Here is a 288358-nt window from a genome sequence, read left to right on the forward strand (position 1 = left end):
GAATAATAGCAACCAGTGTGAAAGTTATGGTCATTTCTACGTTCCGGGCCACCTAGGCTTCACCCTGGGTCGTTGTTCCACCAGATCAAACAGTTAGGGCGTTAGAAGTCAACGCCCGAAGCATAAAATACAATATAAATACAACAGTTTTTCCATCGTATAAATCGAATGATAGCAACCAGTGTGAAAGTTATGGTCATTTCTACGCTCCGGGCAACCTAGGCTTCACTCTAGGGCGTTGCTCCACCAGATCGAATAGTTAGGGCCTTAGAAGTGAACGCCCGAAGCATAAAATACAAAATAAATAAAACAGTTTTTCCATCGTATAAAACGAATAATTGCTACCAGTGTGAAAGTTATGGTCATTTCTACGTTCTGAGCAACCTGGGCTTTACCCTAGGGCGTTGTTCCACGAGATGGAATAGCTAGGGACTTAGAATTCAACGCCATAAGAATAAAATACAATATAAGTGCAACAGTTTTTCCATCGTATAAAATGAATAATTGCAACCAGTGTGAAAGTTATGGTCATTTCTACATTCCGAGCAACCTAGGCTTCACTCTAGGGCGTTGCTCCACCAGATCGAATAGTTAGGTCCTTAGAAGTCAACGCCAGAAGCATAAAATACGATATAAATACAGCAGCTTTTCCATCGGATAAAAGGAATAATTGCAAACAGTGTGAAAGTAATGGTCATTTCTACGTTCCGGGCAACCTAGGCTTCACTCTACGGCGTTATTCCACCATATCGAATAGTTAGGGCCTAAGAAGTCAACACCAGAAGAATAAAATACAAAATGAATACAACAGCCTTTACACCGTATAAAACGAATAATTGCAACCTGTGTGAAGGTTATGGTCATATCTACGTTCCGGGCAACCTAGGCTTCACTGTAGGGCGTTGCTCCACCAGATCGAAGTGTTAGGGTCTAAGAAGTCAACGCCCGAAGCATAAAATACAATAGAAATACAACAGTTTTTCCATCGTATAAAACGAATAATTGCAACCACTATGAAACTTATGGTAATTTCTACCTTCCGGGCAACCTAGGCTTCACCCTAGGACGTTGTTCCACCAGATCGAATAGTTAGGGACTAAGAAGTGAACGCCTGAAGCATAAAATGCAATAAAAATACAACAGTTTTTCCATCGTATAACAGGATTAATTGCAACCAGTTTGAAAGTGATGGTCATTTCTACGTTCCGGGAAACCTAGGCTTCACTCTAGGGCGTTGCTCCACTAGATCGAATAGCTAGGGCCTTAGAAGTCAACGCCAGAAGCATAAAGTACGATATAAATACAAAGCTTTTCCATCGTATAAAAGGAATAATTGCAAACAGTGTGAAAGTAATGGTCATTTCTACGTTACGGGCAACCTAGGCTTCACTCTAGGGCGGTGCTCCACCATATCGAATAGCTACGGCCTTAGAAGCCTACGCCTGAAGCATAAAATACAATAAAAATACAACGGTCTTTTCATCGCATAACAGGAATAATTGCAACAAGCGTGAAAGTAATGATCATTTCGGCGTTTCGGGCATCCTAGACTTAACTCTGAGGCATTGCTCCACCTGATCGTATAGTTAGGGCCGTAGAAGTCAACGCCCGAACCATAAAATGCAAAAAAAATACAACAGTGTTACCATCATATAACAGGAATAATTGCAACCAGTTTGAAAGTGATGGCCAATTCTACGTTCCGGGCAACTTAGGCGTCACTCTATTGCGTTGCTCAACCAGATCGAAAAGTTAGTGCCTTAGAACTCAACGCCAGAAGGATAAAATACAATATAAGTACAACAGTTATTCCATCGTATAAAACGAATAATTGCAATCAGTGTGAAAGTTATGGTCATTTCTACATTCCGAGCAACCTATGCTTCACTCTAGGTCGTTGCTCCACCAGATCGAAATGTTAGGGCCTAAGAAGTGAACGCCAGAAGCATAAAATGCAATAAAAATACAACAGCTTTTCCATCGTATAGCAGGAATAATTTCCAACCAGTGTGATAGTAGTGGTCACTTCTACGTTCCGGGCAACCCAGGTTTCACTCCAGGGCGTTGCTCCAACAGACTGAATAGTTACGGCCTAAGAAGTCAAAGCCAGAAGCATAAAATACGATGAAGATGCAACAGTTTTTCCATCGTATAAAACGAATAATTGCAATCAGTGTGAAAGTTATGGTCATTTCTACATTCCGAGCAACCCAGGCTTCACTCTAGGGCGTTGCTCCACCAGATCGAATAGTTAGGTCCTTAGAAGTCAACGCCAGAAGAATAAAGTACGATATAATTACAACAGCTTTTCCATCGTATAAAAGGAAGAATTGCAAACAGTGTGAAAGTAATGGTCATTTCTACGTTCCGCGCAACCTAGGCTTCACTCTACGGCGTTGTTCAAGCAGATCGAATAGTTAGGGCCTAAGAAGTCAACACCAGAAGAATAAAATACAAAATAAATACAACAGCCTTTCCATCCTATAACAGGAATAATTGCAACCGGTGTGAAAGTGATGGTCATTTCTACGTTCCAGGCAACCTAGGTTTAACTCTAGGGCGTTGTTCCACAAGATCGAATAGTTAGGGCCTAAGTAGTCAACGCCAGAAGCATAAAATACAATATAAATAGAACAGTTTTTCCATTGTATAAAACGAATAACTGCTACCAGTGTGAAAGTTATGGTCATTTCTACGTTCCGCGCTACCTGGGCTATACTCTAGGGCGTTGTACCACAAGATGGAATAGTTAGGGCCTAAGAAGTCAACGCCAGAAGCATAAAATACGATATAAATACAACAGCTTTTCTATCGTATAAAACAAATAATTGCAACCAGTGTGAAAGTTATGGTCATTTCTACGTTCCGGGCAACCTAGGCTTCACCCTAGGCCGTTGATCTACCAGATCGAATAGTTAGGGCCTAAGATGTGAACGCCAGAAGCATAAAATGCAATAAAAATACAACATTTTTTCCATCGTATAGCAGGAATAATTTGCAACCAGTGTGATAGTAGTGGTCATTTCTACGTTCCGGGCAACCCAGGTTTCACTCCAGGACGTTGCTCCACCAGATCGAATAGTTACGGCCTAAGAAGTCAACGCCAGAAGCATAAAATACGATGAAGATGCAACAGTTTTTCCATCGTATAAAACGAATAATTGCAATCAGTGTGAAAGTTATGGTCATTTCTACATTCCGAGCAACCTACGCTTCACTCTAGGGCGTTGCTCCACCAGATCGAATAGTTAGGTCCTTAGAAGTCAACGCCAGAAGCATAAAATACGATATAAATACAACAGCTTTTCCATCGTATAAAAGGAATAATTGCAAACAGTGTGAAAGTAATGGTCATTTCTACGTTCCGGGCAACCTAGGCTTCACTCTACGGCATTGTTCCAGCAGATCGAATAGTTAGGGCCTAAGAAGTCAACACCAGAAGTATAAAATACAAAATAAATACAACAGCCTTTACACCGTATAAAACGAATAATTGCAACCTGTGTGAAGGTTATGGTCATATCTACGTCCGGGCAACCTAGGCTTCACTGTCGGACGTTGCTCCACCAGATCGAAATGTTAGGGCCTAAGAAGTCTACGCCAGAAGCATAAAATACAATATAAATACAACAGTTTTTCCATTCTATAAAACGAATAATTGCTCCCAGTATGGAAGTGATTGTCATTTCTACGTTCCGGGCAACCTAGGCCTCACTCTAGGGCGTTGTGCCTCCAGATTGAATAGTTAGGGCCTAAGAAATCAACGGCAGAAGCATAAAATACAATATAAATATAACAGTTTCTCCATCGTGTTAAACGAATAATTTCAACCAGTGTGAATGTTATGGTCATTTCTACATTCCGAGCAACCTAGGCTTCACTCTGTGGCGTTCTTCCACCACATCGAATAGCTACTGCCTCAGAAGTCAACGCCTGAAGCATAAAATACAATAAAAATACAACAGTCTTTCCATCCTATAACAGGAATAATTGCAACCCGTGTGAAAGTGATGGTTATTTGTACGTTCCAGGCCACCTAGGCTTCACTCTAGGGCGTTGTTCCACCAGATCGAATTGTTAGGGCCTAAGAAATCAACGCCAGAAGCATAAAATTCAATATGAATATAACAGTTTTTCCATCGTATAAAACGAATAATTACAATCAGTGTGAATGTTATGGTCATTTCTATGTTCCGGGTAACCTAGGCTTCACTCTACGTCGTTGTTCCACCAGATCGAACAGTTAGGGCCTAAGAAGGCAACGCCAGAAGCATAAAATACAATATAAATATAACAGTTTTTCCATCGTATAAAACGAATAATAGCAACCAGTGTGAAAGTTATGGTCATTTCTATGTTCCGGGCAACCTAGGCTTCACTCCAGGACGTTGTTCCACCAGATCGAATAGTTAGGCCCTAAGAAGTGAACGCCAGCTGCATAAAATACAACATAAATACAACAGTTCTTCCATCATATAAAACGAATAATTGCAACCAGTATGAAAGTTATGGTCATTTCTACGTTCCGGGCAACCTAGGCTTCACTCTATGGCGTTCTTCCACCACATCGAATAGCTACTGCCTCAGAAGTCAACGCCTGAAGCATAAAATACAATAAAAATGCAACAGTCTTTCCATCCTATAACAGGAATAATTGCAACACGTGTGAAAGTGATGGTCATTTGTACGTTCCAGGCAACCTAGGCTTCACTCTAGGGCGTTGTTCCACCAGATCGAATTGTTAGGGCCTAAGAAGTCAACGCCAGAAGCATAAGATACAATATAAATATAACAGTTTTTCCAACGTATAGAACGAATAGTAGCATCCATTGTGAAAGTTATGGTCATTTCTACGTTCCGGGCAACCTCGGCTTCACTCTAGGGCGTTGCTCCACCAGATCAAACAGTTAGTTCCTTAGAAGTCAACGCCCGAAGCATAAAATACAAAATAACTAGAAGAGTTTCTCCATCGTATAAAACGAATAATAGCAACCAGTGTGAAAGTTATGATCATTTCTACGTTCCGGCAACCTAGGCTTCACCCCAGGGCGTTGTTCCACCAGATCGAATAGTTAGTGCCTAAGAAGTGAACGCCAGCAGCATAAAATACAATATAAATACAATAGCTCTTCCATCATATAAAACGAATAATTGCAACCAGTATGAAGGTTATGGTCGTTTCTACGTTCCGGGCAACCTAGGCTTCACTCTATGGCGTTCTTCCACCACATCGAATAGTTAGGGCCTTAGAAGTCAACGCCAGAAGCATAAAATACAATAAAGATGCAACAGTTTTTCCATCGTACAACAGGAGTAACTGCAAACAGTGTGAAATTACTGGTCATTTCTACGTTCCGGGTAACCTAGGCGTCACTCTAGGGCGTTGCTCCACCAGATCGAATAGCTACGGCCTTAAAAGTGAACGCCAGAAGCATAATACACGATATAAATACAACAGCTTTTCCATCGTATAAAACGAATAATGGTAACCAGTGTGAAAGTTATGGTCATTTCTACGTTCCGGTCAACCTAGGCTTCACTCTAGGACGTTGCTTCACCAGATCGAATAGTTTGGTCCTATGGAGACAACGCCAGAAGCATAAAATACAAAAAAGGTGCAACAGTTTTTCCATCGTATAACAGGAATAATTGCAACCAGTGTGAAGGTAATGGTATGTCCTACGTTCGGGGCAACCTAGGCTTCACTCTAGGGCGGTGCTCCACCAGATCAAATAGTTAGGGCCTAAGAAGTCAACGCCAGAAGCATAAATTACAATATAAGTACAACAGCTTTTCCATCGTATGTAATGTATATTTGCAAACAGTGTGGAAATAATGCTCATTTCTACGTTCCGTGCAACCTAGGCTTCACGCTAGGGTGTTGCTCCACCAGATGGAATAGCTAGGGACTTAGAACTCAGTGCCAGAAGCATAAAATGGAATATAAATATAACAGCGTTTCCATCGTATAAAACGAATAATAGCAACCAGTGTGAAAGTTATGGTCATTTCTACGTTCCGGGCAACCTATGCTACACTCTAGGGCGATGATCCACCACATCTATTTACTACGGCCTTAAAAGTCAACGCCAGAAGCATAAAATACGATATAAATACAACAACTTTTCCATCGTATAAAACGAATAATGGTAACCAGTGTGAGAGTTATGGTCACTTCTACGTTCCGCTCAACCTAGGCTTCACTCTAGGACGTTGCTTCACGAGATCGAATAGTTAGGGCCTAAGAAGTCAACGCCAGAAGCGTAAATTACAATATAAGTACAACAGCTTTTCCAACGTATAAAACGAATAATAGCAACCAGTGTGAAAGTTATGGTCATTTCTACGTTCCGGGCAACCTAGGCTTCACTCTAGGGCGTTGCTCCACCAGATCGAATAGTTAGGGCCTTAGAAGTCAACGCCCGAAGCATAAAATGCAAAATAAATAGAACAGTTTTTCCATTGTATAAAACGAATAACTGTAACCAGTGTGAAAGTACTGGTCATTTCTACGTTCCGGGTAACCTAGGTTTCACCCTAGGTCGTTGCTCCACCAGATCGAATATCTAGGGACTTATAATTCAACGCCAGAAGGATAAAATACAATATAAGTACAACAGTTTTTCCATCGTATAAAATGAATAATTGCAGACATTGTGAAAGTAATGGTCATTTCTACGTTCCGGGCAACCTAGGCGTCACCCTAGGGCGTTGCTCCACCACATCTAATAGGTACGGCCTTAGAAGTCAACGCCAGAAGCATAAAATAGAATATAAATACAACGGCTTTCCCATCGTATAAAACGAGTAATTGCAAACAGTGTGAAAGTAATGGTCATTTCTACGTTCCGGGGATCCTAGGCGCCACTCTAGAGCGTTGCTCCACAATATCTAATAGCTAAGGCCTTAGAAGTCAACGCCAGGAGCATAAAATACAATAAAAATGCCACAGTTTTTCCATCGTATAGCATGACTAATTGAAACCAGTGCGAAAGTAATGATCATTTCGACTTTTCTGGCATCCTAGGCTTAACTCTGAGACGTTGCTCCACCAGATCGAAGAGTTAGGGTCTTAGAAGTTAACGCCATAAGCATAAACTACAAAATAAATGCAACAGTCTTTCCATCATATAAAACGTATAATTGCAACCTGTGTGAAGGTTATGGTCATATCTACGTTCCGGGCAACCTAGGCTTCACTGTCTGGTGTTGTTCCACCAGATCGAATAGGTAGGGCCATAGAAGTCAACGCCCGAAGCATAATATACAATAAATATACAAGAGTTTTTCCATGGTATAACAGGAATAATTGCAACCAGTGTGAAAGTGATGGTCATTTCTACGTTCCCGCCAACCTAGGTTGCACTCTAGGGCGTCGCTCCAATAGATCGAATAGCTAGGGACTTAGAATTCAACGCCAGAAGGATAAAATACACTATATGTACAACAGTTTTTTCATCGTATAAAATGAATAATTGCAAACATTGTGAAAGTTATGGTCATTTCTACTTTCCGGGCAACCTAGGCTTTACCCTAGGGCGTTGTTACACCAGATCGAATAGTTAGGGCCTGAGAAGTCTACACCAGAAGGATAAAACACAATATATGTACAACAGTTTTTCCATCGTATAAAATGAATAATTGCTAACATTGTGAAGGTACTGGTCATTTCTACGTTCCGGCAACCAAGGCTTCACTCTAGGGCGTTGCTCCACCAGATCGACTAGTTGGGGCCTTAGAAGTCAACGCCAGAAGCGTAAAATACAAAAAAGATGCTACAGTTTTTCCATCGTATAACAGGAATAATTGCAACCAGGGTGAAGGTAATCGTATGTTCTACGTTCCGGGCAACCTATGCGACACTCTAGGGCGATGCTCCACCACATCTAATAGCTACTGCCTTAGAAGTCAACGCCAGAAGCATAAAATACAATATAAATACAACGGCTTTCCCATCGTATAAAACGAATAATTGCAAACAGTGTGAAGGTAATGGTCATTTCTACGTTCCCGGCAACCTAGGTTTCACTCTAGGGCGTCGCTGCAATAGATCGAATAGCTAGGGCCTAAGAAGTCAACGCCAGAAGCATAAAATGCAATAAAAGTACAACAGTTTTTCCATCGTATAACAGGAATGATTCCAACCAGTTTGAAAGTGATGGTCATTTCTACGTTCCCGGCAACCTAGGTTTCAGTCTAGGGCGTCGCTCCAATAGATCGAATAGCTAGGGACTTAGAATTTAACGACAGAAGGATAAAATACAATATAGGTACAACAGTTTTTTCATCGTATAAAATGAATAATTGCAAACATTGTGAAAGTTATGGTCATTTCTACTTTCCGGGCAACCTATGCTTTACCCTAGGGCGTTGTTACACCAGATCGAATAGTTAGGGCCTGAGAAGTCAACGCCAGAAGAATAAAACACAATATGTGTACAACAGATTTTCCATCGTATAAAATGAATAATTGCTAACATTGTGAAGGTACTGGTCATTTCTACGTTCCGGCAACCTAGGCTTCACACTAGGGCGTTGCTCCACCAGATCGACTAGTTGGGGCCTTAGAAGTCAACGCCAGAAGCATAAAATACAATAAAGATGCAACAGTTTTTCCATCGTATAACAGGAATAATTGCAACCATGCTGAAGGTAATCGTATGTTCTACGTTCCGGGCAACCTATGCGACACTCTAGGGCTATGCTCCACCACATCTAATAGCTGCGGCCTTAAAAGTCAACGCCAGAAGCATAAAATACGATATAAATACAACAACTTTTCCATCGTATAAAACGAATAATGGTAACCAGTGTGAAAGTACTGGTCATTTCTACGTTCCGGGTAACATAGCTTTCACTCTAGGGCGGTGCTCCACCAGATCAAATAGTTAGGGCCTAAGAAGTCAACGCCCGAAGCATAAAATGCAAAACAAATAGCACAGTAGTTCCATTGTATAAAACGAATAACTGCAACCAGTGTGAAAGTGCTGGTAATTTCTACGTTCCGGCAACCTAGGCTTCACCCTCGGGCGTTGTTCCACCAGATGGAATAGTTAGGGCCTAAGGAGTCAACGCCAGAAGCATAAAATACGATATAAATACAACAGCTTTTCCATCGTATAAAACGAATAATTGCAAACAGTGTGAAAGTAATGGTCATTTCTACGTTCCGGGCAACCTAGGCTTCACTCTAGGGCGTTGCTCCACCAGATCGACTAGTTGGGGCCTTAGAAGTCAACGCCAGAAGCATAAAATACAATAAAGATGCAACAGTTTTTCCATCGTATAACAGGAATAATTGCAACCAGGGTGAAGGTAATCGTATGTTCTACGTTCCGGGCAACCTATGCGTTTGAAAGTGATGGTCATTTCTACGTTCCGGGCAACCTAGATTTCGCTCTATGGCGTCGTTCCAATAGGTCGAATAGCTAGGGACTTAGAATTCAACGCCAGAAGGATAAAATACAATATATGTACAACAGTTTTTTCATCGTATAAAATGAATAATTGCAAACATTGTGAAAGTTATGGTCATTTCTACTTTCCGGGCAACCTATGCTTTACCCTAGGGCGTTGTTACACCAGATCGAATAGTTAGGGCCTGAGAAGTCAACGCCAGAAGAATAAAACACAATATGTGTACAACAGATTTTCCATCGTATAAAATGAATAATTGCTAACATTGTGAAGGTACTGGTCATTTCTACGTTCCGGCAACCTAGGCTTCACACTAGGGCGTTGCTCCACCAGATCGACTAGTTGGGGCCTTAGAAGTCAACGCCAGAAGCATAAAATACAATAAAGATGCAACAGTTTTTCCATCGTATAACAGGAATAATTGCAACCATGCTGAAGGTAATCGTATGTTCTACGTTCCGGGCAACCTATGCGACACTCTAGGGCTATGCTCCACCACATCTAATAGCTGCGGCCTTAAAAGTCAACGCCAGAAGCATAAAATACGATATAAATACAACAACTTTTCCATCGTATAAAACGAATAATGGTAACCAGTGTGAAAGTACTGGTCATTTCTACGTTCCGGGTAACATAGCTTTCACTCTAGGGCGGTGCTCCACCAGATCAAATAGTTAGGGCCTAAGAAGTCAACGCCCGAAGCATAAAATGCAAAACAAATAGCACAGTAGTTCCATTGTATAAAACGAATAACTGCAACCAGTGTGAAAGTGCTGGTAATTTCTACGTTCCGGCAACCTAGGCTTCACCCTCGGGCGTTGTTCCACCAGATGGAATAGTTAGGGCCTAAGGAGTCAACGCCAGAAGCATAAAATACGATATAAATACAACAGCTTTTCCATCGTATAAAACGAATAATTGCAAACAGTGTGAAAGTAATGGTCATTTCTACGTTCCGGGCAACCTAAGCTTCACTCTAGGGCGTTGCTCCACCAGATCGACTAGTTGGGGCCTTAGAAGTCAACGCCAGAAGCATAAAATACAATAAAGATGCAACAGTTTTTCCATCGTATAACAGGAATAATTGCAACCAGGGTGAAGGTAATCGTATGTTCTACGTTCCGGGCAACCTATGCGTTTGAAAGTGATGGTCATTTCTACGTTCCGGGCAACCTAGATTTCGCTCTATGGCGTCGTTCCAATAGGTCGAATAGCTAGGGACTTAGAATTCAACGCCAGAAGGATAAAATACAATATATGTACAACAGTTTTTTCATCGTATAAAATGAATAATTGCAAACATTGTGAAAGTTATGGTCATTTCTACTTTCCGGGCAACCTATGCTTTACCCTAGGGCGTTGTTACACCAGATCGAATAGTTAGGGCCTGAGAAGTCAACGCCAGAAGAATAAAACACAATATGTGTACAACAGATTTTCCATCGTATAAAATGAATAATTGCTAACATTGTGAAGGTACTGGTCATTTCTACGTTCCGGCAACCTAGGCTTCACACTAGGGCGTTGCTCCACCAGATCGACTAGTTGGGGCCTTAGAAGTCAACGCCAGAAGCATAAAATACAATAAAGATGCAACAGTTTTTCCATCGTATAACAGGAATAATTGCAACCATGCTGAAGGTAATCGTATGTTCTACGTTCCGGGCAACCTATGCGACACTCTAGGGCTATGCTCCACCACATCTAATAGCTGCGGCCTTTAAAGTCAACGCCAGAAGCAATAAAATACGATATAAATACAACAACTTTTCCATCGTATAAAACGAATAATGGTAACCAGTGTGAAAGTACTGGTCATTTCTACGTTCCGGGTAACATAGCTTTCACTCTAGGGCGGTGCTCCACCAGATCAAATAGTTAGGGCCTAAGAAGTCAACGCCCGAAGCATAAAATGCAAAACAAATAGCACAGTAGTTCCATTGTATAAAACGAATAACTGCAACCAGTGTGAAAGTGCTGGTAATTTCTACGTTCCGGCAACCTAGGCTTCACCCTCGGGCGTTGTTCCACCAGATGGAATAGTTAGGGCCTAAGGAGTCAACGCCAGAAGCATAAAATACGATATAAATACAACAGCTTTTCCATCGTATAAAACGAATAATTGCAAACAGTGTGAAAGTAATGGTCATTTCTACGTTCCGGGCAACCTAGGCTTCACTCTAGGGCGTTGCTCCACCAGATCGACTAGTTGGGGCCTTAGAAGTCAACGCCAGAAGCATAAAATACAATAAAGATGCAACAGTTTTTCCATCGTATAACAGGAATAATTGCAACCAGGGTGAAGGTAATCGTATGTTCTACGTTCCGGGCAACCTATGCGTTTGAAAGTGATGGTCATTTCTACGTTCCGGGCAACCTAGATTTCGCACTAGGACGTCGTTCCAATAGGTCGAATAGCTAGGGACTTAGAATTCAACGCCAGAAGGATAAAATACAATATATGTACAACAGTTTTTTCATCGTATAAAATGAATAATTGCAAACATTGTGAAAGTTATGGTCATTTCTACTTTCCGGGCAACCTATGCTTTACCCTAGGGCGTTGTTACACCAGATCGAATAGTTAGGGCCTGAGAAGTCAACGCCAGAAGAATAAAACACAATATATGTACAACAGATTTTCCATCGTATAAAATGAATAATTGCTAACATTGTGAAGGTACTGGTCATTTCTACGTTCCGGCAACCTAGGCTTCACTCTAGGGCGTTGCTCCACCAGATCGACTAGTTGGGGCCTTAGAAGTCAACGCCAGAAGCATAAAATACAATAAAGATGCAACAGTTTTTCCATCGTATAAAAGGAATAATTGCAACCATGCTGAAGGTAATCGTATGTTCTACGTTCCGGGCAACCTATGCGACACTCTAGGGCGATGCTCCACCACATCTAATAGCTGCGGCCTTAAAAGTCAACGCCAGAAGCATAAAATACGATATAAATACAACAACTTTTCCATCGTATAAAACGAATAATGGTAACCAGTGTGAAAGTTATGGTCATTTCTACGTTCCGGTCAACCTAGGCTTCACTCTAGGACGTTGCTCCACCAGATCGAATAGTTGGGGCCTATGGAGTCAACGCCAGAAGCATAAAATACAATAAAGGTGCAACAGCTTTTCCATCGTATAACAGGAATAATTGCAACCAGGGTGAAGGTAATCGTATGTTCTACGTACCGGGCAACCTATGCGTTTGAAAGTGATGGTCATTTCTACGCTCCCGGCAACCTAGGTTTCACTCTAGGGCGTCGTTCCAATAGGTCGAATAGCTAGGGACCTAGAATTCAACGCCAGAAGGATAAAATACAATATATGTACAACAGTTTTTTCATCGTATAAAATGAATAATTGCAAACATTGTGAAAGTTATGGTCATTTCTACTTTCCGGGCAACCTAGGCTTTACCCTAGGACGTTGTTACACCAGATCGAATAGTTAGGGCCTGAGAAGTCAACGCCAGAAGAATTAAACACAATATATGTACAACAGTTTTTCCATCGTATAAAATGAATAATAGCTAACATTGTGAAGGTACTGGTCATTTCTACGTTCCGGCAACCTAGGCTTCACTCTAGGGCGTTGCTCCACCAGATCGACTAGTTGGGGCCTTAGAAGTCAACGCCAGAAGCATAAAATACAATAAAGATGCAACAGTTTTTCCATCGTATAACAGGAATAATTGCAACCAGGGTGAAGGTAATCGTATGTTCTACGTTCCGGGCAACCTATGCGTTTGAAAGTGATGTTCATTTCTACGTTCCCGGCAACCTAGGTTTCGCTCTAGGTCGTCGTTCCAATAGGTCGAATAGCTAGGGACTTAAAATTCAACGCCAGAAGGATAAAATACAATATATGTACAACAGTTTTTTCATCGTATAAAATGAATAATTGCAAACATTTTGAAAGTTATGGTCATTTCTACTTTCCGGGCAACCTAGGCTTTACCCTAGGGCGTTGTTACACCAGATCGAATAGTTAGGGCCTGAGAAGTCAGCGCCAGAAGAATAAAACACAATATATGTACAACAGTTTTTCCATCGTATAAAATGAATAATTGCTAACATTGTGAAGGTACTGGTCATTTCTACGTTCCGGCAACCTAGGCTTCACTCTAGGGCGTTGCTCCACCAGATCGACTAGTTGGGGCCTTAGAAGTCAACGCCAGAAGCATAAAATACAATAAAGATGCAACAGTTTTTCCATCGTATAACAGGAATAATTGCAACCAGGGTGAAGGTAATCGTATGTTCTACGTTCCGGGCAACCTATGCGTTTGAAAGTGATGGTCATTTCTACGTTCCGGGCAACCTAGATTTCGCTCTAGGGCGTCGTTCCAATAGGTCGAATAGCTAGGGACTTAGAATTCAACGCCAGAAGGATAAAATACAATATATGTACAACAGTTTTTTCATCGTATAAAATGAATAATTGCAAACATTGTGAAAGTTATGGTCATTTCTACTTTCCGGGCAACCTATGCTTTACCCTAGGGCGTTGTTACACCGGATCGAATAGTTAGGGCCTGAGAAGTCAACGCCAGAAGAATAAAACACAATATATGTACAACAGATTTTCCATCGTATAAAATGAATAATTGCTAACATTGTGAAGGTACTGGTCATTTCTACGTTCCGGCAACCTAGGCTTCACTCTAGGGCGTTGCTCCACCAGATCGACTAGTTGGGGCCTTAGAAGTCAACGCCAGAAGCATAAAATACAATAAAGATGCAACAGTTTTTCCATCGTATAACAGGAATAATTGCAACCATGCTGAAGGTAATCGTATGTTCTACGTTCCGGGCAACCTATGCGACACTCTAGGGCTATGCTCCACCACATCTAATAGCTGCGGCCTTAAAAGTCAACGCCAGAAGCATAAAATACGATATAAATACAACAACTTTTCCATCGTATAAAACGAATAATGGTAACCAGTGTGAAAGTACTGGTCATTTCTACGTTCCGGGTAACATAGCTTTCACTCTAGGGCGGTGCTCCACCAGATCAAATAGTTAGGGCCTAAGAAGTCAACGCCCGAAGCATAAAATGCAAAACAAATAGCACAGTAGTTCCATTGTATAAAACGAATAACTGCAACCAGTGTGAAAGTGCTGGTAATTTCTACGTTCCGGCAACCTAGGCTTCACCCTCGGGCGTTGTTCCACCAGATGGAATAGTTAGGGCCTAAGGAGTCAACGCCAGAAGCATAAAATACGATATAAATACAACAGCTTTTCCATCGTATAAAACGAATAATTGCAAACAGTGTGAAAGTAATGGTCATTTCTACGTTCCGGGCAACCTAAGCTTCACTCTAGGGCGTTGCTCCACCAGATCGACTAGTTGGGGCCTTAGAAGTCAACGCCAGAAGCATAAAATACAATAAAGATGCAACAGTTTTTCCATCGTATAACAGGAATAATTGCAACCAGGGTGAAGGTAATCGTATGTTCTACGTTCCGGGCAACCTATGCGTTTGAAAGTGATGGTCATTTCTACGTTCCGGGCAACCTAGATTTCGCTCTATGGCGTCGTTCCAATAGGTCGAATAGCTAGGGACTTAGAATTCAACGCCAGAAGGATAAAATACAATATATGTACAACAGTTTTTTCATCGTATAAAATGAATAATTGCAAACATTGTGAAAGTTATGGTCATTTCTACTTTCCGGGCAACCTATGCTTTACCCTAGGGCGTTGTTACACCAGATCGAATAGTTAGGGCCTGAGAAGTCAACGCCAGAAGAATAAAACACAATATGTGTACAACAGATTTTCCATCGTATAAAATGAATAATTGCTAACATTGTGAAGGTACTGGTCATTTCTACGTTCCGGCAACCTAGGCTTCACTCTAGGGCGTTGCTCCACCAGATCGACTAGTTGGGGCCTTAGAAGTCAACGCCAGAAGCATAAAATACAATAAAGATGCAACAGTTTTTCCATCGTATAAAAGGAATAATTGCAACCATGCTGAAGGTAATCGTATGTTCTACGTTCCGGGCAACCTATGCGACACTCTAGGGCGATGCTCCACCACATCTAATAGCTGCGGCCTTAAAAGTCAACGCCAGAAGCATAAAATACGATATAAATACAACAACTTTTCCATCGTATAAAACGAATAATGGTAACCAGTGTGAAAGTTATGGTCATTTCTACGTTCCGGTCAACCTAGGCTTCACTCTAGGACGTTGCTCCACCAGATCGAATAGTTGGGGCCTATGGAGTCAACGCCAGAAGCATAAAATACAATAAAGGTGCAACAGCTTTTCCATCGTATAACAGGAATAATTGCAACCAGGGTGAAGGTAATCGTATGTTCTACGTACCGGGCAACCTATGCGTTTGAAAGTGATGGTCATTTCTACGCTCCCGGCAACCTAGGTTTCACTCTAGGGCGTCGTTCCAATAGGTCGAATAGCTAGGGACCTAGAATTCAACGCCAGAAGGATAAAATACAATATATGTACAACAGTTTTTTCATCGTATAAAATGAATAATTGCAAACATTGTGAAAGTTATGGTCATTTCTACTTTCCGGGCAACCTAGGCTTTACCCTAGGACGTTGTTACACCAGATCGAATAGTTAGGGCCTGAGAAGTCAACGCCAGAAGAATTAAACACAATATATGTACAACAGTTTTTCCATCGTATAAAATGAATAATAGCTAACATTGTGAAGGTACTGGTCATTTCTACGTTCCGGCAACCTAGGCTTCACTCTAGGGCGTTGCTCCACCAGATCGACTAGTTGGGGCCTTAGAAGTCAACGCCAGAAGCATAAAATACAATAAAGATGCAACAGTTTTTCCATCGTATAACAGGAATAATTGCAACCAGGGTGAAGGTAATCGTATGTTCTACGTTCCGGGCAACCTATGCGTTTGAAAGTGATGTTCATTTCTACGTTCCCGGCAACCTAGGTTTCGCTCTAGGTCGTCGTTCCAATAGGTCGAATAGCTAGGGACTTAAAATTCAACGCCAGAAGGATAAAATACAATATATGTACAACAGTTTTTTCATCGTATAAAATGAATAATTGCAAACATTTTGAAAGTTATGGTCATTTCTACTTTCCGGGCAACCTAGGCTTTACCCTAGGGCGTTGTTACACCAGATCGAATAGTTAGGGCCTGAGAAGTCAGCGCCAGAAGAATAAAACACAATATATGTACAACAGTTTTTCCATCGTATAAAATGAATAATTGCTAACATTGTGAAGGTACTGGTCATTTCTACGTTCCGGCAACCTAGGCTTCACTCTAGGGCGTTGCTCCACCAGATCGACTAGTTGGGGCCTTAGAAGTCAACGCCAGAAGCATAAAATACAATAAAGATGCAACAGTTTTTCCATCGTATAACAGGAATAATTGCAACCAGGGTGAAGGTAATCGTATGTTCTACGTTCCGGGCAACCTATGCGTTTGAAAGTGATGGTCATTTCTACGTTCCGGGCAACCTAGATTTCGCTCTAGGGCGTCGTTCCAATAGGTCGAATAGCTAGGGACTTAGAATTCAACGCCAGAAGGATAAAATACAATATATGTACAACAGTTTTTTCATCGTATAAAATGAATAATTGCAAACATTGTGAAAGTTATGGTCATTTCTACTTTCCGGGCAACCTATGCTTTACCCTAGGGCGTTGTTACACCGGATCGAATAGTTAGGGCCTGAGAAGTCAACGCCAGAAGAATAAAACACAATATATGTACAACAGATTTTCCATCGTATAAAATGAATAATTGCTAACATTGTGAAGGTACTGGTCATTTCTACGTTCCGGCAACCTAGGCTTCACTCTAGGGCGTTGCTCCACCAGATCGACTAGTTGGGGCCTTAGAAGTCAACGCCAGAAGCATAAAATACAATAAAGATGCAACAGTTTTTCCATCGTATAACAGGAATAATTGCAACCATGCTGAAGGTAATCGTATGTTCTACGTTCCGGGCAACCTATGCGACACTCTAGGGCGATGCTCCGCCACATCTAATAGCTGCGGCCTTAAAAGTCAACGCCAGAAGCATAAAATACGATATAAATACAACAACTTTTCCATCGTATAAAACGAATAATGGTAACCAGTGTGAAAGTACTGGTCATTTCTACGTTCCGGGCAACCTAGGCTTCACTCTGCGGTGTTTTTCCACCAGATCGAATAGTTAGGGCCTAAGAAGTGAACGCCAGAAGCATAAAATACAATATAAATATAACAGTTTTTCCATCGTATAAAACGAATAATAGCAACCAGTGTTAATGTTATGGTCATTTCTACGTTCCGGGCAAGCTAGGCTTCACTCTAGGGCGTTGCTCCAGCAGATCAAACAGTTAGGGCTTAGAAGTCAACGCCCGAACCATAAAATACAGAATAAATAGAACAGTTTTTCCATTGTATAAAACGAATAATTGCTACCAGTGTGAAAGTTATGGTCATTTCTACTTTCCGGGCAACCTAGGCTTCATCCTAGGGCGTTGCTCCAACAGATTGGATAGTTAGGGCCTTAGAAGTCAATGCCCGAAGCATAAAATACAATATAAATACAACAGTTTTTCCATCATATAAAACGAATAATTGCAACCAGTATGAAGGTTATGGTCATTTCTACGTACCGGGCAACCTACGCTTCACTCTAGGGCGTTGCTCCACCAGATCAAACAGTTGTGGCCTTAGAAGTCAACGCCCGAAGCATAAAATACAAAATAAATACAACAGATTTTCCATTGCATAAAACGAATAATTGCTACCAGTGTAAAAGTTATGGTCATTTCAACGTTCCGGGAAACCTAGGCTTCACCCTAGGCCGTTGTTCCACCAGATCGAATAGTTAGGGCCTATGAAGTGAACGCCAGAAGCATAAAATACAATATAAATACAACAGTTTTTCCATCGTATAAAACGAATAATTGCTGCCAGTGTGAATGTTATGGTCATTTCTACGTTCCGGGCAACCTAGGCTTCACCCCAGGCCGTTGTTCCACCAGATCGAATAGTAAGGGCCTAAGAAGTGAACGCCAGAAGCATAAAAGACAATATAAATACAACAGTTTTGCCATCATATAAAACGAATAATTGCAACCAGTATGAAAGTTATGGTCATTTCTACTTTCCGGGCAACCTAGGCTTCACTCTAGGGCGTTGCTCCACCAGATCGAATAGTTAGGGCATAAGAAGTGAACGCCAGAAGCATAAAATACAATATAAATGCAACAGTTTTTCCATCGTATAAAACGAATAATTGCAACCAGTGTGAAAGTAATGGTCATTTCTACGTTCCGAGAACCCTAGGCGTCACTCTAGGGCGTTGCTCCACCACATCTAATAGCTACGGCCTTAGAAGTCAACGCCAGAGGCATAAAATACAGTATAAATACAACAGCATTTCCATCGTATAAAACGAATGATTGCAACCAGTGTGAAAGTAATGATCATTTCTACATTCCGAGCAACCTAGGCTTCACGCTAGGGCGCTGCTGCACCAGATCCAATATTTAGGTCCTTAGCTGTCAACGCCAGAAGCATAAAATACGATATAAATACAACAGCTTTTCCATCGTATAAAACGAATAATTGCAAACAGTGTGAAAGTAATGGTCATTTCTACGTTCCGGGCAACCTAGATTTCGCTCTAGGGCGTCGTTCCAATAGGTCGAATAGCTAGGGACTTAGAATTCAACGCCAGAAGGATAAAATACAATATATGTACAACAGTTTTTTCATCGTATAAAATGAATAATTGCAAACATTGTGAAAGTTATGGTCATTTCTACTTTCCGGGCAACCTATGCTTTACCCTAGGGCGTTGTTACACCAGATCGAATAGTTAGGGCCTGAGAAGTCAACGCCAGAAGAATAAAACACAACATGTGTACAACAGATTTTCCATCGTATAAAATGAATAATTGCTAACATTGTGAAGGTACTGGTCATTTCTACGTTCCGGCAACCTAGGCTTCACACTAGGGCGTTGCTCCACCAGATCGACTAGTTGGGGCCTTAGAAGTCAACGCCAGAAGCATAAAATACAATAAAGATGCAACAGTTTTTCCATCGTATAACAGGAATAATTGCAACCAGGGTGAAGGTAATCGTATGTTCTACGTTCCGGGCAACCTATGCGACACTCTAGGGCGATGCTCCACCACATCTAATAGCTGCGGCCTTAAAAGTCAACGCCAGAAGCATAAAATACGATATAAATACAACAACTTTTCCATCGTATAAAACGAATAATGGTAACCAGTGTGAAAGTTATGGTCATTTCTACGTTCCGGTCAACCTAGGCTTCACTCTAGGACGTTGCTCCACCAGATCGAATAGTTGGGGCCTATGGAGTCAACGCCAGAAGCATAAAATACAATAAAGGTGCAACAGTTTTTCCATCGTATAACAGGAATAATTGCAACCAGGGTGAAGGTAATCGTATGTTCTACGTACCGGGCAACCTATGCGTTTGAAAGTGATGGTCATTTCTACGCTCCCGGCAACCTAGGTTTCACTCTAGGGCGTCGTCCCAATAGGTCGAATAGCTAGGGACCTAGAATTCAACGCCAGAAGGATAAAATACAATATATGTACAACAGTTTTTTCATCGTATAAAATGAATAATTGCAAACATTGTGAAAGTTATGGTCATTTCTACTTTCCGGGCAACCTAGGCTTTACCCTAGGACGTTGTTACACCAGATCGAATAGTTAGGGCCTGAGAAGTCAACGCCAGAAGAATTAAACACAATATATGTACAACAGTTTTTCCATCGTATAAAATGAATAATAGCTAACATTGTGAAGGTACTGGTCATTTCTACGTTCCGGCAACCTAGGCTTCACTCTAGGGCGTTGCTCCACCAGATCGACTAGTTGGGGCCTTAGAAGTCAACGCCAGAAGCATAAAATACAATAAAGATGCAACAGTTTTTCCATCGTATAACAGGAATAATTGCAACCAGGGTGAAGGTAATCGTATGTTCTACGTTCCGGGCAACCTATGCGTTTGAAAGTGATGGTCATTTCTACGTTCCGGGCAACCTAGATTTCGCTCTAGGGCGTCGTTCCAATAGGTCGAATAGCTAGGGACTTAGAATTCAACGCCAGAAGGATAAAATACAATATATGTACAACAGTTTTTTCATCGTATAAAATGAATAATTGCAAACATTGTGAAAGTTATGGTCATTTCTACTTTCCGGGCAACCTATGCTTTACCCTAGGGCGTTGTTACACCAGATCGAATAGTTAGGGCCTGAGAAGTCAACGCCAGAAGAATAAAACACAATATATGTACAACAGATTTTCCATCGTATAAAATGAATAATTGCTAACATTGTGAAGGTACTGGTCATTTCTACGTTCCGGCAACCTAGGCTTCACTCTAGGGCGTTGCTCCACCAGATCGACTAGTTGGGGCCTTAGAAGTCAACGCCAGAAGCATAAAATACAATAAAGATGCAACAGTGTTTCCATCGTATAACAGGAATAATTGCAACCATGCTGAAGGTAATCGTATGTTCTACGTCCCGGGCAACCTATGCGACACTCTAGGGCGATGCTCCACCACATCTAATAGCTGCAGCCTTAAAAGTCAACGCCAGAAGCATAAAATACGATATAAATACAACAACTTTTCCATCGTATAAAACGAATAATGGTAACCAGTGTGAAAGTACTGGTCATTTCTACGTTCCGGGTAACATAGGTTTCACTCTAGGGCGGTGCTCCACCAGATCAAATAGTTAGGGCCTAAGAAGTCAACGCCCGAAGCATAAAATGCAAAACAAATAGCACAGTAGTTCCATTGTATAAAACGAATAACTGCAACCAGTGTGAAAGTGCTGGTAATTTCTACGTTCCGGCAACCTAGGCTTCACCCTCGGGCGTTGTTCCACCAGATGGAATAGTTAGGGCCTAAGGTGTCAACGCCAGAAGCATAAAATACGATATAAATACAACAGCTTTTCCATCGTATAAAACGAATAATTGCAAACAGTGTGAAAGTAATGGTCATTTCTACGTTCCGGGTAACCTAGGCGTCACTCTAGGGCGTTACTCCAACAGATCGAATAGTTAGGGCCTTAGAAGTCAACGCCCGAAGCATAAAATGCAATAAAAATACAACAGCTTTTCCATCGTATAACAGGATTAATTGCAACCAGTTTGTAAGTGATGGTCATTACTACGTTCCGGGCAACCTAGGCTTCACTCTAGGGCCTTGCTCCACCAGATCGAATAGTTAGTGCCTTAGATGTCAACGCGAGATGCATAAAATACAATAAAGGTGCAACAGTTTTTCCATCGTATATAAGGAATAACTGCAACCAGTGTGAAAGTACTGGTCATTTCTACGTTCCGGGTATCCTAGGTTTCACTCTAGTGCGTTGCTCCACAAGATAGAATAGCTAGGGACTTAGAATTCAACGCCAGTAGAATAAAATACAATATAAGTACAACAGTTTTTCCATCGTATAAAATGAATATTTGCAAAAATTGTGAAAGTAATGGTCATTTCTACGTTCCGGGCAACCTATGCGACACTCTAAGGCGTTGCTCCACCACATCTAATAGCTACGGCCTTAAAAGTGAACGCCAGAAGCATAAAACACGATATAAATACAACAGCTTTTCCATCGTATAAAACGAATAATGGTAACCAGTGTGAAAGTAATGGTCATTTCTACGTTCCGGTCAACCTAGGCGTCACTCAAGGGCGTTGCTCCACCACATCTAATAGCTACGGCCTTAGAAGTCAACGCCAGAAGCATAAAATAGAGTATAAATACAACGGCTTTCCCAACGTATAAAACGAATAATTGCAAACAGTGTGAAAGTAATGGTCATTTCTACGTTCCGGGTAACCTAGGCGTCATTCTAGGGCGTTGCTCCACCAGATCGAATAGTTAGGGCCTTAGAAGTCAACGCCAGAAGCATAAAATACAATAAAGATGCAACAGTTTTTCCATCGTACAACAGGAGTAACTGCAAACAGTGTGAAATTACTGGTCATTTCTACGTTCCGGGTAACCTAGGCGTCACTCTAGGGCGTTGCTCCACCAGATCGAATAGCTACGGCCTTAAAAGTGAACGCCAGAAGCATAAAACACGATATAAATACAACAGCTTTTCCATCGTATAAAACGAATAATGGTAACCAGTGTGAAAGTTATGGTCATATCTACGTTCCGGTCAACCTAGGCTTCACTCTAGGACGTTCCTTCACCAGATCGAATAGTTTGGTCCTATGGAGACAACGCCAGAAGCATAAAATACAAAAAAGGTGCAACAGTTTTTCCATCGTATAACAGGAATAATTGCAACCAGTGTGAAGGTAATGGTATGTCCTACGTTCGGGGCAACCTAGGCTTCACTCTAGGGCGGTGCTCCACCAGATCAAATAGTTAGGGCCTAAGAAGTCAACGCCAGAAGTATAAATTACAATATAAGTACAACAGCTTTTCCATCGTATGTAATGTATATTTGCAAACAGTGTGGAAGTAATGCTCATTTCTACGTTCCGTGCAACCTAGGCTTCACGCTAGGGTGTTGCTCCACCAGATGGAATAGCTAGGGACTTAGAACTCAGTGCCAGAAGCATAAAATGGAATATAAATATAACAGCGTTTCCATCGTATAAAACGAATAATAGCAACCAGTGTGAAAGTTATGGTCATTTCTACTTCCCGGGCAACCTAGGCTTCACTCTAGGGCGTTGTTCCACCAGATGGAATAGTTAGGGCCTAAGAAGTCAACGCCAGAAGCATAAAATACGATATAAATACAACAGCTTTTCCATCGTATAAAACGAATAATGGTAACCAGTGTGAAAGTTATGGTCATTTATACGTTCCGGTCCACCTAGGCTTCACTCTAGGACGTTTGTCCACCAGATCGAATAGTTAGGGCCTATGAAGTCAAGGCCAGAAGCATAAAATACAATAAAGGTGCGACAGTCTTTCCATCGTGTAACAGGAATAATTGCAACCAGTGTGAAAGTTATGGTCATTTCTACGTTCCGGGCAACCTATGCTACACTCTAGGGCGATGCTCCACCACATCTATTTACTACGGCCTTAAAAGTCAACGCCAGAAGCATAAAATACGATATAAATACAACAACTTTTCCATCGTATAAAACGAATAATGGTAACCAGTGTGAGAGTTATGGTCATTTCTACGTTCCGGTCAACCTAGGCTTCACTCTAATACGTTGCTTCACCAGATCGAATAGTTAGGGCCTAAGAAGTCAACGCCAGAAGCATAAATTACAATATAAGTACAACAGCTTTTCCAACGTATAAAACGAATAATAGCAACCAGTGTGAAAGTTATGGTCATTTCTACGTTCCGGGCAACCTAGGCTTCACTCTAGGGCGTTGCTCCACCAGATCGAATAGTTAGGGCCTTAGAAGTCAACGCCCGAAGCATAAAATGCAAAATAAATAGAACAGTTTTTCCATTGTATAAAACGAATAACTGTAACCAGTGTGAAAGTACTGGTCATTTCTACGTTCCGGGTAACCTAGGTTTCACCCTAGGTCGTTGCTCCACCAGATCGAATATCTAGGGACTTAGAATTCAACGCCAGAAGGATAAAATACAATATAAGTACAACAGTTTTTCCATCGTATAAAATGAATAATTGCAGACATTGTGAAAGTAATGGTCATTTCTACGTTCCGGGCAACCTTGGCGTCACCCTAGGGCGTTGCTCCACCACATCTAATAGGTACGGCCTTAGAAGTTAACGCCAGAAGCATAAAATAGAATATAAATACAACGGCTTTCCCATCGTATAAAACGAATAATTGCAAACAGTGTGAAAGTAATGGTCATTTCTACGTTCCGGGGATCCTAGGCGCCACTCTAGAGCGTTGCTCCACAATATCTAATAGCTAAGGCCTTAGAAGTCAACGCCAGGAGCATAAAATACAATAAAAATGCCACAGTTTTTCCATCGTATAGCATGACTAATTGCAACCAGTGCGAAAGTAATGATCATTTCGACTTTTCTGGCATCCTAGGCTTAACTCTGAGACGTTGCTCCACCAGATCGAAGAGTTAGGGTCTTAGAAGTTAACGCCATAAGCATAAACTACAAAATAAATGCAACAGTCTTTCCATCGTATAAAACGTATAATTGCAACCTGTGTGAAGGTTATGGTCATATCTACGTTCCGGGCAACCTAGGCTTCACTGTCTGGTGTTGTTCCACCAGATCGAATAGGTAGGGCCATAGGAGTCAACGCCCGAAGCATAATATACAATAAATATACAAGAGTTTTTCCATGGTATAACAGGAATAATTGCAACCAGTGTGAAAGTGATGGACATTTCTACGTTCCGGGCAACCTAGGCTTCACTCTAGGGCGCTGTTCCACCAGGTCGAAATGTTAGGGCCTAAGAAGTCAACGCAAGAGGCATAATATACAATATAAATACAACAGTTTTTCCATCATATAAAACGAATGATAGCAACCAGTGTGAAAGTTATGGTCATTTCTACGTTCCGGGCAACCTAGGCTTCACTGTATGGCGTTCTTCCACCACATCTAATAGCTACGGCCTCAGAAGTCAACGCCTGAAGTATAAAATACAATAGAAATGCAACAGTCTTTCCATCCTATAACAGGAATAATTGCAACCCGTGTGAATTTATGGTCATTTCTACGTTCCGGGCAACCTAGGCTTCACTCTAGGGCGTTGCTCCACCAGATCAAACAGTTAGGGCCTTAGAAGTCGACGCCCGAAGCATTAAATACAAAATAAATAGAACAGTTTTTCAATTGTATAAAACGGATAATTGCTACCAGTGTAAAAGTTATGGTCATTTCTACGTTCCGGGCAACCTAGGCTTCACCCTAGGGCGTTGTTACACCAGATCGAATAGTTAGGGCCTGAGAAGTCAACGCCAGAAGAATTAAACACAATATATGTACAACAGTTTTTCCATCGTATAAAATGAATAATAGCTAACATTGTGAAGGTACTGGTCATTTCTACGTTCCGGCAACCTAGGCTTCACTCTAGGGCGTTGCTCCACCAGATCGACTAGTTGGGGCCTTAGAAGTCAACGCCAGAAGCATAAAATACAATAAAGATGCAACAGTTTTTCCATCGTATAACAGGAATAATTGCAACCAGGGTGAAGGTAATCGTATGTTCTACGTTCCGGGCAACCTATGCGTTTGAAAGTGATGGTCATTTCTACGTTCCGGGCAACCTAGATTTCGCTCTAGGGCGTCGTTCCAATAGGTCGAATAGCTAGGGACTTAGAATTCAACGCCAGAAGGATAAAATACAATATATGTACAACAGTTTTTTCATCGTATAAAATGAATAATTGCAAACATTGTGAAAGTTATGGTCATTTCTACTTTCCGGGCAACCTATGCTTTACCCTAGGGCGTTGTTACACCAGATCGAATAGTTAGGGCCTGAGAAGTCAACGCCAGAAGAATAAAACACAATATATGTACAACAGATTTTCCATCGTATAAAATGAATAATTGCTAACATTGTGAAGGTACTGGTCATTTCTACGTTCCGGCAACCTAGGCTTCACTCTAGGGCGTTGCTCCACCAGATCGACTAGTTGGGGCCTTAGAAGTCAACGCCAGAAGCATAAAATACAATAAAGATGCAACAGTTTTTCCATCGTATAACAGGAATAATTGCAACCATGCTGAAGGTAATCGTATGTTCTACGTCCCGGGCAACCTATGCGACACTCTAGGGCGATGCTCCACCACATCTAATAGCTGCGGCCTTAAAAGTCAACGCCAGAAGCATAAAATACGATATAAATACAACAACTTTTCCATCGTATAAAACGAATAATGGTAACCAGTGTGAAAGTACTGGTCATTTCTACGTTCCGGGTAACATAGGTTTCACTCTAGGGCGGTGCTCCACCAGATCAAATAGTTAGGGCCTAAGAAGTCAACGCCCGAGGCATAAAATGCAAAACAAATAGCACAGTAGTTCCATTGTATAAAACGAATAACTGCAACCAGTGTGAAAGTGCTGGTAATTTCTACGTTCCGGCAACCTAGGCTTCACCCTCGGGCGTTGTTCCACCAGATGGAATAGTTAGGGCCTAAGGAGTCAACGCCAGAAGCATAAAATACGATATAAATACAACAGCTTTTCCATCGTATAAAACGAATAATTGCAAACAGTGTGAAAGTAATGGTCATTTCTACGTTCCGGGTAACCTAGGCGTCACTCTAGGGCGTTACTCCAACAGATCGAATAGTTAGGGCCTTAGAAGTCAACGCCCGAAGCATAAAATGCAATAAAAATACAACAGTTTTTCCATCGTATAACAGGATTAATTGCAACCAGTTTGTAAGTGATGGTCATTTCTACGTTCCGGGCAACCTAGGCTTCACTCTAGGGCCTTGCTCCACCAGATCGAATAGTTAGTGCCTTAGATGTCAACGCGAGATGCATAAAATACAATAAAGGTGCAACAGTTTTTCCATCGTATATAAGGAATAACTGCAACCAGTGTGAAAGTACTGGTCATTTCTACGTTCCGGGTATCCTAGGTTTCACTCTAGTGCGTTGCTCCACAAGATAGAATAGCTAGGGACTTAGAATTCAACGCCAGTAGAATAAAATACAATATAAGTACAACAGTTTTTCCATCGTATAAAATGAATATTTGCAAAAATTGTGAAAGTAATGGTCATTTCTACGTTCCGGGCAACCTATGCGACACTCTAAGGCGTTGCTCCACCACATCTAATAGCTACGGCCTTAAAAGTGAACGCCAGAAGCATAAAACACGATATAAATACAACAGCTTTTCCATCGTATAAAACGAATAATGGTAACCAGTGTGAAAGTAATGGTCATTTCTACGTTCCGGTCAACCTAGGCGTCACTCAAGGGCGTTGCTCCACCACATCTAATAGCTACGGCCTTAGAAGTCAACGCCAGAAGCATAAAATAGAGTATAAATACAACGGCTTTCCCAACGTATAAAACGAATAATTGCAAACAGTGTGAAAGTAATGGTCATTTCTACGTTCCGGGTAACCTAGGCGTCACTCTAGGGCGTTGCTCCACCAGATCGAATAGTTAGGGCCTTAGAAGTCAACGCCAGAAGCATAAAATACAATAAAGATGCAACAGTTTTTCCATCGTACAACAGGAGTAACTGCAAACAGTGTGAAATTACTGGTCATTTCTACGTTCCGGGTAACCTAGGCGTCACTCTAGGGCGTTGCTCCACCAGATCGAATAGCTACGGCCTTAAAAGTGAACGCCAGAAGCATAAAACACGATATAAATACAACAGCTTTTCCATCGTATAAAACGAATAATGGTAACCAGTGTGAAAGTTATGGTCATATCTACGTTCCGGTCAACCTAGGCTTCACTCTAGGACGTTCCTTCACCAGATCGAATAGTTTGGTCCTATGGAGACAACGCCAGAAGCATAAAATACAAAAAAGGTGCAACAGTTTTTCCATCGTATAACAGGAATAATTGCAACCAGTGTGAAGGTAATGGTATGTCCTACGTTCGGGGCAACCTAGGCTTCACTCTAGGGCGGTGCTCCACCAGATCAAATAGTTAGGGCCTAAGAAGTCAACGCCAGAAGTATAAATTACAATATAAGTACAACAGCTTTTCCATCGTATGAAATGTATATTTGCAAACAGTGTGGAAGTAATGCTCATTTCTACGTTCCGTGCAACCTAGGCTTCACGCTAGGGTGTTGCTCCACCAGATGGAATAGCTAGGGACTTAGAACTCAGTGCCAGAAGCATAAAATGGAATATAAATATAACAGCGTTTCCATCGTATAAAACGAATAATAGCAACCAGTGTGAAAGTTATGGTCATTTCTACTTCCCGGGCAACCTAGGCTTCACTCTAGGGCGTTGTTCCACCAGATGGAATAGTTAGGGCCTAAGAAGTCAACGCCAGAAGCATAAAATACGATATAAATACAACAGCTTTTCCATCGTATAAAACGAATAATGGTAACCAGTGTGAAAGTTATGGTCATTTATACGTTCCGGTCCACCTAGGCTTCACTCTAGGACGTTTGTCCACCAGATCGAATAGTTAGGGCCTATGAAGTCAAGGCCAGAAGCATAAAATACAATAAAGGTGCGACAGTCTTTCCATCGTGTAACAGGAATAATTGCAACCAGTGTGAAAGTTATGGTCATTTCTACGTTCCGGGCAACCTATGCTACACTCTAGGGCGATGCTCCACCACATCTATTTACTACGGCCTTAAAAGTCAACGCCAGAAGCATAAAATACGATATAAATACAACAACTTTTCCATCGTATAAAACGAATAATGGTAACCAGTGTGAGAGTTATGGTCATTTCTACGTTCCGGTCAACCTAGGCTTCACTCTAATACGTTGCTTCACCAGATCGAATAGTTAGGGCCTAAGAAGTCAACGCCAGAAGCATAAATTACAATATAAGTACAACAGCTTTTCCAACGTATAAAACGAATAATAGCAACCAGTGTGAAAGTTATGGTCATTTCTACGTTCCGGGCAACCTAGGCTTCACTCTAGGGCGTTGCTCCACCAGATCGAATAGTTAGGGCCTTAGAAGTCAACGCCCGAAGCATAAAATGCAAAATAAATAGAACAGTTTTTCCATTGTATAAAACGAATAACTGTAACCAGTGTGAAAGTACTGGTCATTTCTACGTTCCGGGTAACCTAGGTTTCACCCTAGGTCGTTGCTCCACCAGATCGAATATCTAGGGACTTAGAATTCAACGCCAGAAGGATAAAATACAATATAAGTACAACAGTTTTTCCATCGTATAAAATGAATAATTGCAGACATTGTGAAAGTAATGGTCATTTCTACGTTCCGGGCAACCTTGGCGTCACCCTAGGGCGTTGCTCCACCACATCTAATAGGTACGGCCTTAGAAGTTAACGCCAGAAGCATAAAATAGAATATAAATACAACGGCTTTCCCATCGTATAAAACGAATAATTGCAAACAGTGTGAAAGTAATGGTCATTTCTACGTTCCGGGGATCCTAGGCGCCACTCTAGAGCGTTGCTCCACAATATCTAATAGCTAAGGCCTTAGAAGTCAACGCCAGGAGCATAAAATACAATAAAAATGCCACAGTTTTTCCATCGTATAGCATGACTAATTGCAACCAGTGCGAAAGTAATGATCATTTCGACTTTTCTGGCATCCTAGGCTTAACTCTGAGACGTTGCTCCACCAGATCGAAGAGTTAGGGTCTTAGAAGTTAACGCCATAAGCATAAACTACAAAATAAATGCAACAGTCTTTCCATCGTATAAAACGTATAATTGCAACCTGTGTGAAGGTTATGGTCATATCTACGTTCCGGGCAACCTAGGCTTCACTGTCTGGTGTTGTTCCACCAGATCGAATAGGTAGGGCCATAGAAGTCAACGCCCGAAGCATAATATACAATAAATATACAAGAGTTTTTCCATGGTATAACAGGAATAATTGCAACCAGTGTGAAAGTGATGGACATTTCTACGTTCCGGGCAACCTAGGCTTCACTCTAGGGCGCTGTTCCACCAGGTCGAAATGTTAGGGCCTAAGAAGTCAACGCAAGAGGCATAATATACAATATAAATACAACAGTTTTTCCATCATATAAAACGAATGATAGCAACCAGTGTGAAAGTTATGGTCATTTCTACGTTCCGGGCAACCTAGGCTTCACTTTATGGCGTTCTTCCACCACATCTAATAGCTACGGCCTCAGAAGTCAACGCCTGAAGTATAAAATACAATAGAAATGCAACAGTCTTTCCATCCTATAACAGGAATAATTGCAACCCGTGTGAATTTATGGTCATTTCTACGTTCCGGGCAACCTAGGCTTCACTCTAGGGCGTTGCTCCACCAGATCAAACAGTTAGGGCCTTAGAAGTCGACGCCCGAAGCATTAAATACAAAATAAATAGAACAGTTTTTCAATTGTATAAAACGGATAATTGCTACCAGTGTAAAAGTTATGGTCATTTCTACGTTCCGGGCAACCTAGGCTTCACCCTAGGGCGTTGTTCCACCAGATCGAATAGTTAGGGCCTAAGAAGTCAACGCCAGAAGCATAAAATACGATATAAATACAACAGCTTTTCCATCGTATAAAAGGAATAATTGCAAACAGTGTGAAAGTAATGGTTATTCCTACGTTCCGGGCAACCTAGGCTTCACTCTACGGCGTTGTTCAACCAGATCGAATAGTTAGGACCTAAGAAATCAACACCAGAAGAATAAAATACCAATTAAGTACAACAGCCTTTACATCGTATAAAACGAAAGATAGCAACCAGTGTGAAAGTTATGGTTATTTCTACGTTCCGGGCAACCCAGGTTTCACTCCAGGGCGTTGCTCCACCAGATCGAATAGTTAGGGCCTCAGAAGTCAACGCCCGAAGCATAAAATACAAAATAAATAAAACAGTTTTTCCATCGTATAAAACGAATAATTGCTACCAGTGTGAAAGTTATGGTCATTTCTACGTTCCGAGCAACCTGGGCTTTACCCTAGGGCGTTGTTCCACCAGATGGAATAGCTTGGGACTTAGAATTCAACGCCATAAGAATAAAATACAATATAAGTACAACAGTTTTTCCATCGTATAAAATGAATAATTGCAGCCAGTGTGAAAGTTATGGACATTTCTACATTCCGGCCAACCTAGGCTTCACCCTAGGGCGTTGCGCCACCAGATCGAATAGTTAGGGCCTTAGAAGTCAACGCCAGAAGCATAAAATACAATAAAGATGCATCAGTTTTTCCATTGTTTTACAGGAATAACTGCAACCAGTGTGAATGTACTGGTCATTTCTACGTTCCGGAAAACCTAGGCTTCACTCTAGGGCGTTGTTCGACCAGATCGGACAGTTAGCGCCTAAGAAGTCAACGCCAGAAGCATAAAATACAATATAAATATAACAGTTTTTCCATCGTATAGAACGAATGATAGCAACCAGTGTGAAAGTTATGGTCATTTCTACGTTCCGGGCACCCTAGGCGTCACTCTAGGGCGTTGCTCCACCGCATCTAATAGCTACGGCCTTAGAAGTCAACGGCAGAGGCATAAAATACAATATAAATACAACAGCTTTTCCATCGTACAAAAAGAATAATACCAAACAGTGTGAAAGTAATTGTCATTTCTACGTTCCGGGCAACCTAGGCATCACTCTAGGTCGTTGCTCCACCAGATCAAATAGCTAGCGACTTAGAATTAAACGCCAGAAGCATAGAATACAATAAAGATACAACAGTTTTTCCATCGTATAGCAGGAATAATTGCAACCAGTGTGAATGTAATGGTCATTTCTACGTTCCGGGCAACCTAGGTTTCACTCTAGGGCGTTGCTCCACCAGGTCGAATAGTTAGGGCCTAAGAAGTCAACGCCAGAAGCATAAAATGCGATATAAATACAACAGCTTTTACATCGTATAAAACGAATAATTGCAACCAGTGTGAGAGTTCTGGTCATTTCCACGTTCCGGGCAACCTAGGCTTCACTCCAGGGTGTTGCGCCACCAGATCGAATAGTTAGGGCCTTAGAAGTCAACGCCAGGAACATAAGATACAATAAAAATACAACAGTCGTTTCATCGTATTACAGGAATAATTGCAATAAGCGTGAAAATAATGATCATTTCGGCGTTTCGGGCATCCTAGACTTAACTCTGAGGCATTGCTCCGCAAGATCGAGTAGTTAGGGCCTAAGAAGTCAACGCCAGAAGCATAAAATACAATATAAATACAACCGCTTTTCCATCGTATAAAAGGAATAATTGCAAACAGTGTGAAAGTAGTGGTCATTTCTACGTTCCGGGCAACCTAGGCTTCACCCTAGGGCGTTGCTCCAACAGATTGAATAGTTAGGGCCTTAGAAGTCAATGCCCGAAGCATAAAATGCAATAAAAATACAACAGTTTTTCCATCATATAACACGAATAATTGCAACCATTTTGAAAGTGATGGTCATTTCTACGTACCGGGCAACGTAGGCTTCACTCTAGGGCGTTGCTCCACCAGATCGAATAGTTAGGGCCTTAGAAGTCAACGCCCGAAGCATAAAATACGAAATAAATAGAACAGTTTTTCCATCGTATAAAACGAATAATTGCTACCAGTGTGAAAGTTATGGTCATTTCTACTTTCCGGGCAACCTAGACTTCACCCTAGGGCGTTGTTCCACCAGATGGAATAGTTAGGGCCTAAGAAGTCAACGCCAGAAGCATAAAATACGATATAAATACAACAGCTTTTCCATCGTATAAAACGAATAATTGCAACCAGTGTGAAAGTTATGGTCATTTCTACGTTCCGAGCAACCTAGGCTTCCCCCTAGGGCGTTGCACCAACAGATTGCATTGTTAGGGCCTTAGAAGTCAGTGCCCGAAGCAAAAAATGCAATAAAAACACAACAGTTTTTCCATCGTATAGCAGGAATAATTTGCAACCAGTGTGAAGGTTATGGTCATATCTTCGTTCCGGGCAACCGAGGCATCACTGTATGGCGTTCTTCCACCACATCCGTTAGCTACGGCGTCAGAAGTCAACGCCTGAAGTATAAAATACAATAAAAATACAACAGTCTTTCCATCCTATAACAGGAATAATTGCAACCCGTGTGAAAGTGATGATCATTTCTACGTTCCAGGCAACCTAGGCTTCACTCTAGGGCGTTGCTCCACCAGATCAAACAGTTAGGGCCTTAGAAGTCAACGCCCGATGCATTAAATACAAAATAAATAGAACAGTTTTCCCATCGTATAGCAGGAATAATTTGCAACCAGTGTGATAGTAGTGGTCATTTCTACGTTCCGGGCAACCTAGGTTTCACTCCAAGGCGTTGCTCCACCAGATCGAACAGTTACGGCCTAAGAAGTCAACGCCAGAAGCACAAAATACGATAAAGATGCAACAGTTTTTCCACCGTATAAAACGAATAATTGCAACCAGTGTGAAAGTAATGGTCATTTCTACGTTCCGGGCAACCTAGGCTTCACTGTATGCCGTTCTTCCAACACATCGAATAGCTACGGCCTCAGAAGTCAACGCCTGAAGTATAAAATACAATAAAAATACAACAGTCTTTCCATCCTATAACAGGAATAATTGCAACAAGCGTGAATGTAATGATCATTTCGGCGTTTCGGGCATCCTAGACTTAACTCTGAGGCATCGCTTCCCCTGATCGAATAGTTAGGGCCTAAGAAGTCAACGCCAGAAGCATAAAATACAATATAAATACAACAGCTTTGCCATCGTATAAAGTGAATAATTGCAAACAGTGTGAAAGATATGGACATTTCTACGTTCCGGGCTACCTAGGCTTCACTCTATGGCGTTCTTCCACCACATCGAATAGCAACGGCCTCAGAAGTCAACGCCAGAAGCATAAAATACCATATAAATATAACGGCTTTTCAATCGTATAAAACGAGTAATAGCAACCAGTGTGAAAGTTATGGTCATTTCTACGTTCCGGGCAACCTAGGCTTCACTCTAGGGCGTTGCTCCACCAGATCAAACAGTTAGGGCCTTAGAAGTCAACGCCCGAAGCATAAAATACGATATAAATACAACAGCTTTTCCATCGTATAAAACAAATAATTGCAACCAGTGTGAAAGTTATGGTCATTTCTACGTTCCGGGCAACCTAGGCTTCACTGTGTGGCGTTCTTCCACCACATCGGATAGCTACGGCCTCAGAAGTCAACGCCTGAAGTATAAAATACAATAAAAATACAAATATCTTTCCATCCTATAACAGGAATAATTGCAAGAAGCGTGAAAGTAATGATCATTTCGGCGTTTCGGGCATCCTAGACTTAACTCTGAGGCATCGCTCCACCGGATCGAATAGTTAGGTCCTAAGAAGTCAACGCCTGAAGCATTAAATACAAAATAAATAGAACAGTTTTTCCATTGTATAAAACGAATAATTGCTAGCAGTGTAAAAGTTATGGTCATTTCTACGTTCCGGGCAACCTAGGCTTCACTCTATGGCGTTCTTCAACCACATCGAATAGCAACAGCCTCAGAAGTCAACGCCAGAAGCATAAAATACAATATAAATATAACAGTTTTTCCATCGTATAAAACGAATAATAGCAACCAGTGTGAAAGTTATGGACATTTCTACGATCCGGGCTACCTAGGCTTCACTGTATGGCGTTCTTCCACCACATCTAATAGCTACGGCCTCAGTAGTCAACGCCTGAAGTATAAAATACAATAGAAATGCAACAGTCTTTCCATCCTATAACAGGAATAATTGCAACCCGTGTGAATTTATGGTCATTTCTACGTTCCGGGCAACCTAGGCTTCACTCTAGGGCGTTGCTCCACCAGATCAAACAGTTAGGGCCTTAGAAGTCGACGCCCGAAGCATTAAATACAAAATAAATAGAACAGTTTTTCAATTGTATAAAACGGATAATTGCTACCAGTGTAAAAGTTATGGTCATTTCTACGTTCCGGGCAACCTAGGCTTCACCCTAGGGCGTTGTTCCACCAGATCGAATAGTTAGGGCCTAAGAAGTCAACGCCAGAAGCATAAAATACGATATAAATACAACAGCTTTTCCACCGTATAAAAGGAATAATTGCAAACAGTGTGAAAGTAATGGTTATTCCTACGTTCCGGGCAACCTAGGCTTCACTCTACGGCGTTGTTCAACCAGATCGAATAGTTAGGACCTAAGAAATCAACACCAGAAGAATAAAATACCAATTAAGTACAACAGCCTTTACATCGTATAAAACGAAAGATAGCAACCAGTGTGAAAGTTATGGTCATTTCTACGTTCCGGGCAACCCAGGTTTCACTCCAGGGCGTTGCTCCACCAGATCGAATAGTTAGGGCCTCAGAAGTCAACGCCCGAAGCATAAAATACAAAATAAATAAAACAGTTTTTCCATCGTATAAAACGAATAATTGTTACCAGTGTGAAAGTTATGGTCATTTCTACGTTCCGCGCCACCTGGGCTTTACCCTAGGGCGTTGTTCCACCAGATGGAATAGCTTGGGACTTAGAATTCAACGCCATAAGAATAAAATACAATATAAGTACAACAGTTTTTCCATCGTATAAAATGAATAATTGCAACCAGTGTGAAAGTTATGGACATTTCTACATTCCGGCCAACCTAGGCTTCACCCTAGGGCGTTGCGCCACCAGATCGAATAGTTAGGGCCTTAGAAGTCAACGCCAGAAGCATAAAATACAATAAAGATGCATCAGTTTTTCCATTGTTTTACAGGAATAACTGCAACCAGTGTGAATGTACTGGTCACTTCTACGTTCCGGAAAACCTAGGCTTCACTCTAGGGCGTTGTTCCACCAGATCGGACAGTTAGCGCCTAAGAAGTCAACGCCAGAAGCATAAAATACAATATAAATATAACAGTTTTTCCATCGTATAACAGGATTAATTGCAACCAGTTTGAAAGTGATGGTCATTTCTACGTTCCGGGCAACCTAGGCTTCACTCTAGGGCGTTGCCCCACCAGATCAAACAGTTAGGGCCTTAGAAGTCAACGCCCGAAGCATAAAAGGCAAAATAAAAAGAACAGTTCTTGCATTGTATAAAACGAATAATTGCTACCAGTGTAAATGTTATGGTCATTTCTACGTTCCGGGCAACCTAGGCATCACTCTAGGTCGTTGCTCCACCAGATCAAATAGCTAGCGACTTAGAATTAAACGCCAGAAGCATAGAATACAATAAAGATACAACAGTTTTTCCATCGTATAGCAGGAATAATTGCAACCAGTGTGAATGTAATGGTCATTTCTACGTTCCGGGCAACCTAGGTTTCACTCTAGGGCGTTGCTCCACCAGGTCGAATAGTTAGGGCCTAAGAAGTCAACGCCAGAAGCATAAAATGCGATATAAATACAACAGCTTTTACATCGTATAAAACGAATAATTGCAACCAGTGTGAGAGTTCTGGTCATTTCCACGTTCCGGGCAACCTAGGCTTCACTCCAGGGTGTTGCGCCACCAGATCGAATAGTTAGGGCCTTAGAAGTCAACGCCAGGAACATAAGATACAATAAAAATACAACAGTCGTTTCATCGTATTACAGGAATAATTGCAATAAGCGTGAAAATAATGATCATTTCGGCGTTTCGGGCATCCTAGACTTAACTCTGAGGCATTGCTCCGCAAGATCGAGTAGTTAGGGCCTAAGAAGTCAACGCCAGAAGCATAAAATACAATATAAATACAACCGCCTTTCCATCGTATAAAAGGAATAATTGCAAACAGTGTGAAAGTAGTGGTCATTTCTACGTTCCGGGCAACCTAGGCTTCACCCTAGGGCGTTGCTCCAACAGATTGAATAGTTAGGGCCTTAGAAGTCAATGCCCGAAGCATAAAATGCAATAAAAATACAACAGTTTTTCCATCATATAACACGAATAATTGCAACCATTTTGAAAGTGATGGTCATTTCTACGTACCGGGCAACGTAGGCTTCACTCTAGGGCGTTGCTCCACCAGATCGAATAGTTAGGGCCTTAGAAGTCAACGCCCGAAGCATAAAATACGAAATAAATAGAACAGTTTTTCCATCGTATAAAACGAATAATTGCTACCAGTGTGAAAGTTATGGTCATTTCTACTTTCCGGGCAACCTAGACTTCCCCATAGGGCGTTGTTCCACCAGATGGAATAGTTAGGGCCTAAGAAGTCAACGCCAGAAGCATAAAATACGATATAAATACAACAGCTTTTCCATCGTATAAAACGAATAATAGCAACCAGTGTGAAAGTTATGGTCATTTCTACGTTCGGGCAACCTAGGCTTCACTCTACGGCGATGCTCCACCAGATCGAATAGTTAGGGCCTTAGAAGTCAACGCCCGAAGCATAAAATACAAAATAAATAAAACAGTTTTTCCATCGTATAAAACGAAAAATTGCAAACAGTGTGAAAGATATGGACATTTCTACGATCCGGGCTACCTAGGCTTCACTCTACGACGATGCTCCACCAGATCAAACAGTTAGGGCCTTAGAAGTCAACGCCCGAAGCATAAAATACAAAATAAATAGAACGGTTTTTCCATTGTATAAAACGAATAATTGCTGCCAGTGTAAAAGCTATGGTCATTTCTACGTTCCGGGCAACCTAGGCTTCACCCTAGGGCGTTGTTCCACCAGATGGAATAGTTCGGGCCTAAGAAGTCAACGCCAGAAGCATAAAATACAATATAAATACAACAGTTTTTCCATCATATAAAACGAATGATAGCAACCAGTGTGAAAGTTATGGTCATTTCTACGTTCCGGGCAACCTAGGCTTCACTGTATGGCGTTCTTCCACCACATCTAATAGCTACGGCCTCAGTAGTCAACGCCTGAAGTATAAAATACAATAGAAATGCAACAGTCTTTCCATCCTATAACAGGAATAATTGCAACCCGTGTGAATTTATGGTCATTTCTACGTTCCGGGCAACCTAGGCTTCACTCTAGGGCGTTGCTCCACCAGATCAAACAGTTAGGGCCTTAGAAGTCGACGCCCGAAGCATTAAATACAAAATAAATAGAACAGTTTTTCAATTGTATAAAACGGATAATTGCTACCAGTGTAAAAGTTATGGTCATTTCTACGTTCCGGGCAACCTAGGCTTCACCCTAGGGCGTTGTTCCACCAGATCGAATAGTTAGGGCCTAAGAAGTCAACGCCAGAAGCATAAAATACGATATAAATGCAACAGCTTTTCCACCGTATAAAAGGAATAATTGCAAACAGTGTGAAAGTAATGGTTATTCCTACGTTCCGGGCAACCTAGGCTTCACTCTACGGCGTTGTTCAACCAGATCGAATAGTTAGGACCTAAGAAATCAACACCAGAAGAATAAAATACCAATTAAGTACAACAGCCTTTACATCGTATAAAACGAAAGATAGCAACCAGTGTGAAAGTTATGGTCATTTCTACGTTCCGGGCAACCCAGGTTTCACTCCAGGGCGTTGCTCCACCAGATCGAATAGTTAGGGCCTCAGAAGTCAACGCCCGAAGCATAAAATACAAAATAAATAAAACAGTTTTTCCATCGTATAAAACGAATAATTGCTACCAGTGTGAAAGTTATGGTCATTTCTACGTTCCGCGCAACCTGGGCTTTACCCTAGGGCGTTGTTCCACCAGATGGAATAGCTTGGGACTTAGAATTCAACGCCATAAGAATAAAATACAATATAAGTACAACAGTTTTTCCATCGTATAAAATGAATAATTGCAACCAGTGTGAAAGTTATGGACATTTCTACATTCCGGCCAACCTAGGCTTCACCCTAGGGCGTTGCGCCACCAGATCGAATAGGTAGGGCCTTAGAAGTCAACGCCAGAAGCATAAGATACAATAAAGATGCATCAGTTTTTCCATTGTTTTACAGGAATAACTGCAACCAGTGTGAATGTACTGGTCATTTCTACGTTCCGGAAAACCTAGGCTTCACTCTAGCGCGTTGTTCCACCAGATCGGACAGTTAGCGCCTAAGAAGTCAACGCCAGAAGCATAAAATACAATATAAATATAACAGTTTTTCCATCGTATAGAACGAATGATAGCAACCAGTGTGAAAGTTATGGTCATTTCTACGTTCCGGTCACCCTAGGCGTCACTCTAGGGCGTTGCTCCACCGCATCTGATAACTACGGCCTTAGAAGTCAACGCCAGAGGCATAAAATACAATATAAATACAACAGCTTTTCCATCGTACAAAAAGAATAATACCAAACAGTGTGAAAGTAATTGTCATTTCTACGTTCCGGGCAACCTAGGCATCACTCTAGGTCGTTGCTCCACCAGATCAAATAGCTAGCGACTTAGAATTAAACGCCAGAAGCATAGAATACAATAAAGATACAACAGTTTTTCCATCGTATAGCAGGAATAATTGCAACCAGTGTGAATGTGATGGTCATTTCTACGTTCCGGGCAACCTAGGTTTCACTCTAGGGCGTTGCTCCACCAGGTCGAATAGTTAGGGCCTAAGAAGTCAACGCCAGAAGCATAAAATGCGATATAAATACAACAGCTTTTACATCGTATAAAACGAATAATTGCAACCAGTGTGAGAGTTCTGGTCATTTCCACGTTCCGGGCAACCTAGGCTTCACTCCAGGGTGTTGCGCCACCAGATCGAATAGTTAGGGCCTTAGAAGTCAACGCCAGGAACATAAGATACAATAATAATACAACAGTCGTTTCATCGTATTACAGGAATAATTGCAATAAGCGTGAAAATAATGATCATTTCGGCGTTTCGGGCATCCTAGACTTAACTCTGAGGCATTGCTCCGCAAGATCGAGTAGTTAGGGCCTAAGAAGTCAACGCCAGAAGCATAAAATACAATATAAATACAACCGCTTTTCCATCGTATAAAAGGAATAATTGCAAACAGTGTGAAAGTAGTGGTCATTTCTACGTTCCGGGCAACCTAGGCTTCACCCAAGGGCGTTGCTCCAACAGATTGAATAGTTAGGGCCATAGAAGTCAATGCCCGAAGCATAAAATGCAATAAAAATACAACAGTTTTTCCATCATATAAAACGAATAATTGCAACCATTTTGAAAGTGATGGTCATTTCTACGTACCGGGCAACGTAGGCTTCACTCTAGGGCGTTGCTCCACCAGATCGAATAGTTAGGGCCTTAGAAGTCAACGCCCGAAGCATAAAATACGAAATAAATAGAACAGTTTTTCCATCGTATAAAACGAATAATTGCTACCATTGTAAAAGTTATGGTCATTTCTACGTTCCGCGCCACCTGGGCTTTACCCTAGGGCGTTGTTCCACCAGATGGAATAGCTTGGGACTTAGAATTCAACGCCATAAGAATAAAATACAATATAAGTACAACAGTTTTTCCATCGTATAAAATGAATAATTGCAACCAGTGTGAAAGTTATGGACATTTCTACATTCCGGCCAACCTAGGCTTCACCCTAGGGCGTTGCGCCACCAGATCGAATAGTTAGGGCCTTAGAAGTCAACGCCAGAAGCATAAAATACAATAAAGATGCATCAGTTTTTCCATTGTTTTACAGGAATAACTGCAACCAGTGTGAATGTACTGGTCATTTCTACGTTCCGGAAAACCTAGGCTTCACTCTAGGGTGTTGTTCCACCAGATCGGACAGTTAGCGCCTAAGAAGTCAACGCCAGAAGCATAAAAGGCAAAATAAAAAGAACAGTTCTTCCATTGTATAAAACGAATAATTGCTACCAGTGTAAATGTTATGGTCATTTCTACGTTCCGGAAAACCTAGGCTTCACTCTAGGGTGTTGTTCCACCAGATCGGACAGTTAGCGCCTAAGAAGTCAACGCCAGAAGCATAAAATACAATATAAATATAACAGTTTTTCCATCGTATAACAGGATTAATTGCAACCAGTTTGAAAGTGATGGTCATTTCTACGTTCCGGGCAACCTAGGCTTCACTCTAGGGCGTTGCCCCACCAGATCAAACAGTTAGGGCCTTAGAAGTCAACGCCCGAAGCATAAAAGGCAAAATAAAAAGAACAGTTCTTCCATTGTATAAAACGAATAATTGCTACCAGTGTAAATGTTATGGTCATTTCTACGTTCCGGGCAACCTAGGCATCACTCTAGGTCGTTGCTCCACCAGATCAAATAGCTAGCGACTTAGAATTAAACGCCAGAAGCATAGAATACAATAAAGATACAACAGTTTTTCCATCGTATAGCAGGAATAATTGCAACCAGTGTGAATGTAATGGTCATTTCTACGTTCCGGGCAACCTAGGTTTCACTCTAGGGCGTTGCTCCACCAGGTCGAATAGTTAGGGCCTAAGAAGTCAACGTCAGAAGCATAAAATGCGATATAAATACAACAGCTTTTACATCGTATAAAACGAATAATTGCTACCAGTGTGAAAGTTATGGTCATTTCTACTTTCCGGGCAACCTAGGCTTCACTCCAGGGTGTTGCGCCACCAGATCGAATAGTTAGGGCCTTAGAAGTCAACGCCAGAAGCATAAAATACGATATAAATACAACAGCTTTTCCATCGTATAAAACGAATAATAGCAACCAGTGTGAAAGTTATGGTCATTTCTACGTTCGGGCAACCTAGGCTTCACTCTACGACGATGCTCCACCAGATCAAACAGTTAGGGCCTTAGAAGTCAACGCCCGAAGCATAAAATACAAAATAAATAGAACGGTTTTTCCATTGTGTAAAACGAATAATTGCTGCCAGTGTAAAAGCTATGGTCATTTCTACGTTCCGGGCAACCTAGGCTTCACCCTAGGGCGTTGTTCCACCAGATGGAATAGTTCGGGCCTAAGAAGTCAACGCCAGAAGCATAAAATACAATATAAATACAACAGTTTTTCCATCATATAAAACGAATGATAGCAACCAGTGTGAAAGTTATGGTCATTTCTACGTTCCGGGCAACCTAGGCTTCACTGTATGGCGTTCTTCCACCACATCTAATAGCTACGGCCTCAGTAGTCAACGCCTGAAGTATAAAATACAATAGAAATGCAACAGTCTTTCCATCCTATAACAGGAATAATTGCAACCCGTGTGAATTTATGGTCATTTCTACGTTCCGGACAACCTAGGCTTCACTCTAGGGCGTTGCTCCACCAGATCAAACAGTTAGAGCCTTAGAAGTCGACGCCCGAAGCATTAAATACAAAATAAATAGAACAGTTTTTCAATTGTATAAAACGGATAATTGCTACCAGTGTAAAAGTTATGGTCATTTCTACGTTCCGGGCAACCTAGGCTTCACCCTAGGGCGTTGTTCCACCAGATCGAATAGTTAGGGCCTAAGAAGTCAACGCCAGAAGCATAAAATACGATATAAATACAACAGCTTTTCCACCGTATAAAAGGAATAATTGCAAACAGTGTGAAAGTAATGGTTATTCCTACGTTCCGGGCAACCTAGGCTTCACTCTACGGCGTTGTTCAACCAGATCGAACAGTTAGGGCCTAAGAAATCAACACCAGAAGAATAAAATACCAATTAAGTACAACAGCCTTTACATCGTATAAAACTAAAGATAGCAACCAGTGTGAAAGTTATGGTCATTTCTACGTTCCGGGCAACCCACGTTTCACTCCAGGGCGTTGCTCCACCAGATCGAATAGTTAGGGCCTCAGAAGTCAACGCCCGAAGCATAAAATACAAAATAAATAAAACAGTTTTTCCATTGTATAAAACCAATAATTGCTACCAGTGTAAAAGTTATGGTCATTTCTACGTTCCGGGCAACCTAGGCTTCACCCTAGGGCATTGTTCCATCAGATCGAATAGTTAGGCCCTAAGAAGTGAACGCCATAAGAATAAAATACAATATAAGTACAACAGTTTTTCCATCGTATAACAGGAATAACTGCAAACAGTGTGAAAGTACTGGTCATTTCTACGTTCCGGGCAACCTAGGCTTCACCATAGGGCGGTGATCCACCAGATCAAACAGTTAGGGCCTTAGAAGTCAACGCCCGAAGCATAAAATACAAAATAAATAGAACAGTTTTTCCATTGTATAAAACGAATAATTGCTACCAGTGTAAAAGCTATGCTCATTTCTACGTTCCGGGCAACCTAGGCTTCACCCTGGGGCGTTGTTCCACCAGATCGAATAGTTGGGGCCTAAGAAGTGAACGCCAGAAGCATAAAATACAATATAAATACAACAGCTTTTCCATCGTAAAAAACGAATAATTGCAACCAGTGTGAAAGTTATGGCTATTTCTACACTCCGAGCAACCTAGGCTTCACTCTAGGGCGTTGCTCCACCAGATCGAATAGTTAGGTCCTTAGAATTCAACGCCAGAACCATAAAATACGATATAAATACAACAGCTTTTGCATCGTATAAAAGGAATAATTGCAAACAGTGTGAAAGTAATTGTCATTTTTACGTCCCGGGCAACCTAGGCTTCACTCTAGGGCGTTGCTCCACCAGATCAAACAGTTAGGGCCTTAGAAGTCAACGCCCGAAGCATAAAATACGATATAAATACAACAGCTTTTCCATCGTATTAAATGAATAATTGCAAACAGTGTGAAAGTAGTGGTCATTTCTGCGTTCCGAGCAACCCAGGCTTCACTCTATGGCGTTCTTCCACAACATCGAATAGCTACGGCCTCAGAAGTCAACGCCTGAAGCATAAAATACAATATCAATATAACAGTTTTTCCATCGTATAAAACGAATAATAGCAACCAGTGTGAAAGTTATGGTCATTTCTACGATCCGGGCAACCTAGGCTCCACTCTATGGCGTTGGTCCACCAGATCAAACAGTTAGGGCCTTAGAAGCCAACGCCCGAAATGTTAAATACAAAATAAATAGAACAGTTTTTCCATTGTATAAAACGAATAATTGCTACCTGTGTAAAGGTTATGGCCATTTCTACGTTGCGGGCAACCTAGGCTTCACCTTAGGAAGTTGTTCCACTAGATCGAATAGTTAGGGCCTAAGGAGTCAACGCCAGAAGCATAAAATACAATATAAATGCAACAGCTTTGCCACCGTATAAAATGAATAATTGCAAACAGTGTAAAAGATATGGACATTTCTACATTCCGGGCAACCTAGGCTTCACTCTAGGGCGTTGCTCCAACAGCTTGAATAGTCAGGGCCTTAGAAGTCAACGCCCGAAGCATAAAATGCAATAAAAATACAACAGTTTTTCCATCGTATAACAGGATTAATTGCAACCAGTTTGAAAGTGATGGTCATTTCTACGTTCCGGGCAATCTAGGCTTCACTCTAGGGCGTTGCTCCACCAGATCAAGCAGTTAGGGCCTTAGAAGTCAACGCACGAAGCATAAAATACAAAATAAATGGAACGGTTTTCCATTGTATAAAACGAATAATTGCTACCAGTGTAAAAGTTATGGTCATTTCTACGTTGCGGGCAACCTAGTCTTCACCCTAGGGCGTTGTTCCACCAGGTCGAATACTCAGGGCCTAAGAAGTGAACGCCAGAAGCATAAAATGCAATAAAAATGCAACAGTCTTTCCATCCTATAACAGGAATAATTGCAACCCGTGTGAAAGTGATGGTCATTTGTACGTTCCAGGGAACCTATGCTTCACTCTAGGGCGTTGCTCCACCAGATCGAATTGTTAGGGCCAAAGAAGTCAACGCCCGAAGCATAAAATACAAAATAAATAGAACAGTTTTTCCATTGTATAAAACGAATAATTGCTACCAGTGTAAAAGTTATGGTCATTTCTACATTCCGAGCAACCTAGGCTTCACTCTAGGGCGTTGCTCCGACAGATTGAATAGTCAGGTCCTTAGAAGTCAACGCCCGAAACATAAAATGCAATAAAAATGCAACAGTTTTTCCATCGTATAACAGGATTAATTGCAACCAGTTTGAAAGCGATGGTCATTTCTACGTTCTGGGCAACCTAGGCTTCACTCTAGCGCGTTGGTCCACCAGATCAAACAGTTAGGGCCTTAGAAGCCAACGCCCGAAGCATTAAATACAAAATAAATAGATCAGTTTTTCCATTGTATAAAACGAATAATTGCTACCTGTGTAAAAGTTATGGCCATTTCTACGTTGCGGGCAACCTAGAGTTCACCTTAGGCCGTTGTTCCACCAGATGGAATAGCTAGGGCCTAAGAAGTGAACGCCAGAAGCATAAAATACAATATAAATACAACAGCTTTTCCATCGTAAAAAACGAATAATTGCAACCAGTGTGAAAGTTACGGCTATTTCTACACTCCGAGCAACCTAGGCTTCACTCTAGGGCGTTGCTCCACCAGATCGAATAGTTAGGTCCTTAGAATTCAACGCCAGAAGCATAAAATACGATATAAATACAACAGCTTTTGCATCGTATTAAAGGAATAATTGCAAACAGTGTGAAAGTAATTGTCATTTTTACGTCCCGGGCAACCTAGGCTTCACTCTAGGGCGTTGCTCCACCAGATCAAACAGTTAGGGCCTTAGAAGTCAACGCCCGAAGCATAAAATACGATATAAATACAACAGCTTTTCCATCGTATTAAATGAATAATTGCAAACAGTGTGAAAGTAGTGGTCATTTCTGCGTTCCGAGCAACCTAGGCTTCACTCTAGGGCGGTGCTCTCCCATATCGAATAGCCACGGCCTCAGAAGCCTACGCCTGAAGCATAAAATACAATAAAAATACAACAGTCTTTTCATCGTATAACAGGAATAATTCCAACATGCGTGAAAGTAATGATCATTTCGGCGTTTCGGGCATCCTAGACTTAACTCTGAGGCATTGCTCCACTAGATCGAATAGTTAGGGCCTAAGGAGTCAACGCCAGAAGCATAAAATACAATATAAATGGAACAGCTTTGCCACCGTATAAAATGAATAATTGCAAACAGTGTGAAAGATATGGACATTTCTACATTCCGGGCAACCTAGGCTTCACTCTAGGGCGTTGCTCCAACAGCTTGAATAGTCAGGGCCTTAGAAGTCAACGCCCGAAGCATAAAATGCAATAAAAATACAACAGTTTTTCCATCGTATAACAGGATTAATTGCAACCAGTTTGAAAGTGATGGTCATTTCTACGTTCCGGGCAACCTAGGCTTCACTCTAGGGCGTTGCTCCACTAGATCCAATAGCTAGGGCCTTAGAAGTCAACGTCAGAGGCATAAAATACAATATAAATACAACAGCTTTTCCATCGTAAAAAACGAATAATTGCAACCAGTGTGAAAGTTATGGTTATTTCTACATTCCGAGCAACCTAGGCTTCACACTAGGGCGTCGCTCCACCAGATCGAATAGTTAGGTCCTCAGAAGTCAACGCCAGAAGCATAAAATACCATATAAATACAACAGCTTTTGCATCGTATAAAAGGAATAATTGCAAACAGTGTGAAAGTAATTGTCATTTCTACGTTCCGGGCAATCTAGGCTTCACTCTAGGGCGTTGCTCCACCAGATCAAACATTTAGGGCCTTAGAAGTCAACGCACGATGCATAAAATACAAAATAAATAGAACAGTTTTTCCATTGTATAAAACGAATAATTGCTACCAGTGTAAACGTTATGGTCATTTCTACGTTCCGGGCAACCTAGGCTTCACCCTTGGGCGTTGTTCCACCAGATCGAATAGTCAGGGCCTAAGAAGTGAACGCCAGAAGCATAAAATGCAATAAAAATGCAACAGTCTTTCCATCCTATAACAGGAATAATTGCAACCCGTGTGAAAGTGATGGTCATTTGTACGTTCCAGGGAACCTATGCTTCACTCTAGGGCGTTGCTCCACCAGATCGAATAGTTAGGTCCTTAGAATTCAACGCCAGAAGCATAAAATACGATATAAATACAACAGCTTTTGCATCGTATAAAAGGAATAATTGCAAACAGTGTGAAAGTAATTGTCATTTTTACGTCCCGGGCAACCTAGGCTTCACTCTAGGGCGTTGCTCCACCAGATCAAACAGTTAGGGCCTTAGAAGTCAACGCCCGAAGCATCAAATACGATATAAATACAACAGCTTTTCCATCGTATTAAATGAATAATTGCAAACAGTGTGAAAGTAGTGGTCATTTCTGCGTTCCGAGCAACCTAGGCTTCACTCTAGGGCGGTGCTCTACCATATCGAATAGCCACGGCCTCAGAAGCCTACGCCTGAAGCATAAAATACAATAAAAATACAACAGTCTTTTCATCGTATAACAGGAATAATTCCAACATGCGTGAAAGTAATGATCATTTCGGCGTTTCGGGCATCCTAGACTTAACTCTGAGGCATTGCTCCACTAGATCGAATAGTTAGGGCCTAAGGAGTCAACGCCAGAAGCATAAAATACAATATAAATGCAACAGCTTTGCCACCGTATAAAATGAATAATTGCAAACAGTGTGAAAGATATGGACATTTCTACATTCCGGGCAACCTAGGCTTCACTCTAGGGCGTTGCTCCAACAGCTTGAATAGTCAGGGCCTTAGAAGTCAACGCCCGAAGCATAAAATGCAATAAAAATACAACAGTTTTTCCATCGTATAACAGGATTAATTGCAACCAGTTTGAAAGTGATGGTCATTTCTACGTTCCGGGCAATCTAGGCTTCACTCTAGGGCGTTGCTCCACCAGATCAAGCAGTTAGGGCCTTAGAAGTCAACGCACGAAGCATAAAATACAAAATAAATGGAACGGTTTTTCCATTGTATAAAACGAATAATTGCTACCAGTGTAAAAGTTATGGTCATTTCTACGTTGCGGGCAACCTAGTCTTCACCCTAGGGCGTTGTTCCACCAGGTCGAATACTCAGGGCCTAAGAAGTGAACGCCAGAAGCATAAAATGCAATAAAAATGCAACAGTCTTTCCATCCTATAACAGGAATAATTGCAACCCGTGTGAAAGTGATGGTCATTTGTACGTTCCAGGGAACCTATGCTTCACTCTAGGGCGTTGCTCCACCAGGTCGAATTGTTAGGGCCAAAGAAGTCAACGCCCGAAGCATAAAATACAAAATAAATAGAACAGTTTTTCCATTGTATAAAACGAATAATTGCTACCAGTGTAAAAGTTATGGTCATTTCTACATTCCGAGCAACCTAGGTTTCACTCTAGGGCGTTGCTCCGACAGATTGAATAGTCAGGTCCTTAGAAGTCAACGCCCGAAGCATAAAATGCAATAAAAATGCAACAGTTTTTCCATCGTATAACAGGATTAATTGCAACCAGTTTGAAAGCGATGGTCATTTCTACGTTCTGGGCAACCTAGGCTTCACTCTAGCGCGTTGGTCCACCAGATCAAACAGTTAGGGCCTTAGAAGCCAACGCCCGAAGCATTAAATACAAAATAAATAGATCAGTTTTTCCATTGTATAAAACGAATAATTGCTACCTGTGTAAAAGTTATGGCCATTTCTACGTTGCGGGCAACCTAGAGTTCACCTTAGGCCGTTGTTCCACCAGATGGAACAGCTAGGGCCTAAGAAGTGAACGCCAGAAGCATAAAATACAATATAAATACAACAGCTTTTCCATCGTAAAAAACGAATAATTGCAACCAGTGTGAAAGTTACGGCTATTTCTACACTCCGAGCAACCTAGGCTTCACTCTAGGGCGTTGCTCCACCAGATCGAATAGTTAGGTCCTTAGAATTCAACGCCAGAAGCATAAAATACGATATAAATACAACAGCTTTTGCATCGTATTAAAGGAATAATTGCAAACAGTGTGAAAGTAATTGTCATTTTTACGTCCCGGGCAACCTAGGCTTCACTCTAGGGCGTTGCTCCACCAGATCAAACAGTTAGGGCCTTAGAAGTCAACGCCCGAAGCATAAAATACGATATAAATACAACAGCTTTTCCATCGTATTAAATGAATAATTGCAAACAGTGTGAAAGTAGTGGTCATTTCTGCGTTCCGAGCAACCTAGGCTTCACTCTAGGGCGGTGCTCTCCCATATCGAATAGCCACGGCCTCAGAAGCCTACGCCTGAAGCATAAAATACAATAAAAATACAACAGTCTTTTCATCGTATAACAGGAATAATTCCAACATGCGTGAAAGTAATGATCATTTCGGCGTTTCGGGCATCCTAGACTTAACTCTGAGGCATTGCTCCACTAGATCGAATAGTTAGGGCCTAAGGAGTCAACGCCAGAAGCATAAAATACAATATAAATGGAACAGCTTTGCCACCGTATAAAATGAATAATTGCAAACAGTGTGAAAGATATGGACATTTCTACATTCCGGGCAACCTAGGCTTCACTCTAGGGCGTTGCTCCAACAGCTTGAATAGTCAGGGCCTTAGAAGTCAACGCCCGAAGCATAAAATGCAATAAAAATACAACAGTTTTTCCATCGTATAACAGGATTAATTGCAACCAGTTTGAAAGTGATGGTCATTTCTACGTTCCGGGCAACCTAGGCTTCACTTTAGGGCGTTGCTCCACTAGATCCAATAGCTAGGGCCTTAGAAGTCAACGCCAGAAGCATAAAATACCATATAAATACAACAGCTTTTGCATCGTATAAGAGGAATAATTGCAAACAGTGCGAAAGTAATTGTCATTTCTACGTTCCGGGCAATCTAGGCTTCACTCTAGGGCGTTGCTCCACCAGATCAAACAATTAGGGCCTTAGAAGTCAACGCACGATGCATAAAATACAAAATAAATAGAACAGTTTTTCCATTGTATAAAACGAATAATTGCTACCAGTGTAAACGTTATGGTCATTTCTACGTTCCGGGCAACCTAGGCTTCACCCTTGGGCGTTGTTCCACCAGATCGAATAGTCAGGGCCTAAGAAGTGAACGCCAGAAGCATAAAATGCAATAAAAATGCAACAGTCTTTCCATCCTATAACAGGAATAATTGCAACCCGTGTGAAAGTGATGGTCATTTGTACGTTCCAGGGAACCTATGCTTCACTCTAGGGCGTTCCTCCACCAGATCGAATTGTTAGGGCCAAAGAAGTCAACGCCCGAAGCATAAAATACAAAATAAATAGAACAGTTTTTAGATTGTATAAAACGAATAATTGTTACCAGTGTAAGGGTTATGGTCATTTTTACGTTCGAGGCAACCTAGGCTTCACCTTAGGGCATTGTTCCATCAGATCGAATAGTTAGGCCCTAAGAAGTGAACGCCAGAAGCATAAAATACAATATAAATACAACAGTTTTTCCATCGTAGAAAACGAATAATAGCAACCAGTGTGAAAGTTATGGTCATTTCTACGTTCCGGGCAACCTAGGCTTCACTCTAGGGCGTTGGTCCACCAGATCAAACAGTTAGGGCCTTAGAAGTCAACGCCCGAAGCATAAAATACAAAATAAATAGAACAGTTTTTCCATTGTATAAAACGAATAATTGGTACCAGTGTAAAAGTTATGGTCATTTCTACGTTCCGGGCAACCTAGGCTTCACCCTGGTACGTTGTTCCACCAGATCAAGTAGTTAGGGCCTAAAAAGTGAGCGCCAGAAGCATAAAATACAATATAAATACAACAGCTTTTCCATCGTAAGAAACGAATAATTGCATCCAGTGTGAAAGTTATGGTTATTTCTACATTCCGAGCAACCTAGGCTTCACTCTAGGGCGTTGCTCCACTAGATCGAATAGCTAGGGACATAGAAGTCAACGCCAGAAGCATAAAATACGATATAAATACAACAGCTTTTCCATCGTATAAAACGAATAATCGCAAACAGTGTGAAAGTAATGGTCATTTCTACGTTCCGGGCAACCTAGGCTTCACCCTAGGGCGGTGATCCACCAGATCAAACAGTTAGGGCCTTAGAAGTCAACGCCCGAAGCATAAAATACAAAATAAATAGAACAGTTTTTCCATTGTATAAAACGAATAATTGCTACCAGTGTAAAAGCTATGGTCATTTCTACGTTCCGGGCAACCTAGGCTTCACCCTGGGGCGTTGTTCCACCAGATCGAATAGTTAGGGCCTAAGAAGTGAACGCTAGAAGCATAAAATACAATATAAATACAACAGTTCTTCCATCGTATAAAACGAATAATTGCAACCAGTGTGGAAGCTATGGTCATTTCTACATTCCGAGCAACCTAGGCTTCACTCTAGGGCGTTGCTCCGACAGATTGAATAGTCAGGTCCTTAGAAGTCAACGCCCGAAGCATAAAATGCAATAAAAATGCAACAGTTTTTCCATCGTATAACAGGATTAATTGCAACCAGTTTGAAAGCGATGGTCATTTCTACGTTCCGGGCAACCTAGGCTTCACTCTAGGGCGTTGCTCCACTAGATCGAATAGCTAGGGCCTTAGAAGTCAACGCCAGAGGCATAAAATACAATATAAATACAGCTTTTCCATCGTAAAAAACGAATAATTGCAACCAGTGTGAAAGTTATGGTCATTTCTACGTTCCGGGCAATCTAGGCTTCACTCTAGGGCGTTGCTCCACCAGATCAAGCAGTTAGGGCCTTAGAAGTCAACGCACGAAGCATAAAATACAAAATAAATGGAACGGTTTTTCCATTGTATAAAACGAATAATTGCTACCAGTGTAAAAGTTATGGTCATTTCTACGTTGCGGGCAACCTAGTCTTCACCCTAGGGCGTTGTTCCACCAGGTCGAATACTCAGGGCCTAAGAAGTGAACGCCAGAAGCATAAAATGCAATAAAAATGCAACAGTCTTTCCATCCTATAACAGGAATAATTGCAACCCGTGTGAAAGTGATGGTCATTTGTACGTTCCAGGGAACCTATGCTTCACTCTAGGGCGTTGCTCCACCAGATCGAATTGTTAGGGCCAAAGAAGTCAACGCCCGAAGCATAAAATACAAAATAAATAGAACAGTTTTTCCATTGTATAAAACGAATAATTGCTACCAGTGTAAAAGTTATGGTCATTTCTACGTTCCGGGCAACCTAGGCTTCACTCTAGGGCGTTGCTCCACTAGATCGAATAGCTAGGGCCCTAGAAGTCAACGCCAGAGGCATAAAATACAATATAAATACAGCTTTTCCATCGTAAAAAACGAATAATTGCAACCAGTGTGAAAGTTATGGTCATTTCTACGTTCCGGGCAACCTAGGCTTCACTCTAGGGCGTTGGTCCACCAGATCAAACAGTTAGGGCCTTAGAAGCCAACGCCCGAAGCATTAAATACAAAATAAATAGATCAGTTTTTCCATTGTATAAAACGAATAATTGCTACCTGTGTAAAAGTTATGGCCATTTCTACGTTGCGGGCAACCTAGGGTTCACCTTAGGCCGTTGTTCCACCAGATGGAATAGTTAGGACCTAAGAAGTGAACGCCAGAAGCATAAAATACAATATAAATACAACAGCTTTTCCATCGTAAAAAACGAATAATTGCAACCAGTGTGAAAGTTATGGCTATTTCTACACTCCGAGCAACCTAGGCTTCACTCTAGGGCGTTGCTCCACCAGATCGAATAGTTAGGTCCTTAGAATTCAACGCCAGAAGCATAAAATACGATATAAATACAACAGCTTTTGCATCGTATAAAAGGAATAATTGCAAACAGTGTGAAAGTAATTGTCATTTTTACGTCCCGGGCAACCTAGGCTTCACTCTAGGGCGTTGCTCCACCAGATCAAACAGTTAGGGCCTTAGAAGTCAACGCCCGAAGCATAAAATACGATATAAATACAACAGCTTTTCCATCGTATTAAATGAATAATTGCAAACAGTGTGAAAGTAGTGGTCATTTCTGCGTTCCGAGCAACCTAGGCTTCACTCTAGGGCGGTGCTATACCATATCGAATAGCCACGGTCTCAGAAGCCTACGCCTGAAGCATAAAATACAATAAAAATACAACAGTCTTTTCATCGTATAACAGGAATAATTCCAACATGCGTGAAAGTAATGATCATTTCGGCGTTTCGGGCATCCTAGACTTAACTCTGAGGCATTGCTCCACTAGATCGAATAGTTAGGGCCTAAGGAGTCAACGCCAGAAGCATAAAATACAATATAAATGCAACAGCTTTGCCACCGTATAAAATGAATAATTGCAAACAGTGTGAAAGATATGGACATTTCTACATTCCGAGCAACCTAGGCTTCACTCTAGGGCGTTGCTCCAACAGCTTGAATAGTCAGGGCCTTAGAAGTCAACGCCCGAAGCATAAAATGCAATAAAAATACAACAGTTTTTCCATCGTATAACAGGATTAATTGCAACCAGTTTGAAAGTGATGGTCATTTCTACGTTCCGGGCAACCTAGGCTTCACTCTAGGGCGTTGCTCCACTAGATCCAATAGCTAGGGCCTTAGAAGTCAACGTCAGAGGCATAAAATACAATATAAATACAACAGCTTTTCCATCGTAAAAAACGAATAATTGCAACCAGTGTGAAAGTTATGGTTATTTCTACATTCCGAGCAACCTAGGCTTCACACTAGGGCGTCGCTCCACCAGATCGAATAGTTAGGTCCTCAGAAGTCAACGCCAGAAGCATAAACTACCATATAAATACAACAGCTTTTGCATCGTATAAAAGGAATAATTGCAAACAGTGTGAAAGTAATTGTCATTTCTACGTTCCGGGCAATCTAGGCTTCACTCTAGGGCGTTGCTCCACCAGATCAAACAATTAGGGCCTTAGAAGTCAGCGCACGATGCATAAAATACAAAATAAATAGAACAGTTTTTCCATTGTATAAAACGAATAAGTGCTACCAGTGTAAACGTTATGGTCATTTCTACGTTCCGGGCAACCTAGGCTTCACCCTTGGGCGTTGTTCCACCAGATCGAATAGTCAGGGCCTAAGAAGTGAACGCCAGAAGCATAAAATGCAATAAAAATGCAACAGACTTTCCATCCTATAACAGGAATAATTGCAACCCGTGTGAAAGTGATGGTCATTTGTACGTTCCAGGGAACCTATGCTTCACTCTAGGGCGTTCCTCCACCAGATCGAATTGTTAGGGCCAAAGAAGTCAACGCCCGAAGCATAAAATACAAAATAAAAAGAACAGTTTTTACATTGTATAAAACGAATAATTGTTACCAGTGTAAGGGTTATGGTCATTTTTACGTTCGAGGCAACCTAGGCTTCACCCTAGGGCATTGTTCCATCAGATCGAATAGTTAGGCCCTAAGAAGTGAACGCCAGAAGCATAAAATACAATATAAATACAACAGTTTTTCCATCATATAAAACGGATAATTGCAACCAGTGTGAAAGCTATGGTCATTTCTACATTCCGAGCAACCTAGGGTTCACTCTAGGGCGTTGCTCCAACAGATTGAATAGTCACGGCCTTAGAAGTCAACGCCCGAAGCATAAAATGCAATAAAAATACAACAGTTTATCCTTCGTATAACAGGATTAATTGCAACCAGTTTGAAAGTGATGGTCATTTCTACGTTCCGGGCAACCTAGGCTTCACTGTAGGGCGTTGCTCCACTACATCGAATAGCTAGGGCCTTAGAAGTCAACGCCAGAGGCATAAAATACAATATAAATACAACAGCTTTTCCATCGTACAAAACGAATAATTGCAACCAGTGTGAAAGTTATGGTCATTTCTACGTTCCGGGCAACCTAGGCTTCACCCTAGGGCGTTGTTCCACCAGGTCGAATAGTCAGGGCCTAAGAAGTGAACGCCAGAAGCATAAAATGCAATAAAAATGCAACAGTCTTTCCATCCTATAACAGGAATAATTGCAACCCGTGTGAAAGTGATGGTCATTTGTACGTTCCAGGGAACCTATGCTTCACTCTAGGGCGTTGCTCCACCAGATGGAATAGTTAGTTCCTTAGAAGTCAACGCCAGAAGCATAAAATACGATATAAATACAACAGCTTTTGCATCGTATAAAAGGAATAATTGCAAACAGTGTGAAAGTAATTGTCATTTCTACGTTCCGGGCAATCTAGGCTTCACTCTAGGGCGTTGCTCCACCAGATCAAGCAGTTAGGGCCTTAGAAGTCAACGCCCGAAGCATAAAATACAAAATAAATAGAACAGTTTTTCCATTGTATAAAACGAATAATTGCTACCAGTGTAAAAGTTATGGTCATTTCTACGTTCCGGTCAACCTAGGCTTCACTCTGGTACGTTGTTCCACCAGATCGAGTAGTTAGGGCCTAAAAAGTGAACGCCAGAAGCATAAAATACAACATAAATACAACAGCTTTTCCATCGTAAAAAACGAATAATTGCAACCAGTGTGAAAGTTATGGTTATTTCTACATTCCGAGCAACCTAGGCTTGACTCTAGGGCGTTGCTCCACCAGATCGAATAGTTAGGTCCTTAGAAGTCAACGCCAGAAGCATAAAATACGATATAAATACAACAGTCTTTCCATCCTATAACAGGAATACTTGCAACCCGTGTGAAATTGATGGTCATTTGTACGTTCCAGGGAACCTATGCTTCACTCTAGGGCGTTCCTCCACCAGATCGAATTGTTAGGGCCAAAGAAGTCAACGCCCGAAGCATAAAATACAAAATAAATAGAACAGTTTTTCCATTGTATAAAACGAATAATTGCTACCAGTGTAAAAGTTATGGTCATTTTTACGTTCCGGGCAACCTAGGCTTCACCCTAGGGCATTGTTCCATCAGATCGAATAGTTAGGCCCTAAGAAGTGGACGCAAGAAGCTTAAAATACAATATAAATACAACAGTTTTTCCGTCGTAGAAAACGAATAATTGCAACCAGTGTGAAAGTTATGGCCATTTCTATATTCCGAGCAACCTAGGCTTCACTCAAGGGCGGTTCTCCACCATATCCAATAGCTACGGCCTGAGAAGCCTACGCCTGAAGAATAAAATACAATAAAAATACAACGGTCTTTTCATCGTATAACAGGAATAATTGCAACAAGCGTGAAAGTAATGATCATTTCGGCGTTTCGAGCATCCTAGACTTAAGTCTGAGGCATTGCTCCACCAGATCGAATAGTTAGGGCCTAAGAAGTCAACGCCAGAAGCATAAAATACAATACAAATACAACAGTTTTTCCATTGTATAAAACGTATAATTGCTACCAGTGTAAAAGTTATGGTCATTTCTACGTTCCGGGCAACCTAGGCTTCACTCTAGGGCGTTGCTCCTCTAGATCGAATAGCTAGGGCCATAGAAGTCAACGCCAGAAGCATAAAATACGATATAAATACAACAGCATTTCCATCGTATAAAAGGAATAATCGCAAACAGTGTGAAAGTAATGGTCATTTCTACGTTCCGGGCAACCTAGGCTTCACTCTAGGGCGTTCCTCCACCAGATCGAATTGTTAGGGCCAAAGAAGTCAACGCCCGAAGCATAAAATACAAAATAAATAGAACAGTTTTTACAGTGTATAAAACGATTAATTGCAACCAGTGTGAAAGCTATGGCCATTTCTACGTTGCTGGCAACCTAGGCTTCACCTTAGCCCGTTGTTCCACCAGATCGAATAGTTAGGGCCTAAGAAGTGAACGCCAGAAGCATAAAATACAATATAAATACAACAGTTTTTCCATCATATAAAACGAATAATTGCAACCAGTGTGAAAGCTATGGTCATTTCTACATTCCGAGCAACCTAGGCTTCACTCTAGGGTGTTGCTCCAACAGATTGAATAGTCAGGGCCTTAGAAGTCAACGCCCGAAGCATAAAATGCAATAAAAATACAACAGTTTATCCTTCGTATAACAGGATTAATTGCAACCAGTTTGAAAGTGATGGTCATTTCTACGTTCCGGGCAACCTAGGCTTCACTGTAGGGCGTTGCTCCACTACATCGAAAAGCTAGGGCCTTAGAAGTCAACGCCAGAGGCATAAAATACAATATAAATACAACAGCTTTTCCATCGTAAAAAACGAATAATTGCAACCAGTGTGAAAGTTATGGTTATTTCTACATTCCGAGCAACCTAGGCTTCCCTCTAGAGCGTTGCTCCACCAGATCGAATAGTTAGGTCCTTAGATGTCAACGCCAGAAGCATAATGTACAATATAAATATAACAGTTTTTCCATCGTATAAAACGAATAATAGCAACCAGTGTGAAAGTTATGGTCATTTCTACGTTCCGGGCAACCTAGGCTTCACTCTGGTACGTTGTTCCACCAGATCGAGTAGTTAGGGCCTAGACAGTGAACGCCAGAAGCATAAAATACAACATAAATACAACAGCTTTTCCATCGTAAAAAACGAATAATTGCAACCAGTGTGAAAGTTATGGTTATTTCTACATTCCGAGCAACCTAGGCTTGACTCTAGGGCGTTGCTCCACCAGATCGAATAGTTAGGTCCTTAGAAGTCAACGCCAGAAGCATAAAATACGATATAAATACAACAGTCTTTCCATCCTATAACAGGAATACTTGCAACCCGTGTGAAAGTGATGGTCATTTGTACGTTCCAGGGAACCTATGCTTCACTCTAGGGCGTTGCTCCACCAGATCGAATAGTTAGGTCCTTAGAAGTCAACGCCAGAAGCATAAAATACGATATAAATACAACAGCTTTTGCATCGTATAAAAGGAATAATTGCAAACAGTGTGAAAGTAATTGTCATTTCTACGTTCCGGGCAACCTGGGCATCACTCTAGGGCGTTGCTCCACCAGATCAAACAGTTAGGGCCTTAGAAGTCAACGCCTGAAGCATAAAATACAATATAAATATAACAGTCTTTCCATCGTATAAAACGAATGATAGCAACCAGTGTGAAAGTTATGGTCATTTCTACGTTCCGGGCAACCTAGGCTTCACTCTAGGTCGTTGCTCCACCAGATCAAACAGTTAGGGCCTTAGAAGTCAACGCCCGAAGAATAAGATACAAAATAAATAGAACAGTTTTTCCATTCTATAAAACGAATAATTGCTACCAGTGTAAAAGTTATGGTCATTTCTACGTTCCGGGCAACCTAGGCTTCACCCTAGGGCGTTGGTCCACCAGACCAAACAGTTAGGGACTTAGAAGTCAACGCCCGAAGCATAAAATACAAAATAAATAGAACAGTTTTTCCATTGTATAAAACGAATAATTGGTACCAGTGTAAAAGTTATGGTCATTTCTACGTTCCGGGCAACCTAGGCTTCACCCTGGTACGTTGTTCCACCAGATCGAGTAGTTAGGGCCTAAAAAGTGAACGCCAGAAGCATAAAATACAATATAAATACAACAGCTTTTCCATCGTAACAAACGAATAATTGCAACCAGTGTGAAAGTTATGGTTATTTCTACATTCCGAGCAACCTAGGCTTCACTCTAGGGCGTTGCTCCACTAGATCGAATAGCTAGGGACATAGAAGTCAACGCCAGAAGCATAAAATACGATATAAATACAACAGCTTTTCCATCGTATAAAAGGAATAATCGCAAACAGTGTGAAAGTAATGGTCATTTCTACGTTCCGGGCAACCTAGGCTTCACCCTAGGGCGGTGATCCACCAGATCAAACAGTTAGGGCCTTAGAAGTCAACGCCCCAAGCATAAAATACAAAATAAATGTAACAGTTTTTCCATTGTATAAAACGAATAGTTGCTACCAGTGTAAAAGCTATGGTCATTTCTACGTTCCGGGCAACCTAGGCTTCACCCTGGGGCGTTGTTCCACCAGATCGAATAGTTAGGGCCTAAGAAGTGAACGCCAGAAGCATAAAATACAATATAAATACAACAGTTTTTCCATCGTATAAAACGAGTAATTGCAGCCAGTGTGAAAGTTATGGTCATTTCTACATTCCGAGCAACCTAGGCTTCACTCTAGGGCGTTGCTGCAACAGATTGAATAGTTAGGGCCTTAGAAGTCAACGCCCGAAGCATAAAATGCAATAAAAATACAGCAGTTTTTCCATTGTATAACAGGATTAATTGCAACCAGTTTGAAAGTGATGGTCATTTCTACATTCCGAGCAACCTAGGCTTCACTCTAGGGCGTTGCTCCACCAGATCGAATAGTTGGGTCCTTAGAAGTCAACGCCAGAAGCATAAAATACGATATAAATACAACAGCTTTTGCATCGTATAAAAGGAATAATTGCAAACAGTGTGAAAGTAATTGTCATTTCTACGTTCCGGGCAACCTAGGCTTCACTGTAGGGCGTTGCTCCACCAGATCAAACAGTTAGGGCCTTAGAAGCCAACGCCTGAAGCATAAAATACAAAATAAATAGAACAGTTTTTCCATTGTGTAAAACGAATAATTGCTACCAGTGTAAAAGTTATGGTCATTTCTACGTTCCGGGCAACCTAGGCTTCACCCTAGGGCGTTGATCCACCAGATCGAATAGTTAGGGCCTAGGAAGTGAACGCTAGAAGCATAAAATACAATATAAATACAACAGTTTTTCCATCGTATAAAACGAATAATTGCAACCAGTGTGAAAGCTATGGTCATTTCTACATTCCGAGCAACCTAGGCTTCTCTCTAGGGCGTTGCTCCAACAGGTTGAATAGTCAGGGCCTTAGAAGTCAACGCCCGAAGCATAAAATGCAATAAAAATACAACAGTTTTTCCATCGTATAACAGGATTAATTGCAACCAGTTTGAAAGTGATGGTCATTTCTACGTTCAGGGCAACCTAGGCTTCACTCTAGGGCGTTGCTCCACTAGATCGAATAGCTAGGGCGTTAGAAGTCAACGCCAGAGGTATAAAATACAATATAAATACAACAGCTTTTCCATCGTAAAAAACGAATAATGGCAACCAGTGTGAAAGTTATGGTTATTTCTACATTCCGAGCAACCTAGGCTTCACTCTAGGGCGTTGCTCCACCAGATCGAATAGTTAGGTCCTTAGAAGTCAAGGCCAGAAGCATAAAATACAATATAAATATAACAGTCTTTCCATCGTATAAAACGAATGATAGCAACCAATGTGAAAGTTATGGTCATTTCTACGTTCCGGGCAACCTAGGCTTCACTCTAGGGCGGTGCTCCACCATATCGAATAGCTACCGCCTTAGAAGCCTACGCCTGAAGCATAAAATACAATAAAAATACAACGGTCTTTTCATCGTATAAAAGGAATAATTGCAACCCGTGTAAAAGTGATGGTCATTTGTACGTTCCAGGGAACCTATGCTTCACTCTAGGGCGTTCCTCCACCAGATCGAATTGTTAGGGCCAAAGAAGTCAACGCCCGAAGCATAAAATACAAAATAAATAGAACAGTTTTTACAGTGTATAAAACGATTAATTGCAACCAGTGTGAAAGCTATGGCCATTTCTACGTTGCGGGCAACCTAGGCTTCACCTTAGCCCGTTGTTCCACCAGATCGAATAGTTAGGGCCTAAGAAGTGAACGCCAGAAGCATAAAATACAATATAAATACAACAGTTTTTCCATCATATAAAACGAATAATTGCAACCAGTGTGAAAGCTATGGTCATTTCTACATTCCGAGCAACCTAGGCTTCACTCTAGGGCGTTGCTCCAACAGATTGAATAGTCAGGGCCTTAGAAGTCAACGCCCGAAGCATAAAATGCAATAAAAATACAACAGTTTATCCTTCGTATAACAGGATTAATTGCAACCAGTTTGAAAGTGATGGTCATTTCTACGTTCCGGGCAACCTAGGCTTCACTGTAGGGCGTTGCTCCACTACATCGAAAAGCTAGGGCCTTAGAAGTCAACGCCAGAGGCATAAAATACAATATAAATACAACAGCTTTTCCATCGTAAAAAACGAATAATTGCAACCAGTGTGAAAGTTATGGTTATTTCTACATTCCGAGCAACCTAGGCTTCACTCTAGAGCGTTGCTCCACCAGATCGAATAGTTAGGTCCTTAGATGTCAACGCCAGAAGCATAATGTACAATATAAATATAACAGTTTTTCCATCGTATAAAACGAATAATAGCAACCAGTGTGAAAGTTATGGTCATTTCTACGTTCCGGGCAACCTAGGCTTCACTCTGGTACGTTGTTCCACCAGATCGAGTAGCTAGGGCCTAAACAGTGAACGCCAGAAGCATAAAATACAACATAAATACAACAGCTTTTCCATCGTAAAAAACGAATAATTGCAACCAGTGTGAAAGTTATGGTTATTTCTACATTCCGAGCAACCTAGGCTTGACTCTAGGGCGTTGCTCCACCAGATCGAATAGTTAGGTCCTTAGAAGTCAACGCCAGAAGCATAAAATACGATATAAATACAACAGTCTTTCCATCCTATAACAGGAATACTTGCAACCCGTGTGAAAGTGATGGTCATTTGTACGTTCCAGGGAACCTATGCTTCACTCTAGGGCGTTGCTCCACCAGATCGAATAGTTAGGTCCTTAGACGTCAACGCCAGAAGCATAAAATACGATATAAATACAACAGCTTTTGCATCGTATAAAAGGAATAATTGCAAACAGTGTGAAAGTAATTGTCATTTCTACGTTCCGGACAACCTAGGCATCACTCTAGGGCGTTGCTCCACCAGATCAAACAGTTAGGGCCTTAGAAGTCAACGCCTGAAGCATAAAATACAATATAAATATAACAGTCTTTCCATCGTATAAAACGAATAATAGCAACCAGTGTGAAAGTTATGGTCATTTCTACGTTCCGGGCAACCTAGGCTTCACTCTAGGTCGTTGCTCCACCAGATCAAACAGTTAGGGCCTTAGAAGTCAACGCCCGAAGAATAAGATACAAAATAAATAGAACAGTTTTTCCATTGTATAAAACGAATAATTGCTACCAGTGTAAAAGTTATGGTCATTTCTACGTTCCGGGCAACCTAGGCTTCACCCTAGGGCGTTGGTCCACCAGACCAAACAGTTAGGGACTTAGAAGTCAACGCTCGAAGCATAAAATACAAAATAAATAGAACAGTTTTTCCATTGTATAAAACGAATAATTGGTACCAGTGTAAAAGTTATGGTCATTTCTACGTTCCGGGCAACCTAGGCTTCACCCTGGTACGTTGTTCGACCAGATCGAGTAGTTAGGGCCTAAAAAGTGAACGCCAGAAGCATAAAATACAATATAAATACAACAGCTTTTCCATCGTAAGAAACGAATAATTGCAACCAGTGTGAAAGTTATGGTTATTTCTACATTCCGAGCAACCTAGGCTTCACTCTAGGGCGTTGCTCCACTAGATCGAATAGCTAGGGACATAGAAGTCAACGCCAGAAGCATAAAATACGATATAAATACAACAGCTTTTCCATCGTATAAAAGGAATAATCGCAAACAGTGTGAAAGTAATGGTCATTTCTACGTTCCGGGCAACCTAGACTTCACCCTAGGGCGGTGATCCACCAGATCAAACAGTTAGGGCCTTAGAAGTCAACGCCCGAAGCATAAAATACAAAATAAATAGAACAGTTTTTCCATTGTATAAAACGAATAATTGCTACCAGTGTAACAGCTATGGTCATTTCTACGTTCCGGGCAACCTAGGCTTCACCCTGGGGCGTTGTTCCACCAGATCGAATAGTTAGGGCCTAAGAAGTGAACGCCAGAAGCATAAAATACAATATAAATACAACAGTTTTTCCATCGTATAAAACGAGTAATTGCAGTCAGTGTGAAAGTTATGGTCATTTCTACATTCCGAGCAACCTAGGCTTCATTCTAGGGCGTTGCTGCAACAGATTGAATAGTTAGGGCCTTAGAAGTCAACGCCCGAAGCATAAAATGCAATAAAAATACAGCAGTTTTTCCATTGTATAACAGGATTAATTGCAACCAGTTTGAAAGTGATGGTCATTTCTACGTTCCGGGAAACCTAGGCTTCACTCTAGGGCGCTGCTCCACTAGATCGAATAGCTAGGGACTTAGAAGTCAACGCCAGAAGCAAAAAATACGATATAAGTACAACAGCTTTTCCATCGTATAAAAGGAATATTTGCAAACAGTTTGAAAGTGATGGTCATTTCTACGTTCCGGGCAACCTAGGCTTCACCCTAGGGCGTTGCTCCACCAGATGAAACAGTTAGGGCCTTAGAAGTCAACGCCCGAAGCATAATATACAAAATAAATAGAACAGTTTTTCCATTGTATAAAACGAATAATTGCTACCAGTGTAAAAGTTATGGTCATTTCTACGTTCCGGGCAACCTAGGCTTCACCCTAGGGCGTAGGTCCAACAGATTGAATAGTCAGGGCCTTAGAAGTCAACGCCCGAAGCATAAAATGCAATAAAAATACAACAGTTTTTCCATCGTATAACAGGATTAATTGCAACCAGTTTGAAAGTGATTGTCATTTCTACGTTCCGGTCAACCTAGGCTTCACTCTAGGGCGTTGCTCCACTAGGTCGAATAGCTAGGGCCTTAGAAGTCAACGCCAGAGTCATAAAATACAATATAAATACAACAGCTTTTCCATCGTAAAAAACGAATAATTGCAACCAGTGTGAAAGTTATGGTTACTTCTGCATTCCGAGCAACCTAGGCTTCACTCTAGGGCGTTGCTCCACCAGATCGAATAGTTAGGTCCTTAGAAGTCAACGCCCGAAGCATAAAATGCAACAAAAATACAACAGTTTTTCCATCGTATAACAGGATTAATTGCAAGCAGTTTGAAAGTGATGTTCATTTCTACGTTCCGGGCAACCTAGGCTTCCCTCTAGGGCGTTGCCCCACCAGATCAAACAGTTAGGGCCTTAGCAGTCAACGCCCGAAGCATAAAAGACAAAATAAAAAGAGCAGTTTTTCCATTGTATAAAACGAATAATTGCTACCAGTGTAAAAGTTATGGTCATTTCTACGTTCCGGGCAACCTAGGCTTCACCCTAGGGCGTTGTTCCACCAGATCGAATAGTTAGGGCCTAAGAAGTGAACGCCAGAAGCATTAAATGCAATATAAATACAACAGTTCTTCCATCGTATAAAACGAATAATTGCAACCAGTGTGAAAGTTATGGTCATTTCTACATTCCGAGCAACCTATGCTTCACTCTAGGGCGATGCTCCAACAGATTGAATAGTTAGGGCCTTAGAAGTCAACGCCCGAAGCATAAAATGCAATAAAAATACGACAGTTTTTCCATCGTATAACAGGATTAATTGCAACCAGTTTGAAAGTGATTGTCATTTCTACGTTCCGGGCATCCTAGGCTTCACTCTAGGGCGTTGCTCCACCAGATCGAATTGTTAGGGCCAAAGAAGTCAACGCCCGAAGCATAAAATACAAAATAAATAGAACAGTTTTTCCATTGTATAAAACGAATAATTGCTACCAGTGTAAAAGTTATGGTCATTTCCTCGTTCCGGGCAACCTAGGCTTCACCCTAGGGCATTGTTCCCTCAGATCGAATAGCTAGGCCCTGAGAAGTGAACGCCAGAAGCATAAAATACAATATAAATACAACAGTTTTTCCATCGTAGAAAACGAATAATTGCAACCAGTGTGAAAGCTATGGTCATTTCTATATTCCGAGCAACCTAGGCTTCACTCTAGGGCGGTGATCCACCATATCGAATAGCTACGGCCTTAGAAGCCTACGCCTGAAGCATAGAATACAATAAAAATACAACGGCCTTTTCATCGTATAACAGGAATAATTGCAAACAGTGTGAAAGTAATGGTCATTTCTGCGTTCCGGGCAACCTAGGCTTCACTCTACGGCGTTGTTCCACCAGATCGAATAGTTCGGGCCTAAGAATTCAACACCAGAAGAATAAAATATAAAATAAATACAACAGCCTTTACACCGTATAAAACGAATAATTGCAACCTGTGTGAAGGTTATGGTCATATCTACGTTCCGGGCAACCTAGGCTTCACCCTAGGGCGCTGTTCCACCAGATCGAATAGTTAGGGCCTAAGAAGTGAACGCCAGAAGCATAAAATACGATATAAATACAACAGCTTTTCCATCGTATAACAGGATTAATTGCAGCCAGTGTGAAAGTTATGGTCATTTCTACATTCCGAGCAACCTAGGCTTCACTCTAGGGCGTTGCTCCAACAGATTGAATAGTTAGGGCCTTAGAAGTCAACGCCAGAAGCATAAAATACAAAATAAAAAGAACAGTTTTTCCATTGTATAAAACGAATAATTGCTACCAGTGTAAATGTTATGGTCATTTCTACGCTCCGGGCAACATAGGCTTCATCCTAGGGCGTTGTTCCACCAGATCGAATAGTTAGGGCCCAAAAAGTGAACGGCAGAAGCATAAAATACAATATAAATACAACAGCTTTTCCATCGTATAAAACGAATAATTGCAACCAGTGTGAAAGTTATGGTCATTTCTACATTCCGAGCAACCTAGGCTTCACTCTAGGGCGTTGCTCCACCAGATCGAATAGTTAGGTCCTTAGAAGTCAACGCCAGAAGCATAAAATACGATATAAATGCAGCAGCTTTTCCATCGTATAAAAGGAATAATTGCAAACAGTGTGAAAGTAATGGTCATTTCTACGTTCCGGGCATCCTAGGCTTCACTCTACGGCGTTATTCCACCATATCGAATAGTTAGGGCCTAAGAAGTCAACACCAGAAGAATAAAATACAAAATAAATACAACAGCCTTTACACCGTATAAAACGAATAATTGCAACCATTATGAAACTTATGGTAATTTCTACCTTCCGGGCAACCTAGGCTTCACCCTAGGACGTTGTTCCACCAGATCGAATAGTTAGGGCCTAAGAAGTGAAAGCCAGAAGCATAAAATGCAATAAAAATACAACAGTTTTTCCATCGTATAACAGGATTAATTGCAACCAGTTTGAAAGTGATGGTCATTTCTACGTTCCGGGAAACCTAGGCTTAACTCTAGGGCGTTGCTCCACCAGATCAAACAGTTAGGGCCTTAGAAGTCAACGCCCGAAGCATAAAATACAAAATAAAAAGAACAGTTTTTCCATTGTATAAAACGAATAATTGCAACCAGTGTAAATGTTATGGTCATTTCTACGTTCCAGGCAACCTAGGCTTCACCCTAGGGCGTTGTTCCACCAGATCGAATAGTTAGGGCCCAAGAAGTGAACGGCAGAAGCATAAAATACAATATAAATACAACAGTTTTTCCATCGTATAAAACGAATAATTGCAACCAGTGTGAAAGTTATGGTCATTTCTACATTCCGAGCAACCTAGGCTTCACTCTAGGGCGTTGCTCCACCAGATCGAATAGTTGGGTCCTTAGAAGTCAACGCCAGAAGCATAAAATACGATATAAATACAGCAGCTTTTCCATCGTATAAAAGGAATAATTGCAAACAGTGTGAAGGTTATGGTCATATCTACGTTCCGGGCAACCTAGGCTTCAGTGTAGGGCGTTGCTCCACCAGATCAAACAGTTAGGGCCTTAGAAGTCAACGCCCGAAGCATAAAATACAAAATAAATAGAACAGATTTTCCATTGTATAAAACGAATTATTGCTACCAGTGTAATAGTTATGGTCATTTCTACGTTCCGGGCAACCTAGGCTTCACTCTAGGGCGGTGCTCCACCATATCGAATAGCTACGGCCTTAGAAGCCTACGCCTGAAGCATAAAATACAATAAAAATACAACGGTCTTTTCATCGTATAACAGGAATAATTGCAACAAGCGTGAAAGTAATGATCATTTCGGCGTTTCGGGCATCCTAGACTTAACTCTGAGGCATTGCTCCACGAGATCGAATAGTTAGGGCCTATGAAGACAACCCCAGAGGCATAAAATACAATATAAATACGACAGTTTTTAAATTGTATAAAACGAATAATTGCTACCAGTGTAAAAGTTATGGTCATTTCTGCGTTCCGGGCAACCTAGGCTTCACTCTACGGCGTTGTTCCACCAGATCGAATAGTTCGGGCCTAAGAATTCAACACCAGAAGAATAAAATATAAAATAAATACAACAGCCTTTACACCGTATAAAACGAATAATTGCAACCTGTGTGAAGGTTATGGTCATATCTACGTTCCGGGCAACCTAGGCTTCACCCTAGGGCGCTGTTCCACCAGATCGAATAGTTAGGGCCTAAGAAGTGAACGCCAGAAGCATAAAATACGATATAAATACAACAGCTTTTCCATCGTATAAAACGAATAATTGCAGCCAGTGTGAAAGTTATGGTCATTTCTACATTCCGAGCAACCTAGGCTTCACTCTAGGGCGTTGCTCCAACAGATTGAATAGTTAGGGCCTTAGAAGTCAACGCCCGAAGCATAAAATGCAATAAAAATACAACAGCTTTTCCATCGTATAACAGGATTAAATGCAACCAGTTTGAAAGTGATGGTCATTTCTACGTTCCGGGAAACCGAGGCTTAACTCTAGGGCGTTGCTCCACCAGATCAAACAGTTAGGGCCTTAGAAGTCAACGCCCGAAGCATAAAATACAAAATAAAAAGAACAGTTTTTCGATTGTATAAAACGAATAATTGCAACCAGTGTAAATGTTATGGTCATTTCTATGTTCCAGGCAACCTAGGCTTCACCCTAGGGCGTTGTTCCACCAGATCGAATAGTTAGGGCCCAAGAAGTGAACGGCAGAAGCATAAAATACAATATAAATACAACAGTTTTTCCATCGTATAAAACGAATAATTGCAACCAGTGTGAAAGTTATGGTCATTTCTACATTCCGAGCAACCTAGGCTTCACTCTAGGGCGTTGCTCCACCAGATCGAATAGTTGGGTCCTTAGAAGTCAACGCCAGAAGCATAAAATACGATATAAATACAGCAGCTTTTCCATCGTATAAAAGGAATAATTGCAAACAGTGTGAAAGTAATGGTCATTTCTACGTTCCGGGCAACCTAGGCTTCACTCTAGGGCGGTGCTCCACCATATCGAATAGCTACGGCCTTAGAAGCCTACGCCTGAAGCATAAAATACAATAAAAATACAACGGTCTTTTCATCGTATAACAGGAATAATTGCAACAAGCGTGAAAGTAATGATCATTTCGGCGTTTCGGGCATCCTAGACTTAACTCTGAGGCATTGCTCCACGAGATCGAATAGTTAGGGCCTATGAAGTCAACGCCAGAGGCATAAAATACAATATAAATACAACAGTTTTTAAATTGTATAAAACGAATAATTGCTACCAGTGTAAAGGTTATGGTCATTTCTACGTTCCGGGCAACCTAGGCTTCACCCTAGGGCGTTGTTCCACCAGGTCGAATAGATAGGGCCTAAGAAGTAAACGCCAGAAGCATAAAATACAATATAAATACAACAGTTTTTCCATCGTATAAAACGAATAATTGCAACCAGTGTGAAAGTTATGGTCATTTCTACATTCCGAGCAACCTAGGCTTCACTCTAGGGCGTTGCTCCAACACATTGAATAGTTAGGGCCTTAGAAGTCAACGACCGAAGCATAAAATGCAACAAAAATACAACGGTTTTTCCATCGTATAACAGGATTAATTGCAACCAGTTTGAAAGTGATGGTCATTTCTACGTTCCGGGAAACCTAGGCTTCACTCTAGTGCGTTGCTCCACTAGATCGAATAGCTAGGGCCTTAGAAGTCAACGCCAGAAGCAAAAAATATGATATAAGTACAACAGCTTTTCCATCGTATAAAAGGAATATTTGCAAACTGTGCGAAAGTAATGGTCATTTCTACGTTCCGGGCAACCTAGGCTTCACCCTAGGGCGTTGCTCCACCAGATGAAACAGTTAGGACCTTAGAAGTCAACGCCCGAAGCATAAAATACAAAATAAATAGAACAGTTTTTCCATTGTATAAAACGAATAATTGCTAGCAGTGTAAAAGTTATAGTCATTTCCACGTTCCGGGCAACCTAGGCTTCACTCTAGGGCGTTGCTGCAACAGATTGAATAGTTAGGGCCTTAGAAGTCAACGCCCGAAGCATAATATGCAATAAAAATTCAACAGTTTTTCCATCGTATAACAGGATTAATTGCAACCAGTTTGAAAGTGATGGTCATTTCTACGTTCCGGGCAACCTAGGCTTCACTCTAGGGCGTTGCTACACCAGATCAAACAGTTAGGGCCTTAGAAGTCAACGCCCGAAGCATAAAATACAAAATAAATAGAACAGTTTTTCCAATGTATAAAACGAATAATTGGTACCAGTGTAAAAGTTATGGTCATTTCTACGTTCCAGGCAACCTAGGCTTCACCCTAGGGCGTTGTTCCACCAGATCGAATAGTTAGGGCCTAAGAAGTGAACGCCAGAAGCATAAAATACAATATAAATACAACAGTTTTTCCATCGTATAAAACGAATAATTGCAACCAGTGTGAAAGCTATGGTTATTTCTACATTCCGAGCTACCTAGGCTAAACTCTAGGGCGTTGCTCCACCAGATCGAATAGTTAGGTCCTTAGAAGTCAACGCCCGAAGCATAAAATGCAATAAAAATACAACAGTTTTTCCATCGTATAACAGGATTAATTGCAACCAGTTTGAAAGTGATGGTCATTTCTACGTTCCGGGCAACCTAGGCTTCACTCTAGGGCGTTGCTCCACCAGATCAAACAGTTAGGGCCTTAGAAGTCAACGCCCGAAGCATAAAATACAAAATAAAAAGAACAGTTTTTCCATTGTATAAAACGAATAATTGCTACCAGTGTAAATGTTATGGTGATTTCTACGTCCCGGGCAACCTAGGCTTCACCCTAGGGCGTTGTTCCACCAGATCGAAAAGTTAGGGCCCAAGAAGTGAACGGCAGAAGCATAAAATACAATATAAATACAACAGTTTTTCCATCGTATAAAACGAATAATTGCAACCAGTGTGAAAGTTATGGTCATTTCTACATTCCGAGCAACCTAGGCTTCACACTAGGGCGTTGCTCCACCAGATCGAATAGTTGGGTCCTTAGAAGTCAACGCCAGAAGCATAAAATACGATATAAATACAGCAGCTTTTCCATCGTATAAAAGGAATAATTGCAAACAGTGTGAAGGTTATGGTCATATCTACGTTCCGGGCAACCTAGGCTTCAGTGTAGGGCGTTGCTCCACCAGATCAAACAGTTAGGGCCTTAGAAGTCAACGCCCGAAGCATAAAATACAAAATAAATAGAACAGTTTTTCCATTGTATAAAACGAATAATTGCTACCAGTGTAATAGTTATGGTCATTTCTACGTTCCGGGCAACCTAGGCTTCACTCTAGGGCGGTGCTCCACCATATCGAATAGCTACGGCCTTAGAAGCCTACGCCTGAAGCATAAAATACAATAAAAATACAACGGTCTTTTCATCGTATCACAGGAATAATTGCAACAAGCGTGAAAGTAATGATCATTTCGGCGTTTCGGGCATCCTAGACTTAACTCTGAGGCATTGCTCCACGAGATCGAATAGTTAGGGCCTATGAAGTCAACCCCAGAGGCATAAAATACAATATAAATACAACAGTTTTTAAATTGTATAAAACGAATAATTGCTACCAGTGTAAAAGTTATGGTCATTTCTGCGTTCCGGGCAACCTAGGCTTCACTCTACGGCGTTGTTCCACCAGATCGAATAGTTCGGGCCTAAGAATTCAACACCAGAGGAATAAAATATAAAATAAATACAACAGCCTTTACACCGTATAAAACGAATAATTGCAACCTGTGTGAAGGTTATGGTCATATCTACGTTCCGGGCAACCTAGGCTTCACCCTAGGGCGCTGCTCCACCAGATCGAATAGTTAGGGCCTAAGAAGTGAACGCCAGAAGCATAAAATACGATATAAATACAACAGCTTTTCCATCGTATAAAACGAATAATTGCAGCCAGTGTGAAAGTTATGGTCATTTCTACATTCCGAGCAACCTAGGCTTCACTCTAGGGCGTTGCTCCAACAGATTGAATAGTTAGGGCCTTAGAAGTCAACGCCCGAAGCATAAAATGCAATAAAAATACAACAGCTTTTCCATCGTATAACAGGATTAATTGCAACCAGTTTGAAAGTGATGGTCATTTCTATGTTCCGGGAAACCGAGGCTTAACTCTAGGGCGTTGCTCCACCAGATCAAACAGTTAGGGCCTTAGAAGTCAACGCCCGAAGCATAAAATACAAAATAAAAAGAACAGTTTTTCGATTGTATAAAACGAATAATTGCAACCAGTGTAAATGTTATGGTCATTTCTACGTTCCAGGCAACCTAGGCTTCACCCTAGGGCGTTGTTCCACCAGATCGAATAGTTAGGGCCCAAGAAGTGAACGGCAGAAGCATAAAATACAATATAAATACAACAGTTTTTCCATCGTATAAAACGAATAATTGCAACCAGTGTGAAAGTTATGGTCATTTCTACATTCCGAGCAACCTAGGCTTCACTCTAGGGCGTTGCTCCACCAGATCGAATAGTTGGGTCCTTAGAAGTCAACGCCAGAAGCATAAAATACGATATAAATACAGCAGCTTTTCCATCGTATAAAAGGAATAATTGCAAACAGTGTGAAAGTAATGGTCATTTCTACGTTCCGGGCAACCTAGGCTTCACTCTAGGGCGGTGCTCCACCATATCGAATAGCTACGGCCTTAGAAGCCTACGCCTGAAGCATAAAATACAATAAAAATACAACGGTCTTTTCATCGTATAACAGGAATAATTGCAACAAGCGTGAAAGTAATGATCATTTCGGCGTTTCGGGCATCCTAGACTTAACTCTGAGGCATTGCTCCACGAGATCGAATAGTTAGGGCCTATGAAGTCAACGCCAGAGGCATAAAATACAATATAAATACAACAGTTTTTAAATTGTATAAAACGAATAATTGCTACCAGTGTAAAAGTTATGGTCATTTCTACGTTCCGGGCAACCTAGGCTTCACCCTAGGGCGTTGTTCCACCAGGTCGAATAGTTAGGGCCTAAGAAGTAAACGCCAGAAGCATAAAATACAATATAAATACAACAGTTTTTCCATCGTATAAAACGAATAATTGCAACCAGTGTGAAAGTTATGGTCATTTCTACATTCCGAGCAACCTAGGCTTCACTCTAGGGCGTTGCTCCAACAGATTGAATAGTTAGGGCCTTAGAAGTCAACGACCGAAGCATAAAATGCAACAAAAATACAACGGTTTTTCCATCGTATAACAGGATTAATTGCAACCAGTTTGAAAGTGATGGTCATTTCTACGTTCCGGGAAACCTAGGCTTCACTCTAGGGCGTTGCTCCACTAGATCGAATAGCTAGGGCCTTAGAAGTCAACGCCAGAAGCAAAAAATATGATATAAGTACAACAGCTTTTCCATCGTATAAAAGGAATATTTGCAAACTGTGCGAAAGTAATGGTCATTTCTACGTTCCGGGCAACCTAGGCTTCACCCTAGGGCGTTGCTCCACCAGATGAAACAGTTAGGACCTTAGAAGTCAACGCCCGAAGCATAAAATACAAAATAAATAGAACAGTTTTTCCATTGTATAAAACGAATAATTGCTAGCAGTGTAAAAGTTATAGTCATTTCTACGTTCCGGGCAACCTAGGCTTCACTCTAGGGCGTTGCTGCAACAGATTGAATAGTTAGGGCCTTAGAAGTCAACGCCCGAAGCATAATATGCAATAAAAATTCAACAGTTTTTCCATCGTATAACAGGATTAATTGCAACCAGTTTGAAAGTGATGGTCATTTCTACGTTCCGGGCAACCTAGGCTTCACTCTAGGGCGTTGCTCCACCAGATCAAACAGTTAGGGCCTTAGAAGTCAACGCCCGAAGCATAAAATACAAAATAAAAAGAACAGTTTTTCCATTGTATAAAACGAATAATTGCTACCAGTGTAAATGTTATGGTCATTTCTACGTCCCGGGCAACCTAGGCTTCACCCTAGGGCGTTGTTCCACCAGATCGAATAGTTAGGGCCCAAGAAGTGAACGCCAGAAGCATAAAATACAATATAAATACAACAGTTTTTCCATCGTATAAAACGAATAATTGCAACCAGTGTGAAAGTTATGGTCATTTCTGCATTCCGAGCAACCTAGGCTTCACTCTAGGGCGTTGCTCCACCAGATCGAATAGTTAGGTCCTTAGAAGTCAACGCCAGAAGCATAAAATACGATATAAATACAGCAGATTTTCCATCGTATAAAAGGAATAATTGGAAACAGTGTGAAAGTAATGGTCATTTCTACGTTCCGGGCAACCTAGGCTTCACTCTACGGCGTTATTCCACCATATCGAATAGTTAGGGCCTAAGAAGTCAACACTAGAAGAATAAAATACAAAACAAATACAACAGCCTTTACACCGTATAAAACGAATAATTGCAACCCGTGTGAAGGTTATGGTCATATCTACGTTCCGGGCAACCTAGGCTTCACTGTTGGGCGTTCCTACAACAGATCGAAGAGTTATGGCCTAAGAAGTCAACGCCCGAAGCATAAAATACAATAGAAATACAACAGTTTTTCCATCGTATAAAACGAATAATTGCAACCATTATGAAACTTATGGTCATTTCTACCTTCCGGGCATCCTAGGCTTCACCCTAGGACGTTGTTCCACCAGATCGAATAGTTAGGGCCTAAGAAGTGAACGCCAGAAGCATAAAATGCAATAAAAATAGAACAGTTTTTCCAATGTATAAAACTAATAATTGCTACCAGTGTAAAAGTTATGGTCATTTCTACGTTCCGGTCAACCTAGGCTTCACTCTAGGTCGTTGCTCCACTAGGTCGAATAGCTAGGGCCTTAGAAGTCAATGCCAGAGTCATAAAATACAATATAAATACAACAGCTTTTCCATCGTAAAAAACGAATAATTGCAACCAGTGTGAAAGTTATGGTTACTTCTACATTCCGAGCAACCTAGGCTTCACTCTAGGGCGTTGCTCCACCAGATCGAATAGTTAGGTCCTTAGAAGTCAACGCCCGAAGCATAAAATGCAACAAAACTACAACGGTTTTTCCATCGTATAACAGGATTAATTGCAACCAGTTTGAAAGTGATGGTCATTTCTACGTTCCGGGCAACCTAGGCTTCCCTCTAGGGCGTTGCCCCACCAGATCAAACAGTTAGGGCCTTAGCAGTCAACGCCCGAAGCATAAAAGATAAAATAAAAAGAACAGTTTTTCCACTGTATAAAACGAATAATTGCTACCAGTGTAAATGTTATGGTCATTTCTACGTCCCGGGCAACCTAGGCTTCACCCTAGGGCGTTGTTCCACCAGGTCGAATAGTTAGGGCCTAAGAAGTAAACGCCAGAAGCATAAAATACAATATAAATACAACAGTTTTTCCATCGTATAAAACGAATAATTGCAACCAGTGTGAAAGTTATGGTCATTTCTACATTCCGAGCAACCTAGGCTTCACTCTAGGGCGTTGCTCCAACAGATTGAATAGTTATGGCCTTAGAAGTCAACGACCGAAGCATAAAATGCAACAAAAATACAAAGGTTTTTCCATCGTATAACAGGGTTAATTGCAACCAGTTTGAAAGTGATGGTCATTTCTACGTTCCGGGAAACCTAGGCTACACTCTAGGGCGTTGCTCCACTAGATCGAATAGCTAGGGCCTTAGAAGTCAACGCCAGAAGCATAAAATACGATATAAATACAACAGCTTTTCCATCGTATAAAAGGAATATTTGCAAACAGTGTGAAAGTAATGGTCATTTCTACGTTCCGAGCAACCTAGACTTCACTCTAGGGCGTTGCTCCACCAGATCGAATAGTTAGGTCCTTAGAAGTCAACGCCAGAATCATAAAATACGATATAAATACAGCAGCTTTTCCATCGTATAAAAGGAATAATTGCAAACAGTGTGAAGATAATGGTCATTTCTACGTTCCGGGCAACCTAGGCTTCACTCTGCGGCGTTATTCCACCATATCGAATAGTTAGGGCCTAAGAAGTCAACACCAGAAGAATAAAATACAAAATAAATACAACAGCCTTTACACCGTATAAAACGAATAATTGCAACCTGTGTGAAGGTTATGGTCATATCTACGTTCCAGTCAACCTAGGCTTCACTGTCGGGCGTTGCTACACCAGATCGAAGAGTTAGGGCCTAAGAAGTCAACGCCCGAAGCATAAAATACAATAGAAATACAACATTTTTTCCATCGTATAAAAGGAATAATTGCAAACAGTGTGAATGTAATGGTCATTTCTTCGTTCCGGGCAACCTAGGCTTCACTCTACGGCGTTGTTCCACCAGATCGAATAGTTCGGGCCTAAGAATTCAACACCAGAAGAATAAAATACAAAATAAATACAACAGCCTTTACACCGTATAAAACGAATAATTGCAACCTGTGTGAAGGTTATGGTCATATCTACGTTCCGAGCAACCTAGGCTTCACTCTAGGGCGTTGCTCCAACAGATTGAATAGTTAGGGCCTTAGAAGTCAACGCCCGAAGCATAAAATGCAATAAAAATACATCAGCTTTTCCATCGTATAACAGGATTAATTGCAACCAGTTTGAAAGTGATAGTCATTTCTACGTTCCGGGCAACCTAGGCTTAACTCTAGGGCGTTGCTCCACCAGATCAAACAGTTAGGGCCTCAGAAGTCATCGCCCGAAGCATAAAATACAAAATAAAAAGAACAGTTTTTCCATTGTATAAAACGAATAATTGCTACCAGTGTAAATGTTATGGTCATTTCTACGTTCCAGGCAACATAGGCTTCACCCTAGGGCGTTGTTCCACCAGATCGAATAGTTAGGGACCAAGAAGTGAACGGCAGAAGCATAAAATACAATATAAATACAACAGTTTTTCCATCGTATAAAACGAATAATTGCAACCAGTGTGAAAGTTATGGTCATTTCTACATTCCGAGCAACCTAGGCTTCACTCTAGGGCGTTGCTCCACCAGATCGAATAGTTGGGTCCTTAGAAGTCAACGCCAGAAGCATAAAATACGATATAAATACAGCAGCTTTTCCATCGTATAAAAGGAATAATTGCAAACAGTGTGAAAGTAATGGTCATTTCTACGTTCCGGGCAACCTAGGCTTCACTCTACGGCGTTATTCCGCCATATCGAATAGTTAGGGCCTAAGAAGTCAACACCAGAAGAATAAAATACAAAACAAATACAACAGCCTTTACACCGTATAAAACGAATAATTGCAACCCGTGTGAAGGTTATGGTCATATCTACGTTCCGGGCAACCTAGGCTTCACTGTTGGGCGTTGCTACACCAGATCGAAGAGTTAGGGCCTTAGAAGTCAACGCCCGAAGCATAAAATACAAAATAAATAGAACAGTTTTTCCAATGTATAAAACGAATAATTGCTACCCGTGTAAAAGTTATGGTCATTTCTACGTTCCGGTCAACCTAGGCTTCACTCTAGGGCGTTGCTCCACTAGGTCGAATAGCTAGGGCCTTAGAAGTCAACGCCAGAGTCATAAAATACAATATACATACAACAGCTCTTCAATCGTAAAAAACGAATAATTGCAGCCAGTGTGAAAGTTATGGTTACTTCTACATTCCGAGCAACCTAGGCTTCACTCTAGGGCGTTGCTCCACCAGATCGAATAGTTAGGTCCTTAGAAGTCAACGCCCGAAGCATAAAATGCAACAAAAATACAACAGTTTTTCCATCGTATAACAGGATTAATTGCAACCAGTTTGAAAGTGATGGTCATTTCTACGTTCCGGGCAACCTAGGCTTCCCTCTAGGGCGTTGCCCCACCAGATCAAACAGTTAGGGCCTTAGCAGTCAACGCCCGAAGCATAAAAGACAAAATAAAAAGAACAGTTTTTCCATCGTATAAAACGAATAATTGCTACCAGTGTAAATGTTATGGTCATTTCTACGTCCCGGGCAACCTAGGCTTCACCCTAGGGCGTTGTTCCACCAGGTCGAATAGTTAGGGCCTAAGAAGTAAACGCCAGAAGCATAAAATACAATATAAATACAACAGTTTTTCCATCGTGTAAAACGAATAATTGCAACCAGTGTGAAAGTTATGGTCATTTCTACATTCCGAGCAACCTAGGCTTCACTCTAGGGCGTTGCTCCAACAGATTGAATAGTTATGGCCTTGGAAGTCAACGACCGAAGCATAAAATGCAACAAAAATACAAAGGTTTTTCCATCGTATAACAGGGTTAATTGCAACCAGTTTGAAAGTGATGGTCATTTCTACGTTCCGGGAAACCTAGGCTACACTCTAGGGCGTTGCTCCACTAGATCGAATAGCTAGGGCCTTAGAAGTCAACGCCAGAAGCATAAAATACGATATAAATACAACAGCTTTTCCATCGTATAAAGGAATATTTGCAAACAGTGTGAAAGTAATGGTCATTTCTACGTTCCGGGCAACCTAGGCTTCACTCTAGGGCGTTGCTCCACTAGGTCGAATAGCTAGGGCCTTAGAAGTCAACGCCAGAGTCATAAAATACAATATAAATACAACAGCTTTTCCATCGTAAAAAACGAATAATTGCAACCAGTGTGAAAGTTATGGTTATTTCTACATTCCGAGCAACCTAGACTTCACTCTAGGGCGTTGCACCACCAGATTGAATAGTTAGGTCCTTAGAAGTCAACGCCCGAAGCATAAAATGCAACAAAAATACAACAGTTTTTCCATCGTATAACAGGACTAATTGCAACCAGTTTGAAAGTGATGGTCATTTCTACGTTCCGGGCAACCTAGGCTTCACGCTAGGGCGTTGCTCCACCAGATGAAACAGTTAGGGCCTTAGAAGTCAACGCCCGAAGCATAAAATACAAAATAAATAGAACAGTTTTTCCATTGGATAAAACGAATAATTGCTGCCAGTGTAAAAGTTATGGTCATTTCTACGTTCCGGGCAACCTAGGCTTCACTCTAGGGCGTTGCTCCACTAGGTCGAATAGCTAGGGCCTTAGAAGTCAACGCCAGAGTCATAAAATACAATATAAATACAACAGCTTTTCCATCGTAAAAAACGAATAATTGCAACCTGTGTGAAGGTTATGGTCATATCTACGTTCCAGTCAACCTAGGCTTCACTGTCGGGCGTTGCTACACCAGATCGAAGAGTTAGGGCCTAAGAAGTCAACGCCCGAAGCATAAAATACAATAGAAATACAACAGTTTTTCCATCGTATAAAAGGAATAATTGCAAACAGTGTGAATGTAATGGTCATTTCTTCGTTCCGGGCAACCTAGGCTTCACTCTACGGCGTTGTTCCACCAGATCGAATAGTTCGGGCCTAAGAATTCAACACCAGAAGAATAAAATACAAAATAAATACAACAGCCTTTACACCGTATAAAACAAATAATTGCAACCTGTGTGAAGGTTATGGTCATATCTACGTTCCGAGCAACCTAGGCTTCACTCTAGGGCGTTGCTCCAACAGATTGAATAGTTAGGGCCTTAGAAGTCAACGCCCGAAGCATAAAATGCAATAAAAATACAACAGCTTTTCCATCGTATAACAGGATTAATTGCAACCAGTTTGAAAGTGATGGTCATTTCTACGTTCCGGGCAACCTAGGCTTAACTCTAGGGCGTTGCTCCACCAGATCAAACAGTTAGGGCCTCAGAAGTCAACGCCCGAAGCATAAAATACAATAGAAATACAACAGTTTTTCCATCGTATAAAAGGAATAACTGCAAACAGTGTGAATGTAATGGTCATTTCTTCGTTCCGGGCAACCTAGGCTTCACTCTACGGCGTTGTTCCACCAGATCGAATAGTTCGGGCCTAAGAATTCAACACCAGAAGAATAAAATACAAAATAAATACAACAGTTTTTCCATCGTATAAAACGAATAATTGCAACCATTATGAAGCTTATGGTCATTTCTACCTTCCGGGCAACCTAGGCTTCACCCTAGGGCGTTGTTCCGCCAGATCGAATAGTTAGGGCCCAAGAAGTGAGCGGCAGAAGCATAAAATTCAATTTAAATACAACAGTTTTTCCGTCGTATAAAACGAATAATTGCAACCAGTGTGAAAGTTATGGTCATTACTACATTCCGAGCAACCTAGGCTTCACTCTAGGGCGTTGCTCCACCAGATCGAATAGTTAGGTCCTTAGAAGTCAACGCCAGAAGCATAAAATACGATATAAATACAGCAGCTTTTCCATCGTATAAAAGGAATAATTGCAAACAGTGTGAAAGTAATGGTCATTTCTACGTTCCGGGCAACCTAGGCTTCACTCTACGGCGTTATTCCACCATATCGAATAGTTGGGGCCTAAGAAGTCAACACCAGAAGAATAAAATACAAAATAAATACAACAGCCTTTACACCGTATAAAACGAATAATTGCAACCTGTGTGAAGGTTATGGTCATATCTAACGTTCCGGGCAACCTAGGCTTCACTGTAGGGCGTTGCTCCACCAGATCGAAGTGTTAGGGCCTAAGAAGTCAACGCCCGGAGCGTAAAATACAATAGAGATACAACAGTTTTTCCATCGTATAAAACGAATAATTGCAACCATTATGAAACTTATGGTAATTTCTACCTTCCGGGCAACCTAGGCTTCACCCTAGGACGTTGTTCCACCAGATCGAATAGTTAGGGCCTAAGAAGTGAACGCCAGAAGCATAAAATGCAATAAAAATACAACAGTTTTTCCATCGTATAACAGGATTAATTGCAACCAGTTTGAAAGTGATGGTCAATTCTACGTTCCGGGAAACCTAGGCTTCACTCTAGGGCGTTGCTCCACCAGATCAAACAGTTAGGGCCTTAGAAGTCAACGCCCGAAGCATAAAATACAAAATAAATAGAACAGTTTTTCCATTGTATAAAACGAATAATTGCTACCAGTGTAATAGTTATGGTCATTTTTACGTTCCGGGCAACCTAGGCTTCACTCTAGGGCGTTGCTCCACCAGATCGAATAGTTAGGTCCTTAGAAGTCAACGCCAGAAGCATAAAATACGATATAAATACAGCAGCTTTTCCATCGTATAAAAGGAATAATTGCAAACAGTGTGAAAGTAATGGTCATTTCTACGTTCCGGGCAACCTAGGCTTCACCCTAGGGCGTTGCTCCACCAGATGAAACAGTTAGGACCTTAGAAGTCAACGCCCGAAGCATAAAATACAAAATAAGTAGAACAGTTTTTCCATTGTATAAAACGAATAATTGCTACCAGTGTAAAAGTTATAGTCATTTCTACGTTCCGGGCAACCTAGGCTTCACTCTAGGGCGTTGCTGCAACAGATTGAATAGTTAGGGCCTTAGAAGTCAACGCCCGAAGCATAATATGCAATAAAAATTCAACAGTTTTTCCATCGTATAACAGGATTAATTGCAACCAGTTTGAAAGTGATGGTCATTTCTACGTTCCGGGCAACCTAGGCTTCACTCTAGGGCGTTGCTACACCAGATCAAACAGTTAGGGCCTTAGAAGTCAACGCCCGAAGCATAAAATACAAAATAAATAGAACAGTTTTTCCATTGTATAAAACGAATAATTGGTACCAGTGTAAAAGTTATGGTCATTTCTACGTTCCGGGCAACCTAGGCTTCACCCTGGGGCGTTGTTCCACCAGATCGAATAGTTAGGGCCTAAGAAGTGAACGCCAGAAGCATAAAATACAATATAAATACAACAGTTTTTCCATCGTATAAAACGAATAATTGCAACCAGTGTGAAAGCTATGGTCATTTCTACATTCCGAGCAACCTAGGCTTCACTCTACGGCGTTATTCCACCATATCGAATAGTTGGGGCCTAAGAAGTCAACACCAGAAGAATAAAATACAAAATAAATACAACAGCCTTTACACCGTATAAAACGAATAATTGCAACCTGTGTGAAGGTTATGATCATATCTACGTTCCGGGCAACCTAGGCTACACTGTAGGGCGTTGCTCCACCAGATCGAAGTGTTAGGGCCTAAGAAGTCAACGCCCGAAGCATAAAATACAATAGAGATACAACAGTTTTTCCATCGTATAAAACGAATAATTGCAACCATTATGAAACTTATGGTAATTTCTACCTTCCGGGCAACCTAGGCTTCACCCTAGGACGTTGTTCCACCAGATCGAATAGTTACGGCCTAAGAAGTGAACGCCAGAAGCATAAAATGCAATATAAATACAACAGCTTTTCCATCGTATAAAACGAATAATTGCAACCAGTGTGAAAGTTATGGTCATTTCTACATTCCGAGCAACCTAGGCTTCACTCTAGGGCGTTGCTCCACCAGATCGAATAGTTAGGTCCTTACAAGTCAACGCCAGAACCATAAAATACGATATAAATTCAGCAGCTTTTCCATCGTATAAAAGGAATAATTGCAAACAGTGTGAAAGTAATGGTCATTTCTACGTTCCGGGCAACCTAGGCTTCACTCTACGGCGTTATTCCACCATATCGAATAGTTAGGGCCTAAGAAGTCAACACCAGAAGAATAAAATACAAAATAAATACAACAGCCTTTACACCGTATAAATCGAATAATTGCAACCATTATGAAACTTATGGTAATTTCTACCTTCCGGGCAACCTAGGCTTCACCCTAGGACGTTGTTCCACCAGATCGAATAGTTAGGGCCTAAGTAGTGAACGCCAGAAGCATAAAATGCAATAAAAATACAACAGTTTTTCCATCGTATAACAGGATTAATTGCAACCAGTTTGAAAGTGATGGTCATTTCTACGTTCCGGGAATCCTAGGCTTAACTCTAGGGCGTTGCTCCACCAGATCAAACAGTTAGGGCCTTAGAAGTCAACGCCCGAAGTATAAAATACAAAATAAAAAGAACAGTTTTTCCATTGTATAAAACGAATAATTGCTACCAGTGTAAATGTTATGGTCATTTCTACGTTCCAGGCAACCTAGGCTTCACCCTAGGGCGTTGTTCCACCAGATCGAATAGTTAGGGCCCAAGAAGTGAACGGCAGAAGCATAAAATACAATATAAATACAACAGTTTTTCCATCGTATAAAACGAATAATTGCAACCAGTGTGAATGTTATGGTCATTTCTACATTCCGAGCAACCTAGGCTTCACTCTAGGGCGTTGCTCCACCAGATCGAATAGTTGAGTCCTTAGAAGTCAACGCCAGAAGCATAAAATACGATATAAATACAGCAGCTTTTCCATCGTGTAAAAGGAATAATTGCAAACAGTGTGAAAGTAATGGTCATTTCTACGTTCCGGGCAACCTAGGCTTCACTCTACGGCGTTATTCCTCCATATCGAATAGTTAGGGCCTAAGAAGTCAACACCAGAAGAATAAAATACAAAATAAATACAACAGCCTTTACACCGTATAAAACGAATAATTGCAACCTGTGTGAAGGTTATGGTCATATCTACGTTCCGGGCAACCTAGGCTTCACTGTAGGACGTTGCTCCTACAGATTGAATAGTTAGGGCCTTAGAAGTCAACGCCCGAAGCATAAAATACAATAGAAATACAACACTTTTTCCATCGTATAAAACGAATAATTGCAACCATTATGAAACTTATGGTAATTTCTACCTTCCGGGCAACCTAGGCTTCACCCTAGGACGTTGTTCCACCAGATCGAATAGTTAGGGCCTAAGAAGTGAACGCCGGAAGCATAAAATGCAATAAAAATACAACAGTTTTTCCATCGTATAACAGGATTAATTGCAACCAGTTTGAAAGTGATGGTCATTTCTACGTTCCGGGCAACCTAGGCGTCACTCTAGGGCGTTGCTCCACTAGATCGAATAGCTAGGGCCTTAGAAGTGAACGCCAGAAGCATAAAATGCAATAAAAATACAACAGTTTTTCCATCGTATAACAGGATTAATTGCAACCAGTTTGAAAGTGATGGTCATTTCTACGTTCCGGGAAACCTAGGCTTAACTCTAGGGCGTTGCTCCAACAGATCAAACAGTTAGGGCCTTAGAAGTCAACGCCCGAAGCATAAAATACAAAATAAAAAGAACAGTTTTTCCATTGTATAAAACGAATAATTGCTACCAGTGTAAATGTTATGGTCATTTCTACGTTCCAGGCAACCTAGGCTTCACCCTAGGGCGTTGTTCCACCAGATCGAATAGTTAGGGCCCAAGAAGTGAACGGCAGAAGCATAAAATACAATATAAATACAACAGTTTTTCCATCGTATAAAACGAATAATTGCAACCAGTGTGAAAGTTATGGTCATTTCTACATTCCGAGCAACCTAGTATTCACTCTAGGGCGTTGCTCCACCAGATCGAATAGTTGAGTCCTTAGAAGTCAACGCCAGAAGCATAAAATACGATATAAATACAGCAGCTTTTCCATCGTATAAAAGGAATAATTGCAAACAGTGTGAAAGTAATGGTCATTTCTACGTTCCGGGCAACCTAGGCTTCACTCTACGGCGTTATTCCACCATATCGAATAGTTAGGGCCTAAGAAGTCAACACCAGAAGAATAAAATACAAAATAAATACAACAGCCTTTACACCGTATAAAACGAATAATTGCAACCTGTGTGAAGGTTATGGTCATATCTACGTTCCGGGCAACCTAGGCTTCACTGTAGGGCGTTGCTCCACCAGTTCGAAGTGCTAAGGCCTAAGAAGTCAACGCCCGAAGCATAAAATACAATAGAAATACAACAGTCTTTCCATCGTATAAAACGAATAATGGCAACCATTATGAAACTTATGGTAATTTCTACCTTCCGGGCAACCTAGGCTTCACCCTAGGACGTTGTTCCACCAGATCGAATAGTTAGGGCCTAAGAAGTGAACGCCGGAAGCATAAAATGCAATAAAAATACAACAGTTTTTCCATCGTATAACAGGATTAATTGCAACCAGTTTGAAAGTGATGGTCATTTCTACGTTCCGGGAAACCTAGGCTTCACTCTAGGGCGTTGCTCCACCAGATCAAACAGTTAGGGCCTTAGAAGTCAACGCCCGAAGCATAAAATACAAAGTAAATAGAACAGTTTTTCCATTGTATAAAACGAATAATTGCTACCAGTGTAATAGTTATGGTCATTTCTACGTTCCGGGCAACATAGGCTTCACTCTAGGGCGTTGCTCCACCAGATCGAATAGTTAGGTCCTTAGAAGTCAACGCCAGAAGCATAAAATACGATATAAATACAGCAGCTTTTCCATCGTATAAAGGGAATAATTGCAAACAGTGTGAAAGTAATGGTCATTTCTACGTTCCGGGCAACCTAGGCTTCACCCTAGGGCGTTGTTCCACCAGATCGAAGGGTTAGGGCCCAAGAAGTGAACGCCAGAAGCATAAAATACAATATAAATACAACAGTATTTCCATCGTATAAAACGAATAATTGCAACCAGTGTGAAAGTTATGGTCATTTCTACATTCCGAGCAACCTAGGCTTCACCCTAGGGCGGTGCTCCACCATATCGAATAGCTACGGCCTTAGAAGCCTACGCCTGAAGCATAAAATACAATAAAAATACAACGGTCTTTTCATCGTATAACAGGAATAATTGCAACAAGCGTGAAAGTAATGATCATTTCGGCGTTTCGGGCACCCTAGACTTAACTCTGAGGCATTGCTCCACCAGATCGAATAGTTAGGGCCTAAGAAGTCAACACCAGAAGCATAAAATACAATATAAATACAACAGTTTTTCCATTCTATAAAACGAATAATTGCTACCAGTGTAAATGTTATGGTCATTTCTACGTTCCGGGCAACCTAGGCTTCACCCTAGGGCGTTGTTCCACCAGATCGAATAGTTAGGGCCCAAGAAGTGAGCGGCAGAAGCATAAAATACAATTTAAATACAACAGTTTTTCCATCGTATAAAACGAATAATTGCAACCAGTGTGAAAGTTATGGTCATTTCTACATTCCGAGCAACCTAGGCTTCACTCTAGGGCGTTGCTCCACCAGATCGAATAGTTAGGTCCTTAGAAGTCAACGCCAGAAGCATAAAATACGATATAAATCCAGCAGCTTTTCCATCGTATAAAAGGAATAATTGCAAACAGTGTGAAAGTAATGGTCATTTCTACGTTCCGGGCAACCTAGGCTTCACTCTACGGCGTTATTCCACCATATCGAATAGTTGGGGCCTAAGAAGTCAACACCAGAAGAATAAAATACAAAATAAATACAACAGCCTTTACACCGTATAAAACGAATAATTGCAACCTGTGTGAAGGTTATGGTCATATCTACGTTCCGGGCAACCTAGGCTTCACTGTAGGGCGTTGCTCCACCAGATCGAAGTGTTAGGGCCTAAGAAGTCAACGCCCGAAGCATAAAATACAATAGAGATACAACAGTTTTTCCATCGTATAAAACGAATAATTGCAACCATTATGAAACTTATGGTAATTTCTACCTTCCGGGCAACCTAGGCTTCACCCTAGGACGTTGTTCCACCAGATCGAATAGTTAGGGCCTAAGAAGTGAACGCCAGAAGCATAAAATGCGATAAAAATACAACAGTTTTTCCATCGTATAACAGGATTAATTGCAACCAGTTTGAAAGTGATGGTCATTTCTACGTTCCGGGAAACCTAGGCTTCACTCTAGGGCGTTGCTCCACTAGATCGAATAGCTAGGGCCTTAGAAGTCAACGCCAGAAGCATAAAATACGGTATAAATACAACAGCTTTTCCATCGTATAAAAGGAATAATTGCAAACAGTGTGAAAGTAATGGTCATTTCTACGTTCCGAGCTACCTAGGCTAAACTCTAGGGCGTTGCTCCACCAGATCGAATAGTTAGGTCCTTAGAAGTCAACGCCAGAAGCATAAAATACGATATAAATACAGCAGCTTTTCCATCGTATAAAGGGAATAATTGCAAACAGTGTGAAAGTAATGGTCAGTTCTACGTTCCGGGCAACCTAGGCTTCACCCTAGGGCGTTGCTCCACCAGATCAAACAGTTAGGGCCTTAGAAGTCAACGCCCGAAGCATAAAATACAAAATAAAAAGAACAGTTTTTCAATTGTATAAAACGAATAATTGCTACCAGTGTAAATGTTATGGTCATTTCTACGTCCCGGGCAACCTAGGCTTCACCCTAGGGCGTTGTTCCACCAGATCGAAGGGTTAGGGCCCAAGAAGTGAACGCCAGAAGCATAAAATACAATATAAATACAACAGTTTTTCCATCGTATAAAACGAATAATTGCAACCAGTGTGAAAGTTATGGTCATTTCTACATTCCGAGCAACCTAGGCTTCACTCTAGGGCGTTGCTCCACCAGATCGAATAGTTAGGTCCTTAGAAGTCAACGCCAGAAGCATAAAATACGATATAAATACAGCAGCTTTTCCATCGTATAAAAGGAATAATTGCAAACAGTGTGAAAGTAATGGTCATTTCTACGTTCCGGGCAAGCTAGGCTTCACTCTACGGCGTTATACCTCCATATCGAATAGTTAGGGCCTAAGAAGTCAACACCAGAAGAATAAAATACAAAACAAATACAACAGCCTTTACACCGTATAAAACGAATAATTGCAACCCGTGTGAAGGTTATGGTCATATCTACGTTCCGGGCAACCTAGGCTTCACTGTCGGGCGTTGCTACACCAGATCGAAGAATTAGGGCCTAAGAAGTCAACGCCCGAAGCATAAAATACAATAGAGATACAACAGTTTTTCCATCGTATAAAACGAATAATTGCAACCATTATGAAACTTATGGTAATTTCTACCTTCCGGGCAACCTAGGCTTCACCCTAGGACGTTGTTCCACCAGATCGAATAGTTACGGCCTAAGAAGTGAACGCCAGAAGCATAAAATGCAATATAAATACAACAGCTTTTCCATCGTATAAAACGAATAATTGCAACCAGTGTGAAAGTTATGGTCATTTCTACATTCCGAGCAACCTAGGCTTCACTCTTGGGCGTTGCTCCACCAGATCGAATAGTTAGGTCCTTACAAGTCAACGCCAGAACCATAAAATACGATATAAATTCAGCAGCTTTTCCATCGTATAAAAGGAATAATTGCAAACAGTGTGAAAGTAATGGTCATTTCTACGTTCCGGGCAACCTAGGCTTCACTCTACGGCGTTATTCCACCATATCGAATAGTTAGGGCCTAAGAAGTCAACACCAGAAGAATAAAATACAAAATAAATACAACAGCCTTTACACCGTATAAATCGAATAATTGCAACCATTATGAAACTTATGGTAATTTCTACCTTCCGGGCAACCTAGGCTTCACCCTAGGACGTTGTTCCACCAGATCGAATAGTTAGGGCCTAAGTAGTGAACGCCAGAAGCATAAAATGCAATAAAAATACAACAGTTTTTCCATCGTATAACAGGATTAATTGCAACCAGTTTGAAAGTGATGGTCATTTCTACGTTCCGGGAATCCTAGGCTTAACTCTAGGGCGTTGCTCCACCAGATCAAACAGTTAGGGCCTTAGAAGTCAACGCCCGAAGCATAAAATACAAAATAAAAAGAACAGTTTTTCCATTGTATAAAACGAATAATTGCTACCAGTGTAAATGTTATGGTCATTTCTACGTTCCAGGCAACCTAGGCTTCACCCTAGGGCGTTGTTCCACCAGATCGAATAGTTAGGGCCTTAGAAGTCAACGCCCGAAGCATAAAATACAATAGAAATACAACACTTTTTCCATCGTATAAAACGAATAATTGCAACCATTATGAAACTTATGGTAATTTCTACCTTCCGGGCAACCTAGGCTTCACCCTAGGACGTTGTTCCACCAGATCGAATAGTTAGGGCCTAAGAAGTGAACGCCAGAAGCATAAAATGCAATAAAAATACAACAGTTTTTCCATCGTATAACAGGATTAATTGCAACCAGTTTGAAAGTGATGGTCAATTCTACGTTCCGGGAAACCTAGGCTTCACTCTAGGGCGTTGCTCCACCAGATCAAACAGTTAGGGCCTTAGAAGTCAACGCCCGAAGCATAAAATACAAAATAAATAGAACAGTTTTTCCATTGTATAAAACGAATAATTGCTACCAGTGTAATAGTTATGGTCATTTTTACGTTCCGGGCAACCTAGGCTTCACTCTAGGGCGTTGCTCCACCAGATCGAATAGTTAGGTCCTTAGAAGTCAACGCCAGAAGCATAAAATACGATATAAATACAGCAGCTTTTCCATCGTATAAAAGGAATAATTGCAAACAGTGTGAAAGTAATGGTCATTTCTACGTTCCGGGCAACCTAGGCTTCACCCTAGGGCGTTGCTCCACCAGATGAAACAGTTAGGACCTTAGAAGTCAACGCCCGAAGCATAAAATACAAAATAAGTAGAACAGTTTTTCCATTGTATAAAACGAATAATTGCTACCAGTGTAAAAGTTATAGTCATTTCTACGTTCCGGGCAACCTAGGCTTCACTCTAGGGCGTTGCTGCAACAGATTGAATAGTTAGGGCCTTAGAAGTCAACGCCCGAAGCATAATATGCAATAAAAATTCAACAGTTTTTCCATCGTATAACAGGATTAATTGCAACCAGTTTGAAAGTGATGGTCATTTCTACGTTCCGGGCAACCTAGGCTTCACTCTAGGGCGTTGCTACACCAGATCAAACAGTTAGGGCCTTAGAAGTCAACGCCCGAAGCATAAAATACAAAATAAATAGAACAGTTTTTCCATTGTATAAAACGAATAATTGGTACCAGTGTAAAAGTTATGGTCATTTCTACGTTCCGGGCAACCTAGGCTTCACCCTGGGGCGTTGTTCCACCAGATCGAATAGTTAGGGCCTAAGAAGTGAACGCCAGAAGCATAAAATACAATATAAATACAACAGTTTTTCCATCGTATAAAACGAATAATTGCAACCAGTGTGAAAGCTATGGTCATTTCTACATTCCGAGCAACCTAGGCTTCACTCTACGGCGTTATTCCACCATATCGAATAGTTGGGGCCTAAGAAGTCAACACCAGAAGAATAAAATACAAAATAAATACAACAGCCTTTACACCGTATAAAACGAATAATTGCAACCTGTGTGAAGGTTATGATCATATCTACGTTCCGGGCAACCTAGGCTACACTGTAGGGCGTTGCTCCACCAGATCGAAGTGTTAGGGCCTAAGAAGTCAACGCCCGAAGCATAAAATACAATAGAGATACAACAGTTTTTCCATCGTATAAAACGAATAATTGCAACCATTATGAAACTTATGGTAATTTCTACCTTCCGGGCAACCTAGGCTTCACCCTAGGACGTTGTTCCACCAGATCGAATAGTTACGGCCTAAGAAGTGAACGCCAGAAGCATAAAATGCAATATAAATACAACAGCTTTTCCATCGTATAAAACGAATAATTGCAACCAGTGTGAAAGTTATGGTCATTTCTACATTCCGAGCAACCTAGGCTTCACTCTAGGGCGTTGCTCCACCAGATCGAATAGTTAGGTCCTTACAAGTCAACGCCAGAACCATAAAATACGATATAAATTCAGCAGCTTTTCCATCGTATAAAAGGAATAATTGCAAACAGTGTGAAAGTAATGGTCATTTCTACGTTCCGGGCAACCTAGGCTTCACTCTACGGCGTTATTCCACCATATCGAATAGTTAGGGCCTAAGAAGTCAACACCAGAAGAATAAAATACAAAATAAATACAACAGCCTTTACACCGTATAAATCGAATAATTGCAACCATTATGAAACTTATGGTAATTTCTACCTTCCGGGCAACCTAGGCTTCACCCTAGGACGTTGTTCCACCAGATCGAATAGTTAGGGCCTAAGTAGTGAACGCCAGAAGCATAAAATGCAATAAAAATACAACAGTTTTTCCATCGTATAACAGGATTAATTGCAACCAGTTTGAAAGTGATGGTCATTTCTACGTTCCGGGAATCCTAGGCTTAACTCTAGGGCGTTGCTCCACCAGATCAAACAGTTAGGGCCTTAGAAGTCAACGCCCGAAGCATAAAATACAAAATAAAAAGAACAGTTTTTCCATTGTATAAAACGAATAATTGCTACCAGTGTAAATGTTATGGTCATTTCTACGTTCCAGGCAACCTAGGCTTCACCCTAGGGCGTTGTTCCACCAGATCGAATAGTTAGGGCCCAAGAAGTGAACGGCAGAAGCATAAAATACAATATAAATACAACAGTTTTTCCATCGTATAAAACGAATAATTGCAACCAGTGTGAATGTTATGGTCATTTCTACATTCCGAGCAACCTAGGCTTCACTCTAGGGCGTTGCTCCACCAGATCGAATAGTTGAGTCCTTAGAAGTCAACGCCAGAAGCATAAAATACGATATAAATACAGCAGCTTTTCCATCGTGTAAAAGGAATAATTGCAAACAGTGTGAAAGTAATGGTCATTTCTACGTTCCGGGCAACCTAGGCTTCACTCTACGGCGTTATTCCTCCATATCGAATAGTTAGGGCCTAAGAAGTCAACACCAGAAGAATAAAATACAAAATAAATACAACAGCCTTTACACCGTATAAAACGAATAATTGCAACCTGTGTGAAGGTTATGGTCATATCTACGTTCCGGGCAACCTAGGCTTCACTGTAGGACGTTGCTCCTACAGATTGAATAGTTAGGGCCTTAGAAGTCAACGCCCGAAGCATAAAATACAATAGAAATACAACACTTTTTCCATCGTATAAAACGAATAATTGCAACCATTATGAAACTTATGGTAATTTCTACCTTCCGGGCAACCTAGGCTTCACCCTAGGACGTTGTTCCACCAGATCGAATAGTTAGGGCCTAAGAAGTGAACGCCGGAAGCATAAAATGCAATAAAAATACAACAGTTTTTCCATCGTATAACAGGATTAATTGCAACCAGTTTGAAAGTGATGGTCATTTCTACGTTCCGGGCAACCTAGGCGTCACTCTAGGGCGTTGCTCCACTAGATCGAATAGCTAGGGCCTTAGAAGTGAACGCCAGAAGCATAAAATGCAATAAAAATACAACAGTTTTTCCATCGTATAACAGGATTAATTGCAACCAGTTTGAAAGTGATGGTCATTTCTACGTTCCGGGAAACCTAGGCTTAACTCTAGGGCGTTGCTCCAACAGATCAAACAGTTAGGGCCTTAGAAGTCAACGCCCGAAGCATAAAATACAAAATAAAAAGAACAGTTTTTCCATTGTATAAAACGAATAATTGCTACCAGTGTAAATGTTATGGTCATTTCTACGTTCCAGGCAACCTAGGCTTCACCCTAGGGCGTTGTTCCACCAGATCGAATAGTTAGGGCCCAAGAAGTGAACGGCAGAAGCATAAAATACAATATAAATACAACAGTTTTTCCATCGTATAAAACGAATAATTGCAACCAGTGTGAAAGTTATGGTCATTTCTACATTCCGAGCAACCTAGTATTCACTCTAGGGCGTTGCTCCACCAGATCGAATAGTTGAGTCCTTAGAAGTCAACGCCAGAAGCATAAAATACGATATAAATACAGCAGCTTTTCCATCGTATAAAAGGAATAATTGCAAACAGTGTGAAAGTAATGGTCATTTCTACGTTCCGGGCAACCTAGGCTTCACTCTACGGCGTTATTCCACCATATCGAATAGTTAGGGCCTAAGAAGTCAACACCAGAAGAATAAAATACAAAATAAATACAACAGCCTTTACACCGTATAAAACGAATAATTGCAACCTGTGTGAAGGTTATGGTCATATCTACGTTCCGGGCAACCTAGGCTTCACTGTAGGGCGTTGCTCCACCAGTTCGAAGTGCTAAGGCCTAAGAAGTCAACGCCCGAAGCATAAAATACAATAGAAATACAACAGTCTTTCCATCGTATAAAACGAATAATGGCAACCATTATGAAACTTATGGTAATTTCTACCTTCCGGGCAACCTAGGCTTCACCCTAGGACGTTGTTCCACCAGATCGAATAGTTAGGGCCTAAGAAGTGAACGCCGGAAGCATAAAATGCAATAAAAATACAACAGTTTTTCCATCGTATAACAGGATTAATTGCAACCAGTTTGAAAGTGATGGTCATTTCTACGTTCCGGGAAACCTAGGCTTCACTCTAGGGCGTTGCTCCACCAGATCAAACAGTTAGGGCCTTAGAAGTCAACGCCCGAAGCATAAAATACAAAGTAAATAGAACAGTTTTTCCATTGTATAAAACGAATAATTGCTACCAGTGTAATAGTTATGGTCATTTCTACGTTCCGGGCAACATAGGCTTCACTCTAGGGCGTTGCTCCACCAGATCGAATAGTTAGGTCCTTAGAAGTCAACGCCAGAAGCATAAAATACGATATAAATACAGCAGCTTTTCCATCGTATAAAGGGAATAATTGCAAACAGTGTGAAAGTAATGGTCATTTCTACGTTCCGGGCAACCTAGGCTTCACCCTAGGGCGTTGTTCCACCAGATCGAAGGGTTAGGGCCCAAGAAGTGAACGCCAGAAGCATAAAATACAATATAAATACAACAGTATTTCCATCGTATAAAACGAATAATTGCAACCAGTGTGAAAGTTATGGTCATTTCTACATTCCGAGCAACCTAGGCTTCACCCTAGGGCGGTGCTCCACCATATCGAATAGCTACGGCCTTAGAAGCCTACGCCTGAAGCATAAAATACAATAAAAATACAACGGTCTTTTCATCGTATAACAGGAATAATTGCAACAAGCGTGAAAGTAATGATCATTTCGGCGTTTCGGGCACCCTAGACTTAACTCTGAGGCATTGCTCCACCAGATCGAATAGTTAGGGCCTAAGAAGTCAACGCCAGAAGCATAAAATACAATATAAATACAACAGTTTTTCCATTCTATAAAACGAATAATTGCTACCAGTGTAAATGTTATGGTCATTTCTACGTTCCGGGCAACCTAGGCTTCACCCTAGGGCGTTGTTCCACCAGATCGAATAGTTAGGGCCCAAGAAGTGAGCGGCAGAAGCATAAAATACAATTTAAATACAACAGTTTTTCCATCGTATAAAACGAATAATTGCAACCAGTGTGAAAGTTATGGTCATTTCTACATTCCGAGCAACCTAGGCTTCACTCTAGGGCGTTGCTCCACCACATCGAATAGTTAGGTCCTTAGAAGTCAACGCCAGAAGCATAAAATACGATATAAATCCAGCAGCTTTTCCATCGTATAAAAGGAATAATTGCAAACAGTGTGAAAGTAATGGTCATTTCTACGTTCCGGGCAACCTAGGCTTCACTCTACGGCGTTATTCCACCATATCGAATAGTTGGGGCCTAAGAAGTCAACACCAGAAGAATAAAATACAAAATAAATACAACAGCCTTTACACCGTATAAAACGAATAATTGCAACCTGTGTGAAGGTTATGGTCATATCTACGTTCCGGGCAACCTAGGCTTCACTGTAGGGCGTTGCTCCACCAGATCGAAGTGTTAGGGCCTAAGAAGTCAACGCCCGAAGCATAAAATACAATAGAGATACAACAGTTTTTCCATCGTATAAAACGAATAATTGCAACCATTATGAAACTTATGGTAATTTCTACCTTCCGGGCAACCTAGGCTTCACCCTAGGACGTTGTTCCACCAGATCGAATAGTTAGGGCCTAAGAAGTGAACGCCAGAAGCATAAAATGCGATAAAAATACAACAGTTTTTCCATCGTATAACAGGATTAATTGCAACCAGTTTGAAAGTGATGGTCATTTCTACGTTCCGGGAAACCTAGGCTTCACTCTAGGGCGTTGCTCCACTAGATCGAATAGCTAGGGCCTTAGAAGTCAACGCCAGAAGCATAAAATACGGTATAAATACAACAGCTTTTCCATCGTATAAAAGGAATAATTGCAAACAGTGTGAAAGTAATGGTCATTTCTACGTTCCGAGCTACCTAGGCTAAACTCTAGGGCGTTGCTCCACCAGATCGAATAGTTAGGTCCTTAGAAGTCAACGCCAGAAGCATAAAATACGATATAAATACAGCAGCTTTTCCATCGTATAAAGGGAATAATTGCAAACAGTGTGAAAGTAATGGTCAGTTCTACGTTCCGGGCAACCTAGGCTTCACCCTAGGGCGTTGCTCCACCAGATCAAACAGTTAGGGCCTTAGAAGTCAACGCCCGAAGCATAAAATACAAAATAAAAAGAACAGTTTTTCAATTGTATAAAACGAATAATTGCTACCAGTGTAAATGTTATGGTCATTTCTACGTCCCGGGCAACCTAGGCTTCACCCTAGGGCGTTGTTCCACCAGATCGAAGGGTTAGGGCCCAAGAAGTGAACGCCAGAAGCATAAAATACAATATAAATACAACAGTTTTTCCATCGTATAAAACGAATAATTGCAACCAGTGTGAAAGTTATGGTCATTTCTACATTCCGAGCAACCTAGGCTTCACTCTAGGGCGTTGCTCCACCAGATCGAATAGTTAGGTCCTTAGAAGTCAACGCCAGAAGCATAAAATACGATATAAATACAGCAGCTTTTCCATCGTATAAAAGGAATAATTGCAAACAGTGTGAAAGTAATGGTCATTTCTACGTTCCGGGCAAGCTAGGCTTCACTCTACGGCGTTATACCTCCATATCGAATAGTTAGGGCCTAAGAAGTCAACACCAGAAGAATAAAATACAAAACAAATACAACAGCCTTTACACCGTATAAAACGAATAATTGCAACCCGTGTGAAGGTTATGGTCATATCTACGTTCCGGGCAACCTAGGCTTCACTGTCGGGCGTTGCTACACCAGATCGAAGAATTAGGGCCTAAGAAGTCAACGCCCGAAGCATAAAATACAATAGAGATACAACAGTTTTTCCATCGTATAAAACGAATAATTGCAACCATTATGAAACTTATGGTAATTTCTACCTTCCGGGCAACCTAGGCTTCACCCTAGGACGTTGTTCCACCAGATCGAATAGTTACGGCCTAAGAAGTGAACGCCAGAAGCATAAAATGCAATATAAATACAACAGCTTTTCCATCGTATAAAACGAATAATTGCAACCAGTGTGAAAGTTATGGTCATTTCTACATTCCGAGCAACCTAGGCTTCACTCTAGGGCGTTGCTCCACCAGATCGAATAGTTAGGTCCTTACAAGTCAACGCCAGAACCATAAAATACGATATAAATTCAGCAGCTTTTCCATCGTATAAAAGGAATAATTGCAAACAGTGTGAAAGTAATGGTCATTTCTACGTTCCGGGCAACCTAGGCTTCACTCTACGGCGTTATTCCACCATATCGAATAGTTAGGGCCTAAGAAGTCAACACCAGAAGAATAAAATACAAAATAAATACAACAGCCTTTACACCGTATAAATCGAATAATTGCAACCATTATGAAACTTATGGTAATTTCTACCTTCCGGGCAACCTAGGCTTCACCCTAGGACGTTGTTCCACCAGATCGAATAGTTAGGGCCTAAGTAGTGAACGCCAGAAGCATAAAATGCAATAAAAATACAACAGTTTTTCCATCGTATAACAGGATTAATTGCAACCAGTTTGAAAGTGATGGTCATTTCTACGTTCCGGGAATCCTAGGCTTAACTCTAGGGCGTTGCTCCACCAGATCAAACAGTTAGGGCCTTAGAAGTCAACGCCCGAAGCATAAAATACAAAATAAAAAGAACAGTTTTTCCATTGTATAAAACGAATAATTGCTACCAGTGTAAATGTTATGGTCATTTCTACGTTCCAGGCAACCTAGGCTTCACCCTAGGGCGTTGTTCCACCAGATCGAATAGTTAGGGCCTTAGAAGTCAACGCCCGAAGCATAAAATACAATAGAAATACAACACTTTTTCCATCGTATAAAACGAATAATTGCAACCATTATGAAACTTATGGTAATTTCTACCTTCCGGGCAACCTAGGCTTCACCCTAGGACGTTGTTCCACCAGATCGAATAGTTAGGGCCTAAGAAGTGAACGCCGGAAGCATAAAATGCAATAAAAATACAACAGTTTTTCCATCGTATAACAGGATTAATTGCAACCAGTTTGAAAGTGATGGTCATTTCTACGTTCCGGGCAACCTAGGCGTCACTCTAGGGCGTTGCTCCACTAGATCGAATAGCTAGGGCCTTAGAAGTGAACGCCAGAAGCATAAAATGCAATAAAAATACAACAGTTTTTCCATCGTATAACAGGATTAATTGCAACCAGTTTGAAAGTGATGGTCATTTCTACGTTCCGGGAAACCTAGGCTTAACTCTAGGGCGTTGCTCCAACAGATCAAACAGTTAGGGCCTTAGAAGTCAACGCCCGAAGCATAAAATACAAAATAAAAAGAACAGTTTTTCCATTGTATAAAACGAATAATTGCTACCAGTGTAAATGTTATGGTCATTTCTACGTTCCAGGCAACCTAGGCTTCACCCTAGGGCGTTGTTCCACCAGATCGAATAGTTAGGGCCCAAGAAGTGAACGGCAGAAGCATAAAATACAATATAAATACAACAGTTTTTCCATCGTATAAAACGAATAATTGCAACCAGTGTGAAAGTTATGGTCATTTCTACATTCCGAGCAACCTAGTATTCACTCTAGGGCGTTGCTCCACCAGATCGAATAGTTGAGTCCTTAGAAGTCAACGCCAGAAGCATAAAATACGATATAAATACAGCAGCTTTTCCATCGTATAAAAGGAATAATTGCAAACAGTGTGAAAGTAATGGTCATTTCTACGTTCCGGGCAACCTAGGCTTCACTCTACGGCGTTATTCCACCATATCGAATAGTTAGGGCCTAAGAAGTCAACACCAGAAGAATAAAATACAAAATAAATACAACAGCCTTTACACCGTATAAAACGAATAATTGCAACCTGTGTGAAGGTTATGGTCATATCTACGTTCCGGGCAACCTAGGCTTCACTGTAGGGCGTTGCTCCACCAGTTCGAAGTGCTAAGGCCTAAGAAGTCAACGCCCGAAGCATAAAATACAATAGAAATACAACAGTCTTTCCATCGTATAAAACGAATAATGGCAACCATTATGAAACTTATGGTAATTTCTACCTTCCGGGCAACCTAGGCTTCACCCTAGGACGTTGTTCCACCAGATCGAATAGTTAGGGCCTAAGAAGTGAACGCCGGAAGCATAAAATGCAATAAAAATACAACAGTTTTTCCATCGTATAACAGGATTAATTGCAACCAGTTTGAAAGTGATGGTCATTTCTACGTTCCGGGAAACCTAGGCTTCACTCTAGGGCGTTGCTCCACCAGATCAAACAGTTAGGGCCTTAGAAGTCAACGCCCGAAGCATAAAATACAAAGTAAATAGAACAGTTTTTCCATTGTATAAAACGAATAATTGCTACCAGTGTAATAGTTATGGTCATTTCTACGTTCCGGGCAACATAGGCTTCACTCTAGGGCGTTGCTCCACCAGATCGAATAGTTAGGTCCTTAGAAGTCAACGCCAGAAGCATAAAATACGATATAAATACAGCAGCTTTTCCATCGTATAAAGGGAATAATTGCAAACAGTGTGAAAGTAATGGTCATTTCTACGTTCCGGGCAACCTAGGCTTCACCCTAGGGCGTTGTTCCACCAGATCGAAGGGTTAGGGCCCAAGAAGTGAACGCCAGAAGCATAAAATACAATATAAATACAACAGTATTTCCATCGTATAAAACGAATAATTGCAACCAGTGTGAAAGTTATGGTCATTTCTACATTCCGAGCAACCTAGGCTTCACCCTAGGGCGGTGCTCCACCATATCGAATAGCTACGGCCTTAGAAGCCTACGCCTGAAGCATAAAATACAATAAAAATACAACGGTCTTTTCATCGTATAACAGGAATAATTGCAACAAGCGTGAAAGTAATGATCATTTCGGCGTTTCGGGCACCCTAGACTTAACTCTGAGGCATTGCTCCACCAGATCGAATAGTTAGGGCCTAAGAAGTCAACGCCAGAAGCATAAAATACAATATAAATACAACAGTTTTTCCATTCTATAAAACGAATAATTGCTACCAGTGTAAATGTTATGGTCATTTCTACGTTCCGGGCAACCTAGGCTTCACCCTAGGGCGTTGTTCCACCAGATCGAATAGTTAGGGCCCAAGAAGTGAGCGGCAGAAGCATAAAATACAATTTAAATACAACAGTTTTTCCATCGTATAAAACGAATAATTGCAACCAGTGTGAAAGTTATGGTCATTTCTACATTCCGAGCAACCTAGGCTTCACTCTAGGGCGTTGCTCCACCACATCGAATAGTTAGGTCCTTAGAAGTCAACGCCAGAAGCATAAAATACGATATAAATCCAGCAGCTTTTCCATCGTATAAAAGGAATAATTGCAAACAGTGTGAAAGTAATGGTCATTTCTACGTTCCGGGCAACCTAGGCTTCACTCTACGGCGTTATTCCACCATATCGAATAGTTGGGGCCTAAGAAGTCAACACCAGAAGAATAAAATACAAAATAAATACAACAGCCTTTACACCGTATAAAACGAATAATTGCAACCTGTGTGAAGGTTATGGTCATATCTACGTTCCGGGCAACCTAGGCTTCACTGTAGGGCGTTGCTCCACCAGATCGAAGTGTTAGGGCCTAAGAAGTCAACGCCCGAAGCATAAAATACAATAGAGATACAACAGTTTTTCCATCGTATAAAACGAATAATTGCAACCATTATGAAACTTATGGTAATTTCTACCTTCCGGGCAACCTAGGCTTCACCCTAGGACGTTGTTCCACCAGATCGAATAGTTAGGGCCTAAGAAGTGAACGCCAGAAGCATAAAATGCGATAAAAATACAACAGTTTTTCCATCGTATAACAGGATTAATTGCAACCAGTTTGAAAGTGATGGTCATTTCTACGTTCCGGGAAACCTAGGCTTCACTCTAGGGCGTTGCTCCACTAGATCGAATAGCTAGGGCCTTAGAAGTCAACGCCAGAAGCATAAAATACGGTATAAATACAACAGCTTTTCCATCGTATAAAAGGAATAATTGCAAACAGTGTGAAAGTAATGGTCATTTCTACGTTCCGAGCTACCTAGGCTAAACTCTAGGGCGTTGCTCCACCAGATCGAATAGTTAGGTCCTTAGAAGTCAACGCCAGAAGCATAAAATACGATATAAATACAGCAGCTTTTCCATCGTATAAAGGGAATAATTGCAAACAGTGTGAAAGTAATGGTCAGTTCTACGTTCCGGGCAACCTAGGCTTCACCCTAGGGCGTTGCTCCACCAGATCAAACAGTTAGGGCCTTAGAAGTCAACGCCCGAAGCATAAAATACAAAATAAAAAGAACAGTTTTTCAATTGTATAAAACGAATAATTGCTACCAGTGTAAATGTTATGGTCATTTCTACGTCCCGGGCAACCTAGGCTTCACCCTAGGGCGTTGTTCCACCAGATCGAAGGGTTAGGGCCCAAGAAGTGAACGCCAGAAGCATAAAATACAATATAAATACAACAGTTTTTCCATCGTATAAAACGAATAATTGCAACCAGTGTGAAAGTTATGGTCATTTCTACATTCCGAGCAACCTAGGCTTCACTCTAGGGCGTTGCTCCACCAGATCGAATAGTTAGGTCCTTAGAAGTCAACGCCAGAAGCATAAAATACGATATAAATACAGCAGCTTTTCCATCGTATAAAAGGAATAATTGCAAACAGTGTGAAAGTAATGGTCATTTCTACGTTCCGGGCAAGCTAGGCTTCACTCTACGGCGTTATACCTCCATATCGAATAGTTAGGGCCTAAGAAGTCAACACCAGAAGAATAAAATACAAAACAAATACAACAGCCTTTACACCGTATAAAACGAATAATTGCAACCCGTGTGAAGGTTATGGTCATATCTACGTTCCGGGCAACCTAGGCTTCACTGTCGGGCGTTGCTACACCAGATCGAAGAATTAGGGCCTAAGAAGTCAACGCCCGAAGCATAAAATACAATAGAAATACATCAGTTTTTCCATCGTATAAAACGAATAATTGCAACCATTATGAAACTTATGGTCATTTCTACCTTCCGGGCAACCTAGGCTTCACCCTAGGACGTTGTTCCACCAGATCGAATAGTTAGGGCCTAAGAAGTGAACGCCAGAAGCATAAAATGCAATAAAAATACAACAGCTTTTCCATCGTATAACAGGATTAATTGCAACCAGTTTGAAAGTGATGGCCATTTCTACGTTCCGGGCAACCTAGGCTTCACTCTGGGGCGTTGCTCCACCAGATGAAACAGTTAGGGCCTTAGAAGTCAACGCCCGAAGCATAAAATACAAAATAAATAGAACAGTTTTTCCAATGTATAAAACGAATAATTGCTACCAGTGTAAAAGTTATGGTCATTTCTACGTTCCGGGCAACCTAGGCTTCACCCTAGGGCGGTGCTCCACCATATCGAATAGCTACGGCCTTAGAAGCCTACGCCTGAAGCATAAAATACAATAAAAATACAACGGTCTTTTCATCGTATAACAGGAATAATTGCAACAAGCGTGAAAGTAATGATCATTTCGGCGTTTCGGGCATCCTGGACTTAACTCTGAGGCATTGCTCCACCAGATCGAATAGTTAGGGCCTAAGAAGTCAACGCCAGAAGCATAAAATACAATATAAATACAACAGTTTTTCCATTCTATAAAACGAATAATTGCTACCAGTGTAAATGTTATGGTCATTTCTACGTTCCGGGCAACCTAGGCTTCACCCTAGGGCGTTGTTCCACCAGATCGAATAGTTAGGGCCCAAGAAGTGAGCGGCAGAAGCATAAAATACAATTTAAATACAACAGTTTTTCCATCGTATAAAACGAATAATTGCAACCAGTGTGAAAGTTATGGTCATTTCTACATTCCGAGCAACCTAGGCTTCACTCTAGGGCGTTGCTCCACCAGATCGAATAGTTAGGTCCTTAGAAGTCAACGCCAGAAGCATAAAATACGATATAAATCCAGCAGCTTTTCCATCGTATAAAAGGAATAATTGCAAACAGTGTGAAAGTAATGGTCATTTCTACGTTCCGGGCAACCTAGGCTTCACTCTACGGCGTTATTCCACCATATCGAATAGTTGGGGCCTAAGAAGTCAACACCAGAAGAATAAAATACAAAATAAATACAACAGCCTTTACACCGTATAAAACGAATAATTGCAACCTGTGTGAAGGTTATGGTCATATCTACGTTCCGGGCAACCTAGGCTTCACTGTAGGGCGTTGCTCCACCAGATCGAAGTGTTAGGGCCTAAGAAGTCAACGCCCGAAGCATAAAATACAATAGAGATACAACAGTTTTTCCATCGTATAAAACGAATAATTGCAACCATTATGAAACTTATGGTAATTTCTACCTTCCGGGCAACCTAGGCTTCACCCTAGGACGTTGTTCCACCAGATCGAATAGTTAGGGCCTAAGAAGTGAACGCCAGAAGCATAAAATGCGATAAAAATACAACAGTTTTTCCATCGTATAACAGGATTAATTGCAACCAGTTTGAAAGTGATGGTCATTTCTACGTTCCGGGAAACCTAGGCTTCACTCTAGGGCGTTGCTCCACTAGATCGAATAGCTAGGGCCTTAGAAGTCAACGCCAGAAGCATAAAATACGATATAAATACAACAGCTTTTCCATCGTATAAAAGGAATAATTGCAAACAGTGTGAAAGTAATGGTCATTTCTACGTTCCGAGCTACCTAGGCTAAACTCTAGGGCGTTGCTCCACCAGATCGAATAGTTAGGTCCTTAGAAGTCAACGCCAGAAGCATAAAATACGATATAAATACAGCAGCTTTTCCATCGTATAAAGGGAATAATTGCAAACAGTGTGAAAGTAATGGTCATTTCTACGTTCCGGGCAACCTAGGCTTCACCCTAGGGCGTTGCTCCACCAGATCAAACAGTTAGGGCCTTAGAAGTCAACGCCCGAAGCATAAAATACAAAATAAAAAGAACTGTTTTTCAATTGTATAAAACGAATAATTGCTACCAGTGTAAATGTTATGGTCATTTCTACGTCCCGGGCAACCCAGGCTTCACCCTAGGGCGTTGTTCCACCAGATCGAAGGGTTAGGGCCCAAGAAGTGAACGCCAGAAGCATAAAATACAATATAAATACAACAGTTTTTCCATCGTATAAAACGAATAATTGCAACCAGTGTGAAAGTTATGGTCATTTCTACATTCCGAGCAACCTAGGCTTCACTCTAGGGCGTTGCTCCACCAGATCGAATAGTTAGGTCCTTAGAAGTCAACGCCAGAAGCATAAAATACGATATAAATACAGCAGCTTTTCCATCGTATAAAAGGAATAATTGCAAACAGTGTGAAAGTAATGGTCATTTCTACGTTCCGGGCAAGCTAGGCTTCACTCTACGGCGTTATTCCACCATATCGAATAGTTAGGTCCTAAGAAGTCAACATCAGAAGAATAAAATACAAAACAAATACAACAGCCTTTACACCGTATAAAACGAATAATTGCAACCCGTGTGAAGGTTATGGTCATATCTACGTTCCGGGCAACCTAGGCTTCACTGTCGGGCGTTGCTACACCAGATCGAAGAGTTAGGGCCTAAGAAGTCAACGCCCGAAGCATAAAATACAATAGAAATACATCAGTTTTTCCATCGTATAAAACGAATAATTGCAACCATTATGAAACTTAATGTCATTTCTACCTTCCGGGCAACCTAGGCTTCACCCTAGGACGTTGTTCCACCAGGTCGAATAGTTAGGGCCTAAGAAGTGAACGCCAGAAGCATAAAATGCAATAAAAATACAACAGTTTTTCCATCGTATAATAGGATTAATTGCAACCAGTTTGAAAGTGATGGTCATTTCTACGATCCGGGAAACCTAGGCTTCACTCTAGGGCGTTGCTCCACTAGATCGAATAGCTAGGGCCTTAGAAGTCAACGCCAGAAGCATAAAATACGATATAAATACAACAGCTTTTCCATCGTATAGAAGGAATAATTGCAAACAGTGTGAAAGTAATGGTCATTTCTACGTTCCGGGCAACCTAGGCTTCACTCTAGGGCGGTGCTCCACCATATCGAATAGCTACGGCCTTAGAAGCCTACGCCTGAAGCATAAAATACAATAAAAATACAACGGTCATTCATCGTATAACAGGAATAATTGCAACAAGCGTGAAAGTAATGATCATTTCGGCGTTTCGGGCATCCTAGACTTAACTCTGAGGCATTGCTCCACCAGATCGAATAGTTAGGGCCTAAGAAGTCAACGCCAGAAGCATAAAATACAATATAAATACAACAGTTTTTCCATTGTATAAAACGAATAATTGCTACCAGTGTAAAAGTTATGGTCATTTCTACGTTCCGGGCAACCTAGGCTTCACTCTACGGCGTTATTCCACCATATCGAATAGTTGGGGCCTAAGAAGTAAACACCAAAAGAATAAAATACAAAATAAATACAACAGCCTTTACACCGTATACAACGAATAATTGCAACCTGTGTGAAGGTTATGGTCATATCTACGTTCCGGGCAACCTAGGCTTCACTGTAGGGCGTTGCTCCACCAGATCGAAGTGTTAGGGCCTAAGAAGTCAACGCCCGAAGCATAAAATACAATAGAAATACAACAGTTTTTCCATCGTATAAAACGAATAATTGCAACCATTATGAAACTTATGGTAATTTCTACCTTCCGGGCAACCTAGGCTTCACCCTAGGACGTTGTTCCACCAGATCGAATAGTTAGGGCCTAAGAAGTGAACGCCAGAAGCATAAAATGCAATAAAAATACAACAGTTTTTCCATCGTATAACCGGATTAATTGCAACCAGTTTGAAAGTGATGGTCATTTCTACGTTCCGGGAAACCTAGGCTTCACTCTAGGGCGTTGCTCCACCAGATCAAACAGTTAGGGCCTTAGAAGTCAACGCGCGAAGCATAAAATACAAAATAAATAGAACAGTTTTTCCATTGTATAAAACGAATAATTGCTACCAGTCTAATAGTTATGGTCATTTCTACGTTCCGGGCAACCTAGGGTTCACTCCAGGGCGGTGCTCCACCATATCGAATAGCTACGGCCTTAGAAGCCTACGCCTGAAGCATAAAATACAATAAAAATACAACGGTCTTTTCATCGTATAACAGGAATAATTGCAACAAGCGTGAAAGTAATGATCATTTCGGCGTTTCGGGCATCCTAGACTTATCTCTGAGGCATTGCTCCACCAGATCGAATAGTTAGGGCCTATGAAGTCAACGCCAGAAGCATAAAATACAATATAAATACAACAGTTTTTTAATTGTATAAGACGAATAATTGCTACCAGTGTAAAAGTTATGGTCATTTCTACGTTCCGGGCAACCTAGGCTTCACCCTAGGGCATTGTTCCACCAGATCGAATAGTTAGGGATTAAGAAGTGAACGCCAGAAGCATAAAATACAAAATAAATACAACAATTTTTCCATCGTATAAAACGAATAATTGCAGCCAGTGTGAAAGTTATGGTCATTTCTACATTCCGAGCAACCTAGGCTTCACTCTAGGGCGTTGCTGCAACATATTGAATAGTTAGGGCCTTAGAAGTCAACGCCCGAAGCATAAAATGCAATAAAAATACAACAGTTTTTCCATCGTATAACAGGATTAATTGCAACCAGTTTGAAAGTGATGGTCATTTCTACGTTCCGGGCAACCTAGGCTTCACTCTGGGGCGTTGCTCCACCAGATGAAACAGTTAGGGCCTTAGAAGTCAACGCCCGAAGCATAAAATACAAAATAAATAGAACAGTTTTTCCAATGTATAAAACGAATAATTGCTACCAGTGTAAAAGTTATGTTCATTTCTACGTTCCGGGCAACCTAGGCTTCACTCTAGGGCGGTGCTCCACCATATCGAATAGCTACGACCTTAGAAGCCTACGCCTGAAGCATAAAATACAATAAAAAAAAACGGTCTTTTCATCGTATAACAGGAATAATTGCAACAAGCGTGAAAGTAATGATCATTTCGGCGTTTCGGGCATCCTAGACTTAACTCTGAGGCATTGCTCCACCAGATCGAATAGTTAGGGCCTAAGAAGTCAACGCCAGAAGCATAAAATACAATATAAATACAACAGTTTTTCCATTCTATAAAACGAATAATTGCTACCAGTGTAAATGTTATGGTCATTTCTACGTTCCGGGCAACCTAGGCTTCACCCTAGGGCGTTGTTGCACCAGATCGAATAGTTAGGGCCCAAGAAGTGAGCGGCAGAAGCATAAAATTCAATTTAAATACAACAGTTTTTCCGTCGTATAAAACGAATAATTGCAACCAGTGTGAAAGTTATGGTCATTTCTACATTCCGAGCAACCTAGGCTTCACTCTACGGCGTTGCTCCACCAGATCGAATAGTTAGGTCCTTAGAAGTCAACGCCAGAAGCATAAAATACGATATAAATACAGCAGATTTTCCATCGTATAAAAGGAATAATTGCAAACAGTGTGAAAGTAATGGTCATTTCTACGTTCCGGGCAACCTAGGCTTCACTCTAGGGCGGTGCTCCACCATATCGAATAGCTACGGCCTTAGAAGCCTACGCCTGAAGCATAAAATACAATAAAAATACAACGGTCATTCATCGTATAACAGGAATAATTACAACAAGCGTGAAAGTAATGATCATTTCGGCGTTTCGGGCATCCTAGACCTAACTCTGAGGCATTGCTCCACCAGATCGAATAGTTAGGGCCTAAGAAGTCAACGCCAGAAGCATAAAATACAATATAAATACAACAGTTTTTCCATTGTATAAAACGAATAATTACTACCAGTGTAAAAGTTATGGTCATTTCTACGTTCCGGGCAACCTAGGCTTCACTCTACGGCGTTATTCCACCATATCGAATAGTTGGGGCCTAAGAAGTCAACACCAGAAGAATAAAATACAAAATAAATACAACAGCCTTTACACCGTATACAACGAATAATTGCAACCTGTGTGAAGGTTATGGTCATTTCTACGTCCCGGGAAACCTAGGCTTCACCCTAGGGCGTTGTTCCACCAGATCGAATAGTTAGGGCCCAAGAAGTGAACGCCAGAAGCATAAAATACAATATAAATACAACAGCTTTTCCATTCTATAAAACGAATAATGGCTACCAGTGTAAATGTTATGGTCATTTCTACGTTCCGGGCAACCTGGGCTTCACCCTAGGGCGTTGTTGCACCAGATCGAATAGTTAGGGCCCAAGAAGTGAGCGGCAGAAGCATAAAATTCAATTTAAATACAACAGTTTTTCCGTCGTATAAAACGAATAATTGCAACCAGTGTGAAAGTTATGGTCATTTCTACATTCCGAGCAACCTAGGCTTCACTCTACGGCGTTGCTCCACCAGATCGAATAGTTAGGTCCTTAGAAGTCAACGCCAGAAGCATAAAATACGATATAAATACAGCAGCTTTTCCATCGTATAAAAGGAATAATTGCAAACAGTGTGATAGTAATGGTCATTTCTACGTTCCGGGCAACCTAGGCTTCACTCTACGGCGTTATTCCACCATATCGAATAGTTGGGGCCTAAGAAGTCAACACCAGAAGAATAAAATACAAAATAAATACAACAGCCTTTACACCGTATAAAACGAATAATTGCAACCTGTGTGAAGGTTATGGTCATATCTAACGTTCCGGGCAACCTAGGCTTCACTGTAGGGCGTTGCTCCACCAGATCGAAGTGTTAGGGCCTAAGAAGTCAACGCCCGAAGCATAAAATACAATAGAGATACAACAGTTTTTCCATCGTATAAAACGAATAATTGCAACCATTATGAAACTTATGGTAATTTCTACCTTCCGGGCAACCTAGGCTTCACCCTAGGACGTTGTTCCACCACATCGAATTGTTAGGGCCTAAGAAGTGAACGCCAGAAGCATAAAATGCAATAAAAATACAACAGTTTTTCCATCGTATAACAGGATTAATTGCAGCCAGTTTGAAAGTGATGGTCATTTCTACGTTCCGGGCAACCTAGGCTTCACTCTGGGGCGTTGCTCCACCAGATGAAACAGTTAGGGCCTTAGAAGTCAACGCCCGAAGCATAAAATACAAAATAAATAGAACAGTTTTTCCAATGTATAAAACGAATAATTGCTACCAGTGTAAAAGTTATGTTCATTTCTACGTTCCGGGCAACCTAGGCTTCACTCTAGGGCGGTGCTCCACCATATCGAATAGCTACGACCTTAGAAGCCTACGCCTGAAGCATAAAATACAATAAAAAAAAACGGTCTTTTCATCGTATAACAGGAATAATTGCAACAAGCGTGAAAGTAATGATCATTTCGGCGTTTCGGGCATCCTAGACTTAACTCTGAGGCATTGCTCCACCAGATCGAATAGTCAGGGCATAAGAAGTCAACGCCAGAAGCATAAAATACAATATAAATACAACAGTTTTTCCATTCTATAAAACGAATAATTGCTACCAGTGTAAATGTTATGGTCATTTCTACGTTCCGGGCAACCTAGGCTTCACCCTAGGGCGTTGTTCCACCAGATCGGATAGTTAGGGCCCAAGAAGTGAGCGGCAGAAGCATAAAATTCAATTTAAATACAACAGTTTTTCCGTCGTATAAAACGAATAATTGCAACCAGTGTGAAAGTTATGGTCATTTCTACATTCCGAGCAACCTAGGCTTCACTCTACGGCGTTGCTCCACCAGATCGAATAGTTAGGTCCTTAGAAGTCAACGCCAGAAGCATAAAATACGATATAAATACAGCAGCTTTTCCATCGTATAAAAGGAATAATTGCAAACAGTGTGAAAGTAATGGTCATTTCTACGTTCCGGGCAACCTAGGCTTCACTCTAGGGCGGTGCTCCACCATATCGAATAGCTACGGCCTTAGAAGCCTACGCCTGAAGCATAAAATACAATAAAAATACAACGGTCATTCATCGTATAACAGGAATAATTGCAACAAGCGTGAAAGTAATGATCATTTCGGCGTTTCGGGCATCCTAGACTTAACTCTGAGGCATTGCTCCACCAGATCGAATAGTTAGGGCCCAAGAAGTCAACGCCAGAAGCATAAAATACAATATAAATACAACAGTTTTTCCATTGTATAAAACGAATAATTGCTACCAGTGTAAAAGTTATGGTCATTTCTACGTTCCGGGCAACCTGGGCTTCACTCTACGGCGTTATTCCACCATATCGAATAGTTGGGGCCTAAGAAGTCAACACCAGAAGAATAAAATACAAAATAAATACAACAGCCTTTACACAGTATACAACGAATAATTGCAACCTGTGTGAAGGTTATGGTCATATCTACGTTCCGGGCAACCTAGGCTTCACTGTAGGGCGTTGCTCCACCAGATCGAAGTGTTAGGGCCTAAGAAGTCAACGCCCGAAGCATAAAATACAATAGAAATACAACAGTTTTTCCATCGTATAAAACGAATAATTGCAACCATTATGAAACTTATGGTAATTTCTACCTTCCGGGCAACCTAGGCTTCACCCTAGGACGTTGTTCCACCAGATCGAATAGTTAGGGCCTAAGAAGTGAACGCCGGAAGCATAAAATGCAATAAAAATACAACAGTTTTTCCATCGTATAAAAGGAATATTTGCAAACAGTGTGAAAGTAATGGTCATTTCTACGTTCCGGGCAACCTAGGCTTCACCCTAGGGCGTTGCTCCACCAGATGAAACAGGTAGGACCTTAGAAGTCAACGCCCGAAGCATAAAATACAAAATAAATAGAACAGTTTTTCCATTGTATAAAACGAATAATTGCTACCAGTGTAAAAGTTATATTCATTTCTACGTTCCGGGCAACCTAGGCTTCACCCTAGGGCGTTGTTCCACCAGATCGAATAGTTAGGGCCCAAGAAGTGAGCGGCAGAAGCATAAAATACAATTTAAATACAACAGTTTTTCCATCGTATAAAACGAATAATTGCAACCAGTGTGAAAGTTATGGTCATTTCTACGTTCCGGGCAACCTAGGCTTCACCCTAGGGCGTTGTTCCACCAGATCGAATAGTTAGGGCCCAAGAAGTGAGCGGCAGAAGCATAAAATACAATTTAAATACAACAGTTTTTCCATCGTATAAAACGAATAATTGCAACCAGTGCGAAAGTTATGGTCATTTCTACGTTCCGGGCAACCTAGGCTTCACTCTAGGGCGTTGTTCCACCAGATCGAATAGTTAGGGCCCAAGAAGTGAGCGGCAGAAGCATAAAATTCAATTTAAATACAACAGTTTTTCCGTCGTATAAAACGAATAATTGCAACCAGTGTGAAAGTTATGGTCATTTCTACATTCCGAGCAACCTAGGCTTCACTCTACGGCGTTGCTCCACCAGATCGAATAGTTAGGTCCTTAGAAGTCAACGCCAGAAGCATAAAATACGATATAAATACAGCAGCTTTTCCATCGTATAAAAGGAATAATTGCAAACAGTGTGATAGTAATGGTCATTTCTACGTTCCGGGCAACCTAGGCTTCACTCTACGGCGTTATTCCACCATATCGAATAGTTGGGGCCTAAGAAGTCAACACCAGAAGAATAAAATACAAAATAAATACAACAGCCTTTACACCGTATAAAACGAATAATTGCAACCTGTGTGAAGGTTATGGTCATATCTAACGTTCCGGGCAACCTAGGCTTCACTGTAGGGCGTTGCTCCACCAGATCGAAGTGTTAGGGCCTAAGAAGTCAACGCCCGAAGCATAAAATACAATAGAGGTACAACAGTTTTTCCATCGTATAAAACGAATAATTGCAACCATTATGAAACTTATGGTAATTTCTACCTTCCGGGCAACCTAGGCTTCACTCTAGGACGTTGTTCCACCAGATCGAATTGTTAGGGCCTAAGAAGTGAACGCCAGAAGCATAAAATGCAATAAAAATACAACAGTTTTTCCATCGTATAACAGGATTAATTGCAGCCAGTTTGAAAGTGATGGTCATTTCTACGTTCCGGGCAACCTAGGCTTCACTCTGGGGCGTTGCTCCACCAGATGAAACAGTTAGGGCCTTAGAAGTCAACGCCCGAAGCATAAAATACAAAATAAATGGAACAGTTTTTCCAATGTATAAAACGAATAATTGCTACCAGTGTAAAAGTTATGTTCATTTCTACGTTCCGGGCAACCTAGGCTTCACTCTAGGGCGGTGCTCCACCATATCGAATAGCTACGACCTTAGAAGCCTACGCCTGAAGCATAAAATACAATAAAAAAAAACGGTCTTTTCATCGTATAACAGGAATAATTGCATCAAGCGTGAAAGTAATGATCATTTCGGCGTTTCGGGCATCCTAGACTTAACTCTGAGGCATTGCTCCACCAGATCGAACGGTCAGGGCCTAAGAAGTCAACGCCAAAAGCATAAAATACAATATAAATACAACAGTTTTTCCATTCTATAAAACGAATAATTGCTACCAGTGTAAATGTTATGGTCATTTCTACGTTCCGGGCAACCTAGGCTTCACCCTAGGGCGTTGTTCCACCAGATCGAATAGTTAGGGCCCAAGAAGTGAGCGGCAGAAGCATAAAATTGAATTTAAATACAACAGTCTTTCCGTCGTATAAAACGAATAATTGCAACCAGTGTGAAAGTTATGGTCATTTCTACATTCCGAGCAACCTAGGCTCCACTCTACAGCGTTGCTCCACCAGATCGAATAGTTAGGTCCTTAGAAGTCAACGCCAGAAGCATAAAATACAATATAAATACAACAGTTTTTCCATTGTATAAAACGAATAATTGCTACCAGTGTAAAAGTTATGGTCATTTCTACGTTCCGGGCAACCTAGGCTTCACTCTATGGCGTTATTCCACCATATCGAATAGTTGGGGCCTAAGAAGTCAACACCAGAAGAATAAAATACAAAATAAATACAACAGCCTTTACACCGTATACAACGAATAATTGCAACCTGTGTGAAGGTTATGGTCATATCTACGTTCCAGGCAACCTAGGCTTCACTGTAGGGCGTTGCTCCACCAGATCGACGTGTTAGGGCCTAAGAAGTCAACGCCCGAAGCATAAAATACAATAGAAATACAACAGTTTTTCCATCGTATAAAACGAATAATTGCAACCATTATGAAACTTATGGTAATTTCTACCTTCCGGGCAACCTAGGTTTCACCCTAGGACGTTGTTCCACCAGATCGAATAGTTAGGGCCTAAGAAGTGAACGCCGGAAGCATAAAATGCAATAAAAATACAACAGTTTTTCCATCGTATAAAAGGAATATTTGCAAACAGTGTGAAAGTAATGGTCATTTCTACGTTCCGGGCAACCTAGGCTTCACCCTAGGGCGTTGCTCCACCAGATGAAACAGGTAGGACCTTAGAAGTCAACGCCCGAAGCATAAAATACAAAATAAATAGAACAGTTTTTCCATTGTATAAAACGAATAATTGCTACCAGTGTAAAAGTTATGGTCATTTCTACGTTCCGGGCAACCTAGGCTTCACTCTAGGGCGGTGTTCCACCATATCGAATAGCTACGGCCTTAGAAGCCTACGCCTGAAGCATAAAATACAATAAAAATACAACGGTCTTTTCATCGTATAACAGGAATAATTGCAACAAGCGTGAAAGTAATGATCATTTCGGCGTTTCGGGCATCCTAGACTTAACTCTGAGCCATTGCTCCACCAGATCGAATAGTTAGGGCCTATGAAGTCAACGCCAGAAGCATAAAATACAATATAAATACAACAGTTTTTAAATTGTATAAGACGAATAATTGCTACCAGTGTAAAAGTTATGGTCATTTCTGCGTTCCGGGCAACCTAGGCTTCACCCTAGGGCGTTGTTCCACCAGGTCGAATAGCTACGACCTTAGAAGCCTACGCCTGAAGCATAAAATACAATAAAAAAAAACGGTCTTTTCATCGTATAACAGGAATAATTGCATCAAGCGTGAAAGTAATGATCATTTCGGCGTTTCGGGCATCCTAGACTTAACTCTGAGGCATTGCTCCACCAGATCGAACGGTTAGGGCCTAAGAAGTCAACGCCAAAAGCATAAAATACAATATAAATACAACAGTTTTTCCATTCTATAAAACGAATAATTGCTACCAGTGTAAATGTTATGGTCATTTCTACGTTCCGGGCAACCTAGGCTTCACCCTAGGGCGTTGTTCCACCAGATCGAATAGTTAGGGCCCAAGAAGTGAGCGGCAGAAGCATAAAATTGAATTTAAATACAACAGTCTTTCCGTCGTATAAAACGAATAATTGCAACCAGTGTGAAAGTTATGGTCATTTCTACATTCCGAGCAACCTAGGCTCCACTCTACGGCGTTGCTCCACCAGATCGAATAGTTAGGTCCTTAGAAGTCAACGCCAGAAGCATAAAATACAATATAAATACAACAGTTTTTCCATTGTATAAAACGAATAATTGCTACCAGTGTAAAAGTTATGGTCATTTCTACGTTCCGGGCAACCTAGGCTTCACTCTATGGCGTTATTCCACCATATCGAATAGTTGGGGCCTAAGAAGTCAACACCAGAAGAATAAAATACAAAATAAATACAACAGCCTTTACACCGTATACAACGAATAATTGCAACCTGTGTGAAGGTTATGGTCATATCTACGTTCCAGGCAACCTAGGCTTCACTGTAGGGCGTTGCTCCACCAGATCGACGTGTTAGGGCCTAAGAAGTCAACGCCCGAAGCATAAAATACAATAGAAATACAACAGTTTTTCCATCGTATAAAACGAATAATTGCAACCATTATGAAACTTATGGTAATTTCTACCTTCCGGGCAACCTAGGTTTCACCCTAGGACGTTGTTCCACCAGATCGAATAGTTAGGGCCTAAGAAGTGAACGCCGGAAGCATAAAATGCAATAAAAATACAACAGTTTTTCCATCGTATAAAAGGAATATTTGCAAACAGTGTGAAAGTAATGGTCATTTCTACGTTCCGGGCAACCTAGGCTTCACCCTAGGGCGTTGCTCCACCAGATGAAACAGGTAGGACCTTAGAAGTCAACGCCCGAAGCATAAAATACAAAATAAATAGAACAGTTTTTCCATTGTATAAAACGAATAATTGCTACCAGTGTAAAAGTTATGGTCATTTCTACGTTCCGGGCAACCTAGGCTTCACTCTATGGCGGTGTTCCACCATATCGAATAGCTACGGCCTTAGAAGCCTACGCCTGAAGCATAAAATACAATAAAAATACAACGGTCTTTTCATCGTATAACAGGAATAATTGCAACAAGCGTGAAAGTAATGATCATTTCGGCGTTTCGGGCATCCTAGACTTAACTCTGAGCCATTGCTCCACCAGATCGAATAGTTAGGGCCTATGAAGTCAACGCCAGAAGCATAAAATACAATATAAATACAACAGTTTTTAAATTGTATAAGACGAATAATTGCTACCAGTGTAAAAGTTATGGTCATTTCTACGTTCCGGGCAACCTAGGCTTCACCCTAGGGCGTTGTTCCACCAGGTCGAATAGTTAGGGCCTTAGAAGTCAACGGCCGAAGCATAAAATGCAATAAAAATACAACAGTTTTTCCATCGTATAACAGGATTAATTGCAACCAGTTTGAAAGTGATTGTAATTTCTACGTTCCGGGCAACCTAGGCTTCACTCTAGGGCGTTGCTCCACTAGATCGAATAGCTAGGGCCATAGAAGTCAACGCCAGAAGCATAAAATACGTTATAAATAAAAAAGCTTTTGCATCGTATAAAAGGAATAATTGCAAACAGTGTGAACGTAATTGTCATTTCTACGTTCCGGGCAACCTAGGCTTCATCCTAGGGCATTGTTCCATCAGATCGAGTAGTTAGGCCCTAAGAAGTGAACGCCAGAAGCATAAAATACAATATAAATACAATAGTTTTTTACGGTAGAAAACGAATAATTGCAATCAGTGTCAAAGTTATGGTCATTTCTATATTCCGAGCAACCTAGGCTTCACTCTAGGGCGGTGCTCCACCATATCGAATAGCTACGGCCTTAGAAGCCTACGCCTGAAGCATAAAATACAATAAAAATACAACGGTCTTTTCATCGTATAAAACGAATAATTGCAACCAGTGTGAAAGTTATGGTTATTTCTACATTCCGAGCTACCTAGGCTAAACTCTAGGGCGTTGCTCCACCAGATCGAATAGTTAGGTCCTTAAAAGTCAACGCCCGAAGCATAAAATGCAATAAAAATACAACAGTTTTTCCATCGCATAACAGGATTAATTGCAACCAGTTTGAAAGTGATGGTCATTTCTACGTTCCGGGCAACCTAGGCTTCACTCTAGGGCGTTGCTCCACCAGATCAAACAGTTAGGGCCTTAGAAGTCAACGCCCGAAGCATAAAATACAAAATAAAAAGAACAGTTTTTCCATTGTATAAAACGAATAATTGCTACCAGTGTAAATGTTATGGTCATTTCTACGTCCCGGGCAACCTAGGCTTCACCCTAGGGCGTTGTTCCACCAGATCGAATAGTTAGGGCCCAAGAAGTGAACGCAAGAAGCATAAAATACAATATATATACAACAGATTTTCCATCGTATAAAATGAATAATTGCAACCAGTGTGAAAGCTATGGTCATTTCTACCTTCCGGGCAACCTAGGCTTCACCCTAGGACGTTGTTCCACCAGATCGAATAGTTAGGGCCTAAGAAGTGAACGCCAGAAGCATAAAATGCAATAAAAATACAACAGCTTTTCCATCGTATAACAGGAATAATTGCAACAAGCGTGAAGGTAATGATCATTTCGGCGTTTCGGGCATCCTAGACTTAACTCTGAGGCATTGCTCCACCAGATCGAATAGTTAGGGCCTAAGAAGTCGACGGCAGAAGCCTAAAATACAATATAAATACAACAGTTTTTCCATTCTATAAAACGAATAATTGCTACCAGTGTAAATGTTATGGTCATTTCTACGTTCCGGGCAACCTAGGCTTCACCCTAGGGCGTTGTCCCACCAGATCGAATAGTTAGGGCCCAAGAAGTGAGCGGCAGAAGCATAAAATACAATTTAAATACAACAGTTTTTCCATCGTATAAAACGAATAATTGCAACCAGTGTGAAAGTTATGGTCATTTCTACATTCCGAGCAACCTAGGCTTCACTCTAGGGCGTTGCTCCACCAGATCGAATAGTTAGGTCCTTAGAAGTCAACGCCAGAAGCATAAAATACGATATAAATACAGCAGCTTTTCCATCCTATAAAAGGAATAATTGCAAACAGTGTGAAAGTAATGGTCATTTCTACGTTCCGGGCAACCTAGGCTTCACTCTACGGCGTTATTCCACCATATCGAATAGTTGGGGCCTAAGAAGTCAACACCAGAAGAATAAAATACAAAATAAATACAACAGCCTTTACACCGTATAAAACGAATAATTGCAACCTGTGTGAAGGTTATGGTCATATCTACGTTCCGGGCAACCTAGGTTTCACTGTAGGGCGTTGCTCCACCAGATCGAAGTGTTAGGGCCTAAGAAGTCAACGCCCGAAGCATAAAATACAATAGAGATACAACAGTTTTTCCATCGTATAAAACGAATAATTGCAACCACTATAAAACTTATGGTAATTTCTACCTTCCGGGCAACCTAGGCTTCACCCTAGGACGTTGTTCCACCAGATCGAATAGTTAGGGCCTAAGAAGTGAACGCCAGAAGCATAAAATGCAATAAAAATACAACAGTTTTTCCATCGTATAACAGGATTAATTGCAACCAGTTTGAAATTGATGGTCATTTCTACGTTCCGGGAAACCTATGCTTCACTCTAGGGCGTTGCTCCACTAGATCGAATAGCTAGGGCCTTAGAAGTCAGCGCCAGGAGCATAAAATACGATATAAATACAACAGCTTTTCCATCGTATAAAAGGAATAATTGCAAACAGTGTGAAAGTAATGGTCATTTCTACGTTCCGGGCAACCTAGGCTTCACTCTAGGGCGGTGCTCCACCATATCGAATAGCTACGGCCTTAGAAGCCTACGCCTGAAGCATAAAATACAATAAAAATACAACGGTCATTCATCGTATAACAGGAATAATTGCAACAAGCGTGAAAGTAATGATCATTTCGGCGTTTCGGGCATCCTAGACTTAACTCTGAGGCATTGCTCCACCAGATCGAATAGTTAGGGCCTAAGAAGTCAACGCCAGAAGCATAAAATACAATATAAATACAACAGTTTTTCCATTGTATAAAACGAATAATTGCTACCAGTGTAAAAGTTATGGTCATTTCTACGTTCCGGGCAACCTAGGCTTCACTCTACGGCGTTATTCCACCATATCGAATAGTAGGGGCCTAAGAAGTCAACACCAGAAGAATAAAATACAATAGAAATACAACAGTTTTTCCATCGTATAAAACGAATAATTGCAACCATTATGAAACTTATGGTAATTTCTACCTTCCGGGCAACCTAGGTTTCACCCTAGGACGTTGTTCCACCAGATCGAATAGTTAGGGCCTAAGAAGTGAACGCCGGAAGCATAAAATGCAATAAAAATACAACAGTTTTTCCATCGTATAACAGGATTAATTGCAACCAGTTTGAAAGTGATGGTCATTTCTACGTTCGGGGAAACCTATGCTTCACTCTAGGGCGTTGCTCCACTAGATCGAATAGCTAGGGCCTTAGAAGTCAGCGCCAGGAGCATAAAATACGATATAAATACAACAGCTTTTCCATCGTATAAAAGGAATAATTGCAAACAGTGTGAAAGTAATGGTCATTTCTACGTTCCGGGCAACCTAGGCTTCACTCTAGGGCGGTGCTGCACCATATCGAATAGCTACGGCCTTAGAAGCCTACGCCTGAAGCATAAAATACAATAAAAATACAACGGTCATTCATCGTATAACAGGAATAATTGCAACAAGCGTGAAAGTAATGATCATTTCGGCGTTTCGGGCATCCTAGACTTAACTCTGAGGCATTGCTCCACCAGATCGAATAGTTAGGGCCTAAGAAGTCAACGCCAGAAGCATAAAATACAATATAAATACAACAGTTTTTCCATTGTATAAAACGAATAATTGCTACCAGTGTAAAAGTTATGGTCATTTCTACGTTCCGGGCAACCTAGGCTTCACTCTACGGCGTTATTCCACCATATCGAATAGTAGGGGCCTAAGAAGTCAACACCAGAAGAATAAAATACAATAGAAATACAACAGTTTTTCCATCGTATAAAACGAATAATTGCAACCATTATGAAACTTATGGTAATTTCTACCTTCCGGGCAACCTAGGTTTCACCCTAGGACGTTGTTCCACCAGATCGAATAATTAGGGCCTTAGAAGTCAGCGCCAGGAGCATAAAATACGATATAAATACAACAGCTTTTCCATCGTATAAAAGGAATAATTGCAAACAGTGTGAAAGTAATGGTCATTTCTACGTTCCGGGCAACCTAGGCTTCACTCTAGGGCGGTGCTCCACCATATCGAATAGCTACGGCCTTAGAAGCCTACGCCTGAAGCATAAAATACAATAAAAATACAACGGTCTTTTCATCGTATAACAGGAATAATTGCAACAAGCGTGAAAGTAATGATCATTTCGGCGTTTCGGGCATCCTAGACTTAACTCTGAGCCATTGCTCCACCAGATCGAATAGTTAGGGCCTATGAAGTCAACGCCAGAAGCATAAAATACAATATAAATACAACAGTTTTTAAATTGTATAAGACGAATAATTGCTACCAGTGTAAAAGTTATGGTCATTTCTACGTTCCGGGCAACCTAGGCTTCACCCTAGGGCGTTGTTCTACCAGGTCGAATAGTTAGGGCCTAAGAAGTAAACGCCAGAAGCATATAATACAATATAAATACAACAGTTTTTCCATCGTATAAAACGAATAATTGCAACCAGTGTGATAAGTTATGGTCATTTCTACATTCCGAGCAACCTAGGCTTCACTCTAGGGCGTTGCTCCAACAGATTGAATAGTTAGGGCCTTAGAAGTCAACGACCGAAGCATAAAATGCAACAAAAATACAACGGTTTTTCCATCGTATAACAGGATTAATTGCAACCAGTTTGAAAGTGATGGTCATTTCTACGTTCCGGGAAACCTAGGCTTCACTCTAGGGCGTTGCTCCACTAGATCGAATAGCTAGGGCCTTAGAAGTCAACGCCAGAAGCAAAAAATACGATATAAATACAACAGCTTTTCCATCGTATAAAAGGAATATTTGCAAACAGTGTGAAAGTAATGGTCATTTCTACGTTCCGGGCAACCTAGGCTTCACCCTAGGGCGTTGCTCCACCAGATGAAACAGTTAGGACCTTAGAAGTCAACGCCCGAAGCATAAAATACAAAATAAATAGGACAGTTTTTCCATTGTATAAAACGAATAATTGCTACCAGTGTAAAAGTTATAGTCATTTCTACGTTCCGGGCAACCTAGGCTTCACCCTAGGACGTTGTTCCACCAGATCGAATAGTTAGGGCCTAAGAAGTGTACGCCAGAAGCATAAAATGCAATAAAAATACAACAGTTTTTCCATCGTATAACAGGATTAATTGCAACCAGTTTGAAAGTGATGGTCATTTCTACGTTCCGGGAAACCTAGGCATCACTCTAGGGCGTTGCTCCACTAGATCGAATAGCTAGGGCCTTAGAAGTCAACGCCAGAAGCATAAAATACGATATAAATACAACAGCTTTTCCATCGTATAAAAGGAATAATTGCAAACAGTGTGAAAGTAATGGTCATATCTACGTTCCGGGCAACCTAGGCTTCACTGTAGTGCGTTGCTCCACCAGATCGATGTGTTAGGGCCTAAGAAGTCAACGCCCGAAGCATAAAATACAATAGAAATACAACAGTTTTTCCATCGTATAAAACGAATAATTGCAACCATTATGAAACTTATGGTAATTTCTACCTTCCGGGCAACCTAGGCTTCACCCTAGGACGTTGTTCCACCAGATCGAATAGTTAGGGCCTAAGAAGTGAACGCCGGAAGCATAAAATGCAACAAAAATACAACAGTTTTTCCATCGTATAACAGGATTAATTGCAACCAGTTTGAAAGTGATGGTCATTTCTACGTTCCGGGAAACCTATGCTTCACTCTAGGGCGTTGCTCCACTAGATCGAATAGCTAGGGCCTTAGAAGTCAGCGCCAGGAGCATAAAATACGATATAAATACAACAGCTTTTCCATCGTATAAAAGGAATAATTGCAAACAGTGTGAAAGTAATGGTCATTTCTACGTTCCGGGCAACCTAGGCTTCACTCTAGGGCGGTGCTCCACCATATCGAATAGCTACGGCCTTAGAAGCCTACGCCTGAAGCATAAAATACAATAAAAATACAACGGTCATTAATCGTATAACAGGAATAATTGCAACAAGCGTGAAAGTAATGATCATTTCGGCGTTTCGGGCATCCTAGACTTAACTCTGAGGCATTGCTCCACCAGATCGAATATTCACGGCCTAAGAAGTCAACGCCAGAAGCATAAAATACAATATAAATACAACAGTTTTTCCATTGTATAAAACGAATAATTGCTACCAGTGTAAAAGTTATGGTCATTTCTACGTTCCGGGCAACCTAGGCTTCACCGTAGGGCGTTGTTCCACCAGATCGAATAGTTAGGGCCTAAGAAGTGAACGCCAGAAGCATTAAATGCAATATAAATACAACAGTTTTTTCATCGTATAAAACGAATAATTGCAACCAGTGTGAAAGTTATGGTCATTTCTACATTCCGAGCAACCTAGGCTTCACTTTAGGGCGTTGCTCCGACAGATTGAATAGTTAGGGCCTTAGAAGTCGACGCCCGAAGCATAAAATGCAATAAAAATACAACCGTCTTTCCATCGTATAACAGGATTAATTGCAACCAGTGTGAAAGTTATGGTCATTTCTATATTCCGAGCAACCTAGGCTTCACTCTAGGTCGGTGCTCCACCATATCGAATAGCTACGGCCTTAGAAGCCTACGCCTGAAGCATAAAATACAATAAAAATACAACGGTCTTTTCATCGTATAACAGGAATAATTGCAAACAGTGTGAAAGTAATGGTCATTTCTGCGTTCCGGGCAACCTAGGCTTCAGTCTACGGCGTTGTTCCACCAGATCGAATAGTTCGGGCCTAAGAATTCAACACCAGAAGAATAAAATACAAAATAAATACAACAGCCTTTACACCGTATAAAACGAATAATTGCAACCTGTGTGAAGGTTATGGTCATATCTACGTTCCGGGCAACCTAGGCTTCACTGTAGGGCGTTGCTCCACCAGATCGAAGTGTTAGGGCCTAAGAAGTCAACGCCCGAAGCATAAAATACGATATAAATATAACAGAATTTCCATCGTATTACATAAATAATTGCAAACTGTGTGAAAGTAGTGGTCATTTCTACGTTCCGGGCAACCTAGGCTTCACCCTAGGGCGTTGTTCCACCAGATCGAATAGTTAGGGCCTTAGAAGTGAACGCCAGAAGCATTAAATGCAATATTAATACAACAGTTTTTCCATCATATAAAACGAATAATTGCAACCAGTGTGAAAGTTATGGTCATTTCTACATTCCGAGCAACCTAGGCTTCACTCTAGGGCGTTGCTCCAACAGATTGAATAGTTAGGGCCTTAGAAGTCAACGGCCGAAGCATAAAATGCAATAAAAATACAACAGTTTTTCCATCGTATAACAGGATTAATTGCAACCAGTTTGAAAGTGATTGTAATTTCTACGTTCCGGGCAACCTAGGCTTCACTCTAGGGCGTTGCTCCACTAGATCGAATAGCTAGGGCCATAGAAGTCAACGCCAGAAGCATAAAATACGAGATAAATACAACAGCTTTTCCATCGTATAAAAGGAGTAATTGCAAACAGTGCGAAAGTAATGGTCATTTCTACGTTCCGGGCAACCTAGGCTTCACCCTAGGGCGTTGCTCCACCAGATTAAACAGTTAGGGCCTTAGAAGTCAACGCCCGAAGCATAAAATACAAAATAAATAGAACAGTTTTTCCATTGTATAAAACGAATAATTGCTACCAGTGTAAAAGTTATGGTCATTTCTACGTTCCGGGCAACCTTGGCTTCACACTAGGGCGTTGTTCCACCAGATCGAATAGTTAGGCCCTAAGAAGTGAACGCCAGAAGCATAAAATGCAATAAAAATACAACAGTTTTTCCATCGTATAACAGGATTAATTGCAACCAGTTTGAAAGTGATGGTCATTTCTACGTTCCGGGCAACCTAGGCTTCACTCTAGGGCGTTGCTCCACCAGATCGAATAGTTAGGTCCTTAGAAGTCAACGCCAGAAGCATAAAATACGATATAAATAAAAAAGCTTTTGCATCGTATAAAAGGAATAATTGCAAACAGTGAGAATGTAATTGTCATTTCTACGTTGCGGGCAACCTAGGCTTCACTCTAGGGCGTTGCTCCACCAGATCAAACAGTTAGGGCCTTAGAAGTCAACGCCCCAAGCATAAAATACAAAATAAATAGAACAGATTTTCCATTGTATAAAACGAATAATTGCTACCAGTGTAAAAGTTATGGTCATTTCTACGTTCCGGGCAACCTAGGCTTCACCCTAGGGCGTTGTTCCACCAGATCGAATAGTCAGGGCCTAAGAAGTTAACGCCAGAAGCATAAAAGGCAATAAAAATACAACAGTCTTTCAATCCTATAACATCAATAATTGCAACCCGTGTAAAAGTTATGGTCATTTCTACGTTCCGGGCAACCTAGGCTTCACCCTAGGGCGTTGTTCTACCAGGTCGAATAGTTAGGGCCTAAGAAGTAAACGCCAGAAGCATATAATACAATATAAATACAACAGTTTTTCCATCGTATAAAACGAATAATTGCAACCAGTGTGATAAGTTATGGTCATTTCTACATTCCGAGCAACCTAGGCTTCACTCTAGGGCGTTGCTCCAACAGATTGAATAGTTAGGGCCTTAGAAGTCAACGACCGAAGCATAAAATGCAACAAAAATACAACGGTTTTTCCATCGTATAACAGGATTAATTGCAACCAGTTTGAAAGTGATGGTCATTTCTACGTTCCGGGAAACCTAGGCTTCACTCTAGGGCGTTGCTCCACTAGATCGAATAGCTAGGGCCTTAGAAGTCAACGCCAGAAGCAAAAAATACGATATAAATACAACAGCTTTTCCATCGTATAAAAGGAATATTTGCAAACAGTGTGAAAGTAATGGTCATTTCTACGTTCCGGGCAACCTAGGCTTCACCCTAGGGCGTTGCTCCACCAGATGAAACAGTTAGGACCTTAGAAGTCAACGCCCGAAGCATAAAATACAAAATAAATAGGACAGTTTTTCCATTGTATAAAACGAATAATTGCTACCAGTGTAAAAGTTATAGTCATTTCTACGTTCCGGGCAACCTAGGCTTCACCCTAGGACGTTGTTCCACCAGATCGAATAGTTAGGGCCTAAGAAGTGTACGCCAGAAGCATAAAATGCAATAAAAATACAACAGTTTTTCCATCGTATAACAGGATTAATTGCAACCAGTTTGAAAGTGATGGTCATTTCTACGTTCCGGGAAACCTAGGCATCACTCTAGGGCGTTGCTCCACTAGATCGAATAGCTAGGGCCTTAGAAGTCAACGCCAGAAGCATAAAATACGATATAAATACAACAGCTTTTCCATCGTATAAAAGGAATAATTGCAAACAGTGTGAAAGTAATGGTCATATCTACGTTCCGGGCAACCTAGGCTTCACTGTAGTGCGTTGCTCCACCAGATCGATGTGTTAGGGCCTAAGAAGTCAACGCCCGAAGCATAAAATACAATAGAAATACAACAGTTTTTCCATCGTATAAAACGAATAATTGCAACCATTATGAAACTTATGGTAATTTCTACCTTCCGGGCAACCTAGGCTTCACCCTAGGACGTTGTTCCACCAGATCGAATAGTTAGGGCCTAAGAAGTGAACGCCGGAAGCATAAAATGCAACAAAAATACAACAGTTTTTCCATCGTATAACAGGATTAATTGCAACCAGTTTGAAAGTGATGGTCATTTCTACGTTCCGGGAAACCTATGCTTCACTCTAGGGCGTTGCTCCACTAGATCGAATAGCTAGGGCCTTAGAAGTCAGCGCCAGGAGCATAAAATACGATATAAATACAACAGCTTTTCCATCGTATAAAAGGAATAATTGCAAACAGTGTGAAAGTAATGGTCATTTCTACGTTCCGGGCAACCTAGGCTTCACTCTAGGGCGGTGCTCCACCATATCGAATAGCTACGGCCTTAGAAGCCTACGCCTGAAGCATAAAATACAATAAAAATACAACGGTCATTAATCGTATAACAGGAATAATTGCAACAAGCGTGAAAGTAATGATCATTTCGGCGTTTCGGGCATCCTAGACTTAACTCTGAGGCATTGCTCCACCAGATCGAATATTCACGGCCTAAGAAGTCAACGCCAGAAGCATAAAATACAATATAAATACAACAGTTTTTCCATTGTATAAAACGAATAATTGCTACCAGTGTAAAAGTTATGGTCATTTCTACGTTCCGGGCAACCTAGGCTTCACCGTAGGGCGTTGTTCCACCAGATCGAATAGTTAGGGCCTAAGAAGTGAACGCCAGAAGCATTAAATGCAATATAAATACAACAGTTTTTTCATCGTATAAAACGAATAATTGCAACCAGTGTGAAAGTTATGGTCATTTCTACATTCCGAGCAACCTAGGCTTCACTTTAGGGCGTTGCTCCGACAGATTGAATAGTTAGGACCTTAGAAGTCGACGCCCGAAGCATAAAATGCAATAAAAATACAACCGTCTTTCCATCGTATAACAGGATTAATTGCAACCAGTGTGAAAGTTATGGTCATTTCTATATTCCGAGCAACCTAGGCTTCACTCTAGGTCGGTGCTCCACCATATCGAATAGCTACGGCCTTAGAAGCCTACGCCTGAAGCATAAAATACAATAAAAATACAACGGTCTTTTCATCGTATAACAGGAATAATTGCAAACAGTGTGAAAGTAATGGTCATTTCTGCGTTCCGGGCAACCTAGGCTTCAGTCTACGGCGTTGTTCCACCAGATCGAATAGTTCGGGCCTAAGAATTCAACACCAGAAGAATAAAATACAAAATAAATACAACAGCCTTTACACCGTATAAAACGAATAATTGCAACCTGTGTGAAGGTTATGGTCATATCTACGTTCCGGGCAACCTAGGCTTCACTGTAGGGCGTTGCTCCACCAGATCGAAGTGTTAGGGCCTAAGAAGTCAACGCCCGAAGCATAAAATACGATATAAATATAACAGAATTTCCATCGTATTACATAAATAATTGCAAACTGTGTGAAAGTAGTGGTCATTTCTACGTTCCGGGCAACCTAGGCTTCACCCTAGGGCGTTGTTCCACCAGATCGAATAGTTAGGGCCTTAGAAGTGAACGCCAGAAGCATTAAATGCAATATTAATACAACAGTTTTTCCATCATATAAAACGAATAATTGCAACCAGTGTGAAAGTTATGGTCATTTCTACATTCCGAGCAACCTAGGCTTCACTCTAGGGCGTTGCTCCAACAGATTGAATAGTTAGGGCCTTAGAAGTCAACGGCCGAAGCATAAAATGCAATAAAAATACAACAGTTTTTCCATCGTATAACAGGATTAATTGCAACCAGTTTGAAAGTGATTGTAATTTCTACGTTCCGGGCAACCTAGGCTTCACTCTAGGGCGTTGCTCCACTAGATCGAATAGCTAGGGCCATAGAAGTCAACGCCAGAAGCATAAAATACGATATAAATACAACAGCTTTTCCATCGTATAAAAGGAGTAATTGCAAACAGTGCGAAAGTAATGGTCATTTCTACGTTCCGGGCAACCTAGGCTTCACCCTAGGGCGTTGCTCCACCAGATTAAACAGTTAGGGCCTTAGAAGTCAACGCCCGAAGCATAAAATACAAAATAAATAGAACAGTTTTTCCATTGTATAAAACGAATAATTGCTACCAGTGTAAAAGTTATGGTCATTTCTACGTTCCGGGCAACCTTGGCTTCACACTAGGGCGTTGTTCCACCAGATCGAATAGTTAGGCCCTAAGAAGTGAACGCCAGAAGCATAAAATGCAATAAAAATACAACAGTTTTTCCATCGTATAACAGGATTAATTGCAACCAGTTTGAAAGTGATGGTCATTTCTACGTTCCGGGCAACCTAGGCTTCACTCTAGGGCGTTGCTCCACCAGATCGAATAGTTAGGTCCTTAGAAGTCAACGCCAGAAGCATAAAATACGATATAAATAAAAAAGCTTTTGCATCGTATAAAAGGAATAATTGCAAACAGTGAGAATGTAATTGTCATTTCTACGTTGCGGGCAACCTAGGCTTCACTCTAGGGCGTTGCTCCACCAGATCAAACAGTTAGGGCCTTAGAAGTCAACGCCCCAAGCATAAAATACAAAATAAATAGAACAGATTTTCCATTGTATAAAACGAATAATTGCTACCAGTGTAAAAGTTATGGTCATTTCTACGTTCCGGGCAACCTAGGCTTCACCCTAGGGCGTTGTTCCACCAGATCGAATAGTCAGGGCCTAAGAAGTTAACGCCAGAAGCATAAAAGGCAATAAAAATACAACAGTCTTTCAATCCTATAACATCAATAATTGCAACCCGTGTGAAAGTGATGGTCATTTGTACGTTCCAGGGAACCTAGGCTTCACTCTAGGGCGTTGCTCCACCAGATCGAATTGTTAGGGCCAAAGAAGTCAACGCCCGAAGCATAAAATACAAAATAAATAGAACAGTTTTTCCATTGTATAAAACGAATAATTGCTACCAGTGTAAAAGTTATGGTCATTTCTACGTTCCGGGCAACCTAGGCTTCAGCCTAGGGCGTTGTTCCACCAGGTCGAATAGTTAGGGCCTAAGAAGTAAACGCCAGAAGCATAAAATACAATATAAATACAACAGTTTTTCCATCGTATAAAACGAATAATTGCAACCAGTGTGAAAGTTATGGTTATTTCTACATTCCGAGCTACCTAGGCTAAACTCTACGGCGTTGCTCCACCAGATGGAATAGTTAGGTCCTTAGAAGTCAACGCCCAAAGCATAAAATGCAATAAAAATAGAACAGTTTTTCCATCGTATAACAGGATTAATTGCAACCAGTTTGAAAGTGATGGTCATTTCTACGTTCCGGGCAACCTAGGCTTCACTCTAGGGCGTTGCTCCACCAGATCAAACAGTTAGGGCCTTAGAAGTCAACGCCCGAAGCATAAAATACAAAATAAAAAGAACAGTTTTTCCATTATATAAAACGAATAATTGCTACCAGTGTAAATATTATGGTCATTTCTACGTCCCGGGCAACCTAGGCTTCACCCTAGGGCGTTATTCCACCAGATCGGATAGTTAGGGCCCAAGAAGTGAACGCCAGAAGCATAAAATACAATATAACTACAACAGCTTTTCCATTCTATAAAACGAATAATCGCTACCAGTGTAAATGTTATGGTCATTTCTACGTTCCGGGCAACCTAGGCTTCACCCTAGGGCGTTGTTCTACCAGATCGAATAGTTAGGGCCCAAGAAGTGAGCGGAAGAAGCATAAAATACAATTTAAATACAACAGTTTTTCCACGTATAAAACGAATAATTGCAACCAGTGTGAAAGTTATGGTCATTTCTACATTCCGAGCAACCTAGGCTTCACTCTAGGGCGTTGCTCCACCAGATCGAATAGTTAGGTCCTTAGAAGTCAACACCAGAAGAATAAAATACAAAATAAATGAAACAGCCTTTACACCGTATAAAACGAATAATTGCAAACAGTGTGAAAGTAATGGTCATTTCTACGTTCCGGGCAACCTAGGCTTCACTCTATGGCGTTGCTCCACCAGATCAAACAGTTAGGGCCTTAGAAGTCAACGCCCGAAGCATAAAATACAAAATAAAAAGAACAGTTTTTCCATTGTATAAAACGAATAATTGCTACCAGTGTAAATGTTATGGTCATTTCTACGTCCCGGGCAACCTAGGCTTCACCCTAGGGCGTTGTTCCACCAGATCGAATAGTTAGGTCCCAAGAAGTGAACGCCAGAAGCATAAAATACAATATAAATACAACAGTTTTTCCATCGTATAAAACGAATAATTGCAACCAGTGTGAAAGCTATGGTCATTCCTACCTTCCGGGCAACCTAGGCTTCACCCTAGGCCGTTGTTCCACCAGATCGAATAGTTAGGGCCTAAGAAGTGAACGCCAGAAGCATAAAATGCAATAAAAATACAACAGCTTTTCCATCGTATAACAGGATTAATTGCAACCAGTTTGAAAGTGATGGTCATTTCTACGTTCCGGGCAACCTAGGCTTCACTCTACGGCGTTATTCCACCATATCGAATAGTTGGGGCCTAAGAAGTCAACACCAGAAGAATAAAATACAAAATAAATACAACAGCCTTTACACCGTATAAAACGAATAATTGCAACCTGTGTGAAGGTTATGGTCATATCTACGTTCCGGGCAACCTAGGCTTCACTGTAGGGCGTTGCTCCACCAGATCGAAGTGTTAGGGCCTAAGAAGTCAACGCCGGAAGCATAAAATACAATAGAGATACAACAGTTTTTCCATCGTATAAAACGAATAATTGCAACCACTATAAAACTTATGGTAATTTCTACCTTCCGGGCAACCTAGGCTTCACCCTAGGACGTTGTTCCACCAGATCGAATAGTTAGGGCCTAAGAAGTGAACGCCAGAAGCATAAAATGCAATAAAAATACAACAGTTTTTCCATCGTATAACAGGATTAATTGCAACCAGTTTGAAAGTGATGGTCATTTCTACGTTCCGGGAAACCTAGGCTTCACTCTAGGGCGTTGCTCCACTAGATCGAATAGCTAGGGCCTTAGAAGTCAACGCCAGAAGCATAAAATACGATATAAATACAACAGCTTTTCCATCGTATAAAAGGAATAATTGCAAACAGTGTGAAAGTAATGGTCATTTCTACGTTCCGGGCAACCTAGGCTTCACTCTAGGGCGGTGCTCCACCATATCGAATAGCTACGGCCTTAGAAGCCTACGCCTGAAGCATAAAATACAATAAAAATACAACGGTCATTAATCGTATAACAGGAATAATTGCAACAAGCGTGAAAGTAATGATCATTTCGGCGTTTCGGGCATCCTAGACTTAACTCTGAGGCATTGCTCCACCAGATCGAATATTCACGGCCTAAGAAGTCAACGCCAGAAGCATAAAATACAATATAAATACAACAGTTTTTCCATTGTATAAAACGAATAATTGCTACCAGTGTAAAAGTTATGGTCATTTCTACGTTCCGGGCAACCTAGGCTTCACCGTAGGGCGTTGTTCCACCAGATCGAATAGTTAGGGCCTAAGAAGTGAACGCCAGAAGCATTAAATGCAATATAAATACAACAGTTTTTTCATCGTATAAAACGAATAATTGCAACCAGTGTGAAAGTTATGGTCATTTCTACATTCCGAGCAACCTAGGCTTCACTTTAGGGCGTTGCTCCGACAGATTGAATAGTTAGGGCCTTAGAAGTCGACGCCCGAAGCATAAAATGCAATAAAAATACAACCGTCTTTCCATCGTATAACAGGATTAATTGCAACCAGTGTGAAAGTTATGGTCATTTCTATATTCCGAGCAACCTAGGCTTCACTCTAGGTCGGTGCTCCACCATATCGAATAGCTACGGCCTTAGAAGCCTACGCCTGAAGCATAAAATACAATAAAAATACAACGGTCTTTTCATCGTATAACAGGAATAATTGCAAACAGTGTGAAAGTAATGGTCATTTCTGCGTTCCGGGCAACCTAGGCTTCAGTCTACGGCGTTGTTCCACCAGATCGAATAGTTCGGGCCTAAGAATTCAACACCAGAAGAATAAAATACAAAATAAATACAACAGCCTTTACACCGTATAAAACGAATAATTGCAACCTGTGTGAAGGTTATGGTCATATCTACGTTCCGGGCAACCTAGGCTTCACTGTAGGGCGTTGCTCCACCAGATCGAAGTGTTAGGGCCTAAGAAGTCAACGCCCGAAGCATAAAATACGATATAAATATAACAGAATTTCCATCGTATTACATAAATAATTGCAAACTGTGTGAAAGTAGTGGTCATTTCTGCGTTCCTAGCAACCTAGGCTTCACTCCAGGGCAGTGCTCCACCATATCGAATAGCTACGGCCTTAGAAACCTACGCCTGAAGCATAAAATACAATAAAAATACAACGGTCTTTTCATCGTATAACAGGAATAATTGCAACAAGCGTGAAAGTAGTGATCATTTCGGCGTTTCGGGCATCCTAGACTTAACTCTGAGGCATTGCTCCACCAGATCGAATAGTTAGGGCCTAAGAAGTCAACGCCAGAAGCATAAAATACAATATAAATACAACAGTTTTTCCATTGTATAAAACGAATAATTGCTACCAGTGTAAAAGTTATGGTCATTTCTACGTTCCGGGCAACCTAGGCTTCACCCTAGGGCGTTGTTCCACCAGATCGAATAGTTAGGGCCTTAGAAGTGAACGCCAGAAGCATTAAATGCAATATTAATACAACAGTTTTTCCATCGTATAAAACGAATAATTGCAACCAGTGTGAAAGTTATGGTCATTTCTACATTCCGAGCAACCTAGGCTTCACTCTAGGGCATTGCTCCAACAGATTGAATAGTTAGGGCCTTAGAAGTCAACGGCCGAAGCATAAAATGCAATAAAAATACAACAGTTTTTCCATCGTATAACAGGATTAATGGCAACCAGTTTGAAAGTGATTGTAATTTCTACGTTCCGGGCAACCTAGGCTTCACTCTAGGGCGTTGCTCCACTAGATCGAATAGCTAGGGCCATAGAAGTCAACGCCAGAAGCATAAAATACGATATAAATACAACAGCTTTTCCATCGTATAAAAGGAGTAATTGCAAACAGTGCGAAAGTAATGGTCATTTCTACGTTCCGGGCAACCTAGGCTTCACCCTAGGGCGTTGCTCCACCAGATTAAACAGTTAGGGCCTTAGAAGTCAACGCCCGAAGCATAAAATACAAAATAAAAAGAACAGTTTTTCCATTGTATAAAACGAATAATTGCTACCAGTGTAAATGTTAGGGTCATTTCTACGTCCCGGGCAACCTAGGCTTCACCCTAGGGCGTTGTTCCACCAGATCGAATAGTTAGGTCCCAAGAAGTGAACGCCAGAAGCATAAAATACAATATAAATACAACAGTTTTTCCATCGTATAAAACGAATAATTGCAACCAGTGTGAAAGCTATGGTCATTCCTACCTTCCGGGCAACCTAGGCTTCACCCTAGGCCGTTGTTCCACCAGATCGAATAGTTAGGGCCTAAGAAGTGAACGCCAGAAGCATAAAATGCAATAAAAATACAACAGCTTTTCCATCGTATAACAGGATTAATTGCAACCAGTTTGAAAGTGATGGTCATTTCTACGTTCCGGGCAACCTAGGCTTCACTCTACGGCGTTATTCCACCATATCGAATAGTTGGGGCCTAAGAAGTCAACACCAGAAGAATAAAATACAAAATAAATACAACAGCCTTTACACCGTATAAAACGAATAATTGCAACCTGTGTGAAGGTTATGGTCATATCTACGTTCCGGGCAACCTAGGCTTCACTGTAGGGCGTTGCTCCACCAGATCGAAGTGTTAGGGCCTAAGAAGTCAACGCCGGAAGCATAAAATACAATAGAGATACAACAGTTTTTCCATCGTATAAAACGAATAATTGCAACCACTATAAAACTTATGGTAATTTCTACCTTCCGGGCAACCTAGGCTTCACCCTAGGACGTTGTTCCACCAGATCGAATAGTTAGGGCCTAAGAAGTGAACGCCAGAAGCATAAAATGCAATAAAAATACAACAGTTTTTCCATCGTATAACAGGATTAATTGCAACCAGTTTGAAAGTGATGGTCATTTCTACGTTCCGGGAAACCTAGGCTTCACTCTAGGGCGTTGCTCCACTAGATCGAATAGCTAGGGCCTTAGAAGTCAACGCCAGAAGCATAAAATACGATATAAATACAACATCTTTTCCATCGTATAAAAGGAATAATTGCAAACAGTGTGAAAGTAATGGTCATTTCTACGTTCCGGGCAACCTAGGCTTCACTCTAGGGCGGTGCTCCACCATATCGAATAGCTACGGCCTTAGAAGCCTACGCCTGAAGCATAAAATACAATAAAAATACAACGGTCATTAATCGTATAACAGGAATAATTGCAACAAGCGTGAAAGTAATGATCATTTCGGCGTTTCGGGCATCCTAGACTTAACTCTGAGGCATTGCTCCACCAGATCGAATATTCACGGCCTAAGAAGTCAACGCCAGAAGCATAAAATACAATATAAATACAACAGTTTTTCCATTGTATAAAATGAATAATTGCTACCAGTGTAAAAGTTATGGTCATTTCTACGTTCCGGGCAACCTAGGCTTCACCGTAGGGCGTTGTTCCACCAGATCGAATAGTTAGGGCCTAAGAAGTGAACGCCAGAAGCATTAAATGCAATATAAATACAACAGTTTTTTCATCGTATAAAACGAATAATTGCAACCAGTGTGAAAGTTATGGTCATTTCTACATTCCGAGCAACCTAGGCTTCACTTTAGGGCGTTGCTCCGACAGATTGAATAGTTAGGGCCTTAGAAGTCGACGCCCGAAGCATAAAATGCAATAAAAATACAACCGTCTTTCCATCGTATAACAGGATTAATTGCAACCAGTGTGAAAGTTATGGTCATTTCTATATTCCGAGCAACCTAGGCTTCACTCTAGGTCGGTGCTCCACCATATCGAATAGCTACGGCCTTAGAAGCCTACGCCTGAAGCATAAAATACAATAAAAATACAACGGTCTTTTCATCGTATAACAGGAATAATTGCAAACAGTGTGAAAGTAATGGTCATTTCTGCGTTCCGGGCAACCTAGGCTTCAGTCTACGGCGTTGTTCCACCAGATCGAATAGTTCGGGCCTAAGAATTCAACACCAGAAGAATAAAATACAAAATAAATACAACAGCCTTTACACCGTATAAAACGAATAATTGCAACCTGTGTGAAGGTTATGGTCATATCTACGTTCCGGGCAACCTAGGCTTCACTGTAGGGCGTTGCTCCACCAGATCGAAGTGTTAGGGCCTAAGAAGTCAACGCCCGAAGCATAAAATACGATATAAATATAACAGAATTTCCATCGTATTACATAAATAATTGCAAACTGTGTGAAAGTAGTGGTCATTTCTGCGTTCCTAGCAACCTAGGCTTCACTCCAGGGCAGTGCTCCACCATATCGAATAGCTACGGCCTTAGAAGCCTACGCCTGAAGCATAAAATACAATAAAAATACAACGGTCTTTTCATCGTATAACAGGAATAATTGCAACAAGCGTGAAAGTAGTGATCATTTCGGCGTTTCGGGCATCCTAGACTTAACTCTGAGGCATTGCTCCAACAGATTGAATAGTTAGGGCCTTAGAAGTCAACGGCCGAAGCATAAAATGCAATAAAAATACAACAGTTTTTCCATCGTATAACAGGATTAATGGCAACCAGTTTGAAAGTGATTGTAATTTCTACGTTCCGGGCAACCTAGGCTTCACTCTAGGGCGTTGCTCCACTAGATCGAATAGCTAGGGCCAAAGAAGTCAACGCCAGAAGCATAAAATACGATATAAATACAACAGCTTTTCCATCGTATAAAAGGAGTAATTGCAAACAGTGCGAAAGTAATGGTCATTTCTACGTTCCGGGCAACCTAGGCTTCACCCTAGGGCGTTGCTCCACCAGATTAAACAGTTAGGGCCTTAGAAGTCAACGCCCGAAGCATAAAATACAAAATAAATAGAACAGTTTTTCCATTGTATAAAACGAATAATTGCTACCAGTGTAAAAGTTATGGTCATTTCTACGTTCCGGGCAACCTTGGCTTCACACTAGGGCGTTGTTCCACCAGATCGAATAGTTAGGCCCTAAGAAGTGAACGCCAGAAGCATAAAATGCAATAAAAATACAACAGTTTTTCCATCGTATAACATGATTAATTGCAACCAGTTTGAAAGTGATGGTCATTTCTACGTTCCGGGCAACCTAGGCTTCACTCTAGGGCGTTGCTCCACCAGATCGAATAGTTAGGTCCTTAGAAGTCAACGCCAGAAGCATAAAATACGATATAAATAAAAAAGCTTTTGCATCGTATAAAAGGAATAATTGCAAACAGTGTGAATGTAATTGTCATTTCTACGTTGCGGGCAACCTAGGCTTCACTCTAGGGCGTTGCTCCACCAGATCAAACAGTTAGGGCCTTAGAAGTCAACGCCCCAAGCATAAAATACAAAATAAATAGAACAGATTTTCCATTGTATAAAACGAATAATTGCTACCAGTGTAAAAGTTATGGTCATTTCTACGTTCCGGGCAACCTTGGCTTCACACTAGAGCGTTATTCCACCAGATCGGATAGTTAGGGCCCAAGAAGTGAACGCCAGAAGCATAAAATACAATATAACTACAACAGCTTTTCCATCGTATAAAAGGAATAATTGCAAACAGTGTGAAAGTAATGGTCATTTCTACGTTCCGGGCAACCTAGGCTTCACTCTAGGGCGGTGCTCCACCATATCGAATAGCTACGGCCTTAGAAGCCTACGCCTGAAGCATAAAATACAATAAAAATACAACGGTCATTAATCGTATAACAGGAATAATTGCAACAAGCGTGAAAGTAATGATCATTTCGGCGTTTCGGGCATCCTAGACTTAACTCTGAGGCATTGCTCCACCAGGTCGAATATTCACGGCCTAAGAAGTCAACGCCAGAAGCATAAAATACAATATAAATACAACAGTTTTTCCATTGTATAAAACGAATAATTGCTACCAGTGTAAAAGTTATGGTCATTTCTACGTTCCGGGCAACCTAGGCTTCACCGTAGGGCGTTGTTCCACCAGATCGAATAGTTAGGGCCTAAGAAGTGAACGCCAGAAGCATTAAATGCAATATAAATACAACAGTTTTTTCATCGTATAAAACGAATAATTGCAACCAGTGTGAAAGTTATGGTCATTTCTACATTACGAGCAACCTAGGCTTCACTTTAGGGCGTTGCTCCGACAGATTGAATAGTTAGGGCCTTAGAAGTCGACGCCCGAAGCATAAAATGCAATAAAAATACAACCGTCTTTCCATCGTATAACAGGATTAATTGCAACCAGTGTGAAAGTTATGGTCATTTCTATATTCCGAGCAACCTAGGCTTCACTCTAGGTCGGTGCTCCACCATATCGAATAGCTACGGCCTTAGAAGCCTACGCCTGAAGCATAAAATACAATAAAAATACAACTGTCTTTTCATCGTATAACAGGAATAATTGCAAACAGTGTGAAAGTAATGGTCATTTCTGCGTTCCGGGCAACCTAGGCTTCAGTCTACGGCGTTGTTCCACCAGATCGAATAGTTCGGGCCTAAGAATTCAACACCAGAAGAATAAAATACAAAATAAATACAACAGCCTTTACACCGTATAAAACGAATAATTGCAACCTGTGTGAAGGTTATGGTCATATCTACGTTCCGGGCAACCTAGGCTTCACTGTAGGGCGTTGCTCCACCAGATCGAAGTGTTAGGGCCTAAGAAGTCAACGCCCGAAGCATAAAATACGATATAAATATAACAGAATTTCCATCGTATTACATAAATAATTGCAAACTGTGTGAAAGTAGTGGTCATTTCTGCGTTCCTAGCAACCTAGGCTTCACTGCAGGGCAGTGCTCCACCATATCGAATAGCTACGGCCTTAGAAGCCTACGCCTGAAGCATAAAATACAATAAAAATACAACGGTCTTTTCATCGTATAACAGGAATAATTGCAACAAGCGTGAAAGTAGTGATCATTTCGGCGTTTCGGGCAACCTAGACTTAACTCTGAGGCATTGCTCCACCAGATCGAATAGTTAGGGCCTAAGAAGTCAACGCCAGAAGCATAAAATACAATATAAATACAACAGTTTTTCCATTGTATAAAACGAATAATTGCTACCAGTGTAAAAGTTATGGTCATTTCTACGTTCCGGGCAACCTAGGCTTCACCCTAGGGCGTTGTTCCACCAGATCGAATAGTTAGGGCCTTAGAAGTGAACGCCAGAAGCATTAAATGCAATATTAATACAACAGTTTTTCCATCGTATAAAACGAATAATTGCAACCAGTGTGAAAGTTATGGTCATTTCTACATTCCGAGCAACCTAGGCTTCACTCTAGGGCGTTGCTCCAACAGATTGAATAGTTAGGGCCTTAGAAGTCAGCGGCCGAAGCATAAAATGCAATAAAAATACAACAGTTTTTCCATCGTATAACAGGATTAATTGCAACCAGTTTGAAAGTGATTGTAATTTCTACGTTCCGGGCAACCTAGGCTTCACTCTAGGGCGTTGCTCCACTAGATCGAATAGCTAGGGCCATAGAAGTCAACGCCAAAAGCATAAAATACGATATAAATACAACAGCTTTTCCATCGTATAAAAGGAGTAATTGCAAACAGTGCGAAAGTAATGGTCATTTCTACGTTCCGGGCAACCTAGGCTTCACCCTAGGGCGTTGCTCCACCAGATTAAACAGTTAGGGCCTTAGAAGTCAACGCCCGAAGCATAAAATACAAAATAAATAGAACAGTTTTTCCATTGTATAAAACGAATAATTGCTACCAGTGTAAAAGTTATGGTCATTTCTACGTTCCGGGGAACCTTGGCTTCACACTAGGGCGTTGTTCCACCAGATCGAATAGTTAGGCCCTAAGAAGTGAACGCCAGAAGCATAAAATGCAATAAAAATACAACAGTTTTTCCATCGTATAACATGATTAATTGCAACCAGTTTGAAAGTGATGGTCATTTCTACGTTCCGGGCAACCTAGGCTTCACTCTAGGGCGTTGCTCCACCAGATCGAATAGTTAGGTCCTTAGAAGTCAACGCCAGAAGCATAAAATACGATATAAATAAAAAAGCTTTTGCATCGTATAAAAGGAATAATTGCAAACAGTGTGAATGTAATTGTCATTTCTACGTTGCGGGCAACCTAGGCTTCACTCTAGGGCGTTGCTCCACCAGATCAAACAGTTAGGGCCTTAGAAGTCAACGCCCCAAGCATAAAATACAAAATAAATAGAACAGATTTTCCATTGTATAAAACGAATAATTGCTACCAGTGTAAAAGTTATGGTCATTTCTACGTTCCGGGCAACCTAGGCTTCACCCTAGGGCGTTGTTCCACCAGATCGAATAGTCAGGGCCTAAGAAGTGAACGCCAGAAGCATAAAAGGCAATAAAAATACAACAGTCTTTCAATCCTATAACATCAATAATTGCAACCCGTGTGAAAGTGATGGTCATTTGTACGTTCCAGGGAACCTAGGCTTCACTCTAGGGCGTTGCTCCACCAGATCGAATTGTTAGGGCCAAAGAAGTCAACGCCCGAAGCATAAAATACAAAATAAATAGAACAGTTTTTCCATTGTATAAAACGAATAATTGCTACCAGTGTAAAAGTTATGGTCATTTCTACGTTCCGGGCAACCTAGGCTTCAGCCTAGGGCGTTGTTCCACCAGGTCGAATAGTTAGGGCCTAAGAAGTAAACGCCAGAAGCATAAAATACAATATAAATACAACAGTTTTTCCATCGTATAAAACGAATAATTGCAACCAGTGTGAAAGTTATGGTTATTTCTACATTCCGAGCTACCTAGGCTAAACTCTACGGCGTTGCTCCACCAGATGGAATAGTTAGGTCCTTAGAAGTCAACGCCCGAAGCATAAAATGCAATAAAAATAGAACAGCTTTTCCATCGTATAACAGGATTAATTGCAACCAGTTTGAAAGTGATGGTCATTTCTACGTTCCGGGCAACCTAGGCTTCACTCTAGGGCGTTGCTCCACCAGATCAAACAGTTAGGGCCTTAGAAGTCAACGCCCGAAGCATAAAATACAAAATAAAAAGAACAGTTTTTCCATTATATAAAACGAATAATTGCTACCAGTGTAAATATTATGGTCATTTCTACGTCCCGGGCAACCTAGGCTTCACCCTAGGGCGTTATTCCACCAGATCGGATAGTTAGGGCCCAAGAAGTGAACGCCAGAAGCATAAAATACAATATAACTACAACAGCTTTTCCATTCTATAAAACGAATAATCGCTACCAGTGTAAATGTTATGGTCATTTCTACGTTCCGGGCAACCTAGGCTTCACCCTAGGGCGTTGTTCTACCAGATCGAATATTTAGGGCCCAAGAAGTGAGCGGAAGAAGCATAAAATACAATTTAAATACAACAGTTTTTCCACGTATAAAACGAATAATTGCAACCAGTGTGAAAGTTATGGTCATTTCTACATTCCGAGCAACCTAGGCTTCACTCTAGGGCGTTGCTCCACCAGATCGAATAGTTAGGTCCTTAGAAGTCAACACCAGAAGAATAAAATACAAAATAAATGAAACAGCCTTTACACCGTATAAAACGAATAATTGCAAACAGTGTGAAAGTAATGGTCATTTCTACGTTCCGGGCAACCTAGGCTTCACTCTATGGCGTTGCTCCACCAGATCAAACAGTTAGGGCCTTAGAAGTCAACGCCCGAAGCATAAAATACAAAATAAAAAGAACAGTTTTTCCATTGTATAAAACGAATAATTGCTACCAGTGTAAATGTTATGGTCATTTCTACGTCCCGGGCAACCTAGGCTTCACCCTAGGGCGTTGTTCCACCAGATCGAATAGTTAGGTCCCAAGAAGTGAACGCCAGAAGCATAAAATACAATATAAATACAACAGTTTTTCCATCGTATAAAACGAATAATTGCAACCAGTGTGAAAGCTATGGTCATTTCTACCTTCCGGGCAACCTAGGCATCACCCTAGGCCGTTGTTCCACCAGATCGAATAGTTAGGGCCTAAGAAGTGAACGCCAGAAGCATAAAATGCAATAAAAATACAACAGCTTTTCCATCGTATAACAGGATTAATTGCAACCAGTTTGAAAGTGATGGTCATTTCTACGTTCCGGGCAACCTAGGCTTCACTCTACGGCGTTATTCCACCATATCGAATAGTTGGGGCCTAAGAAGTCAACACCAGAAGAATAAAATACAAAATAAATACAACAGCCTTTACACCGTATAAAACGAATAATTGCAACCTGTGTGAAGGTTATGGTCATATCTACGTTCCGGGCCACCTAGGCTTCACTGTAGGGCGTTGCTCCACCAGATCGAAGTGTTAGGGCCTAAGAAGTCAACGCCGGAAGCATAAAATACAATAGAGATACAACAGTTTTTCCATCGTATAAAACGAATAATTGCAACCACTATAAAACTTATGGTAATTTCTACCTTCCGGGCAACCTAGGCTTCACCCTAGGACGTTGTTCCACCAGATCGAGTAGTTAGGGCCTAAGAAGTGAACGCCAGAAGCATAAAATGCAATAAAAATACAACAGTTTTTCCATCGTATAACAGGATTAATTGCAACCAGTTTGAAAGTGATGGTCATTTCTACGTTCCGGGAAACCTAGGCTTCACTCTAGGGCGTTGCTCCACTAGATCGAATAGCTAGGGCCTTAGAAGTCAACGCCAGAAGCATAAAATACGATATAAATACAACAGCTTTTCCATCGTATAAAAGGAATAATTGCAAACAGTGTGAAAGTAATGGTCATTTCTACGTTCCGGGCAACCTAGGCTTCACTCTAGCGCGGTGCTCCACCATATCGAATAGCTATGGCCTTAGAAGCCTACGCCTGAAGCATAAAATACAATAAAAATACAACGGCCATTAATCGTATAACAGGAATAATTGCAACAAGCGTGAATGTAATGATCATTTCGGCGTTTCGGGCATCCTAGACTTAACTCTGAGGCATTGCTCCACCAGATCGAATAGTTAGGGCCTAAGAAGTGAACGCCAGAAGCATTAAATGCAATATAAATACAACAGTTTTTTCATCGTATAAAACGAATAATTGCAACCAGTGTGAAAGTTATGGTCATTTCTACATTCCGAGCAACCTAGGCTTCACTTTAGGGCGTTGCTCCGACAGATTGAATAGTTAGGGCCTTAGAAGTCGACGCCCGAAGCATAAAATGCAATAAAAATACAACCGTCTTTCCATCGTATAACAGGATTAATTGCAACCAGTGTGAAAGTTATGGTCATTTCTATATTCCGAGCAACCTAGGCTTCACTCTAGGCCGGTGCTCCACCATATCGAATAGCTACGGCCTTAGAAGCCTACGCCTGAAGCATAAAATACAATAAAAATACAACGGTCTTTTCATCGTATAACAGGAATAATTGCAAACAGTGTGAAAGTAATGGTCATTTCTGCGTTCCGGGCAACCTAGGCTTCAGTCTACGGCGTTGTTCCACCAGATCGAATAGTTCGGGCCTAAGAATTCAACACCAGAAGAATAAAATGCAAAATAAATACAACAGCCTTTACACCGTATAAAACGAATAATTGCAACCTGTGTGAAGGTTATGGTCATATCTACGTTCCGGGCAACCTAGGCTTCACTGTAGGGCGTTGCTCCACCAGATCGAAGTGTTAGGGCCTAAGAAGCCAACGCCGGAAGCATAAAATACAATAGAGATACAACAGTTTTTCCATCGTATAAAACGAATAATTGCAACCACTATAAAACTTATGGTAATTTCTACCTTCCGGGCAACCTAGGCTTCACCCTAGGACGTTGTTCCACCAGATCGAATAGTTAGGGCCTAAGAAGTGAACGCCAGAAGCATAAAATGCAATAAAAATACAACAGTTTTTCCATCGTATAACAGGATTAATTGCTACCAGTGTAAAAGTTATGGTCATTTCTACGTTCCGGGCAACCTAGGCTTCACCCTAGGGCATTGTTCCATCAGATCTAATAGTTAGGCCCTAAGAAGTGAACGCCAGAAGCATAAAATGCAATAAAAATACAACAGTTTTTCCATCGTATAACAGGATTAATTGCAACCAGTTTGAAAGTGATGGTCATTTCTACGTTCCGGGCAACCTAGGCTTCACTCTAGGGCGTTGCTCCACCAGATCGAATAGTTAGGTCCTTAGAAGTCAACGCCAGAAGCATAAAATACGATAAAAAGAAAAAAGCTTTTGCATCGTATAAAAGGAATAATTGCAAACAGTGTGAATGTAATTGTCATTTCTACCTTCCGGGCAACCTAGGCTTCACCCTAGGGCATTGTTCCATCAGATCGAATAGTTGGGCCCTAAGAAGTGAACGCCAGGAGCATAAAATACAATATAAATACAACAGTTTTTCCATCGTAGAAAACGAATAATTGCAACCAGTGTGAAAGTTATGGTCATTTCTATATTCCGAGCAACCTAGGCTTCACTCTAGGTCGGTGCTCCACCATATCGAATAGCTACGGCCTTAGAAGCCTACGCCTGAAGCATAAAATACAATAAAAATACAACGGTCTTTTCATCGTATAAAACGAATAATTGCAACCAGTGTGAAAGTTATGGTCATTTCTACATTCCGAGCAACCTAGGCTTCACTCTAGGGCGTTGCTCCAACAGATTGAATAGTTAGGGCCTTAGAAGTCAACGGCCGAAGCATAAAATGCAATAAAAATACAACAGTTTTTCCATCGTATAACAGGATTAATTGCAACCAGTTTGAAAGTGATTGTAATTTCTACGTTCCGGGCAACCTAGGCTTCACTCTAGGGCGTTGCTCCACTAGATCGAATAGCTAGGGCCATAGAAGTCAACGCCAAAAGCATAAAATACGATATAAATACAACAGCTTTTCCATCGTATAAAAGGAGTAATTGCAAACAGTGCGAAAGTAATGGTCATTTCTACGTTCCGGGCAACCTAGGCTTCACCCTAGGGCGTTGCTCCACCAGATTAAACAGTTAGGGCCTTAGAAGTCAACGCCCGAAGCATAAAATACAAAATAAATAGAACAGTTTTTCCATTGTATAAAACGAATAATTGCTACCAGTGTAAAAGTTATGGTCATTTCTACGTTCCGGGGAACCTTGGCTTCACACTAGGGCGTTGTTCCACCAGATCGAATAGTTAGGCCCTAAGAAGTGAACGCCAGAAGCATAAAATGCAATAAAAATACAACAGTTTTTCCATCGTATAACATGATTAATTGCAACCAGTTTGAAAGTGATGGTCATTTCTACGTTCCGGGCAACCTAGGCTTCACTCTAGGGCGTTGCTCCACCAGATCGAATAGTTAGGTCCTTAGAAGTCAACGCCAGAAGCATAAAATACGATATAAATAAAAAAGCTTTTGCATCGTATAAAAGGAATAATTGCAAACAGTGTGAATGTAATTGTCATTTCTACGTTGCGGGCAACCTAGGCTTCACTCTAGGGCGTTGCTCCACCAGATCAAACAGTTAGGGCCTTAGAAGTCAACGCCCCAAGCATAAAATACAAAATAAATAGAACAGATTTTCCATTGTATAAAACGAATAATTGCTACCAGTGTAAAAGTTATGGTCATTTCTACGTTCCGGGCAACCTAGGCTTCACCCTAGGGCGTTGTTCCACCAGATCGAATAGTCAGGGCCTAAGAAGTGAACGCCAGAAGCATAAAAGGCAATAAAAATACAACAGTCTTTCAATCCTATAACATCAATAATTGCAACCCGTGTGAAAGTGATGGTCATTTGTACGTTCCAGGGAACCTAGGCTTCACTCTAGGGCGTTGCTCCACCAGATCGAATTGTTAGGGCCAAAGAAGTCAACGCCCGAAGCATAAAATACAAAATAAATAGAACAGTTTTTCCATTGTATAAAACGAATAATTGCTACCAGTGTAAAAGTTATGGTCATTTCTACGTTCCGGGCAACCTAGGCTTCAGCCTAGGGCGTTGTTCCACCAGGTCGAATAGTTAGGGCCTAAGAAGTAAACGCCAGAAGCATAAAATACAATATAAATACAACAGTTTTTCCATCGTATAAAACGAATAATTGCAACCAGTGTGAAAGTTATGGTTATTTCTACATTCCGAGCTACCTAGGCTAAACTCTACGGCGTTGCTCCACCAGATGGAATAGTTAGGTCCTTAGAAGTCATCGCCCGAAGCATAAAATGCAATAAAAATAGAACAGCTTTTCCATCGTATAACAGGATTAATTGCAACCAGTTTGAAAGTGATGGTCATTTCTACGTTCCGGGCAACCTAGGCTTCACTCTAGGGCGTTGCTCCACCAGATCAAACAGTTAGGGCCTTAGAAGTCAACGCCCGAAGCATAAAATACAAAATAAAAAGAACAGTTTTTCCATTATATAAAACGAATAATTGCAACCAGTGTGAAAGTTATGGTTATTTCTACATTCCGAGCTACCTAGGCTAAACTCTACGGCGTTGCTCCACCAGATGGAATAGTTAGGTCCTTAGAAGTCAACGCCCGAAGCATAAAATACAATATAAATACAACAGTTTTTCCATCGTAGAAAACGAATAATTGCAACCAGTGTGAAAGTTATGGTCATTTCTATATTCCGAGCAACCTAGGCTTCACTCTAGGTCGGTGCTCCACCATATCGAATAGCTACGGCCTTAGAAGCCTACGCCTGAAGCATAAAATACAATAAAAATACAACGGTCTTTTCATCGTATAACAGGAATAATTGCAAACAGTGTGAAAGTAATGGTCATTTCTGCGTTCCGGGCAACCTAGGCTTCAGTCTACGGCGTTGTTCCACCAGATCGAATAGTTCGGGCCTAAGAATTCAACACCAGAAGAATAAAATACAAAATAAATACAACAGCCTTTACACCGTATAAAACGAATAATTGCAACCTGTGTGAAGGTTATGGTCATATCTACGTTCCGGGCAACCTAGGCTTCACTGTAGGGCGTTGCTCCACCAGATCGAAGTGTTAGGGCCTAAGAAGTCAACGCCCGAAGCATAAAATACGATATAAATATAACAGAATTTCCATCGTATTACATAAATAATTGCAAACTGTGCGAAAGTAGTGGTCATTTCTGCGTTCCTAGCAACCTAGGCTTCACTCCAGGGCAGTGCTCCACCATATCGAATAGCTACGGCCTTAGAAGCCTACGCCTGAAGCATAAAATACAATAAAAATACAACGGTCTTTTCATCGTATAACAGGAATAATTGCAACAAGCGTGAAAGTAGTGATCATTTCGGCGTTTCGGGCATCCTAGACTTAACTCTGAGGCATTGCTCCACCAGATCGAATAGTTAGGGCCTAAGAAGTCAACGCCAGAAGCATAAAATACAATATAAATACAACAGTTTTTCCATTGTATAAAACGAATAATTGCTACCAGTGTAAAAGTTATGGTCATTTCTACGTTCCGGGCAACCTAGGCTTCACCCTAGGGCGTTGTTCCACCAGATCGAATAGTTAGGGCCTTAGAAGTGAACGCCAGAAGCATTAAATGCAATATTAATACAACAGTTTTTCCATCGTATAAAACGAATAATTGCAACCAGTGTGAAAGTTATGGTCATTTCTACATTCCGAGCAACCTAGGCTTCACTCTAGGGCGTTGCTCCAACAGATTGAATAGTTAGGGCCTTAGAAGTCAACGGCCGAAGCATAAAATGCAATAAAAATACAACAGTTCTTCCATCGTATAACAGGATTAATTGCAACCAGTTTGAAAGTGATTGTAATTTCTACGTTCCGGGCAATCTAGGCTTCACTCTAGGGCGTTGCTCCACTAGATCGAATAGCTAGGGCCATAGAAGTCAACGCCAGAAGCATAAAATACGATATAAATACAACAGCTTTTCCATCGTATAAAAGGAGTAGTTGCAAACAGTGCGAAAGTAATGGTCATTTCTACGTTCCGGGCAACCTAGGCTTCACCCTAGGGCGTTGCTCCACCAGATTAAACAGTTAGGGCCTTAGAAGTCAACGCCCGAAGCATAAAATACAAAATAAATAGAACAGTTTTTCCATTGTATAAAACGAATAATTGCTACCAGTGTAAAAGTTATGGTCATTTCTACGTTCCGGGCAACCTTGGCTTCACACTAGGGCGTTGTTAAACCAGATCGAATAGTTAGGCCCTAAGAAGTGAACGCCAGAAGCATAAAATGCAATAAAAATACAACAGTTTTTCCATCGTATAACAGGATTAATTGCAACCAGTTTGAAAGTGATGGTCATTTCTACGTTCCGGGCAACCTAGGCTTCACTCTAGGGCGTTGCTCCACCAGATCGAATAGTTAGGTCCTTAGAAGTCAACGCCAGAAGCATAAAATACGATATAAATAAAAAAGCTTTTGCATCGTATAAAAGGAATAATTGCAAACAGTGTGAATGTATTTGTCATTTCTACGTTGCGGGCAACCTAGGCTTCACTCTAGGGCGTTGCTCCACCAGATCAAACAGTTAGGGCCTTAGAAGTCAACGCCCCAAGCATAAAATACCAAATAAATAGAACAGATTTTCCATTGTATAAAACGAATAATTGCTACCAGTGTAAAAGTTATGGTCATTTCTACGTTCCGGGCAACCTAGGCTTCACCCTAGGGCGTTGTTCCACCAGATCGAATAGTCAGGGCCTAAGAAGTGAACGCCAGAAGCATAAAATGCAATAAAAATACAACAGTCTTTCAATCCTATAACATCAATAATTGCAACCCGTGTGAAAGTGATGGTCATTTGTACGTTCCAGGGAACCTAGGCTTCACTCTAGGGCGTTGCTCCACCAGATCGAATTGTTAGGGCCAAAGAAGTCAACGCCCGAAGCATAAAATACAAAATAAATAGAACAGTTTTTCCATTGTATAAAACGAATAATTGCTACCAGTGTAAAAGTTATGGTCATTTCTACGTTCCGGGCAACCTAGGCTTCATCCTAGGGCATTGTTCCATCAGATCGAGTAGTTAGGCCCTAAGAAGTGAACGCCAGAAGCATAAAATACAATATAAAGACAATAGTTTTTCCATCGTAGAAAACGAATAATTGCAATCAGTGTCAAAGCTATGGTCATTTCTATATTCCGAGCAACCTAGGCTTCACTCTAGGGCGGTGCTCCACCATATCGAATAGCTACGGCCTTAGAAGCCTACGCCTGAAGCATAAAATACAATAAAAATACAACGGTCTTTTCATCGTATAAAACGAATAATTGCAACCAGTGTGAAAGTTATGGTTATTTCTACATTCCGAGCTACCTAGGCTTCACTCTAGGGCGTTGCTCCACCAGATCAAACAGTTAGGGCCTTAGAAGTCAACGCCCGAAGCATAAAATACAAAATAAAAAGAACAGTTTTTCCATTGTATAAAACGAATAATTGCTACCAGTGTAAATGTTATGGTCATTTCTACGTCCCGGGCAACCTAGGCTTCACCCTAGGGAGTTGTTCCACCAGATCGAATAGTTAGGGCCCAAGAAGTGAACGCAAGAAGCATAAAATACAATATAAATACAACAGTTTTTCCATCGTATAAAACGAATAATTCTAACCAGTGTGAAAGCTATGGTCATTTCTACCTTCCGGGCAACCTAGGCTTCACCCTAGGACGTTGTTCCACCAGATCGAATAGTTAGGGCCTAAGAAGTGAACGCCAGAAGCATAAAATGCAATAAAAATACAACAGCTTTTCCATCGTATAACAGGAATAATTGCAACAAGCGTGAAAGTAATGATCATTTCGGCGTTTCGGGCATCCTAGACTTAACTCTGAGGCATTGCTCCACCAGATCGAATAGTTAGGGCCTAAGAAGTCGACGCCAGAAGCATAAAATACAATATAAATACAACAGTTTTTCCATTCTATAAAACGAATAATTGCTACCAGTGTAAATGTTATGGTCATTTCTACGTTCCGGGCAACCTAGGCTTCACCCTAGGGCGTTGTCCCACCAGATCGAATAGTTAGGGCCCAAGAAGTGAGCGGCAGAAACATAAAATACAATTTAAATACAACAGTTTTTCCAACGTATAAAACGAATAATTGCAGCCAGTGTGAAAGTTATGGTCATTTCTACATTCCGAGCAACCTAGGCTTCACTCTAGGGCGTTGCTCCACCAGATCGAACAGTTAGGTCCTTAGAAGTCAACGCCAGAAGCATAAAATACGATATAAATACAGCAACTTTTCCATCCTATAAAAGGAATAATTGCAAACAGTGTGAAAGTAATGGTCATTTCTACGTTCCGGGCAACCTAGGCTTCACTCTACGGCGTTATTCCACCATATCGAATAGTTGGGGCCTAAGAAGTCAACACCAGAAGGATAAAATACAAAATAAATACAACAGCCTTTACACCGTATAAAACGAATAATTGCAACCTGTGTGAAGGTTATGGTCATATCTACGTTCCGGGCAACCTAGGCTTCACTGTAGGGCGTTGCTCCACCAGATCGAAGTGTTAGGGCCTAAGAAGTCAACGCCGGAAGCATAAAATACAATAGAGATACAACAGTTTTTCCATCGTATAAAACGAATAATTGCGACCACTATAAAACTTATGGTAATTTCTACCTTCCGGGCAACCTAGGCTTCACCCTAGGACGTTGTTCCACCAGATCGAATAGTTAGGGCCTAAGAAGTGAACGCCAGAAGCATAAAATGCAATAAAAATACAACAGTTTTTCCATCGTATAACAGGATTAATTGCAACCAGTTTGAAAGTGATGGTCATTTCTACGTTCCGGGAAACCTAGGCTTCACTCTAGGGCGTTGCTCCACTAGATCGAATAGCTAGGGCCTTAGAAGTCAACGCCAGAAGCATAAAATACGATATAAATACAACAGCTTTTCCATCGTATAAAAGGAATAATTGCAAACAGTGTGAAAGTAATGGTCATTTCTACGTTCCGGGCAACCTAGGCTTCACTCTAGGGCGGTGCTCCACCATATCGAATAGCTACGGCCTTAGAAGCCTACGCCTGAAGCATAAAATACAATAAAAATACAACGGTCATTCATCGTATAACAGGACTAATTGCAACAAGCGTGAAAGTAGTGATCATTTCGGCGTTTCGGGCATCCTAGACTTAACTCTGAGGCATTGCTCCACCAGATCGAATAGTTAGGGCCTAAGAAGTCAACGCCAGAAGCATAAAATACAATATAAATACAACAGTTTTTCCATTGTATAAAACGAATAATTGCTACCAGTGTAAAAGTTATGGTCATTTCTACGTTCCGGGCAACCTAGGCTTCACCGTAGGGCGTTGTTCCACCAGATCGAATAGTTAGGGCCTAGGAAGTGAACGCCAGAAGCATTAAATGCAATATAAATACAACAGTTTTTCCATCGTATAAAACGAATAATTGCAACCAGTGTGAAAGTTATGGTCATTTCTACATTCCGAGCAACCTAGGCTTCACTCTAGGGCGTTGCTCCAACAGATTGAATAGTTAGGGCCTTAGAAGTCGACGACAGAAGCATAAAATGCAATAAAAATACAACAGCTTTTCCATCGTATAACAGGATTAATTGCAACCAGTTTGAAAGTGATGGTCATTTCTACGTTCCGGGCAACCTAGGCTTCACTCTGGGGCGTTGCTCCACCAGATGATACAGTTAGGGCCTTAGAAGTCAACGCCCGAAGCATAAAATACAAAATAAATAGAACAGTTTTTCCAATGTATAAAACGAATAATTGCTACCAGTGTAAAAGTTATGTTCATTTCTACGTTCCGGGCAACCTAGGCTTCACTCTAGGGCGGTGCTCCACCATATCGAATAGCTACGGCCTTAGAAGCCTACGCCTGAAGCATAAAATACAATAAAAATACAACGGTCTTTTCATCGTATAACAGGAATAATTGCAACAAGCGTGAAAGTAATGATCATTTCGGCGTTTCGGGCATCCTAGACTTAACTCTGAGGCATTGCTCCACCAGATCAAATAGTTAGGGCCTAAGAAGTCGACGCCAGAAGCATAAAATACAATATAAATACAACAGTTTTTCCATTCTATAAAACGAATAATTGCTACCAGTGTAAATGTTATGGTCATTTCTACGTTCCGGGCAACCTAGGCTTCACCCTAGGGCGTTGTCCCACCAGATCGAATAGTTAGGGCCCAAGAAGTGAGCGGCAGAAGCATAAAATACAATTTAAATACAACAGTTTTTCCATCGTATAAAACGAATAATTGCAACCAGTGTGAAAGTTATGGTCATTTCTACATTCCGAGCAACCTAGGCTTCACTCTAGGGCGTTGCTCCACCAGATCGAATAGTTAGGTCCTTAGAAGTCGACGCCAGAAACATAAAATACGATATAAATACAGCAGCTTTTCCATCGTATAAAAGGGATAATTGCAAACAGTGTGAAAGTAATGGTCATTTCTACGTTCCGGGCAACCTAGGCTTCACTCTACGGCGTTATTCCACCATATCGAATAGTTGGGGCCTAAGAAGTCAACACCAGAAGAATAAAATACAAAATAAATACAACAGCCTTTACATCGTATAAAACGAATAATTGCAACCTGTGTGAAGGTTATGGTCATATCCACGTTCCGGGCAACCTAGGCTTCACTGTAGGGCGTTGCTCCACCAGATCGAAGTGTTAGGGCCTAAGAAGTCAACGCCGGAAGCATAAAATACAATAGAGATACAACAGTTTTTCCATCGTATAAAACGAATAATTGCAACCACTATAAAACTTATGGTAATTTCTACCTTCCGGGCAACCTAGGCTTCACCCTAGGACGTTGTTCCACCAGATCGAATAGTTAGGGCCTAAGAAGTGAACGCCAGAAGAATAAAATGCAATAAAAATACAACAGTTTTTCCATCGTATAACAGGATTAATTGCAACCAGTTTGAAAGTGATGGTCATTTCTACGTTCCGGGAAACCTAGGCTTCACTCTAGGGCGTTGCTCAACTAGATCGAATAGCTAGGGCCTTAGAAGTCAACGCCAGAAGCATAAAATACGATATAAATACAACAGCTTTTCCATCGTATAAAAGGAATAATTGCAAACAGTGTGAAAGTAATGGTCATTTCTACGTTCCGGGCAACCTAGGCTTCACTCTAGGGCGGTGCTCCACCATATCGAATAGCTACGGCCTTAGAAGCCTACGCCTGAAGCATAAAATACAACAAAAATACAACGGTCTTTTCATCGTATAACAGGAATAATTGCAACAAGCGTGAAAGTAATGATCATTTCGGCGTTTCGGGCATCCTAGACTTAACTCTGAGGCATTGCTCCACCAGATCGAATAGTTAGGGCCTAAGAAGTCGACGCCAGAAGCATAAAATACAATATAAATACAACAGTTTTTCCATTCTATAAAACGAATAATTGCTACCAGTGTAATTGTTATGGTCATTTCTACGTTCCGGGCAACCTAGGCTTCACCCTAGGGCGTTGTCCCACCAGATCGAATAGTTAGGGCCCAAGAAGTGAGCGGCAGAAGCATAAAATACAATTTAAATACAACAGTTTTTCCATCGTATAAAACGAATAATTGCAACCAGTGTGAAAGTTGTGGTCATTTCTACATTCCGAGCAACCTAGGCTTCAGTCTAGGGCGTTGCTCCACCAGATCGAATAGTTAGGTCCTTAGAAGTCAACGCCAGAAGCATAAAATACGATATAAATACAGCAGCTTTTCCATCCTATAAAAGGAATAATTGCAAACAGTGTGAAAGTAATGGTCATTTCTACGTTCCGGGCAACCTAGGCTTCACTCTACGGCGTTATTCCACCATATCGAATAGTTGGGGCCTATGAAGTCAACACCAGAAGAATAAAATACAAAATAAATACAACAGCCTTTACACCGTATAAAACGAATAATTGCAACCTGTGTGAAGGTTATGGTCATATCTACGTTCCGGGCAACCTAGGCTTCACTGTAGGGCGTTGCTCCACCAGATCGAAGTGTTAGGGCCTAAGAAGCCAACGCCGGAAGCATAAAATACAATAGAGATACAACAGTTTTTCCATCGTATAAAACGAATAATTGCAACCACTATAAAACCTATGGTAATTTCTACCTTCCGGGCAACCTAGGCTTCACCCTAGGACGTTGTTCCACCAGATCGAATAGTTAGGGCCTAAGAAGTGAACGCCAGAAGCATAAAATGCAATAAAAATACAACAGTTTTTCCATCGTATAACAGGATTAATTGCTACCAGTGTAAAAGTTATGGTCATTTCTACGTTCCGGGCAACCTAGGCTTCACCCTAGGGCATTGTTCCATCAGATCTAATAGTTAGGCCCTAAGAAGTGAACGCCAGAAGCATAAAATGCAATAAAAATACAACAGTTTTTCCATCGTATAACAAGATTAATTGCAACCAGTTTGAAAGTGATGGTCATTTCTACGTTCCGGGCAACCTAGGCTTCACTCTAGGGCGTTGCTCCACCAGATCGAATAGTTAGGTCCTTAGAAGTCAACGCCAGAAGCATAAAATACGATAAAAATAAAAAAGCTTTTGCATCGTATAAAAGGAATAATTGCAAACAGTGTGAATGTAATTGTCATTTCTACGTTCCGGGCAACCTAGGCTTCACTCTAGGGCGTTGCTCCACCAGATCAAACAGTTAGGGCCTTAGAAGTCAACGCCCGAAGCATAAAATACAAAATAAATAGAACAGTTTTTCCATTGTATAAAACGAATAATTGCTACCAGTGTAAAAGTTATGGTCATTTCTACGTTCCGGGCAACCTAGGCTTCACCCTAGGGCGTTGTTCCACCAGATCGAATAGTCAGGGCCTAAGAAGTGAACGCCAGAAGCATAAAATGCAATAAAAATACAACAGCCTTTCAATCCTATAACATCAATAATTGCAACCCGTGTGAAAGTGATGGTCATTTGTACGTTCCAGGGAACCTAGGCTTCACTCTAGGGCGTTGCTCCACCAGATCGAATTGTTAGGGCCAAAGAAGTCAACGCCCGAAGCATAAAATACAAAATAAATAGAACAGTTTTTCCATTGTATAAAACGAATAATTGCTACCATTGTAAAAGTTATGGTCATTTCTACGTTCCGGGCAACCTAGGCTTCATCCTAGGGCATTGTTCCATCAGATCGAGTAGTTAGGCCCTAAGAAGTGAACGCCAGAAGCATAAAATACAATATAAATACAATAGTTTTTCCATCGTAGAAAACGAATAATTGCAACCAGTGTCAAAGTTATGGTCATTTCTATATTCCGAGCAACCTAGGCTTCACTCTAGGGCGGTGCTCCACCATATCGAATAGCTACGGTCTTAGAAGCCTACGCCTGAAGCATAAAATACAATAAAAATACAACGGTCTTTTCATCGTATAAAACGAATAATTGCAACCAGTGTGAAAGTTATGGTTATTTCTACATTCCGAGCTACCCAGGCTAAACTCTAGGGCGTTGCTCCACCAGATCGAATAGTTAGGTCCTTAGAAGTCAACGCCCGAAGCATAAAATGCAATAAAAATACAACAGTTTTTCCATCGCATAACAGGATTAATTGCAACCAGTTTGAAAGTGATGGTCATTTCTACGTTCCGGGCAACCTAGGCTTCACTCTAGGGCGTTGCTCCACCAGATCAAACAGTTAGGGCCTTAGAAGTCAACGCCCGAAGCATAAAATACAAAATAAAAAGAACAGTTTTTCCATTGTATAAAACGAATAATTGCTACCAGTGTAAATGTTAAGGTCATTTCTACGTCCCGGGCAACCTAGGCTTCACCCTAGGGCGTTGTTCCACCAGATCGAATAGTTAGGGCCCAAGAAGTGAACGCAAGAAGCATAAAATACAATATAAATACAACAGTTTTTCCATCGTATAAAACGAATAATTGCAACCAGTGTGAAAGCTATGGTGATTTCTACCTTCCGAGCAACCTAGGCTTCACTCTAGGGCGTTGCTCCAACAGATTGAATAGTTAGGGCCTTAGAAGTCGACGCCCGAAGCATAAAATGCAATAAAAATACAACAGCTTTTCCATCGTATAACAGGATTAATTGCAACCAGTTTGAAAGTGATGGTCATTTCTACGTTCCGGGCAACCTAGGCTTCACTCTGGGGCGTTGCTCCACCAGATGAAACAGTTAGGGCCTTAGAAGTCAACGCCCGAAGCATAAAATACAAAATAAATAGAACAGTTTTTCCAATGTATAAAACGAATAATTGCTACCAGTATAAAAGTTATGTTCATTTCTACGTTCCGGGCAACCTGGGCTTCACTCTAGGGCGGTGCTCCACCATATCGAATAGCTACGGCCTTAGAAGCCTACGCCTGAAGCATAAAATACAATAAAAATACAACGGTCTTTTCATCGTATAACAGGAATAATTGCAACAAGCGTGAAAGTAATGATCATTTCGGCGTTTCGGGCATCCTAGACTTAACTCTGAGGCATTGCTCCACCAGATCGAATAGTTAGGGCCTAAGAAGTCGACGCCAGAAGCATAAAATACAATATAAATACAACAGTTTTTCCATTCTATAAAACGAATAATTGCTACCAGTGTAAATGTTATGGTCATTTCTACGTTCCGGGCAACCTAGGCTTCACCCTAGGGCGTTGTCCCACCAGATCGAATAGTTAGGGCCCAAGAAGTGGGCGGCAGAAGCATAAAATACAATTTAAATACAACAGTTTTTCCATCGTATAAAACGAATAATTGCAACCAGTTTGAAAGTTATGGTTATTTCTACATTCCGAGCAACCTAGGCTTCACTCTAGGGCGTTGCTCCACCAGATCGAATAGTTAGGTCCTTAGAAGTCAACGCCAGAAACATAAAATACGATATAAATACAGCAGCTTTTCCATCGTATAAAAGGGATAATTGCAAACAGTGTGAAAGTAATGGTCATTTCTACGTTCCGGGCAACCTAGGCTTCACTCTACGGCGTTATTCCACCATATCGAATAGTTGGGGCCTAAGAAGTCAACACCAGAAGAATAAAATACAAAATAAATACAACAGCCTTTACACCGTATAAAACGAATAATTGCAACCTGTGTGAAGGTTATGGTCATATCTACGTTCCGGGCAACCTAGGCTTCACTGTAGGGCGTTGCTCCACCAGATCGAAGTGTTAGGGCCTAAGAAGTCAACGCCGGAAGCATAAAATACAATAGAGATACAACAGTTTTTCCATCGTATAAAACGAATAATTGCAACCACTATAAAACTTATGGTAATTTCTACCTTCCGGGCAACCTAGGCTTCACCCTAGGACGTCGTTCCACCAGATCGAATAGTTAGGGCCTAAGAAGTGAACGCCAGAAGAATAAAATGCAATAAAAATACAACAGTTTTTCCATCGTATAACAGGATTAATTGCAACCAGTTTGAAAGTGATGGTCATTTCTACGTTCCGGGAAACCTAGGCTTCACTCTAGGGCGTTGCTCCACTAGATCGAATAGCTAGGGCCTTAGAAGTCAACGCCAGAAGCATAAAATACGATATAAATACAACAGCTTTTCCATCGTATAAAAGGAATAATTGCAAACAGTGTGAAAGTAATGGTCATTTCTACGTTCCGGGCAACCTAGGCTTCACTCTAGGGCGGTGCTCCACCATATCGAATAGCTACGGCCTTAGAAGCCTACGCCTGAAGCATAAAATACAATAAAAATACAACGGTCTTTTCATCGTATAACAGGAAGAATTGCAACAAGCGTGAAAGTAATGATCATTTCGGCGTTTCGGGCATCCTAGACTTAACTCTGAGGCATTGCTCCACCAGATCGAATAGTTAGGGCCTAAGAAGTCGACGCCAGAAGCATAAAATACAATATAAATACAACAGTTTTTCCATTCTATAAAACGAATAATTGCTACCAGTGTAATTGTTATGGTCATTTCTACGTTCCGGGCAACCTAGGCTTCACCCTAGGGCGTTGTCCCACCAGATCGAATAGTTAGGGCCCAAGAAGTGAGCGGCAGAAGCATAAAATACAATTTAAATACAACAGTTTTTCCATCGTATAAAACGAATAATTGCAACCAGTGTGAAAGTTATGGTCATTTCTACATTCCGAGCAACCTAGGCTTCACTCTAGGGCGTTGCTCCACCAGATCGAATAGTTAGGTCCTTAGAAGTCAACGCCAGAAGCATAAAATACGATATAAATACAGCAGCTTTTCCATCCTATAAAAGGAATAATTGCAAACAGTGTGAAAGTAATGGTCATTTCTACGTTCCGGGCAACCTAGGCTTCACTCTACGGCGTTATTCCACCATATCGAATAGTTGGGGCCTAAGAAGTCAACACCAGAAGAATAAAATACAAAATAAATACAACAGCCTTTACACCGTATAAAACGAATAATTGCAACCTGTGTGAAGGTTATGGTCATATCTACGTTCCGGGCAACCTAGGCTTCACTGTAGGGCGTTGCTCCACCAGATCGAAGTGTTAGGGCCTAAGAAGTCAACGCCGGAAGCATAAAATACAATAGAGATACAACAGTTTTTCCATCGTATAAAACGAATAATTGCAACCACTATAAAACTTATGGTAATTTCTACCTTCCGGGCAACCTAGGCTTCACCCTAGGACGTTGTTCCACCAGATCGAATAGTTAGGGCCTAAGAAGTGAACGCCAGAAGCATAAAATGCAATAAAAATACAACAGTTTTTCCATCGTATAACAGGATTAATTGCTACCAGTGTAAAAGTTATGGTCATTTCTACGTTCCGGGCCACCTAGGCTTCACCCTAGGGCATTGTTCCATCAGATCTAATAGTTAGGCCCTAAGAAGTGAACGCCAGAAGCATAAAATGCAATAAAAATACAACAGTTTTTCCATCGTATAACAGGATTAATTGCAACCAGTTTGAAAGTGATGGTCATTTCTACGTTCCGGGCAACCTAGGCTTCACTCTAGGGCGTTGCTCCACCAGATCGAATAGTTAGGTCCTTAGAAGTCAACGCCAGAAGCATAAAATACGATATAAATAAAAAAGCTTTTGCATCGTATAAAAGGAATAATTGCAAACAGTGTGAATGTAATTGTCATTTCTACGTTCCGGGCAACCTAGGCTTCACTCTAGGGCGTTGCTCCACCAGATCAAACAGTTAGGGCCTTAGAAGTCAACGCCCCAAGCATAAAATACAAAATAAATAGAACAGATTTTCCATTGTATAAAACGAATAATTGCTACCAGTGTAAAAGTTATGGTCATTTCTACGTTCCGGGCAACCTAGGCTTCACCCTAGGGCGTTGTTCCACCAGATCGAATAGTCAGGGCCTAAGAAGTGAACGCCAGAAGCATAAAATGCAATAAAAATACAACAGTCTTTCAATCCTATAACATCAATAATTGCAACCCGTGTGAAAGTGATGGTCATTTGTACGTTCCAGGGAACCTAGGCTTCACTCTAGGGCGTTGCTCCACCAGATCGAATTGTTGGGGCCAAAGAAGTCAACGCCCGAAGCATAAAATACAAAATAAATAGAACAGTTTTTCCATTGTATAAAACGAATAATTGCTACCAGTGTAAAAGTTATTGTCATTTCTACGTTCCGGGCAACCTAGGCTTCATCCTAGGGCATTGTTCCATCAGATCGAGTAGTTAGGCCCTAAGAAGTGAACGCCAGAAGCATAAAATACAATATAAATACAATAGTTTTTCCATCGTAGAAAACGAATAATTGCAACAAGTGTCAAAGTTATGGTCATTTCTATATTCCGAGCAACCTAGGCTTCACTCTAGGGCGGTGCTCCACCATATCGAATAGCTACGGCCTTAGAAGCCTACGCCTGAAGCATAAAATACAATAAAAATACAACGGTCTTTTCATCGTATAAAACGAATAATTGCAACCAGTGTGAAAGTTATGGTTATTTCTACATTCCGAGCTACCTAGGCTAAACTCTAGGGCGTTGCTCCACCAGATCGAATAGTTAGGTCCTTAGAAGTCAACGCCCGAAGCATAAAATGCAATAAAAATACAACAGCTTTTCCATCGTATAACAGGATTAATTGCAACCAGTTTGAAAGTGATGGTCATTTCTACGTTCCGGGCAACCTAGGCTTCACTCTGGGGCGTTGCTCCACCAGATGAAACAGTTACGGCCTTAGAAGTCAACGCCCGAAGCATAAAATACAAAATAAATAGAACAGTTTTTCCAATGTATAAAACGAATAATTGCTACCAGTGTAAAAGTTATGTTCATTTCTACGTTCCGGGCAACCTGGGCTTCACTCTAGGGCGGTGCTCCACCATATCGAATAGCTACGGCCTTAGAAGCCTACGCCTGAAGCATAAAATACAGTAAAAATACAACGGTCTTTTCATCGTATAACAGGAATAATTGCAACAAGCGTGAAAGTAATGATCATTTCGGCGTTTCGGGCATCCTAGACTTAACTCTGAGGCATTGCTCCACCAGATCGAATAGTTAGGGCCTAAGAAGTCGACGCCAGAAGCATAAAATACAATATAAATACAACAGTTTTTCCATTCTATAAAACGAATAATTGCTACCAGTGTAAATGTTATGGTCATTTCTACGTTCCGGGCAACCTAGGCTTCACCCTAGGGCGTTGTCCCACCAGATCGAATAGTTAGGGCCCAAGAAGTGAGCGGCAGAAGCATAAAATACAATTTAAATACAACAGTTTTTCCATCGTATAAAACGAATAATTGCAACCAGTTTGAAAGTTATGGTTATTTCTACATTCCGAGCAACCTAGGCTTCACTCTAGGGCGTTGCTCCACCAGATCGAATAGTTAGGTCCTTAGAAGTCAACGCCAGAAACATAAAATACGATATAAATACAGCAGCTTTTCCATCGTATAAAAGGGATAATTGCAAACAGTGTGAAAGTAATGGTCATTTCTACGTTCCGGGCAACCTAGGCTTCACTCTACGGCGTTATTCCACCATATCGAATAGTTGGGGCCTAAGAAGTCAACACCAGAAGAATAAAATACAAAATAAATACAACAGCCTTTACACCGTATAAAACGAATAATTGCAACCTGTGTGAAGGTTATGGTCATATCTACGTTCCGGGCAACCTAGGCTTCACTGTAGGGCGTTGCTCCACCAGATCGAAGTGTTAGGGCCTAAGAAGTCAACGCCGGAAGCATAAAATACGATAGAGATACAACAGTTTTTCCATCGTATAAAACGAATAAATGCAACCACTATAAAACTTATGGTAATTTCTACCTTCCGGGCAACCTAGGCTTCACCCTAGGACGTTGTTCCACCATATCGAATAGTTAGGGCCTAAGAAGTGAACGCCAGAAGAATAAAATGCAATAAAAATACAACAGTTTTTCCATCGTATAACAGGATTAATTGCAACCAGTTTGAAAGTGATGGTCACTTCTACGTTCCGGGAAACCTAGGCTTCACTCTAGGGCGTTGCTCCACTAGATCGAATAGCTAGGGCCTTAGAAGTCAACGCCAGAAGCATAAAATACGATATAAATACAACAGCTTTTCCATCGTATAAAAGGTATAATTGCAAACAGTGTGAAAGTAATGGTCATTTCTACGTTCCGGGCAACCTAGGCTTCACTCTAGGGCGGTGCTCCACCATATCGAATAGCTACGGCCTTAGAAGCCTACGCCTGAAGCATAAAATACAATAAAAATACAACGGTCTTTTCATCGTATAACAGGAATAATTGCAACAAGCGTGAAAGTAATGATCATTTCGGCGTTTCGGGCATCCTAGACTTAACTCTGAGGCATTGCTCCACCAGATCGAATAGTTAGGGCCTAAGAAGTCGACGCCAGAAGCATAAAATACAATATAAATACAACAGTTTTTCCATTCTATAAAACGAATAATTGCTACCAGTGTAATTGTTATGGTCATTTCTACGTTCCGGGCAACCTAGGCTTCACCCTAGGGCGTTGTCCCACCAGATCGAATAGTTAGGGCCCAAGAAGTGAGCGGCAGAAGCATAAAATACAATTTAAATACAACAGTTTTTCCATCGTATAAAACGAATAATTGCAACCAGTGTGAAAGTTATGGTCATTTCTACATTCCGAGCAACCTAGGCTTCACTCTAGGGCGTTGCTCCACCAGATCGAATAGTTAGGTCCTTAGAAGTCAACGCCAGAAGCATAAAATACGATATAAATACAGCAGCTTTTCCATCCTATAAAAGGAATAATTGCAAACAGTGTGAAAGTAATGGTCATTTCTACGTTCCGGGCAACCTAGGCTTCACTCTACGGCGTTATTCCACCATATCGAATAGTTGGGGCCTAAGAAGTCAACACCAGAAGAATAAAATACAAAATAAATACAACAGCCTTTACACCGTATAAAACGAATAATTGCAGCCTGTGTGAAGGTTATGGTCATATCTACGTTCCGGGCAACCTAGGCTTCACTGTAGGGCGTTGCTCCACCAGATCGAAGTGTTAGGGCCTAAGAAGTCAACGCCGGAAGCATAAAATACAATAGAGATACAACAGTTTTTCCATCGTATAAAACGAATAATTGCAACCACTATAAAACTTATGGTAATTTCTACCTTCCGGGCAACCTAGGCTTCACCCTAGGACGTTGTTCCACCAGATCGAATAGTTAGGGCCTAAGAAGTGAACGCCAGAAGCATAAAATGCAATAAAAATACAACAGTTTTTCCATCGTATAACAGGATTAATTGCTACCAGTGTAAAAGTTATGGTCATTTCTACGTTCCGGGCAACCTAGGCTTCACCCTAGGGCATTGTTCCATCAGATCTAATAGTTAGGCCCTAAGAAGTGAACGCCAGAAGCATAAAATGCAATAAAAATACAACAGTTTTTCCATCGTATAACAGGATTAATTGCAACCAGTGTGAAAGTGATGGTCATTTCTACGTTCCGGGCAACCTAGGCTTCACTCTAGGGCGTTGCTCCACCAGATCGAATAGTTAGGTCCTTAGAAGTCAACGCCAGAAGCATAAAATACGATATAAATAAAAAAGCTTTTGCATCGTATAAAAGGAATAATTACAAACAGTGTGAATGTAATTGTCATTTCTACGTTCCGGGCAACCTAGGCTTCACTCTAGGGCGTTGCTCCACCAGATCAAACAGTTAGGGCCTTAGAAGTCAACGCCCCAAGCATAAAATACAAAATAAATAGAACAGATTTTCCATTGTATAAAACGAATAATTGCTACCAGTGTAAAAGTTATGGTCATTTCTACGTTCCGGGCAACCTAGGCTTCACCCTAGGGCGTTGTTCCACCAGATCGAATAGTCAGGGCCTAAGAAGTGAACGCCAGAAGCATAAAATGCAATAAAAATACAACAGTCTTTCAATCCTATAACATCAATAATTGCAACCCGTGTGAAAGTGATGGTCATTTGTACGTTCCAGGGAACCTAGGCTTCACTCTAGGGCGTTGCTCCACCAGATCGAATTGTTAGGGCCAAAGAAGTCAACGCCCGAAGCATAAAATACAAAATAAATAGAACAGTTTTTCCATTGTATAAAACGAATAATTGCTACCAGTGTAAAAGTTATGGTCATTTCTACGTTCCGGGCAACCTAGGCTTCATCCTAGGGCATTGTTCCATCAGATCGAGTAGTTAGGCCCTAAGAAGTGAACGCCAGAAGCATAAAATACAATATAAATACAATAGTTTTTCCATCGTAGAAAACGAATAATTGCAACAAGTGTCAAAGTTATGGTCATTTCTATATTCCGAGCAACCTAGGCTTCACTCTAGGGCGGTGCTCCACCATATCGAATAGCTACGGCCTTAGAAGCCTACGCCTGAAGCATAAAATACAATAAAAATACAACGGTCTTTTCATCGTATAAAACGAATAATTGCAACCAGTGTGAAAGTTATGGTTATTTCTACATTCCGAGCTACCTAGGCTAAACTCTAGGGCGTTGCTCCACCAGATCGAATAGTTAGGTCCTTAGAAGTCAACGCCCGAAGCATAAAATGCAATAAAAATACAACAGTTTTTCCATCGCATGACAGGATTAATTGCAACCAGTTTGAAAGTGATGGTCATTTCTACGTTCCGGGCCACCTAGTCTTCACTCTAGGGCGTTGCTCCACCAGATCAAACAGTTAGGGCCTTAGAAGTCAACGCCCGAAGCATAAAATACAAAATAAAAAGAACAGTTTTTCCATTGTATAAAACGAATAATTGCTACCAGTGTAAATGTTATGGTCATTTCTACGTCCCGGGCAACCTAGGCTTCACCCTAGGGCGTTGTTCCACCAGATCGAATAGTTAGGGCCCAAGAAGTGAACGCAAGAAGCATAAAATACGATATAAATACAACAGCTTTTCCATCGTATAAAAGGAATAATTGCAAACAGTGTGAAAGTTATGGTCATTTCTACATTCCGAGCAACCTAGGCTTCACTCTAGGGCGTTGCTCCACCAGATCGAATAGTTAGGTCCTTAGAAGTCAACGCCAGAAGCATAAAATACGATATAAATACAGCAGCTTTTCCATCCTATAAAAGGAATAATTGCAAACAGTGTGAAAGTAATGGTCATTTCTACGTTCCGGGCAACCTAGGCTTCACTCTACGGCGTTATTCCACCATATCGAATAGTTGGGGCCTAAGAAGTCAACACCAGAAGAATAAAATACAAAATAAATACAACAGCCTTTACACCGTATAAAACGAATAATTGCAACCTGTGTGAAGGTTATGGTCATATCTACGTTCCGGGCAACCTAGGCTTCACTGTAGGGCGTTGCTCCACCAGATCGAAGTGTTAGGGCCTAAGAAGTCAACGCCGGAAGCATAAAATACAATAGAGATACAACAGTTTTTCCATCGTATAAAACGAATAATTGCAACCACTATAAAACTTATGGTAATTTCTACCTTCCGGGCAACCTAGGCTTCACCCTAGGACGTTGTTCCACCAGATCGAATAGTTAGGGCCTAAGAAGTGAACGCCAGAAGCATAAAATGCAATAAAAATACAACAGTTTTTCCATCGTATAACAGGATTAATTGCTACCAGTGTAAAAGTTATGGTCATTTCTACGTTCCGGGCCACCTAGGCTTCACCCTAGGGCATTGTTCCATCAGATCTAATAGTTAGGCCCTAAGAAGTGAACGCCAGAAGCATAAAATGCAATAAAAATACAACAGTTTTTCCATCGTATAACAGGATTAATTGCAACCAGTTTGAAAGTGATGGTCATTTCTACGTTCCGGGCAACCTAGGCTTCACTCTAGGGCGTTGCTCCACCAGATCGAATAGTTAGGTCCTTAGAAGTCAACGCCAGAAGCATAAAATACGATATAAATAAAAAAGCTTTTGCATCGTATAAAAGGAATAATTGCAAACAGTGTGAATGTAATTGTCATTTCTACGTTCCGGGCAACCTAGGCTTCACTCTAGGGCGTTGCTCCACCAGATCAAACAGTTAGGGCCTTAGAAGTCAACGCCCCAAGCATAAAATACAAAATAAATAGAACAGATTTTCCATTGTATAAAACGAATAATTGCTACCAGTGTAAAAGTTATGGTCATTTCTACGTTCCGGGCAACCTAGGCTTCACCCTAGGGCGTTGTTCCACCAGATCGAATAGTCAGGGCCTAAGAAGTGAACGCCAGAAGCATAAAATGCAATAAAAATACAACAGTCTTTCAATCCTATAACATCAATAATTGCAACCCGTGTGAAAGTGATGGTCATTTGTACGTTCCAGGGAACCTAGGCTTCACTCTAGGGCGTTGCTCCACCAGATCGAATTGTTGGGGCCAAAGAAGTCAACGCCCGAAGCATAAAATACAAAATAAATAGAACAGTTTTTCCATTGTATAAAACGAATAATTGCTACCAGTGTAAAAGTTATTGTCATTTCTACGTTCCGGGCAACCTAGGCTTCATCCTAGGGCATTGTTCCATCAGATCGAGTAGTTAGGCCCTAAGAAGTGAACGCCAGAAGCATAAAATACAATATAAATACAATAGTTTTTCCATCGTAGAAAACGAATAATTGCAACAAGTGTCAAAGTTATGGTCATTTCTATATTCCGAGCAACCTAGGCTTCACTCTAGGGCGGTGCTCCACCATATCGAATAGCTACGGCCTTAGAAGCCTACGCCTGAAGCATAAAATACAATAAAAATACAACGGTCTTTTCATCGTATAAAACGAATAATTGCAACCAGTGTGAAAGTTATGGTTATTTCTACATTCCGAGCTACCTAGGCTAAACTCTAGGGCGTTGCTCCACCAGATCGAATAGTTAGGTCCTTAGAAGTCAACGCCCGAAGCATAAAATGCAATAAAAATACAACAGCTTTTCCATCGTATAACAGGATTAATTGCAACCAGTTTGAAAGTGATGGTCATTTCTACGTTCCGGGCAACCTAGGCTTCACTCTGGGGCGTTGCTCCACCAGATGAAACAGTTACGGCCTTAGAAGTCAACGCCCGAAGCATAAAATACAAAATAAATAGAACAGTTTTTCCAATGTATAAAACGAATAATTGCTACCAGTGTAAAAGTTATGTTCATTTCTACGTTCCGGGCAACCTGGGCTTCACTCTAGGGCGGTGCTCCACCATATCGAATAGCTACGGCCTTAGAAGCCTACGCCTGAAGCATAAAATACAGTAAAAATACAACGGTCTTTTCATCGTATAACAGGAATAATTGCAACAAGCGTGAAAGTAATGATCATTTCGGCGTTTCGGGCATCCTAGACTTAACTCTGAGGCATTGCTCCACCAGATCGAATAGTTAGGGCCTAAGAAGTCGACGCCAGAAGCATAAAATACAATATAAATACAACAGTTTTTCCATTCTATAAAACGAATAATTGCTACCAGTGTAAATGTTATGGTCATTTCTACGTTCCGGGCAACCTAGGCTTCACCCTAGGGCGTTGTCCCACCAGATCGAATAGTTAGGGCCCAAGAAGTGAGCGGCAGAAGCATAAAATACAATTTAAATACAACAGTTTTTCCATCGTATAAAACGAATAATTGCAACCAGTTTGAAAGTTATGGTTATTTCTACATTCCGAGCAACCTAGGCTTCACTCTAGGGCGTTGCTCCACCAGATCGAATAGTTAGGTCCTTAGAAGTCAACGCCAGAAACATAAAATACGATATAAATACAGCAGCTTTTCCATCGTATAAAAGGGATAATTGCAAACAGTGTGAAAGTAATGGTCATTTCTACGTTCCGGGCAACCTAGGCTTCACTCTACGGCGTTATTCCACCATATCGAATAGTTGGGGCCTAAGAAGTCAACACCAGAAGAATAAAATACAAAATAAATACAACAGCCTTTACACCGTATAAAACGAATAATTGCAACCTGTGTGAAGGTTATGGTCATATCTACGTTCCGGGCAACCTAGGCTTCACTGTAGGGCGTTGCTCCACCAGATCGAAGTGTTAGGGCCTAAGAAGTCAACGCCGGAAGCATAAAATACGATAGAGATACAACAGTTTTTCCATCGTATAAAACGAATAAATGCAACCACTATAAAACTTATGGTAATTTCTACCTTCCGGGCAACCTAGGCTTCACCCTAGGACGTTGTTCCACCATATCGAATAGTTAGGGCCTAAGAAGTGAACGCCAGAAGAATAAAATGCAATAAAAATACAACAGTTTTTCCATCGTATAACAGGATTAATTGCAACCAGTTTGAAAGTGATGGTCACTTCTACGTTCCGGGAAACCTAGGCTTCACTCTAGGGCGTTGCTCCACTAGATCGAATAGCTAGGGCCTTAGAAGTCAACGCCAGAAGCATAAAATACGATATAAATACAACAGCTTTTCCATCGTATAAAAGGTATAATTGCAAACAGTGTGAAAGTAATGGTCATTTCTACGTTCCGGGCAACCTAGGCTTCACTCTAGGGCGGTGCTCCACCATATCGAATAGCTACGGCCTTAGAAGCCTACGCCTGAAGCATAAAATACAATAAAAATACAACGGTCTTTTCATCGTATAACAGGAATAATTGCAACAAGCGTGAAAGTAATGATCATTTCGGCGTTTCGGGCATCCTAGACTTAACTCTGAGGCATTGCTCCACCAGATCGAATAGTTAGGGCCTAAGAAGTCGACGCCAGAAGCATAAAATACAATATAAATACAACAGTTTTTCCATTCTATAAAACGAATAATTGCTACCAGTGTAATTGTTATGGTCATTTCTACGTTCCGGGCAACCTAGGCTTCACCCTAGGGCGTTGTCCCACCAGATCGAATAGTTAGGGCCCAAGAAGTGAGCGGCAGAAGCATAAAATACAATTTAAATACAACAGTTTTTCCATCGTATAAAACGAATAATTGCAACCAGTGTGAAAGTTATGGTCATTTCTACATTCCGAGCAACCTAGGCTTCACTCTAGGGCGTTGCTCCACCAGATCGAATAGTTAGGTCCTTAGAAGTCAACGCCAGAAGCATAAAATACGATATAAATACAGCAGCTTTTCCATCCTATAAAAGGAATAATTGCAAACAGTGTGAAAGTAATGGTCATTTCTACGTTCCGGGCAACCTAGGCTTCACTCTACGGCGTTATTCCACCATATCGAATAGTTGGGGCCTAAGAAGTCAACACCAGAAGAATAAAATACAAAATAAATACAACAGCCTTTACACCGTATAAAACGAATAATTGCAGCCTGTGTGAAGGTTATGGTCATATCTACGTTCCGGGCAACCTAGGCTTCACTGTAGGGCGTTGCTCCACCAGATCGAAGTGTTAGGGCCTAAGAAGTCAACGCCGGAAGCATAAAATACAATAGAGATACAACAGTTTTTCCATCGTATAAAACGAATAATTGCAACCACTATAAAACTTATGGTAATTTCTACCTTCCGGGCAACCTAGGCTTCACCCTAGGACGTTGTTCCACCAGATCGAATAGTTAGGGCCTAAGAAGTGAACGCCAGAAGCATAAAATGCAATAAAAATACAACAGTTTTTCCATCGTATAACAGGATTAATTGCTACCAGTGTAAAAGTTATGGTCATTTCTACGTTCCGGGCAACCTAGGCTTCACCCTAGGGCATTGTTCCATCAGATCTAATAGTTAGGCCCTAAGAAGTGAACGCCAGAAGCATAAAATGCAATAAAAATACAACAGTTTTTCCATCGTATAACAGGATTAATTGCAACCAGTGTGAAAGTGATGGTCATTTCTACGTTCCGGGCAACCTAGGCTTCACTCTAGGGCGTTGCTCCACCAGATCGAATAGTTAGGTCCTTAGAAGTCAACGCCAGAAGCATAAAATACGATATAAATAAAAAAGCTTTTGCATCGTATAAAAGGAATAATTACAAACAGTGTGAATGTAATTGTCATTTCTACGTTCCGGGCAACCTAGGCTTCACTCTAGGGCGTTGCTCCACCAGATCAAACAGTTAGGGCCTTAGAAGTCAACGCCCCAAGCATAAAATACAAAATAAATAGAACAGATTTTCCATTGTATAAAACGAATAATTGCTACCAGTGTAAAAGTTATGGTCATTTCTACGTTCCGGGCAACCTAGGCTTCACCCTAGGGCGTTGTTCCACCAGATCGAATAGTCAGGGCCTAAGAAGTGAACGCCAGAAGCATAAAATGCAATAAAAATACAACAGTCTTTCAATCCTATAACATCAATAATTGCAACCCGTGTGAAAGTGATGGTCATTTGTACGTTCCAGGGAACCTAGGCTTCACTCTAGGGCGTTGCTCCACCAGATCGAATTGTTAGGGCCAAAGAAGTCAACGCCCGAAGCATAAAATACAAAATAAATAGAACAGTTTTTCCATTGTATAAAACGAATAATTGCTACCAGTGTAAAAGTTATGGTCATTTCTACGTTCCGGGCAACCTAGGCTTCATCCTAGGGCATTGTTCCATCAGATCGAGTAGTTAGGCCCTAAGAAGTGAACGCCAGAAGCATAAAATACAATATAAATACAATAGTTTTTCCATCGTAGAAAACGAATAATTGCAACAAGTGTCAAAGTTATGGTCATTTCTATATTCCGAGCAACCTAGGCTTCACTCTAGGGCGGTGCTCCACCATATCGAATAGCTACGGCCTTAGAAGCCTACGCCTGAAGCATAAAATACAATAAAAATACAACGGTCGTTTCATCGTATAAAACGAATAATTGCAACCAGTGTGAAAGTTATGGTTATTTCTACATTCCGAGCTACCTAGGCTAAACTCTAGGGCGTTGCTCCACCAGATCGAATAGTTAGGTCCTTAGAAGTCAACGCCCGAAGCATAAAATGCAATAAAAATACAACAGTTTTTCCATCGCATGACAGGATTAATTGCAACCAGTTTGAAAGTGATGGTCATTTCTACGTTCCGGGCCACCTAGTCTTCACTCTAGGGCGTTGCTCCACCAGATCAAACAGTTAGGGCCTTAGAAGTCAACGCCCGAAGCATAAAATACAAAATAAAAAGAACAGTTTTTCCATTGTATAAAACGAATAATTGCTACCAGTGTAAATGTTATGGTCATTTCTACGTCCCGGGCAACCTAGGCTTCACCCTAGGGCGTTGTTCCACCAGATCGAATAGTTAGGGCCCAAGAAGTGAACGCAAGAAGCATAAAATACAATATAAATACAACAGCTTTTCCATCGTATAAAACGAATAATTGCAACCAGTGTGAAAGCTATGGTCATTTCTACCTTCCGGGCAACCTAGGCTTCACCCTAGGACGTTGTTCCACCAGATCGAATAGTTAGGGCCTAAGAAGTCGACGCCCGAAGCATAAAATGCAATAAAAAAAAACAGCTTTTCCATCGTATAACAGGATTAATTGCAACCAGTTTGAAAGTGATGGTCATTTCTACGTTCCGGGCAACCTAGGCTTCACTCTGGGGCGTTGCTCCACCAGATGAAACAGTTAGGGCCTTAGAAGTCAACGCCCGAAGCATAAAATACAAAATAAATAGAACAGTTTTTCCAATGTATAAAACGAATAATTGCTACCAGTGTAAAAGTTATGTTCATTTCTACGTTCCGGGCAACCTGGGCTTCACTCTAGGGCGGTGCTCCACCATATCGAATAGCTACGGCCTTAGAAGCCTACGCCTGAAGCATAAAATACAATAAAAATACAACGGTCTTTTCATCGTATAACAGGAATAATTGCAACAAGCGTGAAAGTAATGATCATTTCGGCGTTTCGGGCATCCTAGACTTAACTCTGAGGCATTGCTCCACCAGATCGAATAGTTAGGGCCTAAGAAGTCGACGCCAGAAGCATAAAATACAATATAAATACAACAGTTTTTCCATTCTATAAAACGAATAATTGCTACCAGTGTAATTGTTATGGTCATTTCTACGTTCCGGGCAACCTAGGCTTCACCCTAGGGCGTTGTCCCACCAGATCGAATAGTTAGGGCCCAAGAAGTGAGCGGCAGAAGCATAAAATACAATTTAAATACAACAGTTTTTCCATCGTATAAAACGAATAATTGCAACCAGTGTGAAAGTTATGGTCATTTCTACATTCCGAGCAACCTAGGCTTCACTCTAGGGCGTTGCTCCACCAGATCGAATAGTTAGGTCCTTAGAAGTCACCGCCAGAAGCATAAAATACGATATAAATACAGCAGCTTTTCCATCCTATAAAAGGAATAATTGCAAACAGTGTGAAAGTAATGGTCATTTCTACGCTCCGGGCAACCTAGGCTTCACTCTACGGCGTTATTCCACCATATCGAATAGTTGGGGCCAAAGAAGTCAACACCAGAAGAATAAAATACAAAATAAATACAACAGCCTTTACACCGTATAAAACGAATAATTGCAACCTGTGTGAAGGTTATGGTCATATCTACGTTCCGGGCAACCTAGGCTTCACTGTAGGGCGTTGCTCCACCAGATCGAAGTGTTAGGGCCTAAGAAGTCAACGCCGGAAGCATAAAATACAATAGAGATACAACAGTTTTTCCATCGTATAAAACGAATAATTGCAACCACTATAAAACTTATGGTAATTTCTACCTTCCGGGCAACCTAGGCTTCACCCTAGGACGTTGTTCCACCAGATCGAATAGTTAGGGCCTAAGAAGTGAACGCCAGAAGCATAAAATGCAATAAAAATACAACAGTTTTTCCATCGTATAACAGGATTAATTGCTACTAGTGTAAAAGTTATGGTCATTTCTACGTTCCGGGCAACCTAGGCTTCACCCTAGGGCATTGTTCCATCAGATCTAATAGTTAGGCCCTAAGAAGTGAACGCCAGAAGCATAAAATGCAATAAAAATACAACAGTTTTTCCATCGTATAACAGGATTAATTGCAACCAGTTTGAAAGTGATGGTCATTTCTACGTTCCGGGCAACCTAGGCTGCACTCTAGGGCGTTGCTCCACCAGATCAAACAGTTAGGGCCTTAGAAGTCAACGCCCCAAGCATAAAATACAAAATAAATAGAACAGATTTTCCATTGTATAAAACGAATAATTGCTACCAGTGTAAAAGTTATGGTCATTTCTACGTTCCGGGCAACCTAGGCTTCACCCTAGGGCGTTGTTCCACCAGATCGAATAGTCAGGGCCTAAGAAGTGAACGCCAGAAGCATAAAATGCAATAAAAATACAACAGTCTTTCAATCCTATAACATCAATAATTGCAACCCGTGTGAAAGTGATGGTCATTTGTACGTTCCAGGGAACCTAGGCTTCACTCTAGGGCGTTGCTCCACCAGATCGAATTGTTAGGGCCAAAGAAGTCAACGCCCGAAGCATAAAATACAAAATAAATTGAACAGTTTTTGCAATGTATAAAACGAATAATTGCTACCAGTGTAAAAGTTATGTTCATTTCTACGTTCCGGGCAACCTAGGCTTCACTCTAGGGCGGTGCTCCACCATATCGAATAGCTACGGCCTTAGAAGCCTACGCCTGAAGCATAAAATACAATAAAAATACAACGGTCTTTTCATCGTATAACAGGAATAATTGCAACAAGCGTGAAAGTAATGATCATTTCGGCGTTTCGGGCATCCTAGACTTATCTCTGAGGCATTGCTCCACCAGATCGAATAGTTAGGGCCTAAGACGTCAACGCCAGAAGCATAAAATACAATATAAATACAACAGTTTTTCCATTGTATAAAACGAATAATTGCTACCAGTGTAAAAGTTATGGTCATTTCTACGTTCCGGGCAACCTAGGCTTCACCGTAGGGCGTTGTTCCACCAGATCGAATAGTTAGGGCCTAAGAAGTGAACGCCAGAAGCATTAAATGCAATATAAATACAACAGTTTTTCCATCGTATAAAACGAATAATTGCAGCCAGTGTGAAAGTTATGGTCATTTCTACATTCCGAGCAACCTAGGCTTCACTCTAGGGCGTTACTCCAACATATTGAATAGTTAGGTCCTTAGAAGTCAACGCCAGAAGCATAAAATACGATATAAATACAGCAGCTTTTCCATCGTATAAAAGGGATAATTGCAAACAGTGTGAAAGTAATGGTCATTTCTACGTTCCGGGCAACCTAGGCTTCACTCTACGGCGTTATTCCACCATATCGAATAGTTGGGGCCTAAGAAGTCAACACCAGAAGAATAAAATACAAAATAAATACAACAGCCTTTACACCGTATAAAACGAATAATTGCAACCTGTGTGAAGGTTATGGTCATATCTACGTTCCGGGCAACCTAGGCTTCACTGTAGGGCGTTGCTCCACCAGATCGAAGTGTTAGGGCCAAAGAAGTCAACGCCGGAAGCATAAAATACAATAGAGATACAACAGTTTTTCCATCGTATAAAACGAATAATTGCAACCACTATAAAACTTATGGTAATTTCTACCTTCCGGGCAACCTAGGCTTCACCCTAGGACGTTGTTCCACCAGATCGAATAGTTAGGGCCTAAGAAGTGAACGCCAGAAGCATAAAATGCAATAAAAATACAACAGTTTTTCCATCGTATAACAGGATTAATTGCAACCAGTTTGAAAGTGATGGTCATTTCTACGTTCCGGGAAACCTAGGCTTCACTCTAGGGCGTTGCTCCACTAGATCGAATAGCTAGGGCCTTAGAAGTCAACGCCAGAAGCATAAAATACGATATAAATACAACAGCTTTTCCATCGTATAAAAGGAATAATTGCAAACAGTGTGAAAGTAATGGTCATTTCTACGTTCCGGGCAACCTAGGCTTCACTCTAGGGCGGTGCTCCACCATATCGAATAGCTACGGCCTTAGAAGCCTACGCCTGAAGCATAAAATACAATAAAAATACAACGGTCTTTTCATCGTATAACAGGAATAATTGCAACAAGCGTGAAAGTAATGATCATTTCGGCGTTTCGGGCATCCTAGACTTAACTCTGAGGCATTGCTCCACCAGATCGAATAGTTAGGGCCTAAGAAGTCGACGCCAGAAGCATAAAATACAATATAAATACAACAGTTTTTCCATTCTATAAAACGAATAATTGCTACCAGTGTAATTGTTAAGGTCATTTCTACGTTCCGGGCAGCCTAGGCTTCACCCTAGGGCGTTGTCCCTCCAGATCGAATAGTTAGGGCCCAAGAAGTGAGCGGCAGAAGCATAAAATATAATTTAAATACAACAGTTTTTCCATCGTATAAAACGAATAATTGCAACCAGTGTGAAAGTTATGGTCATTTCTACATTCCGAGCAACCTAGGCTTCACTCTGAGGCATTGCTCCACCAGATCGAATAGTTAGGGCCTAAGAAGTTAACACCAGAAGAATAAAATACAAAATAAATACAACAGCCTTTACACCGTATAAAACGGATAATTGCAACCTGTGTGAAGGTTATGGTCATATCTACGTTCCGGGCAACCTAGGCTTCACTGTAGGGCGTTGCTCCACCAGATCGAAGTGTTAGGGCCTAAGAAGTCAACGCCGGAAGCATAAAATACAATAGAGATACAACAGTTTTTCCATCGTATAAAACGAATAATTGCAACCACTATAAAACTTATGGTAATTTCTACCTTCCGGGCAACCTAGGCTTCACCCTAGGACGTTGTTCCACCAGATCGAATAGTTAGGGCCTAAGAAGTGAACGCCAGAAGCATAAAATGCAATAAAAATACAACAGTTTTTCCATCGTATAACAGGATTAATTGCAACCAGTTTGAAAGTGATGGTCATTTCTACGTTCCGGGAAACCTAGGCTTCAGTCTAGGGCGTTGATCCACTAGATCGAATAGCTAGGGCCTTAGAAGTCAACGACAGAAGCATAAAATACGATATAAATACAACAGCTTTTCCATCGTATAAAAGGAATAATTGCAAACAGTGTGAAAGTAATGGTCATTTCTACGTTCCGGGCAACCTAGGCTTCACTCTAGGGCGGTGCTCCACCATATCGAATAGCTACGGCCTTAGGAGCCTACGCCTGAAGCATAAAATACAATAAAAATACAACGGTCATTCATCGTATAACAGGAATAATTGCAACAAGCGTGAAAGTAATGATCATTTCGGCGTTTCGGGCATCCTAGACTTAACTCTGAGGCATTGCTCCACCAGATCGAATAGTTAGGGCCTAAGACGTCAACGCCAGAAGCATAAAATACAATATAAATACAACAGTTTTTCCATTGTATAAAACGAATAATTGCTACCAGTGTAAAAGTTATGGTCATTTCTACGTTCCGGGCAACCTAGGCTTCACCGTAGGGCGTTGTTCCACCAGATCGAATAGTTAGGGCCTAAGAAGTGAACGCCAGAAGCATTAAATGCAATATAAATACAACAGTTTTTCCATCGTATAAAACGAATAATTGCAGCCAGTGTGAAAGTTATGGTCATTTCTACATTCCGAGCAACCTAGGCTTCACTCTAGGGCGTTACTCCAACATATTGAATAGTTAGGGCCTTAGAAGTCGACGCCCGAAGCATAAAATGCAATAAAAATACAACAGCTTTTCCATCGTATAACAGGATTAATTGCAACCAGTTTGAAAGTGATGGTCATTTCTACGTTCCGGGCAACCTAGGCTTCACTCTGGGGCGTTGCTCCACCAGATGAAACAGTTAGGGCCTTAGAAGTCAACGCCCGAAGCATAAAATACAAAATAAATAAAACAGTTTTTCCAATGTATAAAACGAATAATTGCTACCAGTGTAAAAGTTATGTTCATTTCTACGTTCCGGGCAACCTAGGCTTCACTCTAGGGCGGTGCTCCACCATATCGAATAGCTACGGCCTTAGAAGCCTACGCCTGAAGCATAAAATACAATAGAAATACAACGGTCTTTTCATCGTATAACAGGAATAATTGCAACAAGCGTGAAAGTAATGATCATTTCGGCGTTTCGGGCATCCTAGACTTAACTCTGAGGCATTGCTCCACCAGATCGAATAGTTAGGGCCTAAGAAGTCGACGCCAGAAGCATAAAATACAATATAAATACAACAGTTTTTCCATTCTATAAAACGAATAATTGCTACCAGTGTAAATGTTATGGTCATTTCTACGTTCCGGGCAACCTAGGCTTCACCCTAGGGCGTTGTCCCACCAGATCGAATAGTTAGGGCCCAAGAAGTGAGCGGCAGAAGCATAAAATACAATTTAAATACAACAGTTTTTCCATCGTATAAAACGAATAATTGCAACCAGTGTGAAAGTTTTGGTCATTTCTACATTCCGAGCAACCTAGGCGTCACCCTAGGGCGTTGTTCCACCAGATCGAATAGTTAGGGCCTAAGAAGTGAACGCCAGAAGCATGAAATACAAAATAAATACAACAGTTTTTCCATCGTATAAAACGAATAATTGCAGCCAGTGTGAAAGTTATGGTCATTTCTACATTCCGAGCAACCTAGGCTTCACTCTAGGGCGTTGCTGCAACAGATTGAATAGTTAGGGCCTTAGAAGTCAACGCCCGAAGCATAAAATGCAATAAAAATACAACAGTTTTTCCATTGTATAACAGGATTAATTGCAACCAGTTTGAAAGTGATGGTCATTTCTACGTTCCGGGCAACCTAGGCTTCACTCTAGGGCGTTGCTCCACCAGATCAAACAGTTAGGGCCTTAGAAGTCAACGCCCGAAGCATAAAATACAAAATAAATACAACAGTTTTTCCATTGTATAAAACGAATAATTGCTACCAGTGTAAAAGTTATGGTCATTTCTACGTTCCGGGCAACCTAGGCTTCACTCTAGGGCGTTGCTCCACCAGGTCGAATAGCTAGGGCCTTAGAAGTCAACGCCAGAGTCATAAAATACAATATAAATACAACAGCTTTTCCATCGTAAAAAACGAATAATTGCAACCAGTGTGAAAGTTATGGTTATTTCTACATTCCGAGCAACCTAGGCTTCACTCTAGGGCGTTGCTCCACCAGATCGAATAGTTAGGTCCTTAGAAGTCAACGCCCGAAGCATAAAATGCAACAAAAATACAACAGTTTTTCCATCGTATAACAGGATTAATTGCAACCAGTTTGAAAGTGATGGTCATTTCAACGTTCCGGGCAACCTAGGCTTCACTCTAGGGCGTCGCCCCACCAGATCAAACAGTTAGGGCCTTAGAAGTCAACGCCCGAAGCATAAAAGACAAAATAAAAAGAACAGTTTTTCCATTGTATAGAACGAATAATTGCTACCAGTGTAAATGTTATGGTCATTTCTACGTCCCGGGCAACCTAGGCTTCACCCTAGGGCGTTGTTCCACCAGATCGAGTAGTTAGGGCCCAAGAAGTGAACGCCAGAAGCATAAAATACAATATAAATACAACAGTTTTTCCATCGTATAACAGGATTAATTGCAACCAGTTTGAAAGTGATGGTCATTTCTACGTTCCGGGCAACCTAGGCTTCACTCTGGGGCGTTGCTCCACCAGATGAAACAGTTAGGGCCTTAGAAGTCAACGCCCGAAGCATAAAATACAAAATAAATAAAACAGTTTTTCCAATGTATAAAACGAATAATTGCTACCAGTGTAAAAGTTATGTTCATTTCTACGTTCCGGGCAACCTAGGCTTCACTCTAGGGCGGTGCTCCACCATATCGAATAGCTACGGCCTTAGAAGCCTACGCCTGAAGCATAAAATACAATAAAAATACAACGGTCTTTTCATCGTATAACAGGAATAATTGCAACAAGCGTGAAAGTAATGATCATTTCGGCGTTTCGGGCATCCTGGACTTAACTCTGAGGCATTGCTCCACCAGATCGAATAGTTAGGGCCTAAGAAGTCGACGCCAGAAGCATAAAATACAATATAAATACAACAGTTTTTCCATTCTATAAAACGAATAATTGCTACCAGTGTAAATGTTATGGTCATTTCTACGTTCCGGGCAACCTAGGCTTCACCCTAGGGCGTTGTCCCACCAGATCGAATAGTTAGGGCCCAAGAAGTGAGCGGCAGAAGCATAAAATACAATTTAAATACAACAGTTTTTCCATCGTATAAAACGAATAATTGCAACCAGTGTGAAAGTTATGGTCATTTCTACATTCCGAGCAACCTAGGCTTCACCCTAGGGCGTTGTTCCACCAGATCGAATAGTTAGGGCCTAAGAAGTGAACGCCAGAAGCATGAAATACAAAATAAATACAACAGTTTTTCCATCGTATAAAACGAATAATTGCAGCCAGTGTGAAAGTTATGGTCATTTCTACATTCCGAGCAACCTAGGCTTCACTCTAGGGCGTTGCTGCAACAGATTGAATAGTTAGGGCCTTAGAAGTCAACGCCCGAAGCATAAAATGCAATAAAAATACAACAGTTTTTCCATTGTATAACAGGATTAATTGCAACCAGTTTGAAAGTGATGGTCATTTCTACGTTCCGGGCAACCTAGGCTTCACTCTAGGGCGTTGCTCCACCAGATCAATCAGTTAGGGCCTTAGAAGTCAACGCCCGAAGCATAAAATACAAAATAAATACAACAGTTTTTCCATTGTATAAAACGAATAATTGCTACCAGTGTAAAAGTTATGGTCATTTCTACGTTCCGGGCAACCTAGGCTTCACTCTAGGGCGTTGCTCCACCAGGTCGAATAGCTAGGGCCTTAGAAGTCAACGCCAGAGTCATAAAATACAATATAAATACAACAGCTTTTCCATCGTAAAAAACGAATAATTGCAACCAGTGTGAAAGTTATGGTTATTTCTACATTCCGAGCAACCTAGGCTTCACTCTAGGGCGTTGCTCCACCAGATCGAACAGTTAGGTCCTTAGAAGTCAACGCCCGAAGCATAAAATGCAACAAAAATACAACAGTTTTTCCATCGTATAACAGGATTAATTGCAACCAGTTTGAAAGTGATGGTCATTTCAACGTTCCGGGCAACCTAGGCTTCACTCTAGGGCGTCGCCCCACCAGATCAAACAGTTAGGGCCTTAGAAGTCAACGCCCGAAGCATAAAAGACAAAATAAAAGGAACAGTTTTTCCATTGTATAGAACGAATAATTGCTACCAGTGTAAATGTTATGGTCATTTCTACGTCCCGGGCAACCTAGGCTTCACCCTAGGGCGTTGTTCCACCAGATCGAGTAGTTAGGGCCCAAGAAGTGAACGCCAGAAGCATAAAATACAATATAAATACAACAGTTTTTCCATCGTATAAAACGAATAATTGCAACCAGTGTGAAAGTTATGGTCATTTCTACATTCCGAGCAACCTAGGCTTCACTCTAGGGCGTTGCACCACCAGATCGAATAGTTAGGTCCTTAGAAGTCAACGCCAGAAGCATAAAATACGATATAAATACAGCAGCTTTTCCATCGTATAAAAGGAATAATTGCAAACAGTGTGAATGTAATGGTCATTTCTTCGTTCCGGGCAACCTAGGCTTCACTCTACGGCGTTGTTTCACCAGATCGAATAGTTCGGGCCTAAGAATTCAACACCAGAAGAATAAAATACAAAATAAATACAACAGCCTTTACACCGTATAAAACGGATAATTGCAACCTGTGTGAAGGTTATGGTCATATCTACGTTCCGAGCAACCTAGGCTTCACTCTAGGGCGTTGCTCCAACAGATTGAATAGTTAGGGCCTTAGAAGTCAACGCCCGAAGCATAAAATGCAATAAAAATACAACAGCTTTTCCATCGTATAACAGGATTAATTGCAACCAGTTTGAAAGTGATGGCCATTTCTAAGTTCCGGGCAACCTAGGCTTAACTCTAGGGCGTTGCTCCACCAGATCAAACAGTTAGGGCCTCAGAAGTCAACGCCCGAAGCATAAAATACAAAATAAAAAGAACAGTTTTTCCATTGTATAAAACGAATAATTGCTACCAGTGTAAATGTTATGGTCATTTCTACGTTCCAGGCAGCCTAGGCTTCACCCTAGGGCGTTGTTCCACCAGATCGAATAGTTAGGGCCCAAGAAGTGAACGGCAGAAGCATAAAATACAATATAAATACAACAGTTTTTCCATCGTATAAAACGAATAATTGCAACCAGTGTGAAAGTTATGGTCATTTCTACATTCCGAGCAACCTAGGCTTCACTCTAGGGCGTTGCTCCACTAGGTCGAATAGCTAGGGCCTTAGAAGTCAACGCCAGAAGCATAAAATACAATATAAATACAACTGCTTTTCCATCGTAAAAAACGAATAATTGCAACCAGTGTGAAAGTTATGGTTACTTCTACATTCCGAGCAACCTAGGCTTCACTCTAGGGCGTTGCTCCACCAGATCGAATAGTTAGGTCCTTGGAAGTCAACGCCCGAAGCATAAAATGCAACAAAAATACAACAGTTTTTCCATCGTATAACAGGATTAATTGCAACCAGTTTGAAAGTGATGGTCATTTCTACGTTCCAGGCAACCTAGGCTTCCCTCTAGGGCGTTGCCCCACCAGATCAAACAGTTAGGGCCTTAGCAGTCAACGCCCGAAGCATAAAAGACAAAATAAAAAGAACAGTTTTTCCATTGTATAAAACGAATAATTGCTACCAGTGTAAATGTTATGGTCATTTCTACGTCCCGGGCAACCTAGGCTTCACCCTAGGGCGTTGTTCCACCAGGTCGAATAGTTAGGGCCTAAGAAGTAAACGCCAGAAGCATAAAATACAATATAAATACAACAGTTTTTCCATCGTATAAAACGAATAATTGCAACCAGTGTGAAAGTTATGGTCATTTCTACATTCCGAGCAACCTAGGCTTCACTCTAGGGCGTTGCTCCAACAGATTGAATAGTTATGGCCTTAGAAGTCAACGACCGAAGCATAAAATGCAACAAAAATACAAAGGTTTTTCCATCGTATAACAGGGTTAACTGCAACCAGTTTGAAAGTGATGGTCATTTCTACGTTCCGGGAAACCTAGGCTACGCTCTAGGGCGTTGCTCCACCAGATCGAATAGTTAGGTCCTTAGAAGTCAACGCCCGAAGCATAAAATGCAACAAAAATACAACAGTTTTTCCATCGTATAACAGGATTAATTGCAACCAGTTTGAAAGTGATGGTCATTTCAACGTTCCGGGCAACCTAGGCTTCACTCTAGGGCGTCGCCCCACCAGATCAAACAGTTAGGGCCTTAGAAGTCAACGCCCGAAGCATAAAAGACAAAATAAAAAGAACAGTTTTTCCATTGTATAGAACGAATAATTGCTACCAGTGTAAATGTTATGGTCATTTCTACGTCCCGGGCAACCTAGGCTTCACCCTAGGGCGTTGTTCCACCAGATCGAGTAGTTAGGGCCCAAGAAGTGAACGCCAGAAGCATAAAATACAATATAAATACAACAGTTTTTCCATCGTATAACAGGATTAATTGCAACCAGTTTGAAAGTGATGGTCATTTCTACGTTCCGGGCAACCTAGGCTTCACTCTGGGGCGTTGCTCCACCAGATGAAACAGTTAGGGCCTTAGAAGTCAACGCCCGAAGCATAAAATACAAAATAAATAAAACAGTTTTTCCAATGTATAAAACGAATAATTGCTACCAGTGTAAAAGTTATGTTCATTTCTACGTTCCGGGCAACCTAGGCTTCACTCTAGGGCGGTGCTCCACCATATCGAATAGCTACGGCCTTAGAAGCCTACGCCTGAAGCATAAAATACAATAAAAATACAACGGTCTTTTCATCGTATAACAGGAATAATTGCAACAAGCGTGAAAGTAATGATCATTTCGGCGTTTCGGGCATCCTGGACTTAACTCTGAGGCATTGCTCCACCAGATCGAATAGTTAGGGCCTAAGAAGTCGACGCCAGAAGCATAAAATACAATATAAATACAACAGTTTTTCCATTCTATAAAACGAATAATTGCTACCAGTGTAAATGTTATGGTCATTTCTACGTTCCGGGCAACCTAGGCTTCACCCTAGGGCGTTGTCCCACCAGATCGAATAGTTAGGGCCCAAGAAGTGAGCGGCAGAAGCATAAAATACAATTTAAATACAACAGTTTTTCCATCGTATAAAACGAATAATTGCAACCAGTGTGAAAGTTATGGTCATTTCTACATTCCGAGCAACCTAGGCTTCACCCTAGGGCGTTGTTCCACCAGATCGAATAGTTAGGGCCTAAGAAGTGAACGCCAGAAGCATGAAATACAAAATAAATACAACAGTTTTTCCATCGTATAAAACGAATAATTGCAGCCAGTGTGAAAGTTATGGTCATTTCTACATTCCGAGCAACCTAGGCTTCACTCTAGGGCGTTGCTGCAACAGATTGAATAGTTAGGGCCTTAGAAGTCAACGCCCGAAGCATAAAATGCAATAAAAATACAACAGTTTTTCCATTGTATAACAGGATTAATTGCAACCAGTTTGAAAGTGATGGTCATTTCTACGTTCCGGGCAACCTAGGCTTCACTCTAGGGCGTTGCTCCACCAGATCAATCAGTTAGGGCCTTAGAAGTCAACGCCCGAAGCATAAAATACAAAATAAATACAACAGTTTTTCCATTGTATAAAACGAATAATTGCTACCAGTGTAAAAGTTATGGTCATTTCTACGTTCCGGGCAACCTAGGCTTCACTCTAGGGCGTTGCTCCACCAGGTCGAATAGCTAGGGCCTTAGAAGTCAACACCAGAGTCATAAAATACAATATAAATACAACAGCTTTTCCATCGTAAAAAACGAATAATTGCAACCAGTGTGAAAGTTATGGTTATTTCTACATTCCGAGCAACCTAGGCTTCACTCTAGGGCGTTGCTCCACCAGATCGAACAGTTAGGTCCTTAGAAGTCAACGCCCGAAGCATAAAATGCAACAAAAATACAACAGTTTTTCCATCGTATAACAGGATTAATTGCAACCAGTTTGAAAGTGATGGTCATTTCAACGTTCCGGGCAACCTAGGCTTCACTCTAGGGCGTCGCCCCACCAGATCAAACAGTTAGGGCCTTAGAAGTCAACGCCCGAAGCATAAAAGACAAAATAAAAAGAACAGTTTTTCCATTGTATAGAACGAATAATTGCTACCAGTGTAAATGTTATGGTCATTTCTACGTCCCGGGCAACCTAGGCTTCACCCTAGGGCGTTGTTCCACCAGATCGAGTAGTTAGGGCCCAAGAAGTGAACGCCAGAAGCATAAAATACAATATAAATACAACAGTTTTTCCATCGTATAAAACGAATAATTGCAACCAGTGTGAAAGTTATGGTCATTTCTACATTCCGAGCAACCTAGGCTTCACTCTAGGGCGTTGCACCACCAGATCGAATAGTTAGGTCCTTAGAAGTCAACGCCAGAAGCATAAAATACGATATAAATACAGCAGCTTTTCCATCGTATAAAAGGAATAATTGCAAACAGTGTGAATGTAATGGTCATTTCTTCGTTCCGGGCAACCTAGGCTTCACTCTACGGCGTTGTTCCACCAGGTCGAATAGTTCGGGCCTAAGAATTCAACACCAGAAGAATAAAATACAAAATAAATACAACAGCCTTTACACCGTATAAAACGGATAATTGCAACCTGTGTGAAGGTTATGGTCATATCTACGTTCCGAGCAACCTAGGCTTCACTCTAGGGCGTTGCTCCAACAGATTGAATAGTTAGGGCCTTAGAAGTCAACGCCCGAAGCATAAAATGCAATAAAAATACAACAGCTTTTCCATCGTATAACAGGATTAATTGCAACCAGTTTGAAAGTGATGGTCATTTCTAAGTTCCGGGCAACCTAGGCTTAACTCTAGGGCGTTGCTCCACCAGATCAAACAGTTAGGGCCTCAGAAGTCAACGCCCGAAGCATAAAATACAAAATAAAAAGAACAGTTTTTCCATTGTATAAAACGAATAATTGCTACCAGTGTAAATGTTATGGTCATTTCTACGTTCCAGGCAGCCTAGGCTTCACCCTAGGGCGTTGTTCCACCAGATCGAATAGTTAGGGCCCAAGAAGTGAACGGCAGAAGCATAAAATACAATATAAATACAACAGTTTTTCCATCGTATAAAACGAATAATTGCAACCAGTGTGAAAGTTATGGTCATTTCTACATTCCGAGCAACCTAGGCTTCACTCTAGGGCGTTGCTCCACTAGGTCGAATAGCTAGGGCCTTAGAAGTCAACGCCAGAAGCATAAAATACAATATAAATACAACAGCTTTTCCATCGTAAAAAACGAATAATTGCAACCAGTGTGAAAGTTATGGTTACTTCTACATTCCGAGCAACCTAGGCTTCACTCTAGGGCGTTGCTCCACCAGATCGAATAGTTAGGTCCTTGGAAGTCAACGCCCGAAGCATAAAATGCAACAAAAATACAACAGTTTTTCCATCGTATAACAGGATTAATTGCAACCAGTTTGAAAGTGATGGTCATTTCTACGTTCCGGGCAACCTAGGCTTCCCTCTAGGGCGTTGCCCCACCAGATCAAACAGTTAGGGCCTTAGCAGTCAACGCCCGAAGCATAAAAGACAAAATAAAAAGAACAGTTTTTCCATTGTATAAAACGAATAATTGCTACCAGTGTAAATGTTATGGTCATTTCTACGTCCCGGGCAACCTAGGCTTCACCCTAGGGCGTTGTTCCACCAGGTCGAATAGTTAGGGCCTAAGAAGTAAACGCCAGAAGCATAAAATACAATATAAATACAACAGTTTTTCCATCGAATAAAACGAATAATTGCAACCAGTGTGAAAGTTATGGTCATTTCTACATTCCGAGCAACCTAGGCTTCACTCTAGGGCGTTGCTCCAACAGATTGAATAGTTATGGCCTTAGAAGTCAACGACCGAAGCATAAAATGCAACAAAAATACAAAGGTTTTTCCATCGTATAACAGGGTTAACTGCAACCAGTTTGAAAGTGATGGTCATTTCTACGTTCCGGGAAACCTAGGCTACGCTCTAGGGCGTTGCTCCACTAGATCGAATAGCTAGGGCCTTAGAAGTCAACGCCAGAAGCATAAAATACGATATAAATACAACAGCTTTTCCATCGTATAAAAGGAATATTTGCAAACAGTGTGAAAGTAATGGTCATTTCTACGTTCCGGGCAACCTAGGCTTCACGCTACGGCGTTGCTCCACCAGATGAAACAGTTAGGGCCTTAGAAGTCAACGCCCGATGCATAAAATACAAAATAAATAGAACAGTTTTTCCATTGTATAAAACGAATAATTGCTACCAGTGTAAAAGTTATGGTCATTTCTACGTTCCGGGCAACCTAGGCTTCACCCTAGGGCGTTGTTCCACCAGATCGAATAGTTAGGGCCTAAGAAGTGAACGCCAGAAGCATGAAATACAAAATAAATACAACAGTTTTTCCATCGTATAAAACGAATAATTGCAGCCAGTGTGAAAGTTATGGTCATTTCTACATTCCGAGCAACCTAGGCTTCACTCTAGGGCGTTGCTGCAACAGATTGAATAGTTAGGGCCTTAGAAGTCAACGCCCGAAGCATAAAATGCAATAAAAATACAACAGTTTTTCCATTGTATAACAGGATTAATTGCAACCAGTTTGAAAGTGATGGTCATTTCTACGTTCCGGGCAACCTAGGCTTCACTCTAGGGCGTTGCTCCACCAGATCAAACAGTTAGGGCCTTAGAAGTCAACGCCCGAAGCATAAAATACAAAATAAATACAACAGTTTTTCCATTGTATAAAACGAATAATTGCTACCAGTGTAAAAGTTATGGTCATTTCTACGTTCCGGGCAACCTAGGCTTCACTCTAGGGCGTTGCTCCACTAGGTCGAATAGCTAGGGCCTTAGAAGTCAACGCCAGAGTCATAAAATACAATATAAATACAACAGCTTTTCCATCGTAAAAAACGAATAATTGCAACCAGTGTGAAAGTTATGGTTATTTCTACATTCCGAGCAACCTAGGCTTCACTCTAGGGCGTTGCTCCACCAGATCGAATAGTTAGGTCCTTAGAAGTCAACGCCCGAAGCATAAAATGCAACAAAAATACAACAGTTTTTCCATCGTATAACAGGATTAATTGCAACCAGTTTGAAAGTGATGGTCATTTCAACGTTTCGGGCAACCTAGGCTTCACTCTAGGGCGTCGCCCCACCAGATCAAACAGTTAGGGCCTTAGAAGTCAACGCCCGAAGCATAAAAGACAAAATAAAAAGAACTGTTTTTCCATTGTATAGAACGAATAATTGCTACCAGTGTAAATGTTATGGTCATTTCTACGTCCCGGGCAACCTAGGCTTCACCCTAGGGCGTTGTTCCACCAGATCGAGTAGTTAGGGCCCAAGAAGTGAACGCCAGAAGCATAAAATACAATATAAATACAACAGTTTTTCCATCGTATAAAACGAATAATTGCAACCAGTGTGAAAGTTATGGTCATTTCTACATTCCGAGCAACCTAGGCTTCACTCTAGGGCGTTGGACCACCAGATCGAATAGTTAGGTCCTTAGAAGTCAACGCCAGAAGCATAAAATACGATATAAATACAGCAGCTTTTCCATCGTATAAAAGGAATAATTGCAAACAGTGTGAAGATAATGGTCATTTCTACGTTCCGGGCATCCTAGGCTTCACTCTGCGGCGTTATTCCACCATATCGAATAGTTAGGGCCTAAGAAGACAACACCAGAAGAATAAAATACAAAATAAATACAACAGCCTTTACACCGTGTAAAACGAATAATTGCAACCTGTGTGAAGGTTATGGTCATATCTACGTTCCAGTCAACCTAGGCTTCACTGTCGGGCGTTGCTACACCAGATCGAAGAGTTAGGGCCTAAGAAGTCAACGTCCGAAGCATAAAATACAATAGAAATACAACAGTTTTTCCATCGTATAAAAGGAATAATTGCAAACAGTGTGAATGTAATGCTCATTTCTTCGTTCCGGGCAACCTAGGCTTCACTCTACGGCGTTGTTCCACCAGATCGAATATTTCGGGCCTAAGAATTCAACACCAGAAGAATAAAATACAAAATAAATACAACAGCCTTTACACCGTATAAAACGAATAATTGCAACCTGTGTGAAGGTTATGGTCATATCTACGTTCCGAGCAACCTAGGCTTCACTCTAGGGCGTTGCTCCAACAGATTGAATAGTTAGGGCCTTAGAAGTCAACGCCCGAAGCATAAAATGCAATAAAAATACATCAGCTTTTCCATCGTATAACAGGATTAATTGCAACCAGTTTGAAAGTGATGGTCATTTCTACGTTCCGGGCAACCTAGGCTTCCCTCTAGGGCGTTGCCCCACCAGATCAAACAGTTAGGGCCTTAGCAGTCAACGCCCGAAGCATAAAAGACAAAATAAAAAGAACAGTTTTTCCATTGTATAAAACGAATAATTGCTACCAGTGTAAATGTTATGGTCATTTCTACGTCCCGGGCAACCTAGGCTTCACCCTAGGGCGTTGTTCCACCAGGTCGAATAGTTAGGGCCTAAGAAGTAAACGCCAGAAGCATAAAATACAATATAAATACAACAGTTTTTCCATCGTATAAAACGAATAATTGCAACCAGTGTGAAAGTTATGGTCATTTCTACATTCCGAGCAACCTAGGCTTCACTCTAGGGCGTTGCTCCAACAGATTGAATAGTTATGGCCTTAGAAGTCAACGACCGAAGCATAAAATGCAACAAAAATACAAAGGTTTTTCCATCGTATAACAGGGTTAACTGCAACCAGTTTGAAAGTGATGGTCATTTCTACGTTCCGGGAAACCTAGGCTACGCTCTAGGGCGTTGCTCCACTAGATCGAATAGCTAGGGCCTTAGAAGTCAACGCCAGAAGCATAAAATACGATATAAATACAACAGCTTTTCCATCGTATAAAAGGAATATTTGCAAACAGTGTGAAAGTAATGGTCATTTCTACGTTCCGGGCAACCTAGGCTTCACGCTACGGCGTTGCTCCACCAGATGAAACAGTTAGGGCCTTAGAAGTCAACGCCCGAAGCATAAAATACAAAATAAATAGAACAGTTTTTCCATTGTATAAAACGAATAATTGCTACCAGTGTAAAAGTTATGGTCATTTCTACGTTCCGGGCAACCTAGGCTTCACCCTAGGGCGTTGTTCCACCAGATCGAATAGTTAGGGCCTAAGAAGTGAACGCCAGAAGCATGAAATACAAAATAAATACAACAGTTTTTCCATCGTATAAAACGAATAATTGCAGCCAGTGTGAAAGTTATGGTCATTTCTACATTCCGAGCAACCTAGGCTTCACTCTAGGGCGTTGCTGCAACAGATTGAATAGTTAGGGCCTTAGAAGTCAACGCCCGAAGCATAAAATGCAATAAAAATACAACAGTTTTTCCATTGTATAACAGGATTAATTGCAACCAGTTTGAAAGTGATGGTCATTTCTACGTTCCGGGCAACCTAGGCTTCACTCTAGGGCGTTGCTCCACCAGATCAAACAGTTAGGGCCTTAGAAGTCAACGCCCGAAGCATAAAATACAAAATAAATACAACAGTTTTTCCATTGTATAAAACGAATAATTGCTACCAGTGTAAAAGTTATGGTCATTTCTACGTTCCGGGCAACCTAGGCTTCACTCTAGGGCGTTGCTCCACTAGGTCGAATAGCTAGGGCCTTAGAAGTCAACGCCAGAGTCATAAAATACAATATAAATACAACAGCTTTTCCATCGTAAAAAACGAATAATTGCAACCAGTGTGAAAGTTATGGTTATTTCTACATTCCGAGCAACCTAGGCTTCACTCTAGGGCGTTGCTCCACCAGATCGAATAGTTAGGTCCTTAGAAGTCAACGCCCGAAGCATAAAATGCAACAAAAATACAACAGTTTTTCCATCGTATAACAGGATTAATTGCAACCAGTTTGAAAGTGATGGTCATTTCAACGTTTCGGGCAACCTAGGCTTCACTCTAGGGCGTCGCCCCACCAGATCAAACAGTTAGGGCCTTAGAAGTCAACGCCCGAAGCATAAAAGACAAAATAAAAAGAACTGTTTTTCCATTGTATAGAACGAATAATTGCTACCAGTGTAAATGTTATGGTCATTTCTACGTCCCGGGCAACCTAGGCTTCACCCTAGGGCGTTGTTCCACCAGATCGAGTAGTTAGGGCCCAAGAAGTGAACGCCAGAAGCATAAAATACAATATAAATACAACAGTTTTTCCATCGTATAAAACGAATAATTGCAACCAGTGTGAAAGTTATGGTCATTTCTACATTCCGAGCAACCTAGGCTTCACTCTAGGGCGTTGGACCACCAGATCGAATAGTTAGGTCCTTAGAAGTCAACGCCAGAAGCATAAAATACGATATAAATACAGCAGCTTTTCCATCGTATAAAAGGAATAATTGCAAACAGTGTGAAGATAATGGTCATTTCTACGTTCCGGGCATCCTAGGCTTCACTCTGCGGCGTTATTCCACCATATCGAATAGTTAGGGCCTAAGAAGACAACACCAGAAGAATAAAATACAAAATAAATACAACAGCCTTTACACCGTGTAAAACGAATAATTGCAACCTGTGTGAAGGTTATGGTCATATCTACGTTCCAGTCAACCTAGGCTTCACTATCGGGCGTTGCTACACCAGATCGAAGAGTTAGGGCCTAAGAAGTCAACGTCCGAAGCATAAAATACAATAGAAATACAACAGTTTTTCCATCGTATAAAAGGAATAATTGCAAACAGTGTGAATGTAATGCTCATTTCTTCGTTCCGGGCAACCTAGGCTTCACTCTACGGCGTTGTTCCACCAGATCGAATAGTTCGGGCCTAAGAATTCAACACCAGAAGAATAAAATACAAAATAAATACAACAGCCTTTACACCGTATAAAACGAATAATTGCAACCTGTGTGAAGGTTATGGTCATATCTACGTTCCGAGCAACCTAGGCTTCACTCTAGGGCGTTGCTCCAACAGATTGAATAGTTAGGGCCTTAGAAGTCAACGCCCGAAGCATAAAATGCAATAAAAATACAACAGCTTTTCCATCGTATAACAGGATTAATTGCAACCAGTTTGAAAGTGATGGTCATTTCTACGTTCCGGGAAACCTAGGCTTCACTCTAGGGCGTTGCTCCACCAGATCAAACAGTTAGGGCCTTAGAAGTCAACGCCCGAAGCATAAAATACAAAATAAAAAGAAGAGTTTTTCCATTGTATAAAACGAATAATTGCTACCAGTGTAAATGTTATGGTCATTTCTACGTTCCAGGCAACCTAGGCTTCACCCTAGGGCGTTGTTCCACCAGATCGAGTAGTTGGGTCCTTAGAAGTCAACGCCAGAAGCATAAAATACGATATAAATACAGCAGCTTTTCCATCGTATAAAAGGAATAATTGCAAACAGTGTGAAAGTAATGGTCATTTCTACGTTCCGGGCAACCTAGGCTTCACTCTACGGCGTTATTCCACCATATCGAATAGTTAGGGCCTAAGAAGTCAACACCAGAAGAATAAAATACAAAATAAATACAACAGCCATTACACCGTATAAAACGAATAATTGCAACCTGTGTGAAGGTTATGGTCATATCTACGTTCCGGGCAACCTAGGCTTCACTGTAGGGCGTTGCTCCACCAGTTCGAAGTGTTAAGGCCTAAGAAGTCAACGCCCGAAGCATAAAATACAATAGAAATACAACAGATTTCCATCGTATAAAACGAATAATTGCAACCATTATGAAACTTATGGTAATTTCTACCTTCCGGGCAACCTAGGCTTCACCCTAGGACGTTGTTCCACCAGATCGAATAGTTAGGGCCTAAGAAGTGAACGCCGGAAGCATAAAATGCAATAAAAATACAACAGTTTTTCCATCGTATAACAGGATTAATTGCAACCAGTTTGAAAGTGATGGTCATTTCTACGTTCCGGGAAACCTAGGCTTCACTCTAGGGCGTTGCTCCACCAGATCAAACAGTTAGGGCCTTAGAAGTCAACGCCCGAAGCATAAAATACAAAATAAATAGAACAGTTTTTCCATTGTATAAAACGAATAATTGCTACCAGTGTAATAGTTATGGTCATTTCTACGTTCCGGGCAACCTAGGCTTCACTCTAGGGCGTTGCTCCACCAGATCGAATAGTTAGGTCCTTAGAAGTCAACGCCAGAAGCATAAAATACGATATAAATACAGCAGCTTTTCCATCGTATAAAAGGAATAATTGCAAACAGTGTGAAAGTAATGGTCATTTCTACGTTCCGGGCAACCTAGGCTTCACCCTAGGGCGTTTCTCCACCAGATGAAACAGTTTGGACCTTAGAAGTCAACGCCAGAAGCATAAAATACAAAATAAATAGAACAGTTTTTCCATTGTATAAAACGAATAATTGCTACCAGTGTAAAAGTTATAGTCATTTCTACGTTCCGGGCATCCTAGGCTTCACTCTAGGGCGTTGCTGCAACAGATTGAATAGTTAGTGCCTTAGAAGTCAACGCCCGAAGCATAATATGCAATAAAAATTCAACAGTTTTTCCATCGTATAACAGGATTAATTGCAACCGGTTTGAAAGTGATGGTCATTTCTACGTTCCGGGCAACCTAGGCTTCACCCTAGGACGTTGTTCCACCAGATCGAATAGTTAGGGCCTAAGAAGTGAACGCCGGAAGCATAAAATGCAATAAAAATGCAACAGTTTTTCCATCGTATAACAGGATTAATTGCAACCAGTTTGAAAGTGATGGTCATTTCTACGTTCCGGGAAACCTAGGCTTCACTCTAGGGCGTTGCTCCACCAGATCAAACAGTTAGGGCCTTAGAAGTCAACGCCCGAAGCATAAAATACAAAATAAAAAGAACAGTTTTTCCATTGTATAAAACGAATAATTGCTACCAGTGTAAATGTTATGGTCATTTCTACGTTCCAGGCAACCTAGGCTTCACCCTAGGGCGTTGTTCCACCAGATCGAATAGTTAGGGCCCAAGAAGTGAACGCCAGAAGCATAAAATACAATATAAATACAACAGTTTTTCCATCGTATAAAACGAATAATTGCAACCAGTGTGAAAGTTATGGTCATTTCTACATTCCGAGCAACCTAGGCTTCACTCTAGGGCGTTGCTCCACCAGATCGAGTAGTTGGGTCCTTAGAAGTCAACGCCAGAAGCATAAAATACGATATAAATACAGCAGCTTTTCCATCGTATAAAAGGAATAATTGCAAACAGTGTGAAAGTAATGGTCATTTCTACGTTCCGGGCAACCTAGGCTTCACTCTACGGCGTTATTCCACCATATCGAATAGGTAGGGCCTTAGAAGTCAACACCAGAAGAATAAAATACAAAATAAATACAACAGCCTTTACACCGTATAAAACGAATAATTGCAACCTGTGTGAAGGTTATGGTCATATCTACGTTCCGGGCAACCTAGGCTTCACTGTAGGGCGTTGCTCCACCTGTTCGAAGTGTTAGGGCCTAAGAAGTCAACGCCCGAAGCATAAAATACAATAGAGATACAACAGTTTTTCCATCGTATAAAACGAATAATTGCAACCATTATGAAACTTATGGTAATTTCTACCTTCCGGGCAACCTAGGCTTCACCCTAGGACGTTGCTCCACCAGATCGAATAGTTAGGGCCTAAGAAGTGAACGCCAGAAGCATAAAATACGATATAAATACAGCAGCTTTTCCATCGTATAAAAGGAATAATTGCAAACAGTGTGAAAGTAATGGTCATTTCTACGTTCCGGGCAACCTAGGCTTCACTCTACGGCGTTATTCCACCATATCGAATAGTTAGGGCCTAAGAAGTCAACACCAGCAGAATAAAATACAAAATAAATACAAGAGCCATTACACCGTATAAAACGAATAATTGCAACCTGTGTGAAGGTTATGGTCATATCTACGTTCCGGGCAACCTAGGCTTCACTGTAGGGCGTTGCTCCACCAGTTCGAAGTGTTAAGGCCTAAGAAGTCAACGCCCGAAGCATAAAATACAATAGAAATACAACAGATTTCCATCGTATAAAACGAATAATTGCAACCATTATGAAACTTATGGTAATTTCTACCTTCCGGGCAACCTAGGCTTCACCCTAGGACGTTGTTCCACCAGATCGAATAGTTAGGGCCTAAGAAGTGAACGCCGGAAGCATAAAATGCAATAAAAATACAACAGTTTTTCCATCGTATAACAGGATTAATTGCAACCAGTTTGAAAGTGATGGTCATTTCTACGTTCCGGGAAACCTAGGCTTCACTCTAGGGCGTTGCTCCACCAGATCAAACAGTTAGGGCCTTAGAAGTCAACGCCCGAAGCATAAAATACAAAATAAATAGAACAGTTTTTCCATTGTATAAAACGAATAATTGCTACCAGTGTAATAGTTATGGTCATTTCTACGTTCCGGGCAACCTAGGCTTCACTCTAGGGCGTTGCTCCACCAGATCGAATAGTTAGGTCCTTAGAAGTCAACGCCAGAAGCATAAAATACGATATAAATACAGCAGCTTTTCCATCGTATAAAAGGAATAATTGCAAACAGTGTGAAAGTAATGGTCATTTCTACGTTCCGGGCAACCTAGGCTTCACCCTAGGGCGTTTCTCCACCAGATGAAACAGTTTGGACCTTAGAAGTCAACGCCAGAAGCATAAAATACAAAATAAATAGAACAGTTTTTCCATTGTATAAAACGAATAATTGCTACCAGTGTAAAAGTTATAGTCATTTCTACGTTCCGGGCATCCTAGGCTTCACTCTAGGGCGTTGCTGCAACAGATTGAATAGTTAGGGCCTTAGAAGTCAACGCCCGAAGCATAATATGCAATAAAAATTCAACAGTTTTTCCATCGTATAACAGGATTAATTGCAACCGGTTTGAAAGTGATGGTCATTTCTACGTTCCGGGCAACCTAGGCTTCACCCTAGGACGTTGTTCCACCAGATCGAATAGTTAGGGCCTAAGAAGTGAACGCCGGAAGCATAAAATGCAATAAAAATGCAACAGTTTTTCCATCGTATAACAGGATTAATTGCAACCAGTTTGAAAGTGATGGTCATTTCTACGTTCGGGGAAACCTAGGCTTCACTCTAGGGCGTTGCTCCACCAGATCAAACAGTTAGGGCCTTAGAAGTCAACGCCCGAAGCATAAAATACAAAATAAAAAGAACAGTTTTTCCATTGTATAAAACGAATAATTGCTACCAGTGTAAATGTTATGGTCATTTCTACGTTCCAGGCAACCTAGGCTTCACCCTAGGGCGTTGTTCCACCAGATCGAATAGTTAGGGCCCAAGAAGTGAACGCCAGAAGCATAAAATACAATATAAATACAACAGTTTTTCCATCGTATAAAACGAATAATTGCAACCAGTGTGAAAGTTATGGTCATTTCTACATTCCGAGCAACCTAGGCTTCACTCTAGGGCGTTGCTCCACCAGATCGAGTAGTTGGGTCCTTAGAAGTCAACGCCAGAAGCATAAAATACGATATAAATACAGCAGCTTTTCCATCGTATAAAAGGAATAATTGCAAACAGTGTGAAAGTAATGGTCATTTCTACGTTCCGGGCAACCTAGGCTTCACTCTACGGCGTTATTCCACCATATCGAATAGGTAGGGCCTAAGAAGTCAACACCAGAAGAATAAAATACAAAATAAATACAACAGCCTTTACACCGTATAAAACGAATAATTGCAACCTGTGTGAAGGTTATGGTCATATCTACGTTCCGGGCAACCTAGGCTTCACTGTAGGGCGTTGCTCCACCTGTTCGAAGTGTTAGGGCCTAAGAAGTCAACGCCCGAAGCATAAAATACAATAGAGATACAACAGTTTTTCCATCGTATAAAACGAATAATTGCAACCATTATGAAACTTATGGTAATTTCTACCTTCCGGGCAACCTAGGCTTCACCCTAGGACGTTGTTCCACCAGATCGAATAGTTAGGGCCTAAGAAGTGAACGCCAGAAGCATAAAATGCAATAAAAATACAACATTTTGTCCATCGTATAACAGGATTAATTGCAACCAGTTTGAAAGTGATGGTCATTTCTACGTTCCGGGAAACCTAGGCTTCACTCTAGAGCGTTGCTCCACTAGATCGAATAGCTAGGGCCTTAGAAGTCAACGCCAGAAGCATAAAATACGATATAAATACAACAGCTTTTCCATCGTATAAAAGGAATAATTGCAAACAGTGTGAAAGTAATGGTCATTTCTACGTTCCGAGCTACCTAGGCTAAACTCTAGGGCGTTGCTCCACCAGATCGAATAGTTAGGTCCTTAGAAGTCAACGCCCGAAGCATAAAATGCAAGAAAAATACAACAGTTTTTCCATCGTATAACAGGATTAATTGCAACCAGTTTGAAAGTGATGGTCATTTCTACGTTCCGGGCAACCTAGGCTTCACTCTGGGGCGTTGCTCCACCAGATCAAACAGTTAGGGCCTTAGAAGTCAACGCCAGAAGCATAAAATACGATATAAATCCAGCAGCTTTTCCATCGTATAAAAGGAATAATTGCAAACAGTGTGAAAGTAATGGTCATTTCTACGTTCCGGGCAACCTAGGCTTCACTCTACGGCGTTATTCCACCATATCGAATAGTTGGGGCCTAAGAAGTCAACACCAGAAGAATAAAATACAAAATAAATACAACAGCCTTTACACCGTATAAAACGAATAATTGCAACCTGTGTGAAGGTTATGGTCATATCTACGTTCCGGGCAACCTAGGCTTCACTGTAGGACGTTGCTCCACCAGATCGAAGTGTTAGGGCCTAAGAAGTCAACGCCCGAAGCTTAAAATACAATAGAGATACAACAGTTTTTCCATCGTATAAAACGAATAATTGCAACCATTATGAAACTTATGGTAATTTCTACCTTCCGCGCAACCTAGGCTTCACCCTAGGACGTTGTTCCACCAGATCGAATAGTTAGGGCCTAAGAAGTGAACGCCAGAAGCATAAAATGCAATAAAAATACAACAGTTTTTCCATCGTATAACAGGATTAATTGCAACCAGTTTGAAAGTGATGGTCATTTCTACGTTCCGGGCAACCTAGGCTTCACTCTAGGGCGTTGCTCCACCAGATCAAACAGTTAGGGCCTTAGAAGTCAACGCCAGAAGCATAAAATACGATATAAATCCAGCAGCTTTTCCATTGTATAAAAGGAATAATTGCAAACAGTGTGAAAGTAATGGTCATTTCTACGTTCCGGGCAACCTAGGCTTCACTCTCGGGCGTTGCTCCACCAGATGAAACAGTTAGGGCTTTAGAAGTCAACACCCGAAGCATAAAATGCAAAATAAATAGAACAGTTTTTCCAATGTATAAAACGAATAATTGCTACCAGTGTAAAAGTTATGTTCATTTCTACGTTCCGGGCAACCTAGGCTTCACTCTAGGGCGGTGCTCCACCATATCGAATAGCTACGGCCTTAGAAGCCTACGCCTGAAGCATAAAATACAATAAAAAAAAACGGTCTTTTCATCGTATAACAGGAATAATTGCAACAAGCGTGAAAGTAATGATCATTTCGGCGTTTCGGGCATCCTAGACTTAACTCTGAGGCATTGCTCCACCAGATCGAATAGTTAGGGCCTAAGATGTCAACGCCAGAAGCATAAAATACAATATAAATACAACAGTTTTTCCATACTATAAAACGAATAATTGCTACCAGTGTAAATGTTATGGTCATTTCTACGTTCCGGGCAACCTAGGCTTCACCCTAGGGCATTGTTCCACCAGATCGAATAGTTAGGGCCCAAGAAGTGAGCGGCAGAAGCATAAAATTCAATTTAAATACAACAGTTTTTCCGTCGTATAAAACGAATAATTGCAACCAGTGTGAAAGTTATGGTCATTTCTACATTCCGAGCAACCTAGGCTTCACTCTAGGGCGTTGCTCCACCAGATCGAATAGTTAGGTCCTTAGAAGTCAACGCCAGAAGCATAAAATACGATATAAATACAGCAGCTTTTCCATCGTATAAAAGGAATAATTGCAAACAGTGTGAAAGTAATGGTCATTCCTACGTTCCAGGCAACCTAGGCTTCACTCTACGGCGTTATTCCACCATATCGAATAGTTGGGGCCTAAGAAGTCAACACCAGAAGAATAAAATACAAAATAAATACAACAGCCTTTACACCGTATAAAACGAATAATTGCAACCTGTGTGAAGGTTATGGTCATATCTATCGTTCCGGGCAACCGAGGCTTCACTGTAGGGCGTTGCTCCACCAGATCGAAGTGTTAGGGCCTAAGAAGTTAACGCCCGAAGCATAAAATACAATAGAGATACAACAGTTTTTCCATCGTATAAAACGAATAATTGCAACCATTATGAATCTTATGGTAATTTCTACCTTCCGGGCAACCTAGACTTCACCCTAGGACGTTGTTCCACCAGATCGAATAGTTAGGGCCTAAGAAGTGAACGCCAGAAGCATAAAATGCAATAAAAATACAACAGTTTTTCCATCGTATAACAGGATTAATTGCAACCAGTTTGAAAGTGATGGTCATTTCTACGATCCGGGAAACCTAGGCTTCACTCTAGGGCGTTGCTCCACTAGATCGAATAGCTAGGGCCTTAGAAGTCAACGCCAGAAGCATAAAATACGATATAAATACAACAGCTTTTCCATCGTATAAAAGGAATAATTGCAAACAGTGTGAAAGTAATGGTCATTTCTACGTTCCGGGCAACCTAGGCTTCACTCTAGGGCGGTGCTCCACCATATCGAATAGCTACGGCCTTAGAAGCCTACGCCTGAAGCATAAAATACAATAAAAATACAACGGTCATTCATCGTATAACAGGAATAATTGCAACAAGCGTGAAAGTAATGATCATTTCGGCGTTTCGGGCATCCTAGACTTAACTCTGAGGCATTGCTCCACCAGATCGAATAGTTAGGGCCTAAGAAGTCAACGCCAGAAGCATAAAATACAATATAAATACAACAGTTTTTCCATTGTATAAAACGAATAATTGCTACCAGTGTAAAAGTTATGGTCATTTCTACGTTCCGGGCAACCTAGGCTTCACTCTACGGCGTTATTCCACCATATCGAATAGTTGGGGCCTAAGAAGTCAACACCAAAAGAATAAAATACAAAATAAATACAACAGCCTTTACACCGTATACAACGAATAATTGCAACCTGTGTGAAGGTTATGGTCATATCTACGTTCCGGGCAACCTAGGCTTCACTGTAGGGCGTTGCTCCACCAGATCGAAGTGTTAGGGCCTAAGAAGTCAACGCCCGAAGCATAAAATACAATAGAAATACAACAGTTTTTCCATCGTATAAAACGAATAATTGCAACCAGTGTGAAAGTTATGGTCATTTCTACATTCCGAGCAACCTAGGCTTCACTCTACGGCGTTGCTCCACCAGATCGAATAGTTAGGTCCTTAGAAGTCAACGCCAGAAGCATAAAATACGATATAAATACAGCAGCTTTTCCATCGTACAAAAGGAATAATTGCAACCTGTGTGAAGGTTATGGTCATATCTAACGTTCCGGGCAACCTAGGCTTCACTGTAGGGCGTTGCTCCACCAGATCGAAGTGTTAGGGCCTAAGAAGTCAACGCCCGAAGCATAAAATACAATAAAAATACAACGGTCATTCATCGTATAACAGGAATAATTGCAACAAGCGTGAAAGTAATGATCATTTCGGCGTTTCGGGCATCCTAGACTTAACTCTGAGGCATTGCTCCACCAGATCGAATAGTTAGGGCCTAAGAAGTCAACGCCAGAAGCATAAAATGCAATAAAAATACAACAGTTTTTCCATCGTATAACAGGATTAATTGCAACCAGTTTGAAAGTGATGGTCATTTCTACGTTCCGGGAAACCTAGGCTTCACTGTAGGGCGTTGCTCCACCAGATCGAGTAGTTAGGTCCTTAGAAGTCAACGCCAGAAGCATAAAATACGATATAAATCCAGCAGCTTTTCCATCGTATAAAAGGAATAATTGCAAACAGTGTGAAAGTAATGGTCATTTCTACGTTCCGGGCAACCCAGGCTTCACTCTACGGCGTTATTCCACCATATCGAATAGTTGGGGCCTAAGAAGTCAACACCAGAAGAATAAAATACAAAATAAATACAACAGCCTTTACACCGTATAAAACGAATAATTGCAACCTGTGTGAAGGTTAAGGTCATATCTACGTTCCGGGCAACCTAGGCTTCACTGTAGGACGTTGCTCCACCAGATCGAAGTGTTAGGGCCTAAGAAGTCAACGCCCGAAGCTTAAAATACAATAGAGATACAACAGTTTTTCCATCGTATAAAACGAATAATTGCAACCATTATGAAACTTATGGTAATTTCTACCTTCCGGGCAACCTAGGCTTCACCCTAGGACGTTGTTCCACCAGATCGAATAGTTAGGGCCTAAGAAGTGAACGCCAGAAGCATAAAATGCAATAAAAATTCAACAGTTTTTCCATCGTATAACAGGATTAATTGCAACCACTTTGAAAGTGATGGTCATTTCTACGTTCCGGGCAACCTAGGCTTCACTCTAGGGCGTTGCTCCACCAGATCAAACAGTTAGGGCCTTAGAAGTCAACGCCAGAAGCATAAAATACGATATAAATCCAGCAGCTTTTCCATCGTATAAAAGGAATAATTGCAACCTGTGTGAAGGTTATGGTCATATCTACGTTCCGGGCAACCTAGGCTTCACTGTAGGACGTTGCTCCACCAGATCGAAGTGTTAGGGCCTAAGAAGTCAACGCCCGAAGCTTAAAATACAATAGAGATACAACAGCTTTTCCATCGTATAAAAGGAATAATTGCAAACAGTGTGAAAGTAATGGTCATTTCTACGTTCCGAGCTACCTAGGCTAAACTCTAGGGCGTTGCTCCACCAGATCGAATAGTTAGGTCCTTAGAAGTCAGCGCCCGAAGCTTAAAATGCAATAAAAATACAACAGTTTTTCCATCGTATAACAGGATTAATTGCAACCAGTTTGAAAGTGATGGTCATTTCTACGTTCCGGGCAACCTAGGCTTCACTCTGGGGCGTTGCTCCACCAGATGAAACAGTTAGGGCCTTAGAAGTCAACGCCCGAAGCATAAAATGCAAAATAAATAGAACAGTTTTTCCAATGTATAAAACTAATAATTGCTACCAGTGTAAAAGTTATGTTCATTTCTACGTTCCGGGCAACCTAGGCTTCACTCTAGGGCGGTGCTCCACCATATCGAATAGCTACGGCCTTAGAAGCCTACGCCTGAAGCATAAAATACAATAAAAATACAACGGTCATTCATCGTATAACAGGAATAATTGCAACAAGCGTGAAAGTAATGATCATTTCGGCGTTTCGGGCATCCTAGACTTAACTCTGAGGCATTGCTCCACCAGATCGAATAGTTAGGGCCTAAGAAGTCAACGCCAGAAGCATAAAATACAATATAAATACAACAGTTTTTCCATTGTATAAAACGAATAATTGCTACCAGTGTAATAGTTATGGTCATTTCTACGTTCCGGGCAACCTAGGCTTCACTCTAGGGCGGTGCTCCACCATATCGAATAGCTACGGCCTTAGAAGCCTACGCCTGAAGCATAAAATGCAATAAAAATACAACGGTCTTTTCATCGTATAACAGGAATAATTGCAACAAGCGTGAAAGTAATGATCATTTCGGCGTTTCGGGCATCCTAGACTTAACTCTGAGGCATTGCTCCACCAGATCGAATAGTTAGGGCCTATGAAGTCAACGCCAGAAGCATAAAATACAATATAAATACAACAGTTTTTTAATTGTATAAGACGAATAATTGCTACCAGTGTAAAAGTTATGGTCATTTCTACGTTCCGGGCAACCTAGGCTTCACTCTACGGCGTTATTCCACCATATCGAATAGTTGGGGCCTAAGAAGTCAACACCAAAAGAATAAAATACAAAATAAATACAACAGCCTTTACACCGTATACAACGAATAATTGCAACCTGTGTGAAGGTTATGGTCATATCTACGTTCCGGGCAACCTAGGCTTCACTCTAGGGCGGTGCTCCACCATATCGAATAGCTACGGCCTTAGAAGCCTACGCCTGAAGCATAAAATGCAATAAAAATACAACGGTCTTTTCATCGTATAACAGGAATAATTGCAACAAGCGTGAAAGTAATGATCATTTCGGCGTTTCGGGCATCCTAGACTTAACTCTGAGGCATTGCTCCACCAGATCAAACAGTTAGGGCCTTAGAAGTCAACGCCCGAAGCATAAAATACAAAATAAATAGAACAGTTTTTCCATTGTGTAAAACGAATAATTGCTACCAGTGTAATGGTTATGGTCATTTCTACGTTCCGGGCAACCTAGGCTTCACCCTAGGGCGTCGTTCCACCAGGTCTAATAGTTAGGGCCTAAGAAGTAAACGCCAGAAGCATAAAATACGATATAAATACAACAGCTTTTCCATCGTATAAAAGGAATATTTGCAAACAGTGTGAAAGTAATGGTCATTTCTACGTTCCGGGCAACCTAGGCTTCACCCTAGGGCATTGCTCCACCAGATGAAACAGTTAGGACCTTAGAAGTCAACGCCCGAAGCATAAAATACAAAATAAATAGAACAGTTTTTCCATTGTGTAAAACGAATAATTGCTACCAGTGTAAAAGTTATAGTCATTTCTACGTTCCGGGCAACCTAGGCTTCACCCTAGGGCGTTGTTCCACCAGATCGAATAGTTAGGGATTAAGAAGTGAACGCCAGAAGCATAAAATACAAAATAAATACAACAATTTTTCCATCGTATAAAACGAATAATTGCAGCCAGTGTGAAAGTTATGGTCATTTCTACATTCCGAGCATCCTAGGCTTCACTCTAGGGCGTTGCTGCAACATATTGAATAGTTAGGGCCTTAGAAGTCAACGCCCGGAGCATAATATGCAATAAAAATTCAACAGTTTTTCCATCGTATAACAGGATTAATTGCAACCAGTTTGAAAGTGATGGTCATTTCTACGTTCCGGGCAACCTAGGCTTCACTCTAGGGCGTTGCTACACCAGATCGAATAGTTAGGGCCTATGAAGTCAACGCCAGAAGCATAAAATACAATATAAATACAACAGTTTTTAAATTGTATAAAACGAATAATTGCTACCAGTGTAAAAGTTATGGTCATTTCTACGTTCCGGGAAACCTAGGCTTCACTCTAGGGCGGTGCTCCACCATACCGAATAGCTACGGCCTTAGAAGCCTACGCCTGAAGCATAAAATACAATAAAAATACAACGGTCTTTTCATCGTATAAAACGAATAATTGCAACCAGTGTGAAAGTTATGGCTATTTCTACATTCCGAGCTACCTAGGCTAAACCCTAGGGCGTTGCTCCACCAGATCGAATAGTTAGGTCCTTAGAAGTCAACGCCCGAAGCATAAAATGCAATAAAAATACAACAGTTTTTCCATCGTATAACAGGATTAATTGCAACCAGTTTAAAAGTGATGGTCATTTCTACGTTCCGGGCAACCTAGGCTTCACTCTAGGGCGTTGCGCCACCAGATCAAACAGTTAGGGCCTTAGAAGTCAACGCCCGAAGCATAAAATACAAAATAAAAAGAACAGTTTTTCCATTGTATAAAACGAATAATTGCTACCAGTGTAAATGTTATGGTCATTTCTACGTCCCGGGCAACCTAGGCTTCACCCTAGGGCGTTGTTCCACCAGATCGAATAGTTAGGGCCCAAGAAGTGAGCGGCAGAAGCATAAAATACAATTTAAATACAACAGTTTTTCCATCGTATAAAACGAATAATTGCAACCAGTGTGAAAGTTATGGTCATTTCTAGATTCCGAGCAACCTAGGCTTCACTCTAGGGCGTTGCTCCACCAGATCGAATAGTTAGGTCCTTAGAAGTCAACGCCAGAAGCATAAAATACGATATAAATACAGCAGCTCTTCCATCGTATAAAAGGAATAATTGCAAACAGTGTGAAAGTAATGGTCATTTCTACGTTCCGGGCAACCTAGGCTTCACTCTACGGCGTTATTCCACCATATCGAATAGTTAGGGCCTAAGAAGTCAACACCAGAAGAAAAAATACAAAACAAATACATCAGCCTTTACACCGTATAAAACGAATAATTGCAACCCGTGTGAAGGTTATGGTCATATCTACGTTGCGGGCAACCTAGGCTTCACTGTCGGGCGTTGCTACACCAGACCGAAGAGTTAGGGCCTAAGAAGTCAACGCCCGAAGCATAAAATACAATAGAAATACAACAGTTTTTCCATCGTATAAAACGAATAATTGCAACCATTATGAAACTTATGGTCATTTCTACCTTCCGGGCAACCTAGGCTTCACCCTAGGACGTTGTTCCACCAGATCGAATTGTTAGGGCCTAAGAAGTGAACGCCAGAAGCATAAAATGCAATAAAAATACAACAGTTTTTCCATCGTATAACAGGATTAATTGCAACCAGTTTGAAAGTGATGGTCATTTCTACGTTCCGGGCAACCTAGGCTACACTCTGGGGCGTTGCTCCACCAGATGAAACAGTTAGGGCCTTAGAAGTCAACGCCCGAAGCATAAAATACAAAATAAATAGAACAGTTTTTCCAATGTATAAAACGAATAATTGCTACCAGTGTAAAAGTTATGTTCATTTCTACGTTCCGCGCAACCTAGGCTTCACTCTAGGGCGGTGCTCCACCATATCGAATAGTTAGGGCCCAAGAAGTGAGCGGCAGAAGCATAAAATTCAATTTAAATACAACAGTTTTTCCGCCGTATAAAACGAATAATTGCAACCAGTGTGAAAGTTATGGTCATTTCTACATTCCGAGCAACCTAGACTTCACTCTACGGCGTTGCTCCACCAGATCGAATAGTTAGGTCCTTAGAAGACAACGCCAGAAGCATAAAATACGATATAAATACAGCAGCTTTTCCATCGTACAAAAGGAATAATTGCAACCTGTGTGAAGGTTATGGTCATATCTAACGTTCCGGGCAACCTAGGCTTCACTGTAGGGCGTTGCTCCACCAGATCGAAGTGTTAGGGCCTAAGAAGTCAACGCCCGAAGCATAAAATACAATAGAGATACAACAGCTTTTCCATCGTATAAAACGAATAATTGCAACCATTATGAAACTTATGGTAATTTCTACCTTCCGGGCAACCTAGGCTTCACCCTAGGACGTTGTTCCACCAGATCGAATAGTTAGGGCCTAAGAAGTGAACGCCAGAAGCATAAAATGCAATAAAAATACAACAGTTTTTCCATCGTATAACAGGATTAATTGCAACCAGTTTGAAAGTGATGGTCATTTCTACGTTCCGGGAAACCTAGGCTTCACTCTAGGGCGTTGCTCCACTAGATCGAATAGCTAGGGCCTTAGAAGTCAACGCCAGAAGCATAAAATGCGATATAAATACAACAGCTTTTCCATCGTATAAAAGGAATAATTGCAAACAGGGTGAAAGTAATGGTCATTTCTACGTTCCGGGCAACCTAGGCTTCACTCTAGGGCGGTGCTCCACCATATCGAATAGCTACGGCCTTAGAAGCCTACGCCTGAAGCATAAAATACAATAAAAATACAACGGTCATTCATCGTATAACAGGAATAATTGCAACAAGCGTGAAAGTAATGATCATTTCGGCGTTTCGGGCATCCTAGACTTAACTCTGAGGCATTGCTCCACCATATCGAATAGTTGGGGCCTAAGAAGTCAACACCAGAAGAATAAAATACAAAATAAATACAACAGCCTTTACACCGTATACAACGAATAATTGCAACCTGTGTGAAGGTTATGGTCATATCTACGTTCCGGGCAACCTAGGCTTCACTGTAGGGCGTTGCTCCACCAGATCGAAGTGTTAGGGCCTAAGAAGTCAACGCCCGAAGCATAAAATACAATAGAAATACAACAGTTTTTCCATCGTATAAAACGAATAATTGCAACCATTATGAAACTTATGGTAATTTCTACCTTCCGGGCAACCTAGGCTTCACCCTAGGACGTTGTTCCACCAGATCGAATAGTTAGGGCCTAAGAAGTGAACGCCGGAAGCATAAAATGCAATAAAAATACAACAGTTTTTCCATCGTATAACAGGATTAATTGCAACCAGTTTGAAAGTGCTGGTCATTTCTACGTTCCGGGAAACCTAGGCTTCACTCTAGAGCGTTGCTCCACCAGATCAAACAGTTAGGGCCTTAGAAGTCAACGCCCGAAGCATAAAATACAAAATAAATAGAACAGTTTTTCCAATGTATAAAACGAATAATTGCTACCAGTGTAAAAGTTATGTTCATTTCTACGTTCCGGGCAACCTAGGCTTCACGCTAGGGCGGTGCTCCACCATGTCGAATAGCTACGGCCTTAGAAGCCTACGCCTGAAGCATAAAATACAATAAAAAAAAACGGTCTTTTCATTGTATAACAGGAATAATTGCAACAAGCGGAAAGTAATGATCATTTCGGCGTTTCGGGCATCCTAGACTTAACTCTGAGGCATTACTCCACCAGATCGAATAGTTAGGGCCTAATAAGTCAACGCCAGAAGCATAAAATACAATATAAATACAACAGTTTCTCCATTCTATAAAACGAATAATTGCTACCAGTGTAAATGTTATGGTCATTTCTACGTTCCGGGCAACCTAGGCTTCACCCTAGGGCGTTGTTCCACCAGATCGAATAGTTAGGGCCCAAGAAGTGAGCGGCAGAAGCATAAAATTCAATTTAAATACAACAGTTTTTCCGCCGTATAAAACGAATAATTGCAACCAGTGTGAAAGTTATGGTCATTTCTACATTCCGAGCAACCTAGGCTTCACTCTACGGCGTTGCTCCACCAGATCGAATAGTTAGGTCCTTAGAAGTCAACGCCAGAAGCATAAAATACGATATAAATACAGCAGCTTTTCCATCGTACAAAAGGAATAATTGCAACCTGTGTGAAGGTTATGGTCATATCTAACGTTCCGGGCAACCTAGGCTTCACTGTAGGGCGTTGCTCCACCAGATCGAAGTGTTAGGGCCTAAGAAGTCAACGCCCGAAGCATAAAATACAATAAAAATACAACGGTCATTCATCGTATAACAGGAATAATTGCAACAAGCGTGAAAGTAATGATCATTTCGGCGTTTCGGGCATCCTAGACTTAACTCTGAGGCATTGCTCCACCAGATCGAATAGTTAGGGCCTAAGAAGTCAACGCCAGAAGCATAAAATGCAATAAAAATACAACAGTTTTTCCATCGTATAACAGGATTAATTGCAACCAGTTTGAAAGTGATGGTCATTTCTACGTTCCGGGAAACCTAGGCTTCACTCTAGGGCGTTGCTCCACTAGATCGAATAGCTAGGGCCTTAGAAGTCAACGCCAGAAGCATAAAATACGATATAAATACAACAGCTTTTCCATCGTATAAAAGGAATAATTGCAAACAGGGTGAAAGTAATGGTCATTTCTACGTTCCGGGCAACCTAGGCTTCACTGTAGGGCGTTGCTCCACCAGATCGAAGTGTTAGGGCCTAAGAAGTCAACGCCCGAAGCATAAAATACAATAGAAATACAACAGTTTTTCCATCGTATAAAACGAATAATTGCAACCATTATGAAACTTATGGTAATTTCTACCTTCCGGGCAACCTAGGCTTCACCCTAGGACGTTGTTCCACCAGATCGAATAGTTAGGGCCTAAGAAGTGAACGCCGGAAGCATAAAATGCAATAAAAATACAACAGTTTTTCCATCGTATAACAGGATTAATTGCAACCAGTTTGAAAGTGCTGGTCATTTCTACGTTCCGGGAAACCTAGGCTTCACTCTAGAGCGTTGCTCCACCAGATCAAACAGTTAGGGCCTTAGAAGTCAACGCCCGAAGCATAAAATACAAAATAAATAGAACAGTTTTTCCATTGTATAAAACGAATAATTGTTACCAGTGTAATAGTTATGGTCATTTCTACGTTCCGGGCAACCTAGGCTTCACTCTACGGCGTTATTCCACCATATCGAATAGTTGGGGCCTAAGAAGTCAACACCAGAAGAATAAAATACAAAATAAATACAACAGCCTTTACACCGTATACAACGAATAATTGCAACCTGTGTGAAGGTTATGGTCATATCTACGTTCCGGGCAACCTAGGCTTCACTGTAGGGCGTTGCTCCACCAGATCGAAGTGTTAGGGCCTAAGAAGTCAACGCCCGAAGCATAAAATACAATAGAAATACAACAGTTTTTCCATCGTATAAAACGAATAATTGCAACCATTATGAAACTTATGGTAATTTGTACCTTCCGGGCAACCTAGGCTTCACCCTAGGACGTTGTTCCACCAGATCGAATAGTTAGGGCCTAAGAAGTGAACGCCGGAAGCATAAAATGCAATAAAAATACAACAGTTTTTCCATCGTATAACAGGATTAATTGCAACCAGTTTGAAAGTGCTGGTCATTTCTACGTTCCGGGAAACCTAGGCTTCACTCTAGAGCGTTGCTCCACCAGATCAAACAGTTAGGGCCTTAGAAGTCAACGCCCGAAGCATAAAATACAAAATAAATAGAACAGTTTTTCCATTGTATAAAACGAATAATTGTTACCAGTGTAATAGTTATGGTCATTTCTACGTTCCGGGCAACCTAGGCTTCACTCTAGGGCGGTGATCCACCATATCGAATAGCTACGGCCTTAGAAGCCTACGCCTGAAGCATAAAATACAATAAAAATACAACGGTCTTTTCATCGTATAACAGGAATAATTGCAACAAGCGTGAAAGTAATGATCATTTCGGCGTTTCGGGCATCCTAGACTTAACTCTGAGCCATTGCTCCACCAGATCGAATAGTTAGGGCCTATGAAGTCAACGCAAGAAGCATAAAATACAATATAAATACAACAGTTTTTAAATTGTATAAGACGAATAATTGCTACCAGTGTAAAAGTTATGGTCATTTCTACGTTCCGGGCAACCTAGGCTTCACCCTAGGGCGTTGTTCCACCAGGTCGAATAGTTAGGGCCTAAGAAGTAAACGCGAAAAGCATATAATACAATATAAATACAACAGTTTTTCCATCGTATAAAACGAATAATTGCAACCAGTGTGATAAGTTATGGTCATTTCTACATTCCGAGCAACCTAGGCTTCACTCTAGGGCGTTGCTCCAACAGATTGAATAGTTAGAGCCTTAGAAGTCAACGACCGAAGCATAAAATGCAACAAAAATACAACGGTTTTTCCATCGTATAACAGGATTAATTGCAACCATTTTGAAAGTGATGGTCATTTCTACGTTCCGGGAAACCTAGGCTTCACTCTAGGGCGTTGCTCCACTAGATCGAATAGCTAGGGCCTTAGAAGTCAACGCCAGAAGCAAAAAATACGATATAAATACAACAGCTTTTCCATCGTATAAAAGGAATATTTGCAAACAGTGTGAAAGTAATGGTCATTTCTACGTTCCGGGCAACCTAGGCTTCACCCTAGGGCGTTGCTCCACCAGATGAAACAGTTAGGACCTTAGAAGTCAACGCCCGAAGCATAAAATACAAAATAAATAGATCAGTTTTTCCATTGTATAAAACGAATAATTGCTACCAGTGTAAAAGTTATAGTCATTTCTACGTTCCGGGCAACCTAGGCTTCACCCTAGGGCGTTGTTCCGCCAGATCGAATAGTTAGGGCCTAAGAAGTGAACGCCAGAAGCATAAAATACGATATAAATACAGCAGCTTTTCCATCGTATAAAAGGAATAATTGCAAACAGTGTGAAAGTAATGGTCATTTCTACGTTCCGGGCAACCTAGGCTTCACTCTACGGCGTTATTCCACCATATCGGATAGTTGGGGCCTAAGAAGTCAACACCAGAAGAATAAAATACAAAATAAATACAACAGCCTTTACACCGTATAAAACGAATAATTGCAACCTGTGTGAAGGTTATGGTCATATCTACGTTCCGGGCAATCTAGGCTTCACTGTAGGGCGTTGCTCCACCAGATCGAAGTGTTAGGGCCAAAGAAGTCAACGCCGGAAGCATAAAATACAATAGAGATACAACAGTTTTTCCATCGTATAAAACGAATAATTGCAACCACTATAAAACTTATGGTAATTTCTACCTTCCGGGCAACCTAGGCTTCACCGTAGGGCGTTGTTCCACCAGATCGAATAGTTAGGGCCTAAGAAGTGAACGCCAGAAGCATTAAATGCAATATAAATACAACAGTTTTTCCATCGTATAAAACGAATAATTGCAACCAGTGTGAAAGTTATGGTCATTTCTACATTCCGAGCAACCTAGGCTTCACTCTAGGGCGTTGCTCCAACTGATTGAATAGTTAGGGCCTTAGAAGTCGACGCCCGAAGCATAAAATGCAATAAAAATGCAACAGCTTTTCCATCGTATAACAGGATTAATTGCAACCAGTTTGAAAGTGATGGTCATTTCTACGTTCCGGCAACCTAGGCTTCACTCTGGGGCGTTGCTCCACCAGATGAAACAGTTAGGGCCTTAGAAGTCAACGCCCGAAGCATAAAATACAAAATAAATAGAACAGTTTTTCCAATGTATAAAACGAATAATTGCTACCAGTGTAAAAGTTATGTTCATTTCTACGTTCCGGGCAAACTAGGCTTCACTCTAGGGCGGTGCTCCACCCTATCGAATAGCTACGGCCTTGGAAGCCTACGCCTGAAGCATAAAATACAATAAAAATACAACGGTCTTTTCATCGTATAACAGGAATAATTGCAACAAGCGTGAAAGTAGTGATCATTTCGGCGTTTCGGGCATCCTAGACTTAACTCTGAGGCATTGCTCCACCAGATCGAATAGTTAGGGCCAAAGAAGTCAACGCCAGAAGCATAAAATACAATATAAATACAACTGTTTTTCCATTGTATAAAACGAATAATTGCTACCAGTGTAAAAGTTATGGTCATTTCTACGTTCCGGGCAACCTAGGCTTCACCCTAGGGCGTTGTTCCACCAGATCGAATAGTTAGGGCCTTAGAAGTGAACGCCAGAAGCATTAAATGCAATATTAATACAACAGTTTTTCCATCGTATAAAACGAATAATTGCAACCAGTGTGAAAGTTATGGTCATTTCTACATTCCGAGCAACCTAGGCTTCACTCTAGGGCGTTGCTCCAACAGATTGAATAGTTAGGGCCTTAGAAGTCAACGCCCGAAGCATAAAATGCAATAAAAATACAACAGTTTTTCCATCGTATAACAGGATTAATTGCAACCAGTTTGAAAGTGATTGTAATTTCTACGTTCCGGGCAACCTAGGCTTCACTGTAGGGCGTTGCTCCACCAGATCGAAGTGTTAGGGCCTAAGAAGTCAACGCCGGAAGCATAAAATACAATAGAGATACAACAGTTTTTCCATCGTATAAAACGAATAATTGCAACCACTATAAAACTTATGGTAATTTCTACCTTCCGGGCAACCTAGGCTTCACCCTAGGACGTTGTTCCACCAGATCGAATAGTTAGGGCCTAAGAAGTGAACGCCAGAAGCATAAAATGCAATAAAAATACAACAGTTTTTCCATCGTATAACAGGATTAATTGCAACCAGTTTGAAAGTGATGGTCATTTCTACGTTCCGGGAAACCTAGGCTTCACTCTAGGGCGTTGCTCCACTAGATCGAATAGCTAGGGCCTTAGAAGTCAACGCCAGAAGCATAAAATAGGATATAAATACAACAGCTTTTCCATCGTATAAAAGGAATAATTGCAAACAGTGTGAAAGTAATGGTCATTTCTACGTTCCGGGCAACCTAGGCTTCACTCTAGGGCGGTGCTCCACCATATCGAATAGCAACGGCCTTAGAATCCTACGCCTGAAGCATAAAATACAATAAAAATACAACGGTCTTTTCATCGTATAACAGGAATAATTGCAACAAGCGTGAAAGTAATGATCATTTCGGCGTTTCGGGCATCCTGGACTTAACTCTGAGGCATTGCTCCACCAGATCGAATAGTTAGGGCCTAAGAAGTCGACGCCAGAAGCATAAAATACAATATAAATACAACAGTTTTTCCATTGTATAAAACGAATAATTGCTACCAGTGTAAAAGTTATGGTCATTTCTACGTTCCGGGCAACCTAGGCTTCACCGTAGGGCGTTGTTCCACCAGATCGAATAGTTAGGGCCTAAGAAGTGAACGCCAGAAGCATTAAATGCAATATAAATACAACAGTTTTTCCATCGTATAAAACGAATAATTGCAACCAGTGTGAAAGTTATGGTCATTTCTACATTCCGAGCAACCTAGGCTTCACCCTATTACGTTGTTCCAAAAGATCGAATAGTTAGGGCCTAAGAAGTGAACGCCGGAAGCATAAAATGCAATAAAAATACAACAGTTTTTCCATCGTATAACAGGATTAATTGCAACCAGTTTGAAAGTGCTGGTCATTTCTACGTTCCGGGAAACCTAGGCTTCACTCTAGAGCGTTGCTCCACCAGATCAAACAGTTAGGGCCTTAGAAGTCAAAGCCCGAAGCATAAAATACAAAATAAATAGAACAGTTTTTCCAATGTATAAAACGAATAATTGCTACCAGTGTAAAAGTTATGTTCATTTCTACGTTCCGGGCAACCTAGGCTTCACTCTAGGGCGGTGCTCCACCATATCGAATAGCTACGGCCTTAGAAGCCTACGCCTGAAGCATAATATACAATAAAAAAAAACGGTCTTTTCATTGTATAACAGGAATAATTGCAACAAGCGGAAAGTAATGATCATTTCGGCGTTTCGGGCATCCTAGACCTAACTCTGAGGCATTGCTCCACCAGATCGAATAGTTAGGGCCTAAGAAGTCAACGCCAGAAGCATAAAATACAATATAAATACAACAGTTTCTCCATTCTATGAAACGAATAATTGCTACCAGTGTAAATGTTATGGTCATTTCTACGTTCCGGGCAACCTAGGCTTCACCCTAGGGCGTTGTTCCACCAGATCGAATAGTTAGGGCCCAAGAAGTGAGCGGCAGAAGCATAAAATTCAATTTAAATACAACAGTTTTTCCGCCGTATAAAACGAATAATTGCAACCAGTGTGAAAGTTATGGTCATTTCTACATTCCGAGCAACCTAGGCTTCACTCTACGGCGTTGCTCCACCAGATCGAATAGTTAGGTCCTTAGAAGTCAACGCCAGAAGCATAAAATACGATATAAATACAGCAGCTTTTCCATCGTACAAAAGGAATAATTGCAACCTGTGTGAAGGTTATGGTCATATCTAACGTTCCGGGCAACCTAGGCTTCACTGTAGGGCGTTGCTCCACCAGATCGAAGTATTAGGGCCTAAGAAGTCAACGCCCGAAGCATAAAATACAATAAAAATACAACGGTCATTCATCGTATAACAGGAATAATTGCAACAAGCGTGAAAGTAATGATCATTTCGGCGTTTCGGGCATCCTAGACTTAACTCTGAGGCATTGCTCCACCAGATCGAATAGTTAGGGCCTAAGAAGTCAACGCCAGAAGCATAAAATGCAATAAAAATACAACAGTTTTTCCATCGTATAACAGGATTAATTGCAACCAGTTTGAAAGTGATGGTCATTTCTACGTTCCGGGAAACCTAGGCTTCACTCTAGGGCGTTGCTCCACTAGATCGAATAGCTAGGGCCTTAGAAGTCAACGCCAGAAGCATAAAATACGATATAAATACAACAGCTTTTCCATCGTATAAAAGGAATAATTGCAAACAGTGTGAAAGTAATGGTCATTTCTACGTTCCGGGCAACCTAGGCTTCACTCTAGGGCGGTGCTCCACCATATCGAATAGCTACGGCCTTAGAAGCCTACGCCTGAAGCATAAAATACAATAAAAATACAACGGTCATTCATCGTATAACAGGAATAATTGCAACAAGCCTGAAAGTAATGATCATTTCGGCGTTTCGGGCATCCTAGACTTAACTCTGAGGCATTGCTCCACCAGATCGAATAGTTAGGGCCTAAGAAGTCAACGCCAGAAGCATAAAATACAATATAAATACAACAGTTTTTCCATTGTATAAAACGAATAATTGCTACCAGTGTAAAAGTTATGGTCATTTCTACGTTCCGGGCAACCTACGCTTCACTCTACGGCGTTATTCCACCATATCGAATAGTTGGGGCCTAAGAAGTCAACACCAGAAGAATAAAATACAAAATAAATACAACAGTTTTTCCATCGTATAAAACGAATAATTGCAACCAGTGTGAAAGCTTTTGTCATTTCTACATTCCGAGCAACCTAGGCTTCACTCTAGGGCGTTGCTTCACCAGATCGAATAGTTAGGTCCTTAGAAGTCAACGCCAGAAGCATAAAATACGATATAAATACAGCAGCTTTTCCATCCTATAAAAGGAATAATTGCAAACAGTGTGAAAGTAATGGTCATTTCTACGTTCCGGGCAACCTAAGCTTCACTCTACGGCGTTATTCCACCATATCGAATAGTTGGGGCCTAAGAAGTCAACACCAGAAGAATAAAATACAAAATAAATACAACAGCCTTTACACCGTATAAAACGAATAATTGCAACCTGTGTGAAGGTTATGGTCATATCTACGTTCCGGGCAACCTAGGCTTCACCCTAGGGCGTTGTCCCACCAGATCGAATAGTTAGGGCCCAAGAAGTGAGCGGCAGAAGCATAAAATACAAAATAAATACAACAGCCTTTACACCGTATAAAACGAATAATTGCAACCTGTGTGAAGGTTATGGTCATATCTACGTTCCGGGCAACCTAGGCTTCACTGTAGGGCATTGCTCCACCAGATCGAAGTGTTAGGGCCTAAGAAGTCAACGCCGGAAGCATAAAATACAATAGAGATACAACAGTATTTCCATCGTATAAAACGAATAATTGCAACCACTATAAAACTTATGGTAATTTCTACCTTCCGGGCAACCTAGGCTTCACCCTAGGACGTTGTTCCACCAGATCGAATAGTTAGGGCCTAAGAAGTGAACGCCAGAAGCATAAAATGCAATAAAAATACAACAGTTTTTCCATCGTATAACAGGATTAATTGCAACCAGTTTGAAAGTGATGGTCATTTCTACGTTCCGGGAAACCTAGGCTTCACTCTAGGGCGTTCCTCCACTAGATCGAATAGCTAGGGCCTTAGAAGTCAACGCCTGAAGCATAAAATACAATAAAAATACAACGGCCTTTTCATCGTATAACAGGAATAACTGCAACAAGCGTGAAAGTAATGATCATTTCGGCGTTTCGGGCATCCTAGACTTAACTCTGAGGCATTGCTCCACCAGATCGAATAGTTAGGGCCTAAGAAGTCGACGCCAGAAGCATAAAATACAATATAAATACAACAGTTTTTCCATTCTATAAAACGAGTAATTGCTACCAGTGTAATTGTTATGGTCATTTCTACGTTCCGGGCAACCTAGGCTTCACCCTAGGGCGTTGTCCCACCAGATCGAATAGTTAGGGCCCAAGAAGTGAGCGGCAGAAGCATAAAATACAATTTAAATACAACAGTTTTTCCATCGAATAAAACGAATAATTGCAGCCAGTGTGAAAGTTATGGTCATTTCTACATTCCGAGCAACCTAGGCTTCACTCTAGGGCGTTGCTCCACAAGATCGAATAGTTAGGTCCTTAGAAGTCAAGGCCAGAAGCATAAAATACGATATAAATACAGCAGCTTTTCCATCGTATAAAACGAATAATTGCAACCATTATGAAACTTATGGTCATTTCTACATTCCGAGCAACCTAGGCTTCACTCTAGGGCGTTGCTCCAACAGATTGAATAGTTAGGGCCTTAGAAGTCAACGCCCGAAGCATAAAATGCAATAAAAATACAACAGTTTTTCCATCGTATAACAGGATTAATTGCAACCAGTTTGAAAGTGATTGTAATTTCTACGTTCCGGGCAACCTAGGCTTCACTCTAGGGCGTTGCTCCACTAGATCGAATAGCTAGGGCCATAGAAGTCAACGCCAGAAGCATAAAATACGATATAAATACAACAGCTTTTCCATCGTATAGAAGGAATAATTGCAAACAGTGGGAAAGTAATGGTCATTTCTACGTTCCGGGCAACCTAGGCTTCACCCTAGGGCGTTGCTCCACCAGATTAAACAGTTAGGGCCTTAGAAGTCAACGCCCGAAGCATAAAATACAAAATAAATAGAACAGTTTTTCCATTGTATAAAACGAATAATTGCAACCAGTGTGAAAGCTATGGTCATTTATACATTCCGAGCAACCTAGGCTTCACTCTAGCGCGTAGCTCCAACAGATTGAATAGTCAGGGCCTTAGAAGTGAACGCCCGAAGCATAAAATGCAATAAAAATACAACAGTTTTTCCATCGTATAACAGGATTAATTGCAACCAGTTTGAAAGTGATGGTCATTTCTACGTTCCGGGCAACCTAGGCTTCACTCTAGGGCGTTGCTCCACCAGATCGAATAGTTAGGTCCTTAGAAGTCAACGCCAGAAGCATAAAATACGATATAAATAAAAAAGCTTTTGCATCGTATAAAAGGAATAATTGCAAACAGTGTGAATGTAATTGTCATTTCTACGTTCCGGGCAGCCTAGGCTTCACTCTAGGGCGTTGCTCCACCAGATCAAACAGTTAGGGCCTTAGAAGTCAACGCCCCAAGCATAAAATACAAAATAAATAGAACAGATCTTCCATTGTATAAAACGAATAATTGCTACCAGTGTAAAAGTTATGGTCATTTCTACGTTCCGGGCAACCTCGGCTTCACCCTAGGGCGTTGTTCCACCAGATCGAATAGTCAGGGCCTAAGAAGTGAACGCCAGAAGCATAAAATGCAATAAAAATACAACAGTCTTTCAATCCTATAACATCAATAATTGCAACCCGTGTGAAAGTGATGGTCATTTGTACGTTCCAGGGAACCTAGGCTTCACTCTAGGGCGTTGCTCCACCAGATCAATCAGTTAGGGCCTTAGAATTCAACGCCCCAATCATAAAATTCAAAATAAATAGAACAGATTTTCCATTGTATAAAACGAATAATTGCTACCAGTGTAAAAGTGATGGTCATTTCTACGTTCCGGGAAACCTAGGCTTCACTCTAGGGCGTTGCTCCACCAGATCGAATAGTTAGGTCCTTAGAAGTCAACGCCAGAAGCATAAAATACGATATAAATAAAAAAGCTTTTGCATCGTATAAAAGGAATAATTGCAAACAGTGTGAATGTAATTGTCATTTCTACGTTCCGGGCAACCTAGGCTTCACTCTAGGGCGTTGCTCCACCAGATCAAACAGTTAGGGCCTTAGAAGTCAACGCCCCAAGCATAAAATACAAAATAAATAGAACAGATTTTCCATTGTATAAAACGAATAATTGCTACCAGTGTAAAAGTTATGGTCATTTCTACGTTCCGGGCAACCTCGGCTTCACCCTAGGGCGTTGTTCCACCAGATCGAATAGTCAGGGCCTAAGAAGTGAACGCCAGAAGCATAAAATGCAATAAAAATACAACAGTCTTTCAATCCTATAACATCAATAATTGCAACCCGTGTGAAAGTGATGGTCATTTGTACGTTCCAGGGAACCTAGGCTTCACTCTAGGGCGTTGCTCCACCAGATCGAATTGTTAGGGCCAAAGAAGTCAACGCCCGAAGCATAAAATACAAAATAAATAGAACAGTTTTTCCATTGTATAAAACGAATAATTGCTACCAGTGTAAAAGTTATGGTCATTTCTACGTTCCGGGTAACCTAGGCTTCATCCTAGTGCATTGTTCCATCAGATCGAGTAGTTAGGCCCTAAGAAGTGAACGCCAGAAGCATAAAATACAATATAAATACAATAGTTTTTCCATCGTAGAAAACGAATAATTGCAACCAGTGTGAAAGTAATGGTCATTTCTACGTTCCGGGCAACCTAGGCTTCACTCTAGGGCGGTGCTCCACCATATCGAATAGCTACGGCCTTAGAAGCCTACGCCTGAAGCATAAAATACAATAAAAATACAACGGTCTTTTCATCGTATAACAGGAATAATTGCAACAAGCGTGAAAGTAATGATCAATTCGGCGTTTCGGGCATCCTAGACTTAACTCTGAGGCATTGCTCCACCAGATCGAATAGTTAGGGCCTAAGAAGTCGACGCCAGAAGCATAAAATACAATATAAATACAACAGTTTTTCCATTCTATAAAACGAATAATTGCTACCAGTGTAATTGTTATGGTCATTTCTACGTTCCGGGCAACCTAGGCTTCACCCTAGGGCGTTGTCCCACCAGATCGAATAGTTAGGGCCCAAGAAGTGAGCGGCAGAAGCAAAAAATACAATTTAAATACAACAGTTTTTCCATCGTATAAAACGAATAATTGCAACCAGTGTGAAAGTTATGGTCATTTCTACATTCCGAGCAACCTAGGCTTCACTCTAGGGCGTTGCTCCACCAGATCGAATAGTTAGGTCCTTAGAAGTCAACGCCAGAAGCATAAAATACGATATAAATACAGCAGCTTTTCCATCGTATAAAAGGGATAATTGCAAACAGTGTGAAAGTAATGGTCATTTCTACGTTCCGGGCAACCTAGGCTTCACCCTACGGCGTTATTCCACCATATCGAATAGTTGGGGCCTAAGAAGTCAACACCAGAAGAACAAAATACAAAATAAATACAACAGCCTTTACACCGTATAAAACGAATAATTGCAACCTGTGTGAAGGTTATGGTCATATCTACGTTCCGGGCAACCTAGGCTTCACTGTAGGGCGTTGCTCCACCAGATCGAAGTGTTAGGGCCTAAGAAGTCAACGCCGGAAGCATAAAATACAATAGAGATACAACAGTTTTTCCATCGTATAAAACGAATAATTGCAACCACTATAAAACTTATGGTAATTTCTACCTTCCGGGCAACCTAGGCTTCACCCTAGGACGTTGTTCCACCAGATCGAATAGTTAGGGCCTAAGAAGTGAACGCCAGAAGCATAAAATGCAATAAAAATACAACAGTTTTTCCATCGTATAACAGGATTAATTGCAACCAGTTTGAAAGCGATGGTCATTTCTACGTTCCGGGAAACCTAGGCTTCACTCTAGGGCGTTGCTCCACTAGATCGAATAGCTAGGGCCTTAGAAGTCAACGCCACAAGCATAAAATACGATATAAATACAACAGCTTTTCCATCGTATAAAAGGAATAATTGCAAACAGTGTGAAAGTAATGGTCATTTCTACGTTCCGGGCAACCTAGGCTTCACTCTAGGGCGGTGCTCCACCATATCGAATAGCAACGGCCTTAGAATCCTACGCCTGAAGCATAAAATACAATAAAAATACAACGGTCTTTTCATCGTATAACAGGAATAATTGCAACAAGCGTGAAAGTAATGATCATTTCGGCGTTTCGGGCATCCTAGACTTAACTCTGAGGCATTGCTCCACCAGATCGAATAGTTAGGGCCTAAGAAGTCGACGCCAGAAGCATAAAATACAATATAAATACAACAGTTTTTCCATTCTATTAAACGAATAATTGCTACCAGTGTAATTGTTATGGTCATTTCTACGTTCCGGGCAACCTAGGCTTCACCCTAGGGCGTTGTCCCACCAGATCGAATAGTTAGGGCCCAAGAAGTGAGCGGCAGAAGCATAAAATACAATTTAAATACAACAGTTTTTCCATCGTATAAAACGAATAATTGCAACCAGTGTGAAAGTTATGGTCATTTCTACATTCCGAGCAACCTAGGCTTCACTCTAGGGCGTTGCTCCACCAGATCGAATAGTTAGGTCCTTAGAAGTCAACGCCAGAAGCATAAAATACGATATAAATACAGCAGCTTTTCCATCCTATAAAAGGAATAATTGCAAACAGTGTGAAAGTAATGGTCATTTCTACGTTCCGGGCAACCTAAGCTTCACTCTACGGCGTTATTCCACCATATCGAATAGTTGGGGCCTAAGAAGTCAACACCAGAAGAATAAAATACAAAATAAATACAACAGCCTTTACACCGTATAAAACGAATAATTGCAACCTGTGTGAAGGTTATGGTCATATCTACGTTCCGGGCAACCTAGGCTTCACTGTAGGCCATTGCTCCACCAGATCGAAGTGTTAGGGCCTAAGAAGTCAACGCCGGAAGCATAAAATACAATAGAGATACAACAGTATTTCCATCGTATAAAACGAATAATTGCAACCACTATAAAACTTATGGTAATTTGTACCTTCCGGGCAACCTAGGCTTCACCCTAGGACGTTGTTCCACCAGATCGAATAGTTAGGGCCTAAGAAGTGAACGCCAGAAGCATAAAATGCAATAAAAATACAACAGTTTTTCCATCGTATAACAGGATTAATTGCAACCAGTTTGAAAGTGATGGTCATTTCTACGTTCCGGGAAACCTAGGCTTCACTCTAGGGCGTTGCTCCACTAGATCGAATAGCTAGGGCCTTAGAAGTCAACGCCAGAAGCATAAAATACGATATAAATACAACAGCTTTTCCATCGTATAAAAGGAATAATTGCAAACAGTGTGAAAGTAATGGTCATTTCGGCGTTTCGGGCATCCTAGACTTAACTCTGAGGCATTGCTCCACCAGATCGAATAGTTAGTGCCTAAGAAGTCGACGCCAGAAGCATAAAATACAATATAAATACAACAGTTTTTCCATCGTATAAAACGAATAATTGCAACCAGTGTGAAAGTTATGGTCATTTCTACATTCCGAGCAACCTAGGCTTCACTCTAGGGCGTTGCTCCAACAGATTGAATAGTTAGGGCCTTAGAAGTCGACGCCCGAAGCATAAAATGCAATAAAAATACAACAGCTTTTCCATCGTATAACAGGATTAATTGCAACCAGTTTGAAAGTGATGGTCATTTCTACGTTCCGGGCAACCTAGGCTTCACTCTGGGGCGTTGCTCCACCACATGAAACAGTTAGGGCCTTAGAAGTCAACGCCCGAAGCATAAAATACAAAATAAATAGAACAGTTTTTCCAATGTATAAAACGAATAATTGCTACCAGTGTAAAAGTTATGTTCATTTCTACGTTCCGGGCAACCTAGGCTTCACTCTAGGGCGGTGCTCCACCATATCGAATAGCTACGGCCTTAGAAGCCTACGCCTGAAGCATAAAATACAATAAAAATACAACGGTCTTTTCATCGTATAACAGGAATAATTGCAACAAGCGTGAAAGTAATGATCATTTCGGCGTTTCGGGCATCCTAGACTTAACTCTGAGGCATTGCTCCACCAGATCGAATAGTTAGTGCCTAAGAAGTCGACGCCAGAAGCATAAAATACAATATAAATACAACAGTTTTTCCATTCTATAAAACGAATAATTGCTACCAGTGTAAATGTTATGGTCATTTCTACGTTCCGGGCAACCTAGGCTTCACCCTAGGGCGTTGTCGCACCAGATCGAATAGTTAGGGCCCAAGAAGTGAGCGGCAGAAGCATAAAATACAATTTAAATACAACAGTTTTTCCATCGTATAAAACGAATAATTGCAACCAGTGTGAAAGTTATGGTCATTTCTACATTCCGAGCAACCTAGGCTTCACTCTAGGGCGTTGCTCCACAAGATCGAATAGTTAGGTCCTTAGAAGTCAAGGCCAGAAGCATAAAATACGATATAAATACAGCAGCTTTTCCATCGTATAAAACGAATAATTGCAACCATTATGAAACTTATGGTCATTTCTACATTCCGAGCAACCTAGGCTTCACTCTAGGGCGTTGCTCCAACAGATTGAATAGTTAGGGCCTTAGAAGTCAACGCCCGAAGCATAAAATGCAATAAAAATACAACAGTTTTTCCATCGTATAACAGGATTAATTGCAACCAGTTTGAAAGTGATTGTAATTTCTACGTTCCGGGCAACCTAGGCTTCACTCTAGGGCGTTGCTCCACTAGATCGAATAGCTAGGGCCATAGAAGTCAACGCCAGAAGCATAAAATACGATATAAATACAACAGCTTTTCCATCGTATAGAAGGAATAATTGCAACCAGTTTGAAAGCGATGGTCATTTCTACGTTCCGGGAAACCTAGGCTTCACTCTAGGGCGTTGCTCCACTAGATCGAATAGCTAGGGCCTTAGAAGTCAACGCCACAAGCATAAAATACGATATAAATACAACAGCTTTTCCATCGTATAAAAGGAATAATTGCAAACAGTGTGAAAGTAATGGTCATTTCTACGTTCCGGGCAACCTAGGCTTCACTCTAGGGCGGTGCTCCACCATATCGAATAGCAACGGCCTTAGAATCCTACGCCTGAAGCATAAAATACAATAAAAATACAACGGTCTTTTCATCGTATAACAGGAATAATTGCAACAAGCGTGAAAGTAATGATCATTTCGGCGTTTCGGGCATCCTAGACTTAACTCTGAGGCATTGCTCCACCAGATCGAATAGTTAGGGCCTAAGAAGTCGACGCCAGAAGCATAAAATACAATATAAATACAACAGTTTTTCCATTCTATTAAACGAATAATTGCTACCAGTGTAATTGTTATGGTCATTTCTACGTTCCGGGCAACCTAGGCTTCACCCTAGGGCGTTGTCCCACCAGATCGAATAGTTAGGGCCCAAGAAGTGAGCGGCAGAAGCATAAAATACAATTTAAATACAACAGTTTTTCCATCGTATAAAACGAATAATTGCAACCAGTGTGAAAGTTATGGTCATTTCTACATTCCGAGCAACCTAGGCTTCACTCTAGGGCGTTGCTCCACCAGATCGAATAGTTAGGTCCTTAGAAGTCAACGCCAGAAGCATAAAATACGATATAAATACAGCAGCTTTTCCATCCTATAAAAGGAATAATTGCAAACAGTGTGAAAGTAATGGTCATTTCTACGTTCCGGGCAACCTAAGCTTCACTCTACGGCGTTATTCCACCATATCGAATAGTTGGGGCCTAAGAAGTCAACACCAGAAGAATAAAATACAAAATAAATACAACAGCCTTTACACCGTATAAAACGAATAATTGCAACCTGTGTGAAGGTTATGGTCATATCTACGTTCCGGGCAACCTAGGCTTCACTGTAGGCCATTGCTCCACCAGATCGAAGTGTTAGGGCCTAAGAAGTCAACGCCGGAAGCATAAAATACAATAGAGATACAACAGTATTTCCATCGTATAAAACGAATAATTGCAACCACTATAAAACTTATGGTAATTTGTACCTTCCGGGCAACCTAGGCTTCACCCTAGGACGTTGTTCCACCAGATCGAATAGTTAGGGCCTAAGAAGTGAACGCCAGAAGCATAAAATGCAATAAAAATACAACAGTTTTTCCATCGTATAACAGGATTAATTGCAACCAGTTTGAAAGTGATGGTCATTTCTACGTTCCGGGAAACCTAGGCTTCACTCTAGGGCGTTGCTCCACTAGATCGAATAGCTAGGGCCTTAGAAGTCAACGCCAGAAGCATAAAATACGATATAAATACAACAGCTTTTCCATCGTATAAAAGGAATAATTGCAAACAGTGTGAAAGTAATGGTCATTTCGGCGTTTCGGGCATCCTAGACTTAACTCTGAGGCATTGCTCCACCAGATCGAATAGTTAGTGCCTAAGAAGTCGACGCCAGAAGCATAAAATACAATATAAATACAACAGTTTTTCCATCGTATAAAACGAATAATTGCAACCAGTGTGAAAGTTATGGTCATTTCTACATTCCGAGCAACCTAGGCTTCACTCTAGGGCGTTGCTCCAACAGATTGAATAGTTAGGGCCTTAGAAGTCGACGCCCGAAGCATAAAATGCAATAAAAATACAACAGCTTTTCCATCGTATAACAGGATTAATTGCAACCAGTTTGAAAGTGATGGTCATTTCTACGTTCCGGGCAACCTAGGCTTCACTCTGGGGCGTTGCTCCACCACATGAAACAGTTAGGGCCTTAGAAGTCAACGCCCGAAGCATAAAATACAAAATAAATAGAACAGTTTTTCCAATGTATAAAACGAATAATTGCTACCAGTGTAAAAGTTATGTTCATTTCTACGTTCCGGGCAACCTAGGCTTCACTCTAGGGCGGTGCTCCACCATATCGAATAGCTACGGCCTTAGAAGCCTACGCCTGAAGCATAAAATACAATAAAAATACAACGGTCTTTTCATCGTATAACAGGAATAATTGCAACAAGCGTGAAAGTAATGATCATTTCGGCGTTTCGGGCATCCTAGACTTAACTCTGAGGCATTGCTCCACCAGATCGAATAGTTAGTGCCTAAGAAGTCGACGCCAGAAGCATAAAATACAATATAAATACAACAGTTTTTCCATTCTATAAAACGAATAATTGCTACCAGTGTAAATGTTATGGTCATTTCTACGTTCCGGGCAACCTAGGCTTCACCCTAGGGCGTTGTCGCACCAGATCGAATAGTTAGGGCCCAAGAAGTGAGCGGCAGAAGCATAAAATACAATTTAAATACAACAGTTTTTCCATCGTATAAAACGAATAATTGCAACCAGTGTGAAAGTTATGGTCATTTCTACATTCCGAGCAACCTAGGCTTCACTCTAGGGCGTTGCTCCACAAGATCGAATAGTTAGGTCCTTAGAAGTCAAGGCCAGAAGCATAAAATACGATATAAATACAGCAGCTTTTCCATCGTATAAAACGAATAATTGCAACCATTATGAAACTTATGGTCATTTCTACATTCCGAGCAACCTAGGCTTCACTCTAGGGCGTTGCTCCAACAGATTGAATAGTTAGGGCCTTAGAAGTCAACGCCCGAAGCATAAAATGCAATAAAAATACAACAGTTTTTCCATCGTATAACAGGATTAATTGCAACCAGTTTGAAAGTGATTGTAATTTCTACGTTCCGGGCAACCTAGGCTTCACTCTAGGGCGTTGCTCCACTAGATCGAATAGCTAGGGCCATAGAAGTCAACGCCAGAAGCATAAAATACGATATAAATACAACAGCTTTTCCATCGTATAGAAGGAATAATTGCAAACAGTGCGAAAGTAATGGTCATTTCTACGTTCCGGGCAACCTAGGCTTCACCCTAGGGCGTTGCTCCACCAGATTAAACAGTTAGGGCCTTAGAAGTCAACGCCCGAAGCATAAAATACAAAATAAATAGAACAGTTTTTCCATTGTGTAAAACGAATAATTGCTACCAGTGTAAAAGTTATGGTCATTTCTACATTCCGGGCAACCTTGGCTTCACCCTAGGGCGTTGTTCCACCGGATCGAATAGTTAGGGCCTAAGAAGTGAACGCCAGAAGCATAAAGTACAATATAAATACAACAGTTTTTCCATTGTATAAAACGAATAATTGCAACCAGTGTGAAAGCTATGGTCATTTATACATTCCGAGCAACCTAGGTTTCACTCTAGCGCGTAGCTCCAACAGATTGAATAGTCAGGGCCTTAGAAGTGAACGCCCGAAGCATAAAATGCAATAAAAATACAACAGTTTTTCCATCGTATAACAGGATTAATTGCAACCAGTTTGAAAGTGATGGTCATTTCTACGTTCCGGGCAACCTAGGCTTCACTCTAGGGCGTTGCTCCACCAGATCGAATAGTTAGGTCCTTAGAAGTCAACGCCAGAAGCATAAAATACGATATAAATAAAAAAGCTTTTGCATCGTATAAAAGGAATAATTGCAAACATTGTGAATGTAATTGTCATTTCTACGTTCCGGGCAGCCTAGGCTTCACTCTAGGGCGTTGCTCCACCAGATCAAACAGTTAGGGCCTTAGAAGTCAACGCCCCAAGCATAAAATACAAAATAAATAGAACAGATCTTCCATTGTATAAAACGAATAATTGCTACCAGTGTAAAAGTTATGGTCATTTCTACGTTCCGGGCAACCTCGGCTTCACCCTAGGGCGTTGTTCCACCAGATCGAATAGTCAGGGCCTAAGAAGTGAACGCCAGAAGCATAAAATGCAATAAAAATACAACAGTCTTTCAATCCTATAACATCAATAATTGCAACCCGTGTGAAAGTGATGGTCATTTGTACGTTCCAGGGAACCTAGGCTTCACTCTAGGGCGTTGCTCCACCAGATCAAACAGTTAGGGCCTTAGAAGTCAACGCCCCAATCATAAAATACAAAATAAATAGAACAGATTTTCCATTGTATAAAACGAAAAATTGCTACCAGTGTAAAAGTGATGGTCATTTCTACGTTCCGGGAAACCTAGGCTTCACTCTAGGGCGTTGCTCCACCAGATCGAATAGTTAGGTCCTTAGAAGTCAACGCCAGAAGCATAAAATACGATATAAATAAAAAAGCTTTTGCATCGTATAAAAGGAATAATTGCAAACAGTGTGAATGTAATTGTCATTTCTACGTTCCGGGCAACCTAGGCTTCACTCTAGGGCGTTGCTCCACCAGATCAAACAGTTAGGGCCTTAGAAGTCAACGCCCCAAGCATAAAATACAAAATAAATAGGACAGATTTTCCATTGTATAAAACGAATAATTGCTACCAGTGTAAAAGTTATGGTCATTTCTACGTTCCGGGCAACCTCGGCTTCACCCTAGGGCGTTGTTCCACCAGATCGACTAGTCAGTGCCTAAGAAGTGAACGCCAGAAGCATAAAATGCAATAAAAATACAACAGTCTTTCAATCCTATAACATCAATAATTGCAACCCGTGTGAAAGTGATGGTCATTTGTACGTTCCAGGGAACCTAGGCTTCACTCTAGGGCGTTGCTCCACCAGATCGAATTGTTAGGGCCAAAGAAGTCAACGCCCGAAGCATAAAATACAAAATAAATAGAACAGTTTTTCCATTGTATAAAACGAATAATTGCAACCAGTGTGAAAGTAATGGTCATTTCTACGTTCCGGGCAACCTAGGCTTCACTCTAGGGCGGTGCTCCACCATATCGAATAGCTACGGCCTTAGAAGCCTACGCCTGAAGCATAAAATACAATAAAAATACAACGGTCTTTTCATCGTATAACAGGAATAATTGCAACAAGCGTGAAAGTAATGATCATTTCGGCGTTTCGGGCATCCTAGACTAAACTCTGAGGCATTGCTCCACCAGATCGAATAGTTAGGGCCTAAGAAGTCGACGCCAGAAGCATAGAATACAATATAAATACAACAGTTTTTCCATTCTATAAAACGAATAATTGCTACCAGTGTAATTGTTATGGTCATTTCTACGTTCCGGGCAACCTAGGCTTCACCCTAGGGCGTTGTCCCACCAGATCGAATAGTTAGGGCCCAAGAAGTGAGCGGCAGAAGCATAAAATACAATTTAAATACAACAGTTTTTCCATCGTATAAAACGAATAATTGCAACCAGTGTGAAAGTTATGGTCATTTCTACATTCCGAGCAACCTAGGCTTCACTCTAGGGCGTTGCTCCACCAGATCGAATAGTTAGGTCCTTAGAAGTCAACGCCAGAATCATAAAATACGATATAAATACAGCAGCTTTTCCATCCTATAAAAGGAATAATTGCAAACAGTGTGAAAGTAATGGTCATTTCTACGTTCCGGGCAACCTAGGCTTCACTCTACGGCGTTATTCCACCATATCGAATAGTTGGGGCCTAAGAAGTCAACACCAGAAGAATAAAATACAAAATAAATACAACAGCCTTTACACCGTATAAAACGAATAATTGCAACCTGTGTGAAGGTTATGGTCATATCTACGTTCCGGGCAACCTAGGCTTCACTGTAGGGCGTTGCTCCACCAGATCGAAGTGTTAGGGCCTAAGAAGTCAACGCCGGAAGCATAAAATACAATAGAGATACAACAGTTTTTCCATCGTATAAAACGAATAATTGCAACCACTATAAAACTTATGGTAATTTCTACCTTCCGGGCAACCTAGGCTTCACCCTAGGACGTTGTTCCACCAGATCGAATAGTTAGGGCCTAAGAAGTGAACGCCAGAAGCATAAAATGCAATAAAAATACAACAGTTTTTCCATCGTATAACAGGATTAATTGCAACCAGTTTGAATGTGATGGTCATTTCTACGTTCCGGGAAACCTAGGCTTCACTCTAGGGCGTTGCTCCACTAGATCGAATAGCTAGGGCCTTAGAAGTCAACGCCCGAAGCATAAAATACAAAATAAATAGAACAGTTTTTCCAATGTATAAAACGAATAATTGCTACCAGTGTAAAAGTTATGTTCATTTCTACGTTCCGGGCAACCTAGGCTTCACTCTAGGGCGGTGCTCCACCATATCGAATAGCAACGGCCTTAGAAGCCTACGCCTGAAGCATAAAATACAATAAAAATACAACGGTCTTTTCATCGTATAACAGGAATAATTGCAACAAGCGTGAAGGTAATGATCATTTCGGCGTTTCGGGCATCCTAGACTTAACTCTGAGGCATTGCTCCACCAGATCGAATAGTTAGGGCCTAAGAAGTCGACGCCAGAAGCATAAAATACAATATAAATACAACAGTTTTTCCATTCTATAAAACGAATAATTGCTACCAGTGTAAAAGTTATGGTCATTTCTACGTTCCGGGCAACCTAGGCTTCACCGTAGGGCGTTGTTCCACCAGATCGAATAGTTAGGGCCTAAGAAGTGAACGCCAGAGGCATTAAATGCAATATAAATACAACAGTTTTTCCATCGTATAAAACGAATAATTGCAACCAGTGTGAAAGTTATGGTCATTTCTACATTCCGAGCAACCTAGGCTTCACTCTAGGGCGTTGCTCCAACAGATTGAATAGTTAGGGCCTTAGAAGTCGACGCCCGAGGCATAAAATGCAATAAAAATACAACAGCTTTTCCATCGTATAACAGGATTAATTGCAACCAGTTTGAAAGTGATGGTCATTTCTACGTTCCGGGCAACCTAGGCTTCACTCTGGGGCGTTGCTCCACCAGATGAAACAGTTAGGGCCTTAGAAGTCAACGCCTGAAGCATAAAATACAAAATAAATAGAACAGTTTTTCCAATGTATAAAACGAATAATTGCTACCAGTGTAAAAGTTATGGTCATTTCTACGTTCCGGGCAACCTTGGCTTCACCCTAGGGCGTTGTTCCACCAGATCGAATAGTTAGGGCCTAAGAAGTGAACGCCAGAAGCATAAAATACAATAGAAGTACAACAGTTTTTCCATCGTATAAAACGAATAATTGCAACCCGTGTGAAAGTTACGGTCATTTCTACATTCCGAGCAACCTATGCTCCACTCTAGGGCGTTGCTCCAACAGATTGAATAGTTAGGGGCTTAGAAGTCAACGCCCGAAGCATAAAATGCATTAAAAATACAACAGTTTTTCCATCGTATAACAGGATTAATTGCAACCAGCTTGAAACTGATTGTAATTTCTACGTTCCGGGCAACCTAGGCTTCAATCTAGGGCGTTGCTCCACTAGATCGAATAGCTAGGGCCATAGAAGTCAACGCCAGAAGCATAAAATACGATATAAATACAACAGCTTTTCCATCGTATAAAAGGAATAATTGCAAACAGTGCGAAAGTAATGGTCATTTCTACGTTCCGGGCAACCTAGGCTTCACCCTAGGGCGCTGCTCCACCAGATTAAACAGTTAGGGCCTTACAAGGCAACGCCCGAAGCATAAAATACAAAATAAATAGAACAGTTTTTCCATTGTATAAAACGAATAATTGCTACCAGTGTAAAAGTAATGGTCATTTCTACGTTCCGGGCAACCTAGGCTTCACCCCAGGGAGTTGTTCCACCAGATCGAATAGATAGGGCCTAAGAAGTGCACGCCAGAAGCATAAAATACAATATAAATACAACAGTTTTTCCATCGTATAAAACGAATAATTGCAACCAGTGTGAAAGCTGTGGTCATTTCTACATTCCGAGCAACCTAGGCTACACTCTAGCGCGTAGCTCCAACAGATTGAATAGTCAGGGCCTTAGAAGTCAACGCCCGAAGCATAAAATGCAATAAAAATACAACAGTTTTTCCATCGTATAACAGGATTAATTGCAACCAGTTTGAAAGTGATGGTCATTTCTACGTTCCGGGCAACCTAGGCTTCACTCTAGGGCGTTGCTCCACTAGATCGAATAGCTAGGGCCTTAGAAGTCAACGCCAGAGTCATAAAATACAATATAAATACAACAGCTTTTCCATCGTAAAAAACGAATAATAGCAACGAGTGTGATAGATATGGACATTTCTACGTTCCGGGCAACCTAGGCTTCACTCTATGGCGTTCTTCCACCACATCGAATAGCTACGGCCTCAGAAGTCAACGCCTGAAACATAAAATACAATATAAATATAACAGTTTTTCCATCGTATAAAACGAATAATAGCAGCCGGTGTGAAAGTTATGGACATTTCCACGTTCCGCGCAACCTAGGCTTCACTCTAGGGCGTTGCTACACCAGGTCAAACAGTTAGTGCCTTGGAAGCCAACGCCCGAAGCATTAAATACAAAATAAATAGAACAGTTTTTCCATTGTATAAAACGAATAATTGCTACCAGTGTAAAAGTTATGGCCATTTCTACGTTGCGGGCAACCTAGGCTTCACCATAGGCCGTTGTTCCACCAGATCGAATAGTTAGGGCCTAAGAAGTCAACGCCAGAAGCATAAAATGCAATATAAATAGAACAGCTTTTCCATCGTTTAAAACGAATAATAGCAACCAGTGTGAAAGTTATTTTCATTTCTACGTTCCGGGCAACCTAGGCTTCACTCTAGGGCGTTGCTCAACCAGATCAAACAGTTAGGGCCTTAGAAGTCAACGCCAGAAGAATAAAATACGATATAAGTACAACAGTTTTTCCATCGTATAAAATGTATGATTGCGAACATTGTGAAAGTAATGGCCATTTCTACGTGCCTGGCAACCTACGCGTCACTCTACGGCGTTGCTGCTCCACATCTGATAGCTACGGCCTTAGAAGTTAACGCCGGAAGCATAAAATACAATATAAATACAACAGCTTCGCCATCGTATAAAATGAATAATTGCAAACAGTGTGAAGGTAATGGTCATTTCTACGTTCCGAGCAACCTAGGCTTCACTCTAGGGCGTTGCTCCACCAGATCGAATAGTTAGGGCCTTAGAAGTCAGCGCCAGAAGCATAAAATACAATAAAGATGCAACAGTTTTACCATCGTATAACAGGAATAATTGCAAACAGTGTGAAGGTAATGGTATGTTCTACGTTCCGGGCAACCTAGGCTTCACGCTAGGGTGTTGCTCCACCAGATGGAATGGCTAGGGTCTTAGAAGTCAACGCCCGAAGCATAAAATACAATATAAATACAACAGCTTTTCCACCGTATAAAATGAATAATTGCAAACAGTGTGAAAGTAATGGTCATGTCTACGTTCCGGGTAACCTAGGCTTCACTCCAGGGTGTTGCTCCACCAGATCGAATAGTTTGGGCCTTAGAAGTAAACGCGAGGAGCATAAGATACAATAAAAATACAACAGTCTTTTCATCGTATTACAGGAATAATTGTAATAAGCGTGAAAGTAATGATCATTTCGGCGTTTCGGACATCCTAGACTTAACTCTGGGGCATTGCGCCTCCAGATCGAATAGCTAGGGCCTAAGAAGTCAATGCCAGAAGCATAAAATACAATATAAATACAACAGCTTTGCCATCGTATAAGACGAGTAATGGTAACCAGTGTGAAAGTTATGGTCATTTCTACGTTCCGGTCAACCTAGGCTTCACTCTAGGACGTTGCACCACCAGATCGAATAGTTAGGGCCTATGTAGTCAACGCCAGAAGCATAAAACACAATAAAGGTGCAACAGTTTTTCCATCGTGTAACAGGAATAATTGCAAACAGTGTGAAAGTTATGGTCATTTCTAAGTTCCGGGCAACCTAGGCTTCACCCTAGGGCGTTGTTCCACCAGATAGAATAGTTACAGCCTAAGAAGTGAACGCCAGAAGCATAAAATACAATATAAATACAACAGTTTTTCCATCATATAAAACGAATAATTGGAATCAGGATGAAAGTTATGGTCATTTCTACGTTCCGGGCAACCTAGGCTACACTCTAGGGCGTTGATCGACCAGATCGAATAGCTAGGGCCTTAGAAGTCAACGCCCGAAGCGTAAAATACAATATAAATACAACAGTTTTTCCATCATATAAAACGAATAATTGGAATCAGGATGAAAGTTATGGTCATTTCTACGTTCCGGGCAACCTAGGCTACACTCTAGGGCGTTGCTCGACCAGATCGAATAGCTAGGGCCTTAGAAGTCAACGCCCGAAGCGTAAAATACAAAATAAATAGAACAGTTTTTCCAACGTATAAAACGAATAATTGCTACCAGTGTGAAAGTTATGGCCATTTCTACGTTCCGGGCAACCTAGGCTTCACCCTAGGCCGTTGTTCCACCAGATGGAATAGTTAGCGCCTAAGAAGTCAACGCCAGAAGCATAAAATACGATATAAATACAACAGCTTTTACATCGTATAAAACGAATAATTGCAACCAGTGTGGAAGTTATGGACATTTCTACGTTCCAGGCAACCTAGGCTTCACTCTAGGGCGTTGTTCCACCAGATCGAATAGTTAGGGCCTAAGAAGTCAACGCCAGAAGAATAAAATCAATATAAGTACAACAGTTCTTCCATCGTATAAAATGAATAATTGCATACATTGTGAAAGTAATGGTCATTTCTACGTTCCGGGCAACCTAGATGGCACTCTAGGGCGTTGCTACACCACATCTAATAGCTACGGCCTTAGAAGTCAACGCCAGAAGAATAAAATACAATAAAGATGAAACAGCTTTTCCATCGTATAAAACAAACAATTGCAACCAGTGTGATAGTTATGGTCATTTCTACTTTCCGGGCAACCTAGGCTTCAACCTAGGGCGTTGCTCCAACAGATTGAATAGTTAGGACATTGGAAGTCAACGCCAGAGGCATAAAATACGAAATAAATAAAACAGTTTTTCCATCGTATAAAACGAATAATTGCTACCAGTGTGAAAGTTATGGTCATTTCTACGTTCCGGGCAACCTAGGCTTCACTCTAAGGCGTTGCTCGAACAGATCCAATACCTAGGGCCTTAGAAGTCAACGCCCGAAGCATAAAATACAAAATAAATAGAACAGTCTTTCCATCGTATAAAACGAATAATTGCTACCAGTGTGAAAGTTATGGTCATTGCTACGTTCCGCGCAACCTAGGCTTCACACAAGGGCGTTGTTCCACCAGATGGAATAGTTAGGGCCTAAGAAGTCAACGCCAGAAGCATAAAATACGATATAAATACAACAGCTTTTCCATCGTAGAAAACGAATAATTGCAACCAGTGTGAATGTAATGGTCATTTCTACGTTCCGAGCAACCTAGGCTTCACCCTAGGGCGTTGTTCCACCAGATCGAACAGTTAGGGCCTAAGAAGTCAACGCCAGAAGCATCAAATACAATATAAATATAACAGTTTTTCCATCGTCTAAAACGAATAATAGCAACCAGTGTGAAAGTTATGGTCATTTCTACGTTCCGGGCAACATAGGCTTCACTCTAGGGCGTTGCTCCACCATTTCAAACAGTTAGGGCCTTAGGAGTCAACGCCCGAAGCATAAAATACAAAATAAATAGAACAGTTTTTCCATCGTATAAAACGAATAATTGCTACCGGTGTGAAAGTTATGGTCATTTCTACTTTCCGGGCAACCTAGGCTTCAACCTAGGGCGTTGCTCCAACAGATTGAATAGTTAGGACATTAGAAGTCAACGCCAGAAGCATAAAATACGAAATAAATAAAACAGTTTTTCCATCGTATAAAACGAATAATTGCTACCAGTGTGAAAGTTATGGTCATTTCTACGTTCCGGGCAACCTAGGCTTCACTCTAAGGCGTTGCTCGACCAGATCGAATACCTAGGGCCTTAGAAGTCAACGCCCGAAGCATAAAATACAAAATAAATAGAACAGTCTTTCCATCGTATAAAACGAATAATTGCTACCAGTGTGAAAGTTAAGGTCATTTCTCCATTCCGAGCAACCTAGGCTTCACTCTAGTGCGTTGCTCCACCAGATCGAATAGTTAGGTCCTTAGAAGGCAACGCCAGATGCATAAAATACGATATAAATACAACAGCTTTTCCATCGTATAAAAGGATTAATTGCAACCAGCTTGAAAGTGATGGTCATTTCTACGTTCCAGGCAACCTAGGCTTCACCCTCGGGCGTTGTTCCACCAGATGGAATAGTTAGGGACTAAGAAGTCAACGCCAGAAGCATAAAACACTATATAAATACAACAGTTTTTCCATCATATAAAACGAATAATTGCAAGCAGGATGAAAGTTATGGTCATTTATACTTTCCGGGCAACCTAGGCTTCACTCTAGGGCGTCGCTCCACCAGATCTAATAGATAGGACCTTAGAAGTCAACGCCAGAAGCATAAAATACAAAATAAATAAAACAGTTTTTCCATCGTATAAAACGAATAATTGCTACCAGTGTGAAAGTTATGGTCATTTCTACGTTCCGCGCAATCTAGGCTTCACCCTAGGGCGTTGTTCCACCAGATGGAATAGTTAGGGCCTAAGAAGTCAACGCCAGAAGCTAAAATACGATATAAATACAACAGCTTTTCCATGGTATAAAACGAATAATTGCATCCAGTGTGAAAGTTATGGTCATTTCTACGTTCCGGGCAACCTAGGCTTCACTCTAGGGCGTTGCTCGACCAGATAGAATAGCTAGGGCCGTAGAAGTCAACGCCCGAAACATAAAATACAAAATAAATAGAACAGTTTTTCCATCGCATAAAACGAATAATTGCTACCAGTGTGAAAGTTATGGTCATTTCTACGTTCCGCGCAACCTAGGCTTCACCCTAGGGCGTTGTGCCACCAGATGGAATAGTTTGGGCCTAAGAAGTCAACGCCAGAAGCTAAAGTACGATATAAATACAACAGCTTTTCCATCGTATAAAACGAATAATTGCATCCAGTGTGAAAGTTATGGACATTGCTACGTTCCGCGCAACCTAGGCTTCACCCAAGGGCGTTGTTCCACCAGATGGAATAGTTAGGGCCTAAGAAGTCAACGTCAGAAGCATAAAATACGATATAAATGCAACAGCTTTTCCATCGTGTAAGACGAATAATTGCAACCAGTGTGAATGTAATGGTCATTTCTACGTTCCGGGCAACCTTGGCTTCACTCTAGGGCGTTGCTCCACCAGATCGAATTATTAGGGCCTTAGAAATCAACGCCGGAAGCATAAAATACAATAAAGATGCAACAGTTTTTCCATCGTAAAACAGGAATAATTGCAACCAGTGTGAAGGTAATGGTCTTTTCTACGTTCCGGGCAACCTAGGCTTCACTCCAGGGCGGTGCACCACCAGATCAAATGGTTAGGGCCTAAGAAGTCAACGCCAGAAGCATAAAATACAATATAAATAGAACAGTTTTTCCATCGTATAAAACGAATAACTGCAACCAGTGTGAAAGTACTGGTCATTTCTACGTTCCGGGCAACCTAGGCTTCACCCTAGGGCGTTGTTCCACCAGATGGAATAGTTAGGGCCTAAGAAGTCAACGCCAGAAGCATAAAATACGATATAAATTCAACAGCTTTTCCATCGTATAAAACGAAGAATGGTAACCAGTGTGAAAGTTATGGTCATTTATACGTTCCGGTCAACCTTGGCTTCACTCTAGGACGTTGCTCCGCCAGATCGAGTAGTTAGGGCCTATGAAGTCAACGCCAGAAGCATAAAATACAATAAAGGTACAACAGTTTTTCCATCGTATAACAGGAATAATTGCAACCAGTGTGAAGGTAATGGTATGTTCTACGTTCCGGGCAACCTAGGCTTCACTCTAGGGCGTTGCTCCACCATATCGAATAGCTAGGGACTTAGAATTCAATGCCAGAAGCATAAAATGCAATATAAATAGAACAGCTTTTCCATCGTTTAAAACGAATAATAGCAACCAGTGTGAAAGTTATTTTCATTTCTACGTTCCGGGCAACCTAGGCTTCACTCTAGGGCGTTGTTCCACCAGATCGAATAGTTAGGGCCTAAGAAGTCAACGCCAGAAGAATAAAATCAATATAAGTACAACAGTTCTTCCATCGTATAAAATGAATAATTGCATACATTGTGAAAGTAATGGTCATTTCTACGTTCCGGGCAACCTAGATGGCACTCTAGGGCGTTGCTACACCACATCTAATAGCTACGGCCTTAGAAGTCAACGCCAGAAGAATAAAATACAATAAAGATGAAACAGCTTTTCCATCGTATAAAACAAACAATTGCAACCAGTGTGATAGTTATGGTCATTTCTACTTTCCGGGCAACCTAGGCTTCAACCTAGGGCGTTGCTCCAACAGATTGAATAGTTAGGACATTGGAAGTCAACGCCAGAGGCATAAAATACGAAATAAATAAAACAGTTTTTCCATCGTATAAAACGAATAATTGCTACCAGTGTGAAAGTTATGGTCATTTCTACGTTCCGGGCAACCTAGGCTTCACTCTAAGGCGTTGCTCGAACAGATCCAATACCTAGGGCCTTAGAAGTCAACGCCCGAAGCATAAAATACAAAATAAATAGAACAGTCTTTCCATCGTATAAAACGAATAATTGCTACCAGTGTGAAAGTTATGGTCATTGCTACGTTCCGCGCAACCTAGGCTTCACACAAGGGCGTTGTTCCACCAGATGGAATAGTTAGGGCCTAAGAAGTCAACGCCAGAAGCATAAAATACGATATAAATACAACAGCTTTTCCATCGTAGAAAACGAATAATTGCAACCAGTGTGAATGTAATGGTCATTTCTACGTTCCGAGCAACCTAGGCTTCACCCTAAGGCGTTGTTCCACCAGATCGAACAGTTAGGGCCTAAGAAGTCAACGCCAGAAGCATCAAATACAATATAAATATAACAGTTTTTCCATCGTCTAAAACGAATAATAGCAACCAGTGTGAAAGTTATGGTCATTTCTACGTTCCGGGCAACATAGGCTTCACTCTAGGGCGTTGCTCCACCATTTCAAACAGTTAGGGCCTTAGGAGTCAACGCCCGAAGCATAAAATACAAAATAAATAGAACAGTTTTTCCATCGTATAAAACGAATAATTGCTACCGGTGTGAAAGTTATGGTCATTTCTACTTTCCGGGCAACCTAGGCTTCAACCTAGGGCGTTGCTCCAACAGATTGAATAGTTAGGACATTAGAAGTCAACGCCAGAAGCATAAAATACGAAATAAATAAAACAGTTTTTCCATCGTATAAAACGAATAATTGCTACCAGTGTGAAAGTTATGGTCATTTCTACGTTCCGGGCAACCTAGGCTTCACTCTAAGGCGTTGCTCGACCAGATCGAATACCTAGGGCCTTAGAAGTCAACGCCCGAAGCATAAAATACAAAATAAATAGAACAGTCTTTCCATCGTATAAAACGAATAATTGCTACCAGTGTGAAAGTTAAGGTCATTTCTCCATTCCGGGCAACCTAGGCTTCACTCTAGGGCGTTGCTCCACCAGATCGAATAGTTAGGGCCTTAGAAGTCAACGCCAGAAGCATAAAATACAAAATAAATAAAACTGTTTTTCCATCGTGTAAGACGAATAATTGCAACCAGTGTGAATGTAATGGTCATTTCTACGTTCCGGGCAACCTTGGCTTCACTCTAGGGCGTTGCTCCACCAGATCGAATTATTAGGGCCTTAGAAATCAACGCCGGAAGCATAAAATACAATAAAGATGCAACAGTTTTTCCATCGTAAAACAGGAATAATTGCAACCAGTGTGAAGGTAATGGTCTTTTCTACGTTCCGGGCAACCTAGGCTTCACTCCAGGGCGGTGCACCACCAGATCAAATGGTTAGGGCCTAAGAAGTCAACGCCAGAAGCATAAAATACAATATAAATAGAACAGTTTTTCCATCGTATAAAACGAATAACTGCAACCAGTGTGAAAGTACTGGTCATTTCTACGTTCCGGGCAACCTAGGCTTCACCCTAGGGCGTTGTTCCACCAGATGGAATAGTTAGGGCCTAAGAAGTCAACGCCAGAAGCATAAAATACGATATAAATTCAACAGCTTTTCCATCGTATAAAACGAAGAATGGTAACCAGTGTGAACGTTATGGTCATTTATACGTTCCGGTCAACCTAGGCTTCACTCTAGGACGTTGCTCCGCCAGATCGAGTAGTTAGGGCCTATGAAGTCAACGCCAGAAGCATAAAATACAATAAAGGTACAACAGTTTTTCCATCGTATAACAGGAATAATTGCAACCAGTGTGAAGGTAATGGTATGTTCTACGTTCCGGGCAACCTAGGCTTCACTCTAGGGCGTTGCTCCACCATATCGAATAGCTAGGGACTTAGAATTCAATGCCAGAAGCATAAAATGCAATATAAATAGAACAGCTTTTCCATCGTTTAAAACGAATAATAGCAACCAGTGTGAAAGTTATTTTCATTTCTACGTTCCGGGCAACCTAGGCTTCACTCTAGGGCGTTGCTCCACCAGATCAAACAGTTAGGGCCTTAGAAGTCAACGCCAGAAGAATAAAATACGATATAGGTACAACAGTTTTTCCATCGTATAAAATGAATGATTGCGAACATTGTGAAAGTAATGGTCATTTCTACGTGCCTGGCAACCTACGCGTCACTCTAGGGCGTTGCTGCTCCACATCTGATAGCTACGGCCTTAGAAGTTAACGCCGGAAGCATAAAATACAATATAAATACAACAGCTTCGCCATCGTATAAAACGAATAACTGCAACCAGTGTGAAAGTACTGGTCATTTCTACGTTCCGGGCAACCTAGGCTTCACTCTAGGGCGTTGCTCCACCATATCGAATAGCTAGGGACTTAGAATTCAATGCCAGAAGCATAAAATGCAATATAAATAGAACAGCTTTTCCATCGTTTAAAACGAATAATAGCAACCAGTGTGAAAGTTATTTTCATTTCTACGTTCCGGGCGACCTAGGCTTCACTCTAGGGCGTTGCTCCACCAGATCAAACAGTTAGGGCCTTAGAAGTCAACGCCAGAAGAATAAAATACGATATAGGTACAACAGTTTTTCCATCGTATAAAATGAATGATTGCGAACATTGTGAAAGTAATGGTCAGTTCTACGTGCCTGGCAACCTACGCGTCACTCTAGGGCGTTGCTGCTCCACATCTGATAGCTACGGCCTTAGAAGTTAACGCCGGAAGCATAAAATACAATATAAATACAACAGCTTCGCCATGGTATAAAATGAATAATTGCAAACAGTGTGAAGGTAATGGCCATTTCTACGTTCCGAGCAACCTAGGCTTCACTCTAGGGCGTTGCTCCACCAGATCGAATAGTTAGGGCCTTAGAAGTCAGCGCCAGAAGCATAAAATACAATAAAGATGCAACAGTTTTTCCATCGTATAACAGGAATAATTGCAAACAGTGTGAAGGTAATGGTATGTTCTACGTTCCGGGCAGCCTAGGCTTCACGCTAGGGTGTTGCTCCACCAGATGGAATAGCTAGGGTCTTAGAAGTCAACGCCCGAAGCATAAAATACAATATAAATACAACAGCTTTTCCACCGTATAAAATGAATAATTGCAAACAGTGTGAAAGTAATGGTCATGTCTACGTTCCGGGTAACCTAGGCTTCACTCTAGGGTGTTGCTCCACCAGATCGAATAGTTTGGGCCTTAGAAGTAAACGCGAGGAGCATAAGATACAACAAAAATACAACAGTCTTTTCATCGTATTACAGGAATAATTGTAATAAGCGTGAAAGTAATGATCATTTCGGCGTTTCGGGCATCCTAGACTTAACTCTGGGGCATTGCGCCTCCAGATCGAATAGTTAGGGCCTATGTAGTCAACGCCAGAAGCATAAAACACAATAAAGGTGCAACAGTTTTTCCATCGTGTAACAGGAATAATTGCAAACTGTGTGAAAGTTATGGTCATTTCTAAGTTCCGGGCAACCTAGGCTTCACCCTAGGGCGTTGTTCCACCAGATAGAATAGTTAGAGCCTAAGAAGTGAACGCCAGAAGCATAAAATACAATATAAATACAACAGTTTTTCCATCATATAAAACGAATAATTGCAATCAGGATGAAAGTTATGGTCATTTCTACGTTCCGGGCAACCTAGGCTTCACTCTAGGGTGTTGCTCCACCAGATCGAATAGTTTGGGCCTTAGAAGTAAACGCGAGGAGCATAAGATACAATAAAAATACAACAGTCTTTTCATCGTATTACAGGAATAATTGTAATAAGCGTGAAAGTAATGATCATTTCGGCGTTTCGGGCATCCTAGACTTAACTGTGGGGCATTGCGCCTCCAGATCGAATAGTTAGGGCCTATGTAGTCAACGCCAGAAGCATAAAACACAATAAAGGTGCAACAGTTTTTCCATCGTGTAACAGGAATAATTGCAAACAGTGTGAAAGTTATGGTCATTTCTAAGTTCCGGACAACCTAGGCTTCACCCTAGGGCGTTGTTCCACCAGATTGAATAGTTAGAGCCTAAGAAGTGAACGCCAGAAGCATAAAATACAATATAAATACAACAGTTTTTCCATCATATAAAACGAATAATTGCATTCAGGATGAAAGTTATGGTCATTTCTACGTTCCGGGCAATCTAGGCTACACTCTAGGGCGTTGCTCGACCAGATCGAATAGCTAGGGCCTTAGAAGTCAACGCCCGAAGCATAAAATACAAAATAAATAGAACAGTTTTTCCAACGTATAAAACGAATAATTGCTACCAGTGTGAAAGTTATGGCCATTTCTACGTTCCGGGCAACCTAGGCTTCACCCTAGGCCGTTGTTCCACCAGATGGAATAGTTAGGGCCTAAGAAGTCAACGCCAGAAGCATAAAATACGATATAAATACAACAGCTTTTACATCGTATAAAACGAATAATTGCAACCAGTGTGGAAGTTATGGTCATTTCTACGTTCCGGGCAACCTAGGCTTCACTCTAGGGCGTTGCTCCACCAGATCGAATAGTTAGGTCCTTAGAAGTCAACGCCAGATGCATAAAATACGATATAAATACAACAGCTTTTCCATCGTATAAAAGGATTAATTGCAACCAGCTTGAAAGTGATGGTCATTTCTACGTTCCAGGCAACCTAGGCTTCACCCTCGGGCGTTGTTCCACCAGATGGAATAGTTAGGGACTAAGAAGTCAACGCCAGAAGCATAAAACACTATATAAATACAACAGTTTTTCCATCATATAAAACGAATAATTGCAAGCAGGATGAAAGTTATGGTCATTTATACTTTCCGGGCAACCTAGGCTTCACTCTAGGGCGTTGCTCCACCAGATCGAATAGATAGGGCCTTAGAAGTCAGCGCCAGAAGCATAAAATACAATAAAGATGCAACAGTTTTTCCATCGTATAACAGGAATAATTGCAAACAGTGTGAAGGTAATGGTATGTTCTACGTTCCGGGCAGCCTAGGCTTCACGCTAGGGTGTTGCTCCACCAGATGGAATAGCTAGGGTCTTAGAAGTCAACGCCCGAAGCATAAAATACAATATAAATACAACAGCTTTTCCACCGTATAAAATGAATAATTGCAAACAGTGTGAAAGTAATGGTCATGTCTACGTTCCGGGTAACCTAGGCTTCACTCTAGGGTGTTGCTCCACCAGATCGAATAGTTTGGGCCTTAGAAGTAAACGCGAGGAGCATTAGATACAATAAAAATACAACAGTCTTTTCATCGTATTACAGGAATAAATGTAATAAGCGTGAAAGTAATGATCATTTCGGCGTTTCGGGCATCCTAGACTTAACTCTGGGGCATTGCGCCTCCAGATCGAATAGTTAGGGCCTATGTAGTCAACGCCAGAAGCATAAAACACAATAAAGGTGCAACAGTTTTTCCATCGTGTAACAGGAATAATTGCAAACTGTGTGAAAGTTATGGTCATTTCTAAGTTCCGGGCAACCTAGGCTTCACCCTAGGGCGTTGTTCCACCAGATAGAATAGTTAGAGCCTAAGAAGTGAACGCCAGAAGCATAAAATACAATATAAATACAACAGTTTTTCCATCATATAAAACGAATAATTGCAATCAGGATGAAAGTTATGGTCATTTCTACGTTCCGGGCCACCTAGGCTACACTCTAGGGCGTTGCTCGACCAGATCGAATAGCTAGGGCCTTAGACGTCAACGCCCGAAGCATAAAATACAAAATAAATAGAACAGTTTTTCCAACGTATAAAACGAATAATTGCTACCAGTGTGAAAGTTATGGCCATTTCTACGTTCCGGGTAACCCAGGGGTCACTCTAGGGCGTTGCTCCACCATATCGAATAGCTACGGCCTTAGAAGTCAACGCCAGAAGCATAAAGTACAATAAAAATACAACAGTATTTCTATCGTATGACAGGAATAATTGCAACCAGTGTGAAGGTAATGGTCATTTCTATCTTTCGGGCTACCTAGCGTTCACTCTAGGGCGCTGTTCCACCAGATCGAATAGTTAGGGCCTAAGAAGTCAATGCCAGAAGCATAAAATACGATATAAATACAACAGCTTTTCCATCGTATAAAACAAATAATGGCAACCAGTGTAAAAGCTATGGTCAGTTCTACGTTCCGGACAGCCTAGGCCTCACTCTAGGGCGTTGCTCCACCAGATCAAACAGTTAGGGCCTTAGAAGTCAACGGCCGAAGCATAAAACACAAAATAAATAGAACGGTTTTTCCATTGTATAAAACGAATAATTGCTACCAGTGTAAAAGTTATGGTCATTTCTACGTTCCGGGCAACCTAGGCTTCACCCTACGGCGTTGTTCCACCATATCGAATAGTTAGGGCCTAAGAAGTGAACGACAAAAGCATAAAATACAATATAAATACAACAGTTTTTCCATCGTATAAAACGAATAATTGCTACCACTGTGAAAGTTATTTTCCTTGCTACGTTCCGCGCAACCTAGGCTTCACCCAAGGGCGTTGTTCCACCAGATGGAATAGTTAGGGCATAAGAAGTCAACGCCAGAAGCATAAAATACGGTATAAATACAACAGCTTTTCCATCGTATAAAACGAATAATAGCAACCAGTGTGAAAGTTATGGCCATTTCTACGTTCCGGGCAACCTAGGCTTCACTCTAGGGCGTTGCTCCACCACATCGAATAGCTACGGCCTTAGAAGTCAACGCCAGGAGCATAAAATACAATAAAGATACAACAGTTTTTCCATCGAATTACAGGAATATTTGCTACCAGAGTGAAGGAGATGGTCATTTCTACGTTCCGGGCAACCTAGGCTCCACTCTAGGGCGTTGCTCCACCAAATCCAATAGTTAAGGCCTAAGAAGTCAACGCCAGAAGCACGAAATGCAAAATAAATACAACAGTTTTTCCATCGTATAATACGAATAATTGCAACCAGTGTGAAGGTAATGGTCAATTCCACGTTCCGGGCAACCTAGGCTTCAGTCTAGGGCGTTGCTCAGCTACATCGAATAGCTGCGGCCTTAGAAGTCAACGCCAGAAGCATAAGGTACAATATAAATGCAACAGTTTTTCCATTGAATAAAACGAATAATTGCTATCAGTGTGAAAGTGATGGTCATTTCTACGTTCCGGGCAACATAGGCTTCACTGTTGGACGTTTCCCCACGAGACGGAATAGCTAGGACCTTAGAAGTCAAAACCAGAAGCAGAAAATACAATGTAAATGTAACAGTATTTCTACCGTATAGCATGAATAATTGCAACCACTGTGAAAGTTGTGGTCATATCTACGTTCCGGGCAACCTAGGCTTGACTCTAGGGCGTTACTCCACCACATCTAATAGCTACGACCGTAGAAGTTATCGCCAGAAGCATAAAATACATTATAAATACAACAGCTTTTCCAACGTAAAGAATGAATAAATGCAAACAGTGAGAAAGTGATGGTCATTTCTACGTTCCGGGCAACCTAGGCTTCACTCTAGGGCGTTGCTCCACCATATCGAATAGCTAGGGACTTAGAATTCAATGCCAGAAGCATAAAATGCAATATAAATAGAACAGCTTTTCCATCGTTTAAAACGAATAATAGCAACCAGTGTGAAAGTTATTTTCATTTCTACGTTCCGGGCGACCTAGGCTTCACTCTAGGGCGTTGCTCCACCAGATCAAACAGTTAGGGCCTTAGAAGTCAACGCCAGAAGAATAAAATACGATATAGGTACAACAGTTTTTCCATCGTATAAAATGAATGATTGCGAACATTGTGAAAGTAATGGTCAGTTCTACGTGCCTGGCAACCTACGCGTCACTCTAGGGCGTTGCTGCTCCACATCTGATAGCTACGGCCTTAGAAGTTAACGCCGGAAGCATAAAATACAATATAAATACAACAGCTTCGCCATGGTATAAAATGAATAATTGCAAACAGTGTGAAGGTAATGGCCATTTCTACGTTCCGAGCAACCTAGGCTTCACTCTAGGGCGTTGCTCCACCAGATCGAATAGTTAGGGCCTTAGAAGTCAGCGCCAGAAGCATAAAATACAATAAAGATGCAACAGTTTTTCCATCGTATAACAGGAATAATTGCAAACAGTGTGAAGGTAATGGTATGTTCTACGTTCCGGGCAGCCTAGGCTTCACGCTAGGGTGTTGCTCCACCAGATGGAATAGCTAGGGTCTTAGAAGTCAACGCCCGAAGCATAAAATACAATATAAATACAACAGCTTTTCCACCGTATAAAATGAATAATTGCAAACAGTGTGAAAGTAATGGTCATGTCTACGTTCCGGGTAACCTAGGCTTCACTCTAGGGTGTTGCTCCACCAGATCGAATAGTTTGGGCCTTAGAAGTAAACGCGAGGAGCATAAGATACAACAAAAATACAACAGTCTTTTCATCGTATTACAGGAATAATTGTAATAAGCGTGAAAGTAATGATCATTTCGGCGTTTCGGGCATCCTAGACTTAACTCTGGGGCATTGCGCCTCCAGATCGAATAGTTAGGGCCTATGTAGTCAACGCCAGAAGCATAAAACACAATAAAGGTGCAACAGTTTTTCCATCGTGTAACAGGAATAATTGCAAACTGTGTGAAAGTTATGGTCATTTCTAAGTTCCGGGCAACCTAGGCTTCACCCTAGGGCGTTGTTCCACCAGATAGAATAGTTAGAGCCTAAGAAGTGAACGCCAGAAGCATAAAATACAATATAAATACAACAGTTTTTCCATCATATAAAACGAATAATTGCAATCAGGATGAAAGTTATGGTCATTTCTACGTTCCGGGCAACCTAGGCTTCACTCTAGGGTGTTGCTCCACCAGATCGAATAGTTTGGGCCTTAGAAGTAAACGCGAGGAGCATAAGATACAATAAAAATACAACAGTCTTTTCATCGTATTACAGGAATAATTGTAATAAGCGTGAAAGTAATGATCATTTCGGCGTTTCGGGCATCCTAGACTTAACTGTGGGGCATTGCGCCTCCAGATCGAATAGTTAGGGCCTATGTAGTCAACGCCAGAAGCATAAAACACAATAAAGGTGCAACAGTTTTTCCATCGTGTAACAGGAATAATTGCAAACAGTGTGAAAGTTATGGTCATTTCTAAGTTCCGGACAACCTAGGCTTCACCCTAGGGCGTTGTTCCACCAGATTGAATAGTTAGAGCCTAAGAAGTGAACGCCAGAAGCATAAAATACAATATAAATACAACAGTTTTTCCATCATATAAAACGAATAATTGCATTCAGGATGAAAGTTATGGTCATTTCTACGTTCCGGGCAATCTAGGCTACACTCTAGGGCGTTGCTCGACCAGATCGAATAGCTAGGGCCTTAGAAGTCAACGCCCGAAGCATAAAATACAAAATAAATAGAACAGTTTTTCCAACGTATAAAACGAATAATTGCTACCAGTGTGAAAGTTATGGCCATTTCTACGTTCCGGGCAACCTAGGCTTCACCCTAGGCCGTTGTTCCACCAGATGGAATAGTTAGGGCCTAAGAAGTCAACGCCAGAAGCATAAAATACGATATAAATACAACAGCTTTTACATCGTATAAAACGAATAATTGCAACCAGTGTGGAAGTTATGGTCATTTCTACGTTCCGGGCAACCTAGGCTTCACTCTAGGGCGTTGCTCCACCAGATCGAATAGTTAGGTCCTTAGAAGTCAACGCCAGATGCATAAAATACGATATAAATACAACAGCTTTTCCATCGTATAAAAGGATTAATTGCAACCAGCTTGAAAGTGATGGTCATTTCTACGTTCCAGGCAACCTAGGCTTCACCCTCGGGCGTTGTTCCACCAGATGGAATAGTTAGGGACTAAGAAGTCAACGCCAGAAGCATAAAACACTATATAAATACAACAGTTTTTCCATCATATAAAACGAATAATTGCAAGCAGGATGAAAGTTATGGTCATTTATACTTTCCGGGCAACCTAGGCTTCACTCTAGGGCGTTGCTCCACCAGATCGAATAGATAGGGCCTTAGAAGTCAGCGCCAGAAGCATAAAATACAATAAAGATGCAACAGTTTTTCCATCGTATAACAGGAATAATTGCAAACAGTGTGAAGGTAATGGTATGTTCTACGTTCCGGGCAGCCTAGGCTTCACGCTAGGGTGTTGCTCCACCAGATGGAATAGCTAGGGTCTTAGAAGTCAACGCCCGAAGCATAAAATACAATATAAATACAACAGCTTTTCCACCGTATAAAATGAATAATTGCAAACAGTGTGAAAGTAATGGTCATGTCTACGTTCCGGGTAACCTAGGCTTCACTCTAGGGTGTTGCTCCACCAGATCGAATAGTTTGGGCCTTAGAAGTAAACGCGAGGAGCATTAGATACAATAAAAATACAACAGTCTTTTCATCGTATTACAGGAATAAATGTAATAAGCGTGAAAGTAATGATCATTTCGGCGTTTCGGGCATCCTAGACTTAACTCTGGGGCATTGCGCCTCCAGATCGAATAGTTAGGGCCTATGTAGTCAACGCCAGAAGCATAAAACACAATAAAGGTGCAACAGTTTTTCCATCGTGTAACAGGAATAATTGCAAACTGTGTGAAAGTTATGGTCATTTCTAAGTTCCGGGCAACCTAGGCTTCACCCTAGGGCGTTGTTCCACCAGATAGAATAGTTAGAGCCTAAGAAGTGAACGCCAGAAGCATAAAATACAATATAAATACAACAGTTTTTCCATCATATAAAACGAATAATTGCAATCAGGATGAAAGTTATGGTCATTTCTACGTTCCGGGCCACCTAGGCTACACTCTAGGGCGTTGCTCGACCAGATCGAATAGCTAGGGCCTTAGACGTCAACGCCCGAAGCATAAAATACAAAATAAATAGAACAGTTTTTCCAACGTATAAAACGAATAATTGCTACCAGTGTGAAAGTTATGGCCATTTCTACGTTCCGGGTAACCCAGGGGTCACTCTAGGGCGTTGCTCCACCATATCGAATAGCTACGGCCTTAGAAGTCAACGCCAGAAGCATAAAGTACAATAAAAATACAACAGTATTTCTATCGTATGACAGGAATAATTGCAACCAGTGTGAAGGTAATGGTCATTTCTATCTTTCGGGCTACCTAGCGTTCACTCTAGGGCGCTGTTCCACCAGATCGAATAGTTAGGGCCTAAGAAGTCAATGCCAGAAGCATAAAATACGATATAAATACAACAGCTTTTCCATCGTATAAAACAAATAATGGCAACCAGTGTAAAAGCTATGGTCAGTTCTACGTTCCGGACAGCCTAGGCCTCACTCTAGGGCGTTGCTCCACCAGATCAAACAGTTAGGGCCTTAGAAGTCAACGGCCGAAGCATAAAACACAAAATAAATAGAACGGTTTTTCCATTGTATAAAACGAATAATTGCTACCAGTGTAAAAGTTATGGTCATTTCTACGTTCCGGGCAACCTAGGCTTCACCCTACGGCGTTGTTCCACCATATCGAATAGTTAGGGCCTAAGAAGTGAACGACAAAAGCATAAAATACAATATAAATACAACAGTTTTTCCATCGTATAAAACGAATAATTGCTACCACTGTGAAAGTTATTTTCCTTGCTACGTTCCGCGCAACCTAGGCTTCACCCAAGGGCGTTGTTCCACCAGATGGAATAGTTAGGGCATAAGAAGTCAACGCCAGAAGCATAAAATACGGTATAAATACAACAGCTTTTCCATCGTATAAAACGAATAATAGCAACCAGTGTGAAAGTTATGGCCATTTCTACGTTCCGGGCAACCTAGGCTTCACTCTAGGGCGTTGCTCCACCACATCGAATAGCTACGGCCTTAGAAGTCAACGCCAGGAGCATAAAATACAATAAAGATACAACAGTTTTTCCATCGAATTACAGGAATATTTGCTACCAGAGTGAAGGAGATGGTCATTTCTACGTTCCGGGCAACCTAGGCTCCACTCTAGGGCGTTGCTCCACCAAATCCAATAGTTAAGGCCTAAGAAGTCAACGCCAGAAGCACGAAATGCAAAATAAATACAACAGTTTTTCCATCGTATAATACGAATAATTGCAACCAGTGTGAAGGTAATGGTCAATTCCACGTTCCGGGCAACCTAGGCTTCAGTCTAGGGCGTTGCTCAGCTACATCGAATAGCTGCGGCCTTAGAAGTCAACGCCAGAAGCATAAGGTACAATATAAATGCAACAGTTTTTCCATTGAATAAAACGAATAATTGCTATCAGTGTGAAAGTGATGGTCATTTCTACGTTCCGGGCAACATAGGCTTCACTGTTGGACGTTTCCCCACGAGACGGAATAGCTAGGACCTTAGAAGTCAAAACCAGAAGCAGAAAATACAATGTAAATGTAACAGTATTTCTACCGTATAGCATGAATAATTGCAACCACTGTGAAAGTTGTGGTCATATCTACGTTCCGGGCAACCTAGGCTTGACTCTAGGGCGTTACTCCACCACATCTAATAGCTACGACCGTAGAAGTTATCGCCAGAAGCATAAAATACATTATAAATACAACAGCTTTTCCAACGTAAAGAATGAATAAATGCAAACAGTGAGAAAGTGATGGTCATTTCTACGTTCCGGGCAACCTAGGCTACACTATAGGGCGTTGCTCCACCACATCGAATAGCTACGGCCTTAGAAGTCAACGCCAGAGGCATAAAATACAACATAAATACATCAGTTTTTCAATTGTATAAAATGAATCATTGCAACCAGTGTGAAAGTTGTGGTCATTTCTACGTTCCGGACAACATAGGGTTCACTCTTGGACGTTGCCCCACCAGATTGAATAGCTAGGACCTTAGAAGTCAACGCCAGAAGCATAAAATACAATATAAATACAACAGTTTTTCCATTGAATGAAACGTATAATTGCTATCAGTGTGAAAGTGATGGTCATTTCTACGTTCCGGGCAACATAGGCTTCACCCTTGGACGTTGCCCCACCAGACGGAATAGCTAGGACCTTAGAAGTCTACGCCAGAAGCATAAAGTACAATAAAAATACCACAGTTTTTCCATCGTATACAAGAAATAATTGCATCACCTGTGAAGGTAATGGTCATTTCTACGTTCCGGGCAGCCTAGGCTTCACTCTAGGGCGTTGCTCCGTCACATCGAATAGCTACGGCCTTAGAAGTCAACGCCAGAAGCATAAAATACAATATAAATACAACTGCTTTTCCATCGTATAAAATGAATAATTGCAAACAGTGTGAAAGTAATGGTCATTGCTGCGTTCCGGACAACCTAGGCTTCACTCTAGGGCGTTGTTCCACCAGATCGAATAGCTAGGGACTTAGAAGTCAACGCCAGAAGCATAACATACAATATATATACAACAGCTTTTCCATCGTATGAAATGAATAATTGCAAACAGTGTGAAGATGATGGTCATTTCTACGTTCCGGGCTGCCTAGGCTTCACTCTAGGGCGTTGCACCGCCAGCTCGAATAGCTAGGACCTTAGAAGTCAATGCCAGAAGCAGAAATGCAATAAAAATGCATCAGTTTTCCCAACGTATAGCATGAATAATTGCAAACAGTGTGAAACTGATTGTCAATTCTACGTTCCGGGCTACCTAGGCTTCACTCTAGGTCGTTGCTCCACCTCATCGAATAGCTACGGCCTTAAAAGTCAGCATCAGAAGCATAGAATACAATATAAATACAACAGCTTTCGATCGTATAAAATGAATAATTGCAAACGTTGTGAAAGTAACGGTTGTTTGTGGGCTCCCGGCAACCGTGGCTTCACTCTCGGGCGTTGCTGCACCAGATCGAATATTTAGGGCCTAAGAAGTCAACGCCAGAAGCATAAAATACAGTATAAATACAACACCTTTCCCATCGTATAACAGGGATAATTGCAACCAGTGTTAAGGTTATGGTCATTTCTACGTTCCGGGCAGTCGAGGCATCATTCTAGGGCGTTGTACCACTAGATGGAATTATTAGGGCCTTAGAAGTAAACGCCAGAAGCATAAAATACGATATAGATACAACAGTTTTACCGTCGTATAAAACGAATAATTGCAACCAGTGTGAAAGTAATGGCCATTTCTACGTTCCGGGCACCCTAGTCTTCGCCCTAGGGCGTTGCTCCACCAGATCGAATAGCTAGGGACTTGAAGGTCAACGCCAAGGGCATAAAATACAATAAAAATACAACAGTCTTTCCATCGTATAACAGGAATAATTGCAACCAGTGTGAAGGTAATGGGCATTTCGACGTTCCGTGCAACCTAGGCTTCACTCTAGGGCATTGCACCTCCAGGTCGAATAGTTAGCGCCTTAGAAGTCAGCGCCCGAAACATAAAATACAATAAAGATGCAACAGTTTTTCTATCGTATAACAGGAATAATTGCAACCAGTGTGAAAGTAATGGTCATTTCTACGTTTCGGGCAACCTAGGCTTCACTCTAGGTCTTTGCACCAAAAGATCGAATAGCTAGGGCCTTAGAAGTCAATGGCCGAAGCATAAAATACAATAAAGATGCAACAGTTTTGCCATCGTATAACAGGAACAATTGCAACCAGTGTGAAAGTGATGGTCATTTCTACGTTCCGGGCAACCTAGGCTTCACTCTAGGGCGTTGTTCCACCAGATAGAATAGTTTGGGCCTAAGAAGTCAACGGCAGAAGCATAAAATACAATATAAATACAACAGTTTTTCCATCGTATAAAACGAATAATTGAAACCAGTATGAAAGCTATGGTAATTTCTACGTTCCGCGCAACCTAGACTTCACCCTAGGTCGTGGCTCCACCAGATCGAATAGTTAGGGCCCAAGAAGTCGACGCCAGAAGCATAAAATACATTATAAATACAACAGTTTTTCCATCGTATAAGACGAGTAATTGCAAACAGTGTGAAAGTGATGGTCATTTCTACGTTCCGGGAAACCTAGGCATCACTCTAGGGCGTTGCTCCACCAGATCCAACAGGTATGGCCTTAGAAGTCAACGCCCGAAGCATAAAATACAAAATAAATAGAACAGTTTTTCCATTGTATAAAACGAATAATTGCAACCAGTGTGAAAGTTATGGTCATTTCTACGTTCTGGGCAACCTAGGCTTCACTCTAGGGCGTTCTTCCACCAGATCTAATAGTTAGGGCCTAAGAAGTCAACGCCAGAAGCATAAAATATAATATAAATACAACAGTTTTTCCATTGTATAAAACGAATAATTGCAACCAGTGTGAAAGTAATGGTCATTTCAACGTTCCGGGCAGCCTAGGTTTCGTTCTAGGGCGATGCACCTCCACATCGAATACTTAGGGCCTTAGAAGTCAACCCCCGAAGCATAAAATACAAAATAAATAGAACAGTTTTTCCATTGTACAAATCGAATAATTGCGACCAGTGCGAAAGTTATGGTCATTTCTACGATCCGAGCTGCCTAGGCTTCACTCTAGGTCTTTGCACCAAAAGATCGAATAGCTAGGGCCTTAGAAGTCAATGGCCGAAGCTTAAAATACAATAAAGATGCAACAGTTTTGCCATCGTATAACAGGAACAATTGCAACCAGTGTGAAAGTAATGGTCATTTCAACGTTCCGGGCAACCTAGGTTTCGCTCTAGGGCGATGCACCTCCACATCAAATACTTAGGGCCCAAGAAGCCGACGCCAGAGGTATTAAATACAATATAAATACAACAGTTTTTCCATCGTATAAGACGAGTAATTGCAATCAGTGTGAAGGTGATGGTCATTTCTACGCTCCGGGCAACCTAGGCTTCACTCTAGGGCGTTGGTCAACCTGGTCGAATAGTTAGGGCCTTAGAAGTCTACGGCCGGAGCATAAAGTACAATAAAAATACAACAGTTTTTCCATCGTATAAAATGAATAATTGCAACCAGTGTGATGGTAATGGTCATTTCTACATTTTGGGCAACCTGGGCTTCACTCTAGGGCGTTGCTCCACCAGTTCGAATAGTTAGGGCCTAAGAAGTCAACGCCAGAAGCATAAAACACAATATAAATACAACACCTTTTCCATCGTATAGAACGCATAATTGCAACCAGTGTGAAAGTTATGGTCATTTCTACATGCCGGGCAACCTAGGCTTCACTCTAGGGCGTTGTTCCACCAGATCGAATAGTTAGGGCCTTAGAAGTCAACGCCAGAAGCATAAAATACAATATAAATACAGTAGTTTTTCCATTGTATAACAGGAATAATTGCAACAAGTGTGAACGTAATGGTTCTTTTTACGTTCCGGGCAACCTAGGCTTCACACTATGACGTTGCTTCACCAGATTGAATAGCTAGGGCCTTAGAAGTCCGCGCCAGAAGCATAAAATAAAAAAAAAGTACAACAGCTTTTCCATCGTGTAACAGGAGTAATTGCAACCTGTGTGTATGTATTGGCCATTTCTACGTTCCGTGCAACCTAGGCTTCACTCTAGAGCGTTGCTCCACCAGGTCGAATAGGTAGGGCCTTAGAACACAACCCACGATTCATAAAACACAAAAAAAATACAACAGTTTTTCCATCGTATAAAAGGAATAATAGCAACCAGTGTGAAAGTAATGGTCATTTCTACGTTCCAGCCAACATAGGCTTGACTCTTGGACGTTGCCCCTCGATATCGACTATCTAGAACCTTAGAAGTCAAAGCCAGATGCATAAAATACAGTAAAAATACAACAGTTTTTCCTTCGTATAACAGAAATAATTGCAACCAGTGTGGAAGTAATGGCCATTTCTACGTTCCGTGCAACATAGGCTTCACTCTAGGGCGTTGCTCCACCAGATCGAATAGTTAGGGCCTTAGAAGTCAAAGCCCGAAGCATAAAATACAATAAAAATACAACAGTTTTTCCATTATATAAAACGAATAATTGCAACCAGTGTGAATGTTATGGTGATTTCTACGTACCCGGCAACATAGGCTTCACCCTTGGACGTTGCCCCACCAGATCGCCGTGCCAGGACTATAGAAGTCAAAGCCAGAAGCAGAAAATACAATAAAAATGCAACAGTCTTTCCACCGTATAGCAGGAATGATTGCAACCAGTGTGAAAGTAATGGCCATTTCTACGTTCCGAGCATCCTAGACTTAACCCTGAGCCATTGCTCCACCAGATCGAATAGTTAGGGTGTAAGAAGTCAACTCCAGAAGCATAAAATAAAATAAAAATACAACAGTTTTTCCATCGTGTAACAGGAATAATTGCAACCAGTGTGAAAGTGATGGTTATTTCCACGTTCCGGGAAACCTAGACTTAACTCTGAAGCATTGCTCCACCAGATTCAATAGCTGGGGCCTAAGAAGTCAACGCCAGAAGCATAAAATACGATATAAATACAACAGCTTTTCCATCGCATAACAGGAATGGTTGCAACCAGTGTGAAAGTAACGGCCATTTCTACGTTCAGTGCATCCTAGAATTAACTCGGAAGCATTCCTCCACCAGATCGAAGCGTTAGGGCCTTAGAAGTCAACGCCGGAAGCATAAAATACAATATAAATACAGAAGTTTTTCCATTGTATAACAGGAATAATCGCATCCAGTGTGAAAGTAATGGTCATTTCTACGTTCCGGCCAACCTAGGCATCACCCTAGGGCGTTCCTCCACCAGGTCGAATAGGTAGGGACTTAGAAAACAACGCCAGATACATAAAACAATATAAAAATCCAACAGTTTGTCCATCGTATAACAGGAGTAGTTGCAACCAGTGTGAAGGTAATGGTCATTTCTACGTTCCGGGCAACCTAGGCTTCACCCTAGGGAGTTGCTCCACCAGATCGAATGGTTAGGGCCTTAGAAAGCAACGCCAAACGCATAAAATACAATAAAAATACAACAGTTTTTCCATCGTATAACAGGAACAACTGCAAGCTGTGTGAAATTAATGGTCATTTCAACGTTTCGGGCAAACTAGGCTTCACTCAAGGGCGTTGCTCCACCAGATCGACGAGTTAGGGCCTTAGAAGTCAACGCCGGAAGCATAAAACACAATATAAATGCAGAAGCTTTTCCACTGCATTGCAGGAGTTATTGCAACCATTGTGAAATTAAAGGCCATTTCTACGTTCCGGGCAACCTAGGCTTCACTCGAGGGCGTTTCTCCATCAGATTGAATAGCTAGGGCCTTAGAAGTCAACGCCAGGAGCATGAAATACAATAAAAACACAACAGTTTTTACACCGTATAACAGGAATAATTGCAACCAGTGTGAAAGTGATGGTCATTTCTACGTTTCGGGCAACCTAGGCTTGACTCTTGGACGTTGCCCCTCGAGATCGACTATTTAGGACCTTAGAAGTCAAAGCCAGAAGCATAAAATACAGTAAAAATACAACAGTTTTTCCATCGTACAGCATGAATAATTGCAACCAGTGTGAAAGTAATGGTCATTTCTACGTTCCGGGCAACATAGGCTTCACTATAGGGCGTTGCTCCACCAGATCGAATTGCTAGGGCCTTAGAAGTCAACGTCAGAAGCATAAAATAAGATAAAAATACAACAGTTTTTCCACCGTATAACAGGAACAATTGCAACCAGTGTGAAAGTGATGGTTATTTCGACGTACCGGGAAACCTAGACTTAACTCTGAATTATTGCTCCACCAGATTCAATAGCTAGGGCCTAAGAAGTCAACGCCAGAAGCATAAAATACAATATAAATACAACAGCTTTTCCATCGTATAACAGGAACAACTGCAACCAGTGTGAAATTAATTGTTATTTCTACGTTCCGGGCAACATAGGCTTCACTCTAGGCCGTTACCCCACCAGATCGAACAGCTAGGGTCTTAGCAGTCAACGCCCGAAGCATAAAATACATTAAAAATGCAACAGTTTTTCCATCGTGTAACAGGAATAGTTGCAACCAGTGTGAAGGTAATGGCCATTTCTACGTTTCGGGCAACCTAGGCTTCACTCTAGGGCGTTGCCCCACCAGATCGAGTAGCTGGGGCCTTAGGAGTCAACACCCGAAGCATAAAATACATTAAGAATGCAACAGTTTTTCCATCGTATGACAGGAATGATTGCAACCAGTGTGAAATTAATGGTCATTACAACGTTTCGGGCAAAATAGGCTTTACTCAAGGGCGTTGCTCCACCAGATCGAAGAGTTAGGGCCTTAGAAGTTAGCGCCAGACGCATAATACACAACAAAAATACAACAGTTTTTCCATCGTATAAACAGAAAAATTCCAACCTGTGTGAAAGTAATGGTCATTTCTACGTTCCGGGCTACGAAGGCTTCACTCTTGGTCGTTGCCACAAGAGATCGAGTAGCTAGGACCTTAGAAGTCAACGCCAGAAGCATAAAATACAATAAAAATACAACAGTTTTTCCATCGGATAGCGTGAATAATTGCAACCAGAGTGAAAGTAATGGTTATTTCTACGTTTCGGGAAACCTAGGCTTCACTCTAGGCCGTTGCTCTACCAGATCGAACAGCTAGGGTATTAGCAGTCAACGCCCGAAGCATAAAATACATTAAAAATGCAACAGTTTTTCCATCGTGTAACAGGAATAGTTGCAACCAGTGTGAAGGTAATAGTCATTTCTACGTCCCGGGCAACCTGGGCTTCACCATAGGGCGTTGCTCCTCCAGATCGAATATATAGGGCCTTAGAAGTTAACGCCAGAAGCACAAAACACAATATAAATACAACAGTTTTTTCATCGTATAAAACGAAGAATTGCAACCAGTGTGAATATAATGATCATTTCTACGTTCGGGCAGCCTAGATTGCACTCTACGGCGCTGCTCCACCAGATCGAATAGTTAGGGCCTAAGAAGCCAATGCCAGAAGCATAAAATGCAATATAAATAAAACAGCTTTTCCATTGTATAAAACGAATAATTGCAACCAGTGTGAATGTTATGGTCATATCTACGTTCCGGGCAACCCAGGCTTCACTCTAGGGCGTTGCTCCACCAGATCGAATAGCTACGACCTTAGAAGTCAAAGCCAGAAGCAGAAAATACAATAAAAATGGATCAGTGTTTCCATCGTATAGCATGACTAATTGCAACCAGTGCGAAAGTAATGACCATTTTGACGTTTCGGGCATCCTAGACTTAACTCTGAGGCGTTGCTCCACCAGATCGAATGTTTAGGGCCTTAGAAGTCAACGCCAGAAGCATAAAATACAATAAAGATGCAAAAGCTTTTCCATCGTATAACAGGAATAATTGCAACCAGTGTGAAGGTAATGGTATGTTCTACGTTCCGAGCAACCTAGGCTTCACTCTAGGGCGGTGCTCCACCAGATGAAATAGTTAGGGCCTAAGAAGTCACCGCCAGAAGCATAAAATACAATATAAATACAACAGCTTTTCCATCGTATATAATGTACATTTGCAAACAGTGTGATGTAATGGTCATTTCTACGTTCCGGGCAACCTAGGCTTCACTCTAGGGCGTTGTTCCACCAGATCGAGTAGTTAGGGCCTAAGAAGTCAAAGCCAGAAGCATAAAATGCAATAAAAATGGAACAGTTTTTCCATCATATAGAATGAATAATTGCAATCAGTGTGAAAGTAATGATCATTTCGACGTTTCGGTGATCCTAGATTTAACTCTGAGGCATTGCTCCACCAGATCGAATACAAAGGGCCTTAGTAGTCAAAGCCAGAAGTATAAAGTACAGAACAATCCAACAGTTTGTCCATCGTATAACAGGAATATTGCAAACACTGTGAAAGTAATGGTCATTTCTAAGTTCCGGGCAACCTAGGCTTCACTCTAGGGCGTTGCTCCACCAGATCGAATAGTTAGGCCATTGGAAGTCGACGCCCGAAGCATAAAATACAAAATAAAAAGAACAGTTTTTCCATTGTATAAAACGAATAATTGCAACCGGAGTGAAAGTTATGGTTATTTCTACGTTCCGGGCAACCTAGGCTTCACACTACGGCGTTGCTCCACTGGATCGAATAGTTAGGGCCTTAGAAGTCAACGCCAGAGGCATAAAATACCATTTAGATACAACAGTTTTTCCATCGTATAAAACGAATAATTGCAACCAGTTTGAAAATAAAGGCCATTTCTACGTTTCGGGCACCCTAGGCTGCGCCCTAGGCCGTTGCGCCAGCATGTCGAATAGCTAGGGACTTGGAGGTCAACGCCAAGAGCATAAAATACAATAAAAATACGACTGTCATTCCATCGTATAACAGGAATAATTGCAACCAGCGTGAAAGTAATGGTCATTTCTACGTTTCTGCCAACATAGGCTACACTCTTGGACGTTGCCCCACGAGATCGAATAGCTAGGACCATAGAAGTCAACGCCAGAAGCATAAAATACAGAAAAAATAAAACAGTTTTTCCATCGTATAACAGGAATAACTGCGACCAGTGTGAAAGTACTGGTCATTTCTACGTTTCGGGCAACATACGCTTCTCTCTTGGACCCTGCCCCCGGGATCGAATAGTTAGGGCCTAAGAAGTCAACGCCAGAAGCATAGAGTACAATAAAAATACAACTGTCGTTCCATCGTATAACAGGAATAATTGCAACCATCGTGAAAGTAATGGACGTTTCTACTTTTCGGGCAACATAGGCTACACTCTTGGACGTTGCCCCACGAGATCGAACAGCTAGGACCTTAGAAGTCAACGCCAGAAGCATAAAATACAGTAAAAATACAACAGTTTTTCCATCGTATAACAGGAATAACTGCAACCAGTGTGAAAGTACTGGTCATTTCCACGTTTCAGGCAACCTAGACTTAACTCTAGGGCGTTGCTCCACCAAATCGAGTAGCTAGGGCCTTAGAAGTCAACGCCCGAAGCATAAAATACAAAATAAATAGAACAGTTTTTCCATCGCATAAAACGAATAATTGCTACCAGTGTGAAGGTAATGGTCTTTTCTACGTTCCGGGCCACCTAGGCTTCACTCTAGGGCGGTGCACCACCAGATCAAATAGTTAGGGCCTAAGAAGTCAACGCCAGAAGCATAAACTACAAAATAAATACAGCAGCCTTTCCATCGTATAAAACGAATAATTGCAGCCTGTGTGAAGGTTATGGTCATATCTACGTTCCGGGCAACCTAGGCTTCACTGTAGGGTGTTGCTCCAGCAGATCGAATAGATAGGGCCATAGAAGACAACCCACGAAGCATAAAATACAATAAATAAACAAGAGTTTTTCCATTGTATAACAGGAATAATTGCAACCAGTGTGAAAATGATGGTCATTTCTACGTTCCGGTCAACATAGGCTTCACTCTAGGGCGTTGTTCCACCAGATCGAAAAGATAGGGCCTATGAAGTCAACGCCAGAAGCATAAAATACAATATAAATACAACAGTTTTTCCATTGTATAGAACGAATAATTGCTACCAGTGTAAAAGTTATGGTCAGTTCTACGTTCCGGACAGCCTAGGCCTCACTCTAGGGCGTTGCTCCACCAGATCAAACAGTTAGGGCCTTAGAAGTCAACGGCCGAAGCATAAAACACAAAATAAATAGAACGGTTTTTCCATTGTATAAAACGAATAATTGCTACCAGTGTAAAAGTTATGGTCATTTCTACGTTCCGGGCAACCTAGGCTTCACCCTAGGGCGTTGTTCCACCATATCGAATAGTTAGGGCCTAAGAAGTGAACGACAGAAGCATAAAATACAATATAAATACAACAGTTTTTCCATCGTATAAAACGAATAATTGCTACCACTGTGAAAGTTATTTTCATTGCTACGGTCCGCGCAACCTAGGCTTCACCCAAGGGCGTTGTTCCACCAGATGGAATAGTTAGGGCCTAAGAAGTCAACGCCAGAAGCATAAAATACGGTATAAATACAACAGCTTTTCCATCGTATACAACGAATAATAGCAACCAGTGTGAAAGTTATGGCCATTTCTACGTTCCGGGCAACCTAGGCTTCACTCTAGGGCGTTGCTCCACCACATCGAATAGCTACGGCCTTAGAAGTCAACGCCAGGAGCATAAAATACAATAAAGATACAACAGTTTTTCCATCGAATTACAGGAATATTTGCTACCAGAGTGAAGGAGATGGTCATTTCTACGTTCCGGGCAACCTAGGCTCCACTCTAGGGCGTTGCTCCACCAAATCCAATAGTTAAGGCCTAAGAAGTCAACGCCAGAAGCACGAAATGCAAAATAAATACAACAGTTTTTCCATCGTATAATACGAATAATTGCAACCAGTGTGAAGGTAATGGTCAATTCCACGTTCCGGGCAACCTAGGCTTCAGTCTAGGGCGTTGCTCAGCTACATCGAATAGCTGCGGCCTTAGAAGTCAACGCCAGAAGCATAAGGTACAATATAAATGCAACAGTTTTTCCATTGAATAAAACGAATAATTGCTATCAGTGTGAAAGTGATGGTCATTTCCACGTTCCGGGCAACATAGGCTTCACTGTTGGACGTTTCCCCACCAGACGGAATAGCTAGGACCTTAGAAGTCAAAGCCAGAAGCAGAAAATACAATGTAAATGTAACCCTATTTCTACCGTATAGCATGAATAATTGCAACCACTGTGAAAGTTGTGGTCATATCTACGTTCCGGGCAACCTAGGCTTGACTCTAGGGCGTTGCTCCACCGCATCTAATAGCTACGACCGTAGAAGTTATCGCCAGAAGCATAAAATACATTATAAATACAACAGCTTTTCCAACGTAAAGAATGAATAAATGCAAACAGTGAGAAAGTGATGGTCATTTCTACGTTCCGGGCAACCTAGGCTAAACTATAGGGCGTTGCTCCACCACATCGAATAGCTACGGCCTTAGAAGTCAACGCCAGAGGCATAAAATACAACATAAATACATCAGTTTTTCAATTGTATAAAATGAATCATTGCAACCAGTGTGAAAGTTGTGGTCATTTCTACGTTCCGGACAACATAGGGTTCACTCTTGTACGTTGCCCCACCAGATTGAATAGCTAGGACCTTAGAAGTCAACGCCAGAAGCATAAAATACAATATAAATACAACAGTTTTTCCATTGAATAAAACGAATAATTGCTATCAGTGTGAAAGTGATGGTCATTTCTACGCTCCGGGCAACATAGGCTTCACCCTTGGACGTTGCCCCACCAGACGGAATAGCTAGGACCTTAGAAGTCTACGCCAGAAGCATAAAATACAATATAAATACAACTGCTTTCCCATCGTATAAAATGAATAATTGCAAACAGTGTGAAGGTAATGGTCATTGCTGCGTTCCGGACAACCTAGGCGTCACTCTAGGTCGTTGCTCCACCACATCTAATAGCTACTGCCTTAGAAGTCAACGCCAGAAGCATAAAATACAATATAAATACAGCAGCTTTTCCATCGTAAAGAATGAATAAATGCAAGCAGTGAGAAAGTGATGGTCATTTCTACGTTCCGGGCAACCTAGGCCTCACTATAGGGCGTTGCTCCACCACATCGAATAGCTACGGCCTTAGAAGTCAACGCCAGAGGCATAAAATACAACATAAATACAACAGTTTTCCATTGTATAAAACGAATAATTGCAACCAGTGTGAAAGTTGTTTTCATTTCTACGTTCCGGACAACATAGGGTTCACTCTTGGATATTGCCCCACCAGATTGAATAGCTAGGACCTTAGAAGTCAACGCCAGAAGCATAAAATACAATATAAATACAACTGCTTTTCCATCGTATAAAATGAATAATTGCAAACAGTGTGAAAGTAATGGTCATTGCTGCGTTCCGGACAACCTAGGCTTCACTCTAGGGCGTTGTTCCACCAGATCGAATAGCTAGGGACTTAGAAGTCAACGCCAGAAGCATAACACACAATATATATACAACAGCTTTTCCATCGTATGAAATGAATAATTGCAAACAGTGTGAAGATGATGGTCATTTCTACGTTCCGGGCTGCCTAGGCTTCACTCTAGGGCGTTGCACCGCCAGCTCGAATAGCTAGGACCTTAGAAGTCAATGCCAGAAGCAGAAATGCAATAAAAATGCATCAGTTTTTCCAACGTATAGCATGAATAATTGCAACCAGTGTGAAAGTGATGGTCATTTCTATGTTCCGGGCGACCTAGGCTCCGCTCTAGGGCGTTGCTGCACCAGATCGAATAGCTAGGGACATAGAAGTCAACGCCAGAAGCATAAAATACAATAAATATACAACAGCTTTTCCATCGTATAAAATGAATAATTGCAAACAGTGTGAAACTGATTGTCAATTCTACGTTCCGGGCTACCTAGGCTTCACTCTAGGTCGTTGCTCCACCTCATCGAATAGCTACGGCCTTAAAAGTCAGCATCAGAAGCATAGAATACAATATAAATACAACAGCTTTCGATCGTATAAAATGAATAATTGCAAACGTTGTGAAAGTAATGGTTGTTTGTGGGCTCCCGGCAACCTTGGCTTCACTCTCGGGCGTTGCTGCACCAGATCGAATATTTAGGGCCTAAGAAGTCAACGCCGGAAGCATAAAATACAATAAAAATATAACAGTTTTTCCATCGTGTAATGGGAACAATTGCAGCCAGTGTCAAGGTGATGCTCATTTCTACGTTCCGGGCAACCTAGGCTTCACTCTAGGGCGTTGGTCCACCAAATCGAATAGTTAGAGCCTAAGAACTCAACGCCAGAAGCACCAATTACAAAATAAATACAACTGTTTTTCCATCGTAAAAAACGAATAATTGCAACCACTGTGAAAGTAATTGTCATTTCTACGTTCCGGGCAACCTAGGCTTCACTAAAGGGCGTTCCTCCACCACATCGAATAGATACGGCCTTAGAAGTCAACGCCAGAAGCATAAAATACAATATAAATACAACAGCTTTCCATCGTATAAGACGAATGTTTGCAAATATTGTGAAGGTAATGGTCATTTCTACGTTCCGGGCAACCTAGGCTTCACCCTAGGGAGTTGCTCCACCAGATCGAATGGTTAGGGCCTTAGAAAGCAACGCCAAACGCATAAAATACAATAAAAATACAACAGTTTTTCCATCGTATAACAGGAACAACTGCAAGCTGTGTGAAATTAATGGTCATTTCAACGTTTCGGGCAAACTAGGCTTCACTCAAGGGCGTTGCTCCACCAGATCGACGAGTTAGGGCCTTAGAAGTCAACGCCGGAAGCATAAAACACAATATAAATGCAGAAGCTTTTCCACTGCATTGCAGGAGTTATTGCAACCATTGTGAAATTAAAGGCCATTTCTACGTTCCGGGCAACCTAGGCTTCACTCGAGGGCGTTTCTCCATCAGATTGAATAGCTAGGGCCTTAGAAGTCAACGCCAGGAGCATGAAATACAATAAAAACACAACAGTTTTTACACCGTATAACAGGAATAATTGCAACCAGTGTGAAAGTGATGGTCATTTCTACGTTTCGGGCAACCTAGGCTTGACTCTTGGACGTTGCCACTCGAGATCGACTATTTAGGACCTTAGAAGTCAAAGCCAGAAGCATAAAATACAGTAAAAATACAACAGTTTTTCCATCGTACAGCATGAATAATTGCAACCAGTGTGAAAGTAATGGTCATTTCTACGTTCCGGGCAACATAGGCTTCACTATAGGGCGTTGCTGCACCAGATCGAATATTTAGGGCCTAAGAAGTCAACGCCGGAAGCATAAAATACAATAAAAATATAACAGTTTTTCCATCGTGTAATGGGAACAATTGCAGCCAGTGTCAAGGTGATGCTCATTTCTACGTTCCGGGCAACCTAGGCTTCACTCTAGGGCGTTGGTCCACCAAATCGAATAGTTAGAGCCTAAGAAGTCAACGCCAGAAGCACCAATTACAAAATAAATACAACTGTTTTTCCATCGTAAAAAACGAATAATTGCAACCAGTGTGAAAGTAATTGTCATTTCTACGTTCCGGGCAACCTGGGCTTCACTAAAGGGCGTTCCTCCACCACATCGAATAGATACGGCCTTAGAAGTCAACGCCAGAAGCATAAAATACAATATAAATACAACAGCTTTCCATCGTATAAGACGAATGTTTGCAAATATTGTGAAAGTAACGGTCATTTCTATGTTCCGGGCAACCTAGGCCTCACTCTAGGGCGTTGCTCCACCGGATCGAATAGTGAGGGCCTAAGAAGTCAACGCCAGAAGCATAAGATACAAAAATAGAACAGTCTTTCCATCGTATAGCATGAATAATTGCAACCAGAGTGAAAGTAATGGTCATTTCTACGTTTCGGGCAACCTAGGCTTCACTCTAGGTCTTTGCACCAAAAGATCGAATAGCTAGGGCCTTAGAAGTCAATGGCCGAAGCTTAAAATACAATAAAGATGCAACAGTTTTGCCATCGTATAACAGGAACAATTGCAACCAGTGTGAAAGTAATGGTCATTTCAACGTTCCGGGCAACCTAGGTTTCGCTCTAGGGCGATGCACCTCCACATCGAATACTTAGGGCCCAAGAAGTCGACGCCAGAGGTATTAAATACAATATAAATACAACAGTTTTTCCATCGTATAAGACGAGTAATTGCAATCAGTGTGAAGGTGATGGTCATTTCTACGCTCCGGGCAACCTAGGCTTCACTCTAGGGCGTTGGTCAACCTGGTCGAATAGTTAGGGCCTTAGAAGTCTACGGCCGGAGCATAAAGTACAATAAAAATACAACAGTTTTTCCATCGTATAAAATGAATAATTGCAACCAGTGTGATGGTAATGGTCATTTCTACATTTTGGGCAACCTGGGCTTCACTCTAGGGCGTTGCTCCACCAGTTCGAATAGTTAGGGCCTAAGAAGTCAACGCCAGAAGCATAAAACACAATATAAATACAACACCTTTTCCATCGTATAGAACGCATAATTGCAACCAGTGTGAAAGTTATGGTCATTTCTACATGCCGGGCAACCTAGGCTTCACTCTAGGGCGTTGTTCCACCAGATCGAATAGTTAGGGCCTTAGAAGTCAACGCCAGAAGCATAAAATACAATATAAATACAGTAGTTTTTCCATTGTATAACAGGAATAATTGCAACAAGTGTGAACGTAATGGTTCTTTTTACGTTCCGGGCAACCTAGGCTTCACACTATGACGTTGCTTCACCAGATTGAATAGCTAGGGCCTTAGAAGTCCGCGCCAGAAGCATAAAATAAAAAAAAAGTACAACAGCTTTTGCATCGTGTAACAGGAGTAATTGCAACCTGTGTGTATGTATTGGCCATTTCTACGTTCCGTGCAACCTAGGCTTCACTCTAGAGCGTTGCTCCACCAGGTCGAATAGGTAGGGCCTTAGAACACAACCCACGATTCATAAAACACAAAAAAAATACAACAGTTTTTCCATCGTATAAAAGGAATAATAGCAACCAGTGTGAAAGTAATGGTCATTTCTACGTTCCAGCCAACATAGGCTTGACTCTTGGACGTTGCCCCTCGATATCGACTATCTAGAACCTTAGAAGTCAAAGCCAGATGCATAAAATACAGTAAAAATACAACAGTTTTTCCTTCGTATAACAGAAATAATTGCAACCAGTGTGGAAGTAATGGCCATTTCTACGTTCCGTGCAACATAGGCTTCACTCTAGGGCGTTGCTCCACCAGATCGAATAGTTAGGGCCTTAGAAGTCAAAGCCCGAAGCATAAAATACAATAAAAATACAACAGTTTTTCCATTATATAAAACGAATAATTGCAACCAGTGTGAATGTTATGGTGATTTCTACGTACCCGGCAACATAGGCTTCACCCTTGGACGTTGCCCCACCAGATCGCCGTGCCAGGACTATAGAAGTCAAAGCCAGAAGCAGAAAATACAATAAAAATGCAACAGTCTTTCCACCGTATAGCAGGAATGATTGCAACCAGTGTGAAAGTAATGGCCATTTCTACGTTCCGAGCATCCTAGACTTAACCCTGAGCCATTGCTCCACCAGATCGAATAGTTAGGGTGTAAGAAGTCAACTCCAGAAGCATAAAATAAAATAAAAATACAACAGCTTTTCCATCGTGTAACAGGAATAATTGCAACCAGTGTGAAAGTGATGGTTATTTCCACGTTCCGGGAAACCTAGACTTAACTCTGAAGCATTGCTCCACCAGATTCAATAGCTGGGGCCTAAGAAGTCAACGCCAGAATCATAAAATACGATATAAATACAACAGCTTTTCCATCGCATAACAGGAATGGTTGCAACCAGTGTGAAAGTAACGGCCATTTCTACGTTCAGTGCATCCTAGAATTAACTCGGAAGCATTCCTCCACCAGATCGAAGCGTTAGGGCCTTAGAAGTCAACGCCGGAAGCATAAAATACAATATAAATACAGAAGTTTTTCCATTGTATAACAGGAATAATCGCATCCAGTGTGAAAGTAATGGTCATTTCTACGTTCCGGCCAACCTAGGCATCACCCTAGGGCGTTCCTCCACCAGGTCGAATAGGTAGGGACTTAGAAAACAACGCCAGATACATAAAACAATATAAAAATCCAACAGTTTGTCCATCGTATAACAGGAGTAGTTGCAACCAGTGTGAAGGTAATGGTCATTTCTACGTTCCGGGCAACCTAGGCTTCACCCTAGGGAGTTGCTCCACCAGATCGAATGGTTAGGGCCTTAGAAAGCAACGCCAAACGCATAAAATACAATAAAAATACAACAGTTTTTCCATCGTATAACAGGAACAACTGCAAGCTGTGTGAAATTAATGGTCATTTCAACGTTTCGGGCAAACTAGGCTTCACTCAAGGGCGTTGCTCCACCAGATCGACGAGTTAGGGCCTTAGAAGTCAACGCCGGAAGCATAAAACACAATATAAATGCAGAAGCTTTTCCACTGCATTGCAGGAGTTATTGCAACCATTGTGAAATTAAAGGCCATTTCTACGTTCCGGGCAACCTAGGCTTCACTCGAGGGCGTTTCTCCATCAGATTGAATAGCTAGGGCCTTAGAAGTCAACGCCAGGAGCATGAAATACAATAAAAACACAACAGTTTTTACACCGTATAACAGGAATAATTGCAACCAGTGTGAAAGTGATGGTCATTTCTACGTTTCGGGCAACCTAGGCTTGACTCTTGGACGTTGCCCCTCGAGATCGACTATTTAGGACCTTAGAAGTCAAAGCCAGAAGCATAAAATACAGTAAAAATACAACAGTTTTTCCATCGTACAGCATGAATAATTGCAACCAGTGTGAAAGTAATGGTCATTTCTACGTTCCGGGCAACATAGGCTTCACTATAGGGCGTTGCTCCACCAGATCGAATTGCTAGGGCCTTAGAAGTCAACGTCAGAAGCATAAAATAAGATAAAAATACAACAGTTTTTCCACCGTATAACAGGAACAATTGCAACCAGTGTGAAAGTGATGGTTATTTCGACGTACCGGGAAACCTAGACTTAACTCTGAATTATTGCTCCACCAGATTCAATAGCTAGGGCCTAAGAAGTCAACGCCAGAAGCATAAAATACAATATAAATACAACAGCTTTTCCATCGTATAACAGGAACAACTGCAACCAGTGTGAAATTAATTGTTATTTCTACGTTCCGGGCAACATAGGCTTCACTCTAGGCCGTTACCCCACCAGATCGAACAGCTAGGGTCTTAGCAGTCAACGCCCGAAGCATAAAATACATTAAAAATGCAACAGTTTTTCCATCGTGTAACAGGAATAGTTGCAACCAGTGTGAAGGTAATGGCCATTTCTACGTTTCGGGCAACCTAGGCTTCACTCTAGGGCGTTGCCCCACCAGATCGAGTAGCTGGGGCCTTAGGAGTCAACACCCGAAGCATAAAATACATTAAGAATGCAACAGTTTTTCCATCGTATGACAGGAATGATTGCAACCAGTGTGAAATTAATGGTCATTACAACGTTTCGGGCAAAATAGGCTTTACTCAAGGGCGTTGCTCCACCAGATCGAAGAGTTAGGGCCTTAGAAGGTAGCGCCAGACGCATAATACACAACAAAAATACAACAGTTTTTCCATCGTATAAACAGAAAAATTCCAACCTGTGTGAAGGTAATGGTCATTTCTACGTTCCGGGCTACGAAGGCTTCACTCTTGGTCGTTGCCACAAGAGATCGAGTAGCTAGGACCTTAGAAGTCAACGCCAGAAGCATAAAATACAATAAAAATACAACAGTTTTTCCATCGGATAGCGTGAATAATTGCAACCAGAGTGAAAGTAATGGTTATTTCTACGTTTCGGGAAACCTAGGCTTCACTCTAGGCCGTTGCTCTACCAGATCGAACAGCTAGGGTATTAGCAGTCAACGCCCGAAGCATAAAATACATTAAAAATGCAACAGTTTTTCCATCGTGTAACAGGAATAGTTGCAACCAGTGTGAAGGTAATAGTCATTTCTACGTCCCGGGCAACCTGGGCTTCACCATAGGGCGTTGCTCCTCCAGATCGAATATATAGGGCCTTAGAAGTTAACGCCAGAAGCACAAAACACAATATAAATACAACAGTTTTTTCATCGTATAAAACGAAGAATTGCAACCAGTGTGAATATAATGGTCATTTCTACGTTCGGGCAGCCTAGATTGCACTCTACGGCGATGCTCCACCAGATCGAATAGTTAGGGCCTAAGAAGCCAATGCCAGAAGCATAAAATGCAATATAAATAAAACAGCTTTTCCATTGTATAAAACGAATAATTGCAACCAGTGTGAATGTTATGGTCATATCTACGTTCCGGGCAACCCAGGCTTCACTCTAGGGCGTTGCTCCACCAGATCGAATAGCTACGACCTTAGAAGTCAAAGCCAGAAGCAGAAAATACAATAAAAATGGATCAGTGTTTCCATCGTATAGCATGACTAATTGCAACCAGTGCGAAAGTAATGACCATTTTGACGTTTCGGGCATCCTAGACTTAACTCTGAGGCGTTGCTCCACCAGATCGAATGTTTAGGGCCTTAGAAGTCAACGCCAGAAGCATAAAATACAATAAAGATGCAAAAGCTTTTCCATCGTATAACAGGAATAATTGCAACCAGTGTGAAGGTAATGGTATGTTCTACGTTCCGAGCAACCTAGGCTTCACTCTAGGGCGGTGCTCCACCAGAAGAAATAGTTAGGGCCTAAGAAGTCACCGCCAGAAGCATAAAATACAATATAAATACAACAGCTTTTCCATCGTATATAATGTACATTTGCAAACAGTGTGATGTAATGGTCATTTCTACGTTCCGGGCAACCTAGGCTTCACTCTAGGGCGTTGTTCCACCAGATCGAGTAGTTAGGGCCTAAGAAGTCAAAGCCAGAAGCATAAAATGCAATAAAAATGGAACAGTTTTTCCATCATATAGAATGAATAATTGCAATCAGTGTGAAAGTAATGATCATTTCGACGTTTCGGTGATCCTAGATTTAACTCTGAGGCATTGCTCCACCAGATCGAATACAAAGGGCCTTAGTAGTCAAAGCCAGAAGTATAAAGTACAGAACAATCCAACAGTTTGTCCATCGTATAACAGGAATATAGCAAACACTGTGAAAGTAATGGTCATTTCTACGTTTCGGGCAACCTAGGCTTCACTCTAGGGCGTTGCTCCACCAGATCGAATAGTTAGGGCATTGGAAGTCGACGCCCGAAGCATAAAATACAAAATAAAAAGAACAGTTTTTCCATTGTATAAAACGAATAATTGCAACCGGAGTGAAAGTTATGGTTATTTCTACGTTCCGGGCAACCTAGGCTTCACACTACGGCGTTGCTCCACTGGATCGAACAGTTAGGGCCTTAGAAGTCAACGCCAGAGGCATAAAATACCATTTAGATACAACAGTTTTTCCATCGTATAAAACGAATAATTGCAACCAGTTTGAAAGTAAAGGCCATTTCTACGTTTCGGGCACCCTAGGCTGCGCCCTAGGCCGTTGCGCCAGCATGTCGAATAGCTAGGGACTTGGAGGTCAACGCCAAGAGCATAAAATACAATAAAAATACGACTGTCATTCCATCGTATAACAGGAATAATTGCAACCAGCGTGAAAGTAATGGTCATTTCTACGTTTCTGCCAACATAGGCTACACTCTTGGACGTTGCCCCACGAGATCGAATAGCTAGGACCATAGAAGTCAACGCCAGAAGCATAAAATACAGAAAAAATACAACAGTTTTTCCATCGTATAACAGGAATAACTGCGACCAGTGTGAAAGTACTGGTCATTTCTACGTTTCGGGCAACATACGCTTCTCTCTTGGACCCTGCCCCCGGGATCGAATAGTTAGGGCCTAAGAAGTCAACGCCAGAAGCATAGAGTACAATAAAAATGCAACAGTTTTTCCATCGTATAGCTTGAATAATTGCAACCAGCGTGACAGTAATGATCATTTCAACGTTTCGGGAGTCCTAGACTTAACTGTGAGGCATTGCTCCACCAGATCGAATACAAAGGGCCTTAGCAGTCAACGCCAGAAGCATAAAGTACAGAAAGATCCTACAGTTTGTCCACCGTATAGGAGGAATATTGCAAACAGTGTGAACGTAATGGTCATTTCTACGTTTCGGGCAGCCTAGGCTTCACTCTAGGGCGCTGCTCCACCACATCGAATAGCTACGACCTTAGAAGTCAACGCCTGAAGCATAAAATACAATATAAAGACAACAGCTTTTCCATCGTATAAAACGAATAATTGCAACCAGTGTGAAAGTTATGGTCATTTCTACGTTCCGGGCAACCTAGGCTTCACACTAGGGCGTTGCTCCACCACATCGCATAGCTACGGCCTTAGAAGTCAACTCCAGGATCATAAAATACAAAATAAAAAGAACAGTTTTTCCATTGTATAAAACGAATAATTGCAACCGGAGTGAAAGTTATGGTCATTTCTACTTTCCGGGCAACCTAGGCTTCACACTAGGGCGTTGCTCCACTGGATCGAATAGTTAGGGCCTTGGAGGCCATCGCCAGAAGCATAAAATACAATATAAATACAACACCTTTTCCATCGTATAACAGGAATAATTGCAACCAGTGTTAAGATTATGGTCATTTCTACGTTCCGGGCAGCCTAGGCTTCATTCTGGGGCGTTGCTCCACTAGATCGAACAGTTAGGGCCTTAGAAGTCAACGCCAGAAGCATAGAGTACAATAAAAATGCAACAGTTTTTCCATCGTATAGCATGCATAATTGCAACCAGTGTGACAGTAATGATCATTTCATCGTTTCGGCATCCTAGACTTAACTGTGAGGCATTGCTCCACCAGATCGAATACAAAGGGCCTTAGTAGTCAAAGCCAGAAGTATAAAGTACAGAAAAATCCAACAGTTTGTCCATCGTATAACAGGAATATTGCAAACAGTGTGAAAGTAATGGTCATTTCTACGTTCCGGGCAGCCTAGGCTTCACTCTAGGGCGTTGCTCCACTGGATCGAATAGTTAGGGCCTTGGAAGCCAACGTCAGAAGCATAAAGTGCAATATAAATACAACAGTCTTTCCATCGTATAACAGGAATAATTGCAACCAGTGTGAAAGTGATGGTCATTTCTACATTCCGGGCAACCCAGGCTTCACTCTAGGGCGTTGTTCCACCAGATCGAATAGTTAGGGCCTAAGAAGTCAACGCCAGAAGCATAAAATACAATAAAAATGGAACAGTTTTTCCATCATATAGAATGAATAATTGCAATCAGTGTGAAAGTAATGATCATTTCGACGTTTCGGGCATCCTAGATTTAACTGTGAGGCATTGCTCCACCAGATCGAATACGTAGGGCCTTGGAAGTCAACGCCAGAAGCATAAAGTACAACAAAATGCAACAGCTTGTCCATCGTATAACAGGAATAATTGCAACCAGAGTGAAAGTGATAGTCATTTCTACGTTTCGGGCTACCTAGGCTTCACTCTAGGGCGTTGCTCCTCCAGATCGAATAGTTAGGGCCTTAGAAGACAGCGCCAGAAGCATAAAATACAATATAAATACAACAACCTTTTCCATCGTATAACAGGAATAAATGCAACCAGTGTTATGGTTATGGTCATTTCTACGTTCCGGGCAACCTAGGCTTCATTCTAGGGCGTTGCGCCACTAGATCGAATAGTTAGGGCCTTAGAAGTCAACGCCAGAAACATAAAATACCATATAGATACAACAGTTTTTCCATCGTCTAAAACGAATAATTGCAACCAGTGTGAAAGTAAAGGCCATTTCTACGTTCCGGGCACCCTAGGCTGCGCCCTAGGCCGTTGCGCCAGCAGATCGAATAGGTAGGGACTTGGAGGTCAACGCCAAGAGCATAAAATACAATAAAAATACGACTGTCATTCCATCGTATAACAGGAATAATTGCAGCCAGCGTGAAAGTAATGGTCATTTCTACGTTTCTGCCAACATAGGCTACACTAGTGGACGTTGCCCCACGAGACCGAATAGCTAGGACCATAGATGTCAACGTCAGAAGCGTAAAATACAGTAAAAATACAACAGTTTTTCCATCCTATAACAGGAATAACTGCGACCAGTGTGAAAGTACTGGTCATTTCTACGTTTCGGGCAACCTAGACTTCACTCTAGGGCGTTGCTCCACCAAATCGAATAGCTAGGGCCTTAGATGTCAACGCCCAAAGCATAAAGTACAATAAAAGTACAACAGTTTTTCCATCGTATTGCATGAATAATTGCAAACAGTGTGAAGGTAATGGTCATTTCTACGTTCCGGGCTACCCAGGCTTCACTCTAAGGCGTTGCTCCACCAGATCGGATGGCTAGGGACTTAGAATTGAACGCTGAAAGCATAAAATACGACATAAATACAACAGCTTTTCCATCGTATAAAATGAATAATTGCAACCAGTGTGAAAGATATGGTCATTTCTACGTTCCGGGCGAGCTAGGCTTCACTCTAGGGCTTCGCTTCGCCAGATCGAATAGCTAGGGCCTTAGAATTCAACGCCAGAAGTATGAAACACAATAAAAATACAACAGTTCTTCCATCGTATAACAGGAATAATTGCAACAGTGTGAAAGTAATGGTCATTTCTACGTTCCCGGCAACCTAGGCTTCACTCTTGGGCGTTGTTCCACCAGATCGAATAGTTAGGGCCTAAGAAGTCAACGCCAGAAGAATAAAATACAATATAAGTACAACAGTTTTTCCATCGTATAGCAGGAATAATTGCAACCAATGTGAAAGTAACGGTCATATCTACGTTCCGGGCAACCTAGGCTTCACTCTAGGGCGTTGCTACACCACATCGAATAGATAGGGCCTTAGAAGTCAACGCCAGAAGCATAAAATACAATAAAAATGTAACAGTTTTTCCATCGTATATAACGAGTAATTGCAAACAGTGTGATAGCTATGGTAAGTTCTACGTTTCGGGCAACCTAGGCTTCACTCTAGGGCGTTGCTCCACCAGATCGGATAGTTAGGGCCTTAGAAGTCAACGCCAGAAGCATAAAATACAATATAAATACAACTGTTTTTCCATCGTATAAAACGAATAAATGCAACCAGTGTGAAAGTAATGCCGATTTCAACGTTCCGGCCATCCTAGACTTAACTCTGGGGCATTGATCCACCAGGTCGAATAAATAGGGCCTTAGAAGTTAACGCCAGAAGCATAAGGTACATTAAAAGTCCAAAAGTTCTTCCATCGTATAAAATGAATAATTGGGAACAATGTAAAAGTTATGGTCACTTCTACGCTCCGGTAAACCTGGGCTTCACTCTTGGGCGTTGCTCCCCCAGATCGAATAGTTAGGGCCTTAGACGTCAACGCCAGAAGCATAAAATACAATATAAATGCAACAGTTTTTCCATCGTATACAACGAATAATTGCAACCAGCGTGAAAGTTATGGTCATTTCTATGTTCCGGGCATCCTAGACTTAACTCTGAGGCATTGCTCCACCACGTCGAGTAGCTACGACCTTAGAAGACAGCGCCTGAAGCATAAAATACAATAAAAATACAACAGTTTTTCCATCGTATAACAGGAATAATTGCAACCAGTGTGAAAGGCATTGTCATTTCTACGTTCCTGGTAACCTACGCTTCACTCTAGGGCGTTGCTCCACCAGATCCAATACTTAGGGCCTTAGAAGTCAACGCCCGGAGCATAAAACACAACATAAATACAACAGCTTTTCCATCGTATTAAACGAATAATTGCAACCAGTGTGAATGTTATGGTCGTTTCTACGTTCCGGGCAACCAAGGCTTCACCTTAGGGCGTTGTTCCGCCAGATCGAATAGTTAGGGCCTAAGAAGTCAACGCCAGAAGAATAAAACACAATATAAGTACAACAGCTTTTCCATCGTATAAAACGAATAATTGCAACCAGTGTGAATGTTATGGTCATTTCTACGTTCCGGGCAACCTAGGCTTCACTCCATGGCGTTGCTCCGCCACATCGAATACTTACGGCCATAGAAGTCAACACCTGAAGCGTAAAATACAATAAAAATACAACAGTCTTTTCATCGTATAACAGGAATAATTGCAACAAGCGTGAATGTAATGATCGTTTCGGCGTTTCGGACATCCTAGACTTAACTCTGAGGCGTTGCACCGCCAGACCGAGGAGTCAGGGCCTTAGAAGTCAACGCCAGAAGCATAAACTACAAAATAAATACAACAGCCCTTCCATCGTATAAAACGAATAATTGCAACCAGTGTGAATGTTATGGTCATTTCTACGTTCCGGGCAACCTAGGCTTCACTCTAGGGCGTTGCTCCACCAGATCGAATAGTTAGGGCCTAAGAAGTCAACGCCAGAAGAATAAAACACAATATAAGTACAACAGTTTTTCCATCGTATAGCAGGAATAATTGCAACCAATGTGAAAGTAACGGTCATATCTACGTTCCGGGCAACCTAGGCTTCACTCTAGGGCGTTGCTACACCACATCGAATAGATAGGGCCTTAGAAGTCAACGCCAGAAGCATAAAATACAATAAAAATGTAACAGTTTTTCCATCGTATATAACGAGTAATTGCAAACAGTGTGATAGTTATGGTAAGTTCTACGTTTCGGGCAACCTAGGCTTCACTCTAGGGCGTTGCTCCACCAGATCGGATAGTTAGGGCCTTAGAAGTCAACGCCAGAAGCATAAAATACAATATAAATACAACTGCTTTTCCATCGTATAAAACGAATAAATGCAACCAGTGTGAAAGTAATGCCGATTTCAACGTTCCGGCCATCCTAGACTTAACTCTGGGGCATTGATCCACCAGGTCGAATAAATAGGGCCTTAGAAGTTAACGCCAGAAGCATAAGGTACATTAAAAGTCCAAAAGTTCTTCCATCGTATAAAATGAATAATTGGGAACAATGTAAAAGTTATGGTCACTTCTACGCTCCGGTAAACCTGGGCTTCACTCTAGGGCGTTGCTCCCCCAGATCGAATAGTTAGGGCCTTAGACGTCAACGCCAGAAGCATAAAATACAATATAAATGCAACAGTTTTTCCATCGTATACAACGAATAATTGCAACCAGCGTGAAAGTTATGGTCATTTCTATGTTCCGGGCATCCTAGACTTAACTCTGAGGCATTGCTCCACCACGTCGAGTAGCTACGACCTTAGAAGACAGCGCCTGAAGCATAAAATACAATAAAAATACAACAGTTTTTCCATCGTATAACAGGAATAATTGCAACCAGTGTGAAAGGCATTGTCATTTCTACGTTCCTGGTAACCTACGCTTCACTCTAGGGCGTTGCTCCACCAGATCCAATACTTAGGGCCTTAGAAGTCAACGCCCGGAGCATAAAACACAACATAAATACAACAGCTTTTCCATCGTATTAAACGAATAATTGCAACCAGTGTGAATGTTATGGTCGTTTCTACGTTCCGGGCAACCAAGGCTTCACCTTAGGGCGTTGTTCCGCCAGATCGAATAGTTAGGGCCTAAGAAGTCAACGCCAGAAGAATAAAACACAATATAAGTACAACAGCTTTTCCATCGTATAAAACGAATAATTGCAACCAGTGTGAATGTTATGGTCATTTCTACGTTCCGGGCAACCTAGGCTTCACTCCATGGCGTTGCTCCGCCACATCGAATACTTACGGCCATAGAAGTCAACACCTGAAGCGTAAAATACAATAAAAATACAACAGTCTTTTCATCGTATAACAGGAATAATTGCAACAAGCGTGAATGTAATGATCGTTTCGGCGTTTCGGACATCCTAGACTTAACTCTGAGGCGTTGCACCGCCAGACCGAGGAGTCAGGGCCTTAGAAGTCAACGCCAGAAGCATAAACTACAAAATAAATACAACAGCCCTTCCATCGTATAAAACGAATAATTGCAACCAGTGTGAATGTTATGGTCATTTCTACGTTCCGGGCAACCTAGGCTTCACTCTAGGGCGTTGCTCCACCAGATCGAATAGCTACGACCTTAGAAGTCAAAGCCAGAAGCATAAAATACAATAGAGGTACAACAGTTTTTCCATCGTATAACAGGAATAATTGCAACCAGTGTGAAAGTAATGGTCATTTCTACGTTCAGGGCAACCTAGGCTTCACTCTTGGGCGTTGTTCCACCAGATCGAATAGTTAGGGCCTAAGAAGTCAGCGCCAGAAGAATAAAATACAGTATAAGTACATCAGTTTTTCCATCATATAAAACGAGTAATTGCAACCAGTATGAAAGTTGTGGTCATTTCTACATTCCGGGCAACCTAGACTACATCCTAGGGCGTTGCTCCAACAGATTGAATAGTTAGGGCCTTAGAAGTCAATGCCCGAAGCATAAAATGCAATAAAAATACAACAGTCTTTCCATCCTATAACCGGAATAATTGCAACCAGTTTGAAAGTGATGGTCATTTCTACGTTCCGGGCAACCTCGGCTTCACTCTAGGGCGTTGCTCTACCAGATCGAATAGTTAGTGCCTTCGAAGTCAACGCCAGAAGCATAAAATACAATATCAATACAACAGTTTTTCCATCGTATAAAACGAATAATTGCAACCAGTATGAAAGTTATGGTCATTTCTACTTTCCGGGCAACCTAGGATCCACCCTAGGGCGTTGCTGCAACAGATTGAATAGTTAGGACCTTAGACGTCAACGCCCGAAAGATGAAATACAAAATAAATAGAACAGTTGTTCCATCGTATAAAACGAATAATTCCTACCAGTGTGAAAGTTATGGTAATTTCTACGTTCCGGGCAACCTAGGCTTCACTCTATGGCGTTCTTCCACCACATCGAATAGCTGCGGCCTCAGAAGTCAACGCCTGAGGCATAAAATACAATAAAAATACAACAGTCTTTCCATCCTATAACAGGAATAATTGCAACCCGTGTGAAAGTGATGGTCATTTGTACGTTCCAGGCAACCTAGGCTTCACTCTAGGGCGTTGTTCCACCAGATCGAATTGTTAGGGCCTAAGAAGTCAACGCCAGAAGCATAAGATACAATATAAATATAACAGTTTTTCCATCGTTTAGAACGAATAACGGTTTTTCCATCGTATAAGACGAATAATAGCAACCAGTGTGAAAGTTGTGGTCATTTCTACTTTCCGGGCAACCTAGGCTACACGCTAGGGCGTTGCTCCAACAGATTGAATAGTTAGGGCCTTAGAAGTCAATGCCTGAAGCATAAAATGCAATAAAAATACAACAGTCTTTCCATCCTATAACAGGAATAATTGCAACCCGTGTGAAAGTTATGGTCATTTCTACGTTCCGGGCAACCTAGGCTTCACTCTAGGGCGTTGCTCCACCAGATCAAACAGTTAGGGCCTTAGAAGTCAACGCCCGAAGCATAAAACGCAAAATAAATAGAACAGTTTTTCCATCGTATAAAACGAATAATAGCAACCAGTGTCAAAGTTATGGTCATTTCTACGTTCCGGGCAACCTAGGCTTCACCCCAGGGCGTTGTTCCACCAGATCGAATAGTTAGGGCCTAAGAAGTGAACGCCAGCAGCATAAAATACACTATAAATACAACAGTTCTTCCATCATATAAAACGAATAATTGCAACCAGTATGAAAGTTATGGTCATTTCTACGTTCCGGGCAACCTAGGCTTCACTCTATGGCGTTCTTCCACCACATCGAATAGCTGCGGCCTCAGAAGTCAACGCCTGAAGCATAAAATACAATAAAAATACAACAGTCTTTCCATCCTATAACAGGCATAATTGCAACCCGTGTGAAAGTGATGGTCATTTGTACGTTTCAGGCATCCTAGGCTTCACTCTAGGGCGTTGTCCCACCAGATCGAATTGTTAGGGCCTAAGAAGTCAACGCCAGAAGCATAAGATACAATATATATATAACAGTTTTTCCATCGTATAGAACGAATAATAGCAACCAGTGTGAAGGTTATGGTCATTTCTACGATCCGGGCAACCTAGGTTTCGCTCTAGGGCGCTGCTACACCAGATCGAATAGCTAGGGACTTGGAATTCAACGCCAGAAGAATAAAACACAATATAAGTACACCCGTTTTTCCATTGTATAAAATGAATAATTGCAAATATTGTGAAATTAATGGTCATTTCTACGTTCCGGGCAACCTAGGCGTCACTGTAGGGCGTTGCTCCACCACAGCTAATAGCTACGGCCTAAGAAGGCAACGCCAGAAGCATAAAATACAATATAAGTATAACAGTTTTTCCATCGTATAAAACGAATAATAGCAACCAGTGTGAAAGTGATGGTCATTTCAACGTTCCGGGTAACCTAGGCTTCACTCTAGGGCGTTGTTGCACCAGATCGAACCGTTGGGGCCTAAGAAGGCAACGCCAGAAGCATAAAATACAATATAAGTATAACAGTTTTTCCATCGTATAAAACGAATAATAGCAACCAGTATGAAAATTGTGGTCATTTCTACTTTCCGGGCAACCTAGGCTACACCCTAGGGCGTTGCTGCAACAGATTGAATAGTTAGGGCCTTAGAAGTCAACGCCAGAAGCATAAAAAACAATATAAATACAACAGCTTTTCCATCGTATAAAACGAATAATTGCAACAAGTATGATAGTTGTGGTTATTTCTACGTTCCGGGCAACCTAGGTTTCACTCTAGGGCGTTGCTCCACCAGATCGAATAGTGAGGGCCTTAGAAGTAAACGCCCGAAGCATAAAATACGATACAAAATACAACAGCTTTTCGATCGTATAAAACGAATAATTGGGACCAGTGTGAAAGTTAAAGTCATTTCTACATCTCGAGCAACCTAGGCTTCACTCTATGGCGTTCTTCCACCACATCGAATAGCTACGGCCTCAGAAGTCAACGCCTGAAGCATAAAATACAATAAAAATACAACAGTCTTTCCATCCTATAACAGGAATAATTGCAACCCGTGTGAAAGTGATGGTCATTTCAACGTTCCGGGTAACCTAGGCTTCAGTCTAGGGCGTTGTTGCACCAGATCGAACCGTTGGGGCCTAAGAAGGCAACGCCAGAAGCATAAAATACAATATAAATATAACAGTTTTTCCATCGTATAAAACGAATAATAGCAACCAGTGTGAAAGTTATGGTCATTTCTACGTTACGGGCAACCTAGGCTTCACCCCAGGGCGTTGTTCCACCAGATCGACTAGTTAGGGCCTAAGAAGTGAACGCCAGCAGCATAAAATACACTATAAATACAACAGTTCTTCCATCATATAAAACGAATAATTGCAACCAGTATGAAAGTTATGGTCATTTCTACGTTCCGGGCAACCTAGGCTTCACTCTATGGCTTTCTTCCACCACATCGAATAGCTGCGGCCTCAGAAGTCAACGCCTGAAGCATAAAATACAATAAAAATACAACAGACTTTCCATCCTATAACAGGCATAATTGCAACCCGTGTGAAAGTGATGGTCATTTGTACGTTCCAGGCATCCTAGGCTTCACTCTAGGGCGTTGTTCCACCAGATCGAATTGTTAGGGCCTAAGAAGTCAACGCCAGAAGCATAAGATACAATATAAATATAACAGTTTTTCCATCGTATAGAACGAAGAATAGCAGCCAGTGTGAAAGTTATGGTCATTTGTACGTTCCGGGCAACCTAGGCTTCACTCTAGGTCGTTGCTCCACCAGATCAAACAGTTTAGGCCTTAGAAGTCAACGCCCGAAGTATAAAATACAAAATAAATAGAACAGTTTTTCCATTGTATAAAACGAATAATTGCTACCAGTGTAAAAGGTATGGTCATTTCTACGTTCCGGGCAACCTAGGCTTCACCCTAGGGCGTTGTGCCACCAGATCGGATGGTTAGGGCCTAAGAAGTGAACGCCAGAAGCATAAAATACATTATAAATACAACAGTTTTTCCATCATATAACCGGAATAATTGCAACCAGTTTGAAAGTGATTGTCATTTCTACGTTCCGGGCAACCTCGGCTTCACTCTAGGGCGTTGCTCCACCAGATCGAATGGTTAGTGCCTTAGAAGTCAACGCCAGAAGCATAAAAAACGATATAAATACAACAGTTCATCCATCATATGAAACGAATGATTGCAACCAGTATGAAAGTTATGGTCATTTCTACGTTCCAGGCAACCTAGGCTTCACTCTAGGGCGTTGTTCCACCAGACCGAATTGTTAGGGCCTAAGAAGTCAACGCCAGAAGCATAAAATACAATAAAAATACAACAGTCTTTCCATCCTATAACAGGAATAATTGCAACCCGTGTGAAAGTGATGGTCATTTGTACGTTCCAGGCAACCTAGGCTTCACTCTAGGGCGTTGTTCCACCAGATCGAATTGTTAGGGCCTAAGAAGTCAACGCCAGAAGCATAAGATACAATATAAATATAACAGTCGTTCCATCGTATAGAACGAATAATAGCATCCAGTGTGAAAGTTATGGTCATTTCTACGTTCCGGGCAACCTAGGCTTCACTCTAGGGCGTTGCTCCACCAGATCAAACAGTTAGGGCCTTAGAAGTCAACGCCCGAAGCATAAAACACAAAATAAATAGAACAGTTTTTCCATCGTATAAAACGAATAATAGCAACCAGTGTCAAAGTTATGGTCATTTCTACGTTCCGGGCAACCTAGGCTTCACCCCAGGGCGTTGTTCCACCAGATCGAATAGTTAGGGCCTAAGAAGTGAACGCCAGCAGCATAAAATACACTATAAATACAACAGCTTTTCCACCGTATAAAACGAATAATTGCAACAAGTATGAAAGTTGTGGTTATTTCTACGTTCCGGGCAACCTAGGTTTCACTCTAGGGCGTTGCTCCACCAGATCGAATAGTGAGGGCCTTAGAAGTAAACGCCCGAAGCATAAAATACGTTACAAAATACAACAGCTTTTCCATCGTATAAAACGAATAATTGGGACCAGTGTGAAAGTTAAAGTCATTTCTACATCTCGAGCAACCTGGGCTTCACTCTATGGCGTTCTTCCACCACATCGAATAGCTACGGCCTCAGAAGTCAAACGCCTTAAGCATAAAATACAATAAAAATACAACACTCTTTCCATCCTATAACAGGAATAATTGCAACCCGTGTGAAAGTGATGGTCATTTGTACGTTCCAGGCAACCTAGGCTTCACTCTAGGGCGTTGTTCCACCAGATCGAATTGTTAGGGCCTAAGAAGTCAACGCCAGAAGCATAAGATACAATATAAATATAACAGTCTTTCCATCGTATAGAACGAATAATAGCATCCAGTGTGAAAGTTATGGTCATTTCTACGTTCCGGGCAACCTAGGCTTCACTCTAGGGCGTTGCTCCACCAGATCAAACAGTTAGGGCCTTAGAAGTCAACGCCCGAAGCATAAAACACAAAATAAATAGAACAGTTTTTCCATCGTATAAAACGAATAATAGCAACCAGTGTCAAAGTTATGGTCATTTCTACGTTCCGGGCAACCTAGGCTTCACCCCAGGGCGTTGTTCCACCAGATCGAATAGTTAGGGCCTAAGAAGTGAACGCCAGCAGCATAAAATACACTATAAATACAACAGTTCTTCCATCATATAAAACGAATAATTGCAACCAGTATGAAAGTTATGGTCATTTCTACGTTCCGGGCAACCTAGGCTTCACTCTATGGCTTTCTTCCACCACATCGAATAGCTGCGGCCTCAGAAGTCAACGCCTGAAGCATAAAATACAATAAAAATACAACAGACTTTCCATCCTATAACAGGCATAATTGCAACCCGTGTGAAAGTGATGGTCATTTGTACGTTCCTGGCATCCTAGGCTTCACTCTAGGGCGTTGTTCCACCAGATCGAATTGTTAGGGCCTAAGAAGTCAACGCCAGAAGCATAAGATACAATATAAATATAACAGTTTTTCCATCGTATAGAACGAAGAATAGCAACCAGTGTGAAAGTTATGGTCATTTCTACGTTCCGGGCAACCTAGGCTTCACTCTAGGTCGTTGCTCCACCAGATCAAACAGTTTAGGCCTTAGAAGTCAACTCCCGAAGTATAAAATACAAAATAAATAGAACAGTTTTTCCATTGTATAAAACGAATAATTGCTACCAGTGTAAAAGTTATGGTCATTTCTACGTTCCGGGCAACCTAGGCTTCACCCTAGGGCGTTGTTCCACCAGATCGAATAGTTAGGGCCTAAGAAGTGAACGCCAGAAGCATAAAATACATTATAAATACAACAGTTTTTCCATCATATAAAACGAGTAATTGCAACCAGTATGAAAGTTGTGGTCATTTCTACTTTCCGGGCAACCTAGGCTACACCCTAGGGCGTTGCTCCAACAGATTGAATAGTTAGGGCCTTAGAAGTCAATGCCCGAAGCATAAAATGCAATAAAAATACAACAGTTTTTCCATCATATAATCGGAATAATTGCAACCAGTTTGAAAGTGATTGTCATTTCTACGTTCCGGGCACCCTCGGCTTCACTCTAGGGCGTTGCTCCACCAGATCAAACAGTTAGGGCCTTAGAAGTCAACGCCCGAAGCATAAAACACAAAATAAATAGAACAGTTTTTCCATCGTATAAAACGAATAATAGCAACCAGTGTCAAAGTTATGGCCATTTCTACGTTCCTGGCAACCTAGGCTTCACCCAAGGGCGTCGTTCCACCAGATGGAATAGTTAGGGCCTAAGAAGTCAACGCCAGAAGCATTAAATACGATATGAATACAACAGCTTTTCCATCGTATAAAACGAATAATTGCAACCAGTGTGAAAGTTATTGTCATTTCTACGTTCCGGGCAACCTAGGCTTCACTCTAGGGCGTCGCTCCACCAGATAGAATAGTTAGGGCCTTAGAAGTCAACGCCCGAAGCATAAAATACGAAATAAATAGAACAGTTTTTCCATTGTATGAAACGAATATTTGCAACCTGTGTGAAGGTTATGGTCATATCTACGTTTCGGGCAACACAGGCTTCACTGTAGGGTGTTGCTCCACCAGATCAAATAGGTAGGGCCATAGAAGTCAACGCCCGAAGCATAAAATACAATAAATATAGAAGAGTTTTTCTATCGTATAACAGGAATAATAGCAACCAGTGTGAGAGTAATGGTCATTTCTACGTTCCGGGCAACCTAGGCTTCCCTCTAGGGTGTTGTTCCACCAGATCGGATTGCTAGGTCCTTAGAAGTCAACGCCCAAAGCATAAAATACAATAAAAGTACAACAGTTTTTCCATCATATAGCATGAATAATTGCAATCAGTGTGAAAGTAATGATCATTTCGACGTTTCGGGCATCCTAGATTTAACTGTGGGGCATTGCTCCACCAGATCGAATACGTAGGACCTTAGAAGTCAGCGCCAGAAGCATATAGTACAATAAAAATGCAACAGTTTGTCCATCGTATAACAGGAATAATTCCAACCAGTGTGAAAGTGATGGTCATTTCAACGTTTCGGGCAACCTAGGCTTCACTCTAGGGCGTTGCTCCGCCAGATCGAATAGTTAGGGCCTGAGAAGTCAGAGCCAGTAGCATAAAATACAATATAAATACAACACCTTTTCCATCGTATAACTGGAATAATTGCAACCAGTGTTAAAGTTATGGTCAATTGTACGTTCCAGACAACCTAGGGTTCATTCTAGGGCGTAGCTCCACTTGATCGAATAGTTAGGGCCTTAGAAGTCAACGCCAGAAGCATAAAATACGATATAGATACAACAGTTTTTCCATCTTATAACAGGAATAATTGCAACCAGTGTGAAAGTTATGGTCATTTCTACGTTCTGTGCAACCTAGGCTTCACTCTAGGTCGTTGGTCCACTAGACCGAATAGTTTGGACCTATGAAGTCAACGCCAGAAGCATAAAATACAATATATATACAACAGTTTTTCCATCGTATAAAGCGAATAATTGCAACCAGTGTGAATGTACTGGTCATTTCTACGTTCCGTGTAACCTAGGCTTCACTCTAGGGCGTTGCTCCACCACATCGAATAGTTAGGGCCTAAGAAGTGAACGCCAGCAGCATAAAATACAATATAAATCCAACAGTTCTTCCATCATATAAAACGAGTAATTGCAACCAGTATGAAAGTTATGGTCATTTCTACGTTCCGGGCAACCTAGGCTTCACTCTATGGCGTTCTTCCACCACATCGAATGGCTACGGCCTCAGAAGTCAACGCCTGAAGCATAAAATACAATTAAAATAGAACAGCCTTTCCATCCTATAACAGGGATAATTGCAACCCGTGTGAAAGTGATGGTCATTTGTACGTTTCAGGCAACCTAGACTTCACTCTAGGGCGTTGTTCCACCAGATAGAATTGTTAGGGCCTAAGAAGTCAACGCCAGAAGCATAAGATACAATATAAATATAACTGTTTTTCCATCGTATAGAACGAATAATAGCATCCAGTGTGAAGGTTATGGTCATTTCTACGTTCCGGGCAACCTAGGCTTCACTCTAGGGCGTTGCTCCACCAGATCAAACAGTTAGGGCCTTAGAAGTCAACGCCCGAAGCATAAAACACAAAATAAATAGAACAGTTTTTCCATCGTATAAAACGAACAATAGCAACCAGTGTCAAAGTTATGGTCATTTCTACGTTCCGGGCAACCTAGGCTTCACCCCAGGGCGTTGTTCCACCAGATCGAATAGTTAGGGCCTAAGAAGTGAACGCCAGCAGCATAAAATACACTATAAATACAACAGTTCTTCCATCATATAAAACGAATAATTGCAACCAGTATGAAAGTTATGGTCATTTCTACGTTCCGGGCAACCTAGGCTTCACTGTATGGCTTTCTTCCACCACATCGAATAGCTGCGGCCTCAGAAGTCAACGCCTGAAGCATAAAATACAATAAAAATACAACAGACTTTCCATCCTATAACAGGCATAATTGCAACCCGTGTGAAAGTGATGGTCATTTGTACGTTCCTGGCATCCTAGGCTTCACTCTAGGGCGTTGTTCCACCAGATCGAATTGTTAGGGCCTAAGAAGTCAACGCCAGAAGCATAAGATACAATATAAATATAACAGTTTTTCCATCGTATAGAACGAAGAATAGCAACCAGTGTGAAAGTTATGGTCATTTCTACGTTCCGGGCAACCTAGGCTTCACTCTAGGTCGTTGCTCCACCAGATCAAACAGCTTAGGCCTTAGAAGTCAACGCCCAAAGTATAAAATACAAAATAAATAGAACAGTTTTTCCATTGTATAAAACAAATAATTGCTACCAGTGTAAAAGTTATGGTCATTTCTACGTTCCGGGCAACCTAGGCTTCACCCTAGGGCGTTGTTCCACCAGATCGAATAGTTAGGGCCTAAGAAGTGAACGCCAGAAGCATAAAATACATTATAAATACAACAGTTTTGCATCATATAAAACGAGTAATTGCAACCAGTATGAAAGTTGTGGTCATTTCTACTTTCCGGGCAACCTAGGCTACACCCTAGGGCGTTGCTCCAACAGATTGAATAGTTAGGGCCTTAGAAGTCAATGCCCGAAGCATAAAATGCAATAAAAATACAACAGTTTTTCCATCATATAATCGGAATAATTGCAACCAGTTTGAAAGTGATTGTCATTTCTACGTTCCGGGCACCCTCGGCTTCACTCTAGGGCGTTGCTCCACCAGATCAAACAGTTAGGGCCTTAGAAGTCAACGCCCGAAGCATAAAACACAAAATAAATAGAACAGTTTTTCCATCGTATAAAACGAATAATAGCAACCAGTGTCAAAGTTATGGTCATTTCTACGTTCCTGGCAACCTAGGCTTCACCCAAGGGCGTCGTTCCACCAGATGGAATAGTTAGGGCCTAAGAAGTCAACGCCAGAAGAATTAAATACGATATGAATACAACAGCTTTTCCATCGTATAAAACGAATAATTGCAACCAGTGTGAAAGTTATTGTCATTTCTACGTTTCGGGCAACCTAGGCTACACTCTAGGGCGTCGCTCCACCAGATAGAATAGTTAGGGCCTTAGAAGTCAATGCCCGAAGCATAAAATACGAAATAAATAGAACAGTTTTTCCATTGTATGAAACGAATATTTGCAACCTGTGTGAAGGTTATGGTCATATCTACGTTTCGGGCAACCTAGGCTTCACTGTAGGGTGTTGCTCCACCAGATCAAATAGGTAGGGCCATAGAAGTCAACGCCCGAAGCATAAAATACAATAAATATAGAAGAGTTTTTCTATCGTATAACAGGAATAATAGCAATCAGTGTGAGAGTAATGGTCATTTCTACGTTCCAGGCAACCTAGGCTTCCCTCTAGGGTGTTGCTCCACCAGATCGGATTGCTAGGGCCTTAGAAGTCAACGCCCAAAGCATAAAATACAATAAAAGTACAACAGTTTTTCCATCATATAGCATGAATAATTGCAATCAGTGTGAAAGTAATGATCATTTCGACGTTTCGGGCATCCTAGATTTAACTGTGGGGCATTGCTCCACCAGATCGAATACGTAGGACCTTAGAAGTCAGCGCCAGAAGCATATAGTACAATAAAAATGCAACAGTTTGTCCATCGTATAACAGGAATAATTGCAACCAGTGTGAAAGTGATGGTCATTTCAACGTTTCGGGCAACCTAGGCTTCACTCTAGGGCGTTGCTCCGCCAGATCGAATAGTTAGGGCCTGAGAAGTCAGAGCCAGTAGCATAAAATACAATATAAATACAACACCTTTTCCATCGTATAACTGGAATAATTGCAACCAGTGTTAAAGTTATGGTCAATTCTACGTTCCGGACAACCTAGGGTTCATTCTAGGGCGTAGCTCCACTTGATCGAATAGTTAGGGCCTTAGAAGTCAACGCCAGAAGCATAAAATACGATATAGATACAACAGTTTTTCCATCGTATAACAGGAATAATTGCAACCAGTGTGAAAGTTATGGTCATTTCTACGTTCTGTGCAACCTAGGCTTCACTCTAGGTCGTTGGTCCACTAGACCGAATAGTTTGGACCTATGAAGTCAACGCCAGAAGCATAAAATACAATATATATACAACAGTTTTTCCATCGTATAAAGCGAATAATTGCAACCAGTGTGAATGTACTGGTCATTTCTACGTTCCGTGTAACCTAGGCTTCACTCTAGGGCGTTGCTCCACCACATCGAATAGTTAGGGCCTAAGAAGTGAACGCCAGCAGCATAAAATACAATATAAATCCAACAGTTCTTCCATCATATAAAACGAGTAATTGCAACCAGTATGAAAGTTATGGTCATTTCTACGTTCCGGGCAACCTAGGCTTCACTCTATGGCGTTCTTCCACCACATCGAATGGCTACGGCCTCAGAAGTCAACGCCTGATGCATAAAATACAATTAAAATAGAACAGCCTTTCCATCCTATAACAGGGATAATTGCAACCCGTGTGAAAGTGATGGTCATTTGTACGTTTCAGGCAACCTAGACTTCACTCTAGGGCGTTGTTCCACCAGATAGAATTGTTAGGGCCTAAGAAGTCAACGCCAGAAGCATAAGATACAATATAAATATAACTGTTTTTCCATCGTATAGAACGAATAATAGCATCCAGTGTGAAGGTTATGGTCATTTCTACGTTCCGGGCAACCTAGGCTTCACTCTAGGGCGTTGCTCCACCAGATCAAACAGTTAGGGCCTTAGAAGTCAACGCCCGAAGCATAAAACACAAAATAAATAGAACAGTTTTTCCATCGTATAAAACGAACAATAGCAACCAGTGTCAAAGTTATGGTCATTTCTACGTTCCCGGCAACCTAGGCTTCACCCCAGGGCGTTGTTCCACCAGATCGAATAGTTAGGGCCTAAGAAGTGAACGCCAGCAGCATAAAATACACTATAAATACAACAGTTCTTCCATCATATAAAACGAATAATTGCAACCAGTATGAAAGTTATGGTCATTTCTACGTTCCGGGCAACCTAGGCTTCACTCTATGGCTTTCTTCCACCACATCGAATAGCTGCGGCCTCAGAAGTCAACGCCTGAAGCATAAAATACAATAAAAATATAACAGTTTTTCCATCGTATAGAACGAAGAATAGCAACCAGTGTGAAAGTTATGGTCATTTCTACGTTCCGGGCAACCTAGGCTTCACTCTAGGTCGTTGCTCCACCAGATCAAACAGCTTAGGCCTTAGAAGTCAACGCCCGAAGTATAAAATACAAAATAAATAGAACAGTTTTTCCATTGTATAAAACGAATAATTGCTACCAGTGTAAAAGTTATGGTCATTTCTACGTTCCGGGCAACCTAGGCTTCACCCTAGGGCGTTGTTCCACCAGATCGAATAGTTAGGGCCTAAGAAGTGAACGCCAGAAGCATAAAATACATTATAAATACAACAGTTTTGCATCATATAAAACGAGTAATTGCAACCAGTATGAAAGTTGTGGTCATTTCTACTTTCCGGGCAACCTAGGCTACACCCTAGGGCGTTGCTCCAACAGATTGAATAGTTAGGGCCTTAGAAGTCAATGCCCGAAGCATAAAATGCAATAAAAATACAACAGTTTTTCCATCATATAATCGGAATAATTGCAACCAGTTTGAAAGTGATTGTCATTTCTACGTTCCGGGCACTCTCGGCTTCACTCTAGGGCGTTGCTCCACCAGATCAAACAGTTAGGGCCTTAGAAGTCAACGCCCGAAGCATAAAACACAAAATAAATAGAACAGTTTTTCCATCGTATAAAACGAATAATAGCAACCAGTGTCAAAGTTATGGTCATTTCTACGTTCCTGGCAACCTAGGCTTCACCCAAGGGCGTCGTTCCACCAGATGGAATAGTTAGGGCCTAAGAAGTCAACGCCAGAAGCATTAAATACGATATGAATACAACAGCTTTTCCATCGTATAAAACGAATAATTGCAACCAGTGTGAAAGTTATTGTCATTTCTACGTTCCGGGCAACCTAGGCTTCACTCTAGGGCGTCGCTCCACCAGATAGAATAGTTAGGGCCTTAGAAGTCAATGCCCGAAGCATAAAATACGAAATAAATAGAACAGTTGTTCCATTGTATGAAACGAATATTTGCAACCTGTGTGAAGGTTATGGTCATATCTACGTTTCGGGCAACCTAGGCTTCACTGTAGGGTGTTGCTCCACCAGATCAAATAGGTAGGGCCATAGAAGTCAACGCCCGAAGCATAAAATACAATAAATATAGAAGAGTTTTTCTATCGTATAACAGGAATAATAGCAATCAGTGTGAGAGTAATGGTCATTTCTACGTTCCGGGCAACCTAGGCTTCCCTCTAGGGTGTTGTTCCACCAGATCGGATTGCTAGGGCCTTAGAAGTCAACGCCCAAAGCATAAAATACAATAAAAGTACAACAGTTTTTCCATCATATAGCATGAATAATTGCAATCAGTGTGAAAGTAATGATCATTTCGACGTTTCGGGCATCCTAGATTTAACTGTGGGGCATTGCTCCACCAGATCGAATACGTAGCACCTTAGAAGTCAGCGCCAGAAGCATATAGTACAATAAAAATGCAACAGTTTGTCCATCGTATAACAGGAATAATTGCAACCAGTGTGAAAGTGATGGTCATTTCAACGTTTCGGGCAACCTAGGCTTCACTCTAGGGCGTTGCTCCGCCAGATCGAATAGTTAGGGCCTGAGAAGTCAGAGCCAGTAGCATAAAATACAATATAAATACAACACCTTTTCCATCGTATAACTGGAATAATTGCAACCAGTGTTAAAGTTATGGTCAATTCTACGTTCCGGACAACCTAGGGTTCATTCTAGGGCGTAGCTCCACTTGATCGAATAGTTAGGGCCTTAGAAGTCAACGCCAGAAGCATAAAATACGATATAGATACAACAGTTTTTCCATCGTATAACAGGAATAATTGCAACCAGTGTGAAAGTTATGGTCATTTCTACGTTCCGTGCAACCTAGGCTTCACTCTAGGTCGTTGGTCCACTAGACCGAATAGTTTGGACCTATGAAGTCAACGCCAGAAGCATAAAATACAATATATATACAACAGTTTTTCCATCGTATAAAGCGAATAATTGCAACCAGTGTGAAAGTACTGGTCATTTCTACGTTCCGTGTAACCTAGGCTTCACTCTAGGGCGTTGCTCCACCACATCGAATAGTTAGGGCCTAAGAAGTGAACGCCAGCAGCATAAAATACAATATAAATACAACAGTTCTTCCATCATATAAAACGAGTAATTGCAACCAGTATGAAAGTTATGGTCATTTCTACGTTCCGGGCAACCTAGGCTTCACTCTATGGCGTTCTTCCACCACATCGAATGGCTACGGCCTCAGAAGTCAACGCCTGAAGCATAAAATACAATTAAAATAGAACAGCCTTTCCATCCTATAACAGGGATAATTGCAACCCGTGTGAAAGTGATGGTCATTTGTACGTTTCAGGCAACCTAGACTTCACTCTAGGGCGTTGTTCCACCAGATCGAATTGTTAGGGCCTAAGAAGTCAACGTCAGAAGCATAAGATACAATATAAATATAACTGTTTTTCCATCGTATAGAACGAATAATAGCATCCAGTGTGAAGGTTATGGTCATTTCTACGTTCCGGGCAACCTAGGCTTCACTCTAGGGCGTGGCTCCACCAGATCAAACAGTTAGGGCCTTAGAAGTCAACGCCCGAAGCATAAAATACAAAATAAATAGATCAGTTTTTCCATCGTATAAAACGAATAATTGCTACCAGTGTAAAAGTTATGGTCATTTCTACGTTCCGGGCAACATAGGCTTCACCCTAGGGCGTTGTTCCACCAGATCGAATAGTTAGGGCCTAAGAAGTGAACGCCAGAAGCATAAAATACAATATCAATACAACAGTTTTTCATTCGTATAAAACGAATAATTGCAACCAGTGTGAAAGTGATGGTCGTTTCTACGTTCGGCGCAACCTAGTCTTCACTCTAGGGCGTTGTTCCACCAGATCGAATAGTTACGGCCTTAGAAGTCAACGCCCGAAGTATAAAATACAAAATAAATAGAACAGTTTTTCCATTGTATGAAACGAATAATTGCTACCAGTGTGAAAGATATGGTCATTTCTACGTTCCTGGCAACCTAGGCTTCACCCAAGGGCGTTGTTCCACCAGATCGAATAGTTAGGGCCTAAGAAGTGAACGCCAGAAGCATAAAATACAATATAAATACAACAGTTTTTCCATCATATACAACGAGTAATTGCAACCAGTATGAAAGTTGTGGTCATTTCTTCTTACCGGGCAGCCTAGGCTACACCCTAGGGCGTTGCTCCAACAGTTTGAATAGTTAGGGCCTTAGAAGTCAATGCCCGAAGCATAAAATGCAATAAAAATACAACAGTTTTTCCATCATATAACCGGAATAATTGCAACCAGTTTGAAAGTGATGGTCATTCCTACGTTCCGGGCAACGTAGGCTTCACACTAGCGCGTTGCTCCACCAGAACGAATAGTTAGGGCCTTAGAAGTCAACGCCAGAAGCATAAAATACAATATAAATACAACAGTTCTTCCATCATATAAAACGAATAATTGCAACCAGTATGAAAGTTATGGTCATGTCTACGTTCCGGGCAACCTAGGCTTCACTCTATGGCGTTCTTCCACCACATCGAATGGCTACGGCCTCAGAAGTCAACGCCTGAAGCATAAAATACAATTAAAATAGAACAGTCATTCCACCCTATAACAGGAATAATTGCAACCAGTGTGAAAGTTATGGTCATTTCTACGTTCCGGGCAACCTAGGATTCACTCTGTGGCGTTGGTCCACCAGATGGAATAGTTAGGGCCTAAGAAGTCAACGCCAGAAACATTAAATACGATATAAATACAACAGCTTTTCCATCGTATAAAACGAATAATTGCAACCAGTGTGAAAGTTATGGTCATTTCTACGATCCGGGCAACCTAGGCTTCGCTCTAGGGCGTTGCTCCACCAGATCGAATAGTTAGGGCCTTAGAAGTCAACGCCGGAAGCATAAAATACAATAAAAATATAGCAGCTTTTCCATCGTGTAATGGGAACAATTGCAGCCAGTGTCAAGGTGATGGTCATTTCTACGTTCCGGGCAACCTAGGCTTCACTCTAGGGCGTTGCTCCACCAGATCGAATAGATAGGGACTTAGAATTCAACGCCAGAAGCATAAAATACAATATAAGTACAACAGTTTTTCCATTGTATAAAACGAATAATTGCAACCAGTGTGAAAATTATGGTCATTTCTACGTTCCGGGATACATAGGCTTCACTCTTGGACGCTGCCTCACCAGATCGAATAGCTAGGACCTTAGAAGTCGAAGCCAGAAGCAGAAAATACAATAAAAATGCAACAGTTTTTTCATTGTATAGCATGAATAATTGCAACCAGTGTGAAAGGAATGATCATTTCGGCGTTTCGGGCATCCTAGACTTTACTCTGAGGCATTGCTCCACAAGATTGAATAGCTAGGGCCTAAGAAGTGAACGCCAGATGCATAAAATACAATATAAATACAGCAGCTTTTTCCATCGTATAAAACGAATAATTGCAAACAGTGTGAAAGTAATGGTCATTTCTACGTCCCGGCCAACGTAGGCTTCACTCTAGGGCGTTTCTCCACCAGATCGAATAGTTAGGGCCTTAGAAGTCAACGCCAGAACCTTAAAATACAATAAAGATGCAACAGATTTTCCATCGTATAACAGGAATAAATGCATCCAGTGTGAAGGTAATGGTATGTTCTACGTTCCGGATAACCTGGGCTTCACTCTAGGTCTGTGCTCCACCAGATCAAATAGTTTAGGCCTAAGAAGTCAACGCCAGAAGCATAAAATACAATATAAATACAACAGCTTTTCCATCGTATATAACGTATATTTGCAAACAGTGTGAAAGTAATGGTCATTTCTACGTTCCGGGCAACATAGGCTTCACTCTTGGACGTTGCCCCACCAGATCGAACAGCTAGGACTTTAGAAGTCGAAGCCAGAAGCAGAAAATACAATAAAAATGCAACAGTTTTTTCATCGTATAGCATGAATAATTGCAACCAGTGTGAAAGGAATGATCATTTCGGCGTTTCGGGCGTCCTAGACTTTACTCTGAGGCATTGCTCCACCAGATAGAATAGTTAGGGCCTAAGAAGTGAACGCCAGATGCATAAAACACAATATAAATGCAGCAGCTTTTCCATCGTATAAAACGAATAATAACAACCAGTGTGAAAGTTATGGTCTTTTCTACGTTCCGGGCAACCTAGGCTTTACTCTAGGGCGTTCCTCCACCAGATCGAATAGTTAGGGCCTTAGAAGTCAACGCTAGATGCATAAAATACAATAAAGATACAACAGCTTTTCCATCGTATAAAATGTATAATTGCAAACAGTG

The sequence above is a fragment of the Calliopsis andreniformis genome, unplaced genomic scaffold (genome assembly GCF_051401765.1).
Source record: "Calliopsis andreniformis isolate RMS-2024a unplaced genomic scaffold, iyCalAndr_principal scaffold0008, whole genome shotgun sequence".
Taxonomy (NCBI): domain Eukaryota; kingdom Metazoa; phylum Arthropoda; class Insecta; order Hymenoptera; family Andrenidae; genus Calliopsis; species Calliopsis andreniformis.